At 47.2% G+C, this 288,358-nt stretch overlaps 2 protein-coding genes across 6 annotated transcripts; both read right to left on the bottom strand.

The window, feature by feature from the left end:
* Nucleotides 1–61,050: 61,050 nt before the first annotated feature.
* Nucleotides 61,051–165,324, bottom strand: ELMOD3 (ELMO domain containing 3). 2 transcript variants are annotated; one of them, XM_063931901.1, is made up of 13 exons: nucleotides 165,228–165,324; nucleotides 123,725–123,964; nucleotides 122,943–123,020; nucleotides 110,126–110,198; nucleotides 109,220–109,279; nucleotides 108,454–108,474; nucleotides 100,449–100,540; nucleotides 99,428–99,551; nucleotides 99,101–99,223; nucleotides 98,671–98,801; nucleotides 92,807–92,883; nucleotides 90,492–90,619; nucleotides 61,051–63,181 (listed from the first exon to the last, which is right to left on the bottom strand). In XM_063931901.1, the coding sequence occupies exons 2-13, from the start codon at nucleotides 123,734–123,736 to the stop codon at nucleotides 62,961–62,963; spliced, it is 1,140 nt and encodes a 379-aa protein (XP_063787971.1). In that variant the 5' UTR covers nucleotides 123,737–123,964; nucleotides 165,228–165,324; the 3' UTR covers nucleotides 61,051–62,960. The 2 variants fall into 2 exon arrangements, with proteins under 2 accessions (XP_063787971.1, XP_063787972.1); XM_063931902.1 differs by having other exon boundaries at nucleotides 165,167–165,248.
* Nucleotides 165,325–232,531: 67,207 nt separating this feature from the next.
* On the bottom strand, nucleotides 232,532–287,034 carry DBNL (drebrin like). Of its 4 annotated transcripts, none has more exons than XM_063931898.1 (13): nucleotides 286,775–287,031; nucleotides 273,580–273,635; nucleotides 273,275–273,387; nucleotides 273,124–273,198; nucleotides 257,010–257,153; nucleotides 256,533–256,610; nucleotides 256,295–256,446; nucleotides 256,182–256,215; nucleotides 255,539–255,632; nucleotides 255,221–255,409; nucleotides 255,041–255,129; nucleotides 254,843–254,918; nucleotides 232,532–232,777 (listed from the first exon to the last, which is right to left on the bottom strand). In XM_063931898.1, exons 1-13 carry the CDS (start codon nucleotides 286,855–286,857, stop codon nucleotides 232,638–232,640), a joined length of 1,323 nt encoding a protein of 440 aa, XP_063787968.1. In that variant the 5' UTR covers nucleotides 286,858–287,031; the 3' UTR covers nucleotides 232,532–232,637. The 4 variants fall into 4 exon arrangements, with proteins under 4 accessions (XP_063787968.1, XP_063787967.1, XP_063787970.1 ...); XM_063931897.1 differs by having other exon boundaries at nucleotides 254,843–254,921; nucleotides 286,775–287,029; XM_063931900.1 differs by lacking the exon at nucleotides 255,221–255,409 and having other exon boundaries at nucleotides 286,775–287,034.
* Nucleotides 287,035–288,358: the final 1,324 nt, after the last annotated feature.

The following is a 288,358-nucleotide window of genomic DNA, read 5'->3' as shown; positions in this document are numbered from 1 at the left end:
AAGCTTTAGCCTGTTGGTGCCTCGGATCAAGATCCAACGCTACACCCCCGATGTATTCCCTGTGGAATCCAGTGTACCTCGCAGAAAGAGATTTAACCATGGTAAGTCTACCATAAATCTCCTTTTTGTAGGTGTGCTGAATCCAGGGTCTGTCATCGATGCAGATTTCCTGGACCCGGATAACCGGTTTTGGTGGCCAGTCTGAGTTAGCTTTGGCTTATACAGACTGGCTGAGTGCTGCCACCATCGGTGAGCCGATGCAGCATCTTCAGACACAGCACTTGGATTGCAGATGCATGCAGGAGGCGTCCTATTGCATTTGCATGTTATCTTCCCTGTGCCTCCCTGCGGCTGTGCATTATCATGCAGACCAGAATCATGCTCAGAATAAGGGCGCCTTGGCTACCACATGTAGTCCTATGCTCAGTCTTACTGCCATCAATACTGCCCAATACTCAGCATATCAGTCTAATGGCCACCACATACAGGCGATAATTCAGACTGGATCGCTGCAGCGGCAGCGATTGCAATCTGAATTACTGCGGAGTGCGCACGCACAGCGGCCGCATTGTGCGTGCGCACCCCGGGAGCTATCAGCATCTCACTGTCTGCAATCGCCACTGCCTGACTGACAGGCAGAGGCGATCGCAGGGTGGGAGGGGGCGTGCCAACGGCATTAGAAAGCCGATGGCGTGGCGCGGTCCGGACAACGGAGGCTTGTTCAGACCATTTGGGGGACCCGGAACACGGCCAGTAGCTTCCTGCTAGCACGCAGGAGCTGCGCTGGCAGGGAACTACTCGTGAGGTACAAAAGCAGAGCCACCGTGCAACGGTTTTGTGGGGGGGGGGGCCCTGCCATGTCCCCCCGCATGTCAGAGTAAATAATCATAGATGTGCCAAATTTAGCACACATATACGATCGACTCTAATTTACACCCACAGTCTCATGCTCACCACACCATTTGCAGCACCATGTTCTGCACAGCCCCATGGGCACCAAACACATCTCCATTATTAAAACAGCCCCATGATCACTACTTGTACAGTCCATGCCTTTCAAAACAGCTGCATGGCCAACATATACAGCCCCATGTTCAATGTAACAGCCTCATTACCACCCAATATAGCCCAGTTCTCAACACAACAGTCTCATGCCCACCAAGCAAAGTCCCATGCTCACCACACTAAATCAACGGTCACCATATACAGCCCCAAGCTCATCATAACTATCACCATATACCGCCCCATGCTCTGTATAATACTCTCATGTCCACCATATACACCCCATGCTCATTACATTGCCTCTTAGGTGTTGTGCTGCCATAGAAAGTAGTGGGGTGCCATCTCTGATAGAGTGGTTGGAGTTCACTAAAGCAATTGTAAACTTAGCTCAGTACCAATGGCAACCCTGATTTCTTCTTAATTAGCTTGGACAACTGGGCATCAGGCATGTTATACATTTCATGATGGGACCCTGTGATATATGTGGTCACTCACTTCACCTGGCACCTTGAGTAATGGGAAGAGCCAGACCCCAGCTAAGTGAAGGACAGATGTAGGCCGTGTGTGCGGTATGAGAACTAAAGGACCAATTTATCAAATGACAACATCCAGATGTTGGCTACATAGATAATGTTGGTGATAGTAGGATTTATCACCTGCATTGATAACACATACGGTACATAATGGTTACCTTACTGTACACAGACATACCAGTTACCTTACTATACACAAACATACATATATACATACAGGTTATCTTACTGTACACAGGCATACTGGTTACCTTACTGTACACATACATACATACATACATACATACATACATACATACATACTGTACTAGAGATGAGCGGTTCGAATTCCCAGGAATCCGAACAGCTCTGAACATAGCCCCCCGAGCCAATCGCGAGCCCAGCTCACGAATTCCACCCCAGGCTCAGGATCGCGGAAGAGGCCGAACGTCGTCATCATCCTGCGTCGGATTCTCGCGAGACTTCGAGTCTATAAAGGCTTGGTGTCCCACGGCTCGGAGCCATTTCTCTGCATGCTTCCACGCTGCGCGCTGTCAGTCTGTCATTTTAAGGGCAGGCTGTCAGAGTGCCCATCAGGTGCTGTGCAGTGGGGTTGTCAGTCAGAGTGTCCATCAGGGGCTGTGTCAGAGTGTCCATCAAGGGCTGTCAGAGTATCCATCTGGGGCTGTGCTGTGGGGCTGTCAGCCAGAGTGTCCATCTGGGGCTGTGCTGTGGAGCAGTCAGTCAGAGTGTCCATCAGGGGCTGTCTGTGGGGCTTTATCAGTCAGTGATAACGGCCCGGGGCTGTGTCAGTCAGTGAAGTAGTGTAATAAGAGGCTGTCAGTCAGTAGTGTACATCTAAAGGGCTGTCAGTCATTGTGTCCAGCACAGCTAGTGGGTTTTTTTTGGTGCGGACATTGTCTATCAAATGGGCTGTGGTGCTGTCATTGTGTCCAGTGACCAGTCTCCTAAGTCCATTACAGTGGTACTGCAGTGAATACGCAGGCCCCGCCCTCTGCGTTCACAGTGTGTGTGTGTGTGTGTGTGAAGGCGGTCTGACTCTACGCAGTGTGGGACAAGCTGCATCCCAAAATAAAAACAACAACAACTTGTATGCTGTTTACATTGTTTTGTTGTGTGCACTGCACCCCATTACACCAAAGTACTGTGTGTGAATGCGGTCTGACTCCACGGAGTGTGGGACAAGCTTAGGGTTGCCACCTCATTCCTTTAATTCTCGACACATATTATTTACACAGGTTCTGTGGCTGATTAAAACCAGGTGAAATGGAGTCATACATACCGGTTAAATTACTGTACACATACATACTGGTTACCTTACTGTACACCTACATACTGGCTACCTTATTCTACTCAGACATACATACTGGTTGCCTTACTGTACACATACATACAGGTTACCTTACTACATAAAGACATACCAGCTACCTTATTGTACGTATGCTTTACTGTACATATACAGTTTCCTTACTGTACACAGACATACTGGTTGCCTTACTGTACACATACTGTACACACCAGCTACCTTACTGTACACATACATAGCGATTACCTTACCATACACAGACATACATACTGGTTAATTTACTGTACACAGGCATACCGGTTACCTTATTGTACACAGACATACATACCGGTTATATTACTGTATGAAGACTTACATAATGGTAACCTTACTGTACAAATACATACCGGTTACCAGGCTTAATGTACAGACATATATACTGGTTACCTTACAGTACACAGACATACTGTTACTTTACTATACACATACATACTGGTTACCTTACTGTACACAGACATTCCGCTTACCTTATTGTGCACATACATACATACCGGTTACCTTACTGTACACAGACATTTACTGGTCACCTTACTATACACATACATACTGGTTACCTTACTGTACACAGACATTCCGCTTACCTTATTGTGCACATACATACATACCGGTTACCTTACTGTACACATACATACAGATTACCTTACTGTACACAGACATATATACTGGTTACATTACTGTACACATACATACTGGTTACCTTACTGTACACATACATACAGATTACCTTACTGTACACAGACATATATACTGGTCACCTTACTGTACACGGACATACTGGTTATATTACTGTTCACAGGCGGCAATGTTTTTGCATGTTTAGGGTAGCCCTCTGCCTATGCAGCCTAGCTGCGCCCTGTGTCCGCACGTGCAGTGCGGCTGCTGCGCGTGTGCACACTTCACAGGGCTTCGTACCTGCATTCCATGCTGAATTAGGCCCAATATCCCATTAATATACTCCCCGCACAGATCTATGCAAAATGCTAAAATAAAAGCAAAACATGGCCCATGCCCGCCAGGGACACCATATACAGCATCATGACCACTACTTATAGTGCCATGCCCATCATAACATTCTCATGGGCCACGCAGATTTCTTCTTAATGATTTTGGACAACATGGCATGACGTTTGAGCATGTTCTTTCCTGAGAAATCTCACCATATGATCAGACAATATATGGGATCTGTCCCTAATTTCCGAAGACCAAGGTGCGGAGGGTAGATTATGGCTGTGGCTGGTCTGATAGTGGCCAATTTCTTTTTTAATATATTTGTTGTCAGATGCATATAGTCCATGCCAGCACTGTATGATTGGCCCCAGTGATTTATGTGTATAGTCACTGCACTTGGCACCTTGTGCAATGGGAAGGGCCAGGTACTGCCTCAGTGAGACAAGGCAGGGGATGTAGGCCACATGTGCGTTATGAAGTAAAGCACAGCGAGAGCTTCCCACACAACAGGAGAGGAGGGAGGAAGGAGGGCGGAGCACACTGGGGAGACACTCGGACACTCAGGCAGGATATATGCGGGGACCAATCGGTGGGATTACGGTGGGTGCGCCCACACAGCAAATGCGCTGTGTGCAAAGCACGATCCGCCGACACCTAGTTCTATATTATATCTAACTGATATATCTAATGCTAATATGGGCAGCATGATTGGTATGGTGTTAAGCATCAGTGGTGTCAATAGGGGGGTGTGGACCACACACGTCACCCTCTGAAGGGGTGACACCAAAATGCCGGCTCCTCCTCAGTGACAGGAGCCGGGCGCTGTTGTGTGACATTATCATGCAGCACTCAGCTCCTGTCACAGTGTAGAAGCCGGCAGTACAGCAAGACGAGCCTCTCTCCCATCCAAGTACTAATCAGGCCCAACACTGCTTAGCTCCCAAGATCAGATGAGATTGGGCATGTCCAGTGTTGTGGGCTGTAGGTCAGACGAGCATCTTTGGGAATGCTGGGCACGTACCCAGGGTGATAAAAATGGGAACAGGTCGTAAAGCCACACCCCTTCCCGCGATGCCACGTACCTTCCGCATGGAGCTTTTCAGCACACCGGGTGTCACTGAACCTAATGACATCATTGTTTAGCATTCCTGCCTCACAGGCCTAAGGTCATCATGAGTTAAATTCCTGTCCAATACACTATATGTGTGGAGTTTGTTTGTTCTCCTCCTGTTATGTGGCTTTCCTCCCACACTCCAAAAACATGCTGGTATGTTAATTGACTTCTAACATATAACATAAAAACCTGGTATGTGTCTATGTGGTAGGGAATATATGGGGGAGAAGTGAGCCAGTGAAGAAGTTGCCCATGGTAACCAATCAGCATTGACGTAACATTTATAATTTGCATACTATAAAAGTGTACAGAGCAGCTGCTCACTTCTACACTTTTATCACTGCTTAGTACATGTCCCCCCATAGATTGTAAGCACTACTGGCAGCTACTGATGTGAACGGTAGAAATATTCTATGTAAAGGGGATACATTTTAATGTCGATACCACAATGTCAACAGGATGTCAACATTGGTAAAATGTCAACAGGCTACATATCAAATGTCGACAGGTGAAATGTCAACATTGTCAGACTGTCACCATTAGGGTTACGGGATGGGAGGGTTAGGGGTAGTCTGCATGGGGAAGTTAGCGTCAAACACCAGATGGCGGGTTAGGGGAAAAATAGTAGAACGCTGGATCAGAGGTATGATCCAGAAGTCGCAGTCACATGACTGGCGAGCCCCGGAAGACGCTACTGCAGCTGTCTAAAATGTTGACATTTCATTGCTGTCTACATGAATGTCAATGTCGACATTACGGCAATGTCGGCATCTTCATGTTGGCACAAATGTTGACATTTTTGACTACAGCTACTTTGCCTCCGACTCTGGACTTTCCCGTGCCCATGGTGCTTCTAAATCCCAGCGCTAAGTTCTATACTATAGAGTAATCAGACACATCTGTTTGCTTTTTACCATATATTTCAGTCAGTCCCATTGTGAAACTCATTTCTGCCGCAGAGTGGACTTTTATCTTCTCAATTTATTGATTTATTTTATAATGCATTTGCTGTGAGCACGGGTGTCCTGCGACTCCGCCACTAAGACTGACTTATAAAACGAGAGTTATGGTAAGTACTTACCGTTGTTAAATCTCTTTATGCGAGGTACACTGAGCTCCACAAGGAAAGGCAATGGGGTGTAGAGTAGGATCTTGATCCGAGGCACCAACAGGCTCAAAAGCTTTGACTGTTCCCAAGATGCATAGCGCCGCCTCCTCTATAACCCCGCCTCCCTGCACAGGAGCTCAGTTTTTAGTTAACCAGCCCAATGCAGTAGCACGAAAAGAGACGACAACAGATAGTAGCCACATACACCACACTCTCACGACAGGAGAAGTGTCAGCGGCTAATGCCATACCAACCCAAAGAAGCTAAGTGCGTCAGAGTGGGTGCCTTGTGGAGCCCAGTGTACCTCGCAGAAAGAGATTTAACAACGGTAAGTTCTTACCATAAATCTCGTTTTCTGCTGCGGGGTACACTGGGCTCCACAAGGAAAGACAAAGGGGATGTCCTAAAGCAGTTCCTCATGGGAGGGGACGCACTGTAGCGGGCACAAGAACCCGGCGTCCAAAGGAAGCATCCTGGGAGGCGGCAGTATCGAAGGCATAGAACCTTAGAACGTGGTCACTGAGGACCACGTAGCCGCCTTGCACAACTGTTCAAGCAGAGCCGGCCATAGGCATAGGCAAACTAGACAATTGCCTAGGGCATTTGATATGCCTAGGGGCATCAGTAGCTTCTGCTGATTAAAATGATATGTGGCATGCCTATAGTATATTCTGTGTGTAGCATTTCATATGCAGATACAGCCACAATCTCACACAGTATATAGGCATGCTGCATATCATTTTAAGCTGCTTGTGCATCCTAGCCACATAGCAATGCAAATATGATTCATTTTCATAAAAAAGGTGCCTGACGTTAGAATTGAGGCAAGATTTATGAGGGCACATCTGTATCCAAGCAGAGGCAGAGGTCACAGTGTTAGTGGCAGTGTGAGTGCTGTGTGCGGGTGGGATGGTTGTGCAGTAGTGTTCGGAATATGTGTAAGGAGCATTATGTGTGTCATGTAAAATGCATTAATAATGTGCAACATATGTGTAAGGGGCACTATGTGTGTAATTATGTGTATAAGGGCATTAATAATGTGCGGCATATGTGTAACAGGGTACTACTGTATGTGTGTCATTATGTGTATAGGGGCACTAATAATGTGCAGCAAATGTGTAGGGGGCACTATGTGTGTCATTATGTGTATAAGGGCATTAATAATGTGCAAGGGACATTATGTGTAAAAGGGCATTAATAAAGGTTGTCATAATGGGTAAGGCGCATTATGTTTATAAGGACATTAATAATGTGTCTCATATGTGTAAGGGGCATTACTCTGTGGCATTATGTGTATAAGGTGCTCTATTATGTGGCGTTACGTAAAGAAAGGGCACTACTGTGTCGTCCAATGTGAATAAAGAGCAATAGGGTGTGGTGTAATGTGAATAAGGAGCAACTCAGTGTGATGTAATGTGAATAAGGGGCTCTACTGTGAGGAGTAACGTTTATAAGGTAAAGTGATACTACTGTGGGATGTAATATGAATTATGGACACAATGGCATGATCAAATGTGAATAAAGTTGCAGCACTGTGTGGCGTAATTGGAATTGGGGTTACTATTGTGTGGCCATGCTCCTTGCCAGCAAAAACACACCCCTTTTTGGGCTGTGCACCAAATGTGCGAACTGTTCCTATTTAAAGCATAGGGGGTACGAACACCAAAATAAGGACTGCTATGGGTGAGGTGTGATGGTGCTGGGAAAGAGGTGCAAGGTCAGAGGCGGAACCAGCGGCGGTGCTAGGGGGCACCAGCCAAAATCTTGCCTACGGAATCATATTGGTTAGGGCCGGCTCTGTGTTCAAGGGTCGCACCACGGCGGGCCGCCCAAGAAGGTCCAATGGACCGAGTAGAATGGGCTGTAATGTGAGCAGGAGCTGACAGACCAGCCTTCACATAAGCATGTGCAATCACCATTCTAATCCATCCGGCCAAAGTCTGCTTGTGAGCAGGCCAGCCCCGTTTGTGAAATCCAAACAGAACAAAGAGAGAATCAGATTTCCTAATAGAAGCAGTTCTCTTCACATAGATACGGAGAGCCCGTACCACATACAAAGACCGCTCTTTGGGAGACAGATCAGGAGAAACAAGTGCCGGAAACACAATCTCCTGGTTAAGGTGGAACGAAGAAACCACCTTAGGTAAATATCCGGGACGAGTCCTAAGAACCGCCCGGTCACGGTGAAATATCAGATATGGGGAACTACAAGACAAGACACCCAAATCCGACACTCTTCTAGCTGAGGCAATAGCCAGCAGAAACATCACCTTAAGGGAAAGCCACTTAAGATCAGCTGAATCAAGAGGTTCAAATGGAGACTCTTGTAACGCCTCCAAAACCACGACAAGTCCCAAGGAGCCACAGGCGGGACATAGGGAGGTTGGATACGCAACACACCCTGAGTAAAGGTATGCACATCAGGTAAGGTCGCAATTTTTCTCTGAAACCACACCGACAAGGCAGAAATGTGAACCTTGAGGGAGGCCAGACGCAGGCCTAAATCCAGGCCCTGCTGAAGAAAAGCCAAAAGCTTGGCCGTACTAATCTTGGAAGCGTCATAATTGTTAGATGCGCACCAAACAAAGTAAGAATGCCAGACCCTATGGTAAATCCGAGCAGAAGCCGGTTTCCGGGCCCGCAACATAGTTTTAATGACCGCCTCAGAAAACCTTTTAGCCCTCAAGACGGAAGCTTCAAGAGCCACGCTGTCAAAGACAGCCGGGCCAGGTTCTGGTAGACACAGGGGCCCTGAACGAGGAGGTCTGGGCATTGTGGAAGTAGAATTGGACGCTCTGACGAGAGGCCCTGGAGGTCTGAAAACCAGTGCTGTCTGGGCCACGCTGTAGCTATGAGAAGCAGGATTCCTCCTTCCTGCTATAACTTCCGAATCACCCTGGGCAGGAGCGACACTGGAGGGAAAACGTACAGCAGCCGAAACTTCCACGGCACCGCCAGCGCATCCACGAATGCTGTTTGAGGATCCCTGGTCCTTGCTCCGAAGACCGGAACCTTGTGATTGTGTCGAGACGCCATCAGATCCACGTCTGGAAGGCCCCACCTTTCCACTAGGAGTTGAAACACTTCTGGATGGAGGCCCCACTCCCACTGGATGGAGCGCTCCCAGGTGCACCATGCTCTGAGCAGGGGACCAGGGAGGATTTCTTCCAGTTGATGAGCCACCCGTGGGCTTGCAGAAACCGGACAGTCAGATCTAGGTGACGTAGGAGAATTTTTGGGGAATTTGCCAGAATCAACAAATTGTCCAGATACGGTAGGATCCTGACCCCTTTGACGGCGGAGTACTAACGTCATCACCGCCATAACTTTGGTGAAGACTCGCCCGAAACTGGTAATGGAGGTTGCCAACCGCAAACCTCAGGTATTGCTGATGCGAAACTGCTATAGGAAAATGCAGGTAAGCATCCTGTATATCCAGGGAGACCATATAATCCCCTGTTCCAAGGCCAGAACAATAGAGCGAAGGGTTTCCATACGGAACTTGGAGACTCTCACAAACTTGTTCAAAGCCTTGAGGTTGAGAATGGGCCTGAAGGACCCATTCGGTTTCGGGACTAGAAACAGCGGAGAATAGTACCCCTGGCCTCTCTGAGCAAGAGGCACCTGTACTACCACTCCTAAGTCCAGGAGGGTCTGTACCACCGAATGGAGAGTCTTTGCTTTTGTCTGGTCCGAAGGGACGTCTGTCAGGCAAAATCGATGAGGGGGGCGGTTTTTGAAGGCTATGGCGTAACCTCGAGTGACAACTTCCCGTACCCAGGCATCTGAAGTGGTCTTCAACCAATCCTGGGTATACCCTAGAAGCCGGCCCCCCACCCTGGGGTCCCCAAGGGGGAGGCCCGCCCCGTCATGTGGCAGGCTTATCGGTCTTGGAAGCTGGCTGACGGGCAGCCTAGGCTCTTTTGGGCTTTGGCTTACCAGGTTTGGAAGTGCGGGCCTGCTTGTGGTACACCTGACCTTTTGCTTTACCTAAAGGACGAAAGGGATGAAAGGAAGTACTTTTAGCCTTCGACGCAGAAGGAGCGGTACTTGGCAGACATGCAGTTTTGGCAGTAGCCAAATCAGCCACTATCTTATTTAAGTCCTCCCCAAACAGAATATCTCTTTTGAAAGGGAGTACCTCCAGGGTTTTTCTAGAATCCAGATCCACGGAGCAGGATCTCAGCCACAATATCCGGCAAACCAGGACTGACGTAGTAGAGGCCTTGGCTGCTAGAATACCGGCATCAGAAGCCGCCTCTTTGATATAGTGAGAAGCTGTGACAATATATGACAAGCACTGTCTAGCATGGTCAGAAGAGATTTCAGCTTCCAACTCCAGGGCCCACGCTTCAATAGCTTCTGCAGTCCATGTCGCTGCAATAGTGGGCCTTTGTGCAGCACCCGTGAGGGTGTAAATCGCTTTCAGACAACCCTCCACACGTTTATCCGTAGGCTTTTTCAGAGACGTGACGGTAGTGACAGGTAGAGCTGAGGAAACCACCATCCTTGCCACATGCGAGTCCACTGGAGGAGGCGTCTCCCAATTATTTGACAGCTCTGGCGCGAGGGGATAGCGAGCCAGCATCTTCTTGTGAGGCACAAACTTCTTCCCTGGATTTTCCCAGGATTCCTGACGTATATCCATCAGGTGATCAGAATGAGGTAAAACTTGTTTAACCACCTTCTGACGCTTGAACCTATCTGGTTTCTTAGGAGGGACGGTTGGCTCGGGATCATCCGTAATCTGTAGAATCAATTTAATAGCCTCCAAGAGATCAGGAACATCCACTTGTGAGCTACCCTCCCATCAGCAGTTTCTGTGTCAGAATCTGTGGGGTCAGTGTAAGCGCCATCTTCATCAGACGAGGTTTCAGTGACAGCAGTAGATTGTGAGGAGGTAAGAGCTCGCTTAGAGGACCCCTTGGTCTTAGGCGTGCGAGGGTCAGACTTTTTAGTAGTCAAAGACTGGTTCAATTTCTTCAATTGAGCGGACAAGTTATCTGCCCACGGCGGGTTAGCCGCGGGGGCCACATACGGTTGAACCGGCATAGGCGGTCCCATAGGGGGGTTAGTTTAGTAACTAGCGTATTTAGAAGCGTGGAGAAAGTAGCCCACGGCGGGTTATTATGGACCCCCGTTGCCACAGTCCCACTGGGGGGCAAGGAGCCCCCAGAACCAGAGCCCTCAGCTGCAATATTCTCCTCATAGTGATCTGTGGCGTCAGCAACACTGGTAGTGTATTCAGCCCCAGAACAGTTCCCTCAGAAGCAGACATGATATAACTTGCAATATCAGGTAACACAGTACAATTGTCAGCAGCACAATACCTCTTGCCTAAACCCCTGCGCAGTGAAGAGCACAAGCAGGGGCACAGGAGAGATATGGGGGTAATTCTGAGTTGATCGCAGCAGGAACTTTGTTAGCAGTTGGGCAAAACCATGTGCACTGCAGGGGAGGCAGATATAACATGTGCAGAGAGAGAGTTAGATTTGGGTGGGTTATTTTGTTTCTGTGCAGGGTAAATACTGGCTGCTTTATTTTTACACTGCAATTTAGATTGCAGATTGAACACACCACACCCAAATCTAACTCTCTCTGCACATGTTATATCTGCCTCCCCTGCAGTGCACATGGTTTTGCCCAACTGCTAACAAAGTTCCTGCTGCGATCAACTCAGAATTACCCCCATGGTGACTAAAATCACAGAGAAAAATACAATTAGAGTATATCTTGTGAATATCCTATATTGCAGTATTATAAACCTGACGCACCAAGCCCCCTCAGGTTATAGAATATAGGGATAGCAAGTTGAGTGAGAGACACGAAATGAAACTCACCCAGCCAGCTAATGCACACATATATAGTCACAGTTGTACAATGCAGAGGTTATTACAAACAATAATACTGCACTGGACTAGCTTATAATAGGATTTTAATACCTACCGGTAAATCCTTTTCTCTTAGTCCGTAGAGGATGCTGGGGAATCCGTAAGGACCATGGGGTATAGACAGGATCCGCAGGAGACATGGGCACACTATAAGACTTTGAATGGGTGTGAACTGGCTCCTCCCTCTATGCCCCTCCTCCAGACCTCAGTTAGAAAACTGTGACCAGGGAGACAGACATTTCGAGGAAAGAATTTATTGTTTAAACACGGTGAGTGTCGTACCAGCTCACACCACGAACATACCGCAGTCCGCGGCATTCAATAGAATACCAGCCAACGGTATGAACAATACACAGCCACATGCTGAAAAAAATATGTAACACAACCTGTGTGTTAACACAACCAACAATAAGACACCGCATGCTATGGCATGAAACAACGTCAGCAAAAGCCTGACAGAAAAGAAACACCACAAGAGTGTAACCATAACCAATAACTGCAGACACAGTACGCACTGGGACGGGCGCCCAGCACCCTCTACGGACTAAGAGAAAAGGATTTACCGGTAGGTATTAAAATCCTATTTTCTCATACGTCCTAGAGGATGCTGGGGACTCCGTAAGGACCATGGGGTTTATACCAAAGCTCCAGACCGGGCGGGAGAGTGCGGACGACTCTGCAGCACCGATTGAGCAAACAAAAGGTCCCCATCAGCCAGAGTATCAAACTTGTAGAGCATAGCAAAAGTGTTTGAACCCGACCAAGTAGCCGCTCGGCAAAGTCGAACCGCCGAGACACCTCGGCATCCGCCCAAGAAGAGCCCATCTTCCTAGTAGAATGGGTCTCCACCGACTTCGGCAACAGCAATGCAGCCATAGAACAAGCACGTCAAATCGTATCACAGATCAGCGTGTAACAGACTGCATAGACGCAGGCGCCCCAACCATGCTGGGAGCATACCGGACAAACAGTCTCTGTTTCTCCAATCTGAGCCAAGTTGGCGACGTAAATATTCAAAGCCCCGACTACATCAAGAGACTTTGAATCAGATAATGCCTAAGTAACCACCGGCATCAAAATAGGTTGATTTCTGCGAAACCCAGAAACCACTTTTAGCAGAACTATTATCCGAGTTCTCCATTCCTCTCTATCCACATGGAAGATCAAACGGGGCTCTTGCGAGACAAAGCCGGCACTTCCGACACCCGCCTTGCGGACGCCAAAGCCAATAGCATGACCACTTTCCAAGAGAGAAATTTAATACAACCTCTCACAAAGGTTCCAATCAGTGTGACACAAGAAAACACAACACCACGTCAAGGCCCCACGGTGTCAACGGGTCACCAATGGAGGTAGGATGTGCAATATTCCTTTCACGAAGGTCCGAACTTCCGGAAAGGTGGCCAATTCTTTCTTGAAAGAAAATGTATAAATCCAAAATCGCACTTAATGGAGCCTAATTTTAGGCCTGCACCCACACCTGCTTGCAAAATAAAAATGGAGAAGAACGACAGAGCTGAAAGTCTTCCGTAATAGCCCTCTTGGATTCCCACCAAGACACATATTTTCTCCAAGCACTGTGGTAAGGCTTTGTCGTTACTTCCTTTCTAGCCATAAGAAGTGTGGAAATAACTTCACTGGGGATACCCTTTCTGGATAGGATATGGCGTTCAACCGCCACGCCGTCAAACGCAGCCGCGGTAAGTCTTGATACACGCCCGGATCTTGCTGTAACCTAGATCCTCACGTAGAGGAAGAGGCCAGGGATCTTCTATGAGTAACTCTTGAAGACCTGTATACCAAGGCCTCCTTGGTTAGACCGGAACAATGAGGATCGCCTGAACCTTTGTTCTTCTTACGTGTATCACCTTCCGAAGAGTGAAAGCTGAGGGGACACATATACCAACTGAAAACACCCAACGTGCCCCGAGGATGTCCACTGCTATAGCTTGAGTGTCCCCTGACCCAGAACAATATCCCTAAGATCTCTCGTCGAGGCGAGACGCCAACATGTCCACTTGAGGTATTCCTCAAAGACTTGTCACTTCAGTGAAAACTTCTCGATGACGACTGTATTTCTCCCGGATGGAGCTCGCGTCTGCAGAGGAAGTTATTTCTCCTTCGTTCACATCCGGAACGAAGACTGCTTAATATAGCGTTTACCAGTCTTTCTACCCAGCGGCAAACCTCTTTCGGCTTTTGCCATCGCCGCTTTGCTCCTTGTTCCGCCGTAGCGGCTTACTACCACCACTGCTGTCAAGACGTTCGACAGAATTAACACGGGCAGATCACGACGCATATGGTCATTGAAACTAACTCTCAATCCAAGAAAGCGTATTGCAGACAAGCTTCTCCGCTTGACCATTTCCTCTGGAAAAACTTCCCTTGCAAGGACTGCTCCCCAGTCTCGGAGATCTGCATGCATGGACCCCAGGAACTCATCTTGGATTCCGAACCTTCGCCCCTCTAGGTGAGAACTGAGCAGACACAACCGGAGCGATATCCTGGCCATTAGGATTATACTCCGGCTCATGTGCAGGTGAGACCCGGACCACATTTCCAACTGGCCCCGTGAAACCACTCTGGCATTAGACCTGCTCACCGAAAAGGCCTCTTAGGTCCTCATCATCAACAGACATATTGATGGATTGTCACTGCAAATCTGATCTGACTCCGGATCCTCAGACCTTTTTCCACAGGAATACACAGAACTTCAACCGTTCCGTAACTACTGTGATACCCACCACCGACGTCTGCGTCGTTGGGAACAACAGCCTTCCCCTGTGTTGAAGAACAGTCAGATAGAAAAACAACGATTTGCACCACTTGTGTCTTGACTTCGCCTTAATCATTAGAGAGTGTTCCAGTACAGAATAACAATGGCTCTTACTATTGAAAGAATACCATCCTACTGTCATCACTCCTGTGAAATAGCAAAGACAATCCTGGATATCAAGCCAGGTATCAACTTCATAAGGAGAAAACTTTGCTATTCTTTTTTTTTTTTTTTTTACAGGACAGCAGGACAATACCCTGAACATGACGCAACTCTGGTATGGCGTCGCGTACTACCTCCCCTTCCAGAGGGGAATGGCAAGATCCATTTTAAAAAATCAGTGAGGGGAGAAAACCGTAAATGCCAGAATGTCCCCCTTTGGATTCTATAATTTACTCACAGGTCCAAGTCCATTCCCGGACTGACTGAAAAGTAGTAGACGAGTTCCCACCGGAGTGGACTCCAGCCGGGCAGACCCAGCAACATGCGGTGGATGTGGTAAAAATAGAAACGACATCCACTTCTGCGAACCTAACAAGGCTGCAGAACTCTTACCTTTTTACCTTTCACTATCTGCAGGGCCGTCTTTTCGTATGGGCTCAATGGGCTCTTGCCCAAGGGCCCCAGGAGTATAAGGGCCCTATGTTGATAGCTGAGGGTCCCCTCTTTCCAGGAGTACCAGATTTTTGAAAATCGGCCCTGGGGAACCGGAGATATTCGACTTGAAAGCAGTGGTCCCCATCCAAGCCTGTTAATTGCTCTTCCCAGCCAGATATCTCAGGTTCTGTCTGACGTACAGTTTTTCTGATGGTATACAACAAAAGCTGGGACTCTCCCATTTTGGTGGACACCGCAGCTTGTCTCTGTTATGCCCAGAACCAGAGATATCAGTCTTCAAGCAGCTGGCCCCTGCTCCAGCTCCAGAAGCCTTATATGCAGTTTTATATTTTCGTTGGTGAATTGCTCCGGCTCCTGAGCTCTGATCCCCAAGTCCCCAGACCCTCCTGACAGGTGGGATTCTCTAGTTTTTTTTATCCCATTCAAAGCTAAGAAATCTATTTTCAGGAACTTGAGATATCTGCAGTCAAGCAAGCTGCCCTCCCACCGGAAAATGATGAATATTAAGCCCACTCCACTATACACCCTCCCCTACGTATTAAACACCCCCTACCACCCTGGAAGTCATGTACCAGGGCACCTTCATTCAGCCCAATGCCACCTTCTACAGTTTAGCCCCATCTGTGCAGTAAAGGAGTAATTAGCAGAAATCACTGCTCCAGGTCCTACATGTGAGCAGAAGATAGAACATCCCCTACCGCCGCTGATAGCACCCCAAATCCCTACCTCTGGAGGATAAATAGGGGGCCCAGTGCATTGCTGTGCCCAGGGGCCTACACTGCTGTTAAGACGGCCCTGACTATCTGCACCGAAAAGGAAACAAGAACGGTATCGAACCGGTTAAAATGACTGCATCCCACAACAGAATGCGTCACCAACCCTTGCGAGGGAATCTAACTCAAGAAGTTAGGCTTACCAGTGGTATCCGCCGAGATTGACTGAAGTGAGGCATCCCCAAACAGCAGTACACCGTCCCAGGATAAAACTCCAGTATCTCTCTGAGTTATCCTCAGCATTCCCCCGGCCATACCTATTCGCACTGCAACCTGACGCAATGTTATAGAGAAGAATCAACATAAGAAACATCCCCTCTCGCTTTAGGGTAATTCTATCGGATGCCTATCTGAATATAACCACTTCCCCATGTGCACGTAATGCAAATAACTCCAAAGCATAGAAATAAAATATCACTTAGCTTCCTGTGTACGATCCGTTGTGACAGGGCTCCTCGTCGACCAGGATTTGACTTTCACAGTATTCTATCCGCGGCGGGAAAAGAATAAACATTCGGACTCCTTGAGAGGATCTGAGACCAACTCGACACGGCCGACCTAGAGCTTTATCAACAGAGCGACCAGCACATGAGAAGGAATACTTTTACTTCAGCATTCATTAAAAATCATAATATGACTATACACAATTACACACAGATCCTAATATATATATATATATATATATATATATATATATATATATATGCGGATTGTCCGGTACCGTCTGGTCCCTAGTGACAATAATGTGTTTCGAATGTGTATGACCATGCCCCAGTTGTGGATCTACCAGGAAATGTTTTGGTCGACAGAATACCCAGTATTCGTCGACAGTAGGAATTAATAACCAGGCAAAATAACATTCTAGCGACCCCGAGGGGTCCATGGGAAGTATACATATATAATTTTAACACACGGGGGGGTGGGGGATATAGCGACCAATGGTGTCTTAAAATAGTTCAATAAAAGTGGATCTAGAAGATATATAAAAATATATGTAATATATCTATAATGAATAACCAGATCGAGTGGATCTATAAAAGGTTAATTTATTAATATATTTAAAACAGACAATGATTAAACAGCTAGACTAAAATTTGAGCAGCAAAACTTCTTAAAAAATGGGATAAAAACAATAGACACAATGCAATATAATACCAGTTAAAATGTATGTTAAAATATGTAAAACAATTTTAACTTAACTTGGTATGAGGTCACTGCCAGGTAGCCCAACGCGTTTCGTCATTCAGACTTCATCAAGGGGTGAAGTCTGAATGACGAAAACGCGTTGGACTACCTGGCAGTGACCTCATACCAAGTTAAGTTAAAATTGTTTTACATATTTTAACATACATTTTAACTGGTATTATATTGCATTGTGTCTATTGTTTTTATCCCATTTTTTAAGAAGTTTTGCTGCTCAAATTTTAGTCTAGCTGTTTAATCATTGTCTGTTTTAAATATATTAATAAATTAACCTTTTATAGATCCACTCGATCTGGTTATTCATTATTTTATAGATATATTACATATATTTTTATATATCTTCTAGATCCACTTTTATTGAACTATTTTAAGACACCATTGGTCGCTATATCCCCCACCCCCCCGTGTGTTATTAATCCATTGCTACAGGGAACCACCATCCCGGTGTTTTTGGGGGACAGCTGACGCCCTGTATTAACCCATAGGGAGTGTTATTTATTTCGATTACACGTGGCTATTTGATTACTGGGGTTGTACACAAGTGGCGCAATAATCTCCCCCTTTTTTCTATATATAATTTTAATAACACTCCCCCACATATACTACCATGTCTGTGTTCGAGCTACAGGCCCATGGAACCGTACCATACATATAAATATATATACAGGTATAAGGCAGTTACAGCATGTTAATTTACACCCAGTAATAACAGTTGGTGCCGACAGGGTCACCCACACACTACTGTGTCTCCCATACAGTGTTTCCTTTTCACAAGCATACTACTACCGGCCTGCTGACACTGCATCTACTGAATGAAGTACCAACAGGCGTTGGCGACGCAGACAGTAACCCCACAGATGTTTGTGACAGAGCACTCATGCATGTTGATATATGTGGACTAAAAAAGTTATAGTGGGTATATCTGACAGGGAACACACAGAGATATATGCACAACAATGATTACATGCCCATTATCTAAAAATAGTGCTATATCTTTCTCTATATAGCACTAAAACACTGTGCCCCCCCCCCCTCGTTTGCACTGTACATTGCTCTTGGCGGGGATATGGAGAAAATGGCGCTGAATCCTGTTGTGAGGGCTAAGCCCCGCCCCTTATCGGCGCACTTCAGCCCCGCTATTAATATAGCTTATAATGCTGGCGGGGGTCCATATACAGTGTCTACGCACTGTATACCTGTCTTACCACACTCAATGAGGTATATATTTGCTGCCCAGGGCGCCCCCCCCCCCCCCCGCGTCCTGCACCCTTGTAAAGCCGCTGGTGTGTGGGAGCAATGGCGCGCAGCGCGACCGCTGCTTTACACAGGCGGGGGTATCGTACATGGTGCCCGGGCACCGAATATGCTTCTCATGCCAGCGGTATTTTCTAGACCCTCAGTAACTTGCTGCCCAGGGCGCTCCCCCCCAGCGCCCTGCACCCTGTGAGTGACGTTGGTGTGTGGGAGCATGCGCTGTACCTCCGTTACTGAAGTCTTCTGCCGTCACTGAAGTCTTCTGTTCTTCAATATACTCACCCGGCTTCTTTCTTATGGCTTCTGTGAGGGGGATGACGGCGCGGCTCCGGGAACAAGCAGCTAGGCGCACCAAGTGATCGAACCCTCTGGAGCTAATGGTGTCCAGTAGCCTAAGAAGCAGAGCCTTTGAACTAAGAAGAAGTAGGTCTGACTTCTCTCCCCTCAGTCCCACGATGCAGGGAGCCTGTAGCCTGCAGGTCTCTCTGAAAATAAAAAACCTAACAATAACGAGATTTATGGTAAGAACTTACCTTTGCTAAATCTCTTTCTGCGAGGTACACTGGGCTCCATAAGGATTGGACAATGGGGGTGTAGAGTAGGATCTTGATCCGAGGCACCAACAGGCTCAAAGCTTTGACTGTTCCCAGAATGCACAGCGCCGCCTCCTCTATTACCCCGCCTCCCTGCACAGGAGCTCAGTTTTTAGTTAACCAGCCCAATGCAGTAGCAGGAAAAGAGACGACAACGGTTAGTAGCCACATACACCACACTCTCACGACAAGAGAAGTGTCAGCGGCTAATGCCATACCAACCCAAAGAAGCTAAGTGCGTCAGGGTGGGCGCCTTGTGGAGCCCAGTGTACCTCGCAGAAAGAGATTTAACAAAGGTAAGTTCTTACCATAAATCTCGTTTTCTGCTGCGGGGTACACTGGGCTCCACAAGGATTGGACAATGGGGGATGTCCTAAAGCAGTTCCTTATGGGAGGGGACGCACTGTAGTGGGCACAAGAACCCAGCGTCCAAAGGAAGCATCCTGGGAAGTGGCAGTATCAAAGGCATAGAACCTTATGAACGTGTTCAAAACCACCGACAAGTCCCAAGGAGCCACAGGCGGGACATAAGGAGGTTGGATACGCAACACACCCTGAGTGAAAGTATGAATATCTGGTAAAGTCGCAATTTTTCTCTGAAACCACACCGGCAAGGCAGAAATATGAACCTTGAGGGAGGCCAGACGCAGGCCTAAATCTAAATCTTGGAAGCGTCATAATTATTAGATGCGCACCAAACAAAGTAGGAATGCCAGACCCTATAGTAAATCCGAGCAGAAGCCGGTTTCCGGGCCTGCAACATAGTTTTAATGACCTCTTCAGAAAAACCCTTAGCCCTCAAGACGGAAGCTTCAAGAGCCACGCCGTCAAAGACAGCCGGGCTATGTCCTGGTAGACACAGGGGTCCTGAACGAGGAGGTCTGGGTGTTGTGGAAGCAGAAGAGGACGCTCTGACGATAGGCCTTGCAGGTCTGAGAACCAGTGTCGTCTGGGCCACGCCGGAGCTATAAGAAGCAGGATTTCCTTTTTCTTGCTTAAACTTCCGAATTACCCTGGGCAGGAGTGACACCGGAGGGAACACGTACGGCAGCCGAAACCTCCACGGCACTGCCAGCGCATCCACGAATGCTGCTGGAGGATCCCTTGTTCTTGCTCTGAAGACCGGAACCTTGTGATTGTGTCGAGACGCCATCAGATCTACATCTGGAAGACCCCACCTTTCCACTAGGAGTTGAAACACTTCTGGATGGAGGCTCCACTCGCCGGCATGCACGTCCTGACGACTGAGAAAGTCCGCTTCCCAATTCAGGACTCCCGGAATGAATATTGCCGATATGGCCGGCAGATGGTGTTCTGCCCAACGTAGAATCCATGAGACTTCCTTCATTGCTGAACGGCTTCGAGTGCCGCCTTGATGATTTATGTAAGCCACAGTGGTGGCGTTGTCCGACTGTATTTGAACAGGACGGTTCTGAATTAAATGCTGGGCCAGGTTCAACGAATTGAAGACCGCCCGCAATTCCAGAATGTTGATCGAGAGGAGAGACTCCTCCTTGGTCCACCGACCCTGAAGGGAGTGTTGCTCCAGCACTGCACCCCAACCTCTTAGACTGGCATCTGTCATCAACAGGACCCAGTTGGATATCCAGAAGGGACGGCCCCTGCACAACTGTTGGTCCCGGAGCCACCAAAGTAGCGACAGATGGACCTCCGGAATCAATGAGATCATGTGAGACCTGATCCGGTGAGGCAGGCCGTCCCACTTGGCTAGAATCAGCCTCTGGAGGGGGCGAGAATGGAATTGAGCATACTCCACCATGTCGAATGCTGAGACCATGAGGCCCAGCACCTGCATTGCCGAATGTATTGACACTTGCGGACGAGATAGGAAGCAACGAAACCTGTCCTGAAGCTTCAGGACTTTCTCCTGAGACGAGAACAACCTCTGGTTGTGAGTGTCCAATAGCGCTCCCAGGTGCACCATGCTCTGAGCAGGGACCAGGGAGAATTTCTTCCAGTTGATGAGCCACCCGTGGGCTTGTAGAAACCGGACTGTCATATCCAGATGACACAGGAGAAGTTCTGGGGAATTTGCCAGGATTAACAAGTCGACCAGGTATGCCAGTATCCTGACCCCTTGACGGCGGAGTACTACCGTCATCACCGCCATTACTTTGGTGAAGACTCGCGGAGCCGTTGTCAAACCAAAAGGTAACGCCCGAAACTGGTAATGAAGGTTGCCAATAGCGAACCTCAGGTATTGCTGATGTGACACTGCTATAGGAATATGCAGGTAAGCATCCTGTATATCCAGGGAGACCATGTAGTCCCCAGGTTCCAAGACCAGAACTATAGAGCGAAGGGTTTCCTATACAGAACTTGGAAACCTTCACAAACCTGTTCAATGCCTTGAGGTTGAGAATGGGCCGGGAGGACCCATTCGGTTTCGGGACTAGAAACAGCGGAGAATAGTACCCCCGGCCCCTCTGAGCAAGAGGCACCTGTACTACGACTCCTGTATCCAGGAGGGTCTGTACCACCGAATGCAGAGTGTTTACCTTTGTCTGGTCCGACGGGACGTCTATCTGGCAAAATTGATGAGGGGGTCGGTTTTTGAAGGCTATGGCGTAACCTCCAGTGACGACTTCCCGTACCCAGGCATCTGAAGTGGTCTTCAACCATTCCTGGGTATACCCTAGAAGCCGGCCGCCCACCCTGGGATCCCCCAGGGGGAGGCCCGCCCCATCATGCGGCAGGCTTATCGGTCTTGGAAGCTGGCTGACGGGCAGCCCAGGCTCTTTTGGGCTTCGGCTTACCAGGTTTGGAAGTGCGGGCCTGCTTGTGGTACGCCTGACCTTTTGCTCTACCTGAACGGCGAAAGGACGTACCTTTAGCCTTCGACACAGAAGGAGCAGTATTTGGTAGACAGGCAGTTTTGGCAGTAGCCAAGTCAGCCACTATCTTATTTAAGTCCTCCCCAAACAGAATATCTCCCTTTAAAGGGAGTACCTCCAGGGTTTTTCTAGAGTCCAGATCCACAGACCAGGATCTCAGCTACAATATCCGGCGAGCCAGGACTGACGTAGTAGAGGCCTTGGCTGCTAGGATACCGGCATCCGAAGCCGCCTCTGTAATATAGCGAGAAGCTGTGACAATATATGACAAGCATTGTCTAGCATGGTCAGAGGAGATTTCAGCTTCTAACTCCAAGGCCCACGCTTCAATAGCCTCGGCAGCCCATGTAGCTGCAATAGTGGGCCTTTGCGCAGCACCCGTGAGGGTGTAAATCGCTTTCAGACAACCCTCCACACGCTTATCCGTAGGCTCTTTTAGAGACGTGACGGTAGTGACAGGCAGAGCTGAGGAAACCACCATCCTAGCCACATGTGAGTCCACTGGAGGAGGCGTTTCCCAATTCTTAGACAGCTCTGGCGCGAGGGGATAGCGAGCCAGTATTTTCTTGTGAGGCACAAACTTCGTACCCGGGTTTTCCCAGGGTTCCTGACGTATATCCACTAGGTGGTCAGAGTGAGGTAAAACTTGTTTAACCACCTTCTGACGCTTGAACCTATATGGTTTCTTAGGAGGGACGGATGGCTCGGGATCATCCGTAATCTGGTGAATTAACTTAATAGCCTCCACAAGATCAGGAACATCCACATGTGAACTATCCTCCCCATCAGCCATATCTGAGTCAGAACCTGTGGGGTCAGTATACGTGCCGTCTTCATCAGACGAGGTGTCAGTGACAGCAGTGGATTGTGAGGAGACAAGCGCTTGCTTAGAGGACCTCTTGGACTTAGGCGAGCGATGGTCAGACTTTTTAGTAGTCAGGGACTGGTTCAACTTCTTTAACTGAGCAGATAAATCGTCCTTGCACGGCGGGTTAGCTGCAGGGACCACATACGGTTGTACCGGCATTGGGGGTCCCATAGGGGGTGTTAGTTTATAAACTAGCATATGCAGAAGCGTGGAAAAAGCGGCCCACGGTGGGTCAGTATGTGCCTCCGTTGCCACAGTCCCACTGGGGGGCAAGGAGCCCCCAGAACCAGAGCCCACAGCTGCTATATTCTCCTCATATGGATCTGTGGCTTTAGCAACACCGGCAGTGTGTTCAGCCCCAGAACCGTTACCCTCAGAAGCAGACATGATATACTTGCAGTATGAGGTAACACAGTACAATTATCAGCAGCACTATACCTCTGAACCCAAACCCCTGCGCAGTGTAGTCAGCACCAGCAGAGATAAAGGAGAGATATGGTGACTAAATCACAGAGAAAAATACGTAATACAGTATATCTTTGTGAAAATCCTATATTCGATAAAACCTGACGCACCAAGCCCCCTCAGGTTATAGAATATAGGGATAGCAAGTTGAGTGAAAGACACGAAATGGACAACACTCAGCTATCAGATGCACACACAGATAGTCACAGTCTGTACAATGCAGAGGTTATTACTGACAATAATACTGCACTGGACTAGCTTACACAGCTATATAACAATAGATATAACAGTACACAGTAAGAACTGCATGTAGATAAGTGGTAGGACTAGTCGTACCATCTCCTGAAGTGTTCTTGCTTTGTCCTCTGGGGGGAACACTTTCCAGGCCACTTTATCCAGCCACATACCCAGGAACAGGAGCCGCTGAGTTGGCTCCAATTGGGACTTCTGTAAATTGAGGATCCACCCATGGTGTGACAGAAGTTGGATAGTGCGGTCTATGTGGAGCAATAAAAGCTCCCTGGATCTCACTTTTATCAAGAGATCGTCCAGATAAAAGACAATATTGACCCCCTGGACCTGGAGTTGGAACATCATCTCAGCCATCACCTTGGTGAATACCCTCGGAGCTGTGGATAGGCCGAAGGGTAGCTCCTGGAATTGGTAGTGATCGTTCTGCAGAGCAAACCAGGATATGGAGATAAGCGTCCTTTATGTCCAGAGAGACCATGAACTCTTGTTCCTCCAGGCCTGCAATCACTGTTCTCAATGATTCTATCTTGAACTTGAAAACCTTGAGATAAGGATTCAGGGATTTTAGATTCAGATTGGGCCTTACCGAACCGTCTGGTTTCGGCACCACAAACATGTTGGAGTAGTAACCCTTCCCCTACTGTAGCAGTGGTACTGGCACAATGACCAACTTTAGGATAGCCTGTTGCAGCGTAACCCGTGTATCCTCCAAAGCCATGTCCATGTCTCCTGCGGATCCCGTCTATACCCCATGGTCCTTACGGAGTCCCCAGCATCCTCTAGGACGTATGAGAAATATAGCTATGTAGTCAATAGATATAACACTGCACAGTAAGAACTGGATGTATATCACAGGGTACTTGTACCAGAGAACCCTGATTAAATGCACTTTTTCTTAACTATCACTGTCTTAATGACATGTAGAATACTTAAGTGTCTTGTAAAGGCACAGCGCTGACTATCAGGCGGCTTTACAAAGGAGGATTTGCCCAAGCAGTCCCAGGAACAGTGTAGCTGAGAGAAATGGCTCCCAAACACTGACTGGGAGTGAGGGAGAGACAGATATGCAGCTCCAGGGCGGGAACATTTACAGTAAATGGCGCCCTGGAGCTGGGGGAGGGGCTACAGGTCTAAGCCTTATCCCCTCTGCTGTCAAAACCACCTGGTACTGCGCGCCAATGTAAATAGGTTTATGAGAGAAAATCTGACCTATACCCTTGCCCTGGTGATCTAGTGGGATCGCATGTATGCCAGTGTCCACCGGCCGCGCCGGATCGCGATACAGTGCGGGTCCCGTGAACGGGACCCACTTACCACCTCCCGAAGCGCGGCCACGCGATACCGGAGAGCCCCAGCCGTGTGTGTGTAACTGGGAAAAAAACGGTGCCTCCTGCTGTAGTTACCCGGCAACCAAGGCATGGGAGTGTACAGCGCCGCTGGGGAGAGCTAGAGCTGCAGCAGTGAATGTCTCCTGACATTTACACACTGCTGCTGCCCTTGTAGTCTTCACTTTTTCTTCAAAAAAAGCTCTGTTATGTGCCTGCTATCTGCAGCACCAACTACAAAACTGAGCTCCTGTGCAGGGAGGCGGGGTTATAGAGGAGGCGACGCTATGCATCTTGGGAACAGTCAAAGCTTTTGAGCCTGTTGGTGCCTTGGATCAAGATCCTACTCTATACCCCATTGTCTTTCCTTGTGGAGCCCAGTGTACCCCGCAGCAGAAACCCAGTATGCTGACTGGATAATCTGGGAACAAGTAATCTGCTGGCTGACAATCTCTGCTGCAGATCACAGCTAATATCGCCAGGATTTCTAAGGAAAAGTGATTGTAATAAGACCGTTTATGTTCCTCTTGATGGGGTTAAATTCCTGAACAGTGTGTCTGAGCCTGGAAAGAGGAAACTGAGCCACAAGTGTGTAAAGTCTCCAGCAGATGTTCTGCGCAAGGCTCGGCAGCAGAGAGAGGGACGTTTGTAGTCCTTCTGTGTAATCTGGCCCAGACATAGAGAGAAAATCATTTTAGGACACAATACAAGTCAGCATGGAATGTTAGCTCTCAGGCCCACTTTGGGTCTACTTATCATGTGGCCATAATAAAGTTTGATGTGGCAGCTGAAAAAGGCTCCATTGGTCTAAGGGGACTATTTGTTATTGGGCCTTGGTCCCAATAATTATCACACTGGCAAGCGGTGTGTAGCCTATAATCTACAATGGCTTCACATTCTGGAGCTTGGGAAATCTCACATTACAGTAGCGCCCATAGAACTCTATGAGGGCTGCTACTGCGATTGAAAAAGGGGGAACCACAGATGATACCGGAGATTTCTGCATCAGTACCCCCTACATACATCCTGGGGATGCTTCAATTTTGCTGGTATCCCCCAATAAACAGTATTTTAATACCTACCGGTATATCCCTTTCTTGTAGTCCATAAGGGATACTGGGGTTTACTTAGTATGATGGAGTATAGAAGGGGTACAAAGGAGCCAGTGCACTTTACATTTCTTCAACTGGGTGTGCTGGCTCTTCCCCTCTATGCCCCCTCCCACAGGCAGTTATAAGTAAAATAGTGCCCGAAGGAGAAAGGACATACTTGAGAGAAGGAACATAACAATGAGTGGTGAGATTCACACACCAGCACACCATAGCATAAAACAACCAGCAACTGCTGAAACAAAATAGCAACAACGAAACAGGTAACTTTTTGAAAAGAAAAACCTGCAGAGAAGTCAAAGCACTGCCCAGTATCCCTTATGGACTACGAGAAAGGGATTTACCAGTAGGTATTAAAGTCCTGTTTTCTCTGGCATCCATAAGGGATACTGGGGTTTACTTAGTATGATGGGGACATCCCAAAGCATCCAGAACGTGCGGGAACGTGCCGAGATGCCTGCAGTACCGCCTGCCCAAACTGGGAATCCTCTTTGGCCAGGGTATCAAACTTGTAGAACTTCACAAAGGTGTTCTTCCCCGACCAGGTAGCAGCTCGGCATAGTTGCAAGTCCGAGACTCCACGGGCAGCTGCCCAGAAAGACCCCACTGATCTTGTAGAGTGAGCCTTCAGAGACTGTGGAACGGGCAAGGCAGCCGACACATAGGCCTGTTGGATTGTCAACCTAATCCAACGAGCAATGGACTGCTTAGAAGCAGGGCAACCCTTTTTCTGCGCATTATATAGCATGAACAAGGAATCAGTCTTTCTGATCCGAGCCGTTCTCTTGACATAGCACTTCAAGGCTCTCACAGCATCTAACGACTCCGGAGGAGCAGATGTACCAGAACATGACGGGACTACGGGGGTAATTCCAAGTTGATCGCAGCAGGAAATTTTTTAGCAGTTGGGCAAAACCATGTGCACTGCAGGTGTGGCAGAGTAACATTTGCAGAGAGGGTTAGATTTGGGTGGGTTATTTTATTTCTGTGCAGGGTAAATACTGGCTGCTTTATTTTTACACTGCAAATTAGATTGCAGATTGAACACACCACACCAAAATCTAACTCTCTCTGCACATGTTATATCTGCATCCAGTGGCGGTTCTTGCCACGGGCAAGCAGGACTTTTGCCCGGGGCGCCGCCTTCCGGAGGGCGCTGGCGCCATCCGGAGGGCGCCGCACCGTGGCAAGATCCGCCACTGCTGCCCGCTGTGTCCCCCGTCCGCCTCCGCTGCCCGCTGCCGTCCCCGTCCTCGGCGCCTCCTGTGAAGGGAACTAGACGCTATGCGTCTAGCTTCCCTTCGTGGAGAGTAACTGCTGAGCGGTGCGCGATGACGTCATCGCGCACCGCACAGCAAAGGTCCTCTCCACGAAGGGAACTAGACGCATAGCGTCTAGTTTCTCTTCGTGGAGAGGACCTTTTGCTGTGCGGTGCGCGATGACGTCATCGCGCACCGCTCAGCATTCAAGCGGCGCTTTCAATGTACAGGGGGCGTGACTCACCACGCCCCCTGTATTAGACCACGCCCCTTTCCTGCCCGGGGCGCTCTGCGCCCTTGAACCGGCCCTGTCTGCATCCCCTGCAGTGCACATGGTTTTGCCCAGTTGCTAACAGAATTCCTGCTGCGATCAACTTGGAATTACCCCCTACAAACGGTTGATTTAAGAGGATTGCAGAGACAACCTTCGGCAGGAACTGCAGTCTAGTCCTGAGCTCAGCTCTGTCCTTGTAAAAGACCAAGGGGTATATGCAATTGCGGGCGAATTGCGGCGATTTTTCGCCCGTTTTTTAATTCGACCGTCGAATTCGACATATTCAATAAAAAACGGATTCGACAGTCCCGCTGTCGAAAAACGGCCGATTTGACGGATTTTGATCCGATTTTTAAAAATGGTCAAAAAACCCGAAAAAAAAATTGCGTGGGGTCCCCCCTCCCAAGCATAACCAGCCTCGGGTTCTTTGAGCCGGTCATGGTTGCCAAAATACGGGGGGAAAAATGACAGGGGATCCCCCGTATTTTAACAACCAGCACCGGGCTCTGCGCCTGGTTCTGGTGCAAAAAATACGGGAGACAAAAAGGAGTAGGGGTCCCCCGTATTTTTTGTACCAGCACCGGGCTCCACTAGCTGGACAGATAATGCCACAGGCGGGGGTCACTTTTATACAGCGCCCTGCGGCCGTGGCATTAAATATCCAACTAGTCACCCCTGGCCGGGGTACCCTGGAGTGGGGACCCCTTCAATCAAGGGGTCCCCCCCCAGCCACCCAAGGGCCAGGGGTGAAGCCCGAGGCTGTCCCCCCCCATCCAAGGGCTGCGGATGGGGGGCTGATAGCCTTGAGTAAAATGTAAGAATATTGTTTTTTGCAGAACTACAAGTCCCAGCAAGCCTCCCCCGCAAGCCGGTACTTGGAGAACCACAAGTACCAGCATGCCGGGGGGGGGGGGGGGGAAACGGGCCCGCTGGTACCTGTAGTTCTACTGCAAAAAAAATACCCAAATAAAAACAGGACACAGACACCGTGAAATTACAACTTTATTTCACACAGGCCGACACATACATACTTACCTATGTTGACACGCCGACTCTGGCCTCGTCTCTAATGTCGACGTCCCGGGTACCTGAAAATAAAATTATACTCACCTGATCCAGTGTCCTGGTCTTTTATTATAATCCACGTACTTGGCAAAAAAACAAACCGCATTAACCCGAACCAGACGGACTGAAAGGGGTCCCATGTTTACACCATGGGACCCCTTTCCCCCGAATGCAGAGACCCCCCGTGATTCCTGTCACAGAAAGGTCCCTTCAAGGAATCAGGAAGCGCCACAAATATGGGGGATCCCCTGTCATTTTTTCCCCGTATTTTGGCAACCAGGACCGGCTCAAAGAGCCTGAGGCTGGTTATGCTTAGGAGGGGGGACCCCACGCATTTTTTTTTCCGAATTTAACCCCATTACATTAAAAAAAAAAAAATATATATATATATATATATATTTTTTTTTTTTTTACAAATATATAAATAATACTTGTGCCTCCTAAATAGACAAACCAAGTACCTAATCCCTTCTAATATAAATAGATATGCTATTACCAATAAAAAAAAACACAAAAAAAAACATGTTTTTAAATTTTTTTATTAGATTCCGCCAGTAAAGTGTGGCGGATTGAAAATGACGAATTTACTGTCTAAAAGCACTGTTGTCGAATTTACAATCTACAATTGAATATACTTTTGTCGAATTGCCGCATTTGTACCATTGCAGAAATATCGAATTTGACAAATGTTGAATTTCAAAAAGTCGAATTTGGAATGGCCGTTTTTTTGGCGAAAAGTACTGTATTGCATTGTCGATTTTTTTTTTCGGGCAAAAATGTCCTGTTTTTCGACATTTTCGTGAATTCGACCGCAATTGCATATACCCACAAGTAGGAACTTTTACACGGCAACATTACCGTCTTCCACGTGAGGCACTTGTCTTCTACCGTCATCAAAGGTTCAAACCAGGAGGACTGTAGAAATTCCAACACCACATTTAAGTCCCAGGGTGCCGTGGGTGGCACAAACGGAGGCTGTATGTGGAGAACTCCCTGCAAGAAGGTCTGAACTTCTGGCAACACTGTCAACTTCTTCTGGAAGAAAATTGAAAGAGCTGCAATCTGGACCTTAAGGGAACCCAGACATAAGCCCTTGTCCACACCAGCCTGCAGGAAACGTAAGATATGTCCTAAATGGAACTCTGCAGGTGGATATGTACGTTCCTCGCACCAGGAGACTTATCTCCTCCAGATATGATAGTATTTTGACGTTACAGGTTTTCTGGCCTGAACCATGGTTGCAATAACCTTCTTGGAAAGGCCTTTGTGAGCTAGAATGTTCCGCTCAACTTCCAAGCCATCAAACGAAGTTGCCGTAAGTCCAGGTAGACTAACGGTCCTTGTTGCAGAAGATCTTTTCTCAGTGGCAGTGGCCAAGGATCTGTCACGATCATGTCCAGAAGATCTGAGTACCACGCCCTCCGAGGTCAATCTGGGGCAATCAGAATTGCCTGGCCTCTTTGATTCCTGAGTCATTTGAGCACCCTCGGGAGCAACAGAATCGGAGGAAACAGGCAGACCAACAGATAAGGCCAAGGAGACGTCAGCGCTTCTATTGTCCTCGCTTGAGGGTCCCTGGTTCTTGAGCAATACCAGAGAAGCTTCTTGTTGAGTCGAGAAGCCATCAAGTCTACCTGTGGGCAGCCCCACAAGTCGATGATCTGTTGAAACACCTGGTGGTGGAGACCCCACTCTCCTGGGTGGAGATCGTGACGACTGAGGAAGTCCGCTTCCCAGTTGTCTACCCCCAGAATGAAGATTGCGGACATTGCTCTTGCGTTTCTTTCTGTCCAGAGGAGTATTTTTGACAGCACTCGCATGCAGGCTCTGCTTTTTGTCCCTCCTTGTCGATGTAAGCCACTGCCGTGGCGTTGTCCGACTGAACTTGGATCGTTCAATCCCTGAGCAGAGGAGAGGCCTGAAGCACAGCATTGTAGATCGCCCGACGTTCTAGAATGTTGATCGGAAGAAGGGCTTTGTGGGTTGATCACCTGCCCTGGAACTGAGCCCCTTGGGTGACAGCTCCCCATCCTCTCAGACTCGCATCAGTCATGAGGAGGAGCCAATCCTGAATCCCAAAACTGCGACCTTCCAGTAGGTTGGAGGACTGCAACCACCACAGGAGGGAGATCCTGGCCTGAAGTGACAGACAAATTATCAGGTGCATCTGAAGATGTGATCTGGACCACTTTCTCAGGAGATCCAATTGAAATGTTCTGGCATGGAACCTTCCGTATTGAATGGCTTTGTAGGAGGCTACTATCTTCCCCAACAACTTTATGCAAAGATGAATGGATATCCGAGTAAGTGGTAGGACTAGTCATACCATCTCTTGAAGTGTTCTTGCTTTGTCCTCTGGGGGGAACACTTTCCAGGCCACTTTATCCAGCCACATACCCAGGAACAGGAGCCGCTGAGTTGGCTCCAATTGGGACTTCTGTAAATTGAGGATCCACCCATGGTGTGACAGAAGTTGGATAGTGCGGTCTATGCGGAGCAATAGAAGCTCCCTGGATCTCACCTTTATCAAGAGATCGTCCAGATAAAAGACAATATTCCCCCTGGACCTGGAGTTGGAACATCATCTCAGCCATCACCTTGGTGAATACCCTCGGAGCTGTGGATAGGCCGAAGGGTAGCTCCTGGAATTGGTAGTGATCGTTCTGCAGAGCAAACCAGGATATGGAGATAAGCGTCCTTTATGTCCAGAGAGACCATGAACTCTTGTTCCTCCAGGCCTGCAATCACTGTTCGCAATGATTCTATCTTGAACTTGAAAACCTTGAGATAAGGATTCAGGGATTTTAGATTCAGAATGGGCCTTACCGAACCGTCCGGTTTCGGCACCACAAACATGTTGGAGTAGTAACCCTTCCCCTACTGTAGCAGTGGTACTGGCACAATGACCAACTTTAGGATAGCCTGTTGCAGCGTAACCCGTGTATCCTCCAAAGCTGGTAAGCCTGATTTGACAAATCGTTGGTGAGGAGCAATGTCGAACTCCAGCTTATAGCCCTGGGAAATGAGGTCCAATACCCAGGTATCCTGGCAGGAGTCATCCCAGATGTGGCTGAAGTGACGCATATGAGCTCCCACCTCGAGATCCCCTCAGGGTGGGGAGGCACCGTCATGCTGAGGCTTTTGTGGAAGCTGAACTGGTGCTTGGTTCCTGGGAAACAGCAGCGGCTGGTTTTCTGGTCTTGTGGAGGCACCTCTGGCTCTGAATCTGGTGGTCAAAAAGGACCGGTTGGATGGCCCCGTGTAGGAATGCCTAGCTGGCGAGGCCCCAGAGGGGAGAAACGTGGATTTTCCTGCAGTAACCTTAGAAATCCATGTATCTAACTCAACCCCGCAGAGCCACTCTCCTGAGAAAGGGAGAGACTCCACACTGCGCTTGGAATCCGCGTCCGCAATACACTGACACAGCCACAAAGCCCTGCGCACCAACATTGCCATGGTAGTGGTCCTAGCATTAATAGTGCCTATCTCCTTGAGAGAGTCACACAGCACGCGTGCAGTGTCTTGAATGTGTTTGATGAGGGTCACCGTAGTGACTATGGGCATATCCCCGCAAGGCCCTCTTGAATTTGAGTCGCCCAGGTATGGATGGCATGAGACATCCAGCAACCCGCTATCACAGGTCTTTGTGATATGCCAGCCGCTGTGTAAGTAGACTTTAGTGTAGTTTCTATTTTCCTAGCCCCAGGGTCCTTGAGCTGAAAGGACCCAGGGGCCGGCAATTCCACCTTCTTAGAGAGGCGGGAGACTGAGACATCTACGGCTGGGGGTTCTTCCCAATGTTTCCTGCCTTCCGGTGTAAATGGGAAAGAGCGTAAAAATCTCCTTGTAACCTGATATTTTTTATCAGGATTTTTCCAGGCTTGTTTAAAAACCTCATCTAGTTCCGGAGAATCAGGGAAGGTGATGCTGTGCTTTTTCTGCGATAGGAAAAACGACTGCAGTGCAGCAGCGTCTTCCAAAGAGGATTTTACTACATCCCTGATAGCAAGAATGAGGAGCTCAATACCCTGAGTAGTACTAGAACAGGCTTGGCCAACTTGTGGCTCTCCAGCTGTTGTGAAACTACAAGTCCCAGCATGCACTGCCACACATTTAGAATTCCCTAATAGCAAAACTGTGACAGGGCATGCTGGGACTTGTAGTTTCACAAGAGCTGGAGAGCCACAGGTTGGCCAGGCCTGTAGTAGAATCTTCTATATCAGGTTCTAATTCCTCCCCCTCCTCCTGAATATCCTCATCAGATTCTGAGAGCAGAGCAGGCAGCCCACGTTTAGGTAGCCCTGAACTAGGGAGGGGAGACTGTCTTTCATCAGCCTTAGCAGCCAGGTCTGCAACAGCCTGTTGCAGTTGTTGTGTTGTCTGTTTATTAGTAATGAGTTGAGATGACATGTCTGCCATCACAGGGGGTCATTCCGAGTTGTTCGCTCTGTATTTTTCTTCGCATCGCAGCGATTTTCCGCTAACTGCGCATGCGCAATGTTCGCACTGCAACTGTGCCAAGTAAATTTGCTAAGTAGTTAGGTATTTTACTCACGGCATTACGAGGTTTTTTCTTCGTTCTGGTGATCATAGTGTGATTGACAGGAAGTGGGTGTTTCTGGGCGGAAACAGGCCGTTTTATGGGAGTGTGTGAAAAAACGCTACCGTTTCTGGGAAAAACGCGGGAGTGGCTGGGCGAACGCTGGGTGTGTTTATGACGTCAAACCAGGAACGACAAGCACTGAACTGATCGCAGATGCCGAGTAAGTTTGAAGCTACTCAGAAACTGCTAAGAAGTGTCTATTCGCAATTTTGCTAATCTTTCGTTCGCAATTTTGATAAGCTAAGATTCACTCCCAGTAGGCGGCGGCTTAGCGTGTGCAAAGCTGCTAAAAGCAGCTTGCGAGCGAACAACTCGGAATGACCCCCACAGTTTTTATGGCACCGGGCCAGGATGGCTCCTGACCCTCCCCCCCAGTCTCCACACTAACTTGGGAAGACTGACTGCATTGGTTACACGATAGGGAACCAGTGGTAGAAGGGGAGAATCTGGTGTGACAAACCTTGCATAATGCGTGTTTGGCCATAATTACAGTAACAACACACACACACACACACACTGACCAGTACAATAACAAGTCTGCCCTTACTGCGTGTGAGATGGAGACCTAGAGTGAGAGGAGGACAGCACACCCCAGCTAGTCAGATGCAGGCATCTGTACATCCAGGCCCGCCATCAGGAGGGTGTTGCGGGCACAGCCATCCTGGGCCCGGCCTCTCTGACAGAGAGGGGAGGGCCTGGGCCACTCATGCCGCTGCCCGCCCGCGGCCACTGCCTCTGTGTGTGTGCCCACTGGCCAGCGCAAGCAGGCTATTGAAAATGTCCCTCTTAAGATGGCTGCCGCCTCAGAGGAGACAATTATTAAAGATACTAGAGGAGGCTCTAGTATCTTTAATAACTGTCTCCTCTGAGGAGGAGGCCATTTTGGGAGGGACATTTTCAATAGTTTTACAAGAAGCAGGCTGCTAAACAGCCTGCTGCGGTGGCAGGGAAGGGAGGAGGACGAGCAGAACACCTGACAACGAGTACAGGTACTGGGGCATTACTGTGTGGGGCATTGAATAATATGATGATGGGGGCATAGGAATTATTATTATTATTTTTAAATATATATTTTTATTTTATTTATATATATAATTCTTATAAAAAAAATTTTTTTGGGGGGTGGGGGTGGGGCTGCATATTTGACCAGTCCCGGGCCCCATCATTCCTGATGGCAGCCCTGTGTACATCTATTTGTATATCACAGTAAAGCAGGATTCTTGTCCTATATAGGACACTAGATAGTGTACAGTAGTGGCTCTCCCCGTTATACACCCCTGTACCAGTTTCCTGTGTATGTGAGTGCCTGAAGGAGCTGTGTGTCCTTGCCGCTGCTGCTGTAGGCAGAGGAAGGCGCCAAAATGCAGCTGGTCCCGCTCTGAGCAAGCTCCGCCCTTGTAATGGCGCCAGAGCTACATAGAATCTTTATACTGGCAAAGTCTCCCTTGTACTGTGCAAACATCACAATGGCTGTTAGTATGCACTACCGCTGCCAGTGTACACAGGGGGGCTACAGCGGGTTCCCCCCGTGGAGGTTCCCGTATGCCACCCCCGCATTGTGCCGCACCAAGAACCGGGGGACACCCCTTGCGGGGGCCCTGGTTTGTAGTCACCACTGATGTCACCTTCAGGCTACGTTAGGGGTGCGTGGCATGCTGCGATTGCGACTGCCAAGGAACTAGCAACCTCTCAGGACGGTGGTCCTGCAGCGGGGAAGCGGCTCTGACAGCCGGTAACCCCCCCCCCCCCCCACGGTGCAGGTATGCTGTTGCCCAGACAGTATACCGAAAATAATAAAGATTAAAATAAACTGAAGAACAATCCTCTGGAGCTCCCAGAGTGTGCTTCCTCTCCTGAGGGCACTTTTTTCTAAACTGCCTGTAGGAGGGGGCATAGAGGGGAGGAGCCAGCACACCCAGTTGAAGAAATTTAAAAGTGCACCGGCTCCTTTGGACCCCTTCTATACCCCATCGTACTAAGTAAACCTCATTATCCCTTACGGATGCCACAGAAATGGGGATGAAATACGTGACTGGCCAACATAAAAGAACCCAAAGGATGAGAGTAGAAAAAGTACAGCATGACCATAGTGACACAAACTCACGTATTAAAAGTGTCATCTTACGAACTAATAAGATGCAAATAAAAGGTGCATTTGTGCCTGAGATCGGCATCACATCTTCCGCCTTGTGTCCATAGCTGCAGCCATTCAGTGCTGGGAAATGAAACTAAACAAGTAAGTGGTGTCCACTGATTCTAAAAGGGAATCCGAAAAATGTACGCACCTACACTACTGAAGGTGATATTGGTGCTTCAGAAATCAGGGTGTACCCCTGTGCAATGGGGTGGACATGCGCAACCTTGGGTCCAGAGGAGGCAGAACGATCAAAAAGAGATCCCTCTTTGCAAATGGACCCTCTCCCTGTTGGTAGCAGTGGTGCGCAGTAGCTAACGCTGACCTGAAGATGGCGCTCTCTCTTACGTATTTAAGCTCTGAAAAATGTTTGATAAAATGGATAATTACAATGTCCCCCCATATACAGCAAAGAACATTGTGTCTTTCATGTATGCCTGCGTTACTGCATTAATACATGGATAGATTGCTCCAATCCTTCAAAAAGACGTAATAGATGCAGACATGGTGATAGATAAGTCTACAAGAAATGAGTGGAGTTGGACACAATGATAAAATAGGCCCCCAAGAAATGAAATGTCATTCATGTTTGTGAAAAACAGATTGTTTCATAGTGGAAGAATGTTTGAGACATTAGCCAAGCTGCAGGTGGTTTCAATCGATTGGCAAAGCCTGCTACAGGAAAGCTCTGTGTTGTTGCTCCTTATTCAGGGCCGGTTCTATGATTTGTGGCGCCCCGGGCAAAATATGGGGGGCGTGGCTTCGATTGGGGGCGTGGTCAGCGCGCTGAAAGAAAAAATAAAAATAAATAAAAAGTATACTTACCATCCCCGTTCCTGATCCAGACCCCCTCCGCCGGTGGCGCCGCTCTTCTCCTCTCCTCCTCTCTTCGATCTATGGGAGAGACGTTATTACGTCTCTCCCATAGAACAGCATAGACACTAGAGGTCAATTATGACCCCTAGTGTCTGTGCCACTATGCTGTGCGGTGCGCGATGACGTCATCGCGCATCGCACAGCAAAGGTCCTCTAGACGAAGGGAAACTAGACCGTAGCGTCTAGTTTCCCTTCATGGAGAGGACCTTTGCTGTGCGGTGCGCGATGACATCATCGCGCACCGCACAACTAAGGTCCTCTCCATGAAGGGAAACTAGACGCTACGCGTCTGGTTCCCTTCAAAGCAGGGGGGGGGGGGGCACAGCAGGGCACTACGGGGGGCACAGTGGCGGATCTTGCCCTGGTGCGGTGCCCTCCGGAAGGCGGCGCCCCAGGCAAAAGTACCGCTTGCCCGTGGCAAGAACCGCCACTGTCCTTATTATTTATACTTGTCAACATCCTACTTTACTCAACCAGGGGAGATACAGTGGGGAGCTACAAGGGGTATGGAGAGCTAAATTGTGCCATCGTGTGACCCTGAAATTCCCCCTACTCCCTCCCTGCTGTGCACTGTCCCTGCACTGTGTAGCGTGAGGCAGGGTCGTGTGGTGAGCTAAATGGCTCAGGAGGCACTGGCTGACCCCAGAGACAGATTTACATGCAATATTTGAGCCAAAGGGCATTATACACAGGTGCAGCTTTCAAACAAATTATTAGTATTTTTCATATACTTTATTCAGTCAAAACTCTGGTTTAAACGTAAGTATGACAGGAAAGGCTCTGCCTCACCCCACTGCACGTCATTGGCGTGAGGAGGGAGCACGATGTCCTGATTTAAGACAATTCGCAAAAACAAGCCCCCTGGATCGTCCACTACAATAGAGAATTAGGTGCAATCTAGGAGGCTGGTCAACTCCTGGCAGCCATAGCCGTATAACCGCTACATATCTGTTATATTATGGCATTCTTGTAAGGTTAAGATATGTCTCTACTGCCATCTACAGATCAAAATAATAACTCATAGGGTCATCCTTATAGGATGCCGGGGTCTATTTATCAATTAATATTTGCTGGATATCCCTCAAAACACCCATTTTTGGAGGGTATCCACAAATATTGTTACCCTTAAATGTACGTACGTATGGAGAAGTACAGTAGATATAGGCTGTATCTGCTGCATTCTCCCATTAGCCTTAGTAGTTAATGCAGTCTTTAGATGGTGTTAGCAATTGTAGCCTATTACAATTGAAAACAACAGTGATAAAACATAACTGGGTAATAACAGAAAGTCATAAAGGTAGGTAGGCCCTGCTTGCAAGCTTACAAGGGGATGTAGTTTGGATCCCGGTGCTCGGGACCCCAACAGTCAGAATGCCGGCGCGAGAATATCAAAACCTGTCAGAATACCGATGCCGGCATCCCGACAGGCGGGATCCTGAACGGAAGTATTCCGGGGAGGTTAAGGTTAGGCTGCGGGGGCGGTGTTAGATTTAGGCTTCAGGAAGGGAGGGTTAGGCTGCAGGGAGGGAGGGTTAGGTTTAGGCTGCGGGGAGGGAGGGTTAGGCTGCAGGGAGGGAGGGTTAGGTTTAGGCTGCAGGGAGGGAGGGTTAGGTTTGGGCTGCGGGAAGTGAAGGCTAGGGTTAGGCTGCGGGGGGTGGGCGTGTTAGATTTAGGCTTCAGGAAGGGAGGGTTAGGCTGCAGAGAGGGAGGGTTAGGATGCGGGGAGGGAGGTTTAGGGTGCGGGGAGGGAGGGTTAGGTTTAGGCTGCAGGGAGGGAGGGTTAGGCTGCAGGGAGGGAGAGGAAGGGTTAGGCTGCAGGGAGGGAGAGTTAGGTTTAGGCTGCAGGGAAGGGGAGGCTAGTGTAAGGCTGCGGGAAGGGGAGGCTAGGGTTAGGCTGCAGGGGTGGGAGGGAGGGTTAGGTTTAGGCTGCGGGGAGGGTTAGGTTTAGGCTGCGGGGAAGGAGGGTTAGGTTTAGGCTGCAGGGAGGGAGGGTTAGGTTTAGGCTGCGGGGAGGGAGGGAGGGTTAAGTTTAGGCTGCAGGGAGGGAGGGTTAGGTTTACTCTGTGGGAAGGGGAGGCTAGGGTTAGGCTGCGAGGGGTGGGGGCAGTGTTAGATTTAGGCTGCAGGAGGGTTAGGTTTAGGCTGTGGGAAGAGGATGTTAGAGTTAGGCTGTGGAAACCGAAGGTTAGGTTTAGGCTGCGGGGAGGGTTAGGGTTATGGTGAGAGAGAAGATTAGGCTTAGCTACCTTCTGCACCCCTGTCAGCATTTTAAACAGTCGGGATGCCAGGGTCGGTATTATGATCGCCGGCATCCCATACCCAACCCCTTCGAATATGATGTAGCCTATAGGCTACAATTGCTAACACCATCTAAAGATTGTGATAACTTCCAGGGCCAATGGGAGAATGCAGCAGAGATCTTCTCTAAAAAAATCTATTAATTCATAAACTATGTGACATGGAAAAGAAGGAATAGTTATTGGCCAAAATAGAACAATCTGCGAGATGTGGCAGCACTGGGATCGGAAAGGGGGCATGGCTTCACTGGAAAAAAATGCATTTGCATCAATATGGGGGTGTGGCCAAGCGGGAAGTTCCTCCTGTTACATCCCCAGAGATGCTGGGTTGCCCTCGAGTACTCTGGCTGCAGGATCCTCAGTACAGTAGCTTGGCACTGCAGGACAATGTCACACTGTAGCATACCTCACAACTTTAGAAAGTTGGGAGGAGGGACACAGACTTAAATTAGAGTGCATGGCCTGTGGGCGTCCACGCCCACATTTTTGCCGCTGTGGGGGCATGCCCAGCGCTCTGCGAGCAGCTGGTATGTCCCCTGTCTCTTTATCCCAGTGAACAGACTGCTGCTCTTTTAAGCAGAGATGCTAGTGACATGAACCTCCCAACTGCCAACCTCCACCCACCGTGGGTCGCAGAAAAACGGGACTGTCCCGACAAAATCGGCACAGTTGGGAGGTATGACTGTATGATGCACTTGGCCACTGTCACTGCGTTGGAGTTGGCATTTTGGTGTCTTTTGAGTAAATTAATCACATATACATGTGTCATTCATGGTTCTCCGCTCATTGGTATTAAACATATCTTAATCCAGTTCCACTCTCCTTCTCATTGTGTGAACTCTCCATCATTAGGAGGGTGTATGCTACACCACACAGCCTCTCTGTGCCCGATACTTACAGGAATACCTTAACATATCTCTGTGTGGGACAACCTTTTTAGCAGTGACATAACTGTAACCATATCAGTCCATGTGCTGCCATAATGCTGCGTCCCAGGGGAAAAAACGTTGTACTTTCAAGACAGATAATATGTATTCCACGTATATTTACCTAGGCAGTTAAAGGATAGAACATTTTAATTTCCAAATTATATATAACTAGTTACCAGCCCGTCAAAATGACAGAACAGCATTATCAGTAATGTCAGTGCCGTCAGCTGTGCGCACCTGAATGGTGCAACACTTGAATTGCTCCATCGGGTGCCATCTATTGGCCGCAGGTGTGCAAAAACACTTGAATTCCTCCCATAGAGGTGAGGGGCAGCTTTAGCCTTTTATTTTATAGGATTTAGATAGAATAATGGGCCAGACTGCTACTAATGTAATTAGCACACATGGACTCTGACTGGGGAAGGAGCAGACATTATCGTGTGTATGGGTTGCCCTGGGAGCCCATCATATCTTTGCTGTGGGGCCTACAGTAGGTATTGTAATTACGCCCCAGCTTTCACTTTGCATCAACATGTGCTGTAGATTAGTGGCTTGTTCAAAAAAGATAATGAACCTTTAATTTCCTAGAGAATTAAAGATAATATTTAATCCAATAAATAGGATTTGTTAGGAGTAGGATGACGCACAGATTTGAACCTGTAAATATGTAGGACCGGTATGTCTATAGTTTGTTGATCTCTCGCTGTATCAGATAATTGGGAGATCCCGAGAGAGTGGCTGTAAGCGAATGATAGAGAGATCCCAGTGATGTACACTACAGTCATAGGACTTTCCCCCTGCCGCTCATATTAATCCAATATATAGTTAGGTCATTTGCAGATGTTGTTATTATTATTATTATTTTTGTGCTTATAGTTTAAAATCAATATATTAATATTTTTTATGACCCTGGGTCCTAGGAATGACGCAGAGTAACGAGAGATGTAAGGTTGGATAAGAGAGAGAAAAATAATGGAGCATGCGTGTCATAGTAAGATAGTAAGAGGTCAAAGAGCAGTTTAATCTGATCTATGTGTCTATGTATGTATGTATATATCTATCTATCACACCTGCGTGGAGGACGTGCTGCTGCGTCACATACCTGCATACTGTCAGAGAGGTTCACAAATTTCAGGGAAGCCTCCCTGACTCCCTAGAGTTTATGACAGCCGCCCCCGCCCCCCATGCCAGGCACCTCCTGAGTGAAGTGGAAGTTCCAGGGGCTTGATCATGCAATTGTTGCTGAATCACATCATGGTGGCCCTGCTTTATAGTGCCACAAATTGTTACTGCGAATAGTAGGTAACGGGGCCAAATTATGCAATCACAGTGCCACACCCTCCCCCACACCTTCCACCTGGCTGCCCTGTCTCTAGTAATGAACTTGAAAATTATCTGTCAAATGGACAGGTTTTCAATTTAGAAATTATATTATTGTGTTTGCATATATGTGTTCATCACACCTAACGTGTATGGCTCCCACTGCCATGAAAGCATAGAGCACCTAGAGAGGAGGACCGGCAGAAACACGGTAAATATAACGGAAAATAGGATTTTGGTACTTACCAGGTAAATCCTTTTCTTTGAATCCATAGGGGGCACTGGAGTACTCTTGGGATATGGACGGCTTCCGCAGGAAACAGGGCACTGAATATTTAAATTTAGAACTCTCCACCCCTCCATATCCCAGAGTACCTCGGTGTTTTTTACTGACCCGAACAGGAGCTATAGAGAGGTTGACAATGGAGAATCACATATAACATAACGGACAACAACAAAGTTGACACATGACGTTACTGCCAACTAAACAGTTGACACCATAACCGATAGAACTTTATAATTTGAACCAGTCGGTGAAAGTGTGTTACCATAAGATCCCCTGAGCTTACCACAAACCAGGTAAAACTGCTCTGGGTGGGCGTCCAGTGCCCCCTATGGATTCAAAGAAAAGGATTTACCTGGTAAGTACCAAAATCCTATTTTCTTTTTCATCCACTAGGGGTCACTGGAGTACTCTTGGGACGTACCAAAGTTTCCCTTGTGGGCGGGAGAGCTGTTTGGCACCTGTAACACTATGCGGCTAAAGCTAGATGCCGCAAACGTATTAAACTTGTAACAGCGCACAAACATGTGCACTGATGACCAAGCTGCATCGTAGAAGCTCCACGACCAGATGCCCATGAAGCTCCCACAGAACATGTGGAATGAGCTGTTACTGATGTAGGCGGCTGTAACCTAGCATGAAGGTAAGCCTGACGTATAGTCAGTTTTATCCATATGGATAAGGTCTGCTTAGAAGATGGCCAACCTATCTTGGCAGCATCATAGAGAACAAACAACGTATCCGTCTTACGAACTGTAGACGTTCGGGATACATAAACGCGTAAAGCGCGTACCACATCCAGAGTTCCAGAATGTTCTGTTAACACAGGAACTACTATTGGTTGATTGATGTAAAAAGATGACACTACCTCAGTGATCGCGATCTGCGAAAAAAATTGTGGGTCCCTGGGACCCCTCACTTTAAAAAACTGGGGTCCTGCTCCACTGTTTGTAGGTCCCATCATGTTTTATGCTTTTGAGTTTCCCATATAGCATCAGACGACCACCACACATGCCTTACCTATGCACTATCAGAAGTCACACTCATTCTCCAGTACAAATAATGCTTAGAATTACTTTGCCTTTATCTCACATAGCCAACACGTACAGACAGAGGGAAAGGTGGCGGGAGGCAGTGTGGAAAGTGCTGGGATCAGGTGGTAGCTTGGGCAGTGTTGCGTGCAGGTAACAGATGGTGGAAAGGGGGTTAAGGGCAGGCAGCAGTTGGTGTTGAGATGGTAGTTAAGGCAGGTAGCAGTTTGGGCAGGGAGGGGATAGAAGGGGAGGGGTAAGGGCAAGTGGCAGTTGGGGTAGGAAGGGGGGATAAGTTTAGATATCAGGTGGGGCAGTACTGAGGTAAGGAGGGGGTTAGGAGCAGTCAGTGCTGGTGGTAGGAAGGAAATAAGTATAGATAGAAGCTGGGAAAACAATGGGGGTGTGGGCAAGGGGAGGTTTAGGGGCTGGTAGTGCTGGTGGTAGGGACATATAGCAGTTGGGGCAGTTCTAGGGCAAGGTGGGGGTTTAGGTCAGGGAGGGGTTAAGGGTAGATAGCAGCTGGGGCAAGGAGTGCGTTAGGGGCAGGTAGGGGTGGATAGCTGACATACAAACATCCAGGAGGCAGTGAGTCTGTGTGGAGGTATAGGATAGTGTCCAGCAAGGTGCACACAGTTACTATAGGCGCTCTGTATGCGGTTGGGTATTGTGTTCTGCGCTCCCTACTGAAGTGTGGGATTGTGGAATGTAAAAAATCTGTACAACCTTGGGTCATTTGGAAAAATTTTAAGTACATAGAAAAGGGAATAAAAATCAGTCAAAATAAAATAACAGTAAAAACAGTTTTTGGTACCACAGTGTCAAAGAAATAATGTACAATGTAAAAGTACAGTATACAGGCAGCATAGGTAGTCAGTGCTGACTGATGGTCCTGCTCCTAATATGTTAATTATGCAGAGTAATATCAATACGGGCACTTACATCTCCCCGGTGGGGGTTAGCAGCGCAAATTCATAATGCAATAGTTCAGTGGATCCTTTTATCTCTATCCATCTGTGTGGATTTGGTTTAAGTGGCATCTCTTTCCAGAGGCAATGATGTTGTTACACAGGTGCCTGTGTGCCGCGACTCCTGCAGTGTAGCGATAGCGTCTTGCAGGGATCAGAGTATCTGGGTTTGAAACACGCTGCTGCTAACCCCCCTCCGGGGAGATGTAAGTGCCCGTATAAGTATTACTCTCAGCATTAACATATTAGGAGCAGAACCATCAGTCACCACTCACCGCTAACTACCTATGCTGCCCTCTCCATTTCAAAACTAATCTTTATGGACTGCAAGGGTCTGTAATAATGTGACCGGCGGTCGGGATCCCGATGGTCACTATACTGACACTGGAATCCCTATCTCTATCCTGACCGACAGTCGGCATGCCAACTAACAGGGACTGTTCTCACTCGTGGGTGTCCCATAGAGTGGGAATAGGACCTGTGGCGAACGCAGCAAACCACTGAGCCCACAAGGGGCTTCGTTGCGCTCTCAGCTCCCCCCACCCCACCAGGATCCCAGGGTCGGTATGATGACCTCCAGGATCCCAAACACCGGTCTCCCAATACTGACCCGACTGCAAAACTGCCTGTATACTGTACTTTTACATTGTACATTATTTCTTTGACACTGTGGTACCAAAAATATTTTTTACATATTTTATTTTTACTTTGATTTTTATTTCCTTTTCTATGTACTTACAGTACATGTTACACTTTTATATGTACTATTTCTATGCCACATCTGTTACCTGTACTAACACACACTTCGTTTAAACTATAAATATTAAACAATTACCCTTATTTAAATCTTGCTGCACTCCAGATTATTTGTTTACCTTTACCCTCGTAAAAGGCACTCACCCGGCAAAGAGATTCTGTAGGTCCTTCTACAGGTTGGGGGTAGGGGGCTGACTTCTGTGGCGGAGCAGCGGTTCTCAAAGCTAGAAAGTTAGCCAGAAGCACAAGGGGTCGCTGCAAACTGCAGGACGATGGCAGGAACACCAGCGTTGTTGGAATGGCAGCCTCAGAGGCAAGTGGGTCACAGGCAGTACACCTCCGACCCATACGCGGGAAGCAGCCAACTGCAGCATGAAGAGTAACAGCGGGGGTGGCGGCAGTGTGGAGGAGTCACAGCAGGGACCGGCGCATCAGCGATCCCGGCAGCAACAGGGAGCCGGCACTCATCACGTCACGGGTAAGCGGCTGCAGGGATCTTGAGACGCGCGGAGCGGAGGCTACGGGTGCCGTTTTGCGCAACGGTGATTGGCTGGCTGGGGTGACAGTACAGGGAGCATGATGATTGGTTGGGGAAACATAACAGACAGCATGGAGGTGGTGATTGGCTGCGGCACGGGAGCAGGCAGGACACACACAGCCAGATTAGAGCGCGTCCTGTGGGACCCACTGATTTCTTAAACATGAGTCCTAGGGAGTTACTTTCGGGTAAAATACGCGCTATAGCACGTTTTTGCGATCACTGTACCTTTGGTAAGAAAGCAGGATTCGTCCGAAGTTCCGCTCTGTCATCATGAAACACCAAGGGGGTCATTCCGAGTTGTTCGCTCGCAAGGCGATTTTAGCAGAGTTACACACGCTAAGCCTCCGCCTACTGGGAGTGAATCTTAGCTTCTTAAAATTGCGAACGATGTATTCGCAATATTGCGATTACAAACTACTTAGCAGTTTCAGAGTAGCTTCAGACTTACTCGGCATCTGCGATCAGTTCAGTGCTTGTCGTTCCTGGTTTGACGTCACAAACACACCCAGCGTTCGCCCAGACACTCCCCCGTTTCTCCAGCCACTCCCGCGTTTTTTCCGGAAACGGTAGCGTTTTTATCCACACGCCCATAAAACGCCGTGTTTCCGCCCAGTAACACCCATTTCCTGTCAATCACATTACGATCGCCGGAGCGAAGAAAAAGCCGTGAGTAAAAAAACTATCTTCATAGTAAAAATACTTGGCGCAGTCGCAGTGCGAACATTGCGCATGCGTACTAAGCAGAAAAACGCTGCGATGCGAAGAAAAATACAGAGCGAACGACTCGGAATGACCCCCCAAATACGGTGGCTTGCATGACAAGGCACCCAAATTTGAAACACGCCTTGCCGAAGCTAAGGCTAGAAGAAAAATTGTTTTCTAAGTGAGAAACTTTATATCCACTTGCTGTAAGACTGTAAGAAATCTAAAACCAGATTCAAGTCCCATGGCGCTGTAGGTGGAATGAATGGAGGCTGTACTCTGAGGACACCTTGCAGAAGTGTGTATAGACGGCAATAGAGCCAATCTTCTTTGAAAGTAAATTGACAAAGCAGATACCTGCACCTTTAGTGTAGATAAACGCAGTCCTCCATCTAACCCCGTATGTAGAAATAACAAAAGACGGGATAACTTGAAAGATGATGTCGGAAACTTCCGATTTTCACAACAACCTATATAGGCACGCCAAATTCTGTAATAATGAGCTGCCGTAACTGGCTTCCTAGCTCGTAACATGGTTGGTATAACCGATTCTGGAATGGCCTCTCTTCTTAAGAAGGCGGTCTCAACAGCCACCCCGTCAAACGCAGCCGCGCTAAATCGGGGTAAAGGAACGGACCCTGTTGTAACAAGTCCGGACGTAGTGGGAGCGGTCAAGGATAGTCTGCGAGTAGTCCGTGGAGATCCGAGAACCAAGCTGTCCGAGGCCAATGAGGTGCCACTAGTATGACTGTGACAGACTCTCTTTTGATCCGTTTTAGCACCAGAGGGAGCAGCGGAAACGGTGGAAACAGATACACTAGGCTGTACGGCCAAGCGATTGTGAGAGCATCCACCGCCACTGCCTTTGGATCTCTCGTTCTGGACACAAACTGGAGCGTTTGGTGATTGTAGCGAGACGCCATCAGGTCCACTTGAGGGTAACCCCACCGCTGAACCAATATGTGAAACACTTCTGGATTTAATGGCCACTCTCCTGGATGAAAATCCCGACGGCTGAGATAATCTGCCTCCCAGTTGTCCACTCCCGGAATGAACACTGCCGACAACATCACCTGGTGGTATTCTGCCCAATTGAGGATTCGAGCTACTTCCCGCATTGCCATGCGGCTTCTCGTTTCTCATTGCTTGTTAATGTATGCGACTGCCGTCGCGTTGTCTGACTGCACCTGGATAGTCTGAGACCGAAGCAATTGTACTGCTTGTTGTAGCGCATTGTAAATTGCGCGGAGTTCCAGGACATTTATAGACAGCAATCGTTCGTGATCCGCCCAGAGACCCTGGAGCTGACAATTTTGAACTACAGCTCCCCAACCTCTGAGACTCGCGTCTGTCGTTATAATTATCCAATTCCAGCCGCCGCCTGCGGTTAAATTGTGTACCTTGAGCCACCAGAGTAGAGACACCCTTGCCCTTAGCGACAACCTCACCCTGTGGTGAATCTGCAGATGCGAGGCCGACCACTGTGCGAGCACATCCAGTTGAAATGGACGTGAGTGAAATCTTCCGAACTGAAGCGCTTCGAAAGCCGCCACCATTGTTCCTAAGAGGCGAATACACAAAATGTACCGAGACTGTGCGTGGCTTGAGCACTAATTGTACCAGATGGCAAATAATCTGTACTTTCTGTTGAGGTAGGTAAATTCTTTGATTTACCGTATCGAGAATCATACCTAGGAATTGAAGTCGTTGAGACGGAATTAGATGTGATTTCTTGAAGTTGACAATCCAGCCGTGGTGAACCAGTACATTGTACGTCAGCAGCGCATGTTGGAGGAGCATCTGTTGAGACGGAGCTTTTATGAGCAGATCGTCTAAGTACGGAACAATTGTCACTCCCAGGGATCTGAGATGAGCTATCATCACAGACATCACTTTGGTGAATACCCGAGGCGCTGACTAGAGGCCAAATGGTAGAGCCTGAAACTGGTAATGGTTGTGGCGTATTGCCAAACGCAAGAACCTCTGATGAGGTGGCCAAATCAGAATGTGTAAGTACGCATCCTTCAGATCTAGCGCAATCATGTATTCTTGTGGCTCTAAATCTGCAATTACTGACAGCAGAGATTCCATCTTTAATCTGTAGTAAGTGACTTACTGATTGAGACCCTTTAAGTTCAATATTGGCCTGACTGAGCCATTCGGCTTCGGTACCACAAACAGACTGGAATAATAACCCTGACCTTGTTGTTGTACAAGGCCTGGAATTAAAACTGCTGAATCCAGCAGAGACTGAATGGCAATTTGCCGAACCGCCTTCTTGTCGTCCGACAGAGGCAGTCCTGTCTTGAAAAAATAAGATTTTACTCACCGGTAAATCTATTTCTCGTAGTCCGTAGTGGATGCTGGGAACTCCGAAAGGACCATGGGGAATAGTGGCTCTGCAGGAGACTGGGCACAACTAAAGAAAGCTTTTAGGTCACCTGGTGTGCACTGGCTCCTCCCACTATGACCCTCCTCCAAGCCTCAGTTAGGACACTGTGCCCGGACGAGCTGACATAATAAGGAAGGATTTTGAATCCCGGGTAAGACTCTTACCAGCCACACCAATCACACTGTATAACTCGTGATACTATACCCAGTTTAACAGTATGAAAAACAACTGAGCCTCTCAACAGATGGCTCAACAATAACCCTTTAGTTAACAGTAACTATGTACAAGTTTTGCAGACAATCCGCACTTGGGACAGGCGCCCAGCATCCACTACGGACTACGAGAAATAGATTTACCGGTGAGTAAAATCTTATTTTCTCTGACGTCCTAGTGGATGCTGGGAACTCCGAAAGGACCATGGGGATTATACCAAAGCTCCCAAACGGGCGGGAGAGTGCGGATGACTCTGCAGCACCGAATGAGAGAACTCAAGGTCCTCCTCAGCCAGGGTATCAAATCTGTAGAATTTTGCAAACGTGTTTGCCCCTGACCAAGTAGCAGCTCGGCAAAGTTGTAAAGCCGAGACCCCTCGGGCAGCCGCCCAAGATGAGCCCACCTTCCTTGTGGAATGGGCTTTTACTGATTTAGGATGCAGCAGTCCAGCCGCAGAATGCGCCTGCTGAATTGTGCTACAAATCCAGCGAGCAATAGTCTGCTTAGAAGCAGGAGCACCCAGCTTGTTGGGTGCATACAGGATAAATAGCGAGTCAGTTTTTCTGACTCCAGCCGTCCTGGAAACATAAATTTTCAAGGCCCTGACTACGTCCAGCAACTTGGAATCCTCCAAGTCCCTAGTAGCCGCAGGCACCACAATAGGTTGGTTCAAGTGAAAAGCTGATACCACCTTAGGGAGAAACTGAGGACGAGTCCTCAATTCTGCCCTATCCATATGGAAAATCAGAAAAGGGCTTTTACAAGACAAAGCTGCCAATTCTGACACACGCCTGGCCGAAGCCAAGGCCAATAACATGACCACTTTCCACGTGAGATATTTTAGATCCACGGTTTTAAGTGGCTCAAACCAATGTGATTTTAAGAAACTCAACACCACGTTGAGATCCCAAGGTGCCACTGGAGGCACAAACGGGGGCTGAATATGCAGCACTCCCTTCACAAACGTCTGAACTTCAGGTAGTGAAGCCAGTTCTTACTGGAAGAAAATCGACAGGGCCGAGATCTGTACCTTAATGGAGCCTAATTTCAGGCCCATAGTCACTCCTGCTTGTAGGAAATGCAGAAATCGACCTAGTTGAAATTCCTCTGTTGGGGCCTTTTTGGCCTCACACCAAGCAACATATTTCCGCCATATGCGGTGATAATGCTTTGCAGTTACATCTTTCCTGGCTTTAATCAGCGTAGGAATGACCTCCTCCGGAATGCCCTTTTCCTTCAGGATCCGGCGTTCAACCGCCATGCCGTCAAACGCAGCAAGTCTTGGAACAGACAGGGCCCCTGCTGCAGCAGGTCCTGTCTGAGTGGCAGAGGCCATGGGTCCTCTGAGATCATCTCTTGAAGTTCCGGGTACCACGCTCGTCTTGGCCAATCCGGAACCACGAGTATTGTTCTTACTCCTCGGTTTCTTATTATTCTCAGTACCCTTGGTATGAGAGGCAGAGGAGGGAACACAAACTGACTGGTACACCCACGGTGTCACCAGAGCGTCCACAGCTATCGCCTGAGGGTCCCTTGACCTGGCGCAATATCTCTCTAGTTTTTTGTTTAGGCGGGACGCCATCATGTCCACTTGTGGACGTTCCCATCGATTTACAATCAGCGTGAAGACTTCTGGATGAAGTCCCCACTCTCCCGGGTGGAGGTCGTGCCTGCTGAGAAAGTCTGCTTCCCAGTTGTCCACTCCCGGAATGAACACTGCTGACAGTGCTAGTACGTGATTTTCCGCCCATCGGAGAATCCTTGTGGCTTCTGCCATTGCCATCCTGCTTCTTGTGCCGCCCTGTCGATTTACATGGGCGACTGCCGTGATGTTGTCTGACTGGATCAGTACTGGCTGGTGTAGAAGCAGGGATTTTGCCTGACTTAGGGCGTTGTAAATGGCCCTTAGTTCCAGAATATTTATGTGTAGGGAAGTCTCCTGACTCGACCATAGTCCTTGGAAGTTTCTTCCCTGTGTGACTGCCCCCCAGCCCCGAAGGCTGGCATCCGTGGTCACCAGGACCCAGTCCTGTATGCCGAATCTGCGGCCCTCTAGAAGATGAGCACTCTGCAGCCACCACAGCAGAGACACCCTGGTTCTTGGAGACAGGGTTATTAGGCGATGCATCTGAAGATGCGATCCGGACCATTGGTCCAACAGGTCCCACTGAAAGATTCTGGCCTGGAACCTGCCGAAAGGAATTGCTTCGTAAGAAGCCACCATCTTTCCCAGGACCCGCGTGCAGTGATGCACAGATACCTGTTTCAGGAGGTCTCTGACTAGAGATGACAGCTCCTTGGCTTTCTCCTCCGGGAGAAACACTTTTTTCTGGACTGTGTCCAGGATCATACCCAGGAACAGTAGACGTGTCGTCGGAACCAGCTGTGATTTTGGAATATTCAGAATCCAACCGTGCTGGTGTAGCACCTCCTGAGATAGTGCTACTCCCACCAACAACTGCTCCTTGGACCTCGCCTTTATTAGGAGATCGTCCAAGTACGGGATAATTAAAACTCCCTTTCTTCTAAGGAGTATCATCATTTCCGCCATTACTTTGGTAAACACCCTCGGTGCCGTGGAGAGTCCAAACGGCAGCGTCTGGAATTGGTAATGACAATCCTGTACGACAAATCTGAGGTACTCCTGGTGAGGATAGTAAATGGGGACATGCAGGTAAGCATCCTTGATGTCCAGGGATACCATGTAATCCCCCTCGTCCAGGCTTGCAATAACCGCCCTGAGCGATTCCATCTTGAACTTGAATTTTTTTATGTATGTGTTCAAGGATTTCAAATTTAAAATGGGTCTCACCGAACCGTCCGGTTTCGGTACCACAAACAGTGTGGAATAGTAACCCCGTCCTTGTTGAAGTAGGGGCACCTTGACTATCACCTGCTGGGAATACAGCTTGTGAATTGCCTCTAGCACAGCCTCCCTGCCTGAGGGAGTTGTCGGCAAGGCAGATTTTAGGAACCGGTGGGGTGGAGACGCCTCGAATTCCAGTTTGTACCCTTGAGATACTATTTGCAGGATCCAGGGATCCACCTGTGAGCAAGCCCACTGATCGCTGGAATTTTTGAGGCGGCCCCCCACCGTACCTGGCTCCGCCTGTGGAGCCCCACCGTCATGCGGCGGACTTGGAAGAAGCAGGGGAAGACTTTTGCTCCTGGGAACCTGCTGTTTGTTGCAGCCTTTTTCCCCTACCTCTGCCTCTGGACAGAAAGGACCCGCCTTTTCCACGCCTGTTTTTCTGAGTCCGAAAGGACAGTACCTGATAAAACGGCGCCTTTTTAGGCTGTGAGGGAACATGGGGTAAAAATGCTGACTTCCCAGCAGTTGCTGTGGAAACTAGGTCCGAGACCATCCCCGAATAACTCCTCACCCTTATAAGGCAAAACTTCCATGTGCCTTTTTGAATCTGCATCCCCTGTCCACTGGCGAGTCCATAAGCCTCTCCTAGCAGAAATGGACAGTGCACTTATTTTAGATGCCAGCCGGCAGATCTCCCTCTGTGCATCTCTCATGTATAAGACTGAGTCTTTTATATGCTCTATGGTTAGCAGAATAGTGTCCCTGTCTAGGGTGTCAATATTTTCTGACAGGGAATCTGACCACGCAGCGGCAGCACTGCACATCCATGCTGACGCAATAGCAGGTCTAAGTATAATGCCTGAGTGTGTATATACAGACTTCAGGATAGCCTCCTGCTTTCTATCAGCAGGTTCCTTGAGGGCGGCCGTATCCGGAGACGGTAGTGCCACCTTTTTAGACAAACGTGTGAGCGCTTTATCCACCCTAGGTGGTGTCTCCCAACGTGACCTATCCTCTGGCGGGAAAGGGAACGCCATTAGTAACTTCTTAGAGATTACCAATCTTTTATCAGGGAAAGCCCACGCTTCTTCACACACTTCATTTAATTCTTCTGATGGGGGAAAGACTACGGGTAGTTTTTTCTCCCCAAACATAATACCCTTTTTAGTGGTACCTGGGTTTATATCAGAAATTTGTAACACCTCTTTCATTGCTTCAATCATACAACAAATGGCCTTAGTGGACATTAGACTAGACTCATCGTCGTCGACACTGGTGTCAGTATCCGTGTCGACATCCGCGTCTGCCATCTGAGGTAGCGGGCGTTTTAGAGCCCCCGATGGCCTTTGAGACGCCTGGACAGGCACGAGCTGAGAAGCCGGCTGTCCCGCATTTGGCATGTCGTCAAATTTTTTGTGTAAGGAGTCGACACGTGCACGCAATTCCTTCCATAAGTCCATCCACTCAGGTGTCTGCCCCGCAGGGGGTGACATCCCTTCTATAGGCATCTGCTCCGCCTCCACATCATTATCCTCATCAAACATGTCGACACAGCCGTACCGACACACCGCACACACACAGGGAATGCTCTAACAGAGGACAGGACCCACAAAAGCCCTTTGGGGAGACAGAGTGAGAGTATGCCAGCACACACCAGAGCGCTATATAATGCAGGGACTAACTGAATTATGTCCCCTATAGCTGCTGTTATATATACTGCGCCTAAATTTAGTGCCCCCCCTCTCTTTTTTACCCTTTTCTGTAGTGTAGACTGCAGGGGAGAGCCAGGGAGCTTCCTTCCAGCGGAGCTGTGAGGGAGAAATGGCGCCAGTGTGCTGAAGGAGATAGCTCCGCCCCTTTTTTCGCGGACTATTCTCCCGCTTTTTTATGGATTCTGGCAGGGGTAATTATCACATATATAGCCTCTGGGGCTGTATATTGTGGTATTTTTGCCAGCCAAGGTCTTTTTATTGCTGCTCAGGGCGCCCCCCCCTAGCGCCCTGCACCCTCAGTGACCGGAGTGTGAAGTGTGTATGAGGAGCAATGGCGCACAGCTGCCGTGCTGTGCGCTACCTTGGTGAAGACTGATGTCTTCTGCTGCCGATTTTCCGGACCTCTTCTTGCTTCTGGCTCTGTAAGGGGGACGGCGGCGCGGCTCCGGGACCGAACACCAAGGCCAGTTCCATGCGGTCGGTCCCTCTGGAGCTAATGGTGTCCAGTAGCCTAAGAAGCCCAAGCTAGCTGCAAGCAGGTAGGTTCGCTTCTTCTCCCCTTAGTCCCTCGTTGCAGTGAGCCTGTTGCCAGCAGGTCTCACTGTAAAATAAAAACCTAATTATATACTTTCTTTCTAGAAGCTCAGGAGAGCCCCTAGTGTGCATCCAACCTCGGCCGGGCACAAAATCTAACTGAGGCTTGGAGGAGGGTCATAGTGGGAGGAGCCAGTGCACACCAGGTGACCTAAAAGCTTTCTTTAGTTGTGCCCAGTCTCCTGCGGAGCCGCTATTCCCCATGGTCCTTTCGGAGTTCCCAGCATCCACTAGGACGTCAGAGAAAGTGCAGTGGCGGGAGACAGCTTTGTTTTAACACTAAATTGTGGATCCATCCATCAGTGGATGTCTGGAACCCCGGCAAATGTAACGTCTGAAGGCGTGCTCTCACAATTGGATATTCGAGATGGCCTGAGAACCAGTTAAGCCACTGGCTTGTTGGTGACCTTAGCGCCCTGACGTTACTAGGCGTGGCTGTTTCTGTACCACAGCCTTGAAAGGACTGAAGACTAAAGGATTTGAACGCCGGGCCAGAGTATTTCCGTCTCGGTACCGGAGGAGGCAATGGCAGGAAACTAGACTCCCCCCCCCCCCCCCCCCCCGTGGCCTGAGAAATTAATTTGTCCAATTTAGGACCAAACAACTTCTGGCCACCGTATTCTTTTGACCTCTGACTCCGCTTGGCAAGAACGCAGCCAGAGTGCTTGTCGTGCTGTAACTAGCGACGATGAAAAGCGAGAAGTGAGCTGACAGCCGGCAGCAGAAGCTGTACATAGATACTCAGCAGCTTCTGAGATTTGATTAGCGATAAGTATAACGTGTTCTGTTATCCATACAATTAGCGCCTTAGTGACCCAAATGCCCTTCTATCTTACGGCTGAAGGGTCTTTATAAGGTTTGACACAGACGAATCCACTTAATGGCAGATTCTCCAATGTAGATGTCACTGACTTAAATCTGTGAGGTATAGAACCGGTTATTCGGTTGTTTCGTGTTTCTACTAACATCTTAGTAAGATATTCCTAACTAAGAACCCCATTGGAGATATCTGTCGTTTAGTAAATACGACTTTATTATATGTCAGAGGCTCCTTAGTCTCTGTAAACTTCAGAGACTGACGCACTGGCCTGATGAGATTATCAATGTCTGGGCTGTTAAAAGCTGCCCTATCTGACTGCTGGTCTAATTTGCCCTCCTCACCCTTATTTAGCGCCGTAAGGTCTGGCAAAGAATCGTCAGACTGCAACATAGCAGAAACGGGTAAATTATAAGACAAATTAAATTTATCCCTTGTACCCAAAGTGAACTTGGACCTTTGCAAAGGCCGAGACTCCTCCGTTAGTTCTGGCGGTCTCACCCGAGACTCCGATCTTGCCGCTCGTGTCGAGCGGCGGCCAATTCTGATTTTAACCCAGCCATTACATTTGCTTAACATAGGATCCGGGAATGAAACCGGCTTTCGGAGTGGAAACCTACAAAACATACTGTACATGTGTAGATTCATGTACAGACATTGCAGTAAAACTTCTTTTTAGTCTTTGCTGGTGCCTTACTCATTATGCAGACAGACAACAAAATAGACAAAAACAGACACTTGCACGACTCAGTAAAATTGTTACTTAAGGTGTGTAATATATATATATATATATATATATATATATATATATATACATATATATATATATATATGGCCGAAGTGCAGTTCACATGGCCAGCCTATATGAAACCTGAACCAAAACTCCCACTAACACCCCTGCGCCTCCGGTGGAGTAGAGATGTAGGACAGGAACGTTCTGGAATCACAAACTGGAAGAAACAGGAAGCATGGTTAAAATGGCCTCATGCCATGCTTACAGTTATAATCACAGGTCAGGTTACAATACATGCCTGTATAACCAGTATCTGACTGCAGTGTAATATAGGCTTAATAGTCTATTAATATAATGGATCTATGCATATGAAATCTGGCAGCCTGTCATGCAGCCTATTCTTCCCATATAAGTTTTTCTCCCTTGCAGCAGCGCTGCCTGTGAGCAGACTTGTCCCCCCCCCCTCCCCCTGTGCTCCGTGTAGCGATGTGTCTCAGCGGGGAGCGATTGCCGGGAGTCATTGCAGGGAGGCGGGGGACGCTTATGAGGAGAGCGGCCGTGTGAACGGAGTTCGGCTGGCTGGAGCGGCGCGTAGAGGCTTCCAGCGGCGCTAGTGTGAGCGCTGAGCTGCGGCGGTTCTCCCCCTCTTAGCGCTGGTACTTTGATGTTTGTGTACGTCGGACGGAGCGGCTGGGGCAGGCGGCCTGTATTAGCGGCGGGTGCGGGCGGCGGTGAGAACACGGACCCCACACAGCGGGGCGGCAGCGTGCGCTGACCGCCCCCCCACACAGCATACCTTGTCTCCTTGTAGGGAGGGCTGCGACAGGGCTTCTTTCTGTAAGCTCCGTCCAGCTCTTGCAGCAGGCAGTGAGCTGCGTGTGGCTGTGAGGGTGCTCTTTGTGAGGACTGACACGCCATGCGCTGCCTCCGTGCAGCGGCACTATCCCGGACCCATGTTTTTAGTAGAAACTGGGAAGGGATGTGTTTAAGTTGTAATAAAAAAGTTAAAATGAAAAATTAAAATCAAAAAATATTCAAAGAAAAGTGTGGATCCCCACACAAGCCTTGTTAGTGCAGTGAGCACAGAAAAAACACTGAGGTACTCTGGGATATGGAGGGGTGGAGAGTTCTAAATTTAAATATTCAGTGCCCTGTTTCCTGCGGAAGCCGTCCATATCCCAAGAGTACTCCAGTGACCCCTAGTGGATGAAAAAGAAAAGGACAGAGCAGGGCAGCAAAGGTGACCTTGCAAATACTGAATCCATCTATTAATGTACAGCCTGGTCTCAGAATCCCCCCCCCCCCCCCTAGTCTGAAGGTGGGATCAGTGCTACTATTGGTCTACACTGTCACTCCACAGGAAGGCTGTGAACAACTTAGTGGGGTGGTTGCAGGGAACAATAGGATTGCCTTTCAATTGGCCTGTGCTGCTGTAACTGCACTCCATGGAAAACTGCGGCAGGTGTCTCCCATAAGTCACTTCTTTGTAAGGACATTCATATGCCTATCCCAAGCATGCTTTAATTGCTCTACTGACTTAGCCTCAACCACCTCTGGTGGCAGGGTATTCCACTTATCCACTACCCTTTCTGTGAAGTATTTTTCCTTAATAAGTACAGTATTTTAAAGGGATTTTGCATAATTGAAGGTAGCTTTCTTTTCATTCTTCACTGCCCTGAATCATTGCACATGACTGTACTGCAGAACTATGGACCATTATTCCTAGTGGATTAATAGCGGTGAATGATGCCATGTATTGCTGCCTAATATTGTTCTGAGGTTAATGGTTTGTCATAAAAATGCTTGGAAAAATTATGTTTTCAGATATAATAATTTCCAGAGACAAAGTTAGATTCCTGAAACCAAGATGGTCTCTACAAATGTAACCACTATGCAATTTTATTTTTTTATAACATGGCAACAAGTCTACAGTAGTTTACGTGTTCTCTGCTCTGCCAGGCATACACCTCCTAGTGGCTACACTGTAAACTACAGCAATGTATTTTCTTCCAGCACAAAATATTAGAATGAAAACACAATGGGTAAATACATTCCAAGCACATCACCTTACTTATTTGTTGTTTCAGTTTACAATGCCCTTTGGATGCACAGGTTGGTGATGTACCACAGCACTGAAGGCACTCTCTGCGGGGCAGGAACAAAGCAGCTGGCTATTCTCCTGGAATTTGCAGGAGAGACACACATGTCTGGAAACTCTGATGGACTCCAAGAGAGCCGCCCACTTCATTCATGGGTAGTCAAGTCATTGTTGCACCACCTCTGCTGAAAACCATGGCATTAAGGGGTCTATTTACTAAGACTTGGAGAGAGATCTAGTGGACGGTAATAAATTACCAACCAATCCTCGATAGCGAACGCAACTAGGATATAGTATAGGATACATATATAAGGGGTCAGCATAGAGTGTAATAAGCTTACCTTGTTGGGGGATCAAGTAGTGAGCGCTTTGAAACCTGATCTGAGAGACTACTAGCACTGAGGCACGTGAACCAGCCTGTCGCTCAGATACGCAAGGGTGCAAGCTGTCACTGACTAACAGCTAATGCTGGGTGAGAAAACCTAAACATGAAACGGTCAGTAGGGATCACCATCAACGGTGCCATTGATGATTTACATCGATGGCAGAAAACCACTGATGGGTATAACTACTGTGGGTCACAGTAATGTGGCAAGACATTTAGCTAATGGGTGGTGCTAAGCATTGTGAGCCTGCTCTGTCACGCTGCTCAAAAAACCCATTGCCACATCTCTGCCATCGATGGTGGAGAGCCACTGGTAACATCCCTGCTCATTGAAGAGGTGGGTGATAGTCCCAAGTAAGTGTCAGCTCAAGTGTTACAAGGGCAAGCTAATTACTCCACCTGGTGATGTGTATTACTTTGTTTGCAAAGTATTCCTGACAAAGCATAAGTTCTGGGCCTGCAGGTGTCAGTTTTTGGGGATGATCCCGGTGTGTGAGGAAAGCACACTTTCTGCAGATAGCAGTGCTGTAGGAGAAAACTGGGAAAGTGTAAATGAATGTGGTAATCCTACAGTGTTAGATAAGACTTTGAGGACATTTTTACTGTGTCCACTATGTGCATTTAAAGCAGTGGCCATAAGCCAGCAAAGCTCTCCAGCTCAGGAACCTCATACACCAGTGGCCCCTCAAAGTTGGTGGTATCGCCAATTTAGGGTGGCTACCTAGAGGTAACGACTGGATTTTGAATATTGTTAAATTAAAAGTTCTTGTTTTTTGTTATAGTCTCCCTCAATTGGGCATAGGCGCTAGAAATGAGCAGGGCAAAGCACTGGGCAAGCATGGCCATGCCATCTTAGTGTGCCACCACAAACGCAGCCTCTGCAGTGGAACCACGGATTAAGCATGACCACGCTTCATAGAACCAGCGCCAGACATATCTCTGGGAAGGAGGCCCTGAGGATTAATTTAAGGAACCAAGGGCGCAGGCCCGAAAAAGTTTACTATATGTTATACAAATAGATTTGTACATACACTATATTAAATAAAGTACAACTAACTCCCTACATAATTTTTTATGACAATTCTGCCACTCAGGCAGGGTCTGAGGACATTTAATTTGACCATAGGCCAAGCAATAAGCACTTATACCTACATGTAGAAATAAGATTCTGCATACAGAATTAGGCTATAAGGTTACTGTAATATGCTCTCACAAGGGTATATTTTCCATTCTTAGTATTGCAGGGAACACATAACATAGTTAGAATCAGACACAGAAAACCTCAGCCAAATAGAAGGAAGGAAACCGTCTGTTTGTGGGCTGAGGCTTCATACCAACTTATATTAACTTCTACATTCTAGGAGCATCTGACAGCCCCTCTGGTTGTGCGAATGCCAATGTTGGACAATCCTAACCAATGCGAAGTTCTAAGTCATTTAATAATATGTTACTTTTACAGTAGAAGATTCTGTAGTGATTTTGATCAATATAACCTTTTAGTTAATACATTATCTTTTTTTTGTTGTTGCTGAAGGAATGGAAGTCATTCGTCCTCGATCTGCAATATTAAATCATGCGTCTTGCATTGTCGCTGTGAACCATATAATGTAGGAGTCATATCAGTGGGTACAATGGATGTTCCGTAACAGGTTTTATTCTCAGAATGTATATACATTTTACCATGTACAATTACATGCACATACTACGTAGCATCATGTCACTAAGTCCATGTTCTACGGTTCACATACAGTGCGACACATGTTACACACTAATTTATAATCAAATTAAAATTCCAGTACATTGCTCAAATATTCTCCTCACATTTTCTGAAAAATATAATTCTATTCCATATAGCAACCTTTTATTCACAATCATTCAAGTGTTTCCATCAGCTGCGTCACAAACAAGTTATATGGCAATGGCTGACAATGCCTGGGAGACTCAGAGTAATGCATACACAGAGGCATGCTGGGAGTAACGCCATACCTTGCCCAATATATGTTCTAATGAACTTACCATACTCAAGAGATGCCACCTAGTTGCACATATAAGAGCACAAGGCCTACAGCTTCCTGCTGTTTTATTGTCACAGAGCTCCTTGGTGGCTTCTATTATCCCTAATAATTGTAGCTAATTTCCTTGATTAGTGTTATTACAATGATCCTCTAGATACATTAAATGTATCCTATTGAAATTCTTTTAAATAACAAGACTTCAAAGCCTAGTAGAAGAAAAATGGGAGTACACCCACAAACCCAGGTTACCAACTTATCTCTACGGGTGGACTGGACATGCAATAATTAACGATAGTTATTTTATCTGTCTGATAGAGAGGCAATGTCACAGAAAAAGTGCACCTTAAACCTCCTCAGTCAGCCCAATAGGGATATCACATTCACTGTATTCCTACTGTTTTTATCAATTGCCCACACTGAACAGAACCGTGAAGCGACTGGGGTCTGATGAAACATAAGAATATTGGGGGTCATTCCGAGTTGTTCACTCGCTAGCTGCTTTTAGCAGCATTGCACACGCTAGGCCGCCGCCCTCTGGGAGTGTATCTTAGCTTAGCAGAATAGCGAACGAAAGAGTAGCAGAATTGCAACTACATTTTTTCTTGCAGTTTCTGAGTAGCTCCAGACCTACTCCTAGATTGCGATCAGCTCGGTCTGTTTAGTTCCTGGTTTGACGTCACAAACACGCCCCCTGCGTTCGGCCAGCCACTCCCCCGTTTCTCCAGACACTCCCACGGTTTTCCCCGACACGCCTGCGTTTTTTAGCACACTCCCGGAAAACGCTCAGTTACCATCCTTTCCTGTCAATCACTCACCGATCAGCAGTGCGACTGAAAAGCGCCGCAGAATCCACAACAAATCTACTAAGTTTTTAGCAAAATAACTAAGCGCATGCGCCCTGCGTATGCGCATTTTGCAACAAATCGCAGCATAGCGAAAATCGGCAACGAGCGAACAACTCAGAATGACCCCCATTGAACTTTGTATATCTTAATGGGAAAACGTTATCCATTATAATCATTGGTCTCCTGTGACTGTGCACCTCTTGTTTGTGCACTTTGTGGCATGTGCGCAGAGGAAGGAGCCAATCAGAACAACATAAATCACAATGCAGCCTATGAAATTACTATGACAGGGCGTGCAGGCAACAGGGTCACTGTAATAACACAGGCCAAACCGGAGAACATCCTTCCTCACATACAGCTTCACAAAACTACAGCTGAAATCCGTTCTTGTATAAGCAGGCTGTGTGTGTCAAAGGACCAAAATGTTTTTTTTTGGCTTATGCAAGAAAGCAACTAAAAACATTCACAAATCTATAAATGTGTAAAAGTCTCTTGAACTTATCAGAATAGATATTGGTGTTACACAACAGTCAGGACTCCATTGACGGCTGCTGCAGTCAGCCCCTTCCCAGCCTGAAATGACTGATAAGAAAGCAGGTTGCACTCACATGCATGGCAAATGCAGTCAGTAAACGCTTCCTCTAGGTATGGGAGATGTTACACTTATGGGAAAGAACAAGCTTGCGTGTGAGGCAACTAGTGTTTTCTGCTGGCAACACACACTGCAATATTGGACTGTTTTGTTTGGTCATTTTACTACCTCAGTGTCCGCAGAAGAGAATTGGCGACTCAGCACAAATGTCCCCCTCAGGACAAATATGACTGCATTGCTTGTGTGTAGCCACATTACCAGGCATTGCTTACAAACTACCCAAGGAGTGAAGGTCACCATCGGCTCTGCAGATTGTGTTGTACTGCTTTACCCAGCATGCTTTGCCACACTTCCATGCCCAGTCATTGTCATGATGCTGTTGTATATGTACACCCTCTAACCGCACTACATTTTACAGTGTTTTACAAGAAAAAAACAAAAACTAAAGTGCAGGCAATTAATAATAAGGACCCTAGTTGTAAAGGCAACTAATGGCAATGGGGGTAATTCCAAGTTGATCGCAGCAAGATTTTTGATAGCAACTGGGCAAAACCATGTGCACTGCAGGGGAGGCAGATATAACACGTGCAGAAAGAGTTAGATTTGGGTGGGTTATATTGTTTCTGTGCAGGGTAAATACTGGCTGCTTTATTTTTACACTGCAAATTAGATTGCAGATTGAACACACCACACCCAAATCTAACTCTCTCTGCACATGTTATATCTGCCTCCCCTGCAGTGCACATGGTTTTGCGCAGTTGCTATCAAAAATCCTGCTGCGATCAACTTGGAATTACCCTCAATGTTCCTAATATAACAGAGCTACTGTAGCACACACACATACACAAGAACAAGCTTGAAAATCTTCCCAAAACTGACGAAGGAGGAAAGTGCAATACACATCATGCACATCACACTACCTGTCACTAATTCGCCATAGGAGATTCCTGTCATGTATCGGTGCAAGCTATTGTCCTGCTTCTATGATTTATCATGTGCTTCTCTTTGCTGAAAGTGGCCATAATAAATAATAAAGGGGGAAATTAAGCAAAGTTTATAGAGAGATAAAGGGGTCTATCTACTAAGCCAAGGAGAGAGGTAAAGTGGACAGAGATAAAAGTACCAGCCAATCGGCTCCTGACATTTTTCAAACCCAGCCTGTAACATGGAAGTTGGGAGCTGATTGGTTGGTACTTTCTCTCTCTTCAAGCAGTTCCATTCAGGGGTGTATGATGAACAGTCATCAATATGGAAAAGCTAAAGCCCACCTCCGCATGCTCTGCTACCCAGTGACAAAACATGTAGGCAGGCTGCAGACTCACTAACTAGATTTAATGGAAAAATGTTCATTCAGCAAACACCACATTTAAGATAAGAATAAAAACACAGTGATGTTGGCAATCTACTGGTAATGTGATGAAATGACAGAATTGTGCAGTGCGCCATCACATTATACCTCTTGAAACCTATTGCTACCTCCCCACACCTAAAAAAATAAATAATTGTTAAAAAATAAAACTATCCCAAACCAAACAATTTACATGTCATTTTCTCTTCTCACAGCGCAAATTGACTTTTTTCAGCTAAAGTGTTCCCTAAAGATGGCGACTGATCCCTCAAGCTGCCCAAACACGGCAAATCCGCATTTAAACACGATTCAAACATTAAACATGTGGCAATATGTAAGAAATGTAAATGTAGCCCTTGCGCCAATAGGCTGGATAACGTTAGACACTGGCTGCCCCAAAGCTATATAAGGGGTTTCCTCTATTAGCCACCAGTCATAGATGTGGTGGGACACACAAACCTGTGTATTATGTATTTCTGAAGAGTAAAGGCACCCACAAAACACTGCGGTCTGCTAATTTGGCGCCATCACCAAACAACCAGACCAGTGAACAATTTGGTCATGGCATATTGTAGAGGACATAAAGGGGTCATCATTAAGTGTTTTCTTCATATCCCAACAAACAGAATTTAACGGAATCCCATTTGGACACGGAATGATGTACAATGATTGGTCACTTCTGTAAATTACACCTTGTGTGGGCGGATTAAATTCACATGAACTTTACACATGACATCATACAGAGGGAAGCACAGCCCGTGTAAATGTAAATATAGTCTAAAACCATATATATATGTATTAGGGAATCCCACTTTGTCTCCACAATTAATCGTCTTGTTCCTGGAACAATCAGAAGCTCAGACAATCACGCATCTGTACTGGGTACTTGAGGAATGTTGGCGATAACGGCCTCAGTATTACTATGTTCTGTTCTACTGGTCACTGCTGAGCGCTGATCAGACCTGAGCTAAACTATATCATTTACCTCTATCCTCTTCTGTCCATGTGCAAATACCCCAATTGCTGTGTGTGCCCTATATGTTTTCTGCATTAGGCTTAGCCTGGGTAAGCAGCCCTGAGCACTGTACATTCTGCACATCATACGTGCTTGCAGTTTAGGGTTTACATGTGTTGCACATGAGCTAGAAACTATGCTTTATGTAAGCAGTATACAAATGTCTCCCTGCTCTTCAGCCTATGTTCCTCCCAGCCTCCTCCACTGCAGAAATGGATGATGAGCATTTAGCAGACACCAGACATCGATGAGCAGATAACCCCAGCAGCTGGGTTTCCATAAGTACTACACCTGTGCCTACATGCGACTGTGCCAAGTCTCAAATTAGCCTGTCCTCTAGAACCTGCTGCTCACAGACCCCTGTAAAGCAGATCCCCCCTGCTTCTCCGTGGTTCCCATCATGGTTGGAGATCCGCTGTTCCGTGGGGTTGTTTGACCAGATTTCCAGAGGCAGATCTTTGGGCAGAGGCCGCTCTTTTAGATGGACATCCAGCTGGCGCAATAGTTCTCTTGGCTTCCTCTTGGCAAGAGCTTCAATCTCTACAACAGGGAATAAGATCAGAAGTGACCTGGTGATTTGCATCTCTTACCAAACTACTGCTAACATGGCAGCTGAACGCAAATCTTTGCTGTCGTTGTGGTTTACACCACTATATGTTAGCATGCCTATTGCGCTTAAGTGGACGCTGTAGGGAATGGTATAAGAGACGTGTATGCTCTGTTAATTGAATCCTTTCAAAACATCTATTCAATGGTTTATAATAAAGGTGACTTGTCTGTGACACAATCAGAGCTACTACATGCATTACATCAATATTTCCTCATCAGAGCAAGGAGTCCCAGACAGGCCCAGATAGCGATAAAACACAATTGTGAGAAGGGAAAAAGAAAAAAAAAACAGTTACTACAGATCTCCTCACCGACAGGTTGTCATGAAACTATCTGACAGAAGTTATATTCCTCGTTCAGTCAGACAGGACGCCAGGTGATTTACCTTGTGGTTAAGTGATAGCCCTCACACTAACACTAAAGGGTATATTTACTTAAGTGCGGATTTATAGAAGCGGAGATGATGCCCATAGCAACTAATCAAAGTCTAGCTATTATCTTCTAGAAGGTGCTAGATAAATAAGCAGAATAAACCCAAACTTTAGTAATATAACCCCTAGTATAGTACAACTACAGTCATCATTCAGTGCAACTGCCTGTAGCCAGCACGATGAAAGTGGTCAGTGGGCCCACACACCAACATCTTCCTGGAGCTGATTATAGGGATGTGGTATGACCTGTCAGCAGTCACCATCTCTAACATGAAGAACTGTCAACAAGCCATCCCTGGTGGTCTCTTACCTTCTCCCGGGCCCTGGCGGTACTGTGATAGTGACTTCTGGCATGGTCCTGTGATACTCCTGCATTCCATTGAGTATTACTCCCCTGAACCCTAATCTTGCCCCTGGGGCCTAACCCTAACCTCCCCCTGGTGTCTATTCCAAACCATCTGCATCTGCATTCTGACAATGTGGGCATGTTGACATTCTGATGATGTGAACACTGCATCTGTTGACAGTTTGAACCTTGTCGGCATTCTCATGCCAATAGTTTGATTCTGACATTATGAATGTCATCCATGTGACCGGATTCAGATTATAGTTCTTACCTCCTGATAACTGTTACCATGTTATGATCACCGTCCCATGCAGAGCATATACACGGCCAGGGCAAGGTTCTTAGGGGCCAATTGTACAAGTAAATGCACTGAACCAATTTATACGTGCCAGCACTTCCATATGGAGGATCTCTGACAGCTACATGTTTTAAGCAGGGATCAACTCTGCACACAACATGAAGACTTAAAGGATGCGGTCCATTATAATAGGATTTTAGTACCTACCGGTAAATCCTTTTCTCTTAGTCCGTAGAGGATGCTGGGGACTCCAAAAGGACCATGGGGTGTAGACGGATCCGCAGGAGCTTGGGCACACTATGAAGACTTAAACTGGGTGTGAACTGGCTCCTCCCTCTATGCCCCTCCACCAGACCTCAGTTAGAAAACTGTGCCCAGGAGAGATGGACATTGAGGAAAGAATTTATTGTTATAAACATGGTGAGTGTCCTACCAGCTCACACCTCAAACACACCGTAGAACGTGGCATTCAGTAGAATACCAGCCCACGGCATGAACAAAACACAGCCACATGCTGAGAGAATATGTAACACAAACCGTGTGTCCACATAAGCAAAAATAAGACCCCGCATGCCATGGCATGAAAAACGGTAGCAACTGCCTGACAGAGAAGACACACCACCAGGGTGTAACCAAAAACACTAACTGCAGACACCGTACGCACTGGGACGGGCGCCCAGCATCCTCTACGGACTAAGAGAAAAGGATTTACCGGTAGGTACTAAAATCCTATTTTCTCATACGTCCTAGAGGATGCTGGGGACTCCAAAAGGACCATGGGGTTTATACCAAAGCTCCAAAAATAGCGGGTGAGTGCGGACGACTTTGCAGCACCGAATGAGCAAACAAAAGGTCCCCAACAATCATGGCATCAAACTCGTAGAGCATAGCAAAAGCGTTTGATCCCGACCAATAATCCGCTCGGCAAAGTTGAACCGCCTAGACTCCTCGGGCATCCGCCCAAGAAGAGCCCATCTTTCCATTAGAATGGGCTTCCACCGACTTCGGTCACGGAAATCCAACCGTAGAACAAACATGCCAAATCGTATCACAGATTCAGCGTGTAACAGACTGCATACTGCAGTCGCCCCAAGCATGTTGGGAGCATACCAGACAAACAGAGCCTCTGTTTCTCCAAACTGAGCCAAATTGGCGACCTAAATATTCAAATCCCCGGTAACACCGAGAGACTTTGAATCAGCTAATGCCTAAGTAACCACCGGCATCAAAAATAGACTGTTTTCTGCGAAACCCAGAAACCACTCTTTGGCAGAACTACAATCCGAGTTCACAATTCCTCTCTATTCACCTGGAAGATCAAACAAGGCTCTTGTGAGACAAAACCACCACTTCCGACACCCGCCTTGCGGACGCCAAAGCCAATAGCATGACCACTTTCCAAGAGAGAATTTTTTTTATTTTTATAAAATAATAAGGCCATACTGCACCGAAATGGAGCCTAACTGTAGGCCTGCATCCACACCGGCTTGTAAGTATGGATAAGAACGACCTAGCTGAAAGTCTTCCGTAGGAACCATCCTGGATTCACACCAAGACACAGAATTACGCCAACCACGGCGGTAAGGCTTTGCCGTTACTTCTGTCCTAGCCTGAAACATTGAGGAAATGGCTTCACTGAGAACATCCTTCCGGCTTAGAATATGGCATTCAACCGCCACGCCGTCAGACGCAGTCGCGGTAAGTCTTGATACACGCCCTGATCTAGTTGTAACAGTTCCTCACGTAAAGAAAGAGGGCAGGAATCTCCCATGAGCAAATCATGAAAAACTGGATAGCAAAACCTTCTTGGCTAGATCAGATCCGAGAGGATCGCCTGAACCTTTGTTCTTCTTACGTTTATCACCTTCAGAAAAAATGAAAGAGGAGAGGCCACATAGACCGACTAAAAACACCCACGGTGTCACGAGGGTGTCCCTTGACCTGAAACAATATCCCTGAGGCCTCTCGTTGAAGCGAGATGCCAACATGACCAATTGCGACCCTCCACAAAAAGTTGTCACGTCTGTGAAAACTTCTCGACGATGACTGAATTTTTCCCGGATGGAGATCACGTCAGCAGAGGAAATCTATTTCTCCTTCGCTTACCAGCGGAACGAATACTACCAGACTTTTCGCCCCACGGCAAAACTGTGCATCTTCTGCCATTGCCGCTTTGCTCCTTGTTCCGTCATAGCGGCTTACTTACGCCACTGCTGAAAAGTGGTCTGGCAGAACTAACATGGGCCGAACACGAAGAATATGTTCGTCGAAAATATCTCTTAAATCAAGAAAGCTTATTGCAGACAAGCTTTCCAACTTAACCTTAACCTCTGGAAATACGTCCCTTGCAAGGCCTGCTCCCCAGCCTCGGAGATCGGTATGCACGGATACCAGGATCTAAACCTGGATCCCGAACCTTCATCCCTCTAGAAGGAGAGAACCGAGCAGACACCACAGGAGTGATGTCCTGGCCTTTAGGATTATATTCCGGTGCATGTGCAGGTGAAACCCGGACCACAATTGCAAGTGGCCCCTTGAAAGCCATTGGAACTCTGGCAGTAGACCTGCTCACCAAAACAGGCCTTGTAGGCCGCAACCATCTGTTTTAGTAATAGAACATATCGATGAAGTGTCCCAGCAAAGCTGATCCAACTATGGATCCTCAGACCTCTTTCCACAGGAAAAACACTGAACATTAACCGGTCAGTATCTACTCTGAAACCCACCTCAGACAACTGTGTCAGTGGGAACAACAGCCAATCCCTGTGTCGAAGAACAGTCAGAGAGAAACAACGATTTGCACCTTTATACAGGGACAACCGGACAATGTCCTGGACCTGACGCACCTCTGTATGACGTGGCGTACTACCTCCCCATCCAGAGGGGAACGGCAAGATCTATTAGAAAAACAGTAAGGGGAACAACCGTAACTCAGAATGCTCCCCTTTTGGATTCTATAAATAACTCACAAGTCTTAGTCTATTCCTGGACTAACTGAAATTATTAGACGAGCGCTCACCGGAGTGGGAACTAGCCAGATAGCTCAGCGACAAGTGGTGGATGTGTTGGAAACAGAAAACGACATCCACTTCTGCGAACCTACCAAGGCTGCAGAACTCTTACCTTTCAACCTTCCACTGTCTGCACAGAAAAGGAAAAAAAACGGTATCGAACCGGTTAAAATGACTGCATCCCACAAAAAAATGCGTCACCAACCGTTGTGAAGGAGGCTAACTCACGAAGTTAGACTTACCAGTTGTATCCGCCGAGAGTGACTGAACAGAGGGCTCACCAAACAGCTGTATACCTCCCCCGAGTATCTCTCTGAGACAACCTCAGCATTTTCCCGGCTACACCTCCTGCTGTCACGCGGCAGCCTGCTGCAATGTTATAAAGTAGAATCAACATAAGCAAGCTTACCCACTCTGGGTAGGGTAATTCTATCGGATGCCTACCCGAATACAACACTCCCTCATGTGCATGCAATGCAAATAAGGCCAAAGTATAGAAATAAAATATCACTTAGCTTCCTGTGTATAATCCTTTGCGACCGGGCTCTGCGTCGACCAGGAGTTGACTGCCGTAATGTTCTCTCCGCGTCGGGAAGAGAATAATATTCGGACTCCTTGAGAGGATCGAAAACCAACTCGTCACGGCCAATCTAGAGCTTAATCAACAGAGCGATCAGCACATGAGAAGAATACCATTATCTTAGCATTCATGGATATACAAAATGTAATACACAATAAAACACACATATCCTAACCATGCATATATAAACACATATCTACATATATATACATATAGATATAACCTATACGCAAGTGGATTGTCCAGACCCGTCAGGTCCCAGTAATGTGTTGTGAATGTGTATGACCATGTACTGACGTGCCCCCGATGTGGATCTACCAGGAACGTTATGGTTGACAGAAACTGAGTAAATGTCGACAGCAAGGAATAGTAAGCGGGCAAAAAATAATAATAATCTTGGAACCCCGAGGGGTCTGAGGGAAGTATACATATACAATTTCAATAACACTCCCCCCACATATACATATATATATATATATATATATATATATATATATATACACACACACACATACACACACACACACACAAATACAGGTACAAGGCAATAACAGCCTGTTAATTTTTTTACCCCGGAAATACCGTTGATGCCGACAGGGCATCCACCAACAACTGTGTCTCCCCTAGCGTGTTTACTTGTTTTCAAGCACACAAAACCAACCTGCTAATACTTAATTTTTCGAATCAAGTACCGCCAAGCGTCGGCGAAGCCGACAGTTATCCCCACAGCAGCTTGTGACAAAGCCCTCACACCTGTCGACATATGTCGACTAACCAATAGTGGGTAAAAAACAGGGAAACAGTGAAGTTATGTATCACAACAAGGATTATGCGTCCATTATTAAACATAATGCTTTATGACACCCATATAGCATTAAAAACACTGTGCCCCCCCTCCTTCTTACTATACAGTAAATCCTGGTGGGGACCTGAGGAAAATGGCGCTGACTCCTCTGTGAGGGCTAAGCTCCGCCCCCTCCCGGCGCGCTTAAGCCCGCTCAATTATATAAATATATAATACCCTAAAAACTAGCTGGGGACCCTAAATACAGGGGGTAACCCCCTGTATAACTTACTTTTTGACCCAACGCAGCCCAGGGCGCCCCCCCTGCGCCCTGCACCCACGGAAGCCGTTGGTGTGTGGGAGCTATGGACCGCAGCGTGCACGCTGCGGTCTCCCGGCGGGGCAAAGACACCCGGTGTCCGGGTATGCTCCTCCGCCCGGGATCCTTTTATAAATGCCGCCCAGGGCGCTCCCGCCCCTAGCGCCCTGCAGGCCGACGGGGAGCGGGAGCAGAGAGCGCAGTGCTACCGCTGCCGCTCCCTCCCGTTCGCGGCGCACTGGCGGGGCGGGCGCCGAAGCATGTCCCTCCTGCCAGTGATTACATCTGTTAAATGCTGCCCAGGGCGCTCCCCCCCAGCGCCCTGCAGGCCCGGTGGAGTGCGGGAGCCGGGAGCGCAGCGCTACCGCTGCTGCTCCCTCCCGTTCACGGCGCACTGGCGGGGCGGGCACCAAAGTATGTCCCCCCGCCAGTGAAGTACAGAATTTATGCTATATGCTGCCCAGGGCGCTCCCCCCCCCCCCCAGCGCCCTGCACCCTGCAGGTGATGGTAAGCGCGGGAGCAGGACGTCAGCGCTACCGCTGTCTCTCCCCCCTGCAGCACCCTGGCGGGGTGAACATACGCTGTGCTCAGGCACAGTAATATGTCCCCCGCCAGCATTGTAGACCATCAGCAACATGCCCCCAGGGCGCTCCCCCCCAGCGCCCTGCACCCTGCCAGAGACGTTGGTGTGTGGGAGCCTGGAGCGCAGCCCTACCGCTGCCATTACCTCCGTTACTGAAGTCTTCTGCCGTCACTGAAGTCTTCTTTTCTTCCAATACTCACCCGGCTTCTTTCTTCCGGCTTTTGTGAGGGGATTGACGGCGTGGCTCCGGGAACAAGCAGCTAGGCACACCAAGTGATCGAACCCTCTGGAGCTAATGGTGTCCAGTAGCCGAGAAGCAGAGCTTTTAAACTAAGAAGAAGTAGGTCCTGCTTCTCTCCCCTCACTCCCACGATGCAGGGAGCCTGTAGCCAGCAGGTCTCCCTGAAAATAAAAAACCTAACCTAAAGTCTTTCAGAGAAACTCAGGAGAGCTCCCCTAGTGTGTGACCCATCACTCCTGGGCACAAAGTCTAACTGAGGTCTGGAGGAGGGGCATAGAGGGAGGAGCCAGTTCACACCCAGTTTAAGTCTTTATAGTGTGCCCAAGCTCCTGCGGATCCGTCTATACCCCATGGTCCTTTTGGAGTCCCCAGCATCCTCTAGGACGTATGAGAAATATCAATATGTCCCAACCGCAAAAGACATTTATGTCTGAAGCTGAGAGACCAGACATACTAATTCACAGTCACTGGATTAGTTCTCTCCAAAGTCCATGTATTACACTTAGGGTAATGATGGTGGTGACCCGTCACCATTCACTGTCTTATAAATTGGGACATAATATCTATCATCACAGAGACAGGGTTTATAGTAAATACAAATAAATCCCTCATCTCTCCTTCATGGACCCTGACATTTATTACTAACTACTATAGTACATTTCAAGTGTTTATCCTAGACCCTACTTCTGGGAAATCTGGCTGCTTTATCCCTTCATTTTCTACATACACTGCTCATAATAGATAAAACATAGTTTCTCCTGTACAAACCGGTGCGCCACAAGAACTCATGATCAGCAAACACTGGGGTATGACAAAACGGTCAAAGGTGAGCTCAGAATGTGGGGCACTAAGGCACATGACTCTCAGTAGGGTTTGGGAGCATCCTTCTACACCAAAGCAATATGTGCCATTTACCACGGCAGGGCAGCTTCAGATTCTTCCAAGCACTGCACTTTCAGCACTTCCCCAGAAGGCATCTAAATGGGTATGTGAGGTATGAGGGTATACCAGTCGTTGGGTTCCCGGCGATAGGTGAGATAGGTGATTCCCCCTCTATGGGTGTCCATGACACACATAGAGGGAGAAAAGAGCCTGTGGCGAGCAAAGCTCGCCACCGAGCCCGCAACAGGCTTCGTTGCGCTTGACCCCCTGCCGGCATTCCACCGCTCGGGATGCCGATGTCGGTATACTGACATTCAGCATCCCGAGCGCTGGCAAATCATACCGAACCCTCTGAGAGGCATGGAAGGGACCAGCATTCTGGACCAGCACAGGGGTGACTCCAGGTGACTTGGCTCTCAATCTAGATATATTTTTGCATGTACTATTATAACAAAAACCAAATATATGACCCACAGTGGGTGCTATTATCATGTAGCGATAGGGACTGCCAGTATCAGAGAAGCCTTGATGTGGCCTGATGGCTTAATCAGATGTTTGCAAATATAAGCAACTAAGGTCTCTGTATTTCTATTATCATGTAGTGTTCAAGTCTTATTGCTGAAACTTTTTGGTGTGCTGGGGAAAAAAAAATAGGATTTTGGTACTTACCAGGCAAATCCTTTTCTTTGAATCCATAGGGGTCACTGGAGTACTCTTGGGATATGGATATGGATATTTAAATGTGTAACCCTCCTACCCCTCCATACTCCCAAGATGCCTCAGTGCTTTTTTGCTGAGACTAACTGGAGCGAAAGAGAGGATGAATAATGGGGAATTACAACATTATAAAATAACGGACAACTGTAAAGTTGACCCATAACCCAACGGACAACTGTAAAGTTGACACGACAACAGATAATCACCGTAAGCTTTCAACAAGTCGGTGAGAATGTGTTACCATAAGATATACAGTGACCCCTATGGATTCAAAGAAAAGGATTTACCTGGTAAGTACCAAAATCCTATTTTCTTTTTCATCCACTAAGGGTCACTGGAGTACTCTTGGGATGTACCAAAGTTTCCCCCTTGGGCGGGAGAGCTGGTTGGCACCTGTAACCGTAGACAGCAAAACTAGATGCTGATGCCGCAAAAGTATTAAACTTGTAAAAGCGCACAAACGTGTGCACTGACAACTATGTTTACTACCTGCTGTCCAAGACGTTCCCACAGAACGCGTGAAATGTGCTGAAATAAATGCAGGCGGTTGTAAACTAGTATGAAAATAAGCTTGACGAATGGTCAGCTTAATTTATCCTGCCAACATCCGACTGGAAACTGGGCAACCTATGTTAAGTGCATTATCAAACCATGGGGCAGATGTATTAACCTGGAGAAGGCATAAGGAAGTGATAAACCAGTGATATGTGCAAGGTGATAAAGGCAGCAGCCAATCAGATCCTAACTGTTCATTTACATATTGGAGCTGATTGGCTGGTGCCTTTATCACCTTGCACATATCACTGGTTTATCACTTCCTTATGTCTTCTCCAGGTTAATACATCTGCCCCCATGTCTTTGTTTTATGTACTGTTGATGTCCGGCTACATAAATGCGAAGCGCACAAACTACCTTCAAAGTAACTGGAGTTCCTGAACCTTCCGAGAAATAGGAACGATTGATAAATTTATCTGAAAAGAGGATACTACCTCCGGTGGAAGAACAGATTTCTTCCGCAGTTGTGCTTTGTAATCTTTAAACACCAGATAGAAGAAAACCGGGGTGTAATTGAGAACGTAACAGCCCCTTGTTGTAAGAGTTCAAAAAGTGAGTACTACAAAAAAATCTATACGTCTATTGAAGTCCCATGGAGATGTGGTATAAACGGATGTTAAACTGTAAGGACACATTGTAGAAATGTATGCGCTGTTGGCAAAAGAGCCAAGCGGCACTGAAAGAAAAATCGACAAAATAGAAACCTGCACCTTTAGTGTCGCTAAACCTAGTTCTCCATCTAACCCCGTCTGTAACATAGCACCCGACGGAATAATGTGAAAGAAGCTGTCGGAAACCTCAGAGCTTCACGCCAACCAACATAAAATCACCCAATTCTGTGATAATGAGCTGCTGTAACTGGCTTTCCAGCATGCAACATGGTTGGTATAACCGACTGTGAAATGCCCTCTCGTTTTAATAGAGCGGTTTCAATAGCCACCCTGTGAAACGCAGCAGTTGTAAATTGGGTTAAAGAAAACCCCTTTTCTAGAAGGTATGGACGTTGCGGAACGGACACGGATTATCTGTGAGTAGACAGTGAGAATCCGAGAACGACGTTTTTTGAGGCCAATGAAGCGCTACTAGGGTTACGGTCGTGGTTTTCCTTAATTTATCCGCTTAAGCAACAGCGTTTGCAGCGGAAATCAGGATTTTGGTACTTACCGATAAATCCCTTTCTCCGATTCCACAGGGGCCACTGGAGCGTAGTTACAATGGGGAAATAGTAGGTAGTGATTGGGAGCTGGCACTTTAAAATTCTCACACTGTGGCTAGCTCCTCCCCTACTATCTCCCCTCCAAGCCAGTCTACGTAAAACTGTGCCCGAGGAGAGCTGGAATAAACAAACCGTAAGGTAGAGGAGGTTAATGAAGCCCTGTAAACCAGGATAACACAAACCAAACCTGGAACAGAACCTAACAAACAACCGGCTAGCCCAAACTCAACAAGCAGTCATATGGTGATCTGCAAACCGTTAAGCAAAATACAAGGAGGAACAGCGCTGGGCGGGCGTCCAGTGGCCCCTGTGGAATCGGAGAAAGGGATTTATCGGTAAGTACCAAAATCCTGATTTCTCCTTCATCCACTAGGGGCCACTGGAGCGTAGTTACAATGGGGACGTCCCAGAGCTCCCAAAACTGGTGGAAGAGCGCTGAGAGTCCTGTAAAATAACTCGGCCAAACTGTGATGCAGAGGCCGCAAAAGTGTCAAACTTGTAGAATTTGACAAAACGAATGTCGGTCCGACCAAGTAGCCGCACGACATATAGTCACCGCCCGACATAAGACATGGAGACCCTACGGGCAGCTGCCCACGAAGGTCCCACAACGCGCGTAAAGTGCGCTGAAATGGAAAACGGAGGCTCCCGAGCAACCGCCAAGAAGACTGTCTGATGGTCAGATGTATCCAACAGCCCAGCATATGCTGGGACCCCGGCTATTTAGTACGGGAGCATCGTACAGAACAAAGAAGAAAAACACTTCGTCGAATAGCCTAAGACCTCTGTAGAGAGAGTCGGCGAGCCCTGACAACAGTCAAAGAGGATTGAAAAACAGTAGTGTCAGATTTATATGAAAAACGGACATCCCCTTTGGAAAAAACGACCGCTGAGGCCGAAGCTCAGCCTGGGGAGTTGCCAATAGAGTACTCCCTGAAAGAGAGCCCGAACTTACGGCCGCCAGGCAAATCTCTTTTTGGAAGAAAACCGAAAAAGGCAGAGACCTAAAATTCAGGTCAATGTGGTTTGAAGCGCATCGGAGCAAAACTTCCCAGAGAAACCCAAGATGACGGCTGAATGGTAATTGAAGGAAGGGGAAAACTCTTTTATCCTTATTATGTCCGATAAAGTTTTCCAAAAGGGGCAGAAGCGAAAAGAGGTAACAGACTTCTGAAATCGGGGACCAGTAGGCCTAACCGAACTAGGGAACTCCTCCCTTCTGAGGTCTCGAGAACAGTCACACGGTTAAACAAGACCAGTGTAAGATTGAACAAAGAAAAAGGACCCTGTTGAAGTAGACAGTTCAGTCGAGGTAGGAGCCAAGGCTCCTCTACTGACAACAGGTGTAGCTGTATCTTCAAGTCCTGCGTGGCCCAACCGGAGCCACCGAGAGGACTAGCACGCATATTCCCCTCCTGTGTTACCGAAAGTGAGGTAGAAATAGAAAAGGAGGCAGGATAGAATAACCAGAAAACTCCCAGGAGCCCTGAGGGCATCCTCGGCTACTGCCACCAGAGCTCACGTCCGAGAGTAGGAAAGGGTTAAAGAGTCAGTCAGAACGCCCTGAGGTCGATCCGAAATCTCCGCCAACAGCGGACCAGCTGACAAAACTCCGGGAAATGTCCCCTCACCCGGGAGTCTGACCTGGCGGCTTGACCTGGAAAGAAGATTGTTGTCCTCCGCTCAGAGGGGAGTGTAGGCAGAGGGGAGTGTAGGTGACCACTCGTTGCGTCGCAACCTGACTTAAGAAATAGAGTACCTGGTGCCGAGGAAAGAAAAATCCTCTGACAGACCGTGTTGAGAAAAGCCTACGAGGAGCATAAATTGGATCCGTGTCGAACCAGAAGCTCCTGGATCTTCCGGAAATTCAGAAGCCACCTAATGTACAGAGTGGGATTGTAGCAGTAGATTGTCCCATTAGGGAACCAACGTCACTTCCTGCCCTTGAAAAAGAGTTATTCTGTGATCTTCCTGAACCCTGTGGGAGCGGAAGAGAGACTGAATGGAAATGACTGACAGTGAAAATGAGTATCCTGCAATGGGAATCTGAGAAAAGCCCGATGCGGAAAACCCCAACGGAAATGAGTAAACAGGTATCCCTGAAGACAAGGGACGCTTAAAACCCCTTTTTTTTTTTTTTTTTTAACTAGCAGTCACAGACTGAAAGGATTCTAAAGGACAAAATAGGCCTGGCCGTGCCAACTGGCTTTGGAACGAAAAGAAAACAAAGGCCTGAGAACTGTCCCGATTCAAATGATATGTGAAAAACATGGATCAACACCCTTTGCGGTTAGAAGCATATGGAGCACCGCCTGCATTATGACTCTCTTATCCTTGTAAATCGGCCGACCCATGCCGAAGGACTCCTGAGACGGCTGTACTCCAAAATCTAGTCTGTAACCGCCTAAGCCTTCTCAGATCTCCCCGTAGGACCACCGACCTGCGCCTACCCTGGGCCCCTCCAGGTGGTAGGAAGGTCTAACCTGTAGTGGGTGTATAGGATGACCTAAAATCAGAATGGACCGAGGATCCTGAGCCTCTGCTTCAGCCTGTTACCCTGAGATTCCCTGGCGACGGAGATATCGCCCGTGTGGAATCGGAAGCCTGAAAGGGCACGGAAAGATCTAAAGGAAAGACCGGTGAAGGTCCGTCTTGGAGCTGAGGCAGTAGTAGGAGAAAGAAAAGTGGACTTACCTCCAATGGTTCAAGAAATCCTGCAGAAAGTTCCTTCCCCTGAACCATCTGCCCCGTAGGATTTCATGTTCACCTGTCACTGTCGCAGCCCCAGAGGTCGTCGGGTTAAGACAGCCCAAGCGAGAATGCAGGTTCCGAGTCTGCAGACGTGGAGACCTCAAAAGCATATAAAAGCAGAACCCTGATTCTGATCTGTCCCAAAGTATCAATTGATCCTGATGCGAAATATCCTGTAACCTAGAGGACAATTGTTCCACAACCTACCTGTTCCGGACAAGGTAGAACCCCGCTGCCGTATATGTGTCTTCGATAGATACCTGAGCAATGTTGCCTCAGGAAACTGGCAGCTTGTTGGACCGGTGATACATTGAGGGGTATACCTGGAGAGGTTCTGATGCCATTTCCTTCCGTCTGCGGGGAAAGGATAGGAAAACCAACATAGTTTGATACCTGAAATTTTGCATTCGGGTGTCTGTAAGCCTCCTACCGGAGCCTGCGCAGCCCATCCGAAACTGGACCATTTCGTCATCGGCGTCGTGATGGACCCGACGTGTCCGCCTCCCTTACCTGCAGTATTAGACGAACTGCTGTATAATGCACCTGGATATTCTGAGACACAGGTTCAGACTGCACCGAAACCAGACATCCTCCGTATCCTGGACATCTCTCGCCTTCTCCAAGAGAGGCCTTTCCACCGCTGAGTCGTGTAACATGGAAGGCTATCAAGGTTCATCTAGAAACCTGGAGAGGGGAAATGACGTACAAGGTCTCTGGTTAACAGTGACATTACCTGTATAATCTGAGCTGTTCAAACAGGAGTGTCCTGCAGGTGCGTGGAGGGCTAAGCAGATGGCTTCACCACATACTTTCTTTGACTGTCCCCGGTGAGACAAACGAAAGGAGAAAAGGTGGGTTAAATAAACAGAGCCCTATGTAAGGTCTGCACTATAACGTGTAGTGACCGACACGATGCAAATAAACTGTCTGGAGCAGCGGAGACCTGAACCAGTAGCGCTGCGCTGTGGGACAGGAGTCTTAGCCACTAGGCTATAGGAGCTCTTTTTGTTGGGATTCAAACCCTGGTCCTCCTGTTCATATACCCGCTACTAGCGTACCGAGTCGCAGCGCTATTTGTCTGATGCCTTAAAGTATCTGTGGAGGTACTTGGACCCAGGCCTCTGTGGTTGGGTGTTTAGGGGATTAGTGTGCCGAGCCACACTGTCTGATATATACACATTCCCCAAATTACCAATATCATTTGTACCCAGTGACACCCAGGAATAATAAAGGGAAGGCTGTAGTGTACCGCTAATTAAGGTGCACCAGATGTTTTCGGTATTTTGTTATTATAAAACATTGCGGAAGTGTTCTACCCTATATATGGTATTGCCTGCATATATATACACATATATATATATATATGTATATATATCTATATACACACACACACTCACACACACAGTGAATATGAAATACTGTAAATAAATATTGCATACTAGATTTCAATCATTAATGAACTGAGCCCCAGCTCCTGTAATAGAGCAGGCTCCCTGATCTACAGCCTTTATAATATGCCTGGCAAAGGACTCCTCTGCAGGGAGGAATGTCGCCCACAGAGAAAACTAAAATCCCCCTAAGACAGGCTATGTTGCCTGACCCTGAGCGCTGGGAACCGCCGCCGGGAGCCCGCTGAGCAAAGCGGGAATGAGCTTCACCCCCACCGTTACCTGTAAAATAACTGCCTTGCAGCGGCCCGGGGGACCTGTAAGCGCTGTTGTAACAGCCCGGAGATGCGGCGGTGTTGAAGCGGCCGGGGATCGACCTGTATGCGCTGCTGCAGCGGCCGGGGAGCGGAGGTGCTGTAGCGGCCGGGGAAGGACCTGTACGCGCTGCTGCAGCTGCCGGGGAGCTGTAGCGGCCGGGGGGCGGAGAGCGCTGAGCCCGCCGTACAGAGCGGGAGTTAGCTCCGCCCCTCCGCTTCGGCGCCCAATTTGAAAATGAAACCCGCTGCAGTGTAAGTAAGCGGGAAGCGCCCTGTATCTCCCCGGCCGCCTGTATGCTGCGGCCGGGGAGCGCCTAGCCCGCTGCACGGAGCGGGAGTTAGCTCCGCTGTAAAAAAAAATAAGCGGGAAAAAAAAAATATATATATATATTTTGATCTTGTAGATACCAGTTACTGTGGAACTACAAGTCTCACAATAACCCGCCAGTCATAAGTTCTCTATCAGCTGTGAAGACACTTGTTAAATCTGTGACAGGACTGTATCACCCGGCTGCCTGTATGCTGCAGCCGGGGAGTGGAGAGCGCTGAGCCCGCTTACAGAGCGGGCTGAAGCCTCCCTAATGTGTAAAAATAAGAATTTACTTACCGATAATTCTATTTCTCGGAGTCCGTAGTGGATGCTGGGGTTCCTGAAAGGACCATGGGGAATAGCGGCTCCGCAGGAGACAGGGCACAAAAAAGTAAAGCTTTACTAGGTCAGGTGGTGTGCACTGGCTCCTCCCCCTATGACCCTCCTCCAGACTCCAGTTAGGTACTGTGCCCGGACGAGCATACACAATAAGGGAGGCATTTTGAATCCCGGGTAAGACTCATACCAGCCACACCAATCACACCGTACAACTTGTGATCTAAACCCAGTTAACAGTATGACAACAGAAAGGGCCTCTTAAGATGGCTCCTTAACAATAACCCGAATTAGTTAACAATAACTATGTACAAGTATTGCAGATAATCCGCACTTGGGATGGGCGCCCAGCATCCACTACGGACTCCGAGAAATAGAATTATCGGTAAGTAAATTCTTATTTTCTCTATCGTCCTAAGTGGATGCTGGGGTTCCTGAAAGGACCATGGGGATTATACCAAAGCTCCCAAACGGGCGGGAGAGTGCGGATGACTCTGCAGCACCGAATGAGAGAACTCCAGGTCCTCCTTTGCCAGGGTATCAAATTTGTAAAATTTTACAAACGTGTTCTCCCCCGACCACGTAGCTGCTCGGCAGAGTTGTAATGCCGAGACCCCTCGGGCAGCCGCCCAAGATGAGCCCACCTTCCTTGTGGAGTGGGCTTTTACAGTTTTAGGCTGTGGCAGGCCTGCCACAGAATGTGCAAGTTGAATTGTGTCACAAATCCAACGAGCAATCGACTGCTTAGAAGCAGGTGCGCCCAACTTGTTGGGTGCATACAATAAAAACAGCGAGTCAGATTTTCTGACTCCAGCCGTCCTTGCAATGTATATTTTTAAGGCTCTGACAACGTCCAACAACTTGGAGTCCTCCAAGTCGCTAGTGGCCGCAGGCACCACAATAGGTTGGTTCAGATGAAATGCTGATACCACTTTAGGGAGAAAATGCGGACGAGTCCGCAGTTCTGCCCTATCCGAATGGAAGATTAGATAAGGACTTTTATAAGATAAAGCCGCCAATTCAGATACTCTCCTGGCAGAGGCCAGGGCTAGTAACATAGTCACTTTCAATGTGAGATATTTCAAATCCACCTTTTTCAATGGTTCAAACCAATGGGATTTGAGGAAATCTAAAACTACATTTAGATCCCACGGTGCCACCGGAGGCACCACAGGAGGCTGTATATGCAGTACTCCCTTGACAAAAGTCTGGACCTCAGGGACAGAGGCCAATTCTTTTTGGAAGAATATTGACAGGGCCGAAATTTGAACCTTAATGGATCCCAATTTGAGACCCATAGATAATCCTGATTGCAGGAAATGTAGGAAACGACCCAGTTGGAATTCCTCCGTCGGAACCCTCCGATCCTCGCACCACGCTACATATTTTCGCCAAATGCGGTGATAATGTTTCACGGTGACTTCCTTCCGTGCCTTAATCAAGGTAGGAATGACTTCTTCTGGAATGCCTTTCCCTTTTAGGATCTGGCGTTCAACCGCCATGCCGTCAAACGCAGCCGCGGTAAGTCTTGAAAAAGACAGGGACCCTGCTGTAGCAGGTCCCTATTCAGAGGTAGAGGCCACGGTTCGTCCGTGAGCATCTCTTGAAGTTCCGGATACCAAGTCCTTCTCGGCCAATCCGGAACCACTAGTATTGTTCTTACTCTTCTTTGCCGTATGATCTTCAATACCTTTGGTATGAGCGGCAGAGGAGGAAACACATACACTGACTGGTACACCCAAGGAGTTACCAGTGCGTCCACAGCTATTGCCTGTGGATCTCTTGACCTGGCGCAATATTTGTCCAGTTTCTTGTTGAGGCGAGACGCCATCATGTCTACAATTGGTCTTTCCCAACGGTCTATTAACATGTTGAAGACTTCTGGATGTAGACCCCACTCTCCCGGATGAAGATCGTGTCTGCTGAGGAAGTCTGCTTCCCAGTTGTCCACGCCCGGGATGAACACTGCTGACAGTGCTATCACGTGATTCTCCGCCCAGCGAAGAATCTTGGCAGCTTCTGCCATTGCACTCCTGCTTCTTGTGCCGCCCTGCCTGTTTACATGGGCGACCGCCGTGATGTTGTCCGACTGAATCAACACCGGCTTTCCTTGCAGGAGAAGTTCCGCCTGGCTTAGAGCATTGTAGATTGCTCTTAGTTCCAGAATGTTTATGTGAAGAGACTTTTCCAGACTCGTCCATACTCCCTGGAAGTTTCTTCCTTGTGTGACTGCTCCCCAGCCTCTCAGGCTGGCGTCCGTGGTCACCAGGATCCAATCCTGAATGCCGAATCTGCGGCCTTCTAATAGGTGAGCCTTCTGCAACCACCACAGAAGTGACACCCTTGTCTTTGGTGACAGGGTTATTCGCAGGTGCATCTGCAGATGCGACCCTGACCATTTGTCCAACAGATCCCTTTGGAATATTCTTGCATGGAATCTGCCGAATGGAATTGCTTCGTAAGAAGCCACCATTTTTCCCAGGACTCTTGTGCATTGATGTACTGACACTTTTCCTGGTTTTAGGAGGTTCCTGACCAGATCGGATAACTCCTTGGCTTTTTCCTCTGGAAGGAAAACCTTTTTCTGAACCGTGTCCAGAATCATTCCTAGGAACAGCAGACGAGTTGTCGGGATTAAATGGGATTTTGGAATATTCAGAATCCACCCGTGTTGTCTTAGCACCTCTTGAGATAGTGCTAAAGCTGTCTCCAGCTGTTCTCTGGACCTTGCCCTTATTAGGAGATCGTCCAAGTATGGGATAACTAATACGCCTTTTCTTCGAAGAAGAATCATCATCTCGGCCATTACCTTGGTAAAGACCCGAGGCGCCGTGGACAATCCGAACGGCAGCGTCTGAAACTGATAGTGACAGTTTTGAACAATGAACCTGAGGTACCCCTGGTGTGCGGGGTAAATCGGAACGTGTAGATACGCATCCTTGATGTCCAAGGATACCATAAAGTCCCCTTCTTCCAGGTTCGCTATCACTGCTCTGAGTGACTCCATCTTGAACTTGAACTTTTTTATGTAGAGGTTCAAGGACTTCAGATTTAGAATAGGCCTTACCGAGCCATCCGGCTTCGGTACCACAAATAGAGTGGAATAATACCCCTTTCCTTGTTGTAATAGGGGTACTTTGACTATCACCTGCTGAGCGTACAGCTTGTGAATGGCTTCCAACACCCTCTCCCTTTCGGAAGAGACGGTTGGTAAGGCAGACTTCAGGAAACGATGAGGAGGATCCGTCTCTAATTCCAACCTGTACCCCTGAGATATTATCTGCAGGATCCAGGGGTCTACCTGCGAGTGAGCCCACTGCGCGCTGTAATTTTTGAGACGGCCCCCCACTGTCCCCGAGTCCGCTTGAGAGGCCCCAGCGTCATGCTGAGGTTTTTGCAGGAGCCGGGGAGGGCTTCTGTTCCTGGGAAGGAGCTGCCTGTTGGTGTCTCTTCCCTCTTCCTCTGCCTCGTGGCAGATACGACAAGCCCTTTGCTCTCTTATTTTTGTAGGAGCGAAAAGGCTGCGGTTGAAAGGTCGGTGCCTTTCTCTGTTGGGGAGTGACTTGAGGTAAAAAAGTGGATTTCCCGGCAGTAGCCGTGGCCACCAAGTCTGATAGACCAACTCCAAATAACTCCTCCCCTTTATACGGCAAAACCTCCATGTGACGTTTTGAATCCGCATCGCCTGTCCACTGTCGTGTCCATAAGGCTCTTCTGGCTGAAATGGACATAGCACTCATCCGAGATGCCAGTGTGCAAATATCCCTCTGTGCATCACGCATATAGATAAATGCATCCTTTATTTGTTCTAACGACAGTAAAACATTGTCCCTATCTAGGGTATCAATATTTTCAATCAGGGATTCTGACCAAACTACTCCAGCACTGCACATCCAGGCAGTTGCTATAGCTGGTCGTAGTATAACACCTGCATGTGTGTATATATTCTTTTGAATAACTTCCATCTTTCTATCTGATGGATCCTTAAGTGCGGCCGTCTCAGGAGAGGGTAACGCCACTTGTTTGGATAAGCGTGTGAGCGCCTTGTCCACCTTAGGGGGTGTTTCCCAGCGCGCCCTAACCTCTGGCGGGAAAGGGTATAATGCCAATAACTTTTTTGAAATTATCAACTTTTTATCAGGAGCAACCCACGCTTCATCACACACGTCATTTAATTCTTCTGATTCAGGAAAAACTGTTTGTAGTTTTTTCACACCATACATAATACCCTGTTTTACGGTATCTGTAGTATCAGCTAAATGTAACGTCTCCTTCATTGCCAAAATCATATAACGTGTGGCCCTACTGGAAAATACGTTTGAATTTCTACCGTCGTCACTGGAATCAGTGCCCGTGTCTGGGTCTGTGTCGACCGACTGAGGCAAAGGGCGTTTTACAGCCCCTGACGGTGTTTGAGGCGCCTGGACAGGCATTAATTGATTGTCCGGCCGCCTCATGTCCTCAACTGACTGTTTAAGGGAAGATAAACCATCACGTAATTCCACAAATAAAGGCATCCATTCTGGTGTCGACCCCCTGGGGGGTGACATCTGCATATTTGGCAATTGCTCCGCCTCCACACCAATATCGTCCTCATACATGTCGACACCACGTACCGACACACACCGCAAACTCACAGGGAATGCTCTAATGAAGACAGGACCCACTAGCCCTTTTGGGGAGACAGAGGGAGAGTCTGCCAGCACACACCACAAAGCGCTATATATACAAGGGATATCCTTATATTAAGTGCTCCCTTATAGCTGCTTTAATATATATATATATAGCCATTAATGTGCCCCCCCTCTCTGTTTTACCCTGTTTCTGTAGTGCAGTGCAGGGGAGAGACCTGGGAGCCGTTCTGACCAGCGGAGCTGTGACAGAAAATGGCGCCGTGTGCTGAGGAGATAGGCCCCGCCCCTTTTTCGGCGGGTTCTTCTCCCGCTATTTTTCCAGTCAGGCAGGGGTTAAATATCTCCATATAGCCCCTATGGGCTATATGTGAGGTATTTTTAGCCTTGTATAAGGTTTATATTTGCCTCTCAGAGCGCCCCCCCCCAGCGCTCTGCACCCTCAGTGACTGCCCAGTGAAGTGTGCTGAGAGGAAAATGGCGCACAGCTGCAGTGCTGTGCGCTACCTTATGAAGACTGAGGAGTCTTCAGCCGCCGGTTTCCGGACCTCTTCACGCTTCAGCATCTGCAAGGGGGTCGGCGGCGCGGCTCCGGGACCGGACTCCACGGCTGGGCCTGTGTTCGATCCCTCTGGAGCTAATGGTGTCCAGTAGCCAAGCAGCAAATCCACTCTGCATGCAGGTGAGTTTACTACTTTCCCCCTAAGTCCCACGTTGCAGTGATCCTGTTGCCAGCAGGACTCACTGTAAAGAAAAAAACCTAAACTAAACTTTCTCTAAGCAGCTCTTTAGGAGAGCCACCTAGATTGCACCCTTCTCGTTCGGGCACAAAATCTAACTGGAGTCTGGAGGAGGGTCATAGGGGGAGGAGCCAGTGCACACCACCTGACCTAGTAAAGCTTTACTTTTTTGTGCCCTGTCTCCTGCGGAGCCGCTATTCCCCATGGTCCTTTCAGGAACCCCAGCATCCACTTAGGACGATAGAGAAACATACAAAATGCGCCTTTGATACCCTCCAGCCTGTCTATGACTGGGGAGTATAGGGGTCACTAAAACTGACAGTATAATATAAATCAGTCTGGAGGAGGGGGGAGATTGTACTCACCGCTTTCCCGTAGTTCAGTCAGGCGTTGTACACTGCTCGACAGAACGGCCCCGACACGCGCCGCACGCAGCGGTGTCCGGCCCCTTTTTAGACTTACCGCTGCCATGCTGCCGGAATCTTCTGCTGGATGGAGTGGTCCCGACACGCGCCGCACGCAGCGGTGTCCGCCAACTCAGGAGAGCTCAGTGTCTCCCTCAGCCGGGGCCCATCCCGAGCCGCACGCAGCTGCGATGGGACCCCGCCGGCAGCTCCCACGGTGCAGACTGGCAGTGGCAGAGCTGCCAGTCTGTGCGTGTGTGAAAGAAAAATAAAATAATAAAGAAAAAGGAAAAAATTCTTTAGCTAAACCCAAGTGAACCAGCTACCTCGGGCACTAAACTAAGACTGGCTTGGAGGGGAGATAGTAGGGGAGGAGCTAGCCACAGTGTGAGAATTTTAAAGTGCCAGCTCCCAATCACTACCTACTATTTCCCCATTGTAACTACGCTCCAGTGGCCCCTAGTGGATGAAGGAGAAATGCTGGAAAGAGAAACGAAGCTTTGATGATTTTGGCGAAATGCCAGTAGATCCACCTGTGGGTAACCCCACCGCTGAACTAGGATCTGGAACACTTGTGGATGTGAAATATTAAAAAATATAGAGACAAGTGTAACATGTAATGTTAAAAGTCCACACTCTCAAATTCCACTGTGCTGTGCAATGTCTTGTATGTATGTTAAATTTATTCCAGGTTCTATGACCTAATTATATCAAACTACTGGTGCTGTCAGAATGTGATCTTAATCTTTAGTTGGATTAACAATTTGTCTAGACTTTGCATCACTGTTGTGTTATCTATTGATTAATATTTGGTGCATTTCCTGTAACTGATCTGCTGGGTACCAAATGACCACCGATAATATCACCACTCTATCCTCTTTGTGTCCTCCTTAGAGGCTAATTCTTATATAACATATGAGTTATACCTAGTCCTTTTGTAGGACCTTCATATAGTGATTCCCACAAGACAAGGCTCCGCGCTCTCAGTCTCAGCTGTCAGCGCACTTGTATTCTTTTTTTTATTTTTTTATATTTTTATTTTACTGGTATGCTTAGTTTCTACAGCCAATGCTTTAAGCTTATTTACAGGCAAATACCTGATTTTGCTTAGAGTTGCACACTGCGCTCTCAGTCTTGGCTGTCAGCGCTCGGGAAAATTTTCCTCATAACCCGAATTTGAATGTCCAGGTTCTAAGTGCTTACGTATAATAGTCTATCTATAAGTGGGAGCCTGTCGGTCACTGTATGAGTTTTGAGCGAAATGCTCTAAGACTTCCTTAGTATTAAGAACTTCAAATAGCTTTATTGATTTGTGCTCTCAGTCTATGCTGTCAGCACTTCTGGTAACAACAGAGAAGATATTGTGTGACAAAATGGTGGTTCATGCACTTCAGAGGTAACTGTATTTATCCTAAACAGATCAGTTTAATCATATCATTATATATCAGGAAAATGCACATTAATTTATATATTACACTGTGATGTGTCAGTCTTGTCTGGTATGTCTGTTCCTATAGCAGCCTGCAACTGGATATAGTGGTTTTGTTTCTATAGCAAAAGTTTCCCAGAATATATCAGGAACACTAATATCAATATATCCTAAAGATATTGGTTAATATCCACTTGGTTGTCCTGTTAAATTTTCTATACCAGTCTGTATTAAATCTGGGTGTTATTTATGACTTCCAAGATGTTTTGCGCTGTGTAAATCTTATCTGATATGAATTTGTCATAAGCTGCCCCAAGGTGAATACATTTGCTAAGTATTGCAACAAATTGACACTGTTGTACTTAAATTGCTGTGCTGTGAATTTATCCGAGCACAGTAGCTGTGTTGTTACTTCAGATATATATGAGTCATATGTTGCCTTAAAGTTGATACAATTACTAATCACTGTGGCACATTTCTATTAAGACCCAGAAATAACACCCAGAAATAACACCCAGATTTAATACAGACTGGTATAGAAAATTTAACAGGACAACCAAGTGGATATTAACCAATATCTTTAGGATATATTGATATTAGTGTTCCTGATATATTCTGGGAAACTTTTGCTATAGAAACAAAACCACTATATCCAGTTGCAGGCTGCTATAGGAACAGACATACCAGACAAGACTGACACATCACAGTGTAATATATAAATTAATGTGCATTTTCCTGATATATAATGATATGATTAAACTGATCTGTTTAGGATAAATACAGTTACCTCTGAAGTGCATGAACCACCATTTTGTCACACAATATCTTCTCTGTTGTTACCAGAAGTGCTGACAGCATAGACTGAGAGCACAAATCAATAAAGCTATTTGAAGTTCTTAATACTAAGGAAGTCTAAGAGCATTTCGCTCAAAACTCATACAGTGACCGACAGGCTCCCACTTATAGATAGACTATTATACGTAAGCACTTAGAACCTGGACATTCAAATTCGGGTTATGAGGAAAATTTTCCCGAGCGCTGACAGCCAAGACTGAGAGCGCAGTGTGCAACTCTAAGCAAAATCAGGTATTTGCCTGTAAATAAGCTTAAAGCATTGGCTGTAGAAACTAAGCATACCAGTAAAATAAAAATATAAAAAAATAAAAAAAAGAATACAAGTGCGCTGACAGCTGAGACTGAGAGCGCGGAGCCTTGTCTTGTGGGAATCACTATATGAAGGTCCTACAAAAGGACTAGGTATAACTCATATGTTATATAAGAATTAGCCTCTAAGGAGGACACAAAGAGGATAGAGTGGTGATATTATCGGTGGTCATTTGGTACCCAGCAGATCAGTTACAGGAAATGCACCAAATATTAATCAATAGATAACACAACAGTGATGCAAAGTCTAGACAAATTGTTAATCCAACTAAAGATTAAGATCACATTCTGACAGCACCAGTAGTTTGATATAATTAGGTCATAGAACCTGGAATAAATTTAACATACATACAAGACATTGCACAGCACAGTGGAATTTGAGAGTGTGGATTTTTAACATTACATGTTACACTTTGTCTCACACTTGTCTCTATATTTTTTAATATTTCACAGTACCTGGCTTTTTAATACAAAGTACTAATAAAAGTTATATTTTAAACAAGTATATTTTGTTAGAGTGCGCCATATCAAGTCCAATTCTTCCCTTTCCCTTGAAACCAGTTTCTTCTATTGGCAACAATACAATTTGTGGCAGCACCCCCCTAGCTTGACCAATTATTAGGCAATACATAATATAAAGGGGTATTCTATTTAGAAGTATATTAACCATAATACTAGTGCAGTAGTTTTCCCATTCCCCTTTCCCCACAATTAGAACACTTGTGGATGTACAGACCCTTCTATTTGGTGACAATCCTAACAATTGAATTAGTGTGATTTCTATTTGTCCACTCCTGGAATAAACACTGGCGATAATATCACCTGGTGATGCTGGACTCAATCTAGGAATAGAGAAACCTGTCGCATGGCCATGGTACTTTGAATGCTTCTGTTGATGTATGCGACTGCAGTCGCGTTATGCGAGCGAACTTGAACAGTGTGTGAATGTAAGAAGAGAACTGCCTGTGCATAGCCTTGTAAACAGGCCTGAGATCCAGGGCATTGACCGTAATCTTTCCTGGTATGGCCACAGACCCTGAAGGTGACCATGTTGGACTATAGCTTTCCACCAGTTGAGAATTGCGTTAGTCGTTACAATTATCCCTTTTCAGACTCTGAATCATTCCCTCGCAGTGAAAATTTGTATTTGGATCCATCTGAGTAACAATACTCTGGACCCTGGAGCCAATGGCACCCTCTGATGAATTTTTAGATGAGACCACTGTGCGAGCAGATTAAGCTGAAAAGGATGCGAGTTAAATATTGCGAACTGAATTGCATGGAAAGATGCTACTATATTTCTGGATATTCGAATGCACAAGTGTACCGAGACTGGGCGTGGTTAGAGCACTATCAGTACCAGATGACAAAAACTTTGGTTTTACCTCTGGCAGGTAAAACCGTGATAATCGAGGATATTGTACGGCCGTAAGGCATGCTGAAAGAGCACGTGTTGAGACAACGTCTTGAGTTGGTTGTATGAGTAAGAACTATTATCACCTCTATGGAGCTGATATGAGCAACTATCAGAGACATCACTTTCCACAGACATCACTTCCGTGATACCGGAGGCACTGATGCGGGTACATGTGGCAGTACCTGAGTGATAATGGTTTTGTTTTACCGTACCCAAAAGTACATACATTTGTGGAGTGGTCAAATTGGAATCCCTGTGGTTTAGACCCACCATCTGTGACTGCAGCGATCACGTTTTGTAGCAAGGTACATAGCGATTGCCTCGTTTAGTTCAATAGCAGTGTGACTGAGCCGTTCGGCTTAGGCACTACCCAAAGATTGGTATAAAATACCTGAACTTGTGTACCGGATGAATTAAAACTACGGAGTCTACGAGAGACTGAATAGCAGTCTACAACACTGTATTGTGTAGTCTTTGTATGCGAAATTGCGGAACATATGTCTGTAACAACGGCAACTGGAACGTCTGAATAAATTTTTTCGCACCAAAGAAAATCAGAGATAGTCTGGATAGGCGCCATGCTACTGGCTTGTGAGCTAGCTTTGTGTTTTGACTACTGCTAGCGGTTTTGTTGAAAAGCACGTCCTCTACCACCTCTACGGTGTACGGCTGAGGTGTGAAAAACTTGAATGCTGGACTAGCGTATTTCCTTGTAGGAACTTGCCTGTGCAACCGTAGGAAATCCCTCTTTTCATAGTAGCCCGATACCTAATATGTCCTAATAAGGACCAATAACATATCTCCAACAAAAGGCAATGGCACTATTTTTTGAATAAGCCTCGGCTCCTAAAATAACGAGAACCTACTTGGACTACATCTCTAGATATTGTAGGCCAAATGCTTAGGTGTACTACTGTGCAGTATTTGATTTACTGATGAACCTCCACCAACACCCCTGCTCCGCCAGTGGCCGTGTGTTGTAGGACCGACACAATCCTGGAGGAAAAACAGGAATTATAAAATGGTGGTCACAGCATGTAATTTATACAGTAACTTTGTCAACCATACACCTACAGATATATATATATATATATATATATATATATATATATAATCTGTCTGTCTGTCTGTCTGTCTATCTCTATCCTCTTTATATTCTGCTTTGATTATCGGTACTTTATGTAACCAGCAATAACACCTCCTATGTGCTCACTATGAAGCTTAGCTGTCTGAATATATATGTATTCCCCCACAGCCCTATACTGCAAGAGGTGAATGACCGTTCACTGTAGCAGCGGCAGCACCTTGTGGGGAACGCACATTAGTGAAAACCTCCCACACATTCCCACAGTAAGCGGGGCCCGACCTGTGCCTTTCCTGCTGAGCGGCGGCAGCTGACCGCCGCAGGTACAGCGATACAGCGCTGCCCCTGAGAGCCAGGGATCCGTGACAACGGCAGCAGTGGAAGCTGACCGCGGCCAGCAGCTGAGAAGCGGGTAGTGCGGCAAGCGCTGGGGAGCGGTGACTGTGCCCAGCGGCGGCCGAGAGAGCTGTCCGCGGCTGGGCTGTAACAAAGTACCTCACTAACGACGAGGCGGCAGCAGAGCTGGCTGCCCCGCTACTGCCCGCATCAAAACTGGCCCCATTGTAGCGGCGGCAGCGAGAGCGTGTGTGAGTGGATCGGCGGCAGCATGGTCTGACCGCTGATAGTGGAGCAGCGGCCGCAGGAGCTGGCTACCGTCTCCTTATAGGCTGATTAACATAAGGCCAGGACATCCACAGCAGTGTTGGTGGGGAGAGGGTGTTGGCGCAGCGCCAGTATCCCCCCCATAGTGAATTTACACACACGGAGCGGCGGCAGCGTGAGCTGACCGTCCGCTTGTTACTCACCACACCTGCCGGGATCTGGAGGCAATGATGGGGCTTCTCTGTAAGCTCCGTCCTTCTCCTGCAGCCATGGCTGAGTCAGCAATTGCTGATAAGGTCTATGGTCTCTGATAAGCGCCAACAACAAAAAATAAAAGTAAAAATAAAAGTAAAAATAAAAATCCTGCAGACTTCAGGAACGTGTCCTCCCAACTCGAAGACACAAAAAACACTGAGGCATCTTGGGAGTATGGAGGGGTAGGAGGGTTACACATTTAAATATTTAAATGCATCTCTCCCTGCTAAAGCACTGTCCATATCCCAACAGTACTCCAGTGACCCCTAGTGGATGAAAAAGAAAACTTTTTTTTTTTTTTTTTTTTAAATACCCCCTCCCTTTCATGCACCTGAGAAGTATCAAGTGTACGAACACGTGGCAACAGTACTTGTGTCAGCAGTTATACAAATAAGGGCAATGTCCCGGAGATGAATGTTTGGAAGCAGTGCTGCACTGTCACACTCACCTTTGAGGATGAAGCCGGAGTCGCTGATGGTTTTGTTCTGCGTTTTCCATAAATGATAGAGGTGGTAGAAAATGGCCACATAGAAGTCATTAAGCACCGCAAAGACCTGCTGTCTACGGTTACACTCCCTGCAAGCACAAGAGGACAGTGTAATCGTGCTGCAACTCTAAAGCACCAGGCCTTTCTGTACTAATAATTACACACATAATTACTTGGTCTTAGATATAGAGAGGAGGGGTGGTCTTCAGGTTGCAGACTGTCGGGATCCTGGCACACAGTATACCGGCGCCGGAATCCCGACAGCCGGCATATAGACAGATTTTCTCCCTCGTGGGGGTCCACGACCCCCCCCTGGAGGTAGAATAAATAGCACGCCACCGTACCCGCAGTGTGGCGAGCGCAGCGAGCCCGCAAGGGGCTCATTTGCGCTCGCCACGCTGTCGGTATTCCGGCGGTCGGGCTCCCGGCGCCGGTATGCTGGTCGCCGGGAGCTCGGCTGCCGGCATACCATACTACACCCGAGAGGAGTGTTCTGTGATTATATGGGAGATGTATCAGTTTCTAATTGGTGGAGCTCATTAAGCACCGCAAAGACCTGCTGTCTACGGTTACACTCACTGCAAGCACAAGAGGACAGTGTAATCGTGCTGCAACTCTAAAGCACCAGGCCTTTCTGTACTAATAATTACACACATAATTACTTGGTCTTAGATATAGAGAGGAGGGGTGGTCTTCAGGTTGCAGACTGTCGGGATCCTGGCGCACAGTATACCGGCGCCGGAATCCCGACAGCCGGCATATAGACAGATTTTCTCCCTCGTGGGGGTCCACGACCCCCCCCTGGAGGTAGAATAAATAGCACGCCACCGTACCCGCAGTGTGGCGAGCGCACCGAGCCCGCAAGGGGCTCATTTGCGTTTGCCACGCTGTCGGTATTCCGGCGGTCGGGCTCCCGGCGCCGGTATGCTGGTCGCCGGGAGCTCGGCTGCCGGCATACCATACTACACCCGAGAGGAGTGTTCTGTGATTATATGGGAGATGTATCAGTTTCTAATTGGTGGAGAAGTTGACAAGTGAATAAGCTGCCAACAGCAACTGATAAGCTTCTACCCAGCATTTATCAAGTACATTTTATAAAATAAGCACATTTCTCTTTAGAATAAAAATCTCCTGCAATGTGTGTGTGTGGCATTACTCATTGTAATAGTGACTGTACAGAGAAGATTGCTCTGTGATCTTGTCTGAGCATAGGACATTCCCCGCAGCATCACTGTGCGTAGCACTGCTCCTCATAGTGACTGTGCAGAGGACATGCTCTGTTGTCTGAGCATAGGACAACCTTCTCAGCATCACTGTGCGTAGCACTGCTCCTCATAGTGACTGTGCAGAGGACATGCTCTGTTGTCTGAGCATAGGACAACCTCCTCAGCATCACTGTGTGTAGCACTGCTCCTCATAGTGACTGTACAGAGGACATGCTCTGTTGTCTGAGCATAGGACAACCTCCTCAGCATCACTGTGTGTAGCACTGCTCCTCATAGTGACTGTACAGAGGACATGCTCTGTTGTCTGAGCATAGGACAACCTCCTCAGCATCACTGTGTGTAGCACTGCTCCTCATAGTGACTGTACAGAGGACATGCTCTGTTGTCTGAGCATAGGACAACCTCCTCAGCATCACTGTGTGTAGCACTGCTCCTCATAGTGACTGTACAGAGGACATGCTCTGTTGTCTGAGCATAGGACAACCTCCTCAGCATCACTGTGTGTAGCACTGCTCCTCATAGTGACTGTACAGAGGACATGCTCTGTTGTCTGAGCACAGGACAACCTCCTTAGCATCACTGTGTGTAGCACTGCTCCTCATAGTGACTGTACAGAGGACATGCTCTGTTGTCTGAGCATAGGACAACCTCCTCAGCATCACTGTGTGTAGCACTGCTCCTCATAGTGACTGTACAGAGGACATGCTCTGTTGTCTGAGCACAGGACAACCTCCTTAGCATCACTGTGTGTAGCACTGCTCCTCATAGTGACTGTACAGAGGAGGTGCTCAATGATTTTGTCTGAGCATAGGACAACCTCCTCAGCATCACTGTGTGTAGCACTGCTCCTCATAGTGATTGTAAATAGAAGGCACTTTATCATCATGGCAGGAATTACTTTTTCTTTTATTAGCAGCAACTATCCCTTTCCTTTACGGTTTTCTTTTCATCTCTGGATATTGTGATGTCATACAATTATACCAGTTCTGAGTAATTCTAGCTAGAGATTATACATATAGACACATACATGTACAGAGCCTTATCACTTACCTACTCACACGCTCCTCTCTTAGAGTCTGTATACAGATTCTGGTGATGTTAATAGACATGATACAGAATGGGAAGTTCTGGAAGAGACAACAAAATTTATATCCATAATGAGCATATAAACAAGGTGGCAGGGCAGAGAAAAGGGATAGAGAGGACAATGTGGCAGGGCAGAGAAAAGAGAGAAAGAGGACAATGTGGCAGGACAGTGAAAAGAGAGAGAGAGGACAATGTGGCAGGGCAGAGAAAATAGGATTTTAATTACCTACCGGTAAATCCTTTTCTTGTAGTCCGTAGAGGATACTGGGGTTCCATTTAGTACCATGGGGTATAGACGGGTCCACAAGGAGCCATGGGCACTGTAAGAATTTGATAGTGTGGGTTGGCTCCTCCCTCTATGCCCCTCCTACCAGACTCAGTCTAGGAAACTATGCCCGAGGAGACCGACATACTTTGAGAGAAGGACAGATAAAGATAGTGGCGAGATTCCGAACCAGCACACACAAACAGAGGGAAGCTATGCTAACCCAACTTTAAACAGGAACAGCAACAGCTGAACCAACAATACTTAACCAAGTAACAGTGCAGGAAGAACGAAGCACCGGGCGGGCGCCCAGTATCCTCTACGGACTAAGAGAAAAAGGATTCCCCGGTAGGTAATTAAAATCCTATTTTCTCTTACGTCCTAGAGGATACCATTTAGTACCATGGGGATGTACCAAAGCTCCCAAACTGGGTGGGAGAGTGCTGAGGTTCCTTCAGAACTGATTCACCAAGAGACGTATCTCTTCCAAATACGGTGGTAAAGTTTAGACGTTACCCCCTTCCTGGCTTAGATCATAGTCGGGATAACTCTGTTAGGGATCATTTTTCTGGCTAGAATCAGCCGTTCAACTTCCATGCTGTCAAACGTAGCCGTGATAAGTCCTGATAGACGAACAGGCCCTGTTGCAGAAGATCCTCGCAAACAGGTAGGGGCCACGGAGCTTCGAGGAGCATCTCCAGAAGGTCCGCGTACGAGGCCCTTCTTGGCCAGTCTGGAGCAATGAGGATTGCTTGAACCTTTTAACTTTTTATTCTTTTGAGAATTCTTGGGAGAGGAAGTGGAGGAAACACGTACACCATCTGATAGACCCATGGAGTCGTCAGAGCATCTACCGCCACTGCCTGTGGGTCTCTCGACTTGGAACAATACCGCTTGAGCTTCTTGTTGAGACGAGAGGCCATCATGTCGATTTGTGGATATCCCCACCGACGTGTCAAGCACCTGAACACTTCCGGGTGAAGGCCCCACTCCCCCAGTTGCAGGTCGTGTCTGCTGAGGATGTCTGCTTCCCAGTTGTTTACTCCTGGAATGAAGAACGCTGACAATGCCACAGCATTTTTTTCTGCCCAGAGGAGAATTCTTGACACCTCTGGCATTGCTGCTCTGCTTTTCGTTCCGCCATGTCGGTTTATGTATGTCACTGCCATTACATTGTCCGACTGGACTTGAATGGTCCGATCCTGAAGAAGATAAGGGGCCTGCAGAAGAGTGTTGTATATGGCCCTTAGTCTCAGGATGTTGATTGGAAGGACAACTTCCTGACTTGACCATCTTCCTTGAAACTGCACCCCCTGTGTGACTGCTCCCCAACCTCGGAGGCTTGCGTCCGTGGTTAAAAAGGATCCAGTCCTGGATTCCGAACCTCGATGAGGTGAGAGGTCTGTAGTCACCACAGAAGGGAGATCCTGGCTTTTGGAGATAGACGAATCCTCTGGTGCATGTGAAGATGTGCTCCGGACCATTTGTCCAACAGATCGAGCTGGAAGGGTCTTGCGTGAAACCTTCCCTATTGAAGCGCCTCGTAAGAGGCCACCATTTCCCCCAGAAGGCAAATACATAGATGCACCGATATTCGGGATGGCTTCAGGACATCCTGACTCACGACTGGATTACCAATGCCTTTTTCAACGGAAGGAACACTTTCTGCGACTCCGTGTCCAGTATCATTCCCAGGAATGGGAGCCTCCGTGTTGGCTCTAGATGAGATTTCGAAAGGTTCAGAATTCACCCGTGATCCTGGAGAAGTTTGGTTGAGAGGCCAATGCTGTCCAGAAACCTTTCCCTGGACGGCACCTTTATCAGAAGATCGTCCAGGTAAACATCATCTCTGCCATTACTTTGGTGAACACCCTCGGTGCCGTGGAGAGACCAAATGGCAGGGCCTGGAACTGGTAGTGACAGTCCTGTAGTGCAAACCGTAGATAAGCCTGGTGAGGTGGCCAGATTGGAATGTGAAGGTACGCATCCTTGATATCCAGAGACACAAGGAATTCCCCTTCCTCCAGACCTGAGATCACCGCTCTCAGAGACTCCATCTTGAACACTCTTAAGAACGGGTTCAAGGACTTGAGGTTCAGAATTGGTCATACTGAACCGTCCGGTTTCGGTACTACAAACAAATTAGAATAGTACCCCTTGTTGTGTAGATGAGGTGCAACTGGAACAATGACTTGAGTCTGTACCAGTTTTTGGATGGCCTGCTATAAAGTTATACTTGCCTCTTGTGAAGCTGGTAAGCCTGATTTGAAGAATTTGTGAGGTAGGAGCTCTTGGAACTCCAGTCTGTAGCCCTGGGAAACAAGATCTATTACCCAGGGATCCCGGCACAAACTTGACCAGATGTGACTGAAGAACTGTAGTCGTGCTCCCACCTGACAGACCTCCAGGCCTCGTGGTCCACCGTCATGCTGAAGGCTTTGAGAAAGCAGAGCCTGAGCTCTGTTCCTGAACACCTGCAGTTGCTGGTTTGCGTGGTTTACCTCTTGCGCCTCTGGAGGCCGTAGAAGCACCTCTGGATTTTCCCTTAAACTTGGCTGTCCGAAAGGACTGTCAATTTGAAGCTGAATAAGCTTTCCTGGCTGGGGGAGCTGCGGAAGGAAGATACGTAGACTTACCCGCAGTAGCTTTGGAGATCCATTTGTCTAGTTTGTCTCCAAACAAGGCCTCTCCTGTGAAAGGTAGGCCTTCCACGCCTTTCCTGGAGTCCACATCAGCAGTTCACTGGCGTAGCCACAAGCCCCTGTGTGCTAACACTGCCATAGCAGTGGTGCGTGCATTAAGCAAACCAATCTCTTTCATGGCTTCCACCATAAAGTTCGCAGAGTACTGTATGTGCTGCAGGAGTAAAACAACATCCCCATAGACAAGGAATCTAACCCCTCAATTAGGTTACCTGACCATTTAGCAATGACTTTTGTGATCCACGCACATGCAATAGTAGGTCTCTGGGCCACCCCAGCAGCTGTGTACATTGATTTGAGTGTAGTCTCAATTTTACGATCAGCCGTATCTTTTAGGGAGGCTGCACCAGGGACAGGCAATACAATTTTACATGACAGCCTAGAGACTGATGCGTCCACTATCGGTGGATTTTCCCATTTTTTCCTATCCTCCAGAGGAAAATGAAAAGATTAAAGCAACCTTTTAGAGATTTGAAATTTCTTTTCAGGATTAACCCACGGTTCTACAAACGGTGTTCAATTCCTTTGACGCAGGAAAAGTTACTGAGGACTTCTTTTTTACATTAAAATAAGATTCCTCACACTCCTCTGACACCTTATCAGGAATTTGCAGAACATCTCTGATAGCCTCTATTTCCTGTGACAGAGTAGCATCCCCCTCCCCTCCAAATCCACCTCACCATCCTCCATGTCTGACCCGTCAGAGTCAGACTGCAAGATATGGGCCAGAGATCGTTTTTGCGGACAAATGGGAGGGGATTAAGATGCTGGTTTGGGGACTGAGTCTCTATTCATAAACTCATCCACATTCAGTCTTAAGTATTGTGTCTCTTTCTCATTGCGGGATAGCTTTGTAGAAATATTTGAGATCATTCCCTTAATGGAATTAACCCATTCCGGTTCAGCCCCGCTATTGTGGTATGGTGCACTGCCCTGAGTACCCAGTAGTGAGCCCCCTGATGAAGAGGAACACTCCGCTGTACAAGAAACACACTCTTTGCCTGACATAATGTAAATGTGACAGCACACACACAGGAAAAGGTTAAGCACAATTAACCCACAAAGAGCCCTTCAGAGGAAGACAGAGTAATTTCGAGCCAGCCCCCACCGCGCCCTTATCGCTAATCCCAAACTAAGCCGAATCGCAGACTAAGTACCCTGATAGGGGACTTAGTACACTAATAAAATTGCTCCCTCCCTGCTATGATCCCCTAGTACCCCTGAGGTAATCTGGAGGCACACTGGAGGAGCTGCGCGTCTCTGTCAGTCAGCGTCTGTGTCCCCTGCAGAGGGAAAATGGCACTGGTGAGCTGCTGGATCCTCTCAGTGAAGCCCCGCCCCTTCAATGGCACACGGTCTTCCCGCTTTTTTTATACTGGCTGAGGTAATCTGTTGCTTAAGATGGAGAGAAAACCATTTTAAGGCTGTTTTTGCCAGTGTGGGTACTGTGTACCTGGACGCAGCTGTGTACTGTGTCAGGAGACCCATTCCGCCCCGGTTAGAAGTCGTGCATCTCCGTACACTCATAATGGGCGTCAAACCGCTAGTCAGGACGCCGGCTTAGTACTCACCACTCTTCTTTCTTCTGGCTGTTATGGGTGGCAGCGTGCTGCGTGAATGTACGCTTGCGAATAGTTCCCTCAGGAGCTCAGTGTCCTGTCAGCGGGGAACAGGACCATTAACCCTTTGGGAGGTTCCCCCCCCTTAATCCTACGAAGCAGGCAGGCTGGTTCCAACCAGACCTGCCTGAAAATAACAAATATACAAAATAAATGTAGAAAACTCTTCAGGAGCTTCCAGAAGCGTGACCGGCTCCTCCGGGCACATTTTCTAAACAGAGTCTGGTAGGAGGGGCATAGAGGGAGGAGCCAGCCCACACTATCAAATTCTTAAAGTGCCCATGGCTCCTAGTGGACCTGTCTATACCCCATGGTACTAAATGGAACCCCAGTATCCTCTAGGACGTAAGAGAAAAGGGAGCGAGGGGACAATGTGGCAGAGAAGAGGGAGAGAGAGGACAATATGGCAGAGAAGAGGGAGAGAGAGGACAAGGTGGCAGGGCAGAGAAAAGGGAGAGAGCGCACAATGTGGCAGAGAAAAGGGAGAGAGAGGACAAGTGGCAGGGCAGAGTAGGGTTACCACCTCATCCCTTTCATTCTGGACACATATTAATTAACAGGTTGTGTGGCTGGCTGACTTCAAGACTCCATTTCACCTGGTTTTAATCAGCCACAGAACCTGTGTAACTAATAGGTGTCCAGAATTAAAGGGATGAGGTGGTAACCCTAGCAGAGAGGAAGGACAATGTGGCAGGGCAGAGAGGAGGGAGAGAGAGGACAATGTGGCAAGGCAGAGAGGAGAGAGAGTGGGACAAGGGTTGCAGGGCAGAGAGGAGGGATCCCAAGAGGAAGAGGGAGGGAGGGGAGGTGGAGAGAGCGGAAGAGAGATACGAGATACAGGGCAGAGAGTAGGTGTCCCAGGAGGGAGAGGGAGAAGAAAAAAAGGAAAAAAATGACAGAGCAAGAAAGGATAGAGGAATAAGAGGAGACAGGGTGCCAGGACAGAGATAAGGCTCCCAAGAGAGAGAGACTAAAAGGTGAAAGGCAAAGAGGATGGGTCTCAGGAGACAGAGGGGAAAAACTAGAAACAAAACAGCCCAACCAACCCTGTAAAATGGGGAGAGTGAAGAGGAATAGGGGAAGATGGGAAGGTGCTGTAAGAGAGAGGAAGTAAAAACCCTGCACAATAGCTAGAACTAACGGTGTATGGCGGGCCCAAAATACTAGTGTAACATACTGGATATAATGAGAAACAAATGGAGGAACACAATACTAAGCGTGATGACAGTTGAAAACAGAGACCTGTGTGTGGTGCTGCGACAGTCGGAAAATATCATGTGCCAAAGGCAGTGTTCTGGGCTCCATCACCATGTACAGCGGGTGCATTAGACCTAGCAGGCCGCCAGCTCTCAGGTCAGTGCCAGGATCCAGGCCTGCAGCAGAAGTAAATGGGCACCTCACACACAGGTTGGCAGTACAGGTTATTACACACACTGGGAGCAGCCATTTTGCTCCCTGATACAATACATATGATTCATTAAGAAACAATGAGATACTTCACAAGTCAGCCTACTGATTCCCACAGAACTAGTGACATCACTTAGCAATGTCGACAAAATGGCTGTCTGCACGGTTTGTCTGTTTTTACATTAGTCTCTGGGTGCAGGGATTATATATTTCCTAATCTGGTCCAGGTGGTAATACCACCTGTCCCAAAGCACTGACCGCTCACCTTGGAATCCCAGCTGCTCCCAGTGCGAACCATATAGGGGACAATCAAAGCGGGCACCGGTCAGCTTCTTGTATATGGTCTGTAGGACTCGAATATGAACCTGCTGACTGCTATCAAGGGGACCTGAGAACAAACACATAACACATTTACTGTAGAACTGGCCTGTTGAAAAAGAATACTGACCACTGATGTTATCTGGGAAATTCTCCATAGTGTACACTGCATCCGTTCTTGAGAGCAAATTAACCTCTGCTGCTATCTCCACCTGGAGTGCGTCTGAAATACCTTGCCATGAAATCTCTCCAACTCCCCCCGCTCAATGCTTACACTGTGCTATGGTCAGCACCAAGTCCCTCTCTGCATGAAGTTCTTTATTAAGTCGCGGGGGTCCGAACAGCAGATGGGCGATTGCAGAGAACCCGGAGCGCCGAACAGTGGGCTGAATCTTCGTCTGCAAGAAGAAATCAGCATGATCTCAGAAAGCCCCACTCCGAATAGGAGAAGGAAGGGAACATGTTATATATACACAGCTGCTTTCACTGCTTGCAATAAGCATCTCTGGAGCTACGTTAGAGAAGCGAGTCAGACACAGGAGGAACCTACTCTTATATTGTTAGTGTACATTAATTCCATGGTTCACGACAGAATACGACATTATGGAGTATTGAAATTCTCTACTGTTATCATGTGATGCAAGAGCTTAGAGCAGGGGTATTCAACAGCTGTAGCGGAACTACACATTCCAGCATGCCCTTATAGTAAATATGTGGCAGGGCATACTAGGATGTGTAACAATGAATACAGCTGCCTTAGAGGTATCTGCACCCAGAAAGTACTGGAAATGTTATCATTGTGTTTGGGTGATGAGGGCATAATTTACCACTCTCGCTCCAGTCTCCCTGTTACTGGGTTACTATGGAGCTGCTCCTGCTTAGTACACATGACATGTGTCAGCCATGATAGGCTAGACCAGTTGCTAAGGGAGATAGAAGGAAAGTACATAAGATTGTTTCCTTGTTGCACACAGATGACCCACCACACACAGTAATTATTAATATACCCAGTATCTTTAGGATAGGGCTACCCATTACATAAACATACTGGACCAAACCTCACCACAAATCAACCTCACAATTTACTAGGCACTGGTCACTAAATGCAGCTTACGGTACTTTGTGCATTATGCTGCCTCATTGGCGGTCACTAGTTTCAAGGCCATGATATTTAGAAACATTATAATTATTATTATTATTCTGAATGAATGCAGAATTAATTACATGATTAGGCAATGTACTGTATACAAAGACATTAATTAGAGAAATTGTGATTGCTGTAGCCAGATACGTACCATGTACTCAGACAGGTCTGCTGTCTGGAAATACTGCAATGCTTCATTAAAGGAGATTAAAGGTGTCTGTCCAGGAAGATCTCCCAGGAGCGCTGGCCATAGAAATTATGCGACAGGTTAGTGTTAGAGCAGAATACAGTTCTTTACCATTACACTGCCCCATGTCTTACTGATCTGCAGTATGTCGTCGCCACACCTGTACTCACCCCACATACACATTATACAAATAGAAAATAGCCAAGCACCTGAGTACCACCACAGACCATAGACATATTTCTGTGGCAATGAACAAAAGAGGTGACTGCCAACCTTACATGTAAAGCATCTCACCGCACTGATTATATATATTATATATATATATATATATATATATATATATATATATATATATATATATATATATACACACCCATCCACAGTATGCCGGCACTCAATGTGAAACGTCCCAACTGCTCAGGTGCCCTTCCAGAAGAATAAATATACAGCAGTAAAGATGGCACTCAGAGACTTTTTAAAGCGGTGAAAAAGACATCTGTATTAGATGTTAAGACATGTCTTAACATCTAATACAGATGTCTTTTTCACCGCTTTAAAAAGTCTCTGAGTGCCATCTTTACTGCTGTGTATATATATATATATATATATATACACACACACACACACCTTTTACAATTTATTACATTAAATAAACTATATTACAACAAACCATAAAATAAATCTCATTATCAGAACAGATAATAATTCTGCAATATCTCACAGACATCCGTATAATGTACTTGGTTATGTAAATACTGTCAGCATAAGAAACGCTACATCCACAAAAGAACCGTAGTCCTAGATAACCACAAAACTGGATAGTTCACAATGGGACAGGGAACTCATAAATGTGGTTAGTGTTCTGGGTAAGAGGGCTGGAACATCTGGGACACAAGTATTGTGACACTAGTGCTGTGAATTGTGAATGTGTAAAGCCTACGGTACCACCATGGTAAGACACTAAGCCACATTGAAGAGGAGTAATCAAACCAAAGAGGGGATAACAAACTATCCGGAGCACCCACCTCACCTCTAGTTTTGTCACCCTCATCTCTCAAGGAAGGGTTCATCACCAAGTAATTATCAGGAATGGCATTTGTACTTGGATGGGTTGTAACGCTCTGAATTAGACAAGTTCGTGGCCACAGAATATGCTGGAATCTGTTCCAGGAGCAGTAGGTGGAGTTCGTGGCCCCGAGACAATCATGAAACAGGAGATATTCTGGTTCAGGGATAACATGGATGGTTTTGGCACTGGGGGGGGGGGGGGGGGGGGAGGTACTGTCTGGGACTGTGGTGTGATGCAGGTAGTGCACAGGGGGTCAGACTATATTATAGGCATTTGGCACAGACATAAGAGTGGACGGCCAAGGTGGGCGCCTAGAGTCTTTCTTCTTGGACACAGATTCCCTGATTTCTGCAGAAGAACAGGTCTGTATATTGGGGGTCATTCCGACCCGTTCGCACGCAGCGGTTCTTCGCTGCGGTGTGAACGGGTCGGAAATGCGCAGGCGCGGCAGACACATTGCGCACGCACGTCATTGGGCAACGCCACCGCCAGCAAGAAATGTGATCGCAGCGGCGATCACAAGAAGACGGACAGGCAGGAGGCGTTCCGGTGCGGATACTCACTGTTTTCCAGGCGCGGTGAGTCCAACGCGGCGTGTCGAGGCGTTTGGAGGGCGGATGTCTGACGTCAGGATCCGTCGCACTGGGTAAGTAACTGCAGCCCTGGTCTTGTTTTACTTGAAACTTTTTTAGCATAGCAGGGCTGCACAAGCGTTCGCAGCCCTGCTATGCTAAAATACACTCCCCCATAGGCGGCATCAGGTTGATCGCACGAGCAACAAAAAGTTTCTACGTGCGATCAACTCGGAATGACCCCCATTACCCTGCCAAGAACTCTGATGGCCAGGAGTGGGCAGTTGTATCAACTCCTTCTTCTACTCCTAGGCAGACACGCTCCAGGGGATGGTTAAGAAAGTAAAAATATGAAAATAGAATAATTTCTGAACTAGAACAAGAGCCTTGTGCCCATCCCCTATTCATGGCACTGAAAGAAGAACCAGGAAAGCAGCACAGGAAAAATAAGATTTTACTCACCGGTAAATCTATTTCTCGTAGTCCGTAGTGGATGCTGGGGACTCCGTAAGGACCATGGGGGAATAGATGGGCTCCGCAAGAGACTGGGCACACTAAAAGAAAGATTTGGTACTACCTGGTGTGCACTGGCTCCTCCCTCTATGCCCCTCCTCCAGACCTCAGTTAGGATACTGTGCCCGGAAGAGCTGACACAATAAGGAAGGATTTTGAATCCCGGGTAAGACTCATACCAGCCACACCAATCACACCGTATAACTTGTGATATTAAACCCAGTTAACAGTATGAAATACAACTGAGCCTCTCAACAGATGGCTCAACAATAACCCTTTAGTTAGGCAATAACTATATACAAGTATTGCAGACAATCCGCACTTGGGATGGGCGCCCAGCATCCACTACGGACTACGAGAAATAGATTTACCGGTGAGTAAAATCTTATTTTCTCTGACGTCCTAGTGGATGCTGGGGACTCCGTAAGGACCATGGGGATTATACCAAAGCTCCCAAACGGGCGGGAGAGTGCGGATGACTCTGCAGCACCGAATGAGAGAACTCAAGGTCCTCCTCAGCCAGGGTATCAAATTTGTAGAATTTAGCAAACGTGTTTGCCCCTGACCAAGTTGCAGCTCGGCAAAGTTGTAAAGCCGAGACCCCTCGGGCAGCAGCCCAAGATGAGCCCACCTTCCTCATGGAATGGGCTTTCACTGATTTAGGATGCGGCAATCCAGCCGCAGAATGCGCCAGCTGAATTGTGCTACAAATCCAGCGAGCAACAGTCTGTTTAGAAGCAGGAGCACTTATTTTGTTGGGTGCATACAGGATAAAAAGCGAGTCAGTTTTCCTGACTCCAGCCGTCCTGGAAACATAAATTTTCAAGGCCCTGACTACGTCCAGTAACTTGGAATCCTCCAAGTCCCTAGTAGCCGCAGGCACCACAATAGGTTGGTTCAAGTGAAAAGCTGATACCACCTTAGGGAGAAACTGGGGACGAGTCCTCAAGTCTGCCCTATCCATATGGAAAATCAGATAAGGGCTTTTACATGACAAAGCCTCCAATTCTGACACACGCCTGGCCGAAGCCAAGGCCAATAACATGACCACTTTCCACGTGAGATATTTCAGATCCACAGTTTTAAGTGGTTCAAACCAATGTGATTTTAGGAAACTCAACACCACATTGAGATCCCAAGGTGCCACAGGAGGCACAAAAGGGGGCTGAATATGAAGCACTCCTTTTACAAAAGTCTGAACTTCAGGTAGTGAAGCCAGTTCTTTCTGGAAGAAAATCGACAGAGCCGAAATCTGGACCTTAATGGAACCCAATTTTAGGCCCATAGTCACTCCCGACTGTAGGAAGTGCAGAAAACGACCCAGCTGAAATTCCTCTGTAGGGGCCTTCCTGGCCTCACACCACGCAACATATTTTCGCCATATGCGGTGATAATGGTTTGCGGTTACTTCTTTCCTAGCTTTTATCAGCGTAGGAATGACTTCCTCCGGAATGCCCTTTTCCTTCAGGATCCGGTGTTCAACCGCCATGCCGTCAAACGCAGCCGCGGTAAGTCTTGGAACAGACAGGGCCCCTGCTGCAGCAGGTCCTGTCTGAGCGGCAGAGGCCATGGGTCCTCTGACATCATTTCTTGAAGTTCCGGATACCACGCTCTTCTTGGCCAATCCGGAACAATGAGTATAGTTCTTACTCCTCTTCTCCTTATTATCCTCAGTACCTTTGGTATGAGAGGAAGAGGAGGGAACACATAAACCGATCGGTACACCCACGGTGTTACCAGAGCGTCCACAGCTATCGCCTGCGGGTCTCTCGACCTGGCGCAATATTTTTCTAGCTTTTTGTTTAGGCGGGACGCCATCATGTCCACCTGTGGTTTTTCCCACTGGTTTACAATCATTTGAAAGACTTCTGGATGAAGTCCCCACTCTCCCGGGTGGAGGTCGTGCCTGCTGAGGAAGTCTGCTTCCCAGTTGTCCACTCCCGGAATGAACACTGCTGACAGTGCTAGTACGTGATTTTCCACCCATCGGAGAATCCTTGTGGCTTCTGCCATGGCCACCCTGCTACTTGTGCCGCCCTGTCGGTTTACATGGGCGACTGCCGTGATGTTGTCTGATTGGATCAGAACCGGCTGGTTTTGAAGCAGGGGCCTTGCCTGACTTAGGGCATTGTAAATGGCCCTCAGTTCCAGAATGTTTATGTGGAGGGACGACTCCTGACTTGACCAAAGTCCCTGGAAATTTCTTCCCTGTGTGACTGCGCCCCAGCCCCGAAGGCTGGCATCCGTGGTCACCAGGACCCAGTCCTGTATGCCGAATCTGCGGCCCACTAGAAGATGAGCACTCTGCAGCCACCACAGTAGAGACACCCTGGTCCTTGGAGACAGGGTTATCAGTTGATGCATCTGAAGATGCGATCCCGACCACTTGTCCAAGAGGTCCCACTGGAAGGTCCTTGCATGGAACCTGCCGAATGGAATTGCTTCGTACGAAGCCACCATTTTTCCCAGGACTCGTGTGCAGTGATGCACCGATACCCGTTTTGGTTTTAGGAGGTCTCTGACTAGAGATGACAGCTCCTTGGCTTTCTCCTGCGGGAGAAACACTTTTTTCTGTTCTGTGTCCAGAACCATCCCCAGGAACAGTAGACGTGTCGTAGGGACCAGCTGTGACTTTGGAATGTTTAGAATCCAGCCATGCTGTTGTAGCACTTCCCGAGATAGTGCTACTCCGACCAGTAACTGCTCCCTGGACCTCGCCTTTATTAGGAGATCGTCCATGTACGGGATAATTAAAACACCCTTCTTTCGAAGGAGTATCATCATTTCTGCCATTACCTTGGTAAACACCCTCGGTGCCGTGGACAGTCCAAACGGTAGAGTCTGGAATTGGTAATGGCAATCCTGTACCACAAATCTGAGGTACTCCTGGTGAGGAAGGTAAATTGGGACATGCAGGTAAGCATCCTTGATGTCCAGGGATACCATGTAATCCCCCTCGTCCAGGCTTGCAATAACCGCCCTGAGCGATTCCATCTTGAACTTGAATCTTTTTATGTAAGTGTTCAAGGATTTCAAATTTAAAATGGGTCTCACCGAACCGTCCGGTTTCGGTACCACAAACAGTGTGGAATAGTAACCCCGTCCTTGTTGAAGTAGGGGTACTTTGACTATCACCTGCTGGGAATACAGCTTGTGAATTGCCTCTAGTACAGCCTCCCTGCCCGAGGGAGTTGTCGGTAAGGCCGATTTGAGGAAACGGCGGGGGGGAGGCGCCTCGAATTCCAGCTTGTACCCCTGAGATACTACTTGAAGGATCCAGGGATCCACCCGTGAGCGAACCCACTGATCGCTGAAATTTTTGAGGCGGCCCCCCACCGTACCTGGCTCCGCCTGTGGAGCCCCACCGTCATGCGGCGGACTTGGAAGAAGCGGGGGAGGACTTTGGTTCCTGGGAACCTGCTGCGTGGTGCAGTTTTCCCCTTCCTCTGCCTCTAGACAGAAAGGACCCGCCTTTTCCCCGCCTGTTTTTCTGGGGTCGAAAGGAATGTACCTGATAATACGGCGCTTTCTTAGGCTGTGAGGGGACATGGGGTAAAAAATGCTGACTTCCCAGCTGTTGCTGTGGAAACAAGGTCTGAGAGACCATCCCCGAATAACTCCTCACCCTTATAAGGCAAAACTTCCATGTGCCTTTTAGAATCTGCATCCCCTGTCCACTGCCGAGTCCATAAGCCTCTCCTAGCAGAAATGGACAATGCACTTATTCTAGATGCCAGCCGGCAGATCTCCCTCTGTGCATCTCTCATGTACAAGACTGAGTCTTTTATATGCTCTACGGTTAGCAATATAGTGTCCCTGTCCAGGGTGTCAATATTTTCTGACAGGGAATCTGACCAAGCAGCAGCAGCACTGCACATCCACGCTGAAGCAATAGCTGGTCTCAGCATAACACCAGTGTGTGTATATATAGACTTTAGGATAGCCTCCTGCTTTCTATCAGCAGGTTCCTTTAGGGCGGCCGTATCCGGAGACGGTAGTGCCACCTTTTTAGACAAACGTGTGAGCGCTTTATCCACCCTAGGGGGAGTTTCCCAACGTGACCTATCCTCTGGCGAGAAAGGGAACGCCATTAGTAATTTTTTTGAAATCACCAATTTCTTATCAGAGAAAGCCCTCGCTTCTTCACACACTTCATTCAATTCTTCAGATGGGGGAAAAACTATTGGAAGTTTTTTCTCCCCAAACATAATACCCTTTTTTGAGATACCTGGGTTTATATCAGAAAGGTGTAAAACCTCTTTCATTGCCTCAATCATGCCACGAATGGCCCTAGTGGACATTAAATTTGACTCATCGTCGTCGACACTGGTATCAGTATCCGTGTCGACATCTGTGTCTGCCATCTGAGGTAGCGGGCGTTTTAGAGCCCCTGATGGTCTTTGACTTGCCTGGGCAGGCACGAGCTGAGAAGCCGGCTGTCCCGCATTTGGCATGTCGTCAAATTTTTTATGTAAGGAGTCGACACTTGCACGTAATTCCTTCCATAAGTCCATCCACTCAGGTGTCTGCCCCGCAGGGGGTGACATCACATTTATAGGCATCTGCTCCGCCTCCACATAAGTCTCCTCATCAAACATGTCGACACAGCCGTACCGACACACCGCACACACACAGGGAATGCTCTTAAAGGAGACAGGACCCCACAAAAGCCCTTTGGGGAGACAGAGAGAGAGTATGCCAGCACACACCAGAGCGCTATATAATGCAGGGACTAACTGAGTTATGTCCCCTATAGCTGCTATAATATTTACTGCGCCTCAAATCTGTGCCCCCCCCTCTCTTTTTTACCCTTTGCTGTAGTGTAGACTGCAGGGGAGAGTCAGGGAGCTTCCTTCCAGCGGAACTGTGAGGGAGAAATGGCGCCAGTGTGCTGAGGGAGATGGCTCCGCCCCTTTTTCGGCTGACTTTTCTCCCGCTTTTTTCTGTATTCTGGCAGGGGTAATTACCACATATATAGCCTCTGGGGCTATATATTGTGGTTATTTTGCCAGCCAAGGTGATATTATTGCTGCTCAGGGCGCCCCCCCCCAGCGCCCTGCACCCTCAGTGACCGGAGTGTGAAGTGTGTAATGAGGAGCAATGGCGCACAGCTGCAGTGCTGTGCGCTACCTTGGTGAAGACTGAAGTCTTCTGCCGCCGATTTTCCGGACCATCTTCATGCTTCTGGCTCTGTAAGGGGGATGGCGGCGCGGCTCCGGGAACGAACACCAAGGACGGGTCCTGCGGTCGATCCCTCTGGAGCTAATGGTGTCCAGTAGCCTAAGAAGCCCAAGCTAGCTGCAAGCAGGTAGGTTCGCTTCTTCTCCCCTTAGTCCCTCGTTGCAGTGAGCCTGTTGCCAGCAGGTCTCACTGTAAAATAAAAAACCTAATATATACTTTCTTTCTAGGAGCTCAGGAGAGCCCCTAGTGTGCATCCAGCTCGGCCGGGCACAGAAATCTAACTGAGGTCTGGAGGAGGGGCATAGAGGGAGGAGCCAGTGCACACCAGGTAGTACCAAATCTTTCTTTTAGTGTGCCCAGTCTCCTGCGGAGCCCGTCTATTCCCCCATGGTCCTTACGGAGTCCCCAGCATCCACTAGGACGTCAGAGAAAGAAGTGGTATATGGAGGAGCAGTTCTGGTCACCAGTGTCCTGAATCTTATGTGTATAATGTAACCCGCCTGTGCTCCGTTCTGGCCAACCAAGCGCCTGTCATCTCAAAAGGAGCACCTTATGTCTCAGGTTAGTATAGATCTCGAATACCTACACAAACCTTACACTCTGCTGTCTAATCCGATAGAATGTGTATACATACCGGACTTCTCACAGTACAGCCCTGGAAGAGAGAGAGAGACACAATTACATAACAATGTACAATAATTCAAATAAAATAGCGAAGAATCTGGAAAATAACAGTTGGGAAGTTACAGTATGGGGCAGATTCTATTAGCTGCATGTTGGTCTGTTCCCACCCATAAAGTGCCCGAAGCTATTCAATTTTACAGACCTAAAACCCACAAGCAGCCATGAGGCCACAGTAGTTTCGAGCAGACATGAGCGTTAACTAGTCAATCTGGGTAGCTTGCAGGTTGCTCGCAGGCCTGAAATTTAATATCCCCAGGCACTTTACAGGTGGGAATAGACCATGTGACTCAACCAGCGGCTAACAATCTTTAAGTGTAATTGAAGTACTTCCAATTACATTTACCAAGCCAAGTGCATGCTGTGCTATGTTCATGATGGGACCAGGCAAGCAAGCTGTACACCGATCCTCAATAGAGACATGTGGGAATGTAGGGAATGCAGACAACTTTATCTTCTCCTCTTAGTTTCTACTCATCATCACAGTTTCATCCGCCTCTCCTTCTAGCCTCACCAAATACCCGTACTCCCTTCTACATCATCACTGTTTCTGTTTGTTCCCTGTCACACCCCAAAAGAATAGCACGTTATAGCCAGGCACATACATATGTCCTGTGCCATGTATAGTAGTTTGGGTTACCTAAGGTGCTGGGCTTTATTTTCTCACTTTGTGGAGTCCCCTTATAAACATAGACATTCCCACATGCTGTAGAACTGACCTGACTGTATACTGTCCAGGGCATCCCATTCCTCCTCCGCTCTGAGCAGATCTTCACTTTCTATGGTCAGAGAGAATAAGTTCATGTAAGCACACAGCAAGCATACTGTGCTGGACACACAGGCAGACATTATGGATACTGGCACAAGCAAAACAGTTGCTGTAACCAGTAGCAACTACAACAGACTGTCATAGTTTACAAAGTCAATTAATATAAGTTAAAAGAAACTTTTCCCTGTGTGCTGGTTTCTTACAAGTAATGGGGAAACAGCCTGCGAGCTGCGGCAAGTGTGATTTAGCCGTGAGATTTAAATTGTCAAGGTACTGTTTTTGCAGCAATCAGGTAAAGTGATTGGCAGCTGCCAGCACTGGTTTTACCGATCATAAAATAGGTGGACAAATAGAAGAGCAACCATGTCCACCACATAACAGATCCTAAGGGAAACAGGTACAGATGTCAAGTAGGGGAACTGGAATGATGCTCACGGTCTCACACAATATAATCTATAGAGGATATACTGTACAGGCGGGTGAAGTATGGTATGCCGGCGGCCGGGCTCCCGGTGACCAGCATACCAGTGCCGGGAGCCCGACCACCGGCATACCGACAGCGTGGCGAGCGCAAATGAGCCCCTTGCGGGCTCGCTGCGCTCGCCACGCTGCGGGCACGGTGGCGCGCTACGCTATTTTATTCTCCCTCCAGGGGGGTCATGGACCCCCACGAGGGAGAATACCTGTCGGTAAGGCGGCTGTCGGGATTCCGGCGCCGGTATACTGCGCCGGGATCCCGACAGTCGGCATACTGAAGACCACCCGTACAGGCAACATGGCGCTATTACACCCCACCACACGGCGGAGCCTGTACAGTAATCACATGTGCATCCAGTTAGGAATAAAATTAACATACCCAGCTCTCTCTCGGGCTCCTCTTCTTTGCTCACCAGGTTCTGTAAGACGCTGCTATGTTTCACAGCAGAAATCTATAGCATGGAAAGCACTCATCAGAAATGGTCACGTGGTTAGTACGGAGGGCGACGCACAACGTTATAGGTCTTTGCTAGTAATGCAGTAGGCAGCTGTATACATACATGTAATCCAAACATTTACTAGTACTGCACGGCTTGCCACGGGCATTCTGATAAATTTATTAGCAGTAAAAGAAACAGCTGTGACAAATGTGAGTTATTCTAGAAGCGGACAGGTTAAAGGTAACCATAGACCATATAATGGTAATAAATATGCTCCAAATCATACGATGAGCTAGCACAAGTGAGTATCAGAGTAATCTGTGCATAGTGATCAGTGTGTAAAATTAGAGTGACCTGTGCATAGTGATTAGTGTGTACCAGGTGTGTAAGATCAATGTGACCTGTGTATAGTGATCAGTGTGTAAGATCAGTGTGACCTGTGTATAGTGATCAGTGTGTGTCAGGTTTGTACAATCAGTGGCATCTGTGCATAGTGATCAGTGTGTACCAGGTGTGTGTGTGTGACATCCACGTGACTTGTGTATAGTAATCAAAGGAGCGTGAGGTCAGTATTGTACAGTGATCAGTTTGTATCACGTGTGTGATATCGGTGTTGGGATGAGCAAATTGTGACCTTTAGCGTTTTTTATGTGTTTTACAACAATCTGATACATTCCTTAATATTATTTTTGATGGAATGTGTATTACTGCCCAGCCAGAATACACAGGTAATAGTTAATGTGCCTTCATTTATTTTGTGATACCGTTGTTAGCAAATAGAAATGCATGATTTATATAAGATTGTCCACACTTGAATTCACGTTATAATCTGAGGGGTTTTTTTGTGTAAAGTTGAAGTATAAGCATTAATAATAAGATTTTACTTACCGATAAATCTATTTCTCGGAGTCCGTAGTGGATGCTGGGGTTCCTGAAAGGACCATGGGGGAATAGCGGCTCCGCAGGAGACAGGGCACAAAAAGTAAAGCTTTTCCGATCAGGTGGTGTGCACTGGCTCCTCCCCCTATGACCCTCCTCCAGACTCCAGTTAGGTACTGTGCCCGGACGAGCGTACACAATAAGGGAGGATTTTGAATCCCGGGTAAGACTCATACCAGCCACACCAATCACACCGTACAACTTGTGATCTAAACCCAGTTAACAGTATGATAACAGCGGAGCCTCTGAAAGATGGCTTCCTTTAACAATAACCCGAATTAGTTAACAATAACTATGTACAACTTATGCAGATAATCCGCACTTGGGATGGGCGCCCAGCATCCACTACGGACTCCGAGAAATAGATTTATCGGTAAGTAAAATCTTATTTTCTCTATCGTCCTAGTGGATGCTGGGGTTCCTGAAAGGACCATGGGGATTATACCAAAGCTCCCAAACGGGCGGGAGAGTGCGGATGACTCTGCAGCACCGAATGAGAGAACTCCAGGTCCTCCTTAGCCAGAGTATCAAATTTGTAAAATTTTACAAACGTGTTCTCCCCTGACCACGTAGCTGCTCGGCAAAGTTGTAATGCCGAGACCCCTCGGGCAGCCGCCCAAGATGAGCCCACCTTCCTTGTGGAGTGGGCCTTTACAGATTTAGGCTGTGGCAAGCCTGCCACAGAATGTGCAAGTTGGATTGTGCTACAGATCCAACGAGCAATCGTCTGCTTAGACGCAGGAGCACCCATCTTGTTGGGTGCATACAATATAAACAACGAGTCAGATTTTCTGACTCCAGCTGTCCTTGCAATATATATTTTTAATGCTCTGACAACGTCCAGTAACTTGGAGTCCTCCAAGTCACTTGTAGCCGCAGGCACTACAATAGGCTGGTTCAGATGAAATGCTGACACCACCTTAGGGAGAAAATGCGGACGAGTCCGCAGTTCTGCCCTGTCCGAATGGAAAATCAGATATGGGCTTTTGTAAGATAAAGCTGCCAATTCTGACACTCTCCTGGCAGAAGCCAGGGCTAGAAGCATGGTCACTTTCCATGTGAGATATTTCAAATCCACCTTTTTTAGTGGTTCAAACCAATGAGATTTTAGGAAGTCCAAAACCACATTTAGATCCCACGGTGCCACTGGAGGCACCACAGGAGGCTGTATATGCAGCACTCCCTTAACAAAGGTCTGGACTTCAGGGACTGAAGCCAATTCTTTTTGAAAGAAAATCGACAGGGCCGAAATTTGAACCTTAATAGATCCCAATTTGAGACCCATTGACAATCCTGATTGCAGGAAATGTAGGAATCGACCCAGTTGAAATTCCTCCGTCGGAGCACTCCGATCTTCGCACCACGCAACATATTTTCGCCAAATTCGGTGATAATGTTGCACGGTTACTTCCTTCCTTGCTTTAATCAAAGTAGGAATGACTTCTTCCGGCATGCCTCTTTCCTTTAGGATCCGGCGTTCAACCGCCATGCCGTCAAACGCAGCCGCGGTAAGTCTTGAAACAGACAGGGACCCTGCTGAAGCAAGTCCCTCCTTAGAGGTAGAGGCCACGGATCTTCCGTGATCATCTCTTGAAGTTCCGGGTACCAAGTCCTCCTTGGCCAATCCGGAACCACTAGTATCGTTCTTACGCCTCTTTGCCGTATAATTCTCAATACTTTTGGTATGAGAGGCAGAGGAGGAAACACATACACCGACTGGTACACCCAAGGCGTTACCAGCGCGTCCACAGCTATTGCCTGCGGATCTCTTGACCTGGCGCAATACCTGTCCAGTTTTTTGTTGAGGCGAGACGCCATCATGTCCACCATTGGTCTTTCCCAACGGGTTACCAGCATGTGGAAGACTTCTGGATGAAGTCCCCACTCTCCCGGGTGAAGATCGTGTCTGCTGAGGAAGTCTGCTTCCCAGTTGTCCACTCCCGGGATGAACACTGCTGACAGTGCTATCACATGATTCTCTGCCCAGCGAAGAATCCTTGCAGCTTCTGCCATTGCCCTCCTGCTTCTTGTGCCGCCCTGTCTGTTCACATGGGCGACTGCCGTGATGTTGTCCGACTGGATCAATACCGGTTTTCCCTGAAGCAGAGGTTCTGCCTGGTTTAGAGCATTGTATATTGCTCTTAGTTCCAGAATGTTTATGTGAAGAGACGTTTCCAGGCTCGTCCATACTCCCTGGAAGTTTCTTCCTTGTGTGACTGCTCCCCAGCCTCTCAGGCTGGCGTCCGTGGTCACCAGGATCCAATCCTGTATGCCGAATCTGCGGCCCTCCAATAGATGAGCACTCTGCAACCACCACAGAAGAGACACCCTTGTCCTTGGAGACAGGGTTATCCGTAGGTGCATCTGAAGATGCGACCCTGACCATTTGTCCAACAGATCCCTTTGGAAAATTCTTGCGTGGAATCTGCCGAATGGAATCGCTTCGTAAGAAGCCACCATTTTTCCCAGGACTCTTGTGCATTGATGTACAGACACCTTTCCTGGTTTTAGGAGGTTCCTGACAAGCTCGGATAACTCCTTGGCTTTTTCCTCCGGGAGAAAAACCTTTTTCTGAACCGTGTCCAGAATCATCCCTAGGAACAGCAGACGAGTTGTCGGCATTAACTGGGATTTTGGAATATTCAGAATCCACCCGTGCTGTTTTAGCACTTCTTGAGACAGTGCTAATCCCATCTCTAGCTGTTCTCTGGACCTCGCCCTTATTAGGAGATCGTCCAAGTATGGGATAATTAATACGCCTTTTCTTCGAAGAAGAATCATCATCTCGGCCATTACCTTTGTAAAGATCCGAGGTGCCGTGGACAATCCGAACGGCAGCGTCTGAAACTGATAGTGACAGTTTTGTACAACGAACCTGAGGTACCCCTGGTGTGAGGGGTAAATTGGAACGTGGAGATACGCATCCTTGATGTCCAAGGATACCATAAAGTCCCCCTCTTCCAGGTTCGCTATCACTGCTCTGAGTGACTCCATTTTGAACTTGAACTTCTTTATGTACAGGTTCAAGGACTTCAGATTTAGAATAGGCCTTACCGAGCCATCCGGCTTCGGTACCACAAAAAGAGTGGAATAATACCCCTTCCCTTGTTGCAGAAGAGGTACCTTGACTATCACCTGCTGAGAGTACAGCTTGTGAATGGCTTCCAACACCGTCTCCCTTTCGGAGGGGGACGTTGGTAAAGCAGACCTCAGGAAACGGCGAGGTGGATCTGTCTCTAATTCCAACCTGTATCCCTGAGATATTATCTGCAGGATCCAGGGATCTACTTGCGAGTGAGCCCACTGCGCGCTGTAATTTTTGAGACGACCGCCCACCGTCCCCGAGTCCGCTTGAGAAGCCCCAGCGTCATGCTGAGGCTTTTGTAGAAGCCGGGGAGGGCTTCTGATCCTGGGAAGGAGCTGCGTGTTGCTGTCTCTTCCCTCGACCTTTGCCTCGTGGCAAATATGAATAGCCCTTTGCTCTCTTATTTTTAAAGGAACGAAAGGGCTGCGGTTGAAAAGTCGGTGCCTTTTTCTGTTGGGGAGTGACTTGAGGTAGAAAGGTGGATTTCCCGGCTGTAGCCGTGGCCACCAAATCTGATAGACCGACTCCAAATAACTCCTCCCCCTTATACGGCAAAACTTCCATATGCCGTTTTGAATCCGCATCGCCTGTCCACTGTCGCGTCCATAAAGCTCTTCTGGCCGAAATGGACATAGCACTTACCCGTGATGCCAGTGTGCATATATCCCTCTGTGCATCACGCATATAAAGAAATGCATCCTTTATTTGTTCTAACGACAGTAAAATATTGTCCCTGTCCAGGGTATCAATATTTTCAATCAGGGATTCTGACCAAACTACCCCCGCACTGCCCATCCAGGCAGTTGCTACAGCTGGTCGTAGTATAACACCTGCATGTGTGTATATACTTTTTTGGATATTTTCCATCCTCCTATCTGATGGATCTTTAAGTGCGGCCGTCTCAGGAGAGGGTAACGCCACTTGTTTAGATAAGCGTGTTAGCGCCTTGTCCACCCTAGGAGGTGTTTCCCAGCGCTCCCTAACCTCTGGCGGGAAAGGGTATAATGCCAATAATTTCTTTGAAATTATCAGCTTTTTATCAGGGGCAACCCACGCTTCATTACACACGTCATTTAGTTCTTCTGATTCAGGAAAAACTATAGGTAGTTTTTTCATACCCCACATAATACCCTGTTTAGTGGTACCTGTAGTATCAGCTAAATGTAACGCCTCCTTCATTGCCAAAATCATATAACGTGTGGCCCTACTGGAAAATACGGTTGATTCGTCACCGTCACCACTGGAGTCATCGCCTGTGTCTGGGTCTGTGTCGACCGACTGAGGCAAAGGGCGTTTCACAGCCCCTGACGGTGTTTGAGTCGCCTGGACAGGCACTAATTGATTGTCCGGCCGTCTCATGTCGTCAAACGACTGCTTTAGCGTGTTGACACTATCCCGTAGTTCCATAAATAAAGGCATCCATTCTGGTGTCGACCCCCTAGGAGGTGACATCCCCATATTTGGCAATTGCTCCGCCTCCACACCAATATCGTCCTCATACATGTCGACACACACGTACCGACACACAGCAGACACACAGGGAATGCTCCTAATGAAGACAGGACCCACTAGCCCTTTGGGGAGACAGAGGGAGAGTTTGCCAGCACACACCAAAAGCGCTATATATATATCAGGGATAGCCTTATAATAAGTGCTCCCCTATAGCTGCTTTGTTATATAAAAATATCGCCATAAATTTGCCCCCCCTCTCTGTTTTACCCTGTTTCTGTAGTGCAGTGCAGGGGAGAGACCTGGGAGCCGTCCTGACCAGCGGAGCTGTGAGAGGAAATGGCGCCGTGTGCTGAGGAGATAGGCCCCGCCCCTTTTCCGGCGGGCTCGTCTCCCGCTATTTTGAGAAATCAGGCAGGGGTTAAATATCTCCATATAGCCTCTAGGGCTATATGTGAGGTATTTTTAGCCTTTATAGGTACTCATTTTGCCTCCCAGGGCGCCCCCCTCCCAGCGCCCTGCACCCTCAGTGACTGCCGTGTGAAGTGTGCTGAGAGGAAAATGGCGCACAGCTGCAGTGCTGTGCGCTACCTTTAGAAGACTGCAGGAGTCTTCAGCCGCCGATTCTGGACCTCTTCTGTCTTCAGCATCTGCAAGGGGGCCGGCGGCGCGGCTCCGGTGACCATCCAGGCTGTACCTGTGATCGTCCCTCTGGAGCTTGATGTCCAGTAGCCAAGAAGCCAATCCATCCTGCACGCAGGTGAGTTGACTCCTTCTCCCCTCAGTCCCTCGCTGCAGTGATCCTGTTGCCAGCAGGAATCACTGTAACATAAAAAACCTAGCTAAACTTTCTCTAAGCAGCTCTTTAGGAGAGCCACCTAGATTGCACCCTTCTCGGCCGGGCACAAAAATCTAACTGGAGTCTGGAGGAGGGTCATAGGGGGAGGAGCCAGTGCACACCACCTGATCGGAAAAGCTTTACTTTTTGTGCCCTGTCTCCTGCGGAGCCGCTATTCCCCCATGGTCCTTTCAGGAACCCCAGCATCCACTAGGACGATAGAGAAAATAAGATTTTACTCACTGGTAAATCTATTTTTTCGTAGTCCGTAGTGGATGCTGGGACTCCGTAAGGACCATGGGGAATAGCGGCTCCGCAGGAGACTGGGCACAACTAAAGAAAGCTTTAGGACTACCTGGTGTGCACTGGCTCCTCCCACTATGACCCTCCTCCAGACCTCAGTTAGGATACTGTGCCCGGAAGAGCTGACACAATAAGGAAGGATTTTGAATCCCGGGTAAGACTCATACCAGCCACACCAATCACACCGTATAACTCGTGATACTATACCCAGTTAACAGTATGAATAATAACTGAGCCTCTCAACAGATGGCTCAACAATAACCCTTTAGTTAAACAATAACTATATACAAGTATTGCAGACAATCCGCACTTGGGATGGGCGCCCAGCATCCACTACGGACTACGAGAAATAGATTTACCGGTGAGTAAAATCTTATTTTCTCTGACGTCCTAAGTGGATGCTGGGACTCCGTAAGGACCATGGGGATTATACCAAAGCTCCCAAATGGGCGGGAGAGTGCGGATGACTCTGCAGCACCGAATGGGAAAACTCTAGGTCCTCCTCAGCCAGGGTGTCAAACTTGTAGAATTTAGCAAATGTGTTTGACCCCGACCAAGTAGCTGCTCGGCAAAGTTGTAAAGCCGAGACCCCTCGGGCAGCCGCCCAAGAAGAGACCACCTTCCTCGCGGAATGGGCTTTCACTGATTTAGGATGCGGCAGTCCAGCCGCAGAATGTGCAAGCTGAATCGTACTACAGACCCAGCGAGCAATAGTCTGCTTAGAAGCAGGAGCACCCAGCTTGTTGGGTGCATACAGGATAAATAGCGAGTCAGTTTTCCTGACACTAGCCGTCCTGGAAACATAAATTTTCAGGGCCCTGACTACGTCCAACAACTTGGAAGCCTCCAAGTCTTCAGTAGCCGCAGGCACCACGATAGGTTGGTTCAAATGAAAGGCTGATACCACCTTAGGGAGAAACTGGGGACGAGTCCTCAATTCTGCCCTATCCATATGGAAAATCAGATAAGGGCTTTTACATGACAAAGCCGCCAATTCTGACACACGCCTGGCCGAAGCCAAGGCCAACAGCATGACCACTTTCCACGTGAGATATTTTAACTCCACGGTTTTAAGAGGCTCAAACCAATGTGACTTTAGGAAATCCAACACCACGTTGAGATCCCAAGGTGCCACTGGAGGCACAAAAGGGGGCTGAATATGCAGCACTCCCTTAACAAAAGTCTGAACTTCAGGTAGTGAAGCCAGTTCTCTCTGGAAGAAAATCGATAGAGCCGAAATCTGGACATTAATGGAACCCAATTTTAGGCCCATAGTCACCCCTGACTGTAGGAAGTGCAGAAAACGGCCCAGCTGAAATTCCTCCGTTGGGGCCTTCCTGGCCTCACACCACGCAACATATTTTCGCCAAATGCGGTGATAATGGTTTGCGGTCACTTCTTTCCTAGCTTTAATCAGCGTAGGAATGACTTCCTCCGGAATGCCCTTTTCCTTCAGGATCCGGTGTTCAACCGCCATGCCGTCAAACGCAGCCACGGTAAGTCTTGGAACAGACAGGGCCCCTGCTGCAGCAGGTCCTGTCTGAGCGGCAGAGGCCATGGGTCCTCTGAGATCATTTCTTGAAGTTCCGGGTACCAAGCTCTTCTTGGCCAATCCGGAACAATGAGTATAGTTCTTACTCCTCTTCTCCTTATTATCCTCAGTACCTTGGGTATGAGAGGAAGAGGAGGGAACACATAAACCGACCGGTACACCCACGGTGTCACTAGAGCGTCCACAGCTATCGCCTGAGGGTCTCTTGACCTGGCGCAATATCTTTCTAGCTTTTTGTTGAGGCGGGACGCCATCATGTCCACCTGTGGCCTTTCCCAACGGTTTACAATCAGTTGGAAGACTTCTGGATGAAGTCCCCACTCTCCCGGGTGGAGGTCGTGCCTGCTGAGGAAGTCTGCTTCCCAGTTGTCCACTCCCGGAATGAACACTGCTGACAGTGCTAACACGTGATTTTCCGCCCATCGGAGAATCCTTGTGGCTTCTGCCATCGCCGTCCTGCTTCTTGTGCCGCCCTGTCGGTTTACATGGGCGACTGCCGTGATGTTGTCTGACTGGATCAGTACTGGCTGGTTTTGAAGCAGGGGTTTTGCCTGACTTAGGGCATTGTAAATGGCCCTCAGTTCCAGAATATTTATGTGTAGGGAAGTCTCCTGACTCGACCATAGTCCTTGGAAGTTTCTTCCCTGTGTGACTGCCCCCCAGCCTCGAAGGCTGGCATCCGTGGTCACCAGGACCCAGTCCTGTATGCCGAATCTGCGGCCCTCTTGAAGATGAGCACTTTGCAGCCACCACAGCAGAGACACCCTGGTCCTTGGAGACAGGGTTATCAGCCGATGCATCTGAAGATGCGATCCGGACCACTTGTCCAACAGGTCCCACTGAAAAGTCCTTGCATGGAACCTGCCGAATGGAATTGCTTCGTAGGAAGCTACCATTTTTCCCAGGACTCGCGTGCAGTGATGCACCGACACCTGTTTGGTTTCAGGAGGTCTCTGACTAGAGATGACAGCTCCTTGGCTTTCTCCTCCGGGAGAAACACTTTTTTCTGTTCTGTGTCCAGAACCATCCCCAGGAACAGTAGACGTGTCGTAGGGACCAGCTGTGACTTTGGAATATTTAGAATCCAACCGTGCTGTTGTAGCACCTCCCGAGATAGTGCTACCCCGACCAACAACTGCTCCCTGGACCTCGCCTTTATCAGGAGATCGTCCAAGTACGGGATAATTAAAACTCCCTTTTTTCGAAGGAGTATCATCATTTCGGCCATTACCTTGGTAAATACCCTCGGTGCCGTGGACAGACCAAACGGCAACGTCTGGAATTGGTAATGACAATCCTGTACCACAAATCTGAGGTACTCCTGGTGAGGATGGTAAATGGGGACATGCAGGTAAGCATCCTTGATGTCCAGTGATACCATGTAATCCCCCTCGTCCAGGCTTGCAATAACCGCCCTGAGCGATTCCATCTTGAACTTGAACCTTCTTATATAAGTGTTCAAGGATTTCAAATTTAAAATGGGTCTCACCGAACCGTCCGGTTTCGGTACCACAAACATTGTGGAATAGTAACCCCGTCCTTGTTGAAGGAGGGGCACCTTGACTATCACCTGCTGGGAATACAGCTTGTGAATTGCCTCTAGCACTGCCTCCCTGCCTGAGGGAGTTGTTGGCAAGGCAGATTTGAGGAAACGGCGGGGGGGAGACGTCTCGAATTCCAGCTTGTATCCCTGAGATACCACTTGAAGGATCCAGGGATCCACCCGTGAGCAAGCCCACTGATTGCTGAAGTTTTTGAGACGGGCCCCCACCGCACCTGGCTCCGCCTGTGGAGCCCCAGCGTCATGCGGTGGACTTGGAGGAAGCGGGGGAGGACTTTTGCTCCTGGGAACTGGCTGTATGCTGCAGCTTTTTCCCTCTACCTCTGCCTCTGGGCAGAAAGGACGCGCCTTTAACCCGCTTGCCTTTCTGGGGCCGAAAGGACTGTACCTGATAATACGGTGCTTTCTTTGGCTGTGAGAGAACATGGGGTAAAAATGCTGACTTCCCAGCTGTGGCTGTGGAAACGAGGTCAGAAAGACCATCCCCAAACAACTCCTCACCTTTATAAGGCAAAACTTCCATGTGCCTTTTAGAATCTGCATCACCTGTCCACTGTCGAGTCCATAATCCTCTCCTGGCAGAAATGGACATTGCACTTATTTTAGATGCCAGCCGGCAAATATCCCTCTGTGCATCTCTCATGTATAAGACTGCGTCTTTTATATGCTCTACGGTTAGCAATATAGTGTCTCTGTCTAGGGTATCAATATTTTCTGACAGGGAATCTGACCACGCAGCTGCAGCACTGCACATCCATGCTGAAGCAATAGCCGGTCTCAATATAATACCTGAGTGTGTATACACAGACTTCAGGATAGCCTCCTGCTTCCTATCAGCAGGCTCCTTTAAAGCGGAAGTATCCGGAGACGGTAGTGCCACCTTCTTTGACAGGCGTGTGAGCGCTTTATCCACCCTAGGGGATGTTTCCCAACGTGACCTATCCTCTGGCGGGAAAGGGTACGCCATTAGTAACCTTTTAGAAATTACCAGTTTCTTATCGGGGGAAGCCCACGCTTCTTCACACACTTCATTTAATTCCTCAGATGGGGGAAAAACTACTGGTAGTTTTTTCTCCCCAAACATAATACCCTTTTTTGTGGTACCTGGGGTAACATCAGAAATGTGCAACACATTTTTCATTGCCTCAATCATGTAACGTGTGGCCCTATTGGAAGTTACATTAGTCTCATCGTCGTCGACACTGGATTCAGTATCCGTGTCGACATCTGTGTCTGCCATCTGAGGTAGCGGGCGTTTTAGAGCCCCTGATGGCTTTTGAGACAGTTGGGCAGGCACGAGCTGAGAAGCCGGCTGTCCCACATCTGCTATGTCGTCAAACCTTTTATGTAAGGAGTTGACACTTTCACGTAAGTCCTTCCACAAGTCCATCCACTCAGGTGTCGGCCCCGCAGGGGGTGACATCACATTTATCGGCAACTGCTCCGCCTCCACATAAGCCTCCTCATCAAACATGTCGACACAGCCGTACCGACACACCGCACACACACAGGGAATGCTCTGACTGAGGACAGGACCCCACAAAGCCCTTTGGGGAGACAGAGAGAGAGTATGCCAGCACACACCAGAGCGCTATATAACACAGGGATTAACACTGTAACTGAGTGATTTTCCCAATAGCTGCTTGTATACACAATATTGCGCCTAAATTTAGTGCCCCCCCTCTCTTTTTTACCCTATGTAGTCTGGAAACTGCAGGGGAGAGCCTGGGAGCGATCCTTCCAGCGGAGCTGTGAGGGAAAATGGCGCCAGTGTGCTGAGGGAGATAGCCCCGCCCCTTTTCCGGCGGACTTCTCCCGCTTTTTTGTAGGTATATCTGGCAGGGGATTTTACACATATATAGTCTCTATGACTATATTATGTGTAGTTTTGCCAGCCAAGGTACTTAATATTGCAGCCCAGGGCGCCCCCCCCAGCGCCCTGCACCCATCAGTGACCGGAGTGTGAGGTATGCATGGGAAGCAATGGCGCACAGCTGCAGTGCTGTGCGCTACCTTGATGAAGACCGAAGTCTTCTGCCGCCGATTTCCAGGACTGTCTTCTTGCTTCTGGCTCTGTAAGGGGGACGGCGGCGCGGCTCCGGGACCGGACGATCGAGGTCGGGCCCTGTGTTCGATCCCTCTGGAGCTAATGGTGTCCAGTAGCCTAGAAGCCCAAGCTAGCTGCAAGCAGGTAGGTTCGCTTCTCTCCCCTTAGTCCCTCGTAGCAGTGAGTCTGTTGCCAGCAGATCTCACTGAAAATAAAAAACCTAAAATAAACTTTCTTTTTCTAGGAGCTCAGGAGAGCCCCTAGTGTGCATCCAGCTCAGCCGGGCACAAGATTCTAACTGAGGTCTGGAGGAGGGTCATAGGGGGAGGAGCCAGTGCACACCAGGTAGTCCTAAAGCTTTCTTTAGTTGTGCCCAGTCTCCTGCGGAGCCGCTATTCCCCATGGTCCTTACGGAGTCCCAGCATCCACTTAGGACGTCAGAGAAATATATTTTCAATTATACACACACACACACACACACACACACATACATTATATTATATATAAAACTACAAGGCGTAAAAAGCAGAAATAAGGTTGGATACATGTACAGGGTAAGGGGAAAGGGGGCTCCAAACCGATATCTGCCTAGGGCCCCATGGGATTTTAATCCGGCTTTATGAAGTGGCATTGGAAGGGCTTGCAATGGCTCCTCACTGTTTCAATTCAGACTTTTCAGTCCCAGAAGGTCAAGTTCCACACTGGATCCTGGAAGGCTTCAGCAGTGACTGCTGCCCTAGGAGCCAGCCACCCACCCTCCCAAGCCGATTACATCTTGAAGGGAGAAGTTATTCCAGGAGCACATCTTCTGGAAGTATTTTTACAGGATATTTCAAAATTAGATCTCCTAACCCAGATTTAGTGGTGCCAGGGAGGAGAGGGAGCTGAGCCCCATTTTCCCCAGGCAGTGCCTGGACAAGATTAGGAACACACATCAAGCACTTAGACAAAAAAATACCCCCCTGGTTGTCAGAATACTCACAGGCATGGATTTCATGGATGGGAGAAAGTCGCTGTGAGTTTGGAGATGCTCACAATTCACTGCCCAGCCGTTCACTACCTACAGTGAGAAATCAATGATATTAGACACTTGCCAACTGAATGCTGTACAGGTTGGGTCTACTGTATATTCTTGGGAGCAGAGGTATTTTTGATATCGGATTTTTCTGTATTTTGGAATATTTGCACACCATAATGAGATATCTTGGGGATGGAACCCAAGCATAAGCAAAGAATGCATTTATGTTTCATATACACCTTATACAAGCAGCCTGAAGGTATTATTAATCATTTTGTGCATTAAAGAAAGTTTGTGTACATTGAGCCATCAGAAAGCAAAAGGTGTCACTATCTCAGTCGCGCTCAAAAAATCTGTATTTCAGAGTTTTGGATATAGGAGACAACCTCTATTAGGGTCTCTCCTGATTGGATCCATGTAATCAGATCTATTACATTCAGTTGAGACCGAATCCTTACTGCTAGGAAAAAGGGAGACTCATTATTCAATGCAGGGTCTTCCAAAGCTAAAAATTAGACTGATTGATAAACAAAACAAAAAACAGTAAAAATAAAAAAAAGTGAAGATGATCAAAAAAAGCTTTTGGAATAAACAAGTGAAACAGAAAGTTATTCCCAATAAAATAAACATGTCTCAAATCTAACCTTTATAATAAAAGGCTAAAGCTTGCTCCTTATCTCTATAAGACCCTGAAAATAAAACAAATTGGAGAAAACAAAAATGTGACACTCATACCCACTACATACCTCACCGTCCATGCTCAAGTTTTAGTGGTGGTTGTCAGAAGCAGAGAAAATGTGCCCAATTCTTCCAATATTTGATGTGCCAATCAAGCCTGGGATGCCCCATCTTGCTGAGAGCCTGGTTTTAGGAAGGCATAGAAGGGAACAATGCAGACCAGGCCTGTGCTTGATACAGTCCATGCAGATCCAGGCCCCATAATGCAACAGACTGTCCTATGGGTAACATCAGGCGTCATGCAGGAGCTGCCAAGTTGGAGACAAAGGAAAATGCATGATTATTGGAGAGAAATAAGGCATTTTAAAATGCCTTAGGTAAGAAAACAGGATTAGGATACCTACCGGTAAATCCTTTTCTCCTAGTCCGTAGATGATGCTGGGGTCCACTTCATGACCATGGAGTATAGACGGTTCCGCAGGAGCCATGGGAGCTCTTAAGACTTTTCAATGGATGTGAACTGGCTCCTCCCTCTATGTCCCTCCTCCAGACCTCAGTTATAGGAACTGTGCCCAGGGAAACGGACATTTCTAGGAAAGGATTTACTTTAATACTAATGGTGAGATACATACCAGCTCACACCTCAACCATGCCGCACAACATGGCATTCAACATAACACACGCCAACAGGCATGAACCAATTACAGCAAACATGCTGAAACTAATAAAACACAACATGTGTAACTCTAATAAACAAAACTGCAGGTAAAGTACGCACTGGGACGGGCGCCCAGCATCCTCTACGGACTAGGAGAAAAGGATTTACCGGTAGGTATCAAAATCCTGTTTTCTCATACGTCCTAGAGGATGCTGGGGTCCACTTCATGACCATGGGGTTTATACCAAAGCTCCAGTACGGGCGGGAGAGTGTGGATGACCCTGCAGCACCGATTGACCGAACTTGAGGTCTTCATCGGCCAAGGTGTCAAACTTGTAGAATTTTGCAAATGTGTTTGACCCTGACCAAGTAGCTGCTCGGCAAAGTTGCAATGCCGAGACCTCCCGGGCAGCCGCCAAGGATGAGCCCACCTTCCTAGTGGAATGGGCCTTCACCAAAGTCGGTAACGGCAATCCAGCCGTAGTATGAGCGTGCTGAATCGTACTTCTGATCCAACACGCAATAGTCTGCTTGGAAGCAGGACACCCAATCTTGTTGGGAGCAAACAGGACAAACAAAGACTCTGTTTTCCATATTCGAGCTGTTCTAGCTACATAAATCTTCAAAGCTCTAACCACATCTAGAGACTTTGACTCAGTGAATGTGTCAGTAACTACTGGCACCACAATAGGTCGGTTTATGTGGAAAGATGAAACCACCTTTGGAAGAAAAATGTTGAGAGTTCTCAACTCTGCCCTATCTTCATGGAAGATCAGGTAAGGGCTCTTGTGAGACAAGGCCCCCAACTCAGACACCCGCCGTGCGGATGCCAATGCCAAAAGCATCACCACATTCCAAGTGAGAAACTTCAACCCTATCTCTTGTAGAGGCTCAAACCAATCCGACTGAATAAACTGCAACACCACATTAAGGTCCCATGGTACCACTGGAGGCACAAATGGAGGCTGGATGTGCAGAACCCCTTTCACGAAGGTCTGAACCTCTGGAAGAGAGGCCAATTGTTTTTGGAAGAACACTGACAAGTCCGAAATCTGGACCTTGATTGACCCCAAAATCGGAGGCCCACCTCCACACCAGCCTGCAGAAAATGGAGAAAACGTCCCAACTGAAACTCTTCCGCAGGAGCCTTCTTGGATTCACACCAAGACACATATTTTCTCCAAATACGGTGGTAATGTTTCAACGTTACTCCTTTCCTGGCCTGAATAAGGGTGGGGATGACTTCCTTGGGAATACCCTCATGGGCTAGGATCCGGCGCTCATCAGCCATGCCGTCAAACATAGCCGCGGTAAGTCTTGATACACGCACGGCCCCTGCTGCAGCAGGTCCTCGCGAAGAGGAAGAGGCCGAGGATCTTCTATGAGCAACTCCTGAAGATCTGGGTACCAAGCCCTCCTTGGCCAGTCTGGGGCAATGAAGATTGCTCGAACTCTTTTTCTCATGATCCTGAGCCCCTTTGGGATCAGCAGAAGTGGAGGGAAGACATACACCGACCGGCACACCCACTGGGCCACTAGCGCATCTACTGCCATTGCTTGAGGGTCTCTCGACCTGGAACAATATTTCTGAAGCTTCTTGTTGAGACGAGATGCCATCATGTCTACTTGAGGAACTCCCCAAAGACTTGTCACCTCTGCGAAGATTTCTTGGTGGAGGCCCCACTTTCCTGGATGGAGATCGTGTCTGCTGAGGAAGTCTTCTTCCCAGTTGTCTACTCCCGGAATGAAAATTGCCGACAGAGCCTTTATATGTCTTTCTGCCCAGAGGAGGATCTTCGTCACCTCTGCCATTGCCGCTCTGCTTTTCGTTCCGCCCCTGCCTGTTTATGTACGCGACTGCTGTTACATTGTCCGACTGGATCTGCATGGAATGATCTTGAAGATGTACCGCTTGTTGAAGGCCGTTGTAAATGGCTCTCAATTCCAGCACGTTTATGTGAAGGCAGGCTTCCTGATTTGACCATTTTCCTTGGAAACTTTCCCCCTGAGTGACAGCTCCCCAGCCTCGGAGACTTGCATCCGTGGTTACCAGGACGCAGTCCTGAATCCCGAACCTGCGTCCCTCTAGTAGGTGAGAACTGTGTAGCCACCACAGGAGCGAAATCCTGGCTTTTGACGACCAGATTATCTTCCGGTGCATGTGTAGGTGGGATCACGACCACTTGTCCAACAGGTCCCACTGGAATACCCTGGCATGGAAACTGCCAAACTGTATGGCCTCGTAGGCCGCCACCATCTTCCCCAACAACCGAATACACTGATGGATCGACACTCGGTTTCAATATCTGTTTTACCATTTTCTGGATTTCCAGAGCCTTTTCCACTGGAAGAAATACTCTCTGAACTTCTGTGTCCAGAATAATCCCGAGAAAAGACAATCTTGTCGTCGGTTCCAACTGTGACTTTGGATAATTTATGATCCAACCGTGTTGTTGGGAGTATTGACAGGGAGAGTGTGATGTTTTGTAACAACTGCTCCCTGGATCTCGCCTTTATCAGGAGATCGTCTAGATAAGGAATTATATTGACTCCTTTTTGACGCAGGAGAACTATCATCTCCGCCATCACCTTGGTGAATACCCTCGGCGCCGTGGAAAGACCGAATGGTAACATCTGAAATTGGTAACGGCAATCCTGAACCGCGAATCTCAGATAAGCCTGGTGAGGAGGATAAATGGGAACATGCAGGTAAACATCTTTTATGTCTACAGACACCATGTAGTCCCCCTCCTCCAGACTGGAAATCACTGCCCTCAGTGAATCCATTTTGAACTTGAATCGTTTCAAATAGAGATTCAGATTTTTCAGGTTTAGGATCGGTCTGACCGAGCCGTCCGGCTTTGGAACTACAAAAAGGCTTGAATAAAACCCCTCCCCTTGTTGTGACAAAGGTACCAGGACTATGACCTGATCCTGACATAATTTTTGGATTGCCGCTGTTGCTGCTTCCCTTTCTGGAAGAGAAGCTGGCAAGGTCGATTTGAAAAATCGGCATGGGGGGGGGGGGGGGGGAACGTCTTGAAACTCCAGCTTATATCCCTGGGACACTATTTGCAACACCCAGGGATCCAGGCCAGACAGAATCCAACCTTGGCTGAACAGTTTGAGACGGGCCCCCACCCGAGCGGCCTCCCGCAAAGGAGCCCCAGCGTCATGCTGAAGATTTGGCAGAAGTAGGGGTAGACTTCTGCTCCTGGGAACCTGAAGCTGCTGTGGACTTCTTTCCCTTTCCCCTTCCCCTACCCACAAAGAAGGGGGAACCTCTCGCTTTTTTTTAATGTTTTTTTTGCAGGCGCAGAGGGCAAAAATGTTGACTTACCTGCGGCAGCCGCCAAGACTAACGCATCCAGTCCATCGCCAAATAAGGCCTCACCTTTATATGGGAGAGCCTTCATATTTCTTTTGGAATCTGCATCCGCGTTCCACTGGCGAACCCACAACGCCCGCCGAGCCAATACTGCCATGGTAGTGGCTTGTGAACTCAAGAGTCCAATATCTTTCATCGCTTCTAGCATGTATGCGGCAGCATCTTTGATATTCCCTAACTTAAGGAGTATCTCATCTTTATCAATCGTGTCAATTTCTGATGACACGCTTTCTGACCATTTTTCAATAGCGCGACTCACCCACGCGCAAGCAATTGTGGGCCTGAGCAGCGTACCATTGGCAACATAATTGGATTTCAATGTAGTTTTCCATCTTTCGGTCTGCCGGCTCTTTTAGTGAAGCCGTGCCAAGGTGCAGGGAGAATTACCTTCTTTGTCAACCTGGACAGTGCACTGTCTGACACAGGGGGTGACTCCCATTTTTTCCTGTCCTCCACCGGGAAAGGATAAGCTATCTGAATTCTCTTGGGAATACAAAATGTATTTTTGGGATTCACCCACATTCCTTCAAAGAGTGTATTAAGCTCGTGGGAAGGAGGGAAAGTGACCTTAGATTTCTTTTCTTTATAGAAATAAGCCTTCTCCTGAGGTACAGGAGTGGCTTCCGTGACTTCCAGAACTTCCCTTATAGCCACAATCATATATTGTATATTGTTTGCCAATTTATGATCTATTTCTCTGGAGTCACTATTGTCGACACAAGAATCAGTGTCCGTGTCGGTATCAGTATTCCCAATATTCGCAAATGGTCTCTTATGTGACCCAGAGGGGTTGCCTGCGGATGGAAGAACAGAGCCCTGAAAAATCACATCCTCCACAGATTTTCTCCAGCACTCAGCATGAGATTCAGACTTATCTAATCTCCTATTGATATGATGCATACTATCACGTGTTTCTTTCACCCATGCAGGCTCTTGGTGTGCCGGCAGCGCCACCACATTACACTTCTGTGTCCCTAAAATGGTTTCCTCCGGGGAGGAACTCCCTGCCTCTGACACGTCTTACACACGTGTACAACACACACACACACACACACACACACACACATACAGACACACTGGGACTTATAGGGGACAGACCCACAGTAAAATCTGTCAGAGGGACACAGTTTAGGAGCAGCCAGTTCACAACCCCAGCGCCAGTATCTAATGCCTGTGAACACAGAATGCCCACTGACATGCAGCGCTTTTTACACAGTAAAAATAAGAATTTACTCACCGGTAATTCTATTTCTCGTAGTCCGTAGTGGATGCTGGGAACTCCGTAAGGACCATGGGGGAATAGACGGCTCCGCAGGAGACTGGGCACATCTAAAGAAAGATTTAGGACTATCTGGTGTGCACTGGCTCCTCCCCCTATGACCCTCCTCCAAGCCTCAGTTAGTACACTGTGCCCGGAAGAGCTGACACAATAAGGAAGGATTTTGAATCCCGGGTAAGACTCATACCAGCCACACCAATCACACGTATAACTCGTGATAGGAACCCCGGTTAACAGTATGATAACAAAAGGAGCCTCTGAACAGATGGCTCGCAATAATAACCCGATTTGTGTAACAATAACTATTTACAAGTATTGCAGAAAATCCGCACTTGGGATGGGCGCCCAGCATCCACTACGGACTACGAGAAATAGAATTACCGGTAAGTAAATTCTTATTTTCTCTGATGTCCTAGTGGATGCTGGGAACTCCGTAAGGACCATGGGGATTATACCAAAGCTCCCAAACGGGCGGGAGAGTGCGGACGACTCTGCAACACCGAATGAGAGAACTCCAGGTCCTCCTCAGCCAGGGTATCAAATTTGTAGAATTTTGCAAACGTGTTTGCCCCTGACCAAGTAGCAGCTCGGCAAAGTTGTAAAGCCGAGACCCCTCGGGCAGCCGCCCAAGATGAGCCCACCTTCCTTGTGGAATGGGCTTTTACAGATTTAAGCTGCGGTAGTCCCACCGCAGAATGCGCCAGCTGAATAGTGCTACAAATCCAGCGCGCGATAGTCTGCTTAGAAGCAGGAGCACCCAGTTTGTTGGGTGCATACAGGATAAACAGCGAGTCAGTTTTCCTGACTCCAGCCGTCGTGGAAACATACATTTTCAGGGCCCTGACTACGTCCAGTAACTTGGAATCCTCCAAGTTCCCAGCAGCCGCAGGCACCACAATAGGCTGGTTCAAGTGAAACGCTGATACCACCATTCGGGAGAAACTGAGGACAAGTCCTCAATTCTGCCCTATCCATATGGAAAATCAGATAAGGGCTTTTATAGGACAAAGCCGCCAATTCTGACACACGCCTGGCCGAAGCCAGGGCCAACAGCATGACCACTTTCCACGTGAGATATTTCACATCCACAGTCTTAAGTGGTTCAAACTAATGTGATTTCAGGAACTCCAAAACCACATTGAGATCCCAAGGTGCCACTGGGGGCACAAAAGGAGGCTGAATATGCAGAACTCCCTTGACAAAAGTCTGAACTTCAGGCAGGGAAGCCAGTTCTTTCTGGAAGAAAATCTACAGGGCCGAAATCTGGACCTTAATGGACCCCAATTTGAGGCCCAACGTCACCCCTGCTTGTAGGAAATGCAGGAATCGCCCCAGTTGAAATTCCTCCGTTGGGGCCTTCCTGGCCTCACACCAAGCAACATATTTTCGCCAATGCGGTGATAATGTTTTGCGGTGACATCCTTCCTGGCTTTGATCAGGGTAGAGATGACTTCCTCCGGAATGCCCTTTTCCTTCAGGATCCGGCGTTCAACCGCCATGCCGTCAAACGCAGCCGCGGTAAGTCTTGGAACAGACAGGGCCCCTGCTGCAGCAGGTCCTGTCTGAGCAGCAGAGGCCAAGGGTCCTCTGAAAGCATCTCTTGAAGTTCCGGGTACCAAGCTCTTCTTGGCCAATCCGGAAACACGAGTATAGTTTTCACTCCTCGCCTTCGTATTACCTTGGGAATGAGAGGCAGAGGAGGAAACACATAAACCGACTGGTACACCCACGGTGTTACTAGAGCGTCCACAGCGATCGCCTGAGGGTCCCTTGACCTGGCGCAATTCCACCTGTGGTCTTTCCCACCGGTTTACCAGTATTTGGAAGACTTCTGGATGAAGTCCCCATTCTCCCGGGTGGAGGTCGTGCCTGCTGAGGAAGCCTGCTTCCCAGTTGTCCACTCCCGGAATGAACACTGCTGTCAGTGCCAACACATGATTTTCCGCCCATCGGAGAATCCTTGTGGCTTCTGCCATTGCCCTCCTGCTTCTTGTGCCGCCCTGTCTGTTTACATGGGCGACCGCCGTGATGTTGTCTGATTGGATCAGTACCGGCTGGTTCTGAAGCAGGGGCCTTGCGTGGCTTAGGGCATTGTAAATGGCCCTTAGCTCCAGAATATTTATGTGAAGCGAAATCTCCTGATTTGACCACAGTCCTTGGAAATTTCTTCCCTGTGTGACTGCCCCCCAGCCCCGAAGGCTGGCATCCGTGGTCACCAGGACCCAGTCCTGTATTCCGAATCTGCGGCCCTCTAGTAGATGAGCCCTCTGCAGCCACCACAGCAGCGACACCCTGGTCCTTGCCGACAGGGTTATCCACTGTTGCATCTGGAGATGGGACCCGGACCATTTGTCCAACAGGTCCCACTGGAAAGTCCTTGCGTGGAACCTTCCGAATGGAATTGCTTCATACGAAGCTACCATTTTTCCCAGGACTCGTGTGCATTGATGTACCGACACCTGTCCCGGTTTTAGGAGGTCTCTGACTAGAGATGACAACTCCTCGGCTTTTTCCACTGGAAGAAACACTTTTTTCTGGTCTGTGTCCAGAATCATTCCCAGGAACAGAAGACGTGTCGTCGGGACCAGCTGTGACTTTGGAATATTGAGAATCCAGCCGTGCTGTTGTAGCACTTCCCGAGAAAGTGCTACCCCCACTACCAACTGTTCCTTGGACCTCGCCTTTATCAGGAGATCGTCCAAGTACGGGGTAATTAAAACTCCCTTCTTGCGAAGGAGTATCATCATTTCGGCCATTACCTTGGTAAAGACCCTCGGTGCCGTGGATAACCCAAATGGCAGCGTCTGGAACTGATAGTGACAGTCCTGTACCACAAATCTGAGGTACTCCTGGTGAGGGGGGTAAATGGGGACATGTAGGTACGCATCCTTGATGTCCAGGGAGACCATGTAATCCCCCTCGTCCAGGCTCGCAATAACCGCCCTGAGCGATTCCATCTTGAACTTGAACCTTTTGATATAAGTGTTCAAGGATTTTAAATTTAAGATGGGCCTCACCGAACCGTCCGGTTTCGGTACCACAACCATTGTGGAATAGTAACTGACAATGCTAAATTCCCTTGTCGTATAAACAACCCTTTATGAAGCTAAGAACACTGTACGCTGTTTACTTAAGAAGTACCGTAATGGTACGCTAGTTGCGTAACGATCGCTCAGCCGTAGGCGAGACGCTCAAGCGTCACGTTCGCTCACGGCCCAGTGATCACAGGACACGATATTGGCTATGACTAGAGTAATGATTCGCTATGGCGTAGCGGACGCTCGAGACCACGAGGAGATCACCAGCGGCGCAGACGCTCACAACGCTATACCTTTATGTCTAAACCTTATACCAATGAAATACACGGAATACCTTAATGTGAATACAGGGTGTAAGTGCAACCTTGTGTAACCTGACTAACTACAAAGCTGCTTGAGCGTCACCGACGCTCAAGTGAACACTTAACACTATAGGAAATACACAGATACTGGTTTAGGGTCCAAAGCCTATTAACTGTATTATATCTAATGTATTTGTAAAAAGGGGATAACAGTACAAATGATACACTACAATATAACAGAGACTTCCTAACCACAGAACTAAACAATAAATACAAAAAAGACAATACTACTCTGACCTAAATGCAATACAATACAATACAATACTATGAGAGATATAAGAGAAAAGAGGAGAGAGAGAGAGAGAGAGAGAGAGAGAGACGGAGAGGGATGAGAGAAATTGGCTCACAGTAAGACAATGATTACGGAGAGAAACTTACGCACAAGGGTAAACGATCGCATGCGCCTGGACATCCAGCACCCGATTTTCAGCAATGAGAACCGTTGAAGAGTGAGAGCTGGATGTGGTCGGCCTGCCTATTTATGCCCCACACACAATGCAATCTCATAGTCCCTACAATCCCATTGTCCATTGGATGAAGGAATTCGACCCTGTATCACAACAAAAGGTCATAGGTTGATTCATACAGGTGGGCTGTGACGATTTCAAACAGCTCAGGTGGGTGGGGAACTAGGTTTCCCGCCGCATACCTGAGTATGAGTAAATAGTAGAAATGGACATAAACTTCTTATGTCCATAACTATTCGCACGAGCGATTAATACGCTCCAAACCAACACCGGAATATTGCTAATTAAATACTCTTCCGATGGGTACCAAACACTGCTGTATGAGTCTTGTTAGACCCTTCGTACGATACAAAGAGGGATTACTTTAAACAGGGACCTTCTATATTAACCAAACTTTCAGAAACTATCAAAGGGATCATGATCTATAAACTACATTAATTGTGAAAATATGTAACGAATGAGTCGCATGCTACGACTACATAAACTCTACCGTAAATACGCATACCGCGCCTGCGAGTGCACGCTATTGCGGGTATGCGCCTTCACGGGAGAGCGTACGCATGCGCAGCACGGACCAGTGTGCGGTGCAAATATGGCAACGTGCATAGAGACATTTTTCTGACTTTGACAGTCCACCCTTTGGCAGTCAATAATAACTGCCACAAAACATTTAAGGAGAAAAATGCAAGTCAGGGGTTAATTGATTTCCATGGTTGGGTAAGGGAGGAGAGAGGAGAAGGTGTGAAGAGGGTATGACCTAGTGAGATAGCAGAAGCATGTGTGTATGAATCCATGTTTGGGGGGTCATGTATCATCGTGCCGTACGTGTTGTACATCAAGCTTCGAGGTATTGCGAAGTATACATTTGAATTCCTTCTTATCCTGTGGTACAGGTCTGTGGATGGGCTGTCAAACTTTACCGAGCTCTTTTCGGATTTTGAATAAAATGGGGAGCACATTTTAGTTGATGATACATGAATGGGGGAGGTATGTGGTTGCTGATATCTGTGCCTGTATTCCCTATCGTCTATGTGTGTCATTACCTGAGGGTTGTAGAGATGAAGATAAAGAACACTTATGGAAAATGCAATGATATTCTATGTCAGGGAAATGTACATCTGTCGTCGAAGTTGTGTTCGGTATCTGTTGAGAGTCGTCTTCTTTGCGCTGTATTGCTCCTTGGGCATGAGCAAATAGCTTTGTCTGAGCCATCAGATTTACAAAAAAAAATGTTGGGCTAGCGTGAGTTTAAAAGTACTAGGGAAACTGGGGATCCATGGCAAAGTTCATCAAGTGTCCATATCATAGGTTGTCAAAACTTCATCTTTGGTGCTTGTCTGTTGTCTGTATAGCGTCTCGTCAACTTCCTCGTCCAAGGGGGTCTTTGTATCTTGGAGAAAAGCAGAAAAACAGGTGAAAGAAACGGACCGTATAATCGCATTTTCATCCCATCCTGGTTTCTATCATTGGGTCATAAATCAAATCCAGGTTAATTACAGTTTCCTCGCTCCTCAAGCTCATCACTCTTGTACTTTGTTTGCACCTCATTAAAGCCTGCCCGCATCTAAATATCAATCCAATCGATATAACGACACCCAAGATACATAGTAGAAACTTTCCAACATCCATTATGACTCCTTGAGCCCAGTCCCCCAAACCGGAGAACCAATTTCGCGGGTTCAACCATGACACCCAACCAGTCAGCTCATTACCTACAGCAGCAAGGGTGAGATTGTGTTTTCGACGAAATTCCCACTTCAATTGGAGAATATCGTCCATCTTTATGCCGTACTGTGTTGCCAATGTAACACAATATCCGCCTGTTACTGCTGTAAGATAATTAAGAACCATCCTATGCTGAACTAGTTCTGTTTTATAAGCTTGAAGTTCTCTTCCAGTGTATCTAAACGTGTCATCATACATTTCAGTGATATTATCTAACAAATTGGCGAGTGCGGAAATGTATCTATAATTCATCACTCCTCGAGCGGTGCGAGTGAAATCTAACGCTACCAGAACCTGAATCCCGGTGGATTCATGGATAAGATCGGAGGCCGGATGCTCTAACCTTTCTGACAGTTGTCTTTTAACTCGGTGCTCGTAATGAGTGTGAGTATAAGGAGCTTGGGCACCACGGTGTATGTCCTTCATTTTGTCATGTGTTACAGTCATCACTTCAGGCAATACTTTTCCAATATAACACAATCCTTCAGAGTTTGGGGCAAGCCACTTGTACGCCTTTCTCCCGCATATGAAATATGCGTCATCGGGGAGAACATATGGGACGGAGAAGGACATGACCATGTTACAAACCTTCCAGGTGAAATCTCCTGACCCTAATTCTTCCATCTGCTTAATGCACGTATCAGTTTGTACGATATGTGCACAGTATCCTGGTGATACCTCTCCAACTCTAGTAATCCTATTTCCTAAGGTATATCGATACCGAAAAGATTTTCCTCTACTGGCTATGTGGCATACCAGCTCTGTATCTGTAGGCATTCTATCTGCTCTGTGTGAAAAGGTCATGGTAAGGTTGCTCCATGACACTTCCCAATTTCCCGGTTTTCTGGGATTGGAGATATTGAAACATAAGAGGGACCTATCCACATGGTATTGGTGGAGCTTCAAACTAGGAGGGCTGGAGATATTAAACCTCCGGTCCACCGGTCTCCCACCATTTAGCTCAAGTACCTCCCCTAACGTTAAAGGAAATGGTACTAGCCCTGATTTGCTGTGACCCTGAGGTACTTGAGAGCATACCCAACAATCTGTTTGGTTTAACACGTTACCCACTAAGGAGTGATAGTCACTCAATGGATGCCGGTCTATATGGATATTAAAACTGGATTGGCATTTCTTTATGCATCCATCTTCAACCAGATTATCACAGAGCCTACAGATACAATTTTTCTTCAGCTAACAATCCTTCAAAGAGAATGTTTACAGATAACATGGTTGTTAGATCGTGCCCGGTACTCGCCTTTGCTTGGTGATTGGGTTGCTATTGGAAATTTACACCTCCGTCTCAGTCATTAGAACCTTTCTGGATCCTTTCTCGACCTCACTGGTACTCTCACCGAAACAGACTGCTCTGGTCAACATCACGGTTAACATCAAAATCCGGATTGCAGTCTCTTGGGGCAAGTCCATCTTACAGGAGGAGAAAAGAAGAAATTTGTAAAGGGGGTATAAGAAAACAGTTTGAGGGGGGGGGGGAGAACTTGTTACGATAATAAGTTCTCTCGTCTTGTTGTTCTTCTTGTTCTGCTGTCCTCTCAAAGGTGCTGTCTCTCAGTCTTCCAAACGAACATTCTGGTGATGCAATATTCCTTCCTAACCGGCGATCTTTCTGTAAGGAGCAAAAATCTGGCATTACCATTGGTCCAACTGAGGGGTGACATACCATCTTTAAACCATGAAAACATGAGTGGGAAGAGAGAGACAACAAAAAAAACAAAAGAGATAGAGAACAATTCATGTGCATATATACATTACATAACTCGACAATAACCACCAATGAGAAAAGAGAAACAAAGCATTTTTAAACATTGTCAACATTAAGAAAACATTGTTAGCATTAGAAAATCATTGTCAGACTTATTAGGCTGTCATATCTATGTGTCTACTGGTCTCCTTGAGCAGTCCCTCCCCACCAGCACCTGCATTACTCCACTGTCTGTATCTGGCCAGAAATACATTGTGGCGGAGGTCATGCTGGGGTTTGGTAGACTTCTGCAAGGACCAAGCGGATATGCAATGTGTGAATTCTTACCAATACTCGTCAGAGATGGGGATAGAGAGAGAGAAAAAAAAACATTTCACAAATACATTTACAACTTTTCACCTGGTCATTCCTGTGTCTTCAGTGAATGACCTCCCACTTTATTAACCGTTACCTCAGGCTTGCCTCCATTCCTAATAATCACCTTTCCTGCCTATGTGATCCCTGATTATAATGGTGTGTATTGTAATTTTGCTCATTTCTTGGTCTAGGGGGTCTAACTTTATGTGGGTTATTACAGTTGCTAGCATAATGCCCTTCTCTCCTACAATGATAACAAATCCTGGGCTTCCTCCACGTGTCAATGACCTGAGGTTTTGGTTGATTTGATGCCTCCTCAAACGCTCGGATGCTCATCATCATCAATCGTTTCCCCTGTACTTCCCTGATTCCTTGGATTTTATGATTATGGTGTTGTCTTTCTCTTGATCTACAATCTCTTGCAAAGTGTCCCTTTTTATGACAATTGTAACAGACTTCCATATCTGGATTTCTCACAGGGGTGTGGGGCTTTTGTTGGGGTGGTCTTGTGTTTTGGGCCTGTATATTTGCTGCCATTAACTCATCTCTTTGTGACTCTCTGTATCTGGTGATATTCTGATCATGATTAATGACGGCCTCTCTTAGTGCGGTCACCGAGATATCTCTCCAGTTTGGGTTGGTGGTCTGTACCCTTGTTTTTAATTCATCTTTTAAACCATTCATTAATACCTTAACCGCTATTTCTTTATGTTGTGCATTTGCCTTGATGTCTGCGATCCCAGTGTTTCTAGCCATTATTTGCAGTGCTCGATTGAAATAATTAGAAACATTTTCCCTTTCGTTTTGCCTTATGGAGAGAATGTCATTCCACTTGACAGCAGCTGGGAAATATATTCCTAACTGTCGGTTAATCTGCCTAATACATTCCTGATTGTGTTCTTCCATACAAGGTACCTCCGTGTTTAATTTACAATCAGCAATGAACTTTTCAGGGTCAACACTGGAGGGCAAACATGCCCTCAGCACTGTCCGCCATTCTTTGTTGGTGGGTTCTGTGGCGTTTCCTAGTTCTTTAATAAACTTTTGACATTTGACTAGATTTTTCCTAGGATCAGGAAATTCAGACACAATTGATCTCAATTCGGTCCGGGACCAGAGACAGCGCATTGCACTGTCCTTGACGGGAATGATTCCCTGATCGTCAGTCTTCCCATTGGGGACTGAGATCACCCTGGCCAGATCGAGCTCAGTTACATCATCTTGTGTTGGTCTTACAATATGGGGTACATTTGTTTGTGCGTGATATGAAACATTGTACGTACCTGTGGACACGACCTCACCTGACCCTCCGTTAGGGGGTTCGATTATTGCCTTTACCAATTTGGTCGCGTCCACCTGGATGGCTTTTGTGATGGTTGCTGGAAGAGGTGCTGACATCGTTCTGGGCTCACTTTCTTGTTTGTATTCCTGAGGGAAGTTTGACATGGGGTGCAACTTGCATAGGTTAATAGTTGTACATTCAACAGTATTACAATAATCATTGTTACAGTTATTACACTTATTCTTATAATCTATACTACAGTTGCTAAGAGCGTTTTTATTGTTCAACTTTGTGCTTTTCTCCGCAACCATAATCCTCCCCGATGCCATGTCTCTCCTCTCAAGATAAGATTCAGAAAAGTCAATTGAATCTCTTTGTAATTCACCTTCCTGTTGCCCTAACTGCACATAATCATAATGTTTACTTCGTCTCTTTGTTGGTTCAATGAGACCTATCCTCCTCCTTAAATTTTGTAACACGTCTGGACTGAAGCTACCTATTCTTGGGACTTTGTCCCTGTCTTGTACAGTCATTCTCTCCCATTCATCACATAAAGCTTTTGTGTGACTTCCGTATTTTTCACACATGATGTACCTTGCCGACCCAACGGGTCGGTTCTCTGAATCAACCCGAACCGAGGTTGATCGCCCCCTACCTGAACAACTGGCCCCCATAATTCTGCAGGTGTTGCTTATTCCTCCTTGGATCTTTATCTCAAGGTTTTCAGCGAACCCTTACAAACAAACCAAGATGTCCTGGGCAGGCCGGCGGTGGTGGTTTACCAAGTACCCCACTTACTTCTCGCCCACGTTGGCCAGTACTGCAATAACTGTAACCAGAGCTGCTGTACCCAACCCAGGGCCCCTGTGAACCTTCTGTTTACTGGAACATATGAGGGTTACCCGAAGGACACTTACTCTTTCCAGTAAAGTTGGGGTTGTTAGATAGTTCCTGAGTGACCAGCGAACTTCCCTTCCAAAAATAAAAAATTACACAAATCACGTCAGAATGTACAGATAGCGTTTGTGACCACTTTACTCTAATGGTATTAGGTCAGATTACTAACTACTGCACACAATTACGTGCGGTCCAATCGTTCAGTACATAAGCACTACTTGTCATGTACTGAAAGATCAATGGAATCGATGTTTCCGGCCGCGATTCCTTCAGCAAGAGCTTATGGCCTATATGGGTTCTGCACCAACACCCCAGGCGTTGTGCCACTGGACTTTTATAGCGGACCTCTTTGTCTATTTTACCTGTTACCTTATGACCTCCTGGTCTGTTACCTTATGACCTCCTGGTCTGTTACCTTATGGTCCGCTATACTCTAATGCTCAAATATTATTTAACCAAGGATGCCTCCCTAGCCACCGTATATGTCACTTACACGTGTGTCCCTTGACGAGTACCCGACTTTCCTTTTGGTTCAACCTCTTAAGTTATATAAACTTATGTAATAAAAACACACTCACTCAACACATGTACACTTTGTTTCTATATCTATTTCTGCGCAGAAATTGTCTTCAGTCCAACTGTGTTACCAATTAGGAGCAGGATCTGTTAAACTAAATTTCAGATTTTTCCAAAAATAGATTTGCGTTATTTACCGCGTCGCGTTATTTACCGCTGTGCGTTACTTATCGCCTTTGCGCTAATTATCGCTTTGCGCTAATTCAACTTTTCGTGACTTGAGCTACGTTGGCGTAACCAGACGCTACGTTGCGTAATGTACGCTGCGTGCGTCTGCCGTTTGGATTGCGTACGCAAGTCTTTTGTTAGGGACACGTGTACGCAAAACAAAGATCCACCGTAACACAATTTCTACCTTTATCAATGTAGGTGATCCCTGATCATCTACCGCACACCACACTGACTGTCTTATCTCCCAGACAAGCCGTGTGTTGGTCTATACTTTAACTATTACCTCTACTATGAAATAACAGCAAATCTCTTTTTGCACTTTCTATCAACTATAAAACTTGGCAAACAGGAATAGTGATATACGAAATTTGAAAAAGAAATGCAGATAAATGTATGCGTGCGTGTATACGCAAGACAGAAGAGAAATAAAACAGTTTTAAAAGACACAAGCGTTTTGTTCTTACTTCCGGTTCCCGGATTCCTTCAACACTCTTTATCTAAGCGAAGCAGACGCTTATCCCGTCAGCACTGCGAGACAACCTCCCACCCTTTGCTGGGGGGATAATGTCCGCTGATCTACCTAGTGCAGATATGAGAAGGATAGGACGAGTCCCCAATTGACAATGCTAAATTCCCTTGTCGTATAAACAACCCTTTATGAAGCTAAGAACACTGTACGCTGTTTACTTAAGAAGTACCGTAATGGTACGCTAGTTGCGTAACGATCGCTCAGCCGTAGGCGAGACGCTCAAGCGTCACGTTCGCTCACGGCCCAGTGATCACAGGACACGATATTGGCTATGACTAGAGTAATGATTCGCTATGGCGTAGCGGACGCTCGAGACCACGAGGAGATCACCAGCGGCGCAGACGCTCACAACGCTATACCTTTATGTCTAAACCTTATACCAATGAAATACACGGAATACCTTAATGTGAATACAGGGTGTAAGTGCAACCTTGTGTAACCTGACTAACTACAAAGCTGCTTGAGCGTCACCGACGCTCAAGTGAACACTTAACACTATAGGAAATACACAGATACTGGTTTAGGGTCCAAAGCCTATTAACTGTATTATATCTAATGTATTTGTAAAAAGGGGATAACAGTACAAATGATACACTACAATATAACAGAGACTTCCTAACCACAGAACTAAACAATAAATACAAAAAAGACAATACTACTCTGACCTAAATGCAATACAATACAATACTATGAGAGATATAAGAGAAAAGAGGAGAGAGAGAGAGAGAGAGAGAGAGAGAGAGAGAGAGAGAGAGAGACGGAGAGGGATGAGAGAAATTGGCTCACAGTAAGACAATGATTACGGAGAGAAACTTACGCACAAGGGTAAACGATCGCATGCGCCTGGACATCCAGCACCCGATTTTCAGCAATGAGAACCGTTGAAGAGTGAGAGCTGGATGTGGTCGGCCTGCCTATTTATGCCCCACACACAATGCAATCTCATAGTCCCTACAATCCCATTGTCCATTGGATGAAGGAATTCGACCCTGTATCACAACAAAAGGTCATAGGTTGATTCATACAGGTGGGCTGTGACGATTTCAAACAGCTCAGGTGGGTGGGGAACTAGGTTTCCCGCCGCATACCTGAGTATGAGTAAATAGTAGAAATGGACATAAACTTCTTATGTCCATAACTATTCGCACGAGCGATTAATACGCTCCAAACCAACACCGGAATATTGCTAATTAAATACTCTTCCGATGGGTACCAAACACTGCTGTATGAGTCTTGTTAGACCCTTCGTACGATACAAAGAGGGATTACTTTAAACAGGGACCTTCTATATTAACCAAACTTTCAGAAACTATCAAAGGGATCATGATCTATAAACTACATTAATTGTGAAAATATGTAACGAATGAGTCGCACGCTACGACTACATAAACTCTACCGTAAATACGCATACCGCGCCTGCGAGTGCACGCTATTGCGGGTATGCGCCTTCACGGGAGAGCGTACGCATGCGCAGCACGGACCAGTGTGCGGTGCAAATATGGCAACGTGCATAGAGACATTTTTCTGACTTTGACAGTAACCATTTCCTTGCTGAAGGAGGGGTACCTTGACAATCACTTGCTGTGAATACAGTTTCTGGATAGCTGGATAGCCACCAACACTGCCTCCCTGACAGAGGGAGTTGCTGGTAAGGCAGATTTTAGAAAACGGCGGGGGGGGGGGGGGGGGGGGGGACGTCTCGAATTCCAGCCTGTACCCCTGAGATACTACTTGAAGGATCCAGGGATCCACCTGTGAGAGAGCCCACCGTGTGCTGAAATTTCTGAGACGGGCCCCCACCGTACCCGGGTCCGCCTGTGAAGCCCCAGCGTCATGCTGTGGACTTACCGGACGCGGGGGAGGACTTTTGCTCTTGGGAACTGGCTGTATGCTGCAGCTTTTTCCCTCTACCTTTGCCTCTCGGCAGAAAGGATGCGCCTCGAGCCCTCTTGTGTTTATAGGGCAGAAAGGACTGTACTTGATAATACGGTGCTTTCTTTTGCTGTGGGGTAGCCTGTGGCAAAATGTCGATTTCCCAGCCGTAGCTGTGGAAACGAGGTCTGAAAGACCATCCCCAACAGTTCCACCCCTCAGCAAAATATTGTCCCTATCCAGGGTATCAATATTATCCGACAGGGAATCTGACCACGCAGCAGCAACACTGCACATCCATGCTGATGCAATCGCTGGTCGCAATATAATGCCCGTGTGTGTATATATAGCTTTTAGGGTAGCTTCCTGCCTTCTATCAGCAGGATCCTTTAGGGCGGCCGGAGACGGTAGTGCCACCTGTTTTGATAAACGTGTAAGCGCTTTATCTACCCTAGGGGATGATTTCCCAACGTGACCTATCCTCTGGCGGGAAAGGGTACGCTGCCAATAACCGTTTAGAAATTATCAATTTCTTATCGGGGGAAGTCCAGGCTTCCTCACACACCTCATTTAATTCCTCAGATGCAGGAAAAACTACTGGTAGTTTTTTCTCACCGAACATAATACCCTTTCTTGTGGTACCTGGGGTACTATCAGAAATGTGTAATACATTTTTTCATTGCCTCAATCATGTAACGGGTGGACCTATTGGAGGGTACACTAGTCTCATCGTCGTCGACACTGGAGTCGGTATCAGTGTCGACATCTGTGTCTGTCATCTGAGGTAGCGGGCGTTTTAAAGCCCCTGATGACATTTGAGACGCTGGAACAGTCACAAGCTGAGTAGCCGGCAGTCCTATGTTGTCAAACCTTTTATGTAAGGAGCTAACACTGTCACGTAATTCCTTCCATAAGTCCATCCACACAGGTGTCGACCCCTCAGGGGGTGACAAAACATTTACAGGCATTTGCTCTGCCTCCACATCATTTTCCTCATCATACATGTCGACACAGCGGTACCGACACACAGCACACACACAGGGAATGCTCTGACAGAGGACAGGACCCCACAAAGCCCTTTGGGGAGACAGAGGGAGAGTATGCCAGCACACACCAGAGCGCTATATACCACAGGGATATCACCTATAAAGAGTGTTTTCCCCATATAGCTGCATATATATATTATAGTGCGCCTAAATTTGTGCCCCCCCTCTCTTTTTTACCCTTTCTGTAGTGCAGGACTGCAGGGTAGAGCCAGGGAGCGATCCTTCCAGCGAAGCTGTGAGGGAAAATGGCGCCAGTGTGCTGAGGGAGATGGCTCCGCCCCTTTTTCGGCGGGCTTTCTCCCGCTATTTTAATATTTCTGGCAGGGGTTAATATACACCTATATAGCCTCTGGGGCTATATATGGTGTCAGTTTGCCAGCCAAGGTGTTATTTATTGCTGCTCAGGGCGCCCCCCCCCCACCAGCGCCCTGCATACATCAGTGACCGAAGTGTGTGGTGTGCATGAGGAGCAATGGCGCACAGCTGCAGTGCTGTGCGCTACCTTGGAGAAGACAGAAGTCTTCAGCAGCCGATTTTCCGGACCTTCTTGCTTCTGGCTCTGTAAGGGGGACGGCGGCGCAGCTCCGGGAACGGACGACGAGGTCGGGTCCTGTGTGCGATCCCTCTGGAGCTAATGGTGTCCAGTAGCCTAAGAAGCCCATGCTACCACCACTTAGGTAGGTTCGCTTCTTCTCCCCTTAGTCCCTCGGTGCAGTGAGCCTGTTGCCAGCAGGTCTCATTGTAAAATAAAAAACCTAAATTATACTTTCTTTCTAGGAGCTCAGGAGAGCCCCTAGTGTGCATCCAGCTCAGCCGGGCACAGAAATCTAACTGAGGCTTGGAGGAGGGTCATAGGGGGAGGAGCCAGTGCACACCAGATAGTCCTAAATCTTTCTTTAGATGTGCCCAGTCTCCTGCGGAGCCGTCTATTCCCCCATGGTCCTTACGGAGTTCCCAGCATCCACTAGGACGTCAGAGAAACACACTTGTAAAGCACCAAATTCGCTTGTGCCCTCCCCTGTTTTGCACCCTTATACTTGTAGTCAGAAGTGAAGGAGGACCAGTGATGTCTCTGCAGCCTGAGGAGAGAGAAAATGGCACTGAGCAGTGTGCTGGCTGCCTGAGGAAGAATCTCCGCCCTTTTTACCTCAGAAACTTTTCATAGTTTTTATACTGGCGGGGGTAGGGCTTTTTGCCAGTTTATAGAGGTGTTTTGCTGCCCAGGGCGCCCCCCCCCCGCGCCCTGCAGTGCCTGTGTGTGTGGGCAGCAATGGCGTGCTGCGCTCCCGCCAGCAGCGCTGTACCTCAGCCGTCACTTTTCTTGATAGAAGATTTGTCTTCTTCTACTCACCTGTCTTCTGACTTCTGGCTCTGTGAGGGGGGTGACGGCGTGCTGTGGGAGTGAGCATCTAGACACGGTTAGCGTTCAGTACCCTTCAGGAGCTAATGGTGTCCTGTCAGCCAGAAGCAGAGCCATGAAACTCTTCAGGAAGTTGGTTCCTACTTCTTCCCCCTCAGTCCCACGAAGCAGGGAGACTGTTGCCAGCAGTTCTCCCTGAAAACAAAAAAACTAACATAAAAGTCTTTTCAGAGAAGCTCAGTAGAGCTCCTCAAAGTGCATCCAGTCTGCCTGGGCACATTTCTAAAACTGAGGTCTGGAGGAGGGGCATAGAGGGAGGAGCCAGTTCACACCCATTGAAAAGTCTTAAGAGTGCCCATGGCTCCTGCGGAACCATCTATACCCCATGGTCATGAAGTGGACCCCAGCATCCTCTAGGACGTATGAGAAAAGATAAAGAAAATAAGATTTTAAACCTACCGGTAAATCTTTTTCTCCTAGTCCGTAGAGGATGCTGGGGACTCCGTAAGGACCATGGGGTATAGACGGGCTCCGCAGGAGACATGGGCACTCTAAAGACTTCAGATGGTTGTGCACTGGCTCCTCCCTCTATGCCCCTCCTCCAGACCTCAGTAAAAGAACTGTGCCCAGAGGAGACGGACAGTACGAGGAAAGGATTTTTGTTAATCTAAGGGCAAGATACATACCAGCCCACACCATCCACACCGTACAACTTGGAACATACGAACCAGTTAACGGTATGAAACAAAACAGCATCAGCCAGAGACTGATCAAAACTGTAACATAACCCGTATGTAAGCAATAACTATATACAAGTCTTGCAGAATTTAGTCCGCACTGGGACGGGCGCCCAGCATCCTCTACGGACTAGGAGAAAAAGATTTACCGGTAGGTTTAAAATCTTATTTTCTCTTACGTCCTAGAGGATGCTGGGGACTCCGTAACGACCATGGGGATTATACAAAAGCTCCAGACCGGACGGGAGAGTGCGGATGACTCTGCAGCACCGATTGAGCAAACATGAGGTCCTCCTCAGCCAAGGTATCAAACTTGTAGAATTTAGCAAAAGTGTTTGAACCCGACCAAGTAGCCGCTCTGCAAAGTTGCAATGCCGAGACACCTCGGGTAGCCGCCCAAGAAGAGCCCACCTTCCTACTGGAATGGGCCTTTACCGAATTTGGTACCGGCAATCCAGCCGTAGATTGAGCCTGCTGAATCGTGTTACAGATCCAGCGGGCAATAGTCTGCTTAGAAGCAGGGGCGCCAACCTTGTTGGCTGCATACAGGACAAACAGTGCCTCTGTTTTCCAAACCCGAGCCGTCCTGGCTACATAAACCCTTAAGGCTCTGACTACATCAAAAGACTTGGAATCCTCCAAGTCCCCCGTAGCCACAGGCACCACAATAGGTTGGTTCATCTGAAACGATGAAACCACCTTAGGCAGAAATTGAGGACGAGTCCTCAACTCTGCTCTATCCACATGGAAAATCAGATAGGGACTTTTGTGAGACAAAGCCGCCAATTCAGACACCCGCCTCGCAGATGCCAAGGCTAACAACATGACCACTTTACAAGTGAGAAATTTCAACTCAACTGTTTGAAGAGGTTCAAACCAGTGTGACTTAAGGAACTGTAACACCACGTTAAGGTCCCATGGTGCCACTGGGGCACAAAAGGAGGCTGGATGTGCAGCACTCCCTTTACAAAAGTCTGGACTTCTGGGAGAGAAGCCAATTCCTTCTGAAAGAATATTGACAGGGCCGAAATCTGTACCTTAATAGAGCCTAACTTTAGGCCCATATCCACTCCTGTCTGCAGAAAGTGGAGAAAACGGTCCAGGTGAAAATCTTCCGTAGGAGCATTGTTGGCTTCACACCAAGATACATATTTCCACCAGATACGGTGATAATGTTTCGCCGTCACCTCCTTCCTAGCTTTTATCAGAGTAGGGATGACCTCCCCCGGAATACCTTTCCTAGCTAGGATTTGGTGTTCAACCGCCATGCCGTCAAACGTAACCGCGGTAAGTCTTGGAACACGCAGGGCCCCTGCTGCAACAGGTCCTCCCTGGGAGGAAGAGGCCACGGATCTTCTGTGAGCATTTCCTGAAGATCTGAATACCAGACCCTCCGAGGCCAATCCGGAACAATGAGTACTGTCTGGACTCTTTCGTCTTATGATTCTCAGTATTTTTGAGATGAGTGGAAGAGGAGGGAAGACATAGACCGACGGAAACATCCATGGTGTCACCAGGGCGTCTACCGCTACAGCCTGAGGGTCCCTTGACCTGGAACAATACCTCCGAAGTTTCTTGTTGAGGCGTGACGCCATCATGTCTATTTGAGGAAGCCCCCAACGACTTGTTATCTCTGCAAAAACTTCTTGATGAAGACCCCACTCTCCTGGATGGAGGTCGTGTCTACTGAGGAAGTCTGCTTCCCAGTTGTCCACTCCCGGAATGAAGACTGCTGACAGCGCGCTTACGTGATTTTCCGCCCAGCGAAGAATACTGGTGGCTTCCGCCATTGCCACTCTGCTCCTTGTCCCGCCTTGGCGGTTTACATGAGCCACTGCTGTGATGTTGTCCGATTGAATCAGAACAGGTAGGTCGCGAAGAAGAGTCTCCGCTCGAGGTAGGCCGTTGTATATGGCCCTTAATTCCAGCACGTTGATGTGTAGACAAGCCTCCTGGCTCGACCACAGTCCCTGAAAATTTCTTCCTTGTGTGACTGCTCCCCATCCTCGGAGGCTCGCGTCCGTGGTCACCAGAACCCAGTCTTGAATGCCGAACCTGCGACCCTCTAGAAGGTGAGCACTCTGCAGCCACCACAGGAGAGACACCCTGGCCCTGGGGGACAGGCTTATTTTCTGATGTATTTGTAGATGGGACCCCGACCATTTGTCCAGAAGGTCCCACTGAATTGTCCTCGCATGGAACCAGCCGAAGGGTATGGCCTCGTAGGCCGCCACCATTTTTCCCAGTACTCGAGTGCATTGATGAACTGACACTCTTTTTGGCCTTAACAGGTCTCTGACCATGCTCTGGAGTTCCTAGGCTTTTTCCGTTGGGAGAAAAACCCTCTTCTTTTCCGTGTCCAGAATCATGCCTAAAAATGATAGCCGAGTCGTTGGAATCAACTGCGATTTTGGCAGATTTAGGATCCAGCCGTGTTGCTGCAGCACTCTCAGGGAGAGTGACACGCTTTTCAGCAACTGATCTCTCGATCTCGCTTTTATCAGGAGATCGTCCAAGTACGGGATAATTGTGACTCCTTGCCTGCGTAGGAGCACCATCATTTCCGCCATTACCTTGGTGAAAATCCTCGGGGCCGTGGACAGCCCAAACGGCAACGTCTGAAACTGGTAATGACAGTCCTGTACAGCGAATCTCAGGTACGCCTGATGAGGTGGATAAATGGGGACATGAAGGTATGCATCCTTTATGTCTAGTGACACCATAAAATCCCCCCCTTTCAGGCTGGAGATCACTGCCCGGAGAGATTCCATCTTGAATTTTAACTTTTTTAGATACAGGTTTAGGGATTTTAGATTCAGAATGGGTCTGACCGAGCCATCCGGTTTCGGGACCACAAATAGAGTTGAATAGTACCCCTTCCCCTGTTGCACTAGGGGAACCTTGATAATCACTTGCTGTTGACACAGCTTTTGTATCGCAGCTAAAACTATTTCCCTCTCTGGGGGAGAGGCTGGCAAAGCAGACTTGAAAAATCGGCGAGGAGGCACTTCTTCGAATTCCAGTTTGTAGCTTTGGGATACAATTTCTATCGCCCAAGGATCCACATCTGACAGAACCCAGATCTGGCTGAAGAGTCGAAGACGTGCCCCCACCGGCGCGGACTCCCGCAGTGGAGCCCCAGCGTCATGCGGTGGATTTTGTAGAAGCCGGGGAGGACTTCTGCTCCTGGGAACTAGCCGTAGCAGGCATTCTTTTCCCTCTACCCTTACCTCTGGCGAGGAAGGAAGAGCCCCGGCCCCTTCTGGACTTATGCGACCGAAAGGACTGCATCTGATATTGTTTGCTGTGGGGGAACATAAGGCAAAAAAGAAGATTTACCCGCGGTAGCTGTGGACACCAGGTCCGCGAGGCCCTCCCCAAATAAAACCTCACCCTTGTAAGGCAAAGTTTCCATATGTCTCATTGAATCGGCATGCATACCCTCGTGTCAGGCACCAAGGGGTCCTCTGTGATATGCAAAACATCTTTTATTCCAATAATCATATAATGAATACTTTTGGCCACCCTCGGGTGTAACCTTGCATCATCGTAGTCGATACTAGAGTCAAAATCCGTGTCGGTATCAGTGTCTGCTACCTGGGACAGGGGACGTTTATGAGACCCTGAAGGGCCTTGTGACACAGTCAAAGCCATGGATTGACTCCCTGCTTTTTCTCTGGACTCTGCTTTGTCCAATCTTTTATGTAATAAAGATACATTTGCATTTAAAACATTCCACATATCCATCCAATCAGGTGTCGACTGTGCCGACGGAGACACCACAATCATCTGCTCTACCTCCTCCTTAGACGAGCCTTCCGCTTCAGACATGCCGACACACACGTACCGACACCCCCACACACACACTATATATATATATATATATATATATATATATATATATATATATATATATATATAGAGAGAGAGAGAGAGAGAGAGAGAGAGAGAGAGAGAGAGAGAGAGACAGTCCCACAGTCCCCCAATAAGGCCCTTTGGAGAGACAGAGAGAGAGTTTGCCAGCACACACCCAGCGCCACTGGACACTGGAACAAAATCCCAGTCTGTACAGCGCTTTATATATCAATAATACACTGACTGCGCCAAATAAATGTGCCCCCCCCCCCTCCTTTTTGCCCTCTGTACTTGTGTTCAGCAGGGGAGAGTCCGGGGAGCAGCTTCTCTGCAGCGTGCTGTGGAGAAAATGGCGCTGGTTAGTGCTGGAGGATCAAGCTCCGCCCCCTCAACGGCGGGCTTCGGTCCCGCTCAAATTCTTTATACTGGCGGGGGTTTATTTAATATACTGCCGCCGCAGTATATATAGGTCAGCCAGTGTCCCTTGAGGTTTAATATTGCTGCCCAGGGCGCCCCCCCCTGCGCCCTGCACCCATACAGTGCCGTCAGTGTGTGTGAATGTGGGAGCAATGGCGCGCAGCGTTACCGCAGTGAAGATCTGAAGTCTTCTGCCGCCTGTGAAGTCTTCTTTCTTCTTATACTCTAATTAACAAATAAAGCGCTGCATACCGGAAATCATTTTTGTGCTTTTTAATAACACATTAATCAAACAATTAATTGACAAACATATAACACACATACATAGACCCGGCCGGTATTAAAATTACCTTAATGATAAAACTTATCAATCCATAAATGCAGATCTCACATCATACTCTCTATTTCAAACATGGCTATCAATGATGCATCACTGGTATGTTAATCAACTGATAACATATATATAATTGTGCTGAGGGGCCCCTAATAACTAGGATTTAACCCTCAACTAATTAGCAGCGTATGATATCCGGTGTTCAATCACAATTATGTCCGTATAGGCCAATGGAATGCTGAGGAAGCCGCTGAGTCTTTAGGCGGAGAAACGCGTTGAGAGAGAGGTCCAAAGCACACGGACCTGGTCATATCTACATCTGGGACACATCTACCTAAACGGGTCTGAGGTGAGGCGTAGTATAAGGGAGGAGTCGGCAGCAGAGACTTTGTTACAGCAGACAATCAGCTGGTCGGTGAGAACCCCTGACAAACAAAGCCCGCTCAGTAACCAGTGCCCAGGACAGAATATGAGAGCCTCATTCAGAGGGCTGTTTATTATTATGGTTGTATGTGTCAGATTGTGTTTGGTCTGTGTCCCCGGAGGGGGCGCTAGTGGGTCAGTGGAGGTAGGAGGAAAGAGACGAGGAGGTTGAATCACGTTCTTGCGCATGAGCGCAATGGTATTTATTCAGCAGATAAGTATAACAGAAATGCAGCAGAAATAATAATAATAATAGCAGATGAAAAAGTCAAACACTTGGAATGATAACAACAGTCTATGGCAATGGGTGATAGGTGAGTTGAGAAATCATATCCGGAAATATAAAACAACGGAATGAATGTCAATGAAATGATTCTGGTTTAGAAACCAGTGCAGGGTTTTAAAACAGAGAACTAAGGCAGTAGATGGATATTGCAAACCTGAGCATAAGCAGGAGACCAACTCACAGTGCAGGTGATGAGGCACTGGCAGCAGCAAGCTGTGTCACAGGTGGAGGAAATGAACACACCTGGAGTTTAGTCTTCAACTGCAGGCTGAAGCACACAAGGTAGTGATGAGTGTGAAGCCCAATGCAGGTTGCTGGTATTGCTGAGCCTTGAAGTTCCACGGGAGAAATGTAGAATCACCAGGAGTATAAGTTCTTAGCAGAGAACCAGGAACTCAGGAGAAACAGGAGCCGATCCTTTCATGCGAGTTGTCAGAATGACACAAAGTCCAGGATGCCTGTGAGGTGAAACTGCAGCCTCCTATATACCCCATGGTGTGCAGGGATTGGATGGAGGAAAGGAAAGTGGGTGCGGCCACGCACCGGATTGGCCGCAGCATACTAGCTGTTTGGAGACTGTCATGGCGGCGCCCACGCCGCGGCCTAGCAGGGACGCGGCGCGCACACGCCCGCTGGCTCAGGAGTGCCCCCAGGATCCAGATGATGTCCCATGGCAGGGGCATAGGCGACAGGTGACCGCAGGGAGCCAGGACGGAGTCCGCAGCGGCGGACGGATGCCAGCCTGGTAAGTCGATTCCTGACAGTACCCCCTCCTTTAGGGGTGGACACCGAACACCCACGTGGTTTGGAGGGATGAGTGCTGTGGAAGACACGGACCAACCTAGGAGCATGGACATCAGATGAATTCACCCAGCTTCTCTCCTCTGGGCCATAACCGAACCAATCGACCAGGTACTGGAGACGTCCATACCGGCAACGAGAGTCCAGAATCTTGTTGATCTCAAATTCCACGCCCCGCTGAGTTCGAACCTTGGGACCTGCTGGAAGAGTATTCTGAAAGCGGTTTAGGACTAGAGGTCTGAGGAGAGAAATGTGAAAGGCATTAGGAATACGAAGTGAAGGTGGTAATTTCAACTTGTAAGCCACTGGGTTGATGACACTCTCAATAGGGTAAGGACCAATGAAGCGTGGTGCGAACTTCATGGATGGGACCCTGAGACGAAGGTTGCGGGTTGATAACCAAACCCTGTCCCCCGGTTTCAAATGGGGAACCGCACGTCTCTTACGGTCGGCATAGACCTTGTATCGACTGGAGGCTTTTTTGAGGGAAACATGAATCTTTTTCCAAATGGAGGAAAACTGAGTCAGGACCGTAGTGGCAGCAGGAACATCCATATGAGGGAGTTCTTGGAATTCAGGTACTCGGGGATGTTGCCCATAGACTGCAAAGAATGGTGTCGTTTCTGTAGCAGTATGGTAACGAAAGTTATGGGCAAACTCGGCCCATGGGAGCAGATTAAACCAATCATCCTGGGAGGATGTCACATATAGCCGTAGGAAAGTCTCAAGTTCTTGATTGACTCTCTCTGTCTGCCCATTCGTCTGAGGATGGTATGAAGACGAGAATTTCAATTTTATCTGCATGGCAGAACAGAGGGCCCTCCAAAACCTCGCTACAAACTGTACCCCCCGATCAGATATTATTTCGGAGGGTAAACCGTGTAAACGGAAGATCTCCTGTAGGAAGATCTGGGCAAGTTTCGGGGCAGAAGGGAGACCCTGGAGAGGAACGAAATGAGCCATCTTGGAAAATCTGTCCACTACAACCCAAATAGTGTTATGTCCCTGAGAAGGTGGAAGATCAGTGATAAAATCCATTGATAGGTGAGACCAAGGACGACTAGGGACTGATAAGGGTTGTAACTGACCTGCTGGAGACTGACGAGGAGTCTTGTGCTGCACACATTTAGGACAGGATGCCACGAAATCCTGGATGTCCACTTTCATCTTTGGCCACCAATATGATGCAGAAAGGAACTTGAATGTCTTCAGGACACCAGGATGACCAGTGAACTTGGATTGGTGGGCCCAAGCTAGCAACTTGGGACGGAGTTCTGGGGAAACAAAAGTCTTACCCGGAGGTGGAGCTGGAGAGACTTGAGAGGTAGCGAAAACCACGGGACTCAGGATGGAATGTGGCACAGAGTCAGATGTTCCCTCGTCTGATTCCATGGACCGGGATAATGCGTCGGCTTTCACATTCTGTGAACCTGGGCGGAAATGAAGCTTAAAATTAAAACGTGAGAAAAACATAGCCCACCTGGACTGGCGAGGGTTAAGGCACTGAGCTGCTTTTAGGTATAGCAGGTTCTTATGATCCGTGAAGATGTTAAACGGATGTTTGGCCCCTTCTAGGAGATATCTCCATTCCTCGAGAGCCAGTTTGATTGCCAGTAACTCTTGATCTCCCACGGAGTAGTTAGCTTCTGCAGGAAGAAACTTGCGAGAATAGAATCCACAAGGGTGGACTTTCCCATCAGATCCCTTCTGGGAGAGAACAGCTCCAACCCCAACTGTAGAGGCATCTACCTCCAACTCGAACGGCCTGTTGACATCTGGCTGTGACAGCACTGGAGCAGACATAAAGGCTAGCTTGATCTTCCGGAAGGCTGCCAAGGCTTCTTCTGACCAGTTGGAATGATCTGCCCCTTTCCGAGTCAGGTTGGTAATAGGAGCGATGAGAGTGGAGAATCCTCGAATAAATTTTCTATAATAGTTGGCAAAACCCAGGAACCGCTGGATAGACTTGAGGGAATTTGGAATGGACCAATTGGCAATGGCTTCCAATTTTGCCGGGTCCATCTGAAGATCCGATCCGGAAATTATATACCCCAGGAAGGGTATAGAGGGAACTTCGAAGGTGCATTTGGATAATTTCCCGTAGAGACGGTTCTCACGAAGACGTCGGAGAACTTCACAGACTTGTAGGCGATGAGATGGAAGGTCTTGAGAAAAGATAAGAATATCATCTAAATAAACAACGAGGTACTTATACAGGACATCACGAAAAATTTCGTTCACGAAGTGTTGGAATACCGCTGGAGCATTACTCAACCCAAATGGCATTACCAGGTATTCATAATGGCCATCTCGAGTGTTGAAGGCTGTCTTCCACTCGTCACCACTCCGGATTCTGATGAGATTATAGGCACCGCGGAGATCTAACTTGGTGAAGATGCGAGCCCCCTTAACTCTATCAAACAGTTCGGTAATGAGTGGTAAAGGATAACTATTCTTGACGGTAATGTCGTTGAGACCCCGATAGTCAATGCATGGACGCAGTCCTCCATCCTTCTTTTTGACAAAGAAGAAACCTGCACCAGCGGGTGATGATGACGGACGGATAAATCCTTTCTGAAGATACTCTCTAATGTAGTTACTCATCGCCTCTGTTTCAGGAACAGACAAAGGATAGGTGCGCCCCCTGGGTGGCTTCTTGCCAGGAAGGAGATCAATGGGACAATCCCATTCCCTATGGGGCGGCAGGATATCAGCAGCCTTTTCGCAGAAGACGTCTGCGAAGTCTTGATAAACTGCTGGGAGACTTAGCTGTGACTTCACTTCGGTAGACTTAATGGGACACACTTGGGCTAAGCAGGAATGATGACAGTGTGAACCCCATGAGGTAAGCTGCAACGTTGTCCAGTCGAACTGTGGGTTATGTAGCTGGAGCCAAGGCATGCCCAAGACAATCTCCTGGGTGGCTTGAGGAATGACCAGGAACTTGATAATTTCTGAATGGAGAAATCCAACTCCCAGAACCACTGGGGTAGTTTGATGTGAAATGTTCCCTTTGGAGATTCTACTACCATCCACAGCAGTAATGTATACAGGACAAGAAAGTTCACAGGTAGACAGGCAAAATTTGTTTACCGCAGCTTGGGTGATAAAATTTCCTGCAGCACCGCAGTCCACTAATGCTGACGCAGACTGGAGCCCAACGGAAGTTTCTAGCGTCACTGGAAGAATGAGATCTTGTTGAGAAGGAGCTTGACTGAATGATCCTAACTTGACTCCTCCCTTACAAGTCAGGATCTGGCGTTTCCCGAACGCATCGTGCAGGAGTTAATTTGATGACCCGCAGCAGCACAGTATAGGCAGAGCCTCTCTCGTATTCTTCTTGCCCGTTCCTCAGGGGTTAGGTGGGACCTATTTCCCTGCATAGGCTCGTCAGAAGAAGAAGGAGGCTGGAACTGTACAGAGGGTATGAACCTTACTCTGCGAGGCTCACTCCGAGCGCGTTCATTATTGCGTTCGCGGATGCGAGAGTCCAGCTTTATACACAGGGAGATCAAGTCAGACAGTTGAACAGGAATGTCACGGGTTGCCAGTTCGTCCTTGATCCGATCCGAAAGTCCGTGCCAGAAGGTTGCTACCAGAGCTTGGTTGTTCCATTGGACTTCTGCAGCCAACGTCTGGAACTGGATGACATATTGTCCCATGCTTCGGTTACCTTGACGAATTTGGATCAGGTCTGCCGAAGCTGATGTTGCACGACCAGGCTCGTCAAAGATCCGTCTAAAGGTTGACACGAAGTCTGAGTAGTTATTGATCAGAGGGTCAGCACGTTCCCACAGAGGAGACACCCAATTCAGAGCAGATCCAGAGAGTAAGGAAATGATGTAGGCAACCTTGGACCTTGGTGTAGGAAAGTTATGTGGCAATAACTCAAACTGTATTTCGCACTGATTAAGAAACCCGCGACATAATTTAGGACTGCCATCATATTTGCTCGGCACGGGCAGGTGCAGACGTGACACTGGAGCTGATGCAGCCGACATAGAAGAACTTACAGCACTGGCAGGTGCTGGGGTAACAGTAGGTGAGAGTACACTTGGCAGGGACTGCTGCAGTGTATCCAATCGGGAGGACATCCCTTGTAGAAAGTGAAGCATCTGCTGCTGCGCAACCTCTTGACCATCCAGACGGGAGACCAGATTTTGCAAGGCCTCTGACCCCACACTCCGTCCACCATCCGAGTCCATCGATCCTGGACTTACTGTCAGATTGTGTTTGGTCTGTGTCCCCGGAGGGGGCGCTAGTGGGTCAGTGGAAGTAGGAGGAAAGAGACGAGGAGGTTGAATCACGTTCTTGCGCATGAGCGCAATGGTATTTATTCAGCAGATAAGTATAACAGAAATGCAGCAGAAATAATAATAATAATAGCAGATGAAAAAGTCAAACACTTGGAATGATAACAACAGTCTATGGCAATGGGTGATAGGTGAGTTGAGAAATCATATCCGGAAATATAAAACAACGGAATGAATGTCAATGAAATGATTCTGGTTTAGAAACCAGTGCAGGGTTTTAAAACAGAGAACTAAGGCAGTAGATGGATATTGCAAACCTGAGCATAAGCAGGAGACCAACTCACAGTGCAGGTGATGAGGCACTGGCAGCAGCAAGCTGTGTCACAGGTGGAGGAAATGAACCAACCTGGAGTTTAGTCTTCAACTGCAGGCTGAAGCACACAAGGTAGTGATGAGTGTGAAGCCCAATGCAGGTTGCTGGTATTGCTGAGCCTTGAAGTTCCACGGGAGAAATGTAGAATCACCAGGAGTATAAGTTCTTAGCAGAGAACCAGGAACTCAGGAGAAACAGGAGCCGATCCTTTCATGCGAGTTGTCAGAATGACACAAAGTCCAGGATGCCTGTGAGGTGAAACTGCAGCCTCCTATATACCCCATGGTGTGCAGGGATTGGATGGAGGAAAGGAAAGTGGGTGCGGCCACGCACCGGATTGGCCGCAGCATACTAGCTGTTTGGAGACTGTCATGGCGGCGCCCACGCCGCGGCCTAGCAGGGACGCGGCGCGCACACGCCCGCTGGCTCAGGAGTGCCCCCAGGATCCAGATGATGTCCCATGGCAGGGGCATAGGCGACAGGTGACCGCAGGGAGCCAGGACGGAGTCCGCAGCGGCGGACGGATGCCAGCCTGGTAAGTCGATTCCTGACAGTATGTCCATGTTAATTTTGGAGGACTGCAGTGACTCACTAACCATCATTTGACCTAATCTAAGTTACGGACATTGCTGGCTCTACTAACCAATTAACCTGTCATTTGGATATTAACACATTCAGCATTCCATTGGCCTATACGGACATAATTGTGATTGAACACCGGATATCATACGCTGCTAATTAGTTGAGGGTTGAATCCTAGTTATTAGGGGCCCCTCAGCACAATTATATATATGTTATCAGTTGATTAACATACCAGTGATGCATCATTGATAGGCCATGTTTGAAATAGAGAGTATGATGTGAGATCTGCATTTATGGATTGATAAGTTTTATCATTAAGGTAATTTTAATACCGGCCGGGTCTATGTATGTGTGTTATATGTTTGTCAATTAATTGTTTGATTAATGTGTTATTAAAAAGCAAAAAAATTATTTCCGGTATGCAGCGCTTTATTTGTTAATTAGTTTGTAGTTTTTTTTACTTTTTTGGGAGAATCAGTGATCTCCTGGATAGAGCTGCAGCATATCCTGACATTTAGTGACTTTATATAGGAGATTCCTTACTAAGTCAGCGCCGAGTTATATACTTTTTTCTTCTTCTTCTTCTTATACTCACCCGCCTTCTATCTTCCGGCTCTGTGAGGAGGACGGCGGCGCGGCTCCGGGACGAACAGCGAGGATGAGACCTGCGTTCCAACCCTCTGGAGCTAATGGTGTCCAGTAGCCTAAGAAGCAGAGCCTATCATTTAAGTAGGCTCTCCCCTCAGTCCCACGATGCAGGGAGCCTGTTGCCAGCAGTGCTCCCTGAAAATAAAAAAAACCTAACAAAAGTCTTTTTCAGAGAAACTCAGTAGAGCTCCCCTGCAGTGCATCCAGTCTCCTCTGGGCACAGGATCTAACTGAGGTCTGGAGGAGGGGCATAGAGGGAGGAGCCAGTGCACACCCATTCTAAAGTCTTAGAGTGCCCATGTCTCCTGCGGAGCCCATCTATACCCCATGGTCCTTACGGAGTCCCCAGCATCCTCTAGGACGTAAGAGAAAGGTTTTTATTTTTATGCTCACTTTTTAAAATACACCATATATTTCAGAAAAGCAGCAACAATCCATTTTCTGTATGGAGGCCCAGAACAGAGAGCGGTAAAAAGAAGAGGATAAGGTGTGAAACACTGCTCATGGATCAGACTGTACATAAGAATGCCTCCCCTTACACTATTATTACCCCTTTTTACACACCCCTTTTTACACTGCTGCTAAAAACCCAGGTTATTGCAGTGATAACCCAGGAGCGTCTCAGTGTAAAAGGGTTTACTCTGGTCAGTTACCCGGGAATCTAACCTGGCTAGCTTGCAGGGTTGGTCCCAAGATGGACCTGGGTCGTGGTGGGTATGCCGGTACTGCCTAGAGAAGAGGTGGCGCTTGGAGACCATCTTATCTCCAAGCGTCGCCATCACACGGCGATGTGGTCACCAACCTGGCATATTCCCGGGTCGGGCCGCCTATCTGAAAGGGGTTTTTCAGAGTTGCCCCCAGGAAGGACCTGTGCACAAATCCCGGGTGCTACTCAGCATTTTAGAATAAAAGGGATATCATTTCAGTGTACTTGCTGTGCAGGTTTTTAAATAATATATATTGTCAATTACACAAAGCATGCTGGAAAAAAGTTAGTGCGCGATAGAAAGCTGCCTCTCATGAACCACTTCGTGAAAAGCGTCACCACACACCACATGTAATAATATACAGGTTGAGTATCCCATATTAAAATATTCCGAAATACAGAATTTTTTGAGTGAAGGCCTATACACATTAGACGATGTCGCTCTGTGAGCGACATCGTCTAACGTTTCCCCCTCCCGGGCCGGCCGGTCGGCGGCCGCCTGTACGCACTGAGCGATATGACGCCCCCGCCAGCCCTGCATGAAGGTCGTGGACGACAGTCCACATCCTTCATGCATGCCCTACCGACAGCGACGACCGTTGCCGACCCGCGGGGCCGCACATCGGTCGTCGCTGGCGGCATACACACTTGACGATAAAATGAGCGACGTTGCTCGAGGAGGGGGAAAATGAGCGACGTCGCTCATTTTATCGTTAAGTGTGTATGGACCTTAAGATAGTGAAATCTTTGTTTTCTGTTGGCTCAATGTACACAAACTTTGTTTAATACACAAAGTTATTACAAATAATAAGAATTTACTCACCGGTAATTCTATTTCTCGTAGTTCGTAGTGGATGCTGGGCACTCCGTAAGGACCATGGGGAATAGCGGGCTCCGAAGGAGGCTGGGCACTCTAGAAAGATTTATGACTACCTGGTGTGCACTGGCTCCTCCCACTATGACCCTCCTCCAAGCCTCAGTTAGGACACTGTGCCCGGACGAGCAGACATAATAAGGAAGGATTTAGAATCCCGGGTAAGACTCTTACCAGCCACACCAATCACACCGTACAACTCGTGATACTATATCCAGTTTGACAGTATGAAAACAACTGAGCCTCTCAACAGATGGCTCAACAATAACCCTTTAGTTAACAATAACTATTTACAAGTATTGCAGACAATCCGCACTTGGGATGGGCGCCCAGCATCCACTACGGACTACGAGAAATAGAATTACCGGTGAGTAAATTCTTATTTTCTCTAACGTCCTAGTGGATGCTGGGAACTCCGTAAGGACCATGGGGATTATACCAAAGCTCCCAAACGGGCGGGAGAGTGCGGATGACTCTGTAGCACCGAATGAGAGAACTCCAGGTCCTCCTCAGCCAGGGTATCAAATTTGTAGAATTTTGCAAACGTGTTTGCCCCTGACCAAGTAGCTGCTCGGCAAAGTTGTAAAGCCGAGACCCCTCGGGCAGCCGCCCAAGATGAGCCCACCTTCCTTGTGGAATGGGCATTTACAGATTTTGGCTGTGGTATGCCTGCCACAGAATGTGCAAGCTGAATTGTACTACAAATCCAGCGAGCAATAGACTGCTTAGAAGCAGGAGCACCCAGTTTGTTGGGTGCATACAGGATAAACAGCGAGTCAGAGTTTCTGACTCCAGCCGTCCTGGAACATATATTTTCAGGGCCCTGACAACGTCTAGCAACTTGGAGTCCTCCAATTCACTAGTAGCCGCCGGCACCACAATAGGCTGGGTCAGGTGAAACGCTGACACCACCTTAGGAAGAAATTGGGGACGAGTCCTCAATTCTGCCCTATCCATATGGAAAATCAGATAAGGGCTTTTACATGATAAAGCCGCCAATTCTGACACTCGCCTGGCTGAAGCCAAGGCCAATAACATGACCACTTTCCACGTGAGATATTTTAGATCCACGGTTTTTAGTGGCTCAAACCAATGTGATTTTAAGAAACTCAACACCACGTTGAGATCCCCAGGTGCCACAGGGGGCACAAACGGGGGCTGAATATGCAGCACTCCTTTCACAATGTCTGAACTTCAGGTACTGAAGCTAATTCTTTTTGAAAGAAAATCGACAGAGCAGAGATCTGTACTTTAATGGAGCCTAGACTCAGGCCCATATTCACTCCTGCTTGCAGGAATTGTAGAAATCGACCTAGTGGAAATTCCTCTGTTGGGGCCTTTTTGGCCTCGCACCATGCAACATATTTCCGCCACATGCGGTGATAATGCTTTGCCGTAACATCTTTCCTGGCTTTAATAAGCGCAGGAATGACTTCTTCTGGAATACCCTTTTCCTTCAGGATCCGGCGCTCAATCGCCATGCCGTCAAACGCAGCCGCGGTAAGTCTTGGAACAGACAGGGCCCCTGCTGAAGCAGGTCCTGTCTGAGCGGCAGAGGCCATGGGTCCTCTGATATCATTTCCTGAAGTTCCGGGTACCACGCTCGTCTTGGCCAATCCGGAACCACGAGTATCGTTCTTACTCCTCGCCATCTTATTATTCTCAGTACCTTTGGTATGAGAGGCAGAGTAGGGAACACATAAACCGACACTTACACCCACGGTGTCACTATAGCGTCCACAGCTATCGCCTGAGGGTCCCTTGACCTGGCGCAATATCTCTTTAGCTTTTTGTTGAGGCGGGACGCCATCCTGTCCACCTGTGGCCTTTCCCAACGGTTTACCAACAGCAGGAAGACTTCTGGATGATGTCCCCACTCTCCCGGGTGTAGGTCGTGTCTGCTGAGGAAGTCTGCTTCCCAGTTGTCCACTCCCGGAATGAACACTGCTGACAGTGCTAGTACGTGATTTTCCGCCCATCGGAGAATCCTTGTGGCTTCTGCCATTGCCATCCTGCTTCTTGTGCCGCCCTGTCGGGTCACATGGGCGACTGCCGTGATGTTGTCTGACTGTATCAGTACCGGCTGGTTTTGAAGCAGGGGTCTTGCCTGACTTAGGGCATTGTAAATGGCCCTCGGTTCCAGAATTTATATGTAGGGAAGTCTCCTGACTTGACCATAGGCCCTGGAAGTTTCTTCCCTGTGTGACTGCTCCCCAGCCTTGAAGGCTGGCATCCGTGGTCACCAGGACCCAGTCCTGTATGCCGAAACTGCGGCCCTCTAGAAGATGAGCACCCTGCATCCACCACAGTAGAGACACCCTGGTCCTTGGAGACAGGGTTATCATTTGATGCATTTGAAGATGCGATCCCGACCACTTATCTAAGAGGTCTCACTGGAAGGTCCTCGCATGGAACCTGCCGAATGGAATTGCTTCGTATGAAGCCACCATTTTTCCCAGGACTCGTGTGCAACGATGCACCGATACCCTTTTTGGTTTTAGGAGGTCTCTGACTAGAGATGACAGCTCCTTGGCTTTCTCCTGCGGGAGAAACACTTTTTTCTGTTCTGTGTCCAAAATCATCCCCAGGAACAGTAAGCGAGTGGAAGGAACCAGCTGTGACTTTGGAATGTTCAGAATCCAGCCATGCTGTTGTAGCACCTCCTGAGATAGTGCTACTCCGACCAGTAACTGCTCCCTGGACCTTGCCTTTATAAGGAGATCGTCCAAGTATGGGATAAATAAAAACTCCCTTTTTTTTGAAGGAGTATCATCATTTCTGCCATTACCTTGGTAAACACCCTCGGTGCCGTGGACAGTCCAAACGGTAGTGTCTGGAATTGGTAATGGCAATCCTGTACCACAATCTGAGGTACTCCTGGTGAGGAAGGTAAATAGGGACATGCAGGTAAGCATCCTTGATGTCCAGGGATACCATGTAATCCCCCTCGTCCAGGCTTGCAATAACCGCCCTGAGCGATTCCATCTTGAACTTTGTTATGTAAGTGTTCAAGGATTTCCATTTTTAAAATGGGTCTCACCGAACCGGCTGATTTCGGTACCACAAACAGTGTGGAATAGTAACCCCGTCCTTGTTGAAGTAGGGGCACCTTGACTATCACCTGCTGGGAATACAGCTTGTGAATTGCCTCTAGCACAGCCTCCCTGCCTGAGGGAGTTGTCGGCAAGGCAGATTTGAGGAAACGGCGGGGGGGAGACGCCTCGACTTCCAGCTTGTACCCCTGAGATACTACTTGAAGGATCCAGGGATCCACCTGTGAGCGAGCCCACTGATCACTGAAATTTTTGAGGCGGCCCCCCACCGTACCTGGCTACGCCTGTGGAGCCCCCGCGTCATGTGGTGGACTCAGAGAAAGCAGGGGAAAAATTTTGATTCTGGGAACTGGCTGCTGGTGCAGCTTTTTTCCTCTTCCCTCGTTTGACCCGCCTGCTTTTTTGAAGCCGAAAGGACTGTACCTGATAATACAGTGCGTTTCTTAGGCTGTGAGGAACCTGAGGTAAAATATTTTCATCCCAGCTGTTGCTGTGGATACGAGGTCCCAGAGACCATCCCCAACCAATTCCTCACCCTTATAAGGCTCTATGTGCCTTTTAAAGTCAGCATCACCTGTCCAGTGTCGGGTCTCCAATACCCTCCTGACAGAATGGACATTGCAATAATTCAGGATGCCAGCCGGCAAAATATTCCTCTGTGCATCCCTCATATATAAGACGACGTCTTATGTTCGCAAAATAGTATCCCTGTTTGAAAGGGGTACAGACCACGCTGCAGCAGTCTGCAGGTCTCAGTCTAGTACCTGAGTGTGTAATTACAGACTTCAGGATAGCCTCCTGCTATTTATCAGCAGGTACCTTCAAAGTGGCCGTATCCTAAGACGGCAGTGCCACCTTGACAAACGTGTGAGCGCCTTATCCACCCTAGGGGATATCTCCCAGCGTAACTTATCCTCTGGCGGGAAAGGGTACGCCATCAGTAACTTGTTAGAAATTACCAGTTTCTTATCGGGGAAACCCACGCTTTTTCACACTTCATTCACTCATTTGATGGGGGAACAAAACACTGCCTGCTTTTTCTCCCCACACATAAAACCCTTTGTTTTTAGTGGTACTTGGGTTAATGTCAGAAATGTGTAACACACTTTATATTGCCGGGATCATGTAACGGATGTTCCTAGTGGATTGTGTATATGTCTCAACCTCGTCGACACTGGAGTCAGACTCCGTGTCGACATCTGTGTCTGCCATCTGAGGGAGCGTTGATGGCCTTTGAGACGTCTGGGCAGGCGCGGGCTGAGAAGCCGGCTGTCCCATAGCTGTTACGTCATCCAGCCTTTTATGTAAGGAGTTGACACTGTCGGTTAATACCTTCCACCTATCCATCCACTCTGGTGTCGGCCCACAGGGGCGACATCTCATTTATCGGCATCTGCTCCGCCTCCACATAAGTCTCCTCATCAAACATGTCGACACAGCCGTACCGACACACCGCACACACACAAGGAATGCTCCAATGAGGACAGGATCCACAAAAGCCCTTTGGGGGGACAGAGTGAGAGTATGCCAGCACACACCAGAGCGCTATATAATGCAGGGACTAACTGAGTTATGTCCCCTATAGCTGCTTTTATATAATTTATACTGCGCCTAAATTTAGTGCCCCCCCTCTCTGTTTTAACCCTGTTCTGTATGTAGACTGCAGGGGAGAGCCAGGGAGCTTCCCTCCAACGGAGCTGTGAGGGAAAAATGGCGCCAGTGTGCTGAGGAGATAGGCTCCGCCCCTTTTTCGCGGACTTTTCTCCCGCATTTTTATGGAATCTGGCAGGGGTTAATATACATCCATATAGCCCTGGGGGTTATATGTGATGTATTTTTGCCAGCCAAGGTGTTTATATTGCTGCTCAGGGCGCCCCCCCCCCAGCGCCCTGCACCCACCAGTGACCGGAGTGTGTGGTGTGCATGAGGAGCAATGGCGCACAGCTGCAGTGCTGTGCGCTACCTTGGTGAAGACTGATGTCTTCTGCCGCCGTTTTTCCGGACCTCTTCTTGCTTCTGGCTCTGTAAGGGGGACGGCGGCGCGGCTCCGGGACCGAACACCAAGGACTGGGCCTGCGGTCGATCCCTCTGGAGCTAATGGTGTCCAGTAGCCTAAGAAGCCCAATCCGGCTGCAAGCAGGCGAGTTCGCTTCTTCTCCCCTTAGTCCCTCGCTGCAGTGAGCCTGTTGCCAGCAGGTCTCACTGAAAATAAAAAAACCTAAATCTATACTTTCTTTCTAAGGGCTCAGGAGAGCCCCTAGTGTGCATCCAACCTCGGCCGGGCACAAGATCTAACTGAGGCTTGGAGGAGGGTCATAGTGGGAGGAGCCAGTGCACACCAGGTAGTCATAAATCTTTCTAGAGTGCCCAGCCTCCTTCGGAGCCCGCTATTCCCCATGGTCCTTACGGAGTTCCCAGCATCCACTAGGACGTTAGAGAAATTGTATTAAATGACCTTCAGGCTGTGTATAAGGTGTATATGAAACATAAATGCATTCTGTGCTTAGACTTGGGTCCCATCGCCATGATATCTCATTATGGTATACAATTATTCCAAAATACGGAAAAATCCGATATCCAAAATACTTCTGGTCCCAAGCATTTTGGATAAGGGATACTCAACCTGTATCACCAAGTAGTCCACAGGCCCTGTTGGGGTTACTTTCGGTAATACTCCTTAATAGGAGGTTAGATCCTTTTGCCTTCAATTAGACCACTTAAGTTCCCCAATACATGAAACATAATAAAGAAAGAAACACAATAGTGTATTACAGTAACCCAATCAAAGTCACATCAGTGTGGTCAATGTATCAAAAAATGCATATCAATTTAAAACTTTTGGTTTCCATGCAAAACTTACTTATAATAACAGTAATAAAACATGTAATAAACATTTAATATGCATTTTCATGTCGGGAGATATTGGTTTGCTAACGAATTTACAACAGATTGAAAAATCTAATCAAAAGAATCGCACATTAGCCAGAAGAGGTAGGTCAGGATGAGATCTATGAACCTAACCGCACAGTGACAGCATATAACACATAGCAATGCACCATTAAGATAGCTTCCAATAAATGTAAAATCATATAAAACTGATTTTAATAACTATTGCACATAGTTATATATTATTCTATTTGATTGCCATTGGTGTTTTAGCAGACTGCTGGCCTGCAGGCAGCATCATTGCATATGTAGTGCAAAAAGAGCAGTAATCAATGACTAGAAAGCATTGCATTTTACATAATTAATGACAGAGTAAACTGCATGAAGTGACCAGTCCACTGCACTCAGGAGGGGGACATAAGCACGAATATTCTGTACCAGACTGCAAAGTAACCATTGGATCAAGGTAGTCTATTCTTTTTATAGCCTGCATCTGTATAATAATGGCAATATATGCATTACATAGGCAGAATCCGGAAACAATATACATACATCAGGGCATACAGGCTGCTATCACAGCACCCATGCACTAAGACATAAATTCAGCTGCTACCTTTCTCTCCCGATAGCTCCCTCCAATCTCAGCGGCCATCAACTTTCCCGAGTCCTGGCAACCGAGCCGCGCAAGGCATGCTGGGAAGTGTAGTCTGATTGGACAGCTTTAATCATTGAAGAGGATAAAGTGTGGACTACCGTTCCCAGAAGCCTTCACTGTTTAGCAAGCGGACTAGAACTGTCTCGACAGTTCCTCTCAGCGTCCCCGGTATTAGACATAGAAGTCGACGGTGGCGGACATTTTCCTGGAGACTACGCTTCATTAAAGATAGGAAAATGTCTCCCGCAAGAGGAGACAGGCTGAACTCATTATCATAAGTCCAGCTCAAGATGCAGCCGCAGATGTGTTTCGCACTCTCCTAAATCTGGAGAAGAGATACAGCGATATATATTGCTTATCGAACTCCGATTGTCAGTGTTTTCGCTCCCCTTCTGCTGCATTTTCCCTACTTTAAAGCCGTCTCTCTGCACAATGCAATTTGTGGCTTTGATCATTTGTACGCCAGCCAGTCACTATGGTAACCGCTGCAGCTGTCTATTCCCACCTCACAGGGGGTCATAGGCAGACAGTATGCACAGCAATAGATAATGTGCCTTGTTTGTTTTATATATTTACCCAGGGTCATTTCTCTTGCCTTGCATGCTGGGTGCAATTTGCAATTTCTGTCCTTTCTTGCATGACTTAAACCTTCTAAAAAAATCTATTTAAGATTCAATAGTAGTATGATTATGTATAGTAGTAGTGACTTTATGCTGTTTAGGTGTAGTGTCCTGTCCGTATTGATAATGTCAATTATTATCTTTAAACATAAAGCTATAACTTTAAATACACCTTTATCGTGGGGCCGCTGCAGCCGCTGGATTGAATACACACGCTACGTACTGTGTACGCTATTTGCGTACAGAGTCCTATAGCTTACGGACTTAGCGTACAGGACGCTGCGCCGGGAGTACAAAGTACACACCGCGCGCACACAATAGGATGATAGATTTTAAACCTTGTTAGTGATACAATGTAATGATACGTTTATGCTTTAAACCTTCTGCAGCACGGCACTGTAATGATGATACACTTTGTTAGGGTATGTTAACCTATTCAGGTCTGGTCTATAAACTCTCTGCAGTCATCAGTCAGAATTCTGTTCCTTTAGCAACCGGTTGGAGGTCAATAAATGATAAGATGACACAAGTTCATGTGTAACCTATGCAAATCATAAATGACCTGCTAGGGGCCGTCATAGCTTTATTATTTATAGCTTAAAGACAAAATCACGCTTGCCAATACATTTAGCCAATCAGAATACACCATGTATGTCTTGAAATACATCGATTGTCATACAATGTTCCAAGTGGCAACTAGAACAGCCTTGAAAATGGTTATTGTTTCGTTTATCAGTCTTTCGGACATAAACTCAGAAGATTTCTTTCAGCATTCTTCTCAATTAGCCTTGGATATATCTGGTGTTGCTTTGTCCGCCTTGGATACATTTAATGTTGTTTTTGTCTTTGTACAAGTCATGCTTTAGGACAAGATATTACCAACTCTGCAATATTTTTCTTAAGGACACATGAACCCATTTTGTGCATACAGTAAATATCTTAATAAATGCGAAAAAGCGTGAATCAATATATATTTGCTATACTGCGGAAGCTCCTACACTATCATTTCCCCTCTTTTTGATTCCACTTTTTCTCCCTATTCTACCTACACTAGGCCTGAACTATTCCCTTTCAGTAAACCAGTTGCCTGGATTTATAGTCCAAACCTTGGGGATTACCCTTAACAACAACCAAAGGATAAGCAACTTCATTCTTCTGGCTGGAGAGTCACTGTCAGCTTCTTCGAGTGGGAGGCGTGTAATCAGGTATTGCGACCTGACACCTTAATTTGAGTTAGGCATGGTTAGCAGCACTTGATATGGACCATCATATCTTGGTTCAAAGGTCTTTCTCACATGTCTCTTTAAATAGACCCAATCTCCTGGATTTAGCTTATGCGTAGCTGATCCTTCTGGGTCTGGAATGGAAGAAAACACTCGGCAATGGAGGTTAGTCAATGTTTTACAGACCTCCTGTACATAACCTGTTAAATCACCATGATTATGTTGTAATTGTTGTGGATAATAACAACCTGTTCTTGGAGCTGACCCAAACAATATTTCATATGGAGTCAGTTTACTAGGTCTCATAGGTGTGGTCCTAATATTGAACAAGACTATAGGTAGGCATTCTGGCCAAGTTCTTTTGGTTTCTGTCATCATTTTCTGTAGTTTTAGCTTAAGGTCAAAGTTCAGATGTTCCCCCTCCCACTCGCCTGGGGATGGTAAGGCACGTGGAAGGCCTGCTGTACCCCCAAATCTTTCATTATATGCTGCATGACTTCTCCTGTGAAATGTGTACCTCTATCTGATTCTATAACCTCAGGTATCCCAAATCTACATACTACTTCTGCTATCAGTTTCTTTGCAGTGGTTTTTTCTGTGGCTTTGCCTACTGGCCAGGCTTCGGCCCAGTGACTAAACATGTCCGTTGCTACTAGTACATATTCATATGGACCGCTTCGTGGCAACTGTATATAGTCGATTTGTAGTCTTTTGAAATGGGTAAGAGGCTTTGGGTATAGTTCCTAGAGGTTTCTTGGTTCTTTGTCCTGGATTGCTGATTCCACAGATCCAGCATCCTGCTACAAAGTTTGTTGCAGCTTTATTGAAGCCTAGAGCTATCCAATGCTCTTGTACTCTATTTACCATGGCTTCCTTTGAATGATGTACTTGTCCATGAGCTACTTGTAACATAGGTGGAAATAGAGCTGCTGGTAGACAGTACTTTAATTCTCTTGACTTCCAAAGTCCATGTTCATCTTCTTCTGCCCCCAATCATGTCCATTTTTCCTTTTCTCCTTGTGATGCTTGTTGTTGAATTTTGATCAACTCCTCTTCACTGGGCATTTGTGTCACATCTTAAACTACTAAAACTTGCTCAGGTTCTTTTGATTGTAAGGCAATTCTATTGGCTTCTGCATCTGCAAATGCATTTGCTTTAGCTTCCATGGTTTGGCTCTTAGTATGTGCTTGTACCTTGATTATGCCAATTCTTTTAGGTAGTTCCATAATCAAACTGGCATGTTTGATGGGTTTTCCATTTGCACCTTTGAAGTCCCTACTTTTCCAAATAACAGCGTAATCCTGGGACACCCCCCAAGCATAGCGTGAATCCGTGTAGATGTTAGCTGTCATGTTTTCAGCATGTATGCAGGCTCTGGTCATTGCTATGAGTTCTGCTTCTTGTGCTGACATGCTTGGTCCAGAATCTATGACTTCAGTTTCAGTTGTTACTGCATATCGTGTCCTTGGGGATCCATTATTATAATATCTTGATCCATCGACGAACAGGTTCATGTCTGGATTGTCCAGTGGTGTATCTTGGACATTAGGAAGAAGTAAAGTCTCTAATTCAATGAGGGCTAGGCAATCATGTGGAAATGTTTGTGTTGTATTTTCTGCGTCTGTAGCAGCATTTTCCTCCTCATCTAACGATTTACCATCATTACCATTTCCCCCTCTCCTCCCCTCTTTTGAATCGTTGATTGGAAGGAATGTAGCTGGGTTTAGTACAGTGCATCTTGTGATGGTGACATGGGAGGCGCTTAAATAGTGCTACTTCATATTTGGTAAGTCTGGCTGCAGAAAGATGCTTGCTTTTTTTCTTGACTTAGTATTTCTGTTACAGCGTGCGGTACTTGTATACACAGTGGATGATCAAGCACAAGGTCTGTCACCTTTTCCCTCAGTATTGCTGCTACTGCCACTGCTCGGACACAGGATGGTGCTCCTCTGATAATCAGATCCAGCTGGGCTGAACAGTATGCCACTGGTCTTTGTTTTGGTCCGTATTTCTGGGTGAGCACCCCTAAAGAATGCCCTCTGTTTTCATGGCAGAATAGGTTAAAAGGCTCTTTGTAATCAGGCAATCCTAATGCTGGGGCTGTTATTATGACTTGCTTTAGTTTTCTTACTGCTTCTTCAATGGTGTCCCTGTTTTCTGCTGACGCCTCCTTTTTTGTTAATTCATATAGAGGTTGCATCAGTAATGAAGCTGAGGGTCTCCATTCTCTGCAATAACCAATAAGGCCCAGGAAAGCTCTGATTTCTTTTAATGTTCTTGGGGTTTTTGCTAGAGTTATTGCTTTTGTTCTTTCATCAGTAAGATGCCTTATTCCTTGGGATATGCAGTGTCCTAAAAAGATAACTCTTTTCTGTACTAGCTGTAGTTTGGCATTTGACACTCTGCAATCTTCTTCTGCCAAAAAGATGAGTAGTGATGCTGTTTCCTTTTTGCAGGATTAATGCCATTGCCTCTGAGAAATCTGATGGACTGGTTGCTCCCCCTTGGGGTAATCGTGTCCAACAATATTGTTTACCTTCGTGAGTGAATGTTAGAAACTTCTGGCTTTCCCATTCATCAGTAGATAATCTGTTTTTCCCTCCTTTTGAATCTTGAGATTCAACACCTTTATTGATTAATGTTGGAAAAGGGTTGCTGAGTTGAGGGTAATACATCTTCTGATGGTTACTTGTCGCACTCTGGCAGTGCTACTTCATACATGGTCAACCTTGCCACTGACAGGTGTCTGGTTCTTGCTTATTGAAGCTTCTCTGTACCTGCATGTGGACCCTGGATGATAAGTTCATGATTCAGCACTATGCCTGTGCTCTTGTCCTCTTCTAGGACTACTGATTCAGCACTGTGTCTGTGCTCTTATACTCTGCTAGGACTGTTGCTGCTATCACTGCTCTGATGCCGGTAGGTGCTCTTTGATTACTGCTGTCAAGCTTGCTTGAGTTGTAGGCCACTGGTCTTCACCTCAGTCCATGATTTTGCGTAAGGACTTCTATGTATGGCCTCTTTCTTTAATAGTCAGGTAGTTCTAGGGCTTGAGATGAGGCAACTGCTGTTTCCAAGTGTTCAATAGCTTAATTCATCTGTTGCTGTATGTAGGATGCGGACCCTCCTCCCTTTCAGTGTTGTCATACAATGCTTGCATGTAGACTGGTGCTAGAGGTATCCATGTTCTGTAGTGTCCTACTAGGCCCAAGGAATGATCATCTGACTTGCTTGACACTAGTTGGCATCTTAGCTTGCAGTATAAATCTTTTCCTTCTCACTTTTGTTAGATGTCGGGTACCTTGAGTGTCCTAGGAAGATTAACTCTTGCTTGACTAGCTGCAATTTCTCCTTTTGAGGCTCTGCAGTCTTGTTCTTCCAGAAACTTCACTAAGGATACTGCCCCTTCTTGGTACTTCTTTTAGTAGTGGTGGCAATCAGCAGTTCATTCACATCCTGTATTTAGCTGTGTGTTTTGTGAAAAAATCACTTGGTGATATAGCCCCTCCACAGGGCTATCCTGGTCCAGTAGTATTGCTTACTTTCTTCTACAACTGGTACTGCGGGAATGAGCCAATACTAAACTTCTGTTCTAACTTGCTACTAAATGGCTTTTTGTTCTTTCCTTTGATAAGTTGCTGGAAAGTTAAACTTCTACTGGTGTGTACTGTATTCTCCTTGGATAAGCTTTAGTACATTGTGCTTCAGCAAAAGTCACTGGACATGTACTCCGAGGTCAAGAACTGGGCTGGTATTGGTGACTGTAGTTCTTGCATCTCCTGTCCTTTTAAGAATTTCTGAATTCATCAGTTCTTGTGGTATCTCCCTCTGCTGTCTTCTGCGTGTGCTGGCTCCAGTATTCATTAGGCACAAACATATTTCTCCAGTGGGCAAGGTGACTGTAATTATACCTTCTGCTGTTTCCTCTGGAGACATTATGTTCACTGGGGAGTACCTGAAGAAGCTTGTACTTCATATTGGCAGAAGAAGCATCATTTATTTGTCTTTTGGAACTTTTTCTGTCTTGTTCCTTATTATTTGCTTTAAACCCCGGAGCTTCTGTTGCTTTAAATCATGGCATTATCTCTGTAATCTTGCCATGTAGTACTGACCATTTGTCAGATGTCTTTCTTTGTCCTTTTTAAAGCAGACTTCCTTTAGTCTCCAAACTTTCATGCGACCTTCATATTGTTTCTCAACTTTTCTTTTTTCAATCACCTCTCTTTATGATTCATTCATTATTCTTCATACTTTGTCCTTTCTTCACTTGCATATTCTTTCTCACTGCTGCTGGCATGTCATCTTCTTAGTCCAAGTCCACCCAGGCTGGTGTTCAACATAATGATGTTCATGCTGGGAGTTGTTGTTCCTCTTTGTCTTACTTTTCCTGTGAGAGATAGACTTGTATAGCAAGCTTGTATTTCAGGTTACATCTTTGCTTTCTTGCAGGGGTAGGGCTTAACCTCCCAATCCAGTCGTTGCAATGGCCTGATCTGTAAGTAAATGTAGAGGAATCTGGTTGTGCATAAAAACAGCTCTTGAAACCCTTGTGTCTCCTGTGGGTAAAGTCACTTTTATCGAACTGCCAGTGGTGACTGAGTACACTGTTGCCGACACAGGAGTTGCACACCCTCATATTCTATCATCTTGTGTGTCGTATAGTGACTTTATCATAGTAAGTTCTGATGGACTCAGTCTTCTCCTGTTTCAAGTCTGGGGCTGCTGGTGCCCTGAGTGTCTGTGCATGACACCATCTCTTAAGTCTTGTCATGTACATCTTTCCACTTTCAAACGTTGTTCTATTTTCCTCTGTCGGAACGGCCTCTATGGCTGGGCAATCGTTTGCTGCAATTGCTGCTGCCATGGTGCTTACTGCTTGAGCTGTTCCTGGTCCTAGTATAGCCTCACACAACTGGTGATAGTCGACCCATGCTGGTGTCCATATGGCTTGAATTCTTTCCATATAGGCATAAAATGCTGTTGGGTTTTTTCTAGGATCTGGGGACTCTGCAACTATTTTTGCGAGGTCATTGCCATACCAGGGTTTGTGGTGTTGGCTCTGTACGATGTATGGTTCATCCACCCTGGTTGCATAATTTGTGTTGCGTATTCTCTGCACTTGTACTGGATACAGAGCAATAGGCAATGCTGACCGTCTTTCAGCATTTCTGGTTGCATAGTTATCTTGGCATGGCGGTTCATGGGGTTTCTTGTGATAAAGTATCAGGACACTGGGGCATACTCTGTACACATAGCTCAGGTAAATCATTCGGGTTTTCAACCACAGATCCTTCCAAGATAGGGCTGATTATTCGCCACTCTTTTCCTGGTTCATCTCTTTTCAATTTCACTGTTAGTGAGCTTGCAGGTGATTTAATTCTGTTCATACTAGGGGTACCTGGGTGTGCATGCATGTCTGGGTATAGGGGTGGGGTATAGTGTGTAGGTGCTGTTGCTGAAATTACAGGCAGTGAGTTTAACGCTGGTTGTGGTGCTATTGGGTACTCTGGTACAATGGGGAAATCATTCTATTCTCTGCTTCTAATTCTTTTACAGTGATCCAGATGGATGCTTGATCTCTACAATTATGCTTAATTATCCAACTCTTGTTACAGGAGGCAAATTTTTCCCATTTCTCTAAGTCTAGTGTCCCTTCTGATGGAAAACCTGCTCTTTTGAAAATTTTACTTATTCCTTTCAGAGCTTTCCTCCCCTCCCTGTTACTAACAATATCCACGGGTTTGAACCCATCCTGATGTGGTATTTTAGTAACCCCTTATGAGGGACTTAAAATCTCCTTTCAGAGCTTTTCTCCCCTCCCTGTTACTAACAATATCCACGGGTTTGTCGGGCCCTGACATCTTTACAGACCGCGCTCCCATGCCTGGGTGAACGTGCGCGGAACCCCTCCTGATGTGGTATTTTAGTAACTCCTTATGAGGGAATTAAAATCTCCTTGTGAGACGCTGACTCTGAAGAATCTCTTCTATCCTTGTACCTAAAGAGCTCCTTAAATCCGTCTGTGGACAAATGACTGGGGTTGTAGTGTTGCCCCTTCCTCCCTGTATTGGTTAAAAATCTGTTAGTACTGCTCCCCAAGTGAGACCTGCATAATAGATTATTTCTTCTGAATCACTGAGATGCGTCCCTAATATTATTGTTAAGTTACTCCAAGGGTCTATCCCCCTGCCTATATAGACTCCTGCTTGTACCAGTACCCCTGTTGTTCCTTGTGTTCTTGGTAAACTCCCCACTATTCTTGGAATTCGTTCACCTTGTGTCTGGAAAATTATGTGTCCTGTGCACCGCAGGCAATCATACCTGAGACTCCTTTCTATTGGGGTTACCATGTAAGTTTATCCCTTGTTTTCTTTCAGACAGTAGCTGTTCTTTATTACTGACCCCATCCTACCCCTTAACTGTCTTGCATAGGGACATACAATATATACAGTACAATGTGTGCAGGAGAATCTAGTTACTGACACTGGTTTCATTATTCAGCAGACACCCCGACTCCCCCCACCTTTTCAAAAGCATATTGACAGAGTACATACAACAGTGCAAGGATCCAAAAACAAGGATGACAGTAAATGCTATATCTGTTATCTATGTGCACGGCAGCTGTTTGAGGCTGCACGGGCAAATGGGTCTTAGACCTGGGATTATGTGGTTCCTAGGCCAATAGGTTATGATGTTAGACCAATCATTCTCAATGTAATGTTCCAACAATTCTCTTTTTAAAATGACAACCTATTGTACAATAAAATTCATCATCATTTTCCACATAACCAAATGAGAATTCAGTGCTTGTAATTGCCACCAATCTCGGTGCTACAGACCCTTTGTATTTTCTTAACACAACAACACAGGTACAAGATTTGCATACACCTCTTTGGTTATGTCTCAATTCAAACTGTTTATCAGCAATCGAATACACCTTGGCCATACGCCACCTTTTAAAAATGTAAAATTTTTCTGAATATTTGATTAATTCCCCCTGTACACTTGTGACAAATTAGCTGAAGATATTTACCCACAATTCAACAATATAACATCACAATATATATTTTACCTTAAAGAAAATTTCTTCTTCTGACTGATACTGGGCTCTTTAAGATATTCTCTGATCTTCTCGACTGGACTTTCCCAGATGCATTCAAGAAAACGCTGAGCCAAGTGAGCAGGTAGAAATCTACACATTAAGTCTCACTTACCGGTTTTTGTCATCAGCGGTTCCTGAAAGATCAGAGGATTTGTTGCCAGTGGAGGAGATGCTGGAATATCCCGGACGATGCCCCCAAATGTTAGGGTATGTTAACTTATTCAGGTCTGGTCTATAAACTCTCTGCAGTCATCAGTCAGAATTCTGTTCCTTTAGCAACCGGTTGGAGGTCAATAAATGATAAGATGACACAAGTTCATGTGTAACCTATGCAAATCATAAATGACCTGCTAGGGGCCGTCATAGCTTTATTATTTATAGCTTAAAGACAAAATCTCGCTTGCCAATACATTTAGCCAATCAGAATACACCATGTATGTTTTGAAATACATCGATTGTCATACAATGTTCCAAGTGGCAACTAGAACAGCCTTGAAAATGGTTATTGTTTCGTTTATCAGTCTTTCGGACATAAACTCAGAAGATTTCTTTCAGCATTCTTCTCAATTAGCCTTGGATATATCTGGTGTTGCTTTGTCCGCCTTGGATACATTTAATGTTGCTTTTGTCTTTGTACAAGTCATGCTTTAGGACAAGATATTACCAACTCTGCAATATTTTTCTTAAGGACACATGAACCCATTTTGTGCATACAGTAAATATCTTAATAAATGCGGAAAAAGCGTGAATCAATATATATTTGCTATACTGCGGAAGCTCCTACACTATCAACTTTAAACCTTGTGCAGCGCTGTCAGTACAAAGTACTCACAGTGCGTACCCTTTACCAAATACACGTTAAAACCTTAAGCAGTTGTGAATATAATAACCCTATAACCCCTAGCAGAGAAATGAGGACACAACACCGATATGGGGTAAAACCACAGGGTTCTAAGGCCACTGCGGATTAATTAGACAAAAGGAAATAACAATACAATTTCTACACTACAAGCTAACATGATATTTAAACAGAATAATGGCTACAGAGAATGTACATACGTGAGAATTCGTTCGCAAGCGCGTCCTGGATCAGCCCTCCGCTATCAGGTAGAAAGCGTTCAGAGTCTTGTGTGACCAAGCCTGCTGCAAGCTCTATTTATTCACTTCATCCAAAATAATACAATGGTCACTGTATTCCCTTTGTCTATTGGACACAGAGATGTTCATTTACATTACAGGAGAGGTCATAGGTTGATTTGAAAAGGTGAGCGATGTCATTCTCAACTGCTCTTGGGGGTGGTATCCTCTGGATTCCCGCCGCATACATAATACATAGTAAATACAGTTTTATATCTATATTCTACTTCTGCACATAACTATACGCTGCAACATGCGATCTTCCTCTAACCAACACCGGAATGTTTCCCTTAAAATACCCTACAGCTGAATACCAAACACCACCTTGTAACCTTGTTCTGTCCTCTCCTATCCTGTAAAGGTGAATCCCTTTGTTCAGTAACTATTTTAAACAGCTATTTCTTTCTGATGTGGTGCAGGGGGCTATGTGTACAATGTGCACTATTTGGGTTAAATATGAAATGTTTTGATAACCCTCTATGCGCTCACAAACACTACCGTAAATGCGCACACCACCCGCAGGAACGCGGGAGCGATCATACGCAAATTGCGAGTATGTGCACGCACGGCAGAATGGGCGCGCGCACAGCAGGCATGCGCCTGGTGTTAGTACAAGGCATATGCATTATATTTTTCGACTTTGACAGTCCACCCTTTGACAGTCAACAATAACTGCCACTATCTAAACATTAAACTGAAAAATATACAATACAATACCTATAAATGATTGTGTGGTAGGAGGAGAGGAGTAGGAGGGAAATGTATGACCTAGTGGGATAGTAAAAGCATGTATGTATGAACTTCATGTCTGAGGGGCATGTATCATCGTGCCGTACATGTTCTAGATAAGCTTCGAGGTATTGCGAAGTATACATTAAATCCTTCTTATCCCGTATTAAGGATCTGTAAGTGGGCCAACAAACACTACCGAGCTCTTTTCAGCTTCTTGTTCCAACAAATGGGGTGCACATTTAGTTGATGAGACATGGAGGGGAAAAACATGTGAATGCTAATATGTGGATATATATATCACCTGTCGACTATGTGTGTCACTACCTGAAGGTTGTAGAGATGAAGATAAGAAATATATCACAAATACATTCATACAACAATTGTGCAATCATCCTTGGGTGTTGGTTGAAGTCTTGTCCGGATGGGTGTATCCTTGCTGTGGGTGGTAATCAAAGTCTTTCAAGTGTCCATAAAAAGTCTTTAAAAGTCTTTAGAGTGTCTATCAAAGTCTTTAGAATGTCCATCAAAGTCTATAGAATGTCCATCAAAGTCTTCTTCCGAATGTATGTATTTTTGCTTGGGAGAAAAACAAAGGAGAAACGGTGAAAGAAACGGACCGTGGAATCACATTTTATCACAACATTGTCAAAAATTTGAATGGGTCATAAATGAAATCAGTTGTTGTAACAATGCCCCCACCCCTCAAACTCATCACTTTGGTACTGCGCTTGCGCCGCGTTAAAAATCGAACACATCTAAATATCAAACCAATCATTACGACGACAGGATACAAAGGAGAAACTTTCCTACACTCACGATAACATTTTGGGCCCATTCTCCTAAACCTGAGAACCAATTGCGTGGGTTCAACCATGAGACCCAGCCGGTCAGTTCATTACTCACAGCAGTAAGAGTAAGGTTGTGTCTCCTTCGGAACTCCCATTTCAATTGCAAGATATCGTCCATCTTTTAATCTATGACCTCGGTGGGGTCATCAGTGCTGTTTGTAATGTACGTGCAACACTTCACACCATACTGAGTTGCTAGGGTGACACAATACCCGCCTGTCACCGCTGTGATGTAATTGAGAACCATCCTGTGCTGGATCAGTTCTGTTTTGTAAGCTTGCAATTCCCTCCCTGTATACCTGAAGGTGTCATCATACATCTCGGTGATATTATCTATCAGGTTCGCTAGCGCATGAATATACCTAAAATTTATAATTCCTCTGGCGGTACGGGTGATATCTAACGCGAGTAGGAATTGAATCCCGGTGGATTCGTGGATCAAATCAGAGGCTGCGTGCTCTGTCCTATCTATAAGGTGTCTCTTAACGATGTGTTCATAATGAGTATGAGTGTAAGGAGCTTGAGCATTGCGGTGAACGTCTTTCATCTTGTTATGGGTTATGGTCATTACTTCTGGCAACACTCTTCCAATGTAACACAATCCCTCTGAGTTTGGGGCAAGCCACTTATACGCCTTCCTCCCGCATATGAAATAAGCATCATCGGGGAGAACATATGGGACAGAATATGACATTACCATATTGCAAACCTTCCAAGTGAAAAATCCTATCTCTAGTTCTCTCATCTGTTCAGTACACGTATCAGGCTGTATGATATGCGCACAGTATCCCGGAGATACTTCTCCAACTCGCATGGTCTTACTTCCTAGAGTATACCTATACCGAAAATACCTTCCACTGTTGGCTATTTGGCGTATAAGTTCAGGGTCTACAGGCATTCTGTCAGCTCTGTGTGAAAACGCCATGGTTTGTTTATTCCATGTCACTTCCCAATTTCCCGGCTTTCGGGAATTGGAAATGTTGAAACATACTAAGGATCTATCCACATGATATTGGTGGAGCTTCAAACTAGGGGGTTTAGAAATATTAAATTTCTTGTCCACCGGTCTCCCACCCCGTAATTCGAGTACCTCATCTATTGTTAAAGGATATGGTATTAGTCCTGACTTGCTCTGACCTTGAGGTACTTGTGAACACACCCAGCATTCTGTCTGGTTTAAGATCTTACCCACTAACGAGTGATAATCACTCAATGGATGACGGTCCATGTTAATATTACGGCTGGACTGACATCTCTGTATGCAACCGTCCTCAACTATGTTTTCACAGTTCCTACAAATACAATTTTCCTCAGCTAATAACCCTTCACAGTGCCTCTTAGTTTCATGACTACCAGATCGTTTTCTGATACTCGCCTTTGCTCGATGGTTGTGTTGCTCTTGGAATTCTACTAATCCGTCCTTGCCATCAGAACCCATTCCAGATCCTTTCTCGACCTCTCTGGTACTCTCACCGAAACAAACTGCTCTGGTCAACAACAGGGTCAACAGGAAAACCCGGAACGCAGTCTCTTGGGGTAAGTCCATCTTGTTAAAGGAAGAGGAAAAGAATGAGAAGGGGGAGGAAAGGAGGGTGACGGGAGGTGGAGAAAATAATAAAAGGGAAAAAGAAAAACTGGTGCGACAGCCGCCTCTGGTCTTATTATTCTCAGTGCTCAGGTGCCGTCTCAACAGTACTGCCTCTCAGCCTTCCCGGAACAGACACTCCAGTGATACGATTCTTTCCGAGTCAGCGACCTTTCTGTAGGGAACATAAATCCTGCATTACAATGTGTTTAACTGTTGTGTGAAGTAAACCATCCGTGGAAAATGAAAAAGAGAGAGAGACTAAAAAAGAAAATTTGTCTGATTTCCGTTCACCATCAGGCTGTCACACCAATATGTCTATCGGTATCTCTGCACAGTCTCCCTCCACCAGTATTTCCACTCTCCACCCTCTGTGCATGGCCAGGCACAATGATGCTGGTGAGATATACTGGGGTTGGGCAGACCTCTGAAAAGACCAAGTAGACATGTGACGTTTGAGCTGTAGTTCTGTCGGTGAACGTCAGAGATGAAGAGGAAACTTTTAAAGATAAATCACAGAGTTTACTTGGCTGCCCCTGTATCTACAAGAAATGATCTACCAACTACATCAACTGTGACCTCAGGTTCACTTCCAAGGCTAGCAATCAACTTCACTGGCTGCGGACTACAGGTGCGGCCCAAAATTTTTCCTATGTGATCCCTGATCCCAATTACGTGTATCATAACTTTGCTCATTTTCTTGTCTAGGGGGTCGGTATAGCTTATGTGTGCTTTTATAATTACAGTTCCGTGCGTAATGTCCTTCCTTCTGGCAGTTATATCATTTAACTACATACGACTTACCATCAGGGGTCTGGGGTTTCGGCTGATGTGGCTTCGTTGTCAGGGCTTTTATACTTACTGTCATCAGCTTATCCCCCTGTGACTCCCTGTGTTTAATGATGTTCAGATCGTGCTCGATAGCGGACTCTCTTAATGCAGCCACCGAGATACCTTTCCAATTAGGTTGAGTGGTTTGTACCCTTGTTCTCAACGTTTCTTTTAACCTGTTCATTAATACGGACACAGCTACCTCCCTATGATGTACATTTTAGTTGCCTCTACAATGTGAGGTGCTATTGTCTCTGCATAATGTACAGTACCGTACTTACCTGTGGACACGACCTCACCTGTCCCTCCGCTAGGGGCCTTTGCTACTGCTCTTACTGGTTGGGCCGTGCCCACTTGGGTGTCTTGTATGGTGGCTGCTAGAGAGAGTGCCGATATCGTGCTGGGTTCATCTTCTTGCTTGTAGTCCTGAGGGAAGTTTAAAATGGGATGCAACTTGCAGGGGTTAGGATTAATACATTTATCAGTTTTACTCTTATCATCATTAATACATTTATCAACTTTACTCTTATCATCTATCAGTATGCCATTGTCTGTAGCCACTTTCTTCCCTGTAATATACGGTGGTGGTGGTGGTGCGGTTGCCATCAGTTTCCTGCTAGGTTTGGAACCGGCTGCGTGAGCTAGTTCCCTCTGTATATCACTCTCTCGTTGCCATAAATGTAAACAGTTTGAGTGTCTGATCCTTTCTTTTCGGGATTTTAGCAGACATATCCTAATCCTTAAATTCTGCAACACCTCTGGATTAAAACTGCCCACCTTAGGGAATGGTTCCCTATCTCCCGCAGTCATACGTTCCCATTCATTGCATAAAACCTCTGTGTGAGATCCATATTTCTCACACATTATGTACCTCGCTGACCCTTTAGGCCGCGGAATTTCAACCTGAACCCTGGTTGATCGTCCCTTTTTTGAGCAACTGGCCCCCATATTTGCAGGTATTGCTCTCTTGGCTAATCCTGCAAAAACCAAAATACTCAATATAAGGCAACGGTGAAAGTTCAACGAGTGCTCTCACCCACGTTGGCCAGTACACCTACACACTGTCCGCAGCGCTGGTCGTACCCAACCTAGGGCCCTGCGTAACCTCTATTTACTGGAAATCTCTGGGAGTGACTTACCCTAACCAGTAAATATTAGTCGTTGGAGATTTCCTGAGTGACCAGCGAAACTCCCTTAAAATAAAAAAAACTGTTACACAAATCACGTTGCGTGTACAATTAGCGTCTATGATCCCGCGATTTTACGCAAATGGCGTAATGGGTATCAAGTTGAACTAACTATTGCACACACTAACGCGCGGTACAATAGCACTGCGTATAAGTAACTGTTACTTATCCGCCGTACGACCAACGGAATCGATTGTTTAGGCTGCGAAACCTCAGCCGGAGCGTATCCTCAAAACGGGCCTATATGGGTATCTCGCCAAACCCCGGGGCTGCGATATCTCTCTGCTGACCTCTCAGGCTGCAGTGTTCAGAGCTTCACTGACCTGCTGGTCTGTGGTAAACTTGCTACCTTGCTCCTTTGTACTCTTATCAATGTTAACGTGAGCAAGTCAATCTCACGCCACCAAGTGTTCACTCCACCGGTGTACTCTCCTACGGGATCCCGAATTCCCTGGGTCCAAAACCTTTATTGTTTGCACACTCACACTCGTTCAATCATATATACCTTTTGGTTTTTCTGTACAGAAAATTAACTTTCATTCAGGAAAACAGAATAACTCCAGAGGTGATACAGTAAGTAAGGTGTTTAAACTAAATATTGGACACTGATCAATTTGTGCTATTATCGCGTGGCTACCGTATGGCGCCTAAACTAAACAATGCTATTGTGTAATTTGTACTTAGCGGTCGTACTTTGTACGCACGTTGCGTAAACACGCCACGTGCGTATGGCTTTACGTAGCGTACGCAGTCCCGTGTTTTGTCCGAGACACGCGTACAAAGGCCGTACGTCCGCAGTACTACAAATCCCACACTTCTATAAATGTAAGCGATATTACCTATAATCGCTCACTTAACACCACACAGTTTCTTCTGTATAAATCTTTAAAACTAGGCCAGGCTGTGTGTGCGTCTTACACTTACTTCCTTAAATATTAACTCTATATTTTAACTAAATAGCAACAAATTTTCTCAGTACAGGTTAAAATGAATCTAGTAATCAATGCTTATGGCAATAATGCGAGCAGGTATACAGAGTACAAAATACTAGTGATGAGCGGATTCGGTTTTACTCGGTTCTCAAAACCGAATCTTATTGGCTATCCAAAACACGTGACATCAGTGAGCCAATAAGATTCGGTTTTGAGAACCGAGTAAAACCGAGTAAAACCGAATCCGCTCATCACTACAAAATACAGGTCTAAATGAATCTAGTAATCAATAATTCCAATGGTATGATTCATATTGGATAGCTATCTTGCAGAACATACATTGATATAAACACACACATAATTATAATATTATATCTATGTACCATTCACTGGTCTCCTGAGACCCATTTACCCATTAAGTGCTTCTAATTTGCATATGAATGCTGTGTGCTTTTGACTGTCTGTGAAGGTGGTTTTTCACTGCTAGGAAAAAGCAGTTACACAGGTTAATTTGTATTTCAATGGCTATCTTACAACAAGCAGAGTTAACTGAATCCTAGAGGTAAAGAAAACAAAAACAAAAAAACTTTGTTTATATCTGTGTGTGGTTCTTACATCAGGTATTCATCTTACTATTAACTTTTCACTAGCCCCATCTGAAACTATTTGTAATTGACTATGGCATGGGTTAAATAAATGCATTGGTAACTCATAAATGGTGATTTCTTTTTTTGACCAAGGACGGCTGATTATTCCGGGCAGTGAAAATCAGCCATTTAGAAAAAAATGACCTTCCCAACATGGCCGCTGCTCCTCCCCCTTCCACATCCATGAGGGTTACACAAAATGGTGGACAGGCCATGTGGTTAGTCCAAAATGGAGGACAGACCATGCGGCTTCCTTTGTCACAAAGAAATCACACACCATGCAAGCCCCTGAAGTTATTTTAGGCCTGAGTTAAAAATAAAACTATATCAAAGCTATGCAAACTTTTAAATATACTTTTAAACCTACTTAAACAGATAAACAATCCAATCTGAATAAAACACAATATGACCTTTGAATCTTGTTTTGTAACAATAAAAATACATTTTAGCATCTTAAATATTATGAGAAACGCCTTGTCCCTTAAAATTTCCTATCAGCGTCTTACTGATACCACAACAATACATTAACGTGGATGTTTTTTTCGTCAGCATTTTGCGATGCGTCCATCATTAGCCGGTCAATTACAGCCGCGTTTGTAATGTACAGTGCATCATTAAGAACGTGATATCCCGTGAGAGCCGCCAATTGATAATGTCAATTATTATCTTTAAACATAAAGCTATAACTTTAAATACACCTTTATCGTGGGGCCGCTGCGGCCGCTGGATTGAATACACACGCTACGTACTGTGTACGCTATTTGCGTACAGAGTCCTATAGCTTATGGACTTAGCGTACAGGACACCGCGCCGGGAGTACAAAGTACACACCGCGCGCACACAATAGGATGATAGATTTTAAACCTTGTTAGTGATACAATGTAATGATACGTTTATGCTTTAAACATTCTGCAGCACGGCACTGTAATGATGATACACTTTAAACCTTGTGCAGCGCTGTCGGTACAAAGTACTCACAGTGCGTACCCTTTACCAAATACACGTTAAAACCTTAAGCAGTTTGTGAATATAATAACCCTATAACCCCTAGCAGAGAAATGAGGACACAACACCGATATGGGGTAAAACCACAGGGTTCTAAGGCCACTGCGGATTAATTAGACAAAAGGAAGTAACAATAAAATTTATACACTACAAGCTAACATGATATCTAAACAGAATAATAGCTACAGAGAATGTACATACGTGAGAATTCGTTCGCAAGCGCGTCCTGGACCAGTCCTCCGCTATCAGGTAGAAAGCGTTCAGAGTCTTGTGTGACCAAGACTGCTGCAAGCTCTATTTATTCACTTCATCCAAAACAATACAATGGTCACTGTAATCCCTTTGTCTATTGGACACAGAGATGTTCATTTACATTACAGGAGAGGTCATAGGTTGATTTGAAAAGGTGGGCGATGTCATTCTCAACTGCTCTTGGGGGTGGTATCCTCTGGATTCCCGCCGCATACATAATACATAGTAAATACAGTTTTATATCTATATTCTACTTCTGCACATAACTATACACTGCAACATGCGATCTTCCTCTAACCAACACTGGAATGTTTCCCTTAAAATACCCTACAGCTGAATACCAAACACCACCTTGTAACCTTGTTCTGTCCTCTCCTATCCTGTAAAGGTGAATCCCTTTGTTCAGTAACTATTTTAAACAGCTATTTCTTTCTGATGTGGTGCAGGGGGCTATGTGTACAATGTGCACTATTTGGGTTAAATATGAAATGTTTTGATAACCCTCTATGCGCTCACAAACACTACCGTAAATGCGCACACCACCCGCTGGAACGTGGGAGCGATCGTACGCAAATTGCGAGTATGTGCACGCACGGCAGAATGGGCGCGCGCACAGCGGGCATGCGCCTGGTGTTAGTACAAGGCATATGCCAGGCATTCCCAACCACGGTCCTCAAGGCACACTAACAGTGCAGGTTTTAGTGATATCCAGGCTTCAGCACAGGTGACTTAATTAGTAGCTCAGTTATTTTGATTTAACCATCCGTGCTGCAGCCTGGATATCACTAAACCCTGCACTGTTGGTGTGCCTTGAGGACCGGGGTTGGGAATGCCTGGCATATGCATTATGATATTTTTCGACTTTGACAGTATAGAGCAGTGATGGGCTGCAGGCCCGCACCTCTCCTCCTGTCTATTATTGTCAGATGTATTTATTATTATTTATATAGCGCGCACATATTCTGCAACACTTTACAGCATGGGTCTTCAACCTGCGGCCTCCAGCTGCTGAGGAACTACACATCCCAGCATGCCTTGCCTTAGTTTTAGCATGCCTTAATAGCAAAACTGTGGCATGACATGCTGGGATGTCTAGTTCCAGGGCCACAGGTTGAAGACCCATGCTTTTAGGGACAAAGGGTGCCTCAAAGATGGCCCCCGGAAACAGCTAAGGGTGAGGGCCGCAGGGTGGGCCATGGAGCAAAGGCGGGAAGGGGGACAGAGGATGAGCCCCATCCCCATTTTGACACCTCTGGGTGTCTGCTGGCCAGTGGGGTAGCTAGGGCTTATCAGGAGAGGAGGGAGAAGGGAGCAGTAGATAAGGGAGAGCAGGAGGGGGTTAAGGCAGTACTCATGAGGTGCACGGTCCCCGGGTGGTAGGGGAGGGGGGACGCAGTCGCTTGGCACCAATTGGGACAGCCGCGCCCCCTACCCAGGTTTGGTTGGAGGTGGGGCTGGATGCTCGCGTTTGCAAGCGGACCGGGCACGCCCACACACATAGGTAGGAGGGGAGGCGGGACGCGGCGTGCTCACACGGTCAGGCCGAGCGCGCCTTCACCCATAGGTATGGAGGCGGACAGACGCGCCCCCCCCCCCACATAGTTAAAAAGAACCTTGCTCAACAATCCTTTCCTGACCCTGCGACATATTGTGTGAGGTTTTGTTGGTGTGTGTTTCAAGAGTGAAATAAAAGCGGTGAGCGATTTGGCCCAACAAAGGTGTCGACTCAATGCTTTGGTAAGCACGGGTACAGGGGTTCGCCGGATGGTCGGCCTCTCCCCCTTAACAGAGAATACTTCATTCAGCCCCTGCCTCAGTGGAGTTTACAATCTACAGTCCCTACCACACGCTAGGGTACATTTTCTGCTGCGGGGTACACTGGGCTCCACAAGGATTGGACAATGGGGTGTAGAGTAGGATCTTGATCTGCGGCACCAACAGGCTCAAAGCTTTGACTGTTCCCAGAATGCACAGCGCCGCCTCCTCTATAACCCCGCCTCCCCGCACAGGAGCTCAGTTTTATAAGTTGGTGCTGCAGTAAGCAGGCACTTAACAGAGGGGCTGCTCCAAGCAGCCCTAAGAAAAGCTTTTTATGAGGTAAAAAGTGAAGACTTCAAGGGCAGCAGTGGTGGTAAATGTCTTGTGACATTCACTGCTGCAGCTTCAGCTCTCCCCAGCGGCGCTGTACACTCCCGAGCCCTGGTTGCCGGGTACCCTACAGCGGAGGCTCCGGTTTTCTTCACGTTAGACACACACGGCTGGGGCTCTCCAGGATCGCGTGGCCGCGCTTCGGGAGGTGGTAAGTGGGTCCCGCTTGCGGGACCCGGTCTTTATCGCGATCCGGCGCGGTCAGAGGGAGGTGGGCCGCACGCGCTGGCGGTGGACAGTGGACACTGTGGATACAGGCGATCCCACTAGATCACCAGGGCATGGGCGCAGGTCAGGTTTTCTCTCTAAACCAATTCTTATTTCTCTGACGTCCTAAGTGGATGCTGGGGACTCCGTCAGGACCATGGGGAATAGCGGCTCCGCAGGAGACAGGGCACAAAAGTAAAAGCTTTAGGATCAGGTGGTGTGCACTGGCTCCTCCCCCTATGACCCTCCTCCAAGCCTCAGTTAGATTTTTGTGCCCGGCCGAGAAGGGTGCAATCTAGGTGGCTCTCCTAAAGAGCTGCTTAGAGTAAAAGTTTTGTTAGTTTTTTTTATTTTCAGTGAGTCCTGCTGGCAACAGGCTCACTGCATCGAGGGACTTAGGGGAGAGAAGTGAACTCACCTGCGTGCAGGATGGATTGGCTTCTTAGGCTACTGGACACCATTAGCTCCAGAGGGAGTCGGAACACAGGTCTCACCCTGGGGTTCGTCCCGGAGCCGCGCCGCCGACCCCCTTGCAGATGCCGAAAAGTGAAGAGGTCCAGAAACCGGCGGCAGAAGACTTTTCAGTCTTCATAAGGTAGCGCACAGCACTGCAGCTGTGCGCCATTGTTGTCAGCACACTTCATAGCAGCGGTCACTGAGGGTGCAGGGCGCTGGGGGGGGGCGCCCTGGGCAGCAATGATAGTACCTTATTCTGGCTAAAAATACATCACATATAGCCCCTGGGGGCTATATGGATGTATTTAACCCCTGCCAGGTCTCAGAAAAACGGGAGAAGAAGCCCGCCGAAAAGGGGGCGGAGCCTATTCTCCTCAGCACACAGCGCCATTTTCCCTCACAGAAATGCTGGTGGGAAGGCTCCCAGGCTCTCCCCTGCACTGCACTACAGAAACAGGGTTAAAACAGAGAGGGGGGGCACTTATTTGGCGATATGACTATATATATTAAAATGCTATAAGGGAAAAACACTTATATAAAGGTTGTCCCTGTATAATTATAGCGTTTTTGGTGTGTGCTGGCAAACTCTCCCTCTGTCTCCCCAAAGGGCTAGTGGGGTCCTGTCCTCTATCAGAGCATTCCCTGTGTGTGTGCTGTGTGTCGGTACGTGTGTGTCGACATGTATGAGGACGATGTTGGTGAGGAGGCGGAGCAATTGCCTGTAATGGTGATGTCACTCTCTAGGGAGTCGACACCGGAATGGATGGCTTATTTAAGGAATTACGTGATAATGTCAACACGCTGCAAGGTCGGTTGACGACATGAGACGGCCGGCAAACCAATTAGTACCTGTCCAGGCGTCTCAAACACCGTCAGGGGCGTTAAAACATCCTTTTACCTCAGTCGGTCGACACAGACACAGACACGGACACTGACTCCAGTGTCGACGGTGAAGAAACAAACGTATTTTCCTTTAGGGCCACACGTTATTTGTTAAGGGCAATAAAGGAGATGTTACATATTTCTGATACTACAAGTACCACAAAAAAGGGTATTATGTGGAGTGTGAAAAAACTACATGTGGTTTTTCCTGAATCAGATAAATTAAATGAAGTGTGTGATGATGCGTGGGTTTCCCCCGATAGAAAATTATTGGCGGTATACCCTTTCCCGCCAGAAGTTATGGCGCGTTGGGAAACACCCCTTAGGGTGGATAAGGCGCTCACACGCTTATCAAAACAAGTGGCGTTACCGTCTCCAGATACGGCCGCCCTCGTGGAGCCAACTGATAGGAGGCTGGAAAATATCCTAAAAAGTATATACACACATACTGGTGTTATACTGCGACCAGCGATCGCCTCAGCCTGGATGGGCAGCGCTGGGGTGGCTTGGTCGGATTCCCTGACTGGAAATATTGATACCCTTGACAGGGACAGTATTTTATTGACTATAGAGCATTTAAAGGATGCATTTCTATATATGCGAGATGCACAGAGGGATATTTGCACTCTGGCATCAAGAGTAAGTGCGATGTCCATATCTGCCAGAAGATGTTTATGGACACGACAGTGGTCAGGTGATGCAGATTCCAAACGGCACATGGAAGTATTGCCGTATAAAGGGGAGGAGTTATTTGGGGTCGGTCCATCGGACCTGGTGGCCACGGCAACAGCTGGAAAATCCACCTTTTTTACCCCAAGTCACATCTCAGCAGAAAAAGACATCGTCTTTTCAGCCTCAGTCCTTTCGTCCCCATAAGGGCAAGCGGGCAAAAGGCCAGTCATATCTGCCCAGGGATAGAGGTAAGGGAAGAAGACTGCAGCAGGCAGCCCATTCCCAGGAACAGAAGCCTTCCACCGCTTCTGCCAAGTCCTCAGCATGACGCTGGGGCCGTACAAACAGGTGCGCTGGGGGGTCGTCTCAAGAGTTTCAGCACGCAGTGGGCTCACTCGCAAGTGGACCCCTGGATCCTACAAGTAGTATCCCAGGGGTACAGATTGGAAATTCGAGACGTCTCCCCCTCGCAGGTTCCTGAAGTTTGCTTTACCAACGTCTCCCTCCGACAGGGAGGCAGTATTGGAAACAATTCACAAGCTGTATTCCCAGCAGGTGATAATCAAAGTACCCCTCCTACAACAAGGAAAGGGGTATTATTCCTCACTATATTGTGGTACTGAAGCCAGACGGCTCGGTGAGACCTATTCTAAATCTGAAATATTTGAACACTTACATACAAAGGTTCAAATCAAGATGGAGTCACTCAGAGCAGTGATAGCGAACCAGGAAGAAGGGGACTATATGGTGTCCCTGGACATCAAGGATGCTTACCTCCATGTCCCAATTTGCCCTTCTCACCAAGGGTACCTCAGGTTCGTGGTACAAAACTGTCACTATCAGTTTCAGACGCTGCCGTTTGGATTGTCCACGGCACCCCGGGTCTTTACCAAGGTAATGGCCGAAATGATGATTCTTCTTCAAAGAAAAGGCGTCTTAATTATCCCTTACTTGGACGATCTCCTGATAAGGGCAAGGTCCAGAGAACAGTTGGAGGTCGGAGTAGCACTATCTCAAGTAGTTCTACGACAGCACGGGTGGATTCTAAATATTCCAAAATCGCAGCTGTCTCCGACGACACGTCTGCTGTTCCTAGGGATGATTCTGGACACAGTCCAGAAAAAGGTGTTTCTCCCGGAGGAGAAAGCCAGGGAGTTATCCGAGCTAGTCAGGAACCTCCTAAAACCAGGAAAAGTGTCAGTGCATCATTGCACAAGGGTCCTGGGAAAAATGGTGGCTTCTTACGAAGCGATTCCATTCGGCAGATTTCACGCAAGAACTTTTCAGTGGGATCTGCTGGGAAAATGGTCCGGATCGCATCTTCAGATGCATCAGCGGATAACCCTGTCTCCAAGGACAAGGGTGTCTCTTCTGTGGTGGCTGCAGAGTGCTCATCTACTAAAGGGCCACAGATTCGGCATTCAGGACTGGGTCCTGGTGACCACGGATGCCAGCCTGAAAGGCTGGGGAGCAGTCACACAAGGAAAAAATTTCCAGGGAGTGTGATCAAGTCTGGAGACTTCTCTCCACATAAATATACTGGAGCTAAGAGCAATTTACAATGCTCTAAGCTTAGCAAGACCTCTGCTTCAAGGTCAGCCGGTATTGATCCAGTGGGACAACATCACGGCAGTCGCCCACGTAAACAGACAGGGCGGCACAAGAAGCAGGAGGACAATGGCAGAAACTGCAAGGATTCTTCGCTGGGCGGAAAATCATGTGATAGCACTGTCAGCAGTGTTCATTCCGGGAGTGGACAACTGGGAAGCAGACTTCCTCAGCACGACCTCCACCCGGGAGAGTGGGGACTTCATCGGGAAGTCTTCCACATGATTGTGAACCGTTGGGAAAAACCAAAGGTGGACATGATGGCGTCCCGCCTGAACAAAAAACTGGACAGGTATTGCGCCAGGTCAAGAGACCCTCAGGCAATAGCTGTGGACGTTCTGGTAACACCGTGGGTGTACCAGTCGGTGTATTTGTTCCCTCCTCTGCTTCTCATACCTAAGGTACAGAGAATTATAAGACGTAGAGGAGTAAGAACTATACTCGTGGCTCCGGATTGGCCAAGAAGGACTTGGTACCCGGAACTTCAAGAGATGCTCACAGAGGACTCATGGCCTCTGCCGCTAAGAAGGGACTTGCTTCAGCAAGTACCATGTCTGTTCCAAGACTTACCGCGGCTGCGTTTGACGGCATGGCGGTTGAACGCCGGATCCTAAGGGAAAAAGGCATTCCGAAGAGGTCATTCCTACCCTGGTCAAAGCCAGGAAGGAGGTGACCGCACAACATTATCACCACATGTGGCGAAAATAGGTTGCGTGGTGTGAGGCCAGGAAGGCCCCACGAAGAAATTTAAACTCGGTCGATTCCTGCATCTCCTGCAAACAGGAGTGTCTATGGGCCTCAGATTGGGGTCCATTAAGGTTCAAATTTCGGCCCTGTCGATTTTCTTCCAGAAAGAATTGGCTTCAGTTCCTGAAGTCCAGAAGTTTGTCAAGGGAGTACTGCATATACAACCCCCTTTTGTGCCTCCAGTGGCACTGTGGGATCTCAACGTAGTTCTGGGATTCCTCAAATCACATTGGTTTAAACCGCTCAAATCTGTGGATTTGAAATATCTCACATGGAAAGTGACCATGATGTTGGCCCTGGCCTCGGCCAGGCGAGTGTCAGAATTGGCGGCTTTGTCTCACAAAAGCCCATATCTGATTGTCCATTCGGACAGGGCAGAGCTGCGGACTCGTCCCCAGTTTCTCCCTAAGGTGGTGTCAGCGTTTCACCTGAACCAGCTTATTGTGGTACCTGTGGCTACTAGGGACTTGGAGGACTCCAAGTTGCTAGATGTTGTCAGGGCCCTGAAAATATAGGTTTCCAGGACGGCTGGAGTCAGGAAAACTGACTTGCTGTTATCCTGTATGCACCCAACAAACTGGGTGCTCTTGCTTCTAAGCAGACGATTGCTAGTTGGATGTGTAGTACAATTCAGCTTGCACATTCTGTGGCAGGCCTGCCACAGCCAAAATATGTAAATGCCCATTCCACAAGGAAGGTGGGCTCATCTTGGGCGGCTGCCCGAGGGGTCTCGGCTTTACAACTTTGCCGAGCTGCTACTTGGTCAGGGGCACACCCTGGCTGAGGAGGACCTGGAGTTCTCTCACTCGGTGCTGCAGAGTCATCCGCACTCTCCCGCCCGTTTGGGAGCTTTGGTATAATCCCCATGGTCCTGACGGAGTCCCCAGCATCCACTTAGGACGTCAGAGAAAATAAGAATTTACTTACCGATAATTCTATTTCTCGTAGTCCGTAGTGGATGCTGGGCGCCCATCCCAAGTGCGGATTGTCTGCAATACTTGTACATAGTTATTGTTACAAAAATCGGGTTATTATTGTTGTGAGCCATCTTTTCAGAGGCTCCGCTGTTATCATGCTGTTAACTGGGTTCAGATCACAGGTTGTACAGTGTGATTGGTGTGGCTGGTATGAGTCTTACCCGGGATTCAAAATCCTTCCTTGTTGTGTACGCTCGTCCGGGCACAGTATCCTAACTGAGGCTTGGAGGAGGGTCATAGGGGGAGGAGCCAGTGCACACCACCTGATCCTAAAGCTTTTACTTTTGTGCCCTGTCTCCTGCGGAGCCGCTATTCCCCATGGTCCTGACGGAGTCCCCAGCATCCACTACGGACTACGAGAAATAGAATTATCGGTAAGTAAATTCTTATTATCGCCCACAGTACTCTGTGGTTTTTCCAGCAGAGGGGATAAGGCTTAGACCTGAAGCCCCTAACCCAGCAACAGGGCGCCATTTCTAGCAAGTGTTCCCGCCCTGGAGCTGCATCTCTGTCTTTTCCACACTCCCTGTCAGTGTCTGCGGCGCCATTATCCCTCAGCTCACTGTTCCTGGGACTGCTTGGACAAATCCTCCTATGTAAAGCTGCCTGGTTGTCAGTGCTGTGACTTTACATGACACTTAAGTATTCTACCTGCCTTTTTTAGTCAGTGTTAGTAAGAAAGAGTTCACTTAGTCAGGGTTTTATAGTACAATTACCCTATGATATACATCCAGTTCTTACTGTGTACTGTTATATCTATTGTTATATAGCTGTGTAAGCTAGTCCAGTGCAGTATTATTGTTAGTAATAACCTCTGCATTGTACAAACTGTGACTATCTGTGTGTGCATCTGATAGCTGAGTGTTGTCCATTTCGTGTCTTTCACTCAACTTGCTATCCCTATATTCTATAACCTGTGGGGACTTGGTGCGTCAGGTTTTATCTAATATAGGATTTTCACAAAGATATACTGTATTACATATTTTTCTCTGTGATTTAGTCACCATATCTCTCCTTTATCTCTGCTGGTGCTGACTACACTGCGCAGGGGTTTGGGTTCAGAGGTATAGTGCTGCTGATAATTGTACTGTGTTACCTCATACTGCAAGTATATCATGTCTGCTTCTGAGGGTACGGTTCTGGGGCTGAACACACTACCGGTGTTGCTGAAGCCACAGATCCATATGAGGAGAATATAGCAGCTGTGGGCTCTGGTTCTGGGGGCTCCTTGCCCCCCAGTGGGACTGTGGCAACGGAGGCACATACTGACCCACCGTGGGCCGCTTTTTCCACGCTTCTGCATACGCTAGTTCATAAACTAACACCCCCTATGGGACCCCCAATGCCGGTACAACCGTATGTGGTCCCTGCAGCTAACCCGCCGTGGGCGGACGATTTATCTGCTCAGTTAAAGAAGTTGAACCAGTCCCTGACTACTAAAAAGTCTGACCATCGCTCGCCTAAGTCCAAGAGGTCCTCTAAGCGAGCGCTTGTCTCCTCACAATCCACTGCTGTCACTGACACCTCGTCTGATGAAGACGGCACGTATACTGACCCCACAGGTACTGACTCAGATACGGCTGATGGGGAGGGTAGTTCACATGTGGATGTTCCTGATCTTGTGGAGGCTATTAAGTTAATTCTTCAGATTACGGATGATCCCGAGCCATCCGTCCCTCCTAAGAAACCAGATAGGTTCAAGCGTCAGAAAGTGGTTAAACAAGTTTTACCTCACTCTGACCACCTAGTGGATATACGTCAGGAACCCTGGAAAAACCCATGTACGAAGTTTGTGCCTCACAAGAAAATGCTGGCTCGCTATCCCCTCGCGCCACAGCTGTCTAAGAATTGGGAAACGCCTCCTCCAGTGGACTCACATGTGGCTAGGAAGGTGGTTTCCTCAGCTCTGCCTGTCACTACCGTCACGTCTCTAAAAGAGCCTACGGATAAGCGTGTGGAGGGTTGTCTGAAAGCGATTTACACCCTCACGGGTGCTGCGCAAAGGCCCACTATTGCAGCTACATGGGCTGCCGAGGCTATTGAAGCGTGGGCCTTGGAGTTAGATACTGAAATCTCCTCTGACCATGCTAGACAATGCTTGTCATATATTGTCACAGCTTTTTGGGGAGGACTTAAATAAGATAGTGGCTGACTTGGCTACTGCCAAAACTGCCTGTCTACCAAATACCGCTCCTTCTGTATCGAAGGCTAAAGGTACGTCCTTTCGCCCCTTTCGCCCTTCAGGTAAAGCAAAAGGTCAGGTGTACCACAAGCAGGCCTGCACTTCCAAACCTGGTAAGCCGAAGCCCAAAAGAGCCTGGGCTGCCCATCAGCCAGCTTCAAAGACCGATAAGCCTGCCACACGACGGGGCGGGCCTCCCCCTGGGGGATCCCAGGGTGGAGGGCCGGCTTCTAGGGTATACCCAGGAATGGTTGAAGACCACTTCAGATGCTTGGGTACGGGAAGTCGTCACTCGAGGTTACGCCATAGCCTTCAAAAACCGACGCCCTCATCGATTTTGCCAGACAGACGTCCCGTCGGACCAGACAAAGGCAAACACTCTGCATTCGGTGGTACAGACCCTCCTGGATACAGGAGTCGTAGTACAGGTGCCTTTTGCTCAGAGGGGCCGGGGGTACTATTCTCCGCTGTTTCTAGTCCCGAAACCGAATGGGTCCACCCGGCCCATTCTCAACCTCAAGGCATTGAACAGGTTTGTGAAGGTTTCCAAGTTCCGTATGGAAACCCTTCGCTCTATAGTTCTGGCCTTGGAACCTGGGGACTACATGGTCTCCCTGGATATACAGGATGCTTACCTGCATATTCCTATAGCAGCGTCACATCAGCAATACCTGAGGTTCGCTATTGGCAACCTTCATTACCAGTTTCGGGCGTTACCTTTTGGTTTGACAACGGCTTCGCGAGTCTTCACCAAAGTAATGGCGGTGATGACGGTGGTACTCCGTCGTCAAGGGGTCAGGATACTGCCGTACCTGGACGACTTGTTAATCCTGGCAAATTCCCCAGAACTTCTCCTGTGTCATCTGAATATGACGGTCCGGTTTCTACAAGCCCACTGGTGGCTCATCAACTGGAAGAACCCTACCTGGTCCCTGCTCAGAGCATGGTGCACCAGGGAGCGCTATTGGACACTCACAACCAGCGGTTGTTCTTGTCTCAGGAGAAAGTCCTGAAGCTTCAGGACAGGATTCGTTGCTTCCTTTCTCGTCCGCAAGTGTCGATACATTCGGCAATGCAGGTGCTGGGCCTCATGGTCTCAGCATCCGACATGGTGGAGTATGCTCAATTCCATTCTCGCCCCCTCCAGAGGCTGATTCTAGCCAAGTGGGACGGCCTGCCTCACCGGATCAGGTCTCACATGATCTCATTGACTCCGGAGGTCCGTCTGTCGCTACTTTGGTGGCTCCGGGACCAACAGTTGTGCAGAGGCCGTCCCTTCTGGATATCCAACTGGGTCCTGTTGATGACAGATGCCAGTCTAAGAGGTTGTGGCGCGGTGCTGGAGCAACACTCCCTTCAGGGTCGGTGGACCAAGGAGTCTCTCCTCTTGATCAACATTCTGGAATTGCGGGCGGTCTTCAATGCGTTGAACCTGACCCAGCATTTAATTCAGAACCGTCCTGTTCAAATACAGTCGGACAACGCCACCACTGTGGCTTACATAAATCATCAAGGCGGCACTCGAAGCCGTTCAGCAATGAAGGAAGTCTCACGGATTCTACGTTGGGCGGAACGCCATCTACCGGCCATATCGGCAATATTCATTCTGGGAGTCCTGAATTGGGAAGCGGACTTTCTCAGTCGTCAGGACGTGCATGCCGGCGAGTGGAGCCTCCATCCAGAAGTGTTTCAACTCCTAGTGGAAAAGTGGGGTCTTCCAGATGTAGATCTGATGGCGTCTCGACACAATCACAAGGTTCCGGTCTTCGGAGCAAGAACAAGGGATCCTCAAGCAGCATTCGTGGATGCGCTGGCGGTACCGTGGAGGTTTCGGCTGCCGTACGTGTTCCCTCCGGTGTCACTCCTGCCCAGGGTAATTCGGAAGTTCAAGCAAGAAAAAGGAATTCTGCTTCTCATAGCTCCAGCGTGGCCCAGACGACACTGGTTCTCAGACCTGCAAGGCCTATCGTCAGAGCGTCCACTTCTGCTTCCACAACGCCCAGACCTCCTCGTTCAGGGCCCCTGTGTCTACCAGGACCTAGCCCGGCTGTCTTTGACGGCGTGGCTCTTGAAGCTTCCGTCTTGAGGGCTAAGGGTTTTTCTGAAGAGGTCATTAAAACTATGTTGTGGGCCTGGAAACCGGCTTCTGCTCGGATTCCTACTTTGTTTGGTGCGCATCTAATAATTATGACGCTTCCAAGTTTAGTGCAGCCAAACTTTTGGCTTTTCTGCAGCAGGGCCTAGATTTAACAAAAAAACCAAAAAGTATATACTCGGCGCCTGTTCCTTCAGACCACTGGCAGACTTACACCTGAGACTGGGCTGCAGCTTCCTAATTAGGGTTATTGCAAATACCCTTTTAATGCACACAAACTAAAAGATTAAAACCAAGGTTTCAATAGGAAGCGCTGTCCAGTCACAGATAAATTTAAATAAATCACTTTATTTCTACAGACAACCTATATGGCCATATCATAACATAAAAATATGAATTATAAATTGATAAAACTTCAATACAATAATAACAATGTCATAAAAAATATATCAAATCAATTATAAGCAATTAATAATGCTCCAAGGATAACGGGCATGCAGTCTGATTCACTTAAGTGGTTAGTCGTTCACTCCTGATTTTCAATCATATAACCAGATGGCGATTATTATTAGTATTGGGTACAAAAGATGCACATATCCATTTATATCAATATTCAATGTCCTCCTACCTCCCGTATTTGGCAATTAACGGGGGCTCTTTCAGAAATCGGGGACTAATGTTCCTTATGGTTAGTTGGTACACTCTTTGCTGAGTGGTTGAGAAATATTCCTCCCTCCCGTATTTTTCTTCTTACCGGGGATATCCTTGGTGCATGGAGGTTTTTCTCTTTAGTATATTCCGGGCACAGGTGATCTCTCAGCCAGAGAGCTTACAACCTGTCTTCTGCCTCTATAATGTCCGTGCATCGACTGGTCCCCGCTTCCTCACAGTCACAAACGAGCGCTCGTACTCTCGGACTGCCGGACTGCAACGCCCAATCACGTGACGCGTTTCCCCGCCTCTCCGTTCCTGGATACTCGGCGGCTTCCTCAGACGTGTATAGTGAATGTCCTGCTAGGTGCTATTTAACCTCCTCTCATTAGATCTCCCAGCTGGTTAACTTATTACACCTGGGTGCATGCATTGCTTTTTAACTGCTTTCGAATTTAGAAAAAAAGCACCTGATTCCGGCTTCTATTGTTTGCGTTCCACCTACGGACATTTTGCGTTTCAACATGTCATCATTGTATAAAGTTTATATATTAATAAAAAACCTTTAAGATAAAATAATCTGATAATAATTATCACACAACATATAAATAATTACATATAACATATAATATACAACATATTAAAAAATTTTTTTTGCATAAAACATATACATATGTAATATATATAATATACACATACATATAGTACCAAACAGATGTATGTCTGCCAGTTGATCCTACCATCAAAATTATATATATATAGCCTCTATCTTATTTTCAATAAAAGAGAAAAGACCAGGGGAAGGGAGAGGGGGGGGTTGGGGGTGGATGAAAGAAAAAGGGGGAAAGATTGATTGAGGGAGACTTTACACATTATTTAATTCTATTGTATCATTAAGGCCTCCTGGTGTAAGGGTCCTCATATTAAAAATCCAGAAAGCCTCCCGTCTACATAAACGGTTATACCTATCTCCCCCTCTTGCTGTGGTCTTAATTTGTTCAACGGCTATAACCTTTACATTCTTAATAGAGCCCTTCTGACAATCTGAAAAATGTCTATAAAGAGAATTCGTTCTGGAGTTCATTAAAATATTTCTCTTATGCTCCATAAATCTAACATGTAATTGCCTAATAGTGCGGCCTATATATTGAAGGCCGCAACCGCATGTTAATAAATAAATAACAAAATCAGATCTACAATTAATAAAATCCTTAATAGAAAATACCTCATCAGATACACTAGAAACAAAAGATACGGTCTTCCTTTCTGTACAGTTACATGTGAAGCAACCTGTTTTTCCACATCGATGAAAACCGGGTGGTTTAGTCGAGAGCCAAACTTCTAGAGGCCCCTTCTCTTCCGTATTATTCTTTATTTTATTTCTAAAATGGCTAGGCGCCAATTTCTGTTTAAGATTTCTAGATTTCCGGAAGACAATATTATCATTTAGTGTTCCACTATTATTCAAAAATTCATCTAATTCTAAAAGGTGAAAATTATGGTGGAGCACTATTTATTACGAGATGACACTATCACTGTAGATACAATGAATTTTATTTTATCTTCAATTAATTTTATATTAAGTCACAATTATTTTTTGTTTAATAAAGATTATTATTTACAGACACGTGGTACCGCCATGGGGACCAGGTTTGCCCCAAGCTTCGCCAATCTCTTCATGGGGCGCTTTGAGGAGGAATACATCTGGGCGGGGCATGGGGCGGACCTGGTCCTATATGGACGGTACATAGATGATTTATTTATTATTTGGGATGGGGATTTAAGATCCGTTAATGTTTTTTTGGATTCACTGAACTGTAACACTTTTGGTCTTAAATTTACAAGCACAATACACAAGTCAGAAATCACTTTTTTAGATATAGCTCTCTATGTAGCTGACAATGTTCTCAACACGAGAACTTATATTAAAGAGGTAGACCAAAATAAATATTTGAATTTTAAAAGTGGCCACTATAGTAAGTGGAAAACAAATATCCCTAAAAGTCAGTTCATGAGGATAAAAAGGAACTGCTCTAACCCTGAAATCTTCCAGAAACAGGCAGAGTCCCTATATGAGGCATTTCTTGATCAAGGGTACCCCATGAAACTGTTGGACAAAACATTGATAGAAGTGAGAACAATGGATAGGAGATCCCTTTTAGGGGATAAAAGTGTATCGGAAGAAAACAAAAAGAAAAAAGACAGGAATATAGATAGGAGTGTGAATTTTGTGACACAATACAATTCAAAGGCTTGGGCTATTAAGAAGATCCTAAAAAATAATTTTCACCTTTTAGAATTAGATGAATTTTTGAATAATAGTGGAACACTAAATGATAATATTGTCTTCCGGAAATCTAGAAATCTTAAACAGAAATTGGCGCCTAGCCATTTTAGAAATAAAATAAAGAATAATACGGAAGAGAAGGGGCCTCTAGAAGTTTGGCTCTCGACTAAACCACCCGGTTTTCATCGATGTGGAAAAACAGGTTGCTTCACATGTAACTGTACAGAAAGGAAGACCGTATCTTTTGTTTCTAGTGTATCTGATGAGGTATTTTCTATTAAGGATTTTATTAATTGTAGATCTGATTTTGTTATTTATTTATTAACATGCGGTTGCGGCCTTCAATATATAGGCCGCACTATTAGGCAATTACATGTTAGATTTATGGAGCATAAGAGAAATATTTTAATGAACTCCAGAACGAATTCTCTTTATAGACATTTTTCAGATTGTCAGAAGGGCTCTATTAAGAATGTAAAGGTTATAGCCGTTGAACAAATTAAGACCACAGCAAGAGGGGGAGATAGGTATAACCGTTTATGTAGACGGGAGGCTTTCTGGATTTTTAATATGAGGACCCTTACACCAGGAGGCCTTAATGATACAATAGAATTAAATAATGTGTAAAGTCTCCCTCAATCAATCTTTCCCCCTTTTTCTTTCATCCACCCCCAACCCCCCCCTCTCCCTTCCCCTGGTCTTTTCTCTTTTATTGAAAATAAGATAGAGGCTATATATATATAATTTTGATGGTAGGATCAACTGGCAGACATACATCTGTTTGGTACTATATGTATGTGTATATTATATATATTACATATGTATATGTTTTATGCAAAAAAAATTTTTTAATATGTTGTATATTATATGTTATATGTAATTATTTATATGTTGCGTGATAATTATTATCAGATTATTTTATCTTAAAGGTTTTTTATTAATATATAAACTTTATACAATGATGACATGTTGAAACGCAAAATGTCCGTAGGTGGAACGCAAACAATAGAAGCCGGAATCAGGTGCTTTTTTTCTAAATTCGAAAGCAGTTAAAAAGCAATGCATGCACCCAGGTGTAATAAGTTAACCAGCTGGGAGATCTAATGAGAGGAGGTTAAATAGCACCTAGCAGGACATTCACTATACACGTCTGAGGAAGCCGCCGAGTATCCAGGAACGGAGAGGCGGGGAAACGCGTCACGTGATTGGGCGTTGCAGTCCGGCAGTCCGAGAGTACGAACGCTCGTTTGTGACTGTGAGGAAGCGGGGACCAGTCGATGCACGGACATTATAGAGGCAGAAGACAGGTTGTAAGCTCTCTGGCTGAGAGATCACCTGTGCCCGGAATATACTAAAGAGAAAAACCTCCATGCACCAAGGATATCCCCGGTAAGAAGAAAAATACGGGAGGGAGGAATATTTCTCAACCACTCAGCAAAGAGTGTACCAACTAACCATAAGGAACATTAGTCCCCGATTTCTGAAAGAGCCCCCGTTAATTGCCAAATACGGGAGGTAGGAGGACATTGAATATTGATATAAATGGATATGTGCATCTTTTGTACCCAATACTAATAATAATCGCCATCTGGTTATATGATTGAAAATCAGGAGTGAACGACTAACCACTTAAGTGAATCAGACTGCATGCCCGTTATCCTTGGAGCATTATTAATTGCTTATAATTGATTTGATATATTTTTTATGACATTGTTATTATTGTATTGAAGTTTTATCAATTTATAATTCATATTTTTATGTTATGATATGGCCATATAGGTTGTCTGTAGAAATAAAGTGATTTATTTAAATTTATCTGTGACTGGACAGCGCTTCCTATTGAAACCTTGGTTTTAATCTTTTAGTTTGTGTGCATTAAAAGGGTATTTGCAATAACCCTAATTAGGAAGCTGCAGCCCAGTCTCAGGTGTAAGTCTGCCAGTGGTCTGAAGGAACAGGCGCCGAGTATATACTTTTTGGTTTTTTTGTTAACAATATATTGCATACTTGGCAGCCAGATCCAAATACCATGTCTAAACTAAAATGTCTGAAGGAGAGACTGGAGAGGAGAGATTTGTATTTAAAAGACAGATATCCCTCACAAAGTGTGGAGGTTGATAGAGAGAATCTGGAGGATATGCATGGTCTGTTCAATAGACTGGAAAATCTGTGCATCAGTGAGACCAATCACTGGTGGGATCAGATTCTACTACAAAAATATGTTGATCAGGGTATTGTCCCAAGGGGGCTAAGGATTGTGAAGCCACCCACATTCCAAGATGATAAATCGTTTGTTGAGGATTGGAATAGTGTCCTTGATACATGTTCTAAAAGTCTAATGAAATTGCTTATTAGATATAGAGAAAAGAAAGTGGTGGAATTGCAGGGTGAAATAGAAAAAACACAAGAACTATTAAAAGGATTTTCTGATGACCCAGCTTTTGAAAATAGAGATCAAAAGGTCAATAGAAAGATAGAGGAGTTTGAACATTCTATCATCACACGGAAAAACAACAAGTTAAGAAGGGATAAGAATGATTATGAAAAAGGGGAGATACACTCCTACAATAGGTCTAGAAAATATACACAAGAGAATACACAAAGATACCACTCAAGGGATAGGTCCAATAGATATAGATATGGTCAGTATGCACCAAAAAGAAGGAATAGTTATCAGGATTTGGGAGAGAATGAGGATAGAAGAAATTTCAAACAAAGGTATGCAAAAAAGACAGGAAAATTCTTACCCAGATCCCCATTGAGTCTAAGAAATAGATATGAAGTCTTCAGTGACATTGAGTCACCCTCCATAAAGAACAATACAAGTTCTATGAAGGATAAAGAGGTTTTTTTGGGGGAAGGCCACGGTCACCAGAACAGACCGTACACAAAAGAACAGGACCAAAGGTGGTCGCAAAAAAGGTTAAGAGATACAGAAGGAGGGGAGCTAGAAGAAAGGGCACAGGCAAAAAGAAGCCAAAAACCCAACTAAAAGGTAAGGGAGTGTTTAATTTGTCATCAAAAACATTGAATGAAAATGAATTGAAACTTTTGGAAAAGGGTCTAAATTTTGCCCCTACAGCTAAGCCTAATCTCTTCACCCTCTTCGTGGACTTAAATAGATATGTGAGGACTTTAAGTAGGCAGAGATATTTTGCCATGAAAAAATTGAAAGTTAAGAGGGAGGAAGGAATACCAATTCTTCTTGATACTCAAGAAGAATTGGCCCTTGATATCCTAGAGACTCTAGACACAGAGGTGCATACTGATAAGAAAATATTCGATATCAGAGAAACCATGTCGTTTGATGTTAACACTAAGTTTAAAAATAGATCAAATTTTTACCCGTTACAATATAGGGGACCCTATATAGAAAGCTTTTTTAAGGTAACTATGGATCATTTTAGAAAATTATGCAACAAAGAAGAAAAAAGTGGGATGATTAGAGATAACTTGACTAGGGAAGAAAGGCTGGCAATTAAAAATTTATGTGCAGACCCTGATTTGATTATTAAACAGGCAGATAAAGGGGGAGGGGTTGTTCTTTTGAATACATCAGATTACCTGATAGAGGCTAATCGTCAGCTTAGTAATCAGGCCTATTATAGGAAGTTGAAAACTAACCCCACAGAACTGTTTAAGGTTGAATTGAAAGGTATGTTGGATAAGGCTATGGAAGAGGGGGCTATTCAAAAGGAGGTGTATCATTTTCTATTTGCTCAATATCCGATAGTGCCCACATATTATTATCTGCCAAAGATCCATAAGAGCCTGGTTTTACCACCTGGAAGACCTATAATATCAGGGGTAGGCTCAATGACGAATAATCTGTCATATTATGTGGATAGTTTTTTACAAAAACATGTGAAATTATTGAGATCATATATTAAAGATACAACAGGTTTTTTGAAATTGATTGAGCAGATAGAATGGAAACAATCCTATTGGCTTATTACATGTGATGTTGAGTCGCTATATTCAAATATTGATCATAAGTTGGGACTACAAGCAGTGGAGCACTATTTATTACGAGATGACACTATCACTGTAGATACAATGAATTTTATTTTATCTTCAATTAATTTTATATTAAGTCACAATTATTTTTTGTTTAATAAAGATTATTATTTACAGACACGTGGTACCGCCATGGGGACCAGGTTTGCCCCAAGCTTCGCCAATCTCTTCATGGGGCGCTTTGAGGAGGAATACATCTGGGCGGGGCATGGGGCGGACCTGGTCCTATATGGACGGTACATAGATGATTTATTTATTATTTGGGATGGGGATTTAAGATCCGTTAATGTTTTTTTGGATTCACTGAACTGTAACACTTTTGGTCTTAAATTTACAAGCACAATACACAAGTCAGAAATCACTTTTTTAGATATAGCTCTCTATGTAGCTGACAATGTTCTCAACACGAGAACTTATATTAAAGAGGTAGACCAAAATAAATATTTGAATTTTAAAAGTGGCCACTATAGTAAGTGGAAAACAAATATCCCTAAAAGTCAGTTCATGAGGATAAAAAGGAACTGCTCTAACCCTGAAATCTTCCAGAAACAGGCAGAGTACCTATATGAGGCATTTCTTGATCAAGGGTACCCCATGAAACTGTTGGACAAAACATTGATAGAAGTGAGAACAATGGATAGGAGATCCCTTTTAGGGGATAAAAGTGTATCGGAAGAAAACAAAAAGAAAAAAGACAGGAATATAGATAGGAGTGTGAATTTTGTGACACAATACAATTCAAAGGCTTGGGCTATTAAGAAGATCCTAAAAAATAATTTTCACCTTTTAGAATTAGATGAATTTTTGAATAATAGTGGAACACTAAATGATAATATTGTCTTCCGGAAATCTAGAAATCTTAAACAGAAATTGGCGCCTAGCCATTTTAGAAATAAAATAAAGAATAATACGGAAGAGAAGGGGCCTCTAGAAGTTTGGCTCTCGACTAAACCACCCGGTTTTCATCGATGTGGAAAAACAGGTTGCTTCACATGTAACTGTACAGAAAGGAAGACCGTATCTTTTGTTTCTAGTGTATCTGATGAGGTATTTTCTATTAAGGATTTTATTAATTGTAGATCTGATTTTGTTATTTATTTATTAACATGCGGTTGCGGCCTTCAATATATAGGCCGCACTATTAGGCAATTACATGTTAGATTTATGGAGCATAAGAGAAATATTTTAATGAACTCCAGAACGAATTCTCTTTATAGACATTTTTCAGATTGTCAGAAGGGCTCTATTAAGAATGTAAAGGTTATAGCCGTTGAACAAATTAAGACCACAGCAAGAGGGGGAGATAGGTATAACCGTTTATGTAGACGGGAGGCTTTCTGGATTTTTAATATGAGGACCCTTACACCAGGAGGCCTTAATGATACAATAGAATTAAATAATGTGTAAAGTCTCCCTCAATCAATCTTTCCCCCTTTTTCTTTCATCCACCCCCAACCCCCCCCCTCTCCCTTCCCCTGGTCTTTTCTCTTTTATTGAAAATAAGATAGAGGCTATATATATATAATTTTGATGGTAGGATCAACTGGCAGACATACATCTGTTTGGTACTATATGTATGTGTATATTATATATATTACATATGTATATGTTTTATGCAAAAAATTTTTTTTAATATGTTGTATATTATATGTTATATGTAATTATTTATATGTTGCGTGATAATTATTATCAGATTATTTTATCTTAAAGGTTTTTTATTAATATATAAACTTTATACAATGATGACATGTTGAAACGCAAAATGTCCGTAGGTGGAACGCAAACAATAGAAGCCGGAATCAGGTGCTTTTTTTCTAAATTCGAAAGCAGTTAAAAAGCAATGCATGCACCCAGGTGTAATAAGTTAACCAGCTGGGAGATCTAATGAGAGGAGGTTAAATAGCACCTAGCAGGACATTCACTATACACGTCTGAGGAAGCCGCCGAGTATCCAGGAACGGAGAGGCGGGGAAACGCGTCACGTGATTGGGCGTTGCAGTCCGGCAGTCCGAGAGTACGAGCGCTCGTTTGTGACTGTGAGGAAGCGGGGACCAGTCGATGCACGGACATTATAGAGGCAGAAGACAGGTTGTAAGCTCTCTGGCTGAGAGATCACCTGTGCCCGGAATATACTAAAGAGAAAAACCTCCATGCACCAAGGATATCCCCGGTAAGAAGAAAAATACGGGAGGGAGGAATATTTCTCAACCACTCAGCAAAGAGTGTACCAACTAACCATAAGGAACATTAGTCCCCGATTTCTGAAAGAGCCCCCGTTAATTGCCAAATACGGGAGGTAGGAGGACATTGAATATTGATATAAATGGATATGTGCATCTTTTGTACCCAATACTAATAATAATCGCCATCTGGTTATATGATTGAAAATCAGGAGTGAACGACTAACCACTTAAGTGAATCAGACTGCATGCCCGTTATCCTTGGAGCATTATTAATTGCTTATAATTGATTTGATATATTTTTTATGACATTGTTATTATTGTATTGAAGTTTTATCAATTTATAATTCATATTTTTATGTTATGATATGGCCATATAGGTTGTCTGTAGAAATAAAGTGATTTATTTAAATTTATCTGTGACTGGACAGCGCTTCCTATTGAAACCTTGGTTTTAATCTTTTAGTTTGTGGGCCTAGATTTAGGCCTGCGTCTGGCCTCCCTCAAGGTTTATATTTCTGCCTTGTCGGTGTGGTTTCAGAGAAAAATTGCGACTTTACCTGATGTTCATACTTTCACTCAGGGTGTGTTGCGTATCCAACCTCCCTATGTCCCGCTTGTGGCTCCTTGGGACTTGTCGGTGGTTTTGGAGGCGTTGCAGGAGCCTCCGTTTGAACCCCTGGGTTCAGCTGACCTTAAGTGGCTTTCCCTTAAGGTGGTGTTCTTGCTGGCTATTGCCTCTGCTAGAAGAGTGTCGGATCTGGGTGCCTTGTCTTGTAGTTCCCCATATCTGATTTTTCACCGTGACCGGGCGGTTCTTAGGACTCGTCCCGGATATTTACCTAAGGTGGTTTCTTCGTTCCACCTTAATCAGGAGATTCTGGTTCCGGCCCTTGTCTCTCCTGATCTGTCTCCCAAAGAGAGGTCTTTGGATGTGGTACGGGCTCTCCGTATCTACGTGAAGAGAACTGCTTCTGTTCGAAAATCTGATTCTCTCTTTGTTTTGTTTGGATTTCACAAACGTGGCTGGCCTGCTCACAAGCAGACCCTGGCCAGATGGATTAGAATGGTGAATGCACATGCTTATGTGAAGGCTGGTCTATCAGTTCCTACTCACATTACGGCCCATTCTACTTGGTCTGTTGGACCTTCTTGGGCGGCCCAACGTGGTGCGACCCTTGAACAATTGTGCAAGGCGGCTACGTGGTCCTCTGGGAACACGTTCATAAGGTTCTATGCCTTCAATACTGCCGCTTCCCAGGATGCTTCCTTTGGACGCCGGGTTCTTGTGCCCGCTACAGTGCGTCCCCTCCCATAAGGAACTGCTTTAGGACATCCGCATTGTCCAATCCTTGTGGAGCCCAGTGTACCCCGCAGCAGAAAACGAGATTTATGGTAAGAACTTACCTTTGTTAAATCTCTTTCTGCGAGGTACACTGGGCTCCACAAGGCGCCCACCCTGACGCACTTAGCTTCTTCGGGTTGGTATGGCATTAGCCGCTGACACTTCTCCTGTCATGAGAGTGTGGTGTATGTGGCTACTAACCGTTATCGTCTCTTTTCCTGCTACTGCATTGGGCTGGTTAACTAAAAACTGAGCTCCTGTGCAGGGAGGCGGGGTTATAGAGGAGGCGGTGCTGTGCATTCTGGGAACAGTCAAAGCTTTGAGCCTGTTGGTGCCTCAGATCAAGATCCTACTCTACACCCCATTGTCCAATCCTTGTGGAGCCCAGTGTACCTCGCAGAAAGAGATTTAACAAAGGTAAGTTCTTACCATAAATCTCGTTTTTATCAGCAGCCAATTCATCTACCAGTGTGTATTTGGATTGTCAGGAAACCCACGTGAACGCTGAGAGAATATACACACTCCACACAGATGGTCCACGGCAGGGATTTGTTTGATATTGCTTGCAACACATTATAAATGCCTTGAGATGTTATTACAAGCAGTTGGGTCTTTATTGATCAAATACTGTATATTGTTTTCATTTATTACTGAGATTATGGATAACGTGGAGCCCTTTTGAAGTTTTAGGGTCATCCAAAATGGCTCCTGAATAGTATCAGACTGCCTATCATCAATATAGAGCGGGTGGGGGGAGGGGGGGGGAGATTGGGGCAATTGTTTCTGGTGGGGACAATTGGCGGATTTTGGCGAACTGTTATGGGCTGCACAGATGGTATTTTGTCTAACTGTAAATAGGCAACCTATAATGCTGCAGCTGTGAATCCCCAGATCAGATAATAGAGCATGCTCAGCGGGGACCTTCCCTCATTGCATCGTTCTCTCATTCAATCCCTCCACTAGTACCTCAAAGCTACTTGTGGGCATCTACCTGAGAGAGGGGGGAATGGAGGTGTGCTCTCCTTCCCAGACCTTTGGCAGGATGTAATAACACCCGAGACTGCTGGAGTTGCGAGATACTGGCCAATCTCGGATGTTTTTTCTAAAGAGGCAATCACTTACAAGGCATGGTTTTGCTTTGCAAGTGATTGCCCCTTTAAAAAAAACATCAGCGATCGGCTGATATCTTGCACATCCGGCGATCTTGGTCATCATTACATTCAGCCCCTGGTGTCCAACTGATGTACCACTCTTCCTTCCTCCGAGTTTCACTAAACCTCTTCAAGACTTTCAGTGCACCAGCGTAAGACAGCTAGCTGAGCCCCAACGGGATTGACATAGTGCTCTATGGCATGGTGAGAGGAGAAACCGCCAGGGCAAGTTGGGTCTAAGGATGGTAGGTCGACATTGACATGGTCGATACAGGAAAAAGGTTGCAGTGTTAAAAAGGTCGATGCGGGACAGGTCGACCCATTGATCCATAACCGTTATGTTGTGGAGGAGGTAGAAGTGGTGGGCACTGGGTGTATCCAATTAGGGCCATTTTTTTCAGCCAATGTGAAAAAACTGGACTGGGGATTTGCCCTATTCAATAGCAGGGCCGTTCTATAGCCTAGGCCAGTGATTTTCAACCTTTTATAACTCGCGGCACACCAAACAATATTTTTAAATTGCCAAGGCACACCATCAGTCCCCCACAGGAAAAAAAAAACAAAGACGTTGGCTCCCCACAGTAAAACAAAAAGCCCCCACCACCACCACCACCACACACACACACACACACACACACACACACACACACACACACACACACACACACACACACACACACACACACTGGCCTTCACAGAAAAAAAATATTACATTATTCCCCATAGAAAAAACAATCACGTTGCACCCCACATAAAGCATTTTGCTCCCCACATAAATTACATTGCTCCCTAGATACAATATATTCCTCCCCACATAAGTTACATTGCTCCCTTCATACAATATATTCCTCCCTACATACAATATATTCCTCCCCACATAAGTTACATTGCTCCCTACATACAATATATTCCTCCCCACATAAATTACATTGCTCCCTACATACAATATATTCCTCCCCACATAAGTTACATTGCTCCCTTCATACAATATATTCCTCCCTACATAAATTACATTGCTCCCTACATACAATATATTCCTCCCCACATAAGTTACATTGCTCCCTTCATACAATATATTCCTCCTTACATAAATTACATTGCTCCCTACATACAATATATTCCTCCCCACATAAATTACATTGCTCCCTACATACAATATATTCCTCCCCACATAAGTTACATTGCTCCCTTCATACAATATATTCCTCCTTACATAAATTACATTGCTCCCTACATACAATATATTCCTCCCCACATAAATTACATTGCTCCCTACATACAATATATTCCTCCCCACATAAGTTACATTGCTCCCTACATACAATATATTCCTCCCCACATAAGTTACATTGCTCCCTTCATACAATATATTCCTCCCCACATAAGTTACATTGCTCCCTACATACAATATATTCTTCCCAACATAAGTTACATTGCTCCCTTCATACAATATATTCCTCCCCACATAAGTTACATTGCTCCCTACATACAATATATTCCTCCCCACATAAATTACATTGCTCCCTACATACAATATATTCTTCCCAACATAAGTTACATTGCTCCCTTCATACAATATATTCCTCCCCACATAAGTTACATTGCTCCCTACATACAATATATTCTTCCCAACATAAGTTACATTGCTCCCTACATACAATATATTCCTCCCCACATAAATTACATTGCTCCCTACATACAATATATTCTTCCCAACATAAGTTACATTGCTCCCTACATAAGTTACATTGCCCCCACCCACCCCCCCATACATTATTCCCCACAAATATTAGCCCCTACCGTCATCTGTCCTCCTCTTTGTCTGTCCTTTAGTGGCGGGGGTTGCTTACAGTGCTGCAAGCACTGAGCAGCAGGCAGGCAGGTGTGGATGCGGGAGGGTGGCGGGCAGGAGGGAGGGCAGGTGTGGATGCAGACAGGCTGCCTGGCTTGTAGGATGCGGCGGGCGTGACCTATGATGTCACCGCTGCATCTCCATGGCGTAGGTCATGGCCCATGCGCGCTTGAGTCTGAGCCTCCCAGGGGATCCCAGCGCTGCGGCAGCCTGGGCTCACAGTTCGTTTTGAAGGTGCGGCTCTGGGGCACACCTTACAACTGGTCAAGGCACACTAGTGTGCCACGGCACACTGGTTGAAAATGCCTGGCCTAGGCAAAAAATTCAGCTTGAGCTAAAAACATGTTGATTGGCGAATCCATGTTCTCTCACCTGCACCGGCAAAAACACGGGCTGTTTTTGCCAATTTTGAATTTTTTTTTAGTGAAAAGGCATTGGCGACAAACAAGATGAAAAGGCATTGGCGAAAATTTCACTAAAAAATAAGATTTTACTTACCGGTAAATCTATTTCTCGTAGTCCGTAGTGGATGCTGGGGACTCCGTAAGGACCATGGGGATAGACGGGCTCCGCAGGAGACATGGGCACTTTAAGAAAGAATTTAGGTTCTGGTGTGCACTGGCTCCTCCCTCTATGCCCCTCCTCCAGACCTCAGTTAGAGAAACTGTGCCCAGAAGAGCTGACAGTACAAGGAAAGTATTTTGGTAATCCAGGGCAAGATTCATACCAGCCACGCCAATCACACCGTATAACATGTGATAACCAGTTAACAGTATGACAAATAACAGAGCATCAGGTCAAACCCTGATGCAACCATAACTTAACCCTTATTGAAGCAATAACTATATACAAGTATTGCAGAAGAAGTCCGCACTTGGGACGGGCGCCCAGCATCCACTACGGACTACGAGAAATAGATTTACCGGTAAGTAAAATCTTATTTTCTCTAACGTCCTAGTGGATGCTGGGGACTCCGTAAGGACCATTGGGATTATACCAAAGCTCCCAAACGGGCGGGAGAGTGCGGATGACTCTGCAGCACCGATTGAGCAAACACAAGGTCCTCCTCAGCCAGGGTATCAAACTTGTAGAACTTTGCAAAAGTGTTTGAACCTGACCAAGTAGCCGCTCGGCAAAGCTGTAATGCCGCCCAAGAAGAGCCCACCTTCCTAGTGGAATGGGTCTTAACTGATTTTGGCAGCGGCAATCCAGCTGCAGAATGAGCCTGCTGAATCGTGTTACAGATCCAGCGAGCAATAGTTTGCTTTGAAGCAGGAGCACCAAGCTTGTTGGAAGCATACAGGATAAACAAAGACTCTGTTTTCCTGACCCTAGCCGTTCTGGCTACATAAACCTTCAAAGCCCTGACCACATCAAGTAACTCGGAATCCTCCAAGTCAGTAGTAGCCACAGGCACCACAATAGGTTGGTTTATATGAAAGGATGAAACCACTTTCGGCAGAAATTGTGGACGGGTCCGCAATTCTGCTCTATCCGCATGGAAAACCAGATATGGGCTGTTATGTGACAAAGCTGCCAACTCTGACACACGCCTAGCCAAAAGCCAAGGCTAATAGCATGACCACCTTCCACGTGAGATATTTCAACTCCACCGTTTTGAGTGGTTCAAACCAGTGGGATTTCAGGAAACTCAACACCACGTTAAGATCCCAAGGTGCCACTGGAGGCACAAAAGGGGGCTGAATATGCAGCACTCCCTTTACAAACGTCTGAACTTCAGGTAGAGAAGCCAACTCCTTTTGAAAGAAAATGGATAGGGCCGAAATCTGGACCTTAATGGAACCCAATTTTAGGCCCAAATTCACTCCGGACTGTAGGAAGTGAAGGAAACGGCCCAGCTGGAATTCCTCCGTAGGAGCATTCCTGGCCTCACACCAAGCAACATATTTTCGCCATATACGGTGATAATGTTGAGCTGTCACGTCCTTCCTAGCCTTTATCAGCGTAGGAATGACCTCATCCGGAATGCCTTTCTCTGCTAGGATCCGGCGTTCAACCGCCATGCCGTCAAACGCAGCCGCGGTAAGTCTTGGAACAGACAGGGCCCCTGTTGTAACAAGTCCTGTCTTAGAGGAAGAGGCCACGGGTCCTCTGTGAGCATTTCTTGCAGATCTGGATACCAAGTCCTTCGTGGCCAATCTGGAACAATGAGTATTGTTCTCATTCCTCTTTCTCTGACGTCCTAGTGGATGCTGGGTACTCCGTAAGGACCATGGGGAATAGACGGGCTCCGCAGGAGACTGGGCACTCTTTAAAGAAAGATTAGGTACTATATCTGGTGTGCACTGGCTCCTCCCTCTATGCCCCTCCTCCAGACCTCAGTTAGAATCTGTGCCCGGCCAGAGCTGGATGCACCTAGTGGGCTCTCCTGAGCTTACTAGAAAAGAAAGTATTTGTTAGATTTTTTATTTTCAGTGAGATCTGCTGGCAACAGACTCACTGCTACGTGGGACTTAGGGGAGAGAAGCAAACCTACCTGCTTGCAGCTACAGTAGCTTGTGCTTCTAAGGCTACTGGACACCATTAGCTCCAGAGGGATCGAACACAGGGCCCGACCTCGATCGTCCGTTCCCGAAGCCGCGCCGCCGTCCCCCTTGCAGAGCCAGAAGACGGAAGATTCCAGAGAAAATCGGCGGCTGAAGACTCCGGTCTTCAATAAGGTAGAGCACAGCACTGCAGCTGTGCGCCATTGCTCCCACAGCACACCACACGCTCCGGTCACTGGTGGGTGCAGGGCGCTGGGGGGTGCCCTGGGCTGCAATTTGTATACCTTACTTGGCAAAATGCACATAATACAGTTCTAAACTGTATATGTGCCTAATCCCCCGCCATAAATATTATTAAAAAAGCGGGAGAAGCCCGCCGCTGAAGGGGCGGGGCTGTCTTCCTCAGCACAGCCAGCGCCATTTTCTCTTCACAGCGTCGCTGGAAGGACGCTCCCCAGGCTCTCCATTGCAGTATACACTACGGAAAGGGTAAAAAAGAGAGGGGGGGGGGCACATAAATTTAGGCGCAATTGTGATAATAAGCAGCTATTGGGGGGAAAATTCACTTTGTATTAGTGTAAATCCCTCTGTTATATAGCGCTCTGGTGTGTGCTGGCATACTCTCTCTCTGTCTCCCCAAAGGACTTTGTGGGGTCCTGTCCTCAGTCAGAGCATTCCCTGTGTGTGTGTGCGGTGTGTCGGTGTCGACATGTTTGATGAGGACGCTTACGTGGAGGCGGAGCAGGAGCCGATAAGAGTGGATGGATATGTGGAAGGTATTAACCGACAGTGTCAACTCCTTGCATAAAAGGTTCGATGACGTAACAGCTTTGGGACAGCCGGCATCTCAGCCCGCGCCTGCCCAAGCGTCTCAGAGGCCATCAGGGGCTCAAAAACGCCCGCTACCTCAGATGGCAGACACAGATGTCGACACGGAGTCTGACTCCAGTGTCGACGAGGATGAGACAAATGTACAATCCACTAGGGCCATCCGATGCATGATTACGGCAATGAAAAATGTGTTGCACATTTCTGACATTAACCCGGTTACCACAAAAAAGGGTATTATGTTTGGGGAGAAAAAGCAGCCAGTGACTTTTCCCCCATCTGATGAGTTAAATGAATTGTGTGAAGAAGCGTGGGGTTCCCCAGATAAGAAACTAGTGATTTCTAAACGGTTACTAATGGCGTACCCTTTCCCGCCAATGGATAGGTTACGCTGGGAGACATCCCCTAGGGTGGACAAGGCGCTCACACGCTTATCAAAAAAGGTGGCACTGCCGTCTCAGGATACGGCCGCCTTAAAGGAGCCTGCAGATAGAAAGCAGGAGGCTATCCTGAAGTCTGTGTATACACACTCAGGTACTATACTGAGACCTGCTATTGCTTCAGCATGGATGTGTAGTGCTGCAGCAGCATGGTCTGATTCCCTGTCAGATAACATTGATTCCCTTGACAGGGATACTATTTTGCTAACCATAGAGCATATTAAAGACGTAGTCTTATATATGAGGGATGCACAGAGGGACATTTGCCGGCTGGCATCTAGAATTAATGCAATGTCCATTTCTGCCAGAAGAGTATTATGGACTCGGCAGTGGACAGGTGATGCTGATTCTAAAAGGCACATGGAAGTTTTGCCTTATAAGGGTGAGGAATTGTTTGGGGACGGTCTCTCGGACCTCGTGTCCACAGCAACAGCTGGGAAGTCGACTTTTTTTACCTCAGGTTCCCTCACAGTCTAAGAAAGCACCGTGTTATCAAGTACAGTCCTTTCGGCCCCAGAAAGGCAAGCGGGTCAGAGGCGCGTCATTTCTGCCCAGAGGCAGGGGTAGAGGGAAAAAGCTGCACCAGACAGCCAGTTCCCAGGAACAAAAATCCTCCCCTGCTTCCACTAAGTCCACCGCATGACGCTGGGGCTCCACAGGTGGAGCCAGGTGCGGTGGGGGCCCGTCTCCGGAACTTCAGCGACCAGTGGGTTCGCTCACAGGTGGATCTCTGGGTTCTACAAGTGGTATCTCAGGGATACAAGCTGGAGTTCGAGACGTCTCCCCCTCGCCGTTACCTCAAATCAGCCTTGCCAGCTACTCCCAAGGAAAGGGAGGTAGTACTGGCGGCAATTCACAAGCTGTACCTCCAGCAGGTGATAATCAAAGTTCCCCTCCTTCAACAGGGACGGGGTTACTATTCCACAATGTTTGTGGTACTGAAACCAGACGGTACGGTGAGACCCATTCTAAATTTGAAATCCTTGAACACTTATATAAGGAAGTTCAAGTTCAAAATGGAATCGCTCAGGGCGGTTATTGCAAGCCTGGAAGAGGGGGATTTTATGGTATCACTGGACATCAAGGATGCTTACCTACATGTCCCCATTTACCCACCTCACCAGGAGTACCTCCGATTTGTGGTACAGGACTGCCATTACCAATTCCAGACGTTGCCGTTTGGTCTGTCCACGGCACCGAGGGTATTTACCAAGGTAATGGCCGAAATGATGATACTCCTTCGAAAGAAGGGAGTTATAATTATCCCGTACTTGGACGATCTCCTTATAAAGGCGAGGTCCATGGAGCAGTTGTTGGTCGGAGTAGCACTATCTCAGGAAGTGCTACAACAGCACGGCTGGATTCTGAATATCCCAAAGTCGCAGCTGGTTCCTACGACGCGTCTGCTGTTCTTGGGTATGATTCTGGACACAGAACAGAAGAAGGTGTTTCTCCCGGAGGAGAAGGCCAAGGAGTTGTCATCTCTGGTCAGAGACCTCCTGAAACCAAAACAGGTGTCGGTGCATCACTGCACGCGAGTCCTGGGAAAGATGGTAGCTTCTTACGAAGCAATTCCCCTCGGCAGGTTCCATGCAAGGATCTTTCAGTGGGATCTGTTAGACAAGTGGTCCGGATCGCATCTTCAGATGCATCGGTTGATCACCCTGTCCCCGAGGGCCAGGGTGTCTCTGCTGTGGTGGCTGCAGAGTGCTCATCTTCTCGAGGGCCGCAGATTCGGCATTCAGGACTGGGTCCTGGTGTCCACGGATGCAAGCCTCCGAGGTTGGGGGGCAGTCACTCAGGGAAGAAACTTCCAAGGACAATGGTCGAGTCAGGAGACTTCCCTACACATAAATATTCTGGAACTAAGGGCCATTTACAATGCCCTAAGTCAAGCAAAACCCCTGCTTCAAAACCAGCCGGTGCTGATTCAATCAGACAACATCACGGCGGTCGCCCATGTAAACCGACAGGGCGGCACAAGAAGCAGAATGGCAATGGCAGAAGCCGATGGGCGGAGAATCACGTGATAGCACTGTCAGCAGTGTTCATTCCGGGAGTGGACAACTGGGAAGCAGACTTCCTCAGCAGGCACGACCTCCACCCGGGAGAGTGGGGACTTCATCCAGAAGTCTTCCAGCTGATTGTAAATCGTTGGGAAAGGCCACAGGTGGACATGATGGCGTCCCGCCTCAACAAAAAGCTAAAAAGATATTGCGCCAGGTCAAGGGACCCTCAGGCGACAGCTGTGGACGCTCTAGTGACACCGTGGGTGTCACTAGAGCGTTTCGGTTTATGTGTTCCCTCCTCTTCCTCTCATACCAAAGGTACTGAGGATAATAAGAAAGAGAGGAGTAAGAACTATACTCATCGTTCCGGATTGGCCAAGAAGAACTTGGTACCCGGAACTACAAGAAATGATCTCAGAGGACCCTTGGCCTCTGCCGCTCCGAAAGGACCTGCTACAGCAGGGGCCCTGTCTGTTCCAAGACTTACCGCGGCTGCGTTTGACGGCATGGCGGATGAACGCCGGATCCTGATGGAAAAGGGCATTCCGGTTGAAGTCATTCCTACGCTGATAAAAGCTAGGAAGGATGTGACAGCAAAACATTATCACCGCATATGGCGAAAATATGTTGCTTGGTGTAAGGCTATGAAGGCCCCAACAGTGTAATTTCAGCTGGGTCGATTTCTGCACTTCCTACAGTCAGGAGTGACTATGGGCCTAAAATTTGGATCCATAAAAGTCCAGATTTCGGCCATGTCTATTTTCTTTCAAAAAGAACTGACTTCACTGCCTGAAGTTCAGACGTTTGTTAAGGGAGTGCTGCATATTCAGCCCCCTTTTGTGCCTCCAGTGGCACCTTGGGATCTCAACGTAGTGTTAGATTTCCTAAAATCACATTGGTTTGAGCGACTTCAGACCGTGGAGTTGAAGTATCTCACGTGGAAAGTGGTCATGCTTTTGGCCTTGGCTTCGGCTAGGCGTGTGTCAGAATTGGCGGCTTTGTCATGTAAAAGCCCTTATCTGATCTTCCATATGGACAGGGCAGAATTGAGGACTCGTCCCCAATTTCTCCCTAAGGTGGTATCAGCGTTTCATTTGAACCAACCTATTGTGGTGCCTGCGGCTACTCGGGACTTGGAGGATTCCAAGTTGCTGGACGTAGTCCGGGCCCTGAAAATCTATGTTTCCAGGACGGCTAGAGTCAGAAAAACTGACTCGCTGTTTATCCTGCATGCACCCAACAAGCTGGGTGCTCCTGCTTCTAAGCAGACTATTGCTCGCTGGATCTGTAGCACGATTCAACTTGCACATTCTGCGGCTGGACTGCCGCATCCTTAATCAGTAAAAGCCCATTCCACGAGGAAGGTGGGCTCTTCTTGGGCGGCTGCCCGAGGGGTCTCGGCTTTACAACTTTGCCGAGCTGCTACCTGGTCGGGATCAAACACGTTTGCAAAATTCTACAAGTTTGATACCCTGGCTGAGGAGGACCTTGAGTTTGCTCATTCGGTGCTGCAGAGTCATCCGCACTCTCCCGCCCGTTTGGGGGCTTTGGTATAATCCCCATGGTCCTTACGGAGTACCCAGCATCCACTAGGACGTCAGGTGCTGAGGATAATAAGAAAAAATAAGAATTGACTCACCGGTAATTCTATTTCTCGTAGTCCGTAGTGGATGCTGGGTACTCTGTAAGGACCATGGGGAATAGACGGGCTCCGCAGGAGACTGGGCACTCTTTAAAGAAAGATTAGGTACTATATCTGGTGTGCACTGGCTCCTCCCTCTATGCCCCTCCTCCAGACCTCAATTAGGGAAACTGTGCCCGGAAGAGCTGACATTACTAGGAAAGGATTTGGAATCCAGGGTAAGACTCATACCACCCACACCAATCACACCGTACAACTTGTGATAACTATACCCAGTTAACAGTATGAACAACAGCTGAGCCTCATTCAACAGATGGCTCAGAACAATAACCCTATAGTTAAGCAATAACTATATACAAGTATCCCAGCATCCACTACGGACTACGAGAAATAGAATTACCGGTGAGTAAATTCTTATTTTCTCTTATTATCCTCAGCACCTTGGGTATGAGAGGAAGAGGAGGAAATACATAGACCGACTGGAACACCCACGGTGTCACCAGGGCGTCTACAGCTATCGCCTGAGGGTCTCTTGACCTGGCGCAATACCTCTGTAGCTTTTTGTTGAGGCGGGATGCCATCATGTCCACCTGTGGCAGTTCCCACCGACTTGTAATCTGTGCGAAGACTTCCTGATGAAGTCCCCACTCTCCCGGGTGGAGGTCTTGTCTGCTGAGGAAGTCTGCTTCCCAGTTGTCCACTCCCGGGATGAACACTGCTGACAGTGCGCTTACGTGATTCTCCGCCCAGCGAAGAATTCTGGTGGCTTCCGCCATCGCCACTCTGCTCCTTGTGCCGCCTTGGCGGTTTACATGAGCCACAGCGGTGATGTTGTCTGACTGAATCAGAACCGGTTAGTCGCGAAGCAGGGTCTCCGCTTGACGTAGGGCGTTGTATATGGCCCTTAGTTCCAGGATGTTGATGTGAAGGCAAGTCTCTTGACTTGACCACAGACCTTGAAAATTTCTTCCCTGTGTGACTGCACCCCAACCTCGGAGGCTTGCGTCCGTGGTCACCAGGACCCAGTCCTGAATGCCGAATCTGCGGCCCTCGAGAAGGTGAGCGCTCTGTAGCCACCACAGGAGTGACACCCTGGCCCTGGGGGATAGGGTGATTAACCGATGCATCTGAAGATGTGATCCGGACCACTTGTCCAGTAAGTCCCATTGAAAAGTCCTCGCATGGAACCTGCCGAAGGGAATGGCCTCGTATGATGCCACCATCTTTCCCAGAACACGAGTGCAGTGATGCACTGACACCTGTTGTGGTTTTAATAGGTTCCTGACCAGTGTCATGAGTTCCTGAGCTTTCTCCATCGGGAGATAAACCCTTTTCTGGTCTGTGTCTAGAATCATGTCCAGGAAAGGCAGACGAGTCGTAGGAACCAACTGCGACTTTGGAATAATTAGAATCCAGCCGTGTTGCTGATCAGCAACTGCTCTCTTGATCTCGCTTTTATGAGGAGATCGTCCAAGTATGGGATAATTGTGACTCCTTGCTTCCGCAGGAGTACCATCATTTCCGCCATTACCTTGGTAAATATTCTCGGTGCCGTGGAGAGACCAAACGGCAACGTCTGAAATTGGTAATGACAATCCTGTACCACAAATCTGAGGTATGCCTGATGAGGTGGATAAATGGGGACATGAAGGTATGCATCCTTTATGTCCAGAGACACCATAAAATCCCCCCCTTCCAGGCCTGCGATGACCGCTCTTCAGCGATTCCATCTTGAACTTGAACCTTTTCAGGTATATGTTCAGGGATTTTAAATTCAATATGGGTCTGACCGAACCGTCCGGTTTCGGGACTACAAACATGGTCGAATAATAACCCCTTCCTTGTTGAAGGAGGGGAACCTTGACCACCACCTGTTGAAGATACAATTTGTGAATTGCAGTTAACACTATTTCCCTCTCGTGGGGGGAAGCTGGCAGGGCCAATTTGAGGTATCGGTGAGGGGGCATCTCCTCGAATTCCAGCTTGTATCCCTGAGACACAATCTCTATTGCCCAGGGATCCAACTGGGAGTGAACCCACTTGTGGCTGAAATTTCGAAGATGTGCCCCCACCGGGCCCAGCTCCGCTTGTGGAGCCCCAGCGTCATGCGGTGGATTTTGTAGAGGCCGGGGAGGACTTCTGTTCCTGGGAACTAGCTGTGTGTGCAGCTTCTTTCCTCTGCCCCTGCCTCTGGCAAGAAAGGACGCACCTCGGACTTTCTTGTTTTTCTGTGATCGAAAGGACTGCATTTGATAATATGGTGCTCTCTTAGGCTGTGTGGAAACATATGGCAAAAAATTTGACTTTCCAGCAGTAGCTGTGGAGACCAGGTCCAAGAGACCCTCCCCAAACAATTCCTCACCCTTGTAAGGTAAAACCTCCATATGCCTTTTTGAGTCGGCATCACCTGTCCATTGCAGAGTCCACAGGACCCTTCTGGCAGAAATTGACATAGCATTTATTCTAGAACCCAGTAGACTAATGTCTCTTTGAGCATCTCTCATATATAGGACAGCGTCTTTAATATGCCCCAAGGTCAACAATATAGTATCCTAGTCTAAGGTATCAATTTCCTCAGACGCGGTATCCGTCCATGCTGCTACAGCACTACACACCCAGGCCGACGCGATCGCCGGCCTCAGTAAGGTACCTGAATGTGTATAAATGGACTTCAGGGTAACCTCCTGTTTACGATCCGCAGCATCTTTGAGGGTAGCCGTATCCTGTGACGGTAGGGCTACCTTCTTGGATAAGCGTGTTAAAGCTTTGTCCACCTTAGGGGAGGATTCCCAGCGTAACCTGTCCGTTGGCGGGAAAGGATACGCCTTAAGAATCCTTTTGGAAATCTGCATTTTTTTATCTGGAGATTCCCAAGCCTTTTCACACAACTCATTTAGCTCGTGTGAGGGGGGAAAGGTTACCTCCGGCTTCTTTTCCCCATACATATGTACCCTCTTGTCAGGGACTGGGATTTCCTCTGTGATGTGCAACATATCCTTAATTGCTATAATCATATAACGGATGGATTTAGCCAATTTTTGCTGTAACTTTGCATCATCGTAATCGACACTGGAGTCAGAATCCATGTCGGTATCTGTGTCAACAATTTGGGATAGTGGGCGCTTCTGAGACCCTGACGGCCTATGCGACATAGGATCAGGCACGGGTTGGGACCCTGACTGTCCTGAGGCTTCAGCTTTTTCTAACCTTTTATGCAAGGAATTAACATTATCATTTAAAACCTTCCACATATCCATCCAATCAGGTGTCGGCGCCGTCGGCGGAGACACCACATTCACTTGCTCCCGCTCTGCTTCCACATAACCTTCCTCATCAGACATGTCGACACAAGCGTACCGACACACCACACACACAGGGAATGCCCTTTTTGAAGACCGTTCCCCCACAAGGCCCTTAGGAGAGACAGAGAGAGAGTATGCCAGCACACACCCCAGCGCTATAAACCCAGGAATAACACAGTAACTTAATGTTAACCCAGTAGCTGCTGTTTATAATAAGAATTTACTTACCGATAATTCTATTTCTCGTAGTCCGTAGTGGATGCTGGGGACTCCGTAAGGACCATGGGGAATAGCGGCTCCGCAGGAGACTGGGCACAAAAGTAAAGCTTTAGAACTACCTGGTGTGCACTGGCTCCTCCCCCTATGACCCTCCTCCAAGCCTCAGTTAGGATACTGTGCCCGGACGAGCGTACACAATAAGGAAGGATTTTGAATCCCGGGTAAGACTCATACCAGCCACACCAATCACACCATATAACTTGTGATCTAAACCCAGTTAACAGCATGATAACAGAGGAGCCTCTAGAAAAGATGGCTCACTACAGCAATAACCCGATTTTTTTGGTAACAATAACTATGTACCAGTATTGCAGACAATCCGCACTTGGGATGGGCGCCCAGCATCCACTACGGACTACGAGAAATAGAATTATCGGTAAGTAAATTCTTATTTTCTCTAACGTCCTAAGTGGATGCTGGGGACTCCGTAAGGACCATGGGGATTATACCAAAAGCTCCCAAACGGGCGGGAGAGTGCGGATGACTCTGCAGCACCAAATGAGAGAACTCCAGGTCCTCCTCAGCCAGGGTATCAAATTTGTAGAATTTTACAAACTTATTTGCTCCTGACCAAGTAGCTGCTCGGCAAAGTTGTAAAGCCGAGACCCCTCGGGCAGCCGCCCAAGATGAGCCCACCTTCCTTGTGGAATGGGCTTTTACAGATTTTGGCTGTGGCAGGCCTGCCACAGAATGTGCAAGCTGAATTGTACTACAAATCCAACGAGCAATAGTCTGCTTAGAAGCAGGAGCACCCAGCTTGTTGGGTGCATACAGAATAAACAACGAGTCAGATTTTCTGACTCCAGCCGTCCTGGAAACCTATATTTCCAGGGCTCTGACAACGTCTAGCAACTTGGAGTCCTCCAAGTCCCTAGTAGCCGCAGGCACCACAATAGGTTGATTCAGGTGAAACGCTGAAAACCACCTTAGGGAGAAACTGAGGACAAGTCCTCAATTCCGCCCTGTCCGAATGGAAAATCAGATGAGGGCTTTTACAGGATAAAGCCGCCAATTCTGACACGCACCTGGCCCAGGCCAGGGCCAACAGCATGACCACTTTCCATGTGAGATATTTTAACTCCACATATTTAAGTGGTTCAAACCAATGTGACTTTTGGAACCCAAAAACTACATTTAGATCCCAAGGTGCCACTGGAGGCACAAAAGGAGGCTGTATATACAGTACCCCTTTCACAAATGTCTGAACTTCAGGGACTGAAGCTAGTTCTTTTTGGAAGAAAATTGACAGGGCCGAAATTTGAACCTTAATGGACCCCCATTTCAGGCCCATAGACACTCCTGTTTGCAGGAAATGTAGGAATCGACCTAGTTGAAAATTCCTCCGTCGGAGCCTTACTGGCCTCGCACCACGCAACATATTTTCGCCAAATGCGGTGATAATGTTTTGCGGTTATATCTTTCCTGGCTTTGATCAGGATAGGAATGACTTCATTCGGAATGCCTTTCTCCTTCAGGATCCGGCGTTCAACCGCCATGCCGTCAAACGCAGCCGCGGTAAGTCTTGGAACAGACAGGGTCCTTGCTGGAGCAGGTCCCTTCTTAGAGGTAGAGGCCACGGATCCTCCGTGAGCATCTCTTGAAGTTCCGGTTACCAAGTCCTTCTTGGCCAATCCGGAGCCACGAATATAGTGCTTACTCCTCTCCATCTTATAATTCTCAGTACCTTGGGTATGAGAGGCAGAGGAGGGAACACATACACTGACTGGTACACCCACTGTGTTACCAGAGCGTCTACAGCTATTGCCTGAGGGTCCCTTGACCTGGCGCAATACTTGTCAAGTTTTATAAACATGTGGAAGACTTCTGGGTGAAGTCCCCACTCTCCCGGGTGGAGGTCGTGTCTGCTGAGGAAGTCTGCTTCCCAGTTGTCCACTCCCGGAATGAATACTGCTGACAGTGCTATCACATGATTTTCCGCCCAGCGAAGAATCCTTGCAGCTTCTGCCATTGCCCTCCTGCTTCTTGTGTCACCCTGTCTGTTTACGTGGGTGACTGCCGTGATGTTGTCCGAATGGATCAACTCCGGGTGACCTTGAAGCAGAGGTCTTGCTGAGCTTAGAGCATTGTAAATGGCCCTTAGCTTCAGGATATTTATGTGAAGTGATGTCTCCAGGCTTGACCATAAGCTCTGGAAATTCCTTCCCTGTGTGACTGCTCCCCAGCCTCGCAGGCTGGCATCCGTGGTCACCAGGACCCAGTCCTGAATGTGCGGCCCTCTAGAAGATGAGCACTCTGCAACCACCACAGGAGAGACACCCTTGTGCTTGGTGACAGGGTTATCCGCTGATGCATCTGAAGATGCGACCCGGACCATTTGTCCAGCAGGTCCCACTGGAAAGTTCTTGCGTGGAATCTGCCGAATGGGATTGCTTCGTAGGAAGCCACCATTTTTCCCAGAACCATTTCATTGATGTACTGAGACTTGGCTCGGTTATAGGAGGTTCCCGACTAGCTCGGATAACTCCCTGACTTTCTCCTCCGGGAGAAACACCTTTTTCTGGACTGTGTCCAGGATCATCCCTAAGAACAGAAGACGAGTCGTCGGAATCAGCTGCGATTTTGGAATATTGAGAATCCAATCGTGCTGCCGCAACACTACCTGAGATAGTGCTACACCGACCTCCAACTGTTCCCTGGATCTTACCCTTATCAGGGAATCATCCAAGTAAGGGATAACTAAAATTCCCTTCCTTCGAAGGAGTATCATCATTTCGGCTATTACCTTGGTAAAGACCCGGGGTGCCGTGGACCATCCATACGGCAGCGTCTGAAACTGATAGTGACAGTTCTGTACCATAAACCTGAGGTACCCTTGGTGAGAAAGGTAAATTGGGACATGAAGGTAAGCATCCTTGATGTCCCGAGACATCATGTAGTCCCCTTCTTCCAGGTTCGCAATCACTGCTCTGAGTGACTCAATCTTGAATTTGAACCTCCGTATGTAAGTGTTCAAGATTTTAGATTTAGAATCGGTCTCACCGAACCGTCCGGCTTCGGTACCACAACAGTGTGGAATAATACCCCGTTCCCTGTTGCAGGAGGGGTACCTTGATTATCACCTGCTGGGAATACAGCTTGTGACTGGCTTCCAAAACTGCCTCCCTGTCAGAAGGAGACATCGTTAAAGCCGACTTTAGGAAACGGCGAGGGGGAGACGTCTCGAATTCCAATTTGTACCCCTGAGATATCACCTGAAGGATCCAGGGGTCTACTTGCGAGTGAGCCCACTGCGCGCTGAAATTCATTGAGACGGGCCCCCACCGTGCCTGATTCTGCTTGTAAAGCCCCAGCGTCATACTGAGGGCTTGGCAGAGGCGGGAGAGGGTTTCTGTTCCTGGGAACTGGCTGATTTCTGCAGCCTTTTTCCTCTCCCTCTGTCACGGGGCAGAAATGAGGAACCTTTTGCCCGCTTGCCCACGAAAAGACTGCGCCTGATAATACGGCGTCTTCTTATGTTGAGAGGCGACCTGGGGTACAAACGTGGATTTCCCAGCTGTTGCCGTGGCCACCAGGTCTGAAAGACCGACCCCAAATAACTCCTCCACTTAATAAGGCAATACTTCCAAATGCCGTTTGGAATCCGCATCACCTGACCACTGTCGTGTCCATAACCCTCTACTGGCAGAAATGGACAACGCACTTAGACTTGATGCCAGTCGGCAAATATTCCGCTGTGCATCACGCATATATAGAAATGCATCTTTTAAATGCTCTATGGGCAATAATATACTGTCCCTATCTAGGGTATCAATATTCTTAGTCAGGGAATCCGACCACGCCAACCCAGCACTGCACATCCAGGCTGAGGCAATTGCTGGTCGCAGTATAACACCAGTATGTGTGTAAATACATTTTAGGATACCCTCCTGCTTTCTATCAGCAGGATCCTTAAGGGCGGCCATCTCAGGAGAGGGTAGAGCCCTTGTTCTTACAAGCGTGTGAGCGCTTTATCCACCCTAGGGGGTGTTTCCCAACGCACCCTAACCTCTGGCGGGAAAGGATATAATGCCAATAACATTTTAGAAATTATCAGTTGTTATCGGGGGAAACCCACGCATCATCACACACCTCATTTAATTTCTCAGATTCAGGAAAACTACAGGTAGTTTTTCCTCACCGAACATAATGCCCCTTTTTGGTGGTACTCGTATTATCAGAAATGTGTAAAACATTTTTCATTGCCTCAATCATGTAACGTGTGGCCCTACTGGAAGTCACATTTGTCTCTTCACCGTCGACACTGGAGTCAGTATCCGTGTCGGCGTCTATATCTGCCATCTGAGGTAACGGGCGCTTTAGAGCCCCTGACGGCCTATGAGACGTCTGGACAGGCACAAGCTGAGTAGCCGGCTGTCTCATGTCAACCACTGTCTTTTATACAGAGCTGACACTGTTACGTAATGCCTTCCAACAGTTCATCCACTCAGGTGTCGACCCCCTAGGGGGTGACATCACTATTACAGGCAATCTGCTCCGTCTCCACATCATTTTTCTCCTCATACATGTCGACACAAACGTACCGACACACAGCACACACACAGGGAATGCTCTGATAGAGGACAGGACCCCACTAGCCCTTTGGGGAGACAGAGGGAGAGTTTGCCAGCACACACCAGAGCGCTATATATATACAGGGATAACCTTATATAAGTGTTTTTCCCCTTATAGCTGCTGTATTTTTAATACTGCGCGTAATTAGTGCCCCCCTCTCTTTTTTAACCCTTTCTGTAGTGTAGTGACTGCAGGGGAGAGCCAGGGAGCTTCCCTCCAACGGCCTTATCTCCCGTTTTTCTGTGTATTCTGGCAGGGGTTAAATTCATCCATATAGCCCAGGAGCTATATGTGATGCATTTTTTTTTTTGCCATCCAAGGTGTTTTTATTGCGTCTCAGGGCGCCCCCCCCCAGCGCCCTGCACCCTCAGTGACCGGAGTGTGAAGTGTGCTGAGAGCAATGGCGCACAGCTGCAGTGCTGTGCGCTACCTTGTTGAAGACAGGACGTCTTCTGCCGCCGATTTTCCGGACCTCTTCTGTCTTCTGGCTCTGTAAGGGGGCCGGCGGCGCGGCTCTGGGACCTATCCATGGCTGGGCCTGTGATCGGTCCCTCTGGAGCTAATGTCCAGTAGCCTAAGAAGCCCAATCCACTCTGCACGCAGGTGAGTTCGCTTCTTCTCCCCTTAGTCCCTCGATGCAGTGAGCCTGTTGCCAGCAGGTCTCACTGAACATAAAAAACCTAAAACTAAACTTTTCACTAAGCAGCTCAGGAGAGCCACCTAGTGTGCACCCTTCTCGTTTGGGCACAAAAATCTAACTGAGGCTTGGAGGAGGGTCATAGGGGGAGGAGCCAGTGCACACCAGGTAGTTCTAAAGCTTTACTTTTGTGCCCAGTCTCCTGCGGAGCCGCTATTCCCCATGGTCCTTACGGAGTCCCCAGCATCCACTTAGGACGTTAGAGAAATATTGTTTTTTGCGCCTAATTATGTGCCCCCCCTCTCTTTTTACCCTCTTCTACCGTGTATCTGCAGGGGAGAGCCTGGGGAGCTTCCTCTCAGCGGAGCTGTGGAGAAAAAATGGCGCTTGTGAGTGCTGAGGAAGAAGCTCCGCCCCCTCGACGGCGGGCTTCTGTCCCGCTTAAATATGCAATTCTTTGGCGGGGGCTCATACATATATACAGTGCCCAGCTGTATATATGTTTAACTTTTGCCAAAAGAGGTCCCAAATGCTGCCCAGGGCGCCCCCTGCGCCCTGCACCCTTACAGTGACCGGAGTATGTGAGGTGTGTGGGAGCAATGGCGCACAGCTGCAGTGCTGTGCGTTACCTCAGTGAAGAACGGAGTCTTCTGCCGCCTGTGAAGTCTTCTTTGCTTCTCATACTCACCCGGCTTCTGTCTTCCGGCTCTGCGAGGGGGACGGCGGCGCGGCTCTGGGATCGGACGGCGAGGGTGAGATCCTGCGTACGATCCCTCTGGAGCTAATGGTGTCCAGTAGCCTAAGAAGCAGGACCTAGCTTCAGAGAGTAGGGCTGCTTCTCTCCCCTCAATCCCACGATGCAGGGAGTCTGTTGCCAGCAGAGCTCCCTGAAAATAAAAAACCTAACAAAATACTTTCTCTCAGCAAACTCAGGAGAGCTCACTGAAAAGCACCCAGCTCGTCCGGGCACAGTATCAAACTGAGGTCTGGAGGACGGGCATAGAGGGAGGAGCCAGTGCACACCAGAACCTAAATTCTTTCTTAAAGTGCCCATGTCTCATGCGGAGCCCGTCTATCCCCATGGTCCTTACGGAGTCCCCAGCATCCACTAGGACGTTAGAGAAACAGGCAAAAATGGACCTCAATTGAATAGGTAGGTGGCCGAATTGAATAACTCTGAGATTACCGGAGCTAACTGAATACCCCTCTTAGTCTGTAAAGAGTGTAATATAATTGTATTATGATCATGTCCATTAGGTCATATTGGGAGTGTAATAGAGTAGTATGATCATGTACAATGGTCAGGTCATGTTGTGTAAGTATTACCCCTTTTCCACTAGAAGTCTGGGGTCTGACCCGGGATTTGGAACACGGTTCCATGCCAGGTCAGAGCCGAGACAAACCCCTTTTCCACACAGCGCCGACCCGGGAATATCTACTACACCCGGGTGCAGTGTCTTCTGGCTGGCGCTTGGAGATGTCATCTCCAAGCGCCGGGAAAACAGTCAGATCGGGACCGTCGGGGCATGGCCTTGGTCCTGTTTGGTCACGCCCCCAATGCGATGCTGCCCACCGTCACGCTGGCGGCAAGCCCAGCACTCTGGAAGCTGCTGGGCTGGATTCAGCCTCCAGCACACACTGTCCCGGCCAGCGCTGCTGTCTGCATAGCAAGACAGACAGCAGCACTGTCCCCCTCCAACCTCCCGTGGGATACTGCGGTCAGGGAGGTATGGGCTCTTAACATGCTGTAAACGGGTCGCAGGTCACATGACCCGGGTAACCCGTTTACACTACACCCTGACCAGGGTCATTCACGGGTCCAACCCCGGTAGCTACCCGGGGAGTCTTTTCCACTACCAAAAAACCCGGGTAAATGCGCGCCCCCGTGCAAAAACCCAGGTTTTTTGAGATAGTGGAAAAGGGGTATTAGAGTCCTATGTCATTCTCAGCTGCCAGAGAAGGCAGTTTATTACAGTTAGCGTGCACACATATTATGCAGCTCTTTATAGAGAATAGTCAGGCATACACATACTAACTAGGGTTAATTTTTAGCAGAGGCCAATTAACCTAACAGTATGTTTTGGAATGTGTGCGTATACACTTGGAAACATACAACCTCCACATAGATCAGACCCATGACCCTATCACTGTGAGGCAGCAGAGCTATCGCACCAATGTGCTGTCCAACATCCTGGAGGCAGTTGTTTAAGGGTTCACTATGGTATGCCAGCGGTCGGGCTCCCGGCGACCAGCATACCGGCGCCGGGAGCCCGACCGCCGGCTTACCGACAGTGTGGCGAGCGCAAATGAGCCCCTTGCGGGCTCGCTGCGCTCGCCACGCTATGGGAACGGTGGCACGCTACGCGCGCCACGCTATTTTATTCTCCCTCCAGGGGGATCGTGGACCCCCACGAGGGAGAATAAGTGTCGGTATGCCGGCTGTCGGGATCCCGGCGCCGGTATACTGTGCGCCGAGATCCCGTCAGTCAGCATACTGAAGACCACCCGTTGTTTAAATGGTGGTGCATAGAATTTGGGAGGTTTGTGTTGACCATTGGTGACGTTACACAATGTAGATGTACAGTTCTGTCCCTGTAGTGCAGTGTTGGGGCAAAGGTCTTCTCCTCCAGTCCCCCACTCACTTCTGCCTCATGCTGTCAGTCTCCGCTCATTTGCTTTAGGTTGTGCTGAACTGTGGCAAGATCAGGGGAGTCACTGTCAGGCATTGTTAATAAAGGGTTAGCTTGCTGGACACCTCCTTCATGCCTACAGTAGATTGTACTCTGTATGTACCTGCATGGTCTTACGCTTCTATGTGTATGCACTGTAATCTATTGTTAGGCTTACCCATACTATCCCTTAAAACTGGGACACTCATGGATTACACAGGTTCAGTGGCTGGTTTAATTCAAAGCCAGCATTTCAGGTTTTAATTAGCCATAGAACCTATGTAATTAAGGAGTGCCCTGGTTGAAAGGGATAGTATGGTATTGTATAATCCTATGTATTATCATACCTCCCAACATGACCCATTCCAGGAGGGACAACATGTTGTTCCTGGACATCCCTTTTAATTGATAAGTAAGGTGTTTCAGCACAGGTGTCAGTACTCATAAATTTACTAGTTCAACATAGGCGAGGACAATCATACATTAAGAGGGAAGTCCAAGAACAGAGCATGTTGTCCCTCCTGGAATGGGTCTTCTTGGGAGTGATGTATTATGTATTCTTAAATGTCGGCAGGTGGGGTCGATCACGCTCTATTGTGATGCATCTATTTCAGGCATGTCCAAACTGCGGCCCTCCAGCTGTTGAGAAACTACACATCCCAGCATGCCCTGACACAGCTTTAGCATTCACTGATAGCAAAACTGTGTTAGGGCATGCTGGAATATGTAGTTTCACAACAGCTGGAGGGCCGCAGTTTGGACATGCCTGATCTATTTGCATCCCAGTAGTGCTGCGTTTCATCTGCTCAGGGTAAGTCCAGGTAGCACGTGGGGCAACAACGATGTAGGCCAGAGATTCCAAAACGCGGTCCTCAAGGCACCCCAATGGTCCAGGTTTTAGGTATATCCATGGCTCAGCACAGATGGTTAAATCAAATTGACTGGAGGTGCTAATTGATACCCCTTTTCCATTAGCTCAAAAAACACGGGTAAATGCACGGGGGGGCGCATTTACCCATGTTTTTTGCAAGTGGAAAAGGGTCCCCCCGCAAAAACCCGGATCAAGTAACCCGTGAATCCTACCCGGGTAAATACCTGGGTAGGACACGGGAATGATCCGGGTAGGGTTGTAGTGTAAACGGGAGCTGTGTTGATGCGACACGGCTCCCGTTTACACTGTATGGAAGGGCGGCGCTGGGAGATCATGTGATCTCCCAGCGCCGCCCCTGCCGCATCACTAGCAGCGTCACCAACCCGGCAATATGCCGGGTTGGTGACTGCTGATGGTAAAGGGGGCTGAGCACGGGCCGCAGCCAGGTAGCACCCGTGCTCATAGGTGGAAAAGTGGCCAAGCATGGATAAACTTAAAACCTGGTTCGTTGGAGTGCCTCAAGGACAACGTTTCAGAACCTCTGTACTAGGGGATATATTTACTAAAGTGAGTGATTTTAGAAGTGGGGAGGTTGCCCATAGCAACCAATCAGATTCTAGTTATTATCTTCTACAAGGTGCTAGATAAATGATAAGTAAAACATCTCCACTTCTAAAAACCCACACTTCAGTAATGCGTACGGGGAAGGGAAGCCTGTTTCTGGCGGGTTGCTTGCACCAAGCATGGGGCTGCTGCACTGACAAATACCAATGATTACAGTTGCTGTGGCTGGTGTAAAATTAATGGGCGTCACTTGCAGACTCATTAGTTGAGCGGAATCTCACATTAGCATTAGGTAATAAATCAGGCTTTCAGCGCCGCTGCACAACTACTGCCACTTTGCGTGTGACTCAGAATGATCCCCTCTGTGACCACAAAACGTACAAGGACATTTAATGCAGGCCTTGCCCTGGTTCTCTTACATTCTCCTGTGTACTATGCAGTGAGGTAGTAGAGGGGGACCCTGTCCGCCCAGCAATCCAGTGTGCTATGCTATCAGATGTCTATTGGATTGTAAATCTCTCATTTGCAGTCACTTACTTGTAAATGACCAAATTGGCCAATCATAAGGGCATCTGCGTGCTTACATGCTAGTCATATATGCTACCCAATATTGTGATACTTTATGTATATCAACCCACGAAAATCAAGTGCACATATTATCAAAGACTTTATTTCATATTCTAATGATAAAAAAAAGTTCCAACATGATTATCATGTGATTTCACAGAGGATGTCGTTTTATTCAACCCCTGACAGGTCAGGCAGGTTTTCACAGATAGAGGGATTAAGACAAATCACGCAAAAGGATAAGTAAGAAATGTAACCGTCCAGAGGAGCTCTCCAACCGGTACCCAAATAAGCCCAGCACCCAACCACGTCCCCAGAGAGTGAGTGCAACAGTATTATGTTACAGTAACGGTGGGATACAAACTGCAAAGTATTCTTATGAGAGATTAGAATGAAGTGTCATAGAATTTGGTCTCAGAACCCCTCCCGCCAACATTTTTAACAACTCAAAAAAAAAAAAAAAAAAAAAAAAAAAAAAAGACTTCAGGAGTGTCATTGTAGCCCAGATTTATCAAGCCTTGGAGTGTGATAAATTGCACGGTGATAATGTACCAACCAATCAGCTCCTAACTGTCATTTTTCAAACAATGGGGCAGATGTATTAACCTGGAGAAAGCATAAAGAAGTGATAAACCAGTGATATGTGTAAGGTGATAAAGGCACCAGCCAACCAGATCCCAACTGTTAATTTACATATTGGAGCTGATTGGCTGGTGCCTTTATCACCTTGCACATATCACTGGTTTATCTCTTCCTTATGCCTTCTCCAGGTTAATACATCTGCCCCACAGCTTGTAACATGGCAGTTAGGAGCTGATTGGTTGGTACTTTATCACTGTGCAATTTATCACTCTCCAAGGCTTGATAAATCTGGGCCTAAGTGCCTTGTACATTGCACCATAAATTGGTAGAGACTATTTTGAGCATGCAGCCAATTAAACTAGGAGTATAGGAAACCATTATAAAAGCTGGTGTAAATAAAGGTTTTGTTGCCCATAGCAACCAATCAGCGTCTGTTTTTTAATGCACAATTTAAAAAAACAAAACCCATTTGTTTGCTTGCTATGTTACAAACTAATTGTGCCCCCGTTTTCATAAATGTGCCATATGGTCTGTCACATTGTGGGGAAGATTTATCAAAGATTGGAGAGAGCTAAAGTACCAACCAATCTGCTTCTGTCATGTTACAGGCTGTATTAGAAAAATGAGTTAGGAGCAGATTGGTTGGTACTTTCTCTCCAAGCTTCAATAAATCTCTCCCTGTGTTTTAAAGCATAATGCAACACATTCTACCTGGCTGGTTATAATGAAGATACAGACAGTACAAGGAAATAGGATCTTGAGAACATAAAGACTATACTGTATGCAAAGATACGGAGGTAACCATATTAAGTTGCATTGCTGACATAGTACCAAAATGGTGGACGCACTGTTGATATGCCTGCCTCATATCTGTCAAACTGGCCAGCAAAGCTCGCTCTCTAACCATACGACTGGCTAAAATAATGCTATCAGAGTTATTTACTAATGAAATCTAATTCTGGCCACATGGAGAGATAATGGGTTAGTCTGCCTGATATTGCAGTGTGTGGCCCCAACTCACACCTAATAACAATCTCACTGGACCATTATCAGGTATGCTGGTAAGGTTGGGTATGGAATCCCAGTGGCCAAGAGAAGGCCGGCAGCGGGATGAGCGTTAGAACGCCCCTTGCGTGCTCACTGCGCTCGCCATGCTGCGGGCTCGGTGTCTCGCCAGAGGTTCTATTCCCACTCTATGGGTGTTGTGGATACCCATGAGTTGGGAATAGCCCTGGCGCAGCTGTCGGCATTCTTGGCGGTCGAGAACCCGGTGTCGGCATTCTGACCGTCGGGATAGTGACTACATCCCTGCTGGTTTATCCAGGCAGAATAGTACTCTATTCTCCTGCGTTTCTCCAGTGTATCTGGCCATCTTCCAACAACACACATAGGCTCCAGTTATGCCAGAGGCAGTCCAGCTTCTCAATCCAAGCGCCTGCATCTCCTGTTTGGCCACATATAAGTCTCACTAACTGGATGTTGATGCTGTTACTCAAGTTTATCTAGAAGATCGGCCTGTGTGTGGTTCGCTTAATTAGCAGTAACCACAGTCATCTGCTGATTGGATAATCTTTTATGTCTGCAAACATTTTTTGTATCCAAATGAAAAAAAAAACAACCAAATTAAATATATGTGTGTGTGTGGTATATACACACACATACACTATCCGTATATTTAAAGGTTTGGGGAGATAGGACAATATAAACGGGCACATACCAGCAAATGGGTAAAATACAACAATGGGAAAAGTGGGAGCAACCTTTCCCCTATGTTATTTGTGGCACAACAAATAAAAACACAGCAGCTGGTCCTTAAAACCTGTCCCCTAAAGGTCACAGCAGTGTCAAGACAGAAGAAAGAAACACGATGACCTCTGTAGTTATTGGTGAGACTTTGGTCATCCTCCTTGGTCAATATCGGTGGTTCTCAACTCTAGTACCCACAACAGGCCATGTTTTCAGGGTTTCTTTAATCATGCATGGGAGAGATGATCTATGTAGCTGGATCAGTAATTATCCCACCTGCTTCCACAGACAGAAATCCTCAAAACATGACCTGTTGGGGGTACTTGAGGGCTAGAGTTGAGAACCCCTGGTCTATATGAAAGCAAATAAAAATATAGACAATAAAACCACCCGTCATTTGTAGGAAGTAAGTGTGCACTGTGTAAAGGAACCATCTGAATACCTGCCTCACGATTAAACAAAAAGCATTACATTAAGTACATTAGGTGTTGTCTTGTGGTTAAAGCCCATGATAATATAACCATCTCAGTGCAATAGGAGCCTGTCTCACTGTAAGGTTCCTCCTCTATTCCCCCCAGGATCTGCCATCATCTCTCACTCAAGAAGCTCCACGTAGTTGGCAGGGAACATGCCGTAGTTCCCACTTGGTCCATATCCGCGCCACCAGCCGTCGTCAATCATCTCGATGTGTGTGATGAGGTCATCTGGGTCAAAGGAAATCTCTGTATCATCAGCTGCAGGGAGAAGGAGAGGACACGCTCAGTGAAATGTAGCATTAACATAAGCTGGTTTATTGTTACTTTCATAAGCTACATTTTATATTAGCTTATATCACTGCATTTGTAAGACACGTCCTGTGCTCAATGCCATAGTAACCATACAAAGTCCTGTTCCATCCTAGAAACACTAACACCAACACCATCCTCGAAATACTAACACCATCCTCGAAACACTAACATTTTTAAAGTGCCCTTCTTTCAATAAGACTCAAAGCTTGTTACATTAGCAGATTAATAAACACATCATTGAGAATATACATATCTATACATACAAACTGTAGACAATATACTTATCGACACCATAATGCCTGGACCAAGTTGTCGACCCCGATAAAATGTTAATTCAAGCATTTCAATACAGTTCAGCAGTCTAGCTGTAAACATGCTGCTTTAAACTAGAATTTTAATGGGGTCTGTCAACATAATGTACCACTCCCATCAAGGTGCATACACACAGTGCAATGTTTTCTTACGATTGTGACTGGGGTCGATAAGACTATCGTCTACAGTTTGTATGTATAGATCTGTATATTCTCAATTATGTGTTTATTAGTCAAAATCGCAAGAAAAGTTAGCACATATCGCACCGTGCTTGCGATACCGATGCGTGTTCCCATGGGGTCGGTATCGCAAGAAGATATAGACTGTGCAGGCAAGGCAATTTTGACTATATTGTGTACAATCTAGTACATAGTATAGTCAAAATTGGCACTTAGTCAAAATCACAAGTAAAGATAGTCAAATCGGTGGTTCTGGGCTCTGGGGAGTTCAAGGGAAATTGCAAAGTCAATATCTCACCGTGCGTATGCACCTTTAGGTCCATATGTATTTGGACACTAACACAGTTTCCGTTATTTTAGCGGTTTACCAAAACATGCTCAAGTTACCGTTTTATAATGAATATGGTTTTAAAGTGCAGCTTAATTGTCAGGGTATTCACATCCAAATTGGAGGAAGGGTTTAGGAATTACAGCTGTGTAATATGTAGCCCCCTCTTTTGACTCAAAAGCTGTTTCATGGACAGGTCTGGGCTGTTTCTTTGTTATTTCTTCATCAATTTAGCATTCAATAAGTATGGAGTTGATTCCAAGTGTGGCATTTGCACTTGGAAGCTGTTGCGGTGAACCTGCAATATGCGGTCACGGACGCTCTCAGTGCACGTGAAACAGGCCATCCTTAGGATGCAAAAAAATCCATCAGAGAGACAGTGCGAACCTTTGGAATGGCCAAATTAACAGTTTGGTACATTCTGAGAAAAAAAACAATGCACTGGTGATCTCGTCAACATAAAATGCACTGGGTGTCCACAGAAGATAACAGTGGTGGATGAACACAGGATCCTTTGCATGGAAAAGAGAAACCCTTCACAACATCCAGCCAAGTGTAGAACACTATCCAGGAGGGAGGAATATCATTATCCAAGTCTACAGTAAAGGGAAGTATTCACAAGAGCAAATACAGAGGGTTCACCACAAGGTGCAACCCATTCATCAGCCTTAATAATAGGAAGGCCAGATTAGACTTTGCAATAAAGAAATCTACAAAGCCAGGAACAGCATTCTATGGACAGATGAAATGAAGATCAAGATGTACCAGAATGATGGGAAGAAAAAAACGTATGGAGAAGGCTTGGAATAACTAATGATCCGAAGCAAGTGATGACATGGGTATGCATGGCTTCCAATGGCACTGGGTCACTAGTGTTTATTGATGTGACAGAAGACAGAAGCAGCTGGATCAATTCAGAAGTGGACAGAGATATTCTGTCTGCTTATCTTCAAGCAAATTTAGCAAAGTTGATTAGACGGTGCTTCACAGTACAGATGAACAATGACAAAATATATACTGCAAAGGAAACACAGGTGCTTTTTTATTTTTAAGGCAAAGAAGTGGAATATTTTGCAATGGCTGAGTCCGTCACCTGATCTCAACCCGATTGAGCATGCATTTCATTTGCTGAAGACAATACTAAAGGCAGAAAGACCCACAAACAAACAACTGGAGACATCTGCAGTAATGGCCTGGCAAAGCATAACCAAGGATGAAATCCAACATTTGGCAATTTCCATGGGTTCCAGACTTCAGGGAAAGGATTCTCAACAAAGTATTAAAAATGAACATCTTATTTTGATTATGTTTGTGCAGTTACATTTAAGCCCTTGAAAATAACGGACTGTGAATAAAAATTGTTGCAATTCTTAAACATCTCATACAATATTTTTGTTCAACCCCTTGAATGAAAGCTGAAAGTCTGCTTTTCAGTTTAATCTCCATTGTGTAATTTCAAATCTATGGCCAAAATTCTGAAGATTGTGTCAGTGTCCAAATCTATATGGATCTAACTGTAATATACATACATACAGGTGTGTCCACTTACATCTAGTCTCCCTACACATTTAAACAGCCCTTCTCGTCACGCTATACTGTGGATTGACTTGGTAGCTCAGAGCGTCTTTTCATGCGACTTTTCCATTAAAATACATCTTATTCGCAAAATGACGCACAGGCAGCTTTTGTCGATTATAATGATATGCAGCATGCCTATATTCTGTGTGCGACTGCGCCTGTATCTGTATACGAAATGCTATGCTACAGTGTATCCCTACAAAACACTGTAATGTAACATTTTGTATGCAGATACAGCTGTGGTTGCACACAAAATATAGGCATGCCGCATATAATTTTAATCAGCAGAGTCTGATTGTGCGTCTTATTCGCATAGTGATGTGAATAACATGCATTTTCGGCAAAAAGACATCTGATGCTAACAGTAGCACGGGACCAGTCAGCTCACTCCCGATATGTGGGATATTGAGGCAAGATGTAGGAGGACATATCTGTGTATACAGGTAATCCTGGAAATAAAGACAGTTTGCTCATTCCCACCGTGAAGGTCACTCACTCTCCCCAATTCATGGTGGGGTGATCTGTGACTGGCGTGCTATTTTGGTTATTTTTGGCAATGTTGTGCGTTGTTAAAATGAACCCTACAATACTAAAACATACCTCCAACTGTGAAGTGAAGAGTGACATTCGATTCTTGAATGCGCAGAATGTGAGTCCTACCAAAATCTATCGTCAAACTAAGCAGGTGCATGGTGATGTGAGAAAGTGGTGTGAAATGTTCCATAATGGATGAAGATCGACCAAGAAGCTCATAATTTGTCACGGTTCTGAGTGGGAGGTTTTCGATCACCCACCCTATAGTTTGGACCTTGCTCCAAGCAATTTTCACCTTTTCACTAAGCTCAAAGGGGGAGATTCAATTGTTTCTTTGGGGTACACTAGGTAATGGGCACCCGAAGGAAGCTATTCAGTTACTGCTCCGATCGGCCACGACTGTTGTCGACGCCCATTACAAATCACGCATGTCACACCCAAAAGTGATACATTTATTATTTTACGTAATGCAGATAACATGTAGTGAACAAAAAACGTGGAAGAATCTGAAAATAAGGAGCATCGAGCATATTGAAAGCAAGTACTTCAACTTGGGTCTCATATGTTAATAGGAAACATACCAGCATGGTCACTGAAGGCCTGTAATTATGGCTGGCATAGCTGCATGAGAAGGCCGCAATGACTTCAAAAGAGGGATGAGTGTTGGGGAACACTTGGCGGCAGTTTCAGTGACCAAGATAGTTTGTCTTGCACATGTTTCATGAGCAGCAGTCTCTGGGGTGATGTCAGAGGGTAAAACATTATCAGCAGAGGGCAACAGTGTGGGGGGATGCATACACCAGGACTGCACATGATTTTACAAACGGCCTATAGAGAACTCCATCACAGAGCAGGGCACTATAGTCAAGCTGCAATGTGTACACTGCTTGTCAAACATGGCAAATGGATGTTTGAAAATGTTGTTGTGTAAGTTGCACAGCCAATAGCTGACTAAGCAGCTGAGAAAGGGGATATGGTCAGAGGAACCATCCCTCATCATATGTTGGACAATTGAGTAGCAGCAACCTCAATAACGGTCTAGTCCTGTTTACAGCAGTGAAGGGTTCTGGTGGTTCCATATTGTAGAGTGGGGCATATTCCTAGCAGTTATTCCCATAGACAGCAAGGTCAGTGCTAATCTCTATCTAATGGCAAGGAGTGATCGTCCCCACTTGATATTCTGGCACCTGTATTCAATCTTTGAACTTTTCTGTATGTCAGCTCTATGACTGTAATAACTAATGCCTTATGTCTATGTAAGGTCAGTGCCGGATTTCCTATTGGGTCTCCCCTCCCATGATGCAGGGAGAAGCGCATCACACCTGCAGCTACTGCTGAGCAGGCCCTGCAACAAGGGGATACTAAGGGTAGGGAGAAAAAAAAAATAAGATTTTAAACCTACCGGTAAATCTTTTTCTCGTAGTCCGTAGTGGATGCTGGGGACTCCGTAAGGACCATGGGGATAGACGGGCTCCGCAGGAGACATGGGCAGTTTAAGACTTTAGGTCTGGGTGTGCACTGGCTCCTCCCTCTATGCCCCTCCTCCAGACCTCAGTTAGAGAACCTGTGCCCAGAGGAGATGGACAGTACGAGGAAAGGTTTTTTGTTAATCAAAGGGCAAGATTCATACCAGCCCACACCATCCACACTGTATAACTTGTGATATACTACCCAGTTAACAGTATGGAAACAACATAGCATCAGTCCAAGACCGATGAAAACTATAACATAACCCTTATGTAAGCAAAACTATATACAAGTCTTGCATAAGTAGTCCGCACTTGGGACGGGCACCCAGCATCCTCTACGGACTACGAGAAAGATTTACTGGTAGGTTTAAAATCTTATTTTCTCTTACGTCCTAGAGGATGCTGGGGACTCCGTAAGGACCATGGGGATTATACCAAAGCTCCAAAAACGGGCGGGAGAGTGCGGATGACTCTGCAACACCGATTGAGCAAACAGGAGGTCCTCCTAAGCCAGGGTATCAAACTTATAAAACCTTGCAAGGTGTTTGAACCCGACCAAGTAGCCGCTCAGCACAGCTGTAGTGCCGAGACCCCTCGGGCAGCCGCCCAAGACGAGCCCACCTTCCTAGTGGAATGGGCCTTGACCAATTTAGGTAACGGCAATCCCGCCATCGCACGCTCGCTGAATCGTGTTACAGATCCAGTGCGCAATAGTCTGCTTTGAAGCAGGAGCGCCAACCTTGTTGGCTGCATACAGGACAAACAGTACTTCTGTTTCTTCTGACTCTAGCCGTTCTGGCTACGTAAGTTTTCAAAACCCTGACCACATCAAGGGACTCGGAATCCTCCAAGTCACGTGTAGCCACAGGCACCACAATAGGTTGGTTCATATAAAAAGATGACACCACCGTAGGCACGAATTGAGGACGGGTCCGCAATTCCGCTCTATCCATATGGAAAACCAGATAGGGACTTTTATGAGACAAAGCCGCCAATTCCGACACTCGCCTAGCCGAAGCCAAGGCTAACCACATGACCACCTTTCAAGTGAGATATTTTCACTCCACCATTTTAAGTGGTTCAAAACAGTGCGACTTAAGGAAACTCAACACCACGTTAAGGTCCCAATGCGCCACCGGAGGTACAAAAGGAGGCTGAATATGCAGCACTCCCTTCACAAAAGTCTGTACTTCTGGGAGAGAAGCCAATTCTTTTTGAAAGAAAATGGATAAGGCCGAAATCTGAACCTTAATGGAGCCTAATTCTAGGCCCAAATTCACTCCAGTTTGTAGGAAGTGAAGGACAACGGCCCAGATGAAATTCTTCCGTAGGAGCATTCCTGGCCTCACACCAAGAAACATATTTTCACCATATACGGTGATAATGTTTAGTTGTCACGTCTTTCCTAGCCTTTATCAGCGTAGGAATGACCTCATCCGGAATGCCCTTTTCCGCTAGGATCCGGCGTTCAACCGCCATGCCGTCAAACGCAGCCGCGGTAAGACTTGGAACAGACAGGGCCCCTGTTGCAACAGGTCCTGTCTTAGAGGAAGATGCCACTGATCTTCTGTGAGCATCTGCTGCAGATCCGGATATCAGGCCCTTCATGGCCAATCTAGAACAATGAGAATTGTGTACTCCTCTTTTTCCTATTATTCTCAACACCTTTGGGATGAGAGGAAGAGGAGGAAACACCTAGACCGACTGGAACACCCACGGTGTCACTAGGGCGTCCACAGCTACCGTCTGAGGGTCTACTGACCTGGCGCAATACCTTTTCAGCTTTTTGTTGAGGCGGGACGTCCTCATGTCTATTTGGGCCAGTCCCCACTGACTTGCAATCTGTGTGGAGACCTCCTGATGAAGTCCTCACTCCTGGATGCAGGTCGTGTCTGCTGAGGAAGTCTGCTTCCCAGTTGTCCACTCCTGGAATGAACACTGCTAACAGTGCGCTTACATGATTTTTTGCCCAGCAAAGAATCCTGGTGGCTTCTTGCCACTCTGCTCCTTGTGCCGTCCTGGCGGTTTACATGAGCCACTGCGGTGATGTTGTCTGATTGGATCAGAACTGGTAAGTCGCGAAGCAAGGTCTCCGCTTGACGAAGGGCGTTGTATATGGCCCTCAGCTCCAGGATGTTGATGTGAAGACAAGTCCCTTGACTTGACCCAAGACCCTGGAAGTTTCTCCCCTGTGTGACTGCTCCCCAACCTCGGAAGCTCGCGTCTGTGGTCACCAGAATCCAGTCCTGAATGCCAAACCTGCGGTCCTCTAGAAGGTGAACACCATCACAGGAGAGATACCCTGGCCCTGGGGGACAGGGCGATCAAATGGTGAATCTGTAGATGTGATTCGGACCACTTGCCAGTAGGTCCCATTGGAAGGCTTTGTATGACGCCACCATCTTTTCCAGGACTCGAGTGCAGTAATGCACCTGTTTTGGCTTCAATAGGTTCCTGACCAGAGTCATGAGTTCCTGAGCCTTTTCTATCTGAAGATAAACCCTTTTCTGGACCGTATCCAGAATCATGCCCAAGAAGGTCAGACCAGTTGTAGGAACCAACTGCGACTTCGGGATATTAAGAAAACAGCTATGTTGCTGTAACACCTTCAGTGAAAGTGATACGCTGTTTAGTGACTGCTTTCTTGATCTCGCTTTTATGAGGAGATCGTCCAAGTACGGGATAATTGCGACATCCTGCTTGCGCAGGAGCACCATCATTTCCGCCATTACCTTGGTGAAAATCCTTGGTGGAAAGCCCTGGTAATGATAACCTGTACTGCAATTCTTAGGTACGCCTGATGAGGTGGATATATGGGAACATGAAGGTATGCATCCTTTATGTCAAGGGATACCATAAAATCTCCCCCTTTCTAGGGTGGCGATGACCGCTCTGAGCGATTGCACCTTGAACTTGAACCTTTTTAAGTATAGGTTCAAGGATTTTAAATGTAAAATGGGTCTGACCGAACCGTCCGGTTTCGGGACTACTAACAGGGTTGATTTACTCCCCTTTCTCATGTAGAGGTAGGGGAACTTTGACCACCACTTGTTGATGATACACTTTGTGAATTGCATTTAACAGTAGCTCCCTTTCTGGGGGAGAAGCTGTTAAGGCCGATTTGAAAATCCGGCGAGGAGACACTTGTTCGAATTCCAGCTTGTAACCCTGGGAAATAATTTCTATTGCCCCGGGATCCACCTGTGAGTGAACCCAGATGTGGCTGACAAGTCGAAGACGTGCCCCACCTGGGGCGGACTCCCTCAGCGGAGTTCCTGCATCACGCTGTGGATTTTATAGAGGCCGGGGAGGACTTCTGCTCCTGGGAACTAGCTGTGGTTGGCAGCTTGTTTTCCCTGACCTTACCTCTGGCAAGAAAAGACTATCTTCGTACTCTCTTGTTTTTATATAACCGAAAGGACCGCATGTGTTAATGTGGTGCTTTCTTAGGCTGTGAGGAAATACATGGCAAAAATTTTATTTAGTTGCAATAGTTGTGGAGACCAGGTCCGAGAGACCTTCCCCAACCAATTCCTCACCCTTGTAAGGTAAAACCTCCATATGCCTTCTGTCCATTGCCGGGTCCATAGGACTCGTCTAGCAGAAATCGACATAGCGGTGATTTCTAGAACTCAGTAGGCCAATGTCTCTTTGAGCATTTCCCATATATAAGACAGCATCTTTAATATGACCCAGGGTCTATAAACCGGTATCCTTATCCAGGGTATTAATTTCCGTCGATAAGGTACCTATCCTTGCTGCTACATCGCTACAAACCCAAGCCGACACTAACGCCGGGTTGAGTAAGGTACTAGATTGTGTAAATGGACTTCCAGGTAGCCTGCTGTCTGCGCTACATTTTTTGCATAAGCATGTCCAAGCTTTTTTCCCTCTTGGGGAAGATTCTTACCGTATCCTGTCCTTAGTCGGGAAAGGATACGTCCTAAGAATCCATTTTTGGGAATCTGCAGTTTCTGGTCTGGAGATTTCCAAGCCTTTTCAATAACTCGTTCATGAGATGGGGGAAAGTTTACCTCAGGTTTCTTTACCCTATACATGTGTACCCTCGTGTCAGGGACAGGGGTTTTGATATGCAAATCATCTTTTATTACAATAATCATATATTGAATACTTTTAGCCAATTTTGGCTGTAACTTTGCATCATCGTAGTCGACACTGGAGTCAGAATCCGTGTCGGTATCTGTGACTATTATTTTGGGATAGTGGGCGCTTTTGAGACCCTGAAGGCCCCTGCGACATAGGGACAGACATGGGTTGACTCCCTGGCTGTTCCTTCTCATCTTTTGTGCAATAAATTTACATTAGCGCTTAAAACATTCTATATATCCATCCAGTCAGGTGTCGTCGTTGTCGACGGAGACACCACATTCATTTGTTCCCCCTCCTCCCTAGGAGAGCCTTTTACCTCAGACATATCGACACACGCGTACCGACACACCACACACTCAGGGAATTATCTTATCTGAAGACAGTTCCCCCACAAGGCCCTTTGGAGGGACAGAGAGAGAGTATGCCAGCACACACCCCAACGCTATATGACCCAGGAAAAAACACAATAAACATATGTTTACCCAGTAGCGCTGTGTATAAATGTATATATGCGCCTAATTATGTGCCCCCCCCCCCCCCCCTTCTTTAAAACCCTCTTTAACCGTGGTATAAGCAGGGGAGAGTCCGGGGAGCTTCCTCTCAGCTGTGCTGTGGAGAAAATGGCGCTGGTGAGTGCTGAGGGAGAAGCCCCGCCCCCTCGGCGGCGGGCTTCTGTCCCGCTCAAATATACTGGAAACTGGCGGGGGCTCTTATATATATATATATACACACACACACACACACACACACACACACACACACAGTGGCCAGCTGTATATATACTATTTTTGCCAGAAAAGAGGTTTATATGCTGCCCAGGGCGCCCCCCCTGCACCCTGCACCCTTACAGTGACTGCCGTGTGTGAGGTGTATTGGAGCAATGGCGCACAGCTTCACCGCTGTGCGTTACCTCAGTGAAGATCATGAAGTCTTCTGCCGCCTCTGAAGTCTTCTTTTCTTCTCATACACACCCGGCTTCTATCTTCCGGCTCTGTGAGGAGGACGGCGGCGCGGCTCTGTGAGGAGGACGGCGGCGCGGCTATGGGACGAACTCCAGGGTGAGACCTGTGTTCTGACTCCCTCTGGAGCTAATGGTGTCCAGTAGCCTAAGAAGCAGGGCCTTGAAACTCACAGAAGTAGGTCTGCTTCTCTCCCCTCAGTCCCTCGATGCAGGGAGTCTGTTGCCAGCAGGCTCCCTGAAAATAAAAAACCTAACAAATATACTTTCTGTCAGAAAGCTCAGGAGAGCTCTCTGAAAAGCACCCAGTCTCCACTGGGCACAGTATCAAACTGAGGTCTGGAGGAGGGGCATAGAGGGAGGAGCCAGTGCACACCCAGACCTAAAGTCTTTCTTAAAGTGCCCATGTCTCCTGCGGAGCCCGTCTATCCCCATGGTCCTTACGGAGTCCCCAGCATCCTCTAGGACGTAAGAGAAAATAACGATAAAGCGCAGCTGGACACCCAACTCCTGTCACCTCCCCCATCAGTTACCCTCGTCACCTGGTCCTGTCCGTGCGCATATGAATGACGTTCAACGTCATTACGCACCCTTCGCCCACGGTCCGTAAGAGAAGTGGGAAGTCGGAACAAGCAGCCTGGCGACAAGCATGATTTATTTGCATGTGGAACCGCCGGGCAGTTTGCAGGGATCACCGCACAACAAGCTGCAAGCACTGTCCACTCCCTGCAGACACCCATGAGACAGACAGCCGCCACATCAATCAGACTGATACTGATTCAGCAGCCTGCACCAGAGTCTGGTAAGTGGCAGTGCATTTTTACTTCATTTTATTTCCATTCTCATTAAATCCTCCTATAAACAATACACTGTATACCCCTCTGTTTAACATATCCGTTGGACTGTCTGTCGCTCTCTTCTCTTCCTCTCTCCCCCTCTCACTCTCTTGCTGCCATGTTGTGCTGGTGGGGGAGCGACTGCCAATAATGTTGTGCCTAGGGGCGGCCAGCCCTCTAAATCTGTCTCTGTGTAAGGTCACAGCTGTATGTGAGGTGACCAGAGAACGGTCTAATTCTTACTCTGTCAAAATGCCTTCTTTGTGAACCTTTGAAATCTGGGAGGGTTTTTTGCCTCACCCTGTATAAAATAAGTAAGACACAAAGGGCGGTATTCAAATGATATATCACGCCAATCTCCTTTCAAAAAGTGATCTCTATTATCGCGCATAATTGTGCCCAGAGTAATCAGGTTTAGCTGCGTGAAAGTTGGGCGTCCTTGCTACCCCGGGGGTAGCGAGCTGAAATGATTATACCACTCCCAGAAACAGAACAGTTGTGCAAGTGGGTGAAAATAATTGAATTCTGCCCAAAACTTGCAAATGGTATTGTTTTTATACTGAAGTCCAATATATTTTAGGTTTACTATAGAAAATGACAAAATAATCATGAGATTACTTAGAAATCTGTTCAGTCACCATGGTAATTTAGTGCCCTATTTTGTTAGTGACGTCTCTTAAAAAACATAGTAGTTTGAGGTTTGCTTGGTGGAGGATAGAGTCTTGTCTATTTAGATTGGACAATAATGTGACTACCGTTCCAGTGCTGGGTGACTTCCAACCATTAGATTCCATGGGTTCTTTTTACCACTAATGGTTGCTAAGCAAATCCCAGAGCCGTTTACCCTCCACAAGATCAGTTTTTATTTTAATAAAATACTTCATGAAGTAATGTGCTGAATTGCATTATTTGCTGTTGCCATGAGGAGATGGTGCACTAATCTATGATAGACTGCATAACTGTAAAATACAATATTTAAAAAAATATTTGCAGTTTTAAAACCTGTGGGTAATCTGTTTTCTGTGATGTGCCGATAATCCATTTTCTAAATTTATGATTTAATATGTAATCTTATAGATCAAAATGGACCAAATGCTGTTTTATATGGTAACAGACTTCATATTTTACTTTGTGTTCATAGATTTTGAAATATTGCTTCATATGTAAGGAACTCTGCTACCATGTATGGATTTGTTACTTCTGCTTTTGTACTTCTGTTATGAAAATGATTGTTTTTAATAACTAAGAGCATTTCCTCAATGTTTGTGCTTTCTTTAATGAATTCATTCTTTATGGTACAAAGCAATTATATTTAATTTACACCAAAAAGAGAAAATTTCCTCCAATAAGATATTTTTATGACTAATATTTGGTGTTAGAAGTGGGATGAAAAAATGGCTGGACCATGTGGTAAATTAGAAAAACCCACTCACACCATACTAAGTAAGAGAAAATATTCTCACTGGGTTTTTTTAATGTCTCAAGACAGCTCTTGTCTCCATCCTGAGCATTCAAACCTAAAGCATCTGACACTAAGGGGTGTATTCAATACCTATCAGATCCTTTCCAACGGAAAGAATCCAACAGGTCAGTATTCAAAGCCGGGCCAAACCCGACAGGTTTGGCTCGTTCCCGACAATGACAATCCGACTTTCTTTAAAGTCGGACTGACTTAGGGGTATATTCAATAAGAGTCGGATCCATTCCGACATGCAGTTGTCGGAATGGACCAGACAACCCCTATTCAAAGAGCGGCTAAATCAGACTGTCGGATTTGGCCGTTCCCTGTGTCCTGTCGCTGCAGCTGCCGGGTGCGCTGACAGCAGCAGCTGGGGGAGCATCGTGAGGCGGCCAGCGGGGGAGCAGTGTGAGGCGGCCAGCGGGGGAGCTTTCAGCGGCGGCCGGTGCTGGCAGCGGGAGTGATATCTTTGGCGGCGGGGGAGGCACCACAGGTATGACTCATCCCCGTAGCCTGCCGCACCGCTCCCTGTCTCACCTCAATCTGACTTGTTTTCAAGTCGGATTGAGTTTGTCAGAAAGGGAGCCAAAACCTGTCGGATTTGGCCCCGTTTCCGACAGCAGCAGGTAGATCAGCGGGTATTCCGCCGATCCACCTGCTTTTCGACTTGTCGGAAAAAATGTGCCCCTATTGAATAGGTCGTATTGAATACACCCCTATGCAAAGAATTTTCAAGATGTTTTTTGGTTTTCCACGTTGACTAAATGCTTTATTCTGTTTAGCAGAAATAATTTTACCATACTTGCAGCACGGGTAATTTAATTTTGTTGATTGCCTAGGCGTGGAAATAAGTACTATTACAGGTTATACTGTTATTTACATTGCACAAATCATGGAGTCACTGTGTGTTGAGAGAATAGTTGTTATGCCCACATCCAGGAATTGCCTCTGTAGAGCCCTGTGCCCCATTGGAGGTATCAGCTGCGCTTATTCTTTATCTTTCTCCCTGTGTGACCTGACCTGTAAAGGCCAACAGCCCAATTTCATATGCCCTAGTTAACTGAAGTTAGCACAGACTGTCACAGGATGTAGGAGTTTAAAGTGTGTTACAAACATACCCACATACACAAGGATAATTACTGAAATGGACAAGATTATGATTTTAAAAATAAATCATAAATTTGTCTGCACTGAGAGAAGGAACGGGAGCATATGAAGCAAAGGGGGATGGCAGGGAAGATATAGATAAAGGGGATGGCAAGGAGATGCGACAAGAGACACGGGCTCCAGCATGGGCAAAAAATAAACTGAGGCCAACCACTTAACTGGCATGGTCAGATTTCATGAAACTGCGCCGTCCCACCCTGTCCCCCCGTTTTTGACGAGGAGATCCGTTCTGCAGATGTGTATAATATAAAATGTTTAAATATAAAAAAAAATACTTTTTCAACTTTATTAAATAAAATACATTTTATAAAACAATGTTAACGCTTTTGAAGGTAAAAATAAGAATTTACTTACCGATAATTCTATTTCTCGTAGTCCGTAGTGGATGCTGGGGACTCCGTCAGGACCATGGGGTTTAGCGGCTCCGCAGGAGACAGGGCACAATAATAAAAGCTTTAGGATCAGGTGGTGTGCACTGGCTCCTCCCCCTATGACCCTCCTCCAAGCCTCAGTTAGGATACTGTGCCCGGACGAGCGTGCATAATAAGGAAGGATATTGAATCCCGGGTAAGACTCATACCAGCCACACCAATCACACCGTACAACCTGTGATCTGAACCCAGTTAACAGTATGATAACAACGAAGGAGCCTCTGAAAAGATGGCTCACAACAAGAATAACCCGATTTTTGTAACAATAACTATGTACAAGTATTGCAGACAATCCGCACTTGGGATGGGCGCCCAGCATCCACTACGGACTACGAGAAATAGAATTATCGGTAAGTAAATTCTTATTTTCTCTAACGTCCTAAGTGGATGCTGGGGACTCCGTCAGGACCATGGGGATTATACCAAAGCTCCCAAACGGGCGGGAGAGTGCGGATGACTCTGCAGCACCGAATGAGATAACTCCAGGTCCTCCTCAGTCAGGGTGTGCCCCTGACCAAGTAGCAGCTCGGCAAAGTTGTAAAGCCGAGACCCCTCGGGCAGCCGCCCAAGATGAGCCCACTTCCTTGTGGAATGGGCTTTTACTGATTTTGGCTGTGGCAAGCCTGCCACAGAATGTGCAAGCTGAATTGTACTACAAATCCAGCGAGCAATCGTCTGCTTAGAAGCAGGAACACCCATCTTGTTGGGTGCATACAGGCTAAACAGCGAGTCAGATTTTCTGACTCCAGTCGTCCTGGAAACATATATTTTCAGGGCCCTGACAACGTCAAGTAACTTGGAGTCCTCCAAGTCCCTAGTAGCCGCAGGTACCACAATAGGTTGGTTCATGTGAAAAACAGAAAACACCTTAAGGAGAAATTGAGGACGAGTCCTCAATTCTGCCCTGTCAGAATGAAAAATTAAGTAAGGGCTTTTATATGATAAAGCCGCCTATTCTGACACACGCCTGGCTGAAGCCAGGGCTAATAGAATCTTCACCTTCCATGTGAAATATTTTAATTCCACAGTGGTGAGTGGATCACCAATGTGACTTTAGGAAACTCAAAACAACATTGAGATCCCAAGGTGCCACTGGGGGCACAAAAGGAGGCTGTATATGCAGTACCCCTTTTACAAACGTCTGAACTTTAGGCACTGAAGCCAGTTCTTTCTGGAAGAAATTTGACAGGGTCGAAATTTGAACCTTAATGGACCCTAATTTTAGGCCCATAGACAGTCCTGTTTTCAGGAAATGTAGGAAACGACCCAGTTGGAATTCCTCTGTAGGGACCTTCTTGGCCTCACACCACGCAACATATTTTCGCCAAATGCGGTGAAAATGTTTTGCGGTTACATCCTTCCTGGCTTCGACCAGGGTAGGGATGACTTCATCTGGAATGCCCTTTCAGGATCCGGCGTTCAACTGCCATGCCGTCAAACGCAGCCGCAGTAAGTCTTGGAACAGACAAGGCCCCTGCTGGAGCAGGTCCTTTCTTAAAGGTAGAGGCCACGGTTCTTCCGTGAGCATCTCTTGAAGTTCCGGGTACCAAGTCCTTCTTGACCCATCCGGAACCACGAGTATCGTTCTTACTCATCTCCTTCTTATGATTCTCAGTACTTTTGGTATGAGATGCATAGGAGGGAACACATACCCTGACTGGTACACGCACAGTGTTACCAGAGCGTCCACCGCTATTGCCTGAGGGTCCCTTGACCTGGCGCAATATTTGTCTAGTTTTTTGTTCAGGCGGGACGCCATCATGTCCACCTTTGGTTTTTCCCAACGGTTTACAATCATGTGGAAGACTTCCCGCTGAAGTCCCCACTCTCCCGGGTGGAGGTTATGCCTGCTGAGGAAGTTTGCTTCCCAGTTTTCCACTCCCGGAATTAACACTGCTGAGAGTGTTATCACATGATTTTTCGCCCAGCGAAGAATCCTTGCAGTTTCTGCCATTTCCCTCCTGCTTCATGTGCCGCCCTGTCTGTTTACGTGGGCGACTGCCGTGATGTTGTCCCACTGGATCAATACCGGCTGACCTTGAAGCAGAGGTCTTGCTAAGCTTAGAGCCTTGTAAATTGCCCTTAGCTCCAGTATATTTATGTGGAGAGAAGTCTCCAGACTTGATCACACTCCCTGGAAATTTTTTCCTTGTGTGACTGCTCCCCAGCCACTCAGGCTGGCATCCGTGGTCACCAGGACCCAGTCCTGAATGTCGAATCTGCGGCCCTTTCATAGATGAGCACTCTGCAGCCACCGCAGAAGAAAACACCCTTGTCCTTGGAGACAGGGTTGTCCGCTGATGCATCTGAAGATGCGATCCGGACCATTTTCCCAGCAGATTCCACTGAAAGGTTCTTGCGTGAAATCTACCGAATGGGATCGCTTTGTAAGAAACCACCATTTTTCACAGGACCCTTGTGCAATGATGCACTGATACTTTTCCTGGTTTTAGGAGGTTCCTGACTAGCTCGGATAACTCCCTGGTCTTCTTCTCCGGGAGAAAACATCCTTTTCTGGACTGTGTCCAGAATCATTCCTAGGAACATTAGACGTGTCGTCGGAAAAAGCTGCGATTTTGGAATATTTAGAATCCACTCGTGCTGTCGTAGAACTACTTGAGATAGTGCTACTCCGACCGCCAACTGTTCTCTGGACCTTGCCCTTATCAGGAAAGCGTCCATATTTCTTTTAGGAAGAATCATCATTTCGGCCATTACCATGGTAAAGACCCGGGGTGCCGTGGACAATCCAAACGGCAGCGTCTGAACTGATAGTGACAGTTCTGTACCACGAACCTGAGATACCCTTGGTGAGAAGGGCAAAATTTGGACATGTAGGTAAGCGTCCCTGATATCCAGTGACACCATATCGTCCTGGTTCGCTATCACTGCTCTGAGTGACTCCATCTTGATTTGAACCCTTGTATGTAATTGTTCAAATCTTTTAGATCTCACCGAGCCGTTTGGCTTCAGTACCACAATATAGTGTGGAATAATACCCCTTCCCTTGTTGTAGGAGGGGTACTTTGATTATCACCTGCTGGGAATACAGCCTGTGAATTTTTTTCCAATACTGCCTCCCTGTCGGAGGGAGACGTTGGTAAAGCAGACTTCAGGAACTTGTGAGGGGAAGACGTCTCGAATTTCCAATGTACACCTGGGATACTACGTGTAGGATCCAGGAGTCCACTTGCGAGTGAGCCCACTGCGTGCTGAAACTCTTGAGATGACCCCCCACCGCACCTGAGTCCGCTTGTATGGCCCCAGCGTCATGCTGCGGACTTGGCAGAAGCTGTGGAGGACTTCTGTTCCTGGGAATGGGCTGCCTGCTGCAGTCTTCTTCCCTTTCCTCTAACCCTGGGCAGATATGACTGGCCTTTTGCCCGCCTGCCTTTATGGGTACGAAAGGACTGAGACTGAAAAGACTGTGTCCTTTTCTGCTGAGATGTGACTTGGGGTAACAAAAGTGGATTTTCCAGCTGTTGCCATGGCCACCAGGTCCGATGGACCGCCCCTTTATACGGCAATACTTCCATGTGCCGTCTGGAATCTGCATCACCTGACCACTGTCGTGTCTATAAACATCGTCTGGCAGATATGGACATCACATCTACTCTTGATGCCAGAATGCAAATATCCCTCTGCGCATCTCGCATATATAGAAATGCATCCTTAAAATGCTCTATAGTCAATAAAATATTGTTCCTGTCAAGGGTATCAATATTTTCAGTCAGGAAATCCGACCAAGCCCCCCCAGCGCTGCACATCCAGGCTGAGGCGATTGCTGGTCGTAGTATAACACCAGTATGTGTGTATATACTTTTTAGGATATTTTTCAGCTTCCTATCAGCTGGCTCTTTGAGGGCGGCCGTATCTGGAGACGGTAACGCCACTTGTTTTTATAAGCGTGTGAGCGCCTTATCCACCCTAAGGTGTGTTTCCCAACTCGCCCTCACTTCTGGCGGGAAAGGGTATACCTCCAATAATTTTCTATCGGAGGAAACCCACGTATCATCACACACTTTAATTTATCTGATTCAGGAAAAACTACAAGTAGATTATTCCCACCCTACATAATACCCTTATTTGTGGTACTTGTAGTATCAGAAATATGTAACACCTCCTTCATTGCCCTTAACATGTAACGTGTGGCCCTAAAGGAAAATACGTTTGTTTCTTCACCGTCGACACTGAAGTCAGTGTCCGTGTCTGTGTCGACCAACTGAGGTAAATGGGCGTTTTTACAAGCCCCTGACGGTGTCTGAGACGCCTGGACAGGTACTAATTTGTTTGCCGGCCGTCTCATGTCGTCAACCGACCTTGCATCGTGTTGACATTATCACGTAATTCCTAAATAAGCCATCCATTCCGGTGTCGACTCCCTAGAGAGTGACATCACCAATACAGGCAATTTGCTCCGCCTCCTCACCAACATCGTCCTCCTACATGTCGACACACACGTACCGACACACAGCACACACACAGGGAATGCTCTGATAGAGGACAGGACCCCACTAGCCCTTTGGGGAGACAGAGGGAGAGTTTGCCAGCACACACCAAAAACGCTATAATTATACAGGGACAACCCCTTATACAAGTGTTTTCCCTTATAGCATTTTCACATATGTAATCATATCGCCAAATAAGTGCCCCCCCTCTCTGTTTTAACCCTGTTTCTGTAGTGCAGTGCAGGGGAGAGCCTGGGAGCCTTCCTCACAGCAGAGCTGAGCAGGAAAATGGCGCCGTGTGCTGAGGAGAATAGGCCCCGCCCCCTAAAACGGCGGGCTCTTCTCCCGGAGTTTGTGAGATCTGGCAGGGGTTAAATACATCCATATAGCCTCAAGGGCTATATGTGATGTATTTTAGCCATAAAAAAGGTATAATACATTGCTGCCCAGGGCGCCCCCCCCAGCGCCCTGCACCCTCAGTGACCGCTGGTATGAAGTGTGCTGACAACAATGGCGCACAGCTGCAGTGCTGTGCGCTACCTTATGAAGACTGAAAGTCTTCTGCCGCCTGTTTCTGGACCTCTGGACCTCTTCAACTTCGGCATCTGCAAGGGGGGTCGGCGGCACGGCTCCGGGACGAACCCCAGGGTGAGACCTGTGTTCCGACTCCCTCTGGAGCTAATGGTGTCCAGTAGCCTAAGAAGCAAATCCATCCTGCACGCAGGTGAGTTTACTTCTCTCCCCTAAGTCCCTCGTAGCAGTGAGCCTGTTGCCAGCAGGACTCACTGAAAATAAAAAACCTAACTTAAACTTTTATTCTAAGCAGCTCAGGAGAGCCACCTAGATTGCACCCTTCTCGGCCGGGCACAAAGATCTAACTGAGGCTTGGAGGAGGGTCATAGGGGGAGGAGCCAGTGCACACCACCTGATCCTAAAGCTTTTATTATTGTGCCCTGTCTCCTGCGGAGCCGCTAAACCCCATGGTCCTGACGGAGTCCCCAGCATCCACTTAGGACGTTAGAGAAAATCGTCAGTTAAGTGGTTAAATCATAAAAGTGGACCAAGACACACAAGATACTTATGGAATGACTTATTAGATCGTTATCTTCATAATCTGTGCCTCTGTCTGCCCTAGATTTGCAATTACATGGCTAAAGACAAGCAGCATAGATAAAGGAAAGAGTCATGTCATATCGCCAGGAGCCAAGGTGGACAGGACTGTGCTAACCACACAAACACAGCTGCCATGGTGCAGACACCAGGACCCATGCATCTCACTGCAAGAAGACTACCTCTCTGCACCCACACAACACTTACTTATATTGGAAAGTAAAGCCTACTTACGCAATCAGCATTCTCTCTAAGGGAGGATTCCTCATGCTCCTCATATCAATAGTACTACTGGTAAGTAAGGAAGTAATAACCAATATGTCAGCCTTCTAAATGGAACAGCTCTGGAAAACCATGATCAGGCACCCAAAAGTGACGTCAATGACATTTCTGAGGTCTTCCATACTGGGCTCATGGAACAGAATCAGTAAGCAGAGAACACAACGAGAGGCTACTCTGTAATAAGCAGGTTCCTAAAAAATAAATCAGATCAGCATCTCTCAGTCACTATGCTAGAGCGATTCACTTCTCACAGCCTTCAATGATAAGTACTGCAGACTTAGCTTAGTCTAAGGAATGCTCATACTTTTATATACATGGGAGGCATGCCTATAAGTGGCTGCCAGGATGCGGCAATGTATGCTATGTGTTACCATAAATGTAACACTCACTTTTACTAACCCAAGGAGTGATTAGGGAGAGGGATCTTCTAGGTAAACGTGTAGAATCTTATGAGTTATCTTTTCACGGTACAGAGCATTCCTAGTAAAGAAGGGCGGACATGATATGTCAAGGATCTTAGATAAAATAGCTAATGCTACCACCAAGTTCTAGATAAAGGGGGTAATTCAGACCTGATCGCTAGAGTGCGGTTTTTTGCATCCCTGTGATCAGGTGCTAGCCACCTATAGGGGGAGGGGGAAATCGCTGTGCAGGGGTGCGATCGCATGTGCAGAGAGCTGCACAAACAGAAGTTTGTGCAGTCTCTGCACAGCCCAGGACTTACTCTTCCAGTGCGATGATCGGGGCCGGAGCCGACGTCAGAAACCCTCCCTTCAAATGCCTGGCCCCTCATGCGTTTCTCCGGACACTCCCTGAAAACGGTCCGTTCCCACCCACAAACGGCCTCTTCCTGTCAGTCACCTTGTAATCGCTTTTCTCGCACATCCCGTCGCTGCGGACCAACGCGCCAGCACATTGCGGTGTATACGCATGCGCAATCGAGACCGGATCGCAGGCTGTATGAAAACGCAGCCTAGCGATCAGGTCTGAATTACCCCCCAAAGAACAGAAGCAGACATGGATACCAGATGAGTTGCCCCCCAGAATTAGATGGCCTTATATTTCTTGTTAGCCAGTAAATGAGATGTGTGCTCTAACAGGCTAATGGAGACATTTACTAAGCAGTGATAAGAGCGGAGAAGTGGGCCAGTGGAGAAGTTGCCCATGGCAACCAATCAGCACTGAAATAACATCTATAATTTGCATACTATAAAATGATACAGAGCTGCTGATTGGCCCCATCAACCACTTCTCCACTGGCTCACTTCTCCGCTCTTATCACTGCTTAGTAAATCTCCCCCTTAGTGTGCTGCACTCTTCTACCTGATCATTCTGCAGAAACAGAACACAAATTAAAGAAGAAGATGAGAAACTGGGAAGTGAAGAAGTTGCAGCTGGGGATCATTTACCTGGTGTTGGAGCCCTGACAGTCAGAATTGCACAATACTGTTTGTACGATTGCGTGCTCCAAGTTGCTGGTTATGGCCACTAGATTCTGCATTACACCAAGACAGCACTGCAGAATGCCGAGGCAACTCAGGAAATAAGATGTGCAGCACAGATTTATGCTTCCCTCCAAAGGGAATAAGAGAAAAGAACTGGAAGTGCATCAGACAAGGCTCATAGATCAACAACTCCCAATTGTTGACAAAAATATTGGGCAAAAATATTGACAAAACCAATTTATGGGTTTAAGATTTAGTGTAATAACTCGAAGATCAATATATATATTACACACACACACACACACACACACACACACACACACACACACACACACACACACACACACACACACACACACACTCTCTAGTCGTGTAATATGCTTTGAAACATTTCTCAAGTCACTAACACAAGGTGTGAGCATATATGTACTACTACGTGTGGGCTTAGAGCCCTTATCTTCATGTTTGCTGCTTGTTAAATGTGCTCTCCCAAATAAATGCAACCATTGTATAAAAGTAATAGCTCACGCCACATAGCATGCAGGTGCACCGGGTGTGTTGGCTCCACGCTACACCTCTGCATGCAGACTAGTCCCACAGCTCCTAAGCAGCTTTTCTTGCCCCATAATTTATTGCACCATGGGCCTGATTCAGTCGGCAGAAATTTTACCAAGCGTCTGTATTCATCCCTATGTGATCACACCGCCGCCATCAATGCATGCCTAGAAGTAACCATTATCACCATTAGCAGACCTTTGCACCAGCCCTAAAAATGGTGCAAGAGAGCCATCTGGACAGGCCTGGATTTCCGGCTGCACACCAACAACACAGTTATATGTCTGAACCCTCCATTGCCGCCCAGTCACACATTCACTGAGCCACAAGTGCAGATGCAGCTGCCCATAGCTGCTCAGAGTTGTGTATGCATGCTCTGACACATGCACAGATGCTAGAAGTCACAAGATCCACAGAGCAGAATTGTGCACAACTAGGAGTCAGGCCCTACGGGAACAGTATGATTTCCCCAGTGATGGGATCCCGGCCTTGAGTGCAGCATATCTGCTCGCCACACTTCGGGCCCGGGGTTCTATTCCCCCTCGGGTGGTTGCATGGACCACCACCCAAGTGGGGATTCCGACCGTCGGCATTTCAGTGGCTACATCTCATGATGGTCTGTGTGCATCACATTATCATAGACAAGCAGCAATCATTGACTTATCTTTTCTGTCTAGTTTTTGAATCTTTTAGGATAATGGAATAGGAAATCTATAAATAATCTACACTCACTGGAAATAAAAAAAGAGGCAGTGATTACTTTGTACCATCTGACCAGGTCCAATCCTAATTTCCCCACTACTCACTCACCAGCTTGGTAGTCGTAGAGCGCCCGCGCACATAACCCACGGTCCTCCTCCAGTCCCGTCTCGTAGACTGGCTCCTCCTGCTGAACAGATAAAAAGCGCGCAATGAGTCTGTGTCTCACACTACAGTCTAAGCAGGAGAACGCTGACTGTCGGGGTCTGGTGACAAGCTGCAGAGGAGAAACCTCTCCCTGGTACTAACCTGGGGAGGTTCTTCATATACTTTGTGGTCTTCTGGTGGCTCCTGGTATAAATCCTCCTCCTCGTCATGCTGAGGGACGGAGACTTGTTCTGCACAGAAATACAGGCTCATTTTTTCAGCTACATACAGTACATGAAAGTATTTCCCTTCTCCGATGTTACTACTATTGGTTATTTGTACCTTTCACATTGACAGTGGGTGCTGGAGGTGGATGAGATACAGGGGGAACAGGAGAATCTGGGGGTGTCTGATGGGCACGGTACACAGGGGATGCAGGGGGTTCCTGAACACGATTTATAGGGGAAGGAGGAGGAGACTCAGGCTCAGGCTGGCTGGTTGACTTCTGCAAGAAGGGACTGCGCAGCCTCCCTGGAGACAAGATGCCATGGGACAGAAAAAGACATACTCCATGAACAATGATGCAACAGAAGACATAACGTGAGGACAAAGCTACAGAACAACATCACGCACTCTGCAAGAGCTGCCGCTCATACTCACCAGGCTGTGCACTCACTGGAGTGGCACTAGGGAGAGACCGCTCTTTTTGTAGGAACATCTCTCGTGGGTTTACAGACTTCTGGGCAGCAGCATCCTGGAGAAGCAATCAAGGTTATGATGAGAGAGCTATCCAATGTCCTCTACTCTCACAGTCTGATCCTCATCTAACTCTGCAGAGCATTACATTCATACCTGCCAACCATCTGGAATTTGTGGGACAGTGACGCTTTTCCGACACTGTCCTGCTGTGCCAACAACTAGCCACAGTGTCCCGAGGTGCGTGTGTGTGTGGGGAGTTGGGAGGCTCCATGTCACTCGGCTGCTCCATTTAGCAGAGAAGGTGGTGAATAAATGCCACGCACAAGGGTACGGCATCTATTCCGTGAAAACAGAGATCTGGGCATGCCTCCAGCATGAAAAACATTGGGGGTGGGGTCATTCTGTCCATACGCCGAGGTCTCGATTGGAATTTACAGGAACTTGATATATAGGTATATGGTATACAGGCTCTACACTGGGCCCCACACCCAGGTCAATGGACCTTTGCAGAACTGTACAGCGCCCCCTACTGTCCCCACACCAAAGATTTCATTGTATATCTAACGTGCCCTATGTCCATTGCTGCTATTTCCCATCAACTCACCCGCTGTGTTTTCTCAGACTCTTGTTGCAGCTTCCTGTGTAGTATTAGAGAACACAAGGTTACAGTGACTGCTGGAGTAACCCAACAATGGTCTCATCTATAGCCCTACTCACCTCTGAGCATCTATCTCCCCTGACCTCTCCTTAAACCGTCTTTCTCTCTCTTCTGCCTCTTTCTTTTCCCGTTCTTTGCGTTCTTTCTCCAGTCGCTCCCTATCCAAGCTGGCCCTCCTCTGGTCCTCCTGCCTGCGTTCCTCCTCATCTTTCTGTGGATAGAAACTTAGTGTTAGTCTAGGACTGCATTAGTACTGTGCCAGTAGGTACTGTCTCCCTTATAGATGATGGCTCTTACCTCTGCCTTAGCCCAGAAGTTTTCTTTTCCAACACGTTTAATTTCGGACATTGCGTTGGTTTTCTGGTAAACAGAGCCCTGCATTGGAAAGGGAATAACAAGGTCAGTCTTTATTGCTCACGTCCTAACCAATGTTCCTGGCCATCTTATTTTCCATAAATTGTCTGCTCCCCGATGTCTTTGGCTATCCAATTGCCTTCACTCTCATCATTGATCCCCGACTCTCAATCTGCATCTCCCTCACCATCAGTCCTTGATCACATGTCGTCCACGCCATCAGCAATGTGTTCTGGAGGTGCGCGTCTATCCTTTCCAACATATGGCTTCATGTTCCACATCCATTGGTTCCTGGCTTCCCAGACCCTTTTCTAGCAGAACTAGCACCTGGCTGCCCACCCATTCACTCACAGATCTAGAAGCCCACCACATCTCTCCTGGCTGCCCATCCAATCTTTCTGACCACTAAGGCTCACTCACCACAGGGCCTTGTGGAGCATCATTGCCTCTTCTGCTCTCTTGATGGAAGTTGTAGTTGGCTCCGGAAGCTTTGGCCACCTTCTCCATGATAGAGTCTGGCTCTACATCCTCATCAGCCCGGGCATTAACTGTAACATGCGCTCCCTGAAAGAGGCCAAAAAAAATAGGATTTTAATACCTACCGGTAAATAATTTTCTCCTAGTCCGTAGAGGATGCTGGGGACTCCAAAAGGACCATGGGGTATAGACGGGATCCGCAGGAGACATGGGCACACTATAAGACTTTGAATGGGTGTGAACTGGCTCCTCCCTCTATGCCCCTCCTCCAGACCTCAGTTATAGGAACTGTGCCCAGGGAGACGGACATTTCGATGAAAAGGATTTTTGTTACACTAAGGGTGAGACACATACCAGCTTACACCACAAAACACACCGTACAACTGGATCAGCAAGAATACCAGATAACAGTATGAACGAAAAACAGCAACAAGCTGAACATAACCGATACACAAACTTCGTGTAACCGAAACAACAACTGCAAGTAACAGTCCGCACTGGGATGGGCGCCCAGCATCCTCTACGGACTAGGAGAAAAGGATTTACCGGTAGGTATTAAAATCCTATTTTCTCTTACGTCCTAGAGGATGCTGGGGACTCCAAAAGGACCATGGGGTCTATACCAAAGCTCCAGACCGGGCGGGAGAGTGCGGACGACTCTGCAGCACCGATTGAGCAAACATGAGGTCCTGATCAGCCAGGGTATCAAACTTATAGAACTTAACAAAAGTGTTTGAACCCGACCACGTAGCTGCTCGGCAAAGTTGAAGTGCCGAGACCCCTCGGGCAGCCGCCCAAGATGAGCCCACCTTCCTGGTAGAATGGGCCTTCACTGACTTCGGCAACAGTAATCCAGCCGTAGAATGAGCGTGCCGAATCGTATTACAAATCCAGCGTGCAATAGTCTGCTTGGAAGCAGGATTTCCAATCTTGTTGGAAGCGTACAGGACAAACAGAGCCTCCGTTTTCCTAATAAGAGCCGTTCTGGCGACAAATTCTCAAAGCTCTTACGACATCGAGAGACTTTGGCACAGTCACGGCATCCGTAGCCACCGGCACCACAATAGGTTGATTTATGTGAAACGAAGACACCACCTTCGGCAGAAATTGTTGACGAGTCCTCAATTCCGCTCTATCCTCATGGAAAATCAAATATGGGCTCTTGTGAGACAAAGCCGCCAATTCAGACACCTGTCTGGCAGACACCAAGGCCAAAAGCATGACCACCTTCCAAGTGAGAAATTTCAACTCAACCTTTCGTAAAGGTTCAAACCAGTGAGACAAATTGTAACACCACGTCAAGATCCCACGGGTGGCACAAACTGAGGATGGATATGCAGCACTCCCTTCACGAAAGTAGGAACTTCAGGAAGGGCGGCCAATTCTTTTTGAAAGAAAATAGATAAAGACAAAATCTGCACTTTGATGGAACCCAATTTCAGGCCTGCATCCACGCCTGCCTGCAAAAAATGGAGGAAACGACCCAGCTGAAACTCCTCCATAGGAGCTTTCTTGGCTTCACACCACGACACACATTTCCTCCAAATACGGTGATAATGCTTCGCCGTGACCTCCTTTCTAGCCTTAAGGAGAGTGGGGATGACTTCCCCGGGAATATCCTTTCGAGCTACGATTTGGCGTTCAACCTCCACGCCGTCAAACGCAGCTGCGGTAAGTCTTGAAATACGCACGGCCCCTGCAGTAACAGGTCCTCTCTGAGAGGAAGTGGCCACAGATCTTCTATGAGCAATTCCTGAAGATCCGGATGCCAGGCCCTCCATGGCCAATCTGGAACGACGAGTACTGCCGGAATCCGCGTTCTTCTTATGATCCTCAACACTTTTGGAATGAGAGGAAGTGGAGGGAGCACATATACCGACTGAAACACCCACGGAGTTACCAGGGCGTCCACTGCACTAGCTTGGGGGTCCCTTGACCTGGAACAATACCTCGGAAGCTTCTTGTTGAGGCGAGACGCCATCATGTCTATTTGAGGAATTCCCCAACGCCTTGCCACTTCTGCAAATACCTCTTGATGAAGAGCCCACTCTCCTGGATGGAGATCGTGTCTGCTGAGGAAGTCTGCTTCCCAGATGTCCACGCCTGGAAGGAAGACTGCTGACAGAGCGCTCACGTGTTTTTCCGCCCAGCGTAGAACTCTTGTGGCCTCCACCATCACCGCTCTGCTCTTTGTTCCGCCCTGGCGGTTTACGTACGCCACCGCGGTTACGTTGTCCGACTGAATCAGGACAGTTAGACCTCAAAGAAGGTGTTCCGCTTGCAGAAGGCCGTTGTAAATGGCTCTTAACTCCAGAACGTTTATGTGGAGACAAGTTTCCTGGCTTGACCATTTTCCCTGGAAACTTCTTCCTTGCGTGACTGCTCCCCAGCCTCGGTCAGCAGGACCCAATCCTGGATCCCGAACCTGCGTCCCTCTAGGAGGTGAGAACTTTGCAGCCACCACAGGAGAGAAATTCTAGTCCTGGAAGATAGACTTATTTTCCGGTGCATGTGCAAGTGAGACCAGGACCATTTGTCCAGCAGGTCCCACTGAAACACCCGGGCATGAAACCTGCCAAACGGAATGGCTTCGTAAGCCGCAACCATCTTCCCTAGCACTCGAGTGCATTGATGAATCGACACTCTTGCCGGTTTCAGAATCTCCTTGACTATGCATTAGATTTCCAGAGCTTTTTCCGCCGGAAGAAACACTCTCCGCAGTTCCGTGTCCAGGATCATGCCCAAGAAGGGCAGCCGAGTTGTCGGAATCAGCTGAGACTTTGGCAAATTTAGAATCCAACCATGATGTTACAGAACCGTCAGGGAGAGTTCCACATTTCTTAGCAACTGCTCCTTCGATCTCGCCTTTATCAGGAGATTGTCCAAGTACGGGATAATTGTGACACCCTGCTTGCGTAGGAGTACCATAATTTCCACCATCACCTTGGTGAAGACCCTCGGGGCCGTGGAAAGACCAAACGGCAACGTCTGAAATTGGTAATGAGGATCCTGCACCGCAAATCTCAGGAAAGCCTGATGTGGAGGATATATCGGGACGTGTAGGTAGGCATCTTTTATGTCGACTGACGCCATAAAATCCCCCCTTCTAGACTGGAGATCACCGCTCGAAGAGATTCCATCTTGAATATGAAAGTTTTCAAATACAGATTGAGGCATTTTAGGTTCAGGATCGGTCTGACCGAGCCGTCCTACTTTGGTACAACAAAGAGGCTCGAATAAAACCCTTCTCCCAGTTGAGACGGGGGTATAGGGACAATGACACTCTGTTGACACAGCTTTTGTATCGCAGCACTCACTACTTCCCTTTCTGGGATAGAAACTGGCAAGGCTGATTTGAAAAATCGGTAGGTGGGGGGGGGGGGGGACCTCCTGAAACTCCAGTTTGTACCCTTGGGACGCTATGTCTAACACCCAAGGATCTAGCCCCGAGTGAAACCAGACCTGACTGAAGAGTCGGAGATGCGCCCCCACCAGCACGGACTCCCGTAGGGGAGCCCCAGCGTCATGCGGTGGACTTGGCAGAGGCCGGGGAGGACTTTTGGCGGGAGCCTGACACAGCAGGCGACCTTTTTCCCCTTCCTCTGCCTTTTGAAGCAAGGAAGGACGAGCCTCTTCCTTTTTTGTATTTATTAGGCCGAAAGGACTGCATCTGATAATGGGGTGTCTTTTTCTGTTGTGCCGGAACATAAGGAAGAAAAGATGACTTACCCGCTGTAGCGGTAGACACCAGGTCAACGAGGTCGTCACCAAACAAGACACTACCTTTATAAGGGAGAGCTTCCATAGCTTTCTTGGAGTCGGCATCAGCATTCCATTGATGAATCCACAGCGCTCTCCTGGCCGAGACTGCCATGGCATTGGCCCTTGATCCCAAGAGGCCAATATCCCTCGCCACATCCTTTAGGTAAGCTGCAACGTCCCTGTTATAACCGAGAGTCAAAAGAATGTTATCCCTATCCAGGGTATCCATGTCAGATGCCAAATTATCAGCCCACTTAGCAATAGCACTACTCACCCAAGCCGACGCAACGGCAGGTCTGAGGAGTGCACCCGTAGTGACATAAATGGCCTTTAATGTCGTTTCCTGCTTACGATCCGCAGGATCCTTGAGGGCAGCAGTGTTGGGAGACGGAAGCACAAAATATTAAATATGCAAGTGCGCAGCCAACAGCAGCTGGTAAGAGGAAGATCAGTTTCTCAGAGAAAACCCAACAGTATGAAAAAGAATGTATACCAGCGCTGGCTGAACAAATTAATAAAAAGATGGTTTGCTTTATGTAAAAAGAAATAACAATTTATTAACAAATCTCATATAAACAATTTAAAAGAAAAGGAATTCCTATTGGAATTGGGAGACGGAAGCGCCACCTTCTTGGACAGCCGGGACAGAGCCTTGTCCACATTGGGAGATGACTCACACTTTTCCCTGTCGTCAGAGGGGGAAAGGATATGCCATTAGAATTCTCTTGGGAATCTGCCACCTTTTATCAGGCGATTCCCAGGCCTTTTCACAAAGAGCGTTAAGTTCATGAGAGGGGGGAAACGTCACCTCAGGTTTCTTTCCCTTATACAAACATACCCTTGTATCAGGAACAGCAGGTACTTCAGAAATATGTAAAACATCTTTAATTGCCACAATCATGTACTGAATACTCTTAACCAATTGTGAATGTAAACTGGCCTCACTATAGTCGACACTGGAGTCAGAGTCCGTGTCGGTATCCGTATCAGCTATTTGGGTAAATGAACGCTTTTGTGACCCTGAGGGGGCCTGTACCTGGGATAAGGCGTCCTCCATGGATTTTCTCCACGTTTGGGTCTGAGAATCAGATTTATCCAGCCTCTTAGACAATAACGCCACATTTGCATTCAATGTACTCAACATATTCACCCAATCAGCAGTCGGCGGTGCCGACAGTGTCACTCCCAAATCCTTCTCTGCGTCCCCAGTAACTTCCTCCGGGGAGGAGCACTCAGCCTCAGACATGTCGACACACCGTACCGACACACACACTCTCACACTGGCAATAGGGGACAGACCCACAGGGAAGCCTGTTAGAGAGAACACAGAGGGAGTATGCCAGCTCACACCCCAGCGCCCATATACTACTGAAAAAATTATATATGATCACTGCGCTGTTTAAAATAGCACCAGATGACTGTGCCCCCCCCCCCTTCCCGTTTTGCTCCCTGTACTTGCTAAGGAGAGTGGAGGTCCGGGCCAGCGTCTCTGCAGTGTCTGTGAAGAGAGAAAATGGCGCTTGTAAGCTGTGAGGGCTAAGCCACGCCCCCTCCCGGCGCGCTGTAGTCCCGCTCAAATTCAAATCTTTATACTGGCAGAGGTCTTATATTTAGAGCCTAGGCACTGAAAATATGCTCTTTTGCCAGTTTTAAAAACCTCAGTAACCTGCTGCCCAGGGCGCCCTCCCCTGCGCCCTGTGAGTGCCGTTGGTGTATGTGTGGGAGCATGGAGCACAGCGCGACCGCTGCGCTGTAACTCCGTTATTGAAGTCTTCTGCCGTCCTGAAGTCTTCTTTCTTCTTTATACTCACCCGGCTTCTTTCTTCTGACTTCTGTGAGGGGAATGACGGCGCGGCTCCGGAAACAAGCAGCTAGGCGCACCAAGTGATTGAACCCTCTGGAGCTAATGGTGTCCAGTAGCCTAAGAAGCAGAGCCCTGAAACTCAGAAGAAGTAGTCTGACTTCTCTCCCCTCAGTCCCACGATGCAGGGAGCCTGTAGCCAGCAGGTCTCCCTGAAAATAAAAAACCTAACAAAGTCTTTTCAGAGAAACTCAGGAGAGCTCCCCTAGTGAGTGTCCAGTCACTCCTGGGCACAAAGTCTGAGGTCTGGAGGAGGGGCATAGAGGGAGGAGCCAGTTCACACCCAAAGTCTTATAGTGTGCCCATGTCTCCTGCAGATCCCATCTATACCCCATGGTCCTTTTGGAGTCCCCAGCATCCTCTAGGACGTAATAGAAATAAAAAGTAGACCATTTGGACACGATTCAATTCAGTGACAGTTGAATAGCGCCGGGAATTAGCTCCCGGCGCTATTCAATACAACAGGGTGTTTTGTCGGGAGAACGGGTATTCTCCGACTTAAGTGCCCGGCGCATCGCTGCTTTCGCCACGCTAAGGGCAGAAATCAGCATCGCCCGGCACTTTTGTCGGATTTCTGCTCGCAATCCCCGGGGATGTGAGAAGAAATTCCATTGTTGGGTGTCATATGGCGCCATACTGAATAGCGCCGGGAGCTAATTCTGGCGCTATTCAACTGCCACTGAATTGAATGGTGTCCTCAGAAAGAGTTAAAAAAAAACCAAAGGAATAACAAAACAACTGAGAGATATAAATAAAGCCCTGAGCTAGAAATTATCACCACATGTGGATCTGCTTTCTGATGATACAGAGAGGAAAAGAACAGTAATAGAGGAATGAATGTTGGGAAGATCAGAAAGCGATGGGGAAGGTCATGTTCACTCAGGGTGGGTGAAGGTTATGGAGATCTAACCACACGGGGGAAATCCCCTGTGAAAACCCTGGGAAATAGGATTCATAATCAGTGGGGGTAACAGAAAGTAATGTGCAGACAAAACACCCCAATTCCCGGTGATTATCTGAAGATATAACAGACAGATGAGACCCAAGCTGTGTTTGTAGACTGACGCAGGAAGAGAAAATATGAGCTCTAAGGATGGTAACAACATGGAGTAAGTTCTGAAGGTGGTTTGACAGGGGTGTATTCAGAAGTTACAGGACCACTAAGACAAATGCCATAGGAGGTACAAACACTGTGTTCTGCATTACTCAGACATTCTGCTGCAGCCCAGTTGCAATGCAAAGTACCAATTCTCCCCCAGTCATGGCGAAGAGACGGTTACAAATATTCATGGGTGTGGTTGAGTAACAATCCAATGCAATAAAAGGCTATGGAGCACTAGTGTACTAGGGAGGTAATTCAGATCTGATCGCAGCAGCAAATTTGTTAGTGAATGGGCAAAACCATGTGCACTGCAGGGGGGGGGGGCAGATATAACATGTGCAGAGAGAGTTAGAGTTGGGTGGGATGTGTTCAAACTGAAATCTAAATTGCAGTGTAAAAATAAAGCAGCCAGTATTTATCCTGCACAGAAACAATATAACCCACCCAAATCTAACTCTCTCTGCACACGTTATAGCTGCCCCACCTGCAGTGCACATGGTTTAACCATTAGCTAACAAATTTGCTGCTGCGATCAGGTCTGAATTAGGCCCTTGATATCTACTCTTCATTTCTGGAAGGAGACCTTCTGATCTCCAGTTGGTAGCAAAGAATACGGATATAAAAATAGAAAATATTTAGGAGTTGTGTAATCACCTGAATGCACTTACACTATCCGGACATGCTGCAGAATAGATCACAGTTGTTCCTGAATTTGAGACAACTGTTCTATTTAATGAGGAAAGCTGCACTGCATACTGATGTGTGGGTGTATTAAAGGAACAGGAATAAACAGATACTGATCAGATTCTAAATGGGATACAAAAAAAACATACAGACATGTCCTCATACATCTTTGCTGCAGTCGCGCCAAATAGCCTCTCTTGGCACGCCAGGTTGCCTGAGACTCTGCTAGCGCCGGGGGCGACTTTTGTTGTGGAAAATGCATCTTATGGGGCATACACACGGTGCGATTTAACTACCGATATGGACTATGGGCCTAATTCAGACCTGATCACTCGTTAGCAGTTTTTTGCACTGCTGCGATCAGATAGTCGCCGCCTACAGGGGAGTGTATTTTAGCTGTGCAAGTGTGCGAACGCATGTGTAGCAGAGCTGGACAAAAAGATCTTTTGCAGTTTCTGAGTAACCCAGAACTTACTCAGCCGCTGCGATCACTTCAGCCTGTCCAGGACCGGAATTGACGTCAGACACTCGCCCTGTAAACGCTTGGACACGCCTACGTTTTTCCAACCACTCTCAGAAAACGGTCGGTTGACACCCATAAACGCCTTCTTTCTGTCAATCTCCTTGCAATCTGCTGTGCCAATGGATTCTTCGTAAAACCTATCGCACAGCAATGATCCGCTTTGTACCGGATCGACACGCCTGCGCATTGCGGTGCATACGCATGCGCAGTTCTGACCTGATCGTAGCGCAGCGAAAAAACTAGCGTGCGATCAGGTCTGAATTACCCCCTATATATTGCATCGTGTGTATACAGCTTGCGATGCCAATGCATGCTCCCGCAGGTTCGGCATCACAAGTAAAAAGAGACCGTGCAGGCAGGTCAATTTTGACTATAACGTGTACAATCTAATACATTGTATAGTCAAAATTGACCATAGCAAAAAAATCGCACCATGTGTATAGGCAATATCAGTGGATTTCGGTACTGGGGTGATTCAAGGAAATTGCATAGTGCAAATCTGCCTATAGGCAGAATGGCACTGTGTGTATGCCCCTTTCCTTACAATGTAATGTGACTAGGATGCACAAGGAGACTATGCTGATTAATTTTATATATGACACTTGTATATCTGTGTGTGACTGAGTCTCTGAATCTGTACACGAAGTGCTACAATGTACTAGCCACAGCTTTTTCCACATCAGTTTCTGTTGTGCTCTGTATACAGACTCAGTCACACACAATATACAAGTGTCATATAGCAAATTATCAGCAGTCTCATGGTACGTCCTAGTCACATTACATTGTGAGCAAGATGCAGTTTCCGCAAAAAAGTATACCCCTAAGGCAGTGACTGGAAATCACTGAGGAAGTCTGAGGGTCTGTTATACCCTCTGCTGCCTGTGTAAGTAGAAATGAGGAATCTCTCAAGGGGTGGTATTCAGTTTGCCGGCTGTTGGGATCCCGGCCCACAGTATACCGGCGCCGGAATCCTGACACCCGGCATACCGACAACTTTTCTCTTGGGTGTCCACGCCACCCCCCCTGGAGGGAGAATAAATAGTGTGGCGCGCCACCGTGCCACAGCGAGCCCACAAGGGGCTCATTTGCGCTCACCCAGCTGTCGGTATGCCGGCGGTCAGAATCCCGGCGCCGGTATGCTGGCCGCCGGGAGCCCGGCCACCGGCATACCATACTACACCCCCCTCAAGCAGTTACTGTTATGCAGGTGGAATAGAAAAGAACTATGTGGTTCTAGGCTGGATGTTTGGTGACGATCATAAGAGATGACTGTGATTGCTGCAGGTCATTTGATGTGCCTAGGCATGTAGAGGGGGCGGCCTCTTTTCTCCAAAGGCGGGACTAGGAGGGCTAATTTTCTGGTCTTCACAAATTTGATGGGCTTCAATAGCTCTGCCAAGTAATGATTGTAATCTTACACGCTGTGACATATTTAGTGATTAATAACTAGCTTACACAGAACACATAACAAGCGCCTTCACACTAACACCAACGCCCCCAAGTGGCCAGTCCCAGGAACAAGCCAGTGTTTATCTTATTTTATCTGTTCTGCTGGAGACAATCAGCCAATAACCACCCACACTGGTAGATCGCCAGCATTTATCAATGCCAATTAATAGATGATCTGATGCGGAGAGGAATAGGGGCTGATTTTAGGCTCCTATAAAATAAGATTTTAAACCTACCAGTAAATCTTTTTCTCCTAGTACGTAGAGGATGCTGGGGACTCCGTAAGGACCATGGGGTATAGACTGGCTCCGCAGGAGACATGGGCACTCTAAAGACTTTAGAATGGGTGTGCACTGGCTCCTCCCTCTATGCCCCTCCTCCAGACCTCAGTTAGAGAAACTGTGCCCAGAGGAGACGGACAGTACGAGGAAAGGATTTTTATTAATCTAAGGGCAAGATTCATACCAGCCCACATCATCCACACCGTATAACATGGAATATACAAACCAGTTAACAGTATGAAACAAAACAGCATCAGTCCGAGACTGATCAAAACTGTAACATAATCCTTATGTAAGCAAAAACTATATACAAGTCTTGCAGAATTTAGTCCGCACTGGGACGGGCGCCCAGCATCCTCTACGGCCTAGGAGAAAAAAATTTACCGGTAGGTTTAAAATCTTATTTTCTCTTACGTTCTAGAGGATGCTGGAGACTACGTAAGGACCATGGGGATTATACCAAAGCTCCAGATCGGGCGGGAGAGTGTGGATGACTCTGCAGCACCGATTGAGCAAACATGAGGTCCTCCTCAGCCAAGGTATCAAACTTGTAGAATTTAGCAAAAGTGTTTGAACCCGACCAAGTAGCCGCTCGGCAAAGTTGCAATGCCGAGACACCTCGGGCAGCCGCCCAAGAAGAGCCCACCTTCCTACTGGAATGGGCCTTTATCGAATTTGGTACCGGCAATCCAGCCGTAGAATGAGCCTGCTGAATCGTGTTACAGATCCAGCGGGCAATAGTCTGCTTAGAAGCAGGGGCGCCAACCTTGTTGGCTGCATACAGGACAAACAGTGCCTCTGTTTTCCTAACTCGAGCCGTCCTGGCTACATAAACTTTAAGGCCCTGACTACATCAAAAGATTTGGAATCCTCCAAGTCCCCCGTAGCCACAGGCACCACAATAGGTTGGTTCATATGAAACAATGAAACCACCTTAGGCAGAAATTGAGGACGAGTCCTCAACTCTGCTCTATCCACATGGAAAAGCAGATAGGGGCTTTTGTGAGACAAAGCCGCCAATTCGGACACCCGACTCGCAGATGCCAAGGCCAACAACATGACCACTTTCCAAGTGAGAAATTCCAACTCAACTGTTTGAAGAGGTTCAAACCAGTGTGACGTAAGGAACAGTAACACCACGTTAAGGTCCCACGGTGCCACTGGGGGCAGAAAAGGAGGCTGGATGTGCAGCACTCCCTTTACAAAAGTCTGGACTTCTGGGAGAGAAGCCAATTCCTTCTGAAAGAATATAAATAGGGCCGAAATCTGTACCTTAATGGAGCCTAACTTCAGGCCCATATCCACTCCTGTCTGTAGAAAGTGGAGAAAACGGCCCAGGTGGAAATCTTCCGTAGGAGCATTCTTGGCTTCACACCAAGAAACATACTTCCTCCAGATACGGTGATAATGTTTCGCCGTCACCTCCTTCCTAGCCCTTATCAGAGTAGGGATGACTTCCTCCGGAATACCTTTCCCTGCTAGGATTCGGTGTTCAACCGCTATGCCGTCAAAAGTAACCGCGGTAAGTCTTGGAACACGCAGGGCCCCTGCTGCAACAGGTCCTCCCTGAGAGGAAGAGGCCATGGATCTTCTGTGAGCATCTCCTGAAGATCTGAATACCAGGCCCTTCGAGGCCAATCTGGAACAACGAGTATCGTCTGCACTCTTTTTCTTCTTATGATTCTCAATATTTTGGAGATGAGAGGAAGAGGAGGGAATACATAGACCGACTGAAACACCCATGGTGTCACCAGGGCGTCTACCGCTACTGCCTGAGGGTCCCTTGACCTGGCACAATACCTCCGAAGCTTCTTGTTGAGGCGTGACGCCATCATGTCTATTTGAGGAAGTCCCCAAAGACTTGTTATCTCTGCAAAAACTTCTTGATGAAGTCCCCACTCTCCTGGATGGAGATCGTGTCTGCTGAGAAAGTCTGCTTCCCAGTTGTCCACTCCCGGAATGAAGACTGCTGACAGAGCGCTTATGTGATTTTCTGCCCAGCGCAGAATCCTTGTGGCTTCCGCCATTGCCACTCTGCTCCTTGTCCCGCCTTGGCGGTTTACATGAGCCATGGCTGTGACGTTGTCTGATTGAATCAGAACCGGTAGGTCGCGAAGAAGATTCCCCGCTTGTCGTAGGCCGTTGTATATGGCCCTTAATTCCAGTATGTTGATGTGTAGACAAGCCTCCTGGCTTGACCATAGTCCCTGAAAATGTCTTCCTTGTGTGACTGCTCCCCATCCTCGGAGACTCGCGTCCGTGGTCACCAGAACCCAGTCTTGAATGCCGAACCTGCGACCCTCTAGAAGGTGAGCACTCTGCAGCCACCACAGGAGAGATACCCTGGCCCTGGGGGACAGGCTTATTTTCTGATGAATTTGAAGATGGGACCCGGACCACTTGTCCAGAAGGTCCCACTGAAATGTCCTAGCATGAAACCTGCCGAAGGGGACGGCCTCGTAGGTCGCCACCATTTTTCCCAGTACTCGAGTGCATTGATGGACTGACACCCTTTTTCGGTTTTAACAGGTCTCTGACCATGTTCTGGAGTTCCTGGGCTTTTTCCATCGGGAGAAAAACCCTCTTTTGTTCCGTGTCCAGAATCATGTCTAAGAAAGACAGCCGAGTCGTTGGAACCAACTGTGACTGGTAGATTTAGAATCCAGCCATGTTGCTGCAGCACTCTCAGGGAGGGCGACGCGCTTTTCAGCAACTGATCTCTCGATCTCGCTTTTATCAGGAGATCGTCCAAGTACGGGATAATTGTGACTCCCTGCCTGCGCAGGAGCACCATCATTTCCGCCATTACCTTGGTGAAAATCCTCGGGGCCGTGGAAAGCCCAAACGGCAACGTCTGAAACTGGTAATGACAGTCCTGTACAGCGAATCTCAGGTACGCCTGATGAGGGGGATATATGGGGACATGAAGGAATGCATCCTTTACGTCTAGTGACACCATAAAATCCCCCCTTCCAGGCTGGAGATAACCGCCCGGAGCGATTCCATCCTGAATTTGAACTTTTTCAAGTACAGGTTTAGGGATTTTAGATTTAGAATGGGCCTGACTGAGCCATCCGGTTTCGGAACCACAAACAGGGTTGAATAGCACCCCTTCCCCTGTTGAACTAAGGGAACCTTGACAATCACCTGCTGTTGATACAGCTTTTGAATTGCAGCTAAAACTATCTCCCTCTCTGGGGGAGACGCTGGTAAAGCCGATTTGAAAAATCGGCGCGGAGGCACCTCTTCGAATTCCAGCTTGTATCCTTGGGATACAATTTCCATCGCCCAAGGATCCACGTCTGATTGAACCCAGACGTGGCTGAAGAGTCGAAGACGTGCCCCCACCGGGGCGGACTCCCTCTGTGGAGCCCCAGCGTCATGCGGTGGATTTAGTAGAAGCCGGGGAGGACTTCTGCTCCTGGGAACTAGGCGTAGCAGGCATTCTTTTCCCTCTACCCTTACCTCTGGCGAGGAAGAAGGAGCCCCGACCTCTTCTGGACTTATGCGACCGAAAGGACTGCATCTGATATTGTGGTGTTTTCTTTTGCTGTGGTGGAACATAAGGTAAAAAAGTAGATTTACCCGCGGTAGCTGTGGAAACCAGGTCCGCAAGACCTTCCCCAAATAAAACCTCACCCTTGTAAGGCAAAACTTCCATATGTCTCTTTGAGTCGGCATCACCCGTCCATTGGCGGGTCCACAGGGCTCGCCTAGCAGAAATCGCCATGGCGTTGGCTCTCGAACCTAGCATAAAATGGTATCCCTATCTAGGGTATCAATGTCAGCTGACAAGGTATCTGCCCAAGCTGCTACAGCGCTACAAACCCAAGCCGACGCTATTGCCGGTCTGAGCAAGGCACCCGTATGTGTATAAATTGATTTTAAGGTAGTCTCCTTTCTGCGATCAGCAGGATCCTTGAGGGCCGCCATGTCTGGAGACGGTAGCGCCACCTTTTTGGACAAACGCGTTAAAGCCTTGTCCACCTTGGGCGAGGATTCCCACCGTAACCTGTCCTATGCAGGGAAAGGATACGCCATAAGAATTCTCTTGGGAATCTGCAGTTTCTTGTCTGGAGTTTCCCAAGCTTTTTCAAATAACGCGTTCAGCTAATGAGATGGGGGAAAGGTTACTTCAGGTTTCTTTTCCTTAAACATGCATACCCTCGTGTCAGGGACAGAGGGGTCATCTGTGATATGCAAAACCTCTTTTATTGCAATAATCATATAATGAATACTTTTGGCCACCCTTGGGTGTAACCTCGCATCATCGTAGTCGACACTGGAGTCAGAATCCGTGTCGGTATCAGTGTCTGCTACTTGGGACAGGGGACGTTTCTGAGACCCTGAAGGGCCCTGTGATACAGCCAAAGCCATGGATTGACTCCCTGTTTTATCCCTGGACTCTGCTTTGTCCAATCTCTTATGTAATAAAGACACATTTGCATTTAAAACAATCCACATATCCAACCAATCAGGTTTCGGCGTTGCCGACGGAGACACCACAATCATCTGCTCCACCTCCTCCTTAGATGAGCCTTTCGCTTCAGACATGCCGACACACACGTACCGACACCCCCACACACTCATATATATATCTATATGGAGACAGTCCCCCAATAAGGCCCTTTGGAGAGACAGAGAGAGAGTATGCCAGCACACACCTAGCGCCACCAGACACTGGAATAAAATCCCAGTTAGTACAGCGCTTTTATATAAATATATATTATTACACTAACTGCGCCAATTAAATGTGCCCCCCCCCCCCCCCTTTTTGCCCTCTGTAACCGTGTTCAGCAGGGGAGAGTCCGGGGAGCCAGCTTCTCTGCAGTGTGCTGTGGAGAAAATGGAGCTGGTTAGTGCTGGAGGATCAAGCTCCGCCCCCTCAGCGGCGGGCTTCGGTCCCGCTCAAATTATTTATACTGGCGGGGTTTTTTTAATATACCGCCTCCACAGTATCTAAACTTTATGCCAGTGTCCCTTGAGGTTAATATTGCTGCCCAGGGAGCCCCCCCTGCGCCCTGCACCCTTACAGTGCCCGCTGTGTGTGTATGTGTGGGAGCAATGGCGCACAGCGTTACCGCTGCGCGTTACCTCAGTGAAGATCTGAAGTCTTCTTTCTTCTTAATACTCACCCGGCTTCTATCTTCCGGCACTGTGAGGAGGACGGCGGCGCGGCTCCGGGACGAACGGCGAGGATGAGACCTGCGTTCCGACCCTCTGGAGCTAATGGTGTCCAGTAGCCTAAGAAGCAGAGCCTATCATTTAAGTAGGGCTGCTTCTCTCCCCTCAGTCCCACGATGCAGGGAGCCTGTTGCCAGCAGCGCACCCTGAAAATAAAAAACCTAACAAAATTCTTTTTCAGAGAAACTCAGGAGAGCTCCCCTGCAGTGCACCCAGTCTCCTCTGGGCACAGGATCTAACTGAGGTCTGGAGGAGGGGCATAGAGGGAGGAGCCAGTGCACACCCATTCTAAAGTCTTTAGAGTGCCCATGTCTCCTGCGGAGCCCGTCTATACCCCATGGTCCTTACGGAGTCCCCAGCATCCTCTAGGACGTAAGAGAAACACAGATTTGGGAACAATTTTGTTTCAGTGTATACATGGCCAGATCTGCATCACACAATATTTTTTTTGGGTTCAGTATGATTTCCCGACAGGCGTCAGTATACAGACAACGGCATCCCGATGAGCGCAAAGAAAACCCCTTGCCGGCTCTACGGGTGTCGTGGACACCCATGAGTGGGCATAGACTGAGCGCCGGGATTCTGGCTGTCGGCATTGCCAGCTGTCGGGATTTCAGTGTCGGTATTCTGACAGCCAGGATCCTAACAGCCGGCAAATTAACTACATCCCGTTTTCTTTTATGACTACATAGTCTAAAGCAATACTGTTCAAGTAAGAGATAAATTCAAATCTAAAGTTCTTATAGTAACTTACTGTAGGGCATATTTAAATAACTGTAGGCTCTGGAATAGAATTTATAACAATGGAGTTATATGGAAATATATTGATTGAAAATTTGTACGGATAGGCCCGCTGTATATAGCGGGATTCCGCCAGATATGTACAGCAGATACAGGGCCGTTTGTAGAACCAACATTGTATATCCTGTCATTCCCATATACTGGTAATGGAAACAAAATGGACACACCAAGGAAATTAAGGGGCAACGTACATAAACGAACATAAATGGAATAAGTCACATGCTTTTCTTTCTCATGGTTCAGAAACAGTGCCTATTGCATGGATGAGAACATATCAGGGGGGGCAAATATAGTGAATATTATAAAGATTGTAGTAATTGAGCCTCAGAAGAAATATACAGGTTCCTGGGAGAAGAGAATGGAACAAGGACAGGTGGGAGGACATCTGGAAAGAACAGGGGATCTTGTACCTTTAAAAAGTTTGCCATAGTGCTGACATGATTGGCACATATTCCTTTCCGAGTGTCATTCACACCTTCCCCGGTCTAGAAGAGAAAGAAGCATGAGACAGGGTATCCTGAGCAAGTGCTAACCATGAACTGGCAGATCTCGCTGACTCACCCAGTTAATAAGGACATATTTGGGAAGGCCGGAGTTGGGGTCCAATACTCTGCAAAAGGCGTACATCACTTTCCCACTGCTCAGCTCATCCACCAGTTCCTCCAGACCCCCGTCTGTGATAGAGAAGAGAGAGATGGAAAAAGGACAAACTGAGGCAGCAGGGGGGGGGGGGGGGGAGAGACGTGAGCTGGAAAAAGAATGAGGTCACTCGAGGTAGAGACTATGGTAAAAGTGATAAGAGGTTTCTCAAAGGCTGAGCACTCTCTAGGCTTTTATGTAGTGAGGTTTCCTGTACACACACATACCTCCAGTCCCCGCCAGTCTAATGTCATTGTTGTTGCCTTCATAGGTGTAGAGGGCCCTGAAATTATAAACACTCAAATTAGCAATGTGCATGTACAGGTTAAACCAAATGCTGACAACCTGTGGTTCTTCAGCTGTCCCAGCATACAGTACATTGCTAGACATACCCGTCTAATAATGGTCACATACTAATACAGAGGGGAGGCAACTTCAGTCATGGAACTAGGAGTCCCAGCGTGCCGACACTGGACATGAAACTTGTAGTTCGACCACAGCTAGAGCCACAAGTCGGCAAAGCCTAATGGGGTATATGCAATTGCGGTCGAATTCCGGCTGGAATTCGACCGTTTTTAAATTCTACACAATTCGACAGTCACATACCCTCCCGCCGGGACCCGAATTCGACATATTCAATAAAAAACGGATTCGACAGTCCCGCTGTCGAAAAACGGACCAATTGACGGATAAGTGCGTCCTGGATTCGACTTTTCGGACAGCACTAAAATGGTTAAAAAACCCTAAAAAAAAAACCCTCCTAAGCATTGGGCTCTTTGAGCTGGTCCTGGTTGTAAAAATACGGGGGGGAAATTGACATGGGATCCCCCGTATTTTTAGAACCAGCACCGGGCTCTGCGTCCGGTCCTGGTGCAAAAAATACGGGGGACAAAAGACGTAGGGGTCCCCCGTATTTTTAACACCAGCACCGGGCTCCACTAGCTGGAGAGATAATGCCACAGCTGGGGGACACTTTTATATCGGTCCCTGCGGCCGTGGCATTAAATCCCCAACTAGTCACCCCTGGCCGGGGTACCCTGGAGGAGTGGGGACCCCTTAAATCAAGGGGTCCCCCCCCTCCAGCCACCCAAGGGCCAGGGGTGAAGCCAGAGGCTGTCCCCACCATCCATGGGCTGCGGATGGGGGGCTGATAGCCTTGCGTCAAAGAAAAGAATATTGTTTTTTTGCAGCAGAACTACAAGTCCCAGCAAGCCTCCCCCGCAAGCTGGTACTTGGAGAACCACAAGTACCAGCATGCGGGGGGGAAACGGGCCCGCTGGTACCTTTAGTTCTACTGCAAAAAAAATACCCAAATAAAAATAAGAATTTACTTACCGATAATTCTATTTCTCGTAGTCCGTAGTGGATGCTGGGCACTCCGTAAGGACCATGGGGAATAGCGGCTCCGCAGGAGACAGGGCACATCTAAAGAAAGCTTTAGGATCACCTGGTGTGCACTGGCTCCTCCCCCTATGACCCTCCTCCAAGCCTCAGTTAGGATACTGTGCCCGGACGAGCGTACACAATAAGGAAGGATTTTGAATCCCGGGTAAGACTCATACCAGCCACACCAATCACACTGTACAACTTGTGATCTGAACCCAGTTAACAGCATGATAATAGAGAAGCCTCTAGAAAAGATGGCTCAATACAACAATAACCCGAATTTTTTGGTAACAATAATTATGTACCAGTATTGCAGACAATCCGCACTTGGGATGGGCGCCCAGCATCCACTACGGACTACGAGAAATAGAATTATCGGTAAGTAAATTCTTATTTTCTCTGACGTCCTAGTGGATGCTGGGAACTCCGTAAGGACCATGGGGATTATACCAAAGCTCCCAAACGGGCGGGAGAGTGCGGATGACTCTGCAGCACCCAATGAGAGAACTCCCGGTCCTCCTCAGCCAGGGTATTAAATTTGTAGAATTTTACAAACGTATTTGCTCCTGACCAAGTAACTGCTCGGCAAAGTTGTAAAGCCGAGCCCCCTCGGGCAGCTGCCCAAGATGAGCCCACCTTCCTTGTGGAGTGGGCATTTACAGATTTTTGGCTGTGGCAGGCCTGCCACAGAATGTGCAAGCTGAATTGTACTACAAATCCAACGAGCAATAGTCTGCTTAGAAGCAGGAGCACCCAGCTAGTTGGGTGCATAGAGGATAAACAGCGAGTCAGATTTCCTGACTCCAGTCGTCCTGGAAACATATATTTTTTGGGTCCTGACAACGTCTAGCAACTTGGAGTCCTCCAAGTCCCTAGTAGCCGCAGGCACCACAATAGGTTTGGTTCAGGTGAACGCTGAAACCACCTTAGGGAGAAACTAAGGACGAGTCCTCAATTCCGCCCTGTCCGAATGGAAAATCAGATAAGGGCTTTTACAGGATAAAGCCACCAATTCTGACACGCGCCTGGCCCAGGCCAGAGCCAACAGCATGACCACTTTTTCTGTGAGATATTTTAACTCCACAGATTTAAGTGGGTCAAACCAATGTGACTTTTGGAACCCAAAAACCACCTGGAGATCCCAAAAGTGCCACTGAAGGCACAAAAGGAGGCTGTATATGCAGTACCCCTTTAACAAATGTCTGAACTTCAGGGACTGAAGCTAGTTCTTTTTTGGAAGAAAATTGACAGAGCCGAAATTTGAACCTTAATGGACCCCAATTTCAGGCCCATAGATACTCCTGTTTGCAGGAAATGTAGGAATCGACCCAGTTGAATTTCCTCCGTCGAGCCTTACTGGCCTCGCACCACGCAACATATTTTCGCCAAATGCAGTGATAATGTTTTGCGGTTACATCCTTCCTGGCTTTGATCAGGATAGGGATGACTTCATCCGGAATGCCTTTTTCCTTCAGGATCCGGCGTTCAACCGCCATGCCGTCAACGCAGCCGCGGCAAGTCTTGGAACAGATAAGGTCCTTGCTGGAGCAGGTCCCTTCTTAGAGGTAGAGGCTACGGATCCTCCGTGAGCATCTCTTGAAGTTCCGGTTACCAATTCCTTTTTGGCCAATCCGGAGCCACTAATATAGTGCTTACTCCTCTCCATCTTATCAATCTCAGTACCTTGGGTATGAGAGGCAGAGGAGGGAACCCATACACTGATTGGTACACCCACGGTGTTACCAGAGCATCTACAGCTATTGCCTGAGGGTCCCTTGACGTGGCGCAATACCTGTCGAGTTTTTCCCAACGGTTTATAATCATGTGGAAGACTTCTGGGTGAAGTCCTTACTCTCCGGGGTGGAGGTCGTGCTGAGGAAAACTGCTTCCCAGTTGTCCACTCCCGGAATAAAAACTGCTGACAGTACTATCACATGGTTTTTCGCCCCGCGAAGAATCCTTGCAGCTTCTGCCATTGCCCTCCTGCTTCTTGTGGCACCCTGTCTGTTTACGTGGGTGACTGCCGTAATGTTGTCTGACTGGATCAACACCGGCTGACCTTGAAGCAGAGGTCTTGCTAAGCTTAGAGCATTGTAAATGGCCCTTAGCTTCAGGACATTTATGTGAAGTGATGTCTCCAGGCTTGACCATAAGCCCTGGATATTCCTTCCCTGTGTGACTGCTCCCCAGCCTCGCAGGCTGGCATCCGTGGCCACCAGGACCCAGTCCCGAATGCCGAATCTGCGGCCCTCTAGAAGATGAGCACTCTGCAACCACCACAGGAGGGATACCCTTGTCCCTGGTGACAGGGTTATCCGCTGAAGCATCTGAAGATGCGACCCGGACCATTTGTCCAGTAGGTTCCACTGGAAAGTCTTGCGTGGAATCTGCCGAATGGGATTGCTTCGTAGGAAGCCACCATTTTTACCCAGAACCCTTGTGCATTGATGCACTGAGACTTGGTTCGGTTTTAGGAGGTTCCTGACTAGCTCGGATAACTCCCTGGCTTTCTCCTCCGGGAGAAACACCTTCTTTCTGGACTGTGTCCAGGATCATCCCTAGGAACAGAAGACAAGTCGTCGGAACCAGCTGCGATTTTGGAATATTGAGAATCCAATCGTGCTGCCGCAACACTACCTGAGATAGTGCTACACCGATCTCCAACTGTTCCCTGGATCTCACCCTTATCAGGGAATCGTCCAAGTAAGGGATAACTAAAATTCCCTTCCTTCGAAGGAATATCATCATTACGGTCATTACTTTAGTAAAGACCCGGGGTGCCGTGGACCATCCCTACGGCAGCGTCTGAACTGATAGTGACAGTTCTGTACCATAACCTGAGATACCCTTGGTGAGAAGGGTAAATTTTGACATGAAGGTAAGCATTCTTGATGTCCCGAGACATCATGTAGTCCCCTTCTTCCAGGTTTGCAATCACTGCTCTGAGTGACTCAATTTTGAATTTGAACCTCTGTATGTAAGTGTTCAAAGATTTTAGATTTTAGATTTTAAAATCGGTCTCACCGAGCCGTCTGGCTTCGGTACCACAATAGTGTGGAATAATACCCCGTTCCCTGTTGCAGGAGGGGTACCTTAATTATCACCTGCTGGGAATACAGCTTGTGAATGACTTCCAAAACTGCCTCCCTGTCAGCGGGAGACGTCGGTAAAACAGACTTTTGGAAACGGCGAGGGGAATACGTCTCGAATTCCAATTTGTACCCCTGAAATATTACCTGAAGGATCCAGGGGTCTACTTGCGAGTGAGCCCACTGCGCACTGAAATTCATTGAGAACGGGCCCCTACCGTGCCTGAACTTGTAAAGCCCTAGCGTCATACTGAGAGCTTGGCAGAGGCGGAAAAGGGTTTCTGTTCCTGGGAACTGGCTGATCTCTGCAGCCATTTTCCTCTCCCTCTGTCACGAGCAGAAAAGAGGAACCCTTTTGTCCGCTTGCCAACCAGGACTGCGCCTGATAATACGGCGTCTTATTTTGAGAGGCGACCTGGGGTACATCCCCTTTTTTAAGGCAATACTTCCAAATGCCGTTTGGAATCCGCATCACCTGACCACTTTACTGGTATAATTGGACAACGCACTTATACTTGATGCCAGTCGGCAAATATTCCGCTGTGCATCATGCATATATAGAAATGCATCTTTTAATTGCTCTATAGGCAATAATATACTGTCCTTATCTAGGATATCAAATTTCCAGTCAGGGAATCCGACCACGCCAACCCAGCACTGCACCTCCAGGCTGAGGCGATTGCTGGTCGCAGTATAACACCAGTATGTGTGTAAATACATTTTAGGATACCCTCCTGCTTTCTATCAGCAGGATCCCTAAGGGCGGCCATCTCAAGAGAGGGTAGAGCCCTTGTTCTTACAAGCGTGTGAGCGCCTTATCCCTCCTAGGGGGTGTTTCCCAACGCACCCTAACCTCTGGCGGGAAAAGGTATACTGCCAATAACTTTTTAGAAATTATCAATTGTTATCGGGGGGAAACCCACGCATCATCACACACCTCATTTTATTTCTCAGATTCAGGAAAACTACAGGAAGTTTTTCCTCACCAAACATAATACCCCTTTTTTTTTGGTGGTATTTATATTATCAGAAGAGTGTAAACTTTTTCCATTGCCTCAATCATGCAATGTGTGGCCCTATTGGAATTCACGGTTGTCTCTTCACCGTCGACACAGGAGTCAGTATCCGTGTCGGCGTCTGTATCTCAGGTAACGGGCGCTTTAGAGCCCCTGTATGAGACGTCTGGACATGCACAAGCTGAGTAGCCGGCTGTCTCATGTCAACCACTGTCTTTTATACAAAGCTGACACTGTCACGCAATTTCAACAGTACATCCACTCAGGTGTCGACCCCCCAGGGGGTGACAACACTATTACAGACACTCTACTCCGTCTCCTCATCATTTTTCTCCTCATACATGTCGACACCAACGTACCGACACACAGCACACACACAGGGAATGCTCTGATAGAGGACAGGACCCCACTAGCCCTTTGGGGAGACAGAGGGAGAGTTTGCCAGCACACACCAGAGCGCTATATATATACAGGGATAACCTTATATAAGTGTTTTTCCCTTTATAGCTGCTGTATTGTTTATACTGCGCCTAATTTGTGCCCCCCTCTCTTTTTTAACCCCTTTCTGTAGTGTAGTGACTGCAGGGGAGAGCCAGGGAGCTTCCCTCCAACTGAGCTGTGAGGGAAAATGGCGCCAGTGTGCTGAGGAGATAGGCTCCGCCCCTTTCTCGGCGTCCTTATCATCCGTTTTCTTGTATGTTTTGGCAGGGGTTAAATGCATCCATATAGCCCAGGAGTTATATGTGATGCATTTATTTTAGCCATAAAAGGTTTTCTATCGATTTATTGCGTCTCAGGGCGCTGCCCCCCCAGCGCCCTGCACCCTCAGTGACCGGAGTGTGAAGTGTGCTGAGAGCAATGGCGCACAGCTGCAGTGCTGTGCGCTACCTTTATCTGAAGACAGGAAAGTCTTCTGCCGCCGATTTTTCCGGACCTCTTCGCTCTTCTGGCTCTGTAAGGGGGCCGGCGGCGCGGCTCCGGTGACCCATCCAGGCTGAACCTGTGATCGTCCCTCTGGAGCTAATGTCCAGTAGCCTAAGAAGCCCAATCCACTCTGCACGCAGGTGAGTTCGCTTCTTCTCCCCTTAGTCCCTCGATGCAGTGAGCCTGTTGTCAGCAGGTCTCACTGAAAATAATAAACCTAAACTAAAACTTTCACAAAGAGCTCAGGAGAGCCCCTAGTGTGCACCCTTCTCGTCGGGCACAGAAAATCTAACTGAGGCTTGGAGGAGGGTCATAGGGGGAGGAGCCAGTGCACACCAGGTGATCCTAAAGCTTTCTTTAGATGTGCCCTGTCTCCTGCGGAGCCGCTATTCCCCATGGTCCTTACGGAGTTCCCAGCATCCACTAGGACGTCAGAGAAAACAGGACACGCACACCGTGAAAGTAAAACTTTATTACATACATGCCGACACACACATACTTACCTATGTTGACACGAGGTTCGGTCCACTTCTCCAAGTAGAATCCACGGGGTACCTGAAAATAAAATTATACTCACCAAAATCCAGTGTAGATCTGTCCTCTTCTTTTTTGTAATCCACATACTTGGCAAAAAAACAAACCGCATACCCGATCCACGCACTGAGAGGGGTCCCATGTTTACACATGGGACCCCTTTCCCCGAATGCTGAGACCCCCCCCCCCCCCCGTGACTCCTGTCACAGAGGGTCCCTTCAGCCAATCAGGGAGCGCCACGTCGTGGCACTCTCCTGATTGGCTATGCGCGTTTGAGCTGTCAGACAGCGCATTGCACAGCCGCTCCATTATCTTCAATGGTGGGAACTTTGCGGTCAGCGGTGAGGTTACTCGCGGTCAGCCACGGCCGCAGGGACCTATATAAAAGTGTCCCCCGGCTGTGGCATTATCTCTCCAGCTAGTGGAGCCCGGTGCTGGTGTTAAAAATACGGGGGACCCCTACGTCTTTTGTCCCCCGTATTTTTTGCACCAGGACCGGACGCAGAGCCCGGTGCTGGTTCTAAAAATACGGGGGATCCCCTGTCAATTTTTTCCCCGTATTTTTACAACCAGGACCGGCTCAAAGAGCCCGAGGCTGGTTATGCTTAGGAGGGGGGACCCCACGCAATTTTTTTTAGGGTCTTTTAACCATTTTAGTGCCGTCCGAAAAGTCGAATCCAGGACGCACTTATCCGGGACCCCACGCATTTTTTTTTCAGGATTTTAACCCATTCCCACTGAAAACCATGCTCTCTCTATTAGTCAGTTAAATAAAATAATAATAATATTTAAAAAATATATATAAATAATACTTGTGTCTCCTAATAGACAAACCAAGTACATAATCCCTTCTAATATAAATAGATATGCTATTAGCAATAAAAAAAACACACAAAAAAACATGTTTTTAACATTTTTTATTAGATTCTGCCAGCAAAGTGAGGTGGAATAAAATTGACTAAATTACTGTCGAAAATCACTGTTGTCGAATCGACATTCTTCAATTGAATATACTTTTGTCGAAAAACCGCATTTTTACCACTGCAGACATGTAGAATTTTAAAAATGTCGAATTGCAAAAAGTCGAATCTGAAACGTCCGTTTTTCTGTCGAAAAGTACTGTATTGCATTGTCGAATCCAATTCGACATGTTTTTTTTTCCGAAAATGCCCGTTTTTCGACTTTTGCGGCAATTCGACCGCAATTGCATATACCCCAATGTCTAAGTAGTACGCACTCAGTATGTAGAGGAGGAATGACTGATTAACAGCGCAGTGATCACGCTTACCATTGCCAGTAAAATGGTGCCGAGTCATTGTTACATAGAGCTCAGAGTGTAATGGTGAATGAGCACTTCCCACTCACCACAATTTCTTATTTCCTAATTAGAAGCAACATGACTTCCTCAAACGGAGAGCAGTCAGCACACAAACGCCAACGATCACAGGCCTGATATAGAGGAAGGAACAAATCCAGCTACATGGTGCAAATGCAGGGATCTTATAGCATGCTGGGAAACACGTCCTGGTCTAGCACATTGCACACCAATACTGGAGGACTGTATTTTTCTATGGCGAATCAGAGTGGAGTCAGAATGGGGGTGGGGGGAGTCCTCTCTATATCTATGCATTATAAATGTGCCTCCTGCAATTCTATCCCCGCAGCTAACCGTTAGGAGGAAAGGGGCAGATTTCGCGAATGACTCTAAATGTAGCACAGGATTTGCAAAAACAGGTCTGAGAGATCACATATACAGTAATGCAGAGTACACACTAAACAATGCCACACACTTGGCGATGTCGGCAGCGACGGAACGGCGGTGAGAGGAATCCCTAGATTGAGCTGCTGTCTGGGGATGTCGGTAGCTACCCGCGGGAGTGCGCATCACTAACGATCTAGTGGGTACACACTGGACGATAAAACAAATTTGTCGGAACGATTGGTTATCAGCAAATTTGTTAGAAATGTTGTGTAGTGTGTACCCAGCTTCAGAGTGCAAACCTTACCCCAAATCTATCAGCGCAGAAAAAGAACTTACGTACCTGATTCTAGAGACGTTCTGGGTATTATTGTTATTTTTCATACATTATACACACAAATTCATAAGACAGCACAAAATGCAGAGCAGACAGCTGACGTCATGCAGCCTTATCCTTCTAATATGTAATTAAACGGGTGGGACGTTCTGCTTGGGGTTTGGCCAAGATTATAGAGTTTACCAAGAATAACCTCTTCCTTATGTCAGACCGCACAAAGAGACTCACTAATGTGCATAAACCCTTACCTAGTGCAGACTGGATACAATGCATTTCTGTTGTATACAGATCTTCCCTGTTCTAGGTGTTAGGTCTCACAACCGATGGCTTTAATTACTTGTGTTTTACCAGCATTTTAATCCTAGTAAAACGCATTATAAAGGATATAAGACTAGAAACCTGGGTTAGTACTGTCAACATACCCACTACTACTTATTATCATATACTGTATTTGTATAGCGCCAGTATATTCAGTTGCATTTTACAACTGGAAACAAAACCGTAATAAAACAAGACTTGTTATACCGGAAATGTTATACCGGAAGAGTAGCGCGGCATTTGTTCAGTCTCTTCAGCCATTGTTCAGCATGACTGCAGCTAGTTAAAACACACTTCTGCAACTCTCCAGAGGGGTTGGGATTGTGAGAACGGCAGTTCAGATATTGGTGGTGTAAATATAGGACCGCGGCATCCCCAATGTTCTGAATCCCGACAGGGGGTCCGTAGTAGAGGAATCCCTAACCCTCCTCTCCCGCAGCCTAATCTTAAACTCCAAACAGTTAAGGCCATAGTGGGAATTGAACCCATTACACCAGTACTGTGAGGCAGTAAAGCTAACCATTACACCATCCGTACTGGCCAGGCATGCATTTAACACTGCTGTACAGGACCCCTCTGAGAGTATATGCGGCCAGATTGAAATGGGTTCCAATATTTATACAGACAATGTCTAGGTCGACAAGCAATAGGTTGACACTGACAAAAGGCATCATGCATTACGTCGACATTGACAAAAGATCGATATGTTCAAATGGACGACACAGCTTTTTTTGCCATTTTTACACCTTATTCATATACCTTGCACATGGACTAAGATTGGGAATAGTAACAGGAGCGAGTTACCTTGCCCGCAGATCGCTCGCCATGCAAGGAGCGCTGTACACTAATTGGGGTTCCCTGTGCTCGGACGATGAAAACGACACAAACTTTTTTATTTATTTTTACAAAATTGGGTGTCAACTTTTCTTGTGTCGACCAATTTCAATGTCAACATTTTGTCAGTGTCGACCATATGGGGTCAACCTAATGACTGTCAACTTAAACATTGTAGATCTTCTATACCACACTCGATTGAAACTACTAGCAAAGAAATGTGACCATGGTGCAAGTCAGCTCATCAGGGAGAGGATTGTGTGTGGGACTTCTAATTATGGGGCAAATGTATTAAGCCTGGAGAAGGCATAAAGAAGTGATAAAGCAGTGATAAGTGCAAGGTGATAACGCTCCAGCCAATCAGCTCCTGTCAATTTACATATTGGAGCTGATTGGCTAGCGCGTTATCACCTTGCACTTGTCACCGCTTTATCACTTCTTTATGCCTTCTCAAGGCTTAATACATCTGCCCCTATGTTATGCACATACAGTATGCGAGTACATATTAATACTGGACACTGCTATACACATATGCATGCTACATGAGCAGTCCCATAAAAGTGCAACGGAGTCTGAAAGACATCCTGGTATATGTGACCTCCGGCAACAGGAGCAGCAACAAACTTGGACTTGCACCAGTATGTGGTGTATGTGCTTTCAATAAACGCTTTAATGTTGCACACTGGTGCAGGTCCATGGGGTTAGGTTAAGGTGCCAGTTGAGTTTGCAGCGCTGTTTGGGTATGACCAACAGTGAATGGTGTTGGTTGGACGGTCATGCTGCTGCTATTTCTCACCTCAAGGCCATGCTCACTTCCAGCCCGGTGCTCCAATTTTTTTTATGTTCATGTCCATATTATGATCTCGGCCAACGCCTCCCTGCATGGTTCTGCTGCTGCCTGGCTGCTGATTATTAAACCCTCAGATTTGCTTCCAGCACCCTTACTGAGACTAGGTTGTGTTACGCTCATATTCAAATAAACTGTTGGCTGTAGTGTTTGCTTGTCAAACGTTTCCCAAGATCATTAATGGGTGCCCAGTGCTGGTGGTGGAGACAGACTACCAACTATGGTGGCCAATCCCGGGATCGGCGGGATCCCGAGATTTAGGGCCAAAAATGGCCGGGATTCAATCCTGGGATTGGAAGCTCCAATCCCGGGGATTGAGGGATCAGCGTTGAGCGTCCACAGGACGCTCAAACGCTGCTCGGCTTCCTCCTTCCGGGTCCCCAGCGCAGCGCGAGAGGTCAAGCTGCGCTGTCAGCAGCGTTCAAATGATGTTCCCCTCCCACCCACCCCCGGTATATGGTGAGTTATATGTGCGGGGCGGGCGGGGAGGAGTGGGGAGAGGGGGCGGCCACCTAGCTAAAAGCCAATCCCGGGTATCCCAGGATTGGCCATTTTTCAATCCCGATACCCGGGATTGAAAAAATGGCCCGGGATTGGCTTCCCTACTACCAACCCTGATTACCATTCTCCACAAACCCCTGCATACTGCCTCAAGATGAATTCAGCACTTCATGCCCAAACTCCAAATAGAACATCTGGATGTAGTGTACAAAGGTGTAAAGGACCTCCATGTCACTGACACCTTATCATGTAACGCTGATGATGACCTGGATGCAATGGCGTTTGATGTCTTCTCCTCCCGGCACATGGAGAAGCTCCATGATGTGACACCCAGGAATGACCTCTGACTATGACTGTCTCATGTTATTCTGCATGGCTGGCCTTCTTCATTCAGATACTGCCTCACAATCTCAAGTCTTTCTTCACCTTCAGCAATGAATGAACCCCTTTCAGATAGTATCCTCCTGCATAGTCAGCATTTTGCCCTTCAAAGTTTCTATGATCAGCAGTCCCACCGGGGGCACCCTGGGCATGAGGTCACCATTTGGCCGGTGTTTTGGTCCTCTATGGCTGCTGACATTGAGAGGTAAATTTCTGCCTGTGCCCCCTGTAATGCTTTATGGGCTCATCATGCCAAGGAACTGCACACTATCGGTGAGGTTTCTGACCTCCCTTGGTCATCACTGCTGCAGATCTCTTTAAATGTAGGGTGAAAGAGCAGCCTGCGTAGGTGGATTCATATTCCGGTTGGGTTGAGATAGATTATCTTCCCAAACTGACAAGTACCACAATCATCAACAAAATGAATAGACACTTCTGCATGACATTCCCCGCCAGCTACTTACTGACAATGCCACGAAGTTCCAACTTAGACCGCAGTTGAGAACAACGTGCACAATGTTCTGCAGAATTCCAAGTTGCAGCTTAATACCACTTATGTGTGTGTGCCTTGCTGCACACTGTCCCCACATCCGGTGCAGTGAAAAGCCGGCTGCGCATGCCTAAGTATCTCGAAAAGGGGGGGTGGCTCACGGCCTTACACTGCTGTCATCACTCCGGGGACGTGCCCAGCATCCTTGTCAGGCTGCACTGCCAGCTCCTACAACGTAACAGGAGCAGAGTGCTGCACGTAATGTCACAGTGCAGCACCCTGGTCCTGTCACTGAGGAGGGGCTGGCATTTTGGTGGCACCCCTCGGTAGGGATGGCAATCGGCCATCGATGATTCCTAATCTTCGATGGTTTAAGGCCGATGTCGAATAGCAGTTGATTGCCTGGTCTCCTACTGATAGCCAGGTGGCCTTCTGTCTCCTGTTTCGCATTTGCACCATCCAACTTATTATGAGACTTTAGGTAAAATGTAAAGATGACAGCGTTATCTACCTTATTGTGCTCGTATAGTGTCTCTGCACATGCAGCTAGGGAGGGGGTCCTGTATGACCATCATTATCTTGCATTTATAAAGCACCTTACACAGTACTTGTAGGAAGAGTCACATAGACATCACATGCTGGAGCAAGCTCTAACATAGGGTAAAGAAGGCCCTGCGTATAAGAGATTACAATCTGACATTCTTACGCAAGTCTCATTAATGGCCACCCTATAAGGCGGAGTACATTTAGCACTGTAAGGTATACACAAAGGCAGGCTTTCAGCAGGAACCCTAATGTACCAAACTGAATGAATAACAGGCAAGAAGTCTGAAGCTTTCCAGGTGTTGAACTACAAGTCACAGCATGCTCTGCATTTGGCTGGTAAGATAAGATGGGACTTGTAGTTCTACAGCAAACTCAGATATGACCACACAATTATAATCTCTGTATGTAATACTGCAGGGCTCTGACCGCTCTGTACCCTGCTGGTACATCCTGCTCCCAGCCCTGCACACACCTCCCTGGCTGGGTGAGCCTGCATGCAATAGGTGGTGGGCACACTCACCAGTTCGTCTTGGTCTTCCCATCCACAACATCCTTATATGCGGCCTGCAGGGCTGCCCCGTTCTTACTGAGGTTCACAGACATGATTCCTGCTGCACCCTCTGCTGTCACTGCACCTCCAGCCCTTCCTCTACCCACCCTGCAGCAGCAGCAGCAGCAGCGGCTCCACAGTACTGTACTACACCTCTACGGCTTCCTCCTTCTGCAGGACTCAGGCTTCTCGGGCAGCGCCCTCTGCTGGTGCCACTGGGATGCAACAACCATACAAATGTCCTGCACATGAGTCACCTAGTAGATGTGTTTTTCCTTTCCTGTCATGTGGTCGGTACATTGTTACTGCTGCGGTATACAGAGACAAAGTCAGTCTCTCCTACATGTGCAGCTAATGAGGGCCACATGTTGCCAACTAGTTTTTGCATTATTTATTTCCTTAGCCATTTCTGGTAGTTATCATTTCCCAGCTGTATAAGGATACCTTATGTCTCTAAAATACCCTATGATCATGAATGCTGCCCCACACTGCAGAAGATGTACTAAACCTTGGAAAGAGATAAAGTGGAGAGAGATAAAGTATCAGCTAATCAGCTCCTAACTGCCATGTTACAGGCTGGGTTTGAAAAATGACAGGAGCTGGTTGGCTATTACTTTAACTCTCTCCAAAGTTTAGTACATAGAGCCCATTGTACCAATCAATAAGCTCCTGTCATTTTTTATCAAACACAGGCTGTAACATGATAGGAACTGATTGGCTGGTACTTTATTTCTCTCCACTTTATCGCTCTTCAAGGCTTAGCACATCTCCCCTGCTGGCCTGTCTGATGGTGAGAGCGTACTCGATCACAAATTATCACGTCAGTCAGTCATGGTGAAAGATTTTTCACACCCGACAGACTGACAAGTGCTGCTAGGTTGGAACCACCCCCTTACTTATCTACTCTCCTGGATCCTGCAGGAGACACCCGATTTTTTGGGTAGTACCGCACACCCCTGGAAGAGTGGGCACCAGCGGCTACAGTACCGACTACCTTGTCCAGGGGTGGAGGACACACACACTATATGTAGCAGTATGAAATATACATGCTGCCATGTGTCTGGAGTCCTCAGCGGCCCTCTTTACCACAGCCGCCATGCAGAGCCCAGGACTTGGCATTAGGCTTCCCTCTGCTAAGCCTGCCCAAAGACTCTTGTGAACTAACCAATGGGGTGGGCGGGCTTAGGGGAGGGAAGCCTAATGCCAGCACATACATTACATACATCCAGTGGCAGTTTTAGGTGCGGGCCAGCACAGCGGACCCCCGGTGCACTGCGACCTGAGGGCATGGGTGCAGACATCCCGCTAGTGCCATCTAAACTGCATGTGCCCATCCGCTACCCGCTCAAATGCTGCACCCCTGTCTCAGCACTACCCACCCTGCTGGACGCCTCCTGCTACCCGCCTACCTCCACTACTCACTTCCGCTAAGAGAGCCGGGAGACCTACTGGTGCAGGGCCACGTCCGGATGGTGAGTGATGGCACATGCACACATATATACATGCGCACACACATACACACACTCTCTCCCTGTATAGAGAGGCTCTACCTGG

Source organism: Pseudophryne corroboree, chromosome 6, assembly GCF_028390025.1.
Source record: "Pseudophryne corroboree isolate aPseCor3 chromosome 6, aPseCor3.hap2, whole genome shotgun sequence".
Taxonomy (NCBI): Eukaryota; Metazoa; Chordata; class Amphibia; order Anura; family Myobatrachidae; genus Pseudophryne; species Pseudophryne corroboree.
This window is presented reverse-complemented; position numbering and strand designations above follow the sequence as displayed.

Coding starts and splice junctions, on each gene's coding strand:
- ELMOD3 (XM_063931901.1), bottom strand. Junction 110,199..122,942: donor CATCCATGAAATCCATGCCT/GTGAGTATTCTG, acceptor TCCATGCTATAG/ATTTCTGCTGTGAAACATAG. Junction 99,224..99,427: donor GGTGCTGACCATAGCACAGT/GTAAGCATTGAG, acceptor GTTTGTTCTCAG/GTCCCCTTGATAGCAGTCAG.
- DBNL (XM_063931897.1), bottom strand. CDS start 286,857: ATGTCTGTGAACCTCAGTAAGAACGGGGCAGCCCTGCAGGCCGCATAT. Junction 255,410..255,538: donor TCCAGTGAGTGCACAGCCTG/GTGAGTATGAGC, acceptor TCTTGTCTCCAG/GGAGGCTGCGCAGTCCCTTC. Junction 255,130..255,220: donor ACCCACTGTCAATGTGAAAG/GTACAAATAACC, acceptor ATTTCTGTGCAG/AACAAGTCTCCGTCCCTCAG.